The following is a 267,310-nucleotide window of genomic DNA, read 5'->3' on the forward strand; positions in this document are numbered from 1 at the left end:
CATTCTCAATTTAACATATTATACCTACACAAACTGGAGTAAGGCACTCTTTTAAAAGATTTTAATAATATATTTTATTTGACCCAATATACCCACAATATTAACATTTCAACATGTAATCAATCTACAAATTATTAATGAGATAGCTAACCTTTTTTTTTTCCAACCTATGTCTTCAAATCCAGTGTTGGTTTTTATACGTACAGCACATGGGAGCACTCTTTAAATGTCACTTCGTCCCAATTGAACTTTCAAATTTCAAAAGGAAAAAAATCCCATGGGAAATCTTAATATAGATTATAAACTAATATATCATCAGGACAATTTTAAAAGAAGAAAAAAAATCTGCATTTCCTGGCAGGCTAGGAATATTAACAAATGCGGCAATCTTAAAGAAAATAGCACTGATATAATACTTCACACATAAAAGCAATTTCTTCCTAGCCCTAAGGGCTTTACAGAGCCTCCGGACAGAGGTTCACTGTACAGCCTAATCAGATTATAATGACCTGTATTGATTGGACTTGTCTACAGAAGAGTATTCATAACTCCCGCAGCTCTTGTTACAATCTTGCGTTTAATGTTGGGGTGTCTTGGGCCTCAGAAGCAGGCCTTAGACAATAAAAATATACTCTAACCTTTCCCCTTCTCTGATCATAAAGAAATCCCCCGACCTACCTTGTCAGACTGTAGGTCCTAAGACCCCTCTTTCAAAAGAGAGTCTGCCCAGTTCCCTGGAGGAAGGAATGCCGCGTAGAGGCCAATAAGAAGCTGAACAGACAGCCCTTGCTGGGTTTCCCTATTGCGTCTATTAGTATTAGACCACACCCTTCTTGTCCAGTCACATTTCTACATGGTTGTCAATCATGACTACCCAATGAAGTCTCCATAAAGACCCACGATGACTGGGTACAGAGCACTTCCAGGTAGCTGAGCATGTGGAGGTTCCTGGAGAGCGGCACCCCCAGGGAGGGCATGAACGCTCCAAGCCCCTTCCCCATACCTCGCCCTGTGTATCTCAGCATCTTCGTACTTTGTAATATCTTTTATAATGCACCGATAAATGTGTTTCCCTGAGTTCTGTGAACCACTCTAACAAATTAAACCTAAAGAGGTGAATGTGGGAACCCCAACTTGAAGCTGATCGGTCAAAAGTTCCAGAGGCCCAGACTTGTGGTTGGTGCCTGAAGGGGTGGCAGTCTTGTAGGACTGAGCCCTCAACCTCTGGGATCTGATGTTCTTTGCAGGCCGAGAGCATCAGAATTGAACTGGAGGACACGCAGCTGGTATCCATTGCAAATGCTTGCTTGGTGATGGGGAGAGACCCACACATTTGGTGGCAGAAATCTCTTGTGTTGATGGTGGTCATTGTGTTGAGTGAGAGGACAGAACAAGCACAGTTTATGTTTTTTCCTGTTATCAGTGCTTTTACAAGTTCCTTTACTTTTTATGATCAAATATCCTATGTTATAAATTTGAGGGGGAAAAATTGGAACCAAACAAATTAATATAGCTTATTCACTTCTAGATAGAATGAATGTTTATTATCATGTTATTTATATAGATCCAATGAGAATCTGTCCTTTTTCTTACCAGAAAATAATTGGATACTGATCATGCCAAAATTCCATTTAATTAGGTATGTGTTAAAGAAAAAAATTATCCAATGCCACTTGTTGAAGTATGTAAGGACGTCTTTATCCGAGATCTTCATGATAGGTACAGGAACCAGGGCAGTGGGATCTTGCAGTTGTGGGGAGAGATTGGGCTCAACTCTGAATACAGCATGGGCAAATGGAAACCAGTAGCTAAGGACCGGGGGGTCAGTGGACAGAAGTTACTAAGAGGGAACAGGAGTAAGGGGGATTCTGGCTAAACAGACCTAACAGGATTCTTGCTGCAGACAGGCCAGGGTGGTCAGACATCCCCTGGGGCAAGATGAAGGACAAGAAACCTGGTCAGATGTCAAGGGTATTCGGATGTTGAGAGTAGGGGGTTCTTGCTAAATTGACTTAGCAGGGGTCTTTGCTAAAACTGGATTTTACAAGGAAGTGCACAGATGGGCCTAGGAGAAGATTCAGAAGCCCAACTGAAATTTGGCCAAGCAAAGAATTTTTGTTATATGATAAGCCACTATTAAGGAATAAAGACTACATTTTACATGTGGAAATGACACCTATGAAGTCCTCTAGAAAACTCTGGTATGGCTTTAGAACTGATGAAATTCCAGCCGTAGAGGTAGTAAAATAAATAAATAAATAAAACCTACATTTCCTGGCAGTCTGGGAATATTTACACATATGGGAATCTTAGAGAAAATGGTGCTGATATAATACTTCACACATAAAATAATTTCTTCCCAGCCCTAGGGGCTTTACAAAGCCTCCAGACAGAAGCTCGCTGTAAAGCATTAATATAATGTGGCTCTGGTTTCGCTAGCCAAACAAAAAGAAAGTATTTATTTATTCATCAACATCTCCTGTTATGTCAATATAAATAAATTTTGGTCAAATAAAACAAAATATCAATTTGACAATGCTGCATCAGGAAGTTATTAAGCAACATATACGGTTAAACCCACGCCTCAATGGCAAGGACTTGCCCACAAGGAAGGAAAATCCGTAGACGAAAAGCCCAACTCTTCACTGCTGGCTTCATTCATGACCAAGTACCACTGCGGGGTGGGGATGGGAATAATTTGCATCTGGAGATAAGCCAAAAATAATAGATTATCCTGACTGGTTTAAGACACCAAAATAATAAGCCTTGGCTATTTCCCATAAATTTGTATTCCCAGTTGGGTATGGTTGCATACGCCATGGATCCCAGCACTTTGGGAGGCTGAGGCAGGAGGTTGGCTTGAGCCCAGAAGGTCGAAGCTGCACTAAGCCCAGATCACGCCACGGCACTCCAGCCTGGGTGACAGACTGAGACTCTGTCTCAAAAAGAAAAAAATTCCCCCAAAAAAACAATTTCATCCCTGATTTTTGCTATGCTGATAAGTGAAGATGTGTTGTAAAAATGATGCTGATCTCCACCAAACGTGATAACCTTGGGTCATTTTTTCCCCCTTCAAATACTTGTTGCGTTTTGTATTTGACGAGCCAGTCATTCTGAAATCTGACTCGCTTCCGCTTTTCACAAGCAACTGTTTTCTTCTCTAAGTGTTTCTGCCTCTGAGTCTTCGATAGCTTCTACTGTGTGCCAGCACCACCACCGAGCTGAGGATTTGGAGATGATTTGAATTCCTGCCTGGCAGAAGTCCACCCTCTGGAGGAAGAGACTACTTGTAAAAGAGAGAATTCTCCTTAAGTATTTGGTAGGGCATCAACACCACCTCTGTTTGCTCTGACACGCCATGCAAAATGAAGGAATCCTCAAAACCACTGTGCCCAAGGGGCCAGCCCAAGCTCCCAGGAACTTGTTTTCCGAATGGTGGTAATGTCCACCCTCTGGCTCCTGATCCAGCCTCATCTTGTGCCTCCCTCGAGCTCCCTCCTGCTAATTCCATGCCTCAACCACTCTTGAATTCTTCTAGTTCCTGAACGTAACAGCCTCTTCCTGCCCCAGGTTTTTGCACAAATTTTTGTGTGTAGGGGACGGTGGGCAGGGGGCAGGCTAACACCTGCTCTTCCTTTGTAATATATTACTTGTTTTTCTTTGTTTAATGTCCATCTTCTTTGCCAGACCGTATGCTTCATGAGGACAGGGACTGCCTCTCTGTTCCCATTCACCTTTCTGTCTCTACTGTCTACCTCAGTGGAAGGCAACTAGTCTAGTATACTTGCTTAATAAGCATTGGTTGAACACTATCAATGAACTGTGGGGCCTAGAAATGTTTGATTAGGGAAATTAAGTCAGGAAGCGTGCTTTGTGGTTTTATGGTACCTCCTGAGTCAGTTCATCACAGGGTAACAAAAACGATTGAATGAGATGAAATTTTGAGAACATCAAGGTTTAAACTCAACATATAAGAGTGTGAAGTTATGCACCATTTTGAGCTCATTTGTTCATTTATTCAACAAGTACTTTACTGAGCATCTACTATGTCTCAAGCACTGGGGATAGATACAAAGGTGGACAAAATGACCCAGCCCTTGCCTTTACTGAGTTTATACTCTAGTGAGGGAGGCAAACAATAAAACATCCACTCCCACACACAACATATAAAATTACAACTGAGTCAGGTGTTAAGGAGAGAGGTATAAAGTGCTCTGACAGCCCTATAGCGGGTTTTCTGTCACCTGGAGACTGCCTTTTCTGCAGACAAGGTGACTGCTGAGCTGCAATCTGAAGGATGAGGAAGAATAAAGCAGTCAAAGAAGAGCAGTGTTAGGCCGCAATTCTCCGTCCGCAGTTCTCCATCCACAGTTCTCCATGGGTTGCCTGCATTTCCTGCACAGCTTATGGGCAGAGGCACTGGCTTCTTTGTTCTAGGCAATCTTTTTAGTGATGTTTGTACAGCAAACAGCCTTGGAAGATAGAAATAGTGTCCGCCTCCAGACCAAAATGCAGATTTGTTTACTGTCCAGTAATAAAGAAAATGTCTCCCTTATCTTGGGCTGGCCAAGGTGAGAAGGCTTACTGCTCATCATGAAAGATTTGGATTCCTTAAACTAGGGATTCCTCTGCTGTGATGTAACTCATTGAATTCACGGCATCTACCTGGGCTCCTCCAACACTGCTCTTGTGAGACTTGGGGGCTAAGGGGAACTGACCCAAACATGAAGTTCATGCTCCTTGCTGTGCCATGGATAATAAAGTCCTTTGTCTCTGACCTAGGAGTCTCGTGTCTTCTACCAACATCCACGAAACTGTAGCTATCTCATTAATTTGCAAGTAGCATAAAATCTCAGATCTTTCATCGTTATTTACAGGCAAGTGGATGTCATATATAAAGGCCCTGTGGCGGGAGTCAGTAGAGCAAATATAAGGATTTAAAAGAAGACATACAAGCATGAGTGGAATATAGGGAGTGTGGGGGTCATGGCCTGAGATAAGGCTGGGAGGTGGTGAGCCTATGAGACCCTTGGCCAATCCTGCTAACACAGGCCCAGGGGATATCTTGGCCATTTGTTGTTACAAAGCTGCCTTGAGGCAGAACATGTGGAATTAATAAACTGAGCTTGAGGGAGCATAGGACAACAAGGCTTGGGCCAATCTAAGCCTATGAAATAATTTTTAACAAAGGCAGACAGTGAAAATAGGAGGTGTTTTCTTAACATCCTGTGCTCTGTGATGAAAAATTTTGCATCTGCATGCCACTTCATAATATCACTATTAGAAATTAGAAGTCCTCCTCTCAGTGCCCCAAATGAACAAGAAGAAGCTATCATTGACTGTCATTGCTGTCAATCATCTTGGGTACAAATGGAGGCAGTCATCTTAAAAAGGAAAAGTGATGCCCCTTTAGTATTCACCGAGCATGATTCTGGACAAGCCACTTTTTGTCCACCCCTCTTACAATGAAGGGAAGGCACTGGCTGAGTTTTAAAGGAAGAGAAAGGGAGAGAGGGAGAGAGGAGGGAGAGAGGAGACCTCACCAAGAGAGAGCTGCAAAACCAGCCTGGAAAAATTCGAGTATTACCTAACGTTAGTGAAAAATAAAGGTACTTTCTTGAGAAGCCCTCGGACCCATTCTGGCTCTTGGAGTTCTGAACTTTTCACTCACTGCCTATTAATTAATGTTAAGCCTTCAAAGAATGGAGTTGTCCTGGATATTTGGCCAAAAAAAAAAAAAAAGTATCCACAAACAAGGACGTAATCAAGCAGAGAGCCTTGTTAAGAAGTTTTGTTCTTGTCCTAGGAGTGATGAGAGATCACTGAAGGATTTAGAGAGGGGCTGTATCATCAGGCTTGGGTTCCAAAGCCTCACTGAGAGAGCCGGGGAGCTGACTGATGCGAGATGCTCAGTGCAGCCGCCCCGCAGGGCCTGTATGTTCTCCGTGGTGCCTCACTGCAGCACCGAGCTTGCAAAAGATCCTCTCTCTTTATGGGAATTTCAAAACAGAAGCAAAACAGCACCAGGGCTTAAAGCATTCTTGGGAATTTCCCCGTCTTTCCCTCTAAATAATCAGCATGTAAATTGCAAAAAAAAAAAAAAAAAAGCAGACATGGGCCCAAAAGGGAGTGCTCAGTTTCAGGCTCTTTGCTTTCCTTCCTCCCAAGGCTCTCTGGCCCTTACCCAGCCCGAAGACAGAAAGTGTGAGGGGCAGGGTAGGAGGGTAGGTCAAGCAGGGCAATGCTGAGCCTGGGAAGAAAACAACAGCCTTGTTTAGGGCACTGTGGCTTACGTAACTAAATTGTGCCCAGTTTCCACCTGGCCAGGGGCCTAGAGTGAATGCTGAAGATGCAAAGGTAGAGGCTGCCAGAAAAGCCAGGAAATTGCTGGCAAGAAAGGCCAGTGGTGGGGTGCAGGAGTGGGAGGAAGGCTGGGAAATGCGGCTGAGTCACATCTCCGGAAGCCCCCCATCAGCACCCTGGTGGCTCTTCTGCTGGCAGGTGCCTCATGAAGACCTGACCCAAGTTTTCAAAACTCTGCGGTTTCTCAACCCTCCTCTGGTAATCCATAGTACTCCCCCGCCTCCACTTGCCAGCCTCGTCATTCCTTCATTGACACATAACTCAGTTCCCATAAAAGGGCTGGTTTGCTGCGCGGGGGAGTGGAGTGGGACAGGTATATAAAGGAAGTACAGGGCCTGGGGAAGAGGCCCTGTCTAGGTAGCTGGCACCAGGAGCCGTGGGCAAGGGAAGAGGCCACACCCTGCCCTGCTCTGCTGCAGCCAGAATGGGTGTGAAGGCGGCTCAAACAGGTATCTGGGCTAGCCAAGGTCAATCCATCAGAGTTGTGGGTTTTCAGGCCCAGACAGCCCGCAGAGCCATCTGCCTGCTGGGTGAGGGACGAAGGGAGTGGGGAGAGGGGGAGGGGAAGCAGAGCCAGGGGAGGGACTGAGGCTGCAACCAGGAGGCAGGGAGGGAGTGGGGGCTCTCAGTTGCTTGGGGAAGGGAGCAGGGTAGAAGGGCAGGATGCACTTGCAGGGGTCTGATCCTGGATTTCTCTTCAGGCTTTGTGGTCCTGGTGCTGCTCCAGTGCTGTGAGTAATCCCTCCACCGCCACTTTAAGTCCAGAGGCGTGGTGAGGGCACAGGGCAGGTGTGGAGGAGGTCTTAGCTCCAGGGGAACACTTTGCCAGTTTCTTCTGTGCTTCCAATGGCTTCGAAATATTCACGTTTGCTAAACCAGAGTGAGGAGTATATGGATGTTTATTTTATGGTACTCTTTGGTATATGTGAAAATTCTCAAAATAAGAAACTTTAAAAGGTCCTGGTTCAGCGAAGGCTTTGACTGACAGCCCCTGGGAGCCGCTAGTACAGTTGCCCAGTAGCTGCTTGGATGCGTGATGCCCACATTGTTTGCAGAAGGAGAAACAGAATTAGAGGCGAGGAAGCACTTCCTGGTCCGTTGTGATATTGTGCCTCAGCTTGGGGGACATGCCGAGGGAGCACAGGACTGCCATTCTGGGTGGGTTACAAGTTAGAGGTACTCTCACCAGGAGGCAGAGAAAGGTGGGCCAGAGTCCCTCATGGATGAAGGACCTCACTGCAGGTCACTAAAGGTGCCAGCCTGAAAGCCAGGGCCATCTGTGACACAGGCTATCTTGGGCCTTCCCCTCCCACAAAGCCACTGCTTCCAGGAAGCCTGCTGTGCTGGCACCAAGTCCCATTTCACCCTTATTCACCAGCTCCTACCCTTCCCCCACACAGTGCCTGTATCGTATTCATCCCCTGCATTTGATCTTTTCTAAGCATTTTCAGAATAGGCCTCATTTTCACCAGTCAGGGAACTCCCCAGAGGGAGGGGGACCTGAACCAGCTCCTTTCATTTAAGAGTTCTGACTTTGCTCACAATCTGCACCCCACTCCTCCCTACCCACCCCCACACCCTATTGGTGCTCAGCTCTGGGCTCAGCCTGAGGTCTCTTGCGGAATCCTGGCCCAGGCCCCACCCAAGACTTCTCCTTCAGGCTCTGCATACAAACTGGTCTGCTACTACACCAGCTGGTCCCAGTACCGGGAAGGCGATGGGAGCTGCTTCCCAGATGCCATTGACCGCTTCCTCTGTACCCACATCATCTACAGCTTTGCCAATATAAGCAACGATCACATCGACACCTGGGAGTGGAATGATGTGACACTCTACGGCATGCTCAACACACTCAAGAACAGGTTGGGCCACGGCTGGCCAGGAGAGGAGGGACCAGCTGGGCTGGTCCCAGGGCAGGGCAACTCCACCCAGGAGGATGGGCGAGGCCCCACCCTACTCACCTATGGTTGGAGAATTAGAGGGGCTTGGCTTAAATGGGTGGAGGGGATGACCGTAGGTGCTGGGCAATATTTGGGGTGATGAGAGACTGTAGATGGAAGCGCAGCTGAGCCCCTCTGGGAGAGGGGAGCCCTCTCCTCCCCCTAATGTGCTTTCCAGGGAGCATGGAAAATGAGAATGACTCTACTTTGCCATACTCTGTCTTTTCCACTGGGGAAAACAAAAATGGGCAGCAGACCTCAGAGTAACTCCCATGAAGCCTGTGACCCCTCAGAGATCCACCACTATGAATCTCTCTATGGGATTCCCATGATGTCCTATGGGAGGACATCAGCGACCTAACCCAGCCTCTCACCCAAAGCAGGAAACCTACTATGGCCTCTCAGACATGGGGCCACCCAGGGTCATGACAATGTCATTCCACCCCTGCCCTCCCCACCTCCTGTGCTCCACAGGAACCCCAACCTGAAGACTCTCCTGTCTGTCGGAGGATGGAACTTTGGCTCTCAAAGGTAGGAGCCTCTCCCCAGGGGCAGGACAGCAGAGGATGATGGCATAGGAGTGAGGAGCTTGGGTCTCCCCCACCCACTATATGGATGTTCCAGGGACTCCAGACTGGTTAGGTACAAGTCCTACCTGGTTATCAGGGGCCTGCCTGAAGTGCAGCAAAGAAAGCAGAGCCCAGAGAGGGAGCGGGACTTGCCAAGAGTCACACAGCAGGTTAACAGTGGATCTCCCAATTCCCTGCCGATGCTCTATTTACTAACTCACAGGCCGGAAAATATGGGACTTCTAGGGCTACTGCCATTCAGGCTGGAAAGAGAGAGATGGAAACCAATGAGGAAATTGAGGAGTGGGGAGACCCTGGGAGTAGTCTTCAGATTAGGTGGGGTTGGAGCAGGGCTTGAAATGGGGGTGGATATGGCCATCTTTGGCACCCATGTGCTGGGTTCTCTCTGTGTGTCCAGCACCCTGTCTCCCCATGATCCCATGTTGTCCTCACGACAGCAAGGTGAGCTGTTATAATTGTCCCCATTTTACAGATGATGAAACTGAGACTCAGGTTATAACCTTTCACAGTGGCTGGCTAGTAAGTGACAGAGCCAGACTTGGAAACCTGGAATGCGTGGCTCTAAAGCACATGCATGCCTGGAGGTGACCCCTGTCCCAATCATGCCCTCCCAGAGCTGTGTGGCCTCAGGATCCCAGCTCTGCAGGTCCTGGAAACCCCACCAGAAGACCAAGGCACCTAGCATATCAGTGCTGAGCATGCTACGGGGCTGATTTTGGTCCTAGATTTTCCAAGATAGCCTCCAACACCCAGAGTCGCCGGACTTTCATCAAGTCAGTACCGCCATTTCTGCGCACCCATGGCTTTGATGGGCTGGACCTTGCCTGGCTTTACCCTGGACGGAGAGACAAGCAACATTTTACCACCCTGATCAAGGTGCTGGTCAGGTCAGGGACAGGAAGGGAGGTGGGCAGGCATGAGGGAATGGGGTGGGCTAGAAGGCGGCATCAGCTGCTGTCCTCCTGAGGCTGAAGAGGGACTTCAGCCTCGGGGCAGTGTCCTGGGACCCTGTGCCCTGAAGATCTCACACAGAAAGGAAGGCTTCTTGTGACCATGGTGGGAGGTGGGAGTGGGGTTCTAAGAGGTGGAAGGTTGTGACTGAGTGGAGCACCCACTCATCACTACCCACTTAGTGCAATGCCCATTGTCCACCCTTCGAGCCCATACTGATGCCAACCATACCCAGCATGCACTGTGTCCAGCAGCTCTCAGCTCTGCCTGGGGTCAGCCTAAGCATCTCCAGTTACCAGGGGCAGAAGGAGAGTCTAAACAAATTGTTCACAATACCAACAGAAATCACTTTGAGATTTCATGTACCAGCTAGAACAAAGCACAGACTGAAAGGCAAATGTCTCCCAAAGTCATCTGCAGGCCAATAGGGGTCACCCACTGTTCCGATGCTCCCTCCAGGACAGGGAGTAATTGAGTGCTGATGGGTGTGCATGGGTTTGGGGACAAGATTAGTCAATTTTTTAGGAAAAGGATAGGTGACCTGAGGATGGGACCACTGATGAGCCACTTTATCACTTCCACTAGGCCCCAGGCAGGCTGGGGAGAACAGCAAATGGGATGCGCAGAGACCTAGGCACCCCTCGACGAGTCTACCTCTCATGCCACTTGGGACCCTTTCTCTCACCTCCCTGTCTCCCATCTAGGAAATGAAGGCCGAATTTGCAAAGGAAGCCCAGCCAGGGAAAAAGCAGCTCCTGCTCAGCGCAGCAGTGTCTGCGGGGAAGGTCACCATTGACAGCAGCTATGACATTGCCAAGATATCCCAGTGAGTCTCCTGCCCCAGGCAGCCTCCCCAGAACCTCTGCCAATACTCCTGCTTCCCCGCCACCCCGAGCCCTAGCACTCCATGTAGACTGAGGACACTGGGCTTCCAGTCCCAGTTCTTCCAAAACCTTGATGTGTGACCTTGAGCAAGTCACTTCCCTGCCCTGTGCCTCAGTTTCCCCATCTGTCAAATGAGGCATAACAATCCTTGCCTTTCCTTTTTTGCTTGGGCTGTTGCTGAGCAGTTGAGAGAGCTGCTATGAAAGTATTTTGGAAAGGGAAGTGGAAAAACTATTCAAACCCTCCAGCCATTGCAGAGTATTTTCTCCACGCCAGGCTCAGCAGAGTGCTGGGCGCTGGAGAGGCCGCACAGCAGCCTCTTTCTAGAGTGCTGGGGAATCCTCAAGGCTCTCTCACACACACAGGCCTCCCCCTTTCCTGTTGGCCCCATGCCTCATCCTCACCCCACCCCTCATGCCTGTGAGGAACAAGGAACAGCCAAGCAGCCTCCTCTCTCCTGAGAGCAGAGCCGTGGGTCTCGGGAAACCCAGGAGTAAGGAACAAAGACTCTTCAAAATGACTTCAGAGCTTTGTTTAGGATCCCAGGGAGGTGTAAACTCGGTGCTTAATTAAATGGATTCTTTAGAGGGTGGGAAACAGGTGGCTGTCAACCATTTGCCCCACATATCCGTATTCATGCAATCCACCCCCAGTGGGCTCACCGGTGCGGGTGTGCAAAACCTCCTCCCACCCCAGTCATCTTAGGTTCAGGTCATCCTTTGGCCCTGTTCTTTCCCCACCAGGCTGTCTGTTGATGCTACTTTTAATCTGCTTTCACTAAGACAAGCATGGCAGGAGTGGTGGGGGTAAGGTGGGATGGAGGCCAGCTCCCAGACGTGTGCTGGGCATAACAGAGGACCCATTCTTGACTGAAGTACCCTTGTGGGACCCTGAGCCCATGCCCTGGAGTGGCACAGGGAGGTGTGCCAGCAATGGGGACCGAGGTCACTGGGGACTGCTGGGGTTCAGGCTAGCAGCCTGTTCGGCTGCTGTCTGCTTCCCTCGTTCACATCCTGCTGGGGCCTTAAATGGGACCCCAAAAGCTTTTCTCTTTTTTTTTTTTTGAAACAAAATCTCACCCTGTTGCCTAGGCTGGAGTGCAGTGGCACAACCTCTGCCACCCGGGTTCAAGCGATTCTCCTGCCTCAGCCTCCCGAGTAGCTGGGACTACATGTTCCTGCCACCGCACCTGGCTAATTTTTGTAGTTTTTGTAGTGACGGGGTTTCACCATCTTGGCCAGGCTGATCTTGAACTCCTGACCTCATGATCCACCCGCCTCGGCCTCCCAAAATGCTGGGATTCCAGGTGTGAGCCACCGCACCCGGCCTAAAGCTTTTCTGTTAATAATTTCCTGCCCCACCCTCCATCCCCTTCCTCCTCAGACACCTGGATTTCATTAGCATCATGACCTACGATTTTCATGGAGCCTGGCGTGGGACCACAGGCCATCACAGTCCCCTGTTCCGAGGCCAGGAGGATGCAAGTCCTGACAGATTCAGCAACACTGTGAGTTCCCAGAAGGAGGGAGGGAGGGGCCAAGAAGGGGCCGCAAGACCTGCCATCTGCCAGTGCTTACACACCAACCCCTCTAGTCCTCAGTACAGTCCTGCAAGAGAGGGGTTATGAGGCCCATTCCACAGATAAGGAAACTGAGGCCCAAAGTCTGGGTGTGATCCATTGCTCTGGGAAGGTGGTCTGCAGGGTAAATGGAGTGAGGGCAGGGGGCTGAATGGAGAGAGGCTGGGAGCCGAGGAGGTAGGAGTCATTGTGCCCCCAGAGCCAACCACCTGATTTCTGCATCTGTCAAATAGTAATGGTCCCTTCCTATGACTCAAAGGATTTTTTTTCAAGAATGAAACTGTAAAATTCACTTTAAAGTGACATGATCAGTTCCCGGAGGGACTGGGGAATCCCCAGTGTACCATATCCCTATAACCCCTGCCAAGGCGGCAGTATTAATTGCTCAAACTTCCGCACCTGCGCACTAACTGCTCACGTTGTTCCCACCCTACCCCACCCAGGACTATGCTGTGGGGTACATGTTGAGGCTGGGGGCTCCTGCCAGTAAGCTGGTGATGGGCATCCCCACCTTCGGGAAGAGCTTCACTCTGGCTTCTTCTGAGGCTGGTGTTGGAGCCCCAGTCTCAGGACCAGGAATTCCAGGCCGGTTCACCAAGGAGGCAGGGACCCTTGCCTACTATGAGGTAATGGAGTTAGGGGAGAAGGTAGGATTCCCCCACACCACCAGCAGCCCTGGGGAAGGTGATTCCCCACCACGTTCTTGCTTTTTCTCCTTTGGGAATAAAGAAAATGTCTGGTTGCCCCAGCATGCCTGAGGAAGTGGAAGGGAGAGGTTAGGACATTTGTTGCTGAAAGTCTCCAGCAGGTACGGGCACATGGGCCTGCACCACTAGGCCCCTGGGATATCCCTCTGGCTATGAGGTCTTCCTTCCAGCCCAGGAAAGAGCAGAGGTCAAGAGGCAGATTTTTTGTCTCATTCTAGCCTCCGCTACTCTGTGTGGCCTTGGGCCTGTCCTCAGTGTCAACCAGCAGGCCTCACATCTCTGTTTAAATGGAAGAAGCTAAGCAGGGCCAAGGCAGCCACCATCTCTGGGACATTTGCATCTGTTTTATATCAACTTATGTGACGCATGCAGCCTGCAGACCCTGGAGAGAGTGAGGCTGCGGGATGGAGCAGGAGCTAAAAGAGATTTGGAGAGTGGCATCTCCTGGTGACCTGCAAGGTCTCGGCATGACTCCCCACACTACCTTTCCCCTGTTATCTGCTCAGATCTGTGACTTCCTGCGCGGAGCCACAGTCCATAGAATCCTCGGCCAGCAGGTCCCCTATGCCACCAAGGGCAACCAGTGGGTAGGATACGACGACCGGGAAAGCATCAAAAGCAAGGTAGGTTTCCCCAAGGCCACGCCTCAGGACAAACAGAAAGAAGGAGGCCCCGCTCCCAGCAGCCAGATTCCTGTCCCTTGCACTGAGGGCTGGGCTGGGCTCACAGAGCACCTGTGCCCTGTACACACTCTGGGTCAGGGAACCCAGCCCTGCTCCTCTGGGCCTCCCCTGCCAGGTGCAGTACCTGAAGGACAGGCAGCTGGCGGGCGCCATGGTATGGGCCCTGGACCTGGATGACTTCCAGGGCTCCTTCTGCGGCCAGGATCTGCGCTTCCCTCTCACCAATGCCATCAAGGATGCACTCGCTGCAACTTAGCCCTCTGTTCTTCTGCATACAGCACGGGGGCCAAGGATGCCCCGTCCCCCTCTGGCTCCAGCTGGCCAGGAGCCTGATCACCTGCCCTGCTGAGTCCCAGGCTGAGCCTCAGTCTCCCTCCCTTGGAGCCTATGCAGAGGGCCACAACACACAGATTTGAGCTCAGCCCTGGTGGGCAGGGAGGTAGGGATGGGGCTGTGGGGATAGTGAGGCATCACAATGTAAGACTCGGGACTAGTACACACTTGTTGATTAATGGAAATGTTTACAGACCCCCAAGCCTGGCAAGGGAATTTCTTCAACTCCCTGGCCCCCCAGCCCTCCTTATCAAAGGACACCATTTTGGCAAGCTCTATCACCAAGTAGCCAAACATCCTACAAGACACAGTGACCATACTAATTATACCCTCTGCAAAGCCCAGCTTGAAACCTTCACTTAGGAACGTAATCGTGTCCCCTATCCTACTTCCCCTTCCTAATTCCACAGCTGCTCAATAAAGTACAAGAGCTTAACAGTGTATTGGCGCTTTGCTTTGGTCTATCTTTGAGCGCCCACTAGACCCATTGGACTCACCTCCCCCATCTCGTCTGGATTCCTTCCTCTGAGGCTTGGGACCCCTGAGCTTGCAGAGATGAGGCCACCATGTCCTCTGCCTAGCCGCAGAGAGCCCCAGTGGGAGGCCAGCGTCCTCAGATTCACCTGCCTTGGACTTAACCCAAGCATGGCTGATGGCCTTCCAAATATTAAAGTCATTGCCATCCAGATTTCTAAATTAAATTCCCTGTTGAAAGAAACGTTTTCTGTTTCCTGAAGGCTAGCAGGCCCTGGGAAAGAAGGCTTTTCATCCCAACAGTCCATCTCTTCTGATCCACGGGAAGGTGGTGGGAGATCATCACAGGACCAGGTTAGAAAGCCCTGAACCCTGGACCCTCAGGGCCAGCAGGAAATACAGATGTCATCTCATGCACCCTTCCTGCCTCTTGGGACTGGAGTCCCTGCAGAGTGCTTGAGAGATGGCCCTCCAGCCTCCCAGTGAGGGGCAGCTGATTACCTTGGAAGCAACCCATTCCATGGCTGGGCTGAAATCTGTCAACAGTCCTAGTTCTGGGCTTAGCCCTTTGTTCTGCTCACCCCTCCCCTAACACTCATCCCTCCAACCATTCAGAGATCAAAGTACCTCTGCTCAAGCTGGCCTGAGATAGGAGGTCGGGAGGATGTGATGGGGTGACTCAGAACAATAGACAGATTTTCAGCCTTTATGAGGTGGAGATGCTCTCATCGGGCTTCTGTTGAATTCCCAGGGCCCCAGGAATGCCTTTATCCAAAAAGACTCCAGATACACACCCCAAAACTAAAGAGAATTGATTTGTGGATTCTCTGATGTTTGGATTATCTGTGACTTAGGATAATCACAAATTGGCCTGATGGTTTGTGACTCTGGTTTGAAGTGGAGGGAAGGAGGAAATATCTGAAATCTGAACCAGCTGGAGCTGGGCAGATGCTACTGATCCCAAGGTCACAGCCCTGCTGAAGGCGAAGAAAGCAAGGACTCGGCAAGGCGTGGGGTGGGGTGTAGGGAAGGGGTACCTGGCATTTCACCTCTGGCTGGTGGGGCCAAGTATTCCCTAATCCCTGCCACTGCCCACCCCACCACACAGGGATCTTGGAAACCCCAGGGCTGCAAGCCCTCATGCGCAGCCAATTGCCCTCCCCTGGGGCCACCCTTCCCCCAGCCTGGGACAGGCTCTCCAGGGCTGACTCAGTGTCCTGTGGGGTTAGTCACATTCGCTTATAGCTGCAGAGTCACAGGCCAAGGATGGAGATCGGGTCTCCAGGACCCGCTCCCTGCCTGGCAAGACGTGGAGTCACCTAGCAGAGGGCAAGGGCATCCAGGGAGGGCCAGATCCAGAGGCTCCCAGGCCCTGCACTGCCACTCCCCAGCAGGGACAGCAGGGTTGAGAGGCAGCCACACCCTGGTGTCCCCAGTCCCCAGGAAAGGGAAGAGCATGCATGCTGCTGAAGGCCCTGAATAAATCACATTTACTTATTTTTTAATCGTGAGCACATCTTTCATGCTAAAGAGTGCATAAATGTATTTGTTTAATTTGAAGAATAACTATGTAGTAAGAACCTGTGTAACCACCACCCAGGTCAGGAAAGGACACCTCATTAGCACCCCTGCGGCCATCATGATCACATATATCCCTGATCCTCCACCTAGAGGCAATCGCCATCCTAACTTTTGTACTGGCCTCATCTTCCTTTATGGCCTTACCACCTACGGATGCACCTTGAAGAAGAGAGCCTGGTGTTGACTGCATTTGGATTTAATGTAGATGAGACAGATGAGACGCACCATTTCTGTGTGCCTCGCTCTTCTGCTCATCACTGGGTCTGTGAGTAGCTGAAGTTGCTCATTTCACCCCATATTTTGCTTTACAGTTGCATAAACACTGCACAGTTATTTATCCATCCCACTGTTGAGGGACAGCTGTTTTCCCCCACATTTCAACAATTACAAATAACATTACCATGAACTTTCTTCTCCATGTATCCTGGGGCATGTGTGAGTGTTACATGAGCGGCACGGCTGGGTCATGGAGTAGGCACCTCATCCATTTTACTAGGCACTAGTAAAACTCTCACATTTTCCAGAGTGACTGCTCCAATACCGGCAATAAAAGTTCTTAATGCTCTCCCTCCTTCTTGACACATGGCATTTTCTGGCTTTCCAGTGATTCCCAGTCTTAACATTTTATTGAACAAATGAATCAATAACTAGAAATCTGGCCATATCTGCCTCCTTTGGCACCCTGAGAAAGCCCATGCCCACAGCCTGCTTGGAAGAGTCTAGAAGCTTCAGAGTGCTCTCCTCCACTAGGGCATCTTCCAGATCTGCCTACGACTGCACCCCACCCCGAAGGGTGAGGGGTTCTCTGTAATAGGTGGAAAACTGAGGCCACAGCAGGCATCACAGGAGACCAGCTCCTTACCAGCTGCCCAACTGAGACAGGAGCCAGGAGACTTAGTGCCCCTTCCTGGGGTTCCAATGCTGGAGGACCATCCTCTGAGCAGCTCCACCCTCAGCATCCCAATTCCCTCCCTCTGTAGGGCCCTCAGCCTCAAACAGCACAGGCGAGAGTCCCTGGGAACTGTGGGAGCCCAGGGAACGTGGACCCCAAAGGCAAAGCTGGGAACGCTCACAAAGAAGACTGTCCCAAACTGTCAGGGCCCCAGCACCCAGTCTGAGAAGCTCTGGGCACAAGTGGCCCCGTAGACACCAGACACACAGAGCCTGAGCTGGGCGCATTCTCCAGATAGAAGTTCTTCCTCCCATTGCCCTGACACCTGGCACGCGGCCTGCTAAATGTCCCATCTCACCCATCTGCGCCCTCCCCCAGCTGGGCACCAGCACCCTGGCTGTTGAAGGCCACTCGGGGTGATGGATGAGGGAGTGACTCCTCAAGGGGCCCTTGTGGTTCCTCCCCCAGAGCTATTCCTGGTCTGGGCTCCTCTCCACCCTCCAGTCCTCCTGCTTGACCTGACCCCACAGCTGGGAATCGTTTGCTGGGGGTGGGGCAGCCCAGGACTATATAAGCCTGGACCTAGGTGTCCCAGGCACCCTAGAGGCCCAGGCCCCCCAATGGCTGACCCCTGCACACTCCAGCCTGGCCCCTCAGCCAGTCCAGCAATGATGGAAAAAAACACCTCCGAGGGCCCTGCCTGCAGTCCAGAGGAGACCACATCTGAATCTGCCAAGGTGCCCACCGCACAGCCTCCCGGAGAAGTGGCAGTATCAGAGTCCACCGGGGAAGAGCAGGTGCCCAAGCCACAGGCCTCTGCCCCACAGGCCCCTGCAGCCTCCACAGCCACTAAGCCTGCACCCCCAAGTGAAGGTGACTGAAGGCGGGGCAGGGGGAGGAGGGAGGCAGGCATGTCAGGGGTGGAGGGGAGCTCTTGGCCATGAACCTCTTCATCTCCCCAGATGTCCCCAGTGCCCCACTGCTGCTGACCCTGGAGGATGTGAGCAACAGCTCCGTGACTGTGAGCTGGGAGCCCCCAGAGAGGCTGGGGAGGCTGGGCCTCCAGGGCTATGTGCTGGAGCTCTGCAGAGAGGGAGGTGAGTGCTGGGCTAAGTCTTGCATACACCCAGGGGAGATTGTCATGGAGGGCTGCAGGGACAAGTGTGCAGGCCCTGTGGTTGGTCAGTCTGGGAGAGATACAGAAGGAGGGGATGCGAGCAGTGGGCTCTTCAACCCACCCACCTGCCCCTTCTTGCTCCACCAGCAGGAGAGCAAGAAAGGGTAGGTGGGTGGGTTGAGGGGCTCCCTTGTCCTCAGCTCCAAGGAGCCTCTGAGTAAGGGAAGGGTAAGGGGACACTGGGTTCTCCTTTGGCGAGAAGGTAAGGAAGCGCTAAGTCTCAGAGGACTCCGAAGTGTAGGAAGTGGAGAGGCAGGAGCTGGAGAGGGGAATGTTAGCGTGAGAGACAGTGAGGAGAAAGCGGGAATGGGGCGGGGCTGTGGGAGCCACATCCCTGCTGCCACTGTCCCCCTCCATGGCCCAAGTCCAGCCTGGCCTCTGCCTCTGCCCCTACCTTGCTGTGTGACTTTGCAAATGTGTCCAACCCTCTCTGGGCTTCAACAACCTCATCTCTGACCACAGTTTCAGGGCTCTGACATCAGGTGTCTTTGATGCCATTTGACAAGAAGTCAGGGAAGGCAAACAAGGGGAAAATGAGGCCCAGAGAGGGAGGCTGATTTCCCCAGATCACCAGCAGGAAAAGAAGCCCCATGGAGAGGGGCGCCTGTGGCCACACTGCCAAGACCTCACACTCTCTCCATCCCCTCAGCCTCAGAGTGGGTGCCTGTGAGTGCCCGGCCCATGATGGTGATCCAGCAGACCGTGCGGAACCTGGCTCTGGGAGACAAGTTCCTCCTGCGCGTGTCTGCAGTGAGTTCCGCAGGGGCTGGCCCGCCGGCCATGCTGGACCAGCCCATCCACATCCGAGAGAACATCGGTAAAGCCCATCCTGGCCTTCAGCTCCCCAGCCCTTCCCAAACACCTTATCTAATGGAGAAACTGAGGCCAGCAGGTAGAGGGAACCAGGCAGTCATTTCCCCCGTCCCACGCGCACATGCACAAGCCACACGCTATCACCATCTTGCCTTAAGAAAGTTCCAGGTTCCTCAGCAGCAAGGGGCCTCTGGAGGTCTAAGAAGCCATTTCCCTGAGTGGTCCAGCCCCCATGCCTTGAGAAAGGGGCTCAGAAACAAAAGGTCAAGTTCCCTGGGTCACCTGCTCAATGCTAAGAGTCCATCTGTTCTTTCTCTCTCTAATCTCAATCTCTCCAGTGGCCATAAACGCTCATTTTCTGCCCATTGCCTGTGGCCTGGGTTCCAGATTCTCTCAAAGGTCTTGAAACAGAGAGAAGGCCCTGCTTGCCCCTTGTTCCACCATGGCCCTGGAAAGAAAAAGAGGGACTGCAAATGGCCCATGAAGACTTCTCCATTGCAGAAGGCATACCTCACTGGGGCCCCGAAGGCCAGCTGCCATCCCCATTGCTAATATTTCTATTTGCAAGGTGCATTAGCCTCAATCCTCCCCTCGCTCCCCTCCCAGAGCTGATCGGGTTTCAGTCTGTTAATGACAGTGAGTCATTTGGTCTGATCTGAGGTCTCTGGGGACAGCACAGTCCCCCAGGGTGAGGAGAGACACAGGCAGGCAGGTGGCCTGAGGCCTTCTCCACCTTCCTTCTTGCTCCTCCACTAGGGGATGGACGGCTTCTGGTAGCTCTAGACAAGGCCTCCAGAAGGAGAGGGGATCCACAGGAGGGGTCAAGTCTGGATTCAAAAGGAAATGCTCAGCTCTGAGGCCTGAGAGACATGGGAACCATGGGGTTAGGGAGCTTAGATTCATAGACTATCGAGGCCCCAGGTGATCCCAAGGAGCCCAGGGCATCCCTTGAGGTCACCCAGCCTTTTATTGGCAGTCCCAGAGTCTGATGCCTACACAGGACCACTCATGCCCCACTGCACTGCAGAGCGTCTTCTCTGGTGGCACCCAAAACCCAAGCCTCCCAACCCTAATTCCCAGCCTTTGGCTCTAGGTGAGATGTGGCCCCACCAGGCAGCTGCAGTATGGCCGTGTCAACGCTAGTCCTGGAGGTGCCAGGAAGGCCTCTTGGTTGGGAGGGTGCTGGGCCTTCCCCAGGGAACCAGGGACCTCAGACTCTGAGAGGCCCCTGAGGCCCAGCATTGATGGACCCAGCCAGACTCAGCACCCACTTCTCCATTCAAATTCCTCTGGCAGGAGAGAAGGGGATTTCCTGGAGAGAAGAGGGAGAGGAGGCTGTGAACAAGTGGGGAACAGCCAGGCTTATCACAAGGCAGAGTGGGGGCCCTGTCCAGGATCCTTGGCTGCTCAGCTGTCTCTCCTTGGCCACCTGGAGCTGCCAAGCATTCTTGACCCCCTGCAGCTGTCCCTAGAGCATTCCATGCCTGAGCTCCCAGAGCCAAGTGCCCACTCAGCTAATCCTCAGAGACACCGTGTCCTTCTCACTGTCTCATCCTCCTCTGCCTTGCGTGCCACCAACCAACTGCTGCCACCTGTTTGCTGCTGAGGAGCCTCAGTCCTGGCCCCAGCACCCACCCCGGGGGACAGGGGTGGTGGCCACTGCAGCTTCCCTTAGAACGCCCAGGGGCTTCAGTGGTTTCCCCTGACCAGATGAGGGTCAGAAGGTCATTCCTTAGCATAGCAGGTGGCTGAAGTAGGCCTTCAGGAAGGACTTCCCAGCTCTGAGACTAACAGATTATGGGAGGGGGACAGAGGAAGAAGGGGGGATACCTGCCCTGGCTTCACTTAGGAAGGGAAAGATCCTAAACCTCTCAGTAGGGCCTGGAGACAGAGGAATGGACAAACAGGGTTTCATAAGGGCTTCTCTGAAAGTCCTGGGCTTGTGGAGTGTCGGGAATATTAGAGCAGGAAGACGGCAGTGGCCTCCCCTTCCTAGAAGTGTAGCCTGACAAGTGCAGCACCTGCTCCCCAGCAGGGGGAGACAGAGAGTCAGCTGGGGCCCATCTGGTGCTTGGGAATGCCTGGGATGCAGGGCAAATCCCATCCTGGCAGAGTAGAGGCGCCAAGGGAGTGCCCAGGATGCTTACCAGTTCACACCATGAAGGCACTGACCTCCTGAAACCTCCTGCTCCCTTAAGGGATTTGGGCCCCTAGGCCTCAGGAGTGAGAGCTTCACCCTTCCTGCAAGGAGGGACCCCACGGCAGCCAGGCACACCCAGGACCCTCCTCCCAGCCAGCATCCCTGACCAGCTGTCCCCTGCCCCACCCCAGAAACCCCAATCAGCCACCCCACTGCACTGCTAAGCCCAGACTCTTGCTTTGATCCAGAGGCCCCCAAGATCCGTGTCCCCCGCCACCTCCGTCAGACCTACATCCGCCAGGTGGGAGAGACGGTCAACCTGCAAATCCCCTTCCAGGTGGGTATTCCCCCCACCCAAGGGTAAGAGCCTGGGTGGGAACCCGGGCCCCCATTTAAGGGGAGCCTGGGAGATGGCAGGATCTCCAAGGGTCCGGCTGAGACCCAGCGAGACGGCCTCGTCCTCCGGCGATCATGCACATGACTCATTGGTGATTCTCAGCCTGGGGATGGGCAGGTGGGCCCCCAGAGTGGGCTGGACACCTGGAGGATGTGGCTCTGGGCAGCACCTGTGGCTCCAGCCTCTGCTGCCCCTCCTGAGAAGGGCCAATGGGACAGGCTTCCCCGAGAACAGGTCCAGAGACTCCTGGAGTTAAGGGGGTGTGGGGACTCTGGCACCTTCCTACACTCACCCTGGGGGCTTCTCCCTGCCAGGGGAAGCCTAAGCCTCAGGCCACATGGACCCACAACGGCCATGCCCTGGACAGCCAGCGGGTGAGCGTGCGCACCGGGGACCAGGACTCCATCCTCTTCATTCGCTCGGCCCAGCGCTCCGACTCTGGCCACTACGAGCTCACCGTGCGTGTGGAAGACCTGGAGGCCAAGGCAGTCATTGACATCCTGGTGATTGGTATGGAGCCAGGGGAACAGTGCTGCCTCACGGGGGACCTGGAGCCCCCGACCTCCTATCCCAGAGCTGACGGCTGATGGGAGCAGGCCAAGGGAGTGTGGCAGGAGCCAAATTTTGGGTGTGGGGGCTCTGTGGCCAGCCTAGCCATCACGCTCACTTCCCCTCGCACTCTGGGCCTACAGAGAAACCTGGACCCCCCAGCAGCATCCGGATCCTGGACGTCTGGGGCTGCAATGCTGCTCTTCAGTGGACGCCACCCCAGGACACAGGCAACACAGAGCTCCTGGGCTACACGGTGCAGAAGGCAGACAAAAAGACAGGGGTGAGGCTGGCTGAGGCAAAGTGGGGTCGGGGTACGAAGTGGTCAAGGTGGTGGGGAAGGCCCATCCCACTGAGTCTAGGGACCGAGTCTAGGGATCGAGTTCTGGTCTGCCCACTGCTAACCTGACTCCCGGAGGCCCTTAGCAAGACTCTTCCTCTCTGGACCTCAGATGCCTCCTGAAGACTGTGAAGAGGGCTGGCCCGGGCTGTCTGAAGCCTTTCAAGTTCTGGAGCCACGCTTCTCAAATCTTAATGTCCACATGAGTCACCTGGGGAGCTTGCTAAGAGGCAGAGTCTGACTCAGTAGGTCCAGGGTGGGGGCTGAGGGCCTGCATTTCTAAGACGTTTCCAGGTGATGCTGAAGTTGCACTTCCATGGGCCACACTTTGCGCACGAAGGCTCTAGGATTCTCTGAGGACCCTACAGAGGTCACCTGAGTGACCCAGGGGCCCCTTCTTCCAATTCAATGTCCCTGAGGCCCAAAGCTGGATGGTTCAGCATCCCAGGGTTGGGGGCATGGAATGAGTTCCTGTGAGGAGAGGGCTCCAGGGTAAGCAGGGAGGGTGAGGACAGGGGTGAGAAACGAGGGTGACACCCGGGGCCCTGCAGCAATGGTTCACAGTGCTGGAGCGCTACCACCCAACCACCTGCACCATCTCTGACCTCATCATCGGCAACTCGTACTCCTTCCGGGTCTTCTCAGAAAACCTGTGTGGACTCAGCGTCTCGGCCACTGTCACCAAGGAGCTCGCCCACATCCAGAAGGCAGGTGGGTTTGGGCCCGGAGCTGGCTGTGCTAACTCTCTCCCTGTCCCCGCCTCTTCCTCGGCGTCTCTGCACCCCTCTCTCTGGGCTTCTCCTGGGCATCTGCCCCTGGAACACTTGCTGTCCCCTCACTCCACAGCTATGCATACACACACATGGAGTGGCTGTAAAGTAGTGAATGTGATTGGCTGATTTTAACAAACACATCAGAGCACATCCACACAAATGAAAGATGCCCCTTTGGAGGCTGTGTACTTATTCCAAAGAGGTGTGTGGCTGCCAGCATCACAGCAGCCGCCGAGTCTCAGGCAGTGAGTGTCCGAAGGGAATCTAAAGGGTGACCTGTGCATGGTTGGGTAGTGTGCTAAAAAGGGTGAGTTTGCTAAAACAAGCTTCCCAACCCTAATACATACCACATAGATGGACAAGAGAGATAGGAGTATTTACTGTCTCCACACAGGCACCTGACCCTCTTGCGTCAAATGTTAAACCCCGGGCCCTTTTCCCTGTCCCTTGTGTGCCCCAAGGCCCTCTCCGGCCCACAGTCTGTGTGGGTTCCAGAAGGCAAACTTTTTTTAACACTAGCCTGAACTGCACAGAATTAGGAAGAAATTTTTGTTTAAAAAAGGAAAGCCAGTCAAGTCTCCAACGACAAACACAAAGGAAACGTGGCATCTCTGAGTTGCTAGCATCCACCTTCTGCCAAGACGCTCTCATCTCTGGTTTTTCCACCTTTTTGTCTCTACTCATCACCCTGATCCACCCAGCTACAGTCTCAGCTTTCTCTGCCTCTTTGAGATTGTCCAAGTTCCCGCAAATAAGCCGTGACTTGCTATCCATAGATCCTGGATCATAGTCAGTCCTAACAGGTCTCCTTCACTCCTGTAAGCTCAGATTCACCCGACTTTCTCCCCTGAACCCAGATATTGCTGCCAAACCTAAAGGGTTTATTGAGCGAGACTTCTCAGAAGCCCCCTCATTCACCCAGCCACTGGCCGACCACACCTCCACCCCTGGCTACAGCACCCAGCTGTCCTGCAGTGTCCGAGCTTCACCCAAGGTGAGGGGCCAGGCCCTGTTGTGCCCTGGGCTGGTGGGGGCGGGTGGGGACAGCAGGGCTGAGGAATCCTCCGGGCGTCCACACCTAAGCCTGGGGATAGCCGTTGAGGGCCCCACCCCAGTCCACACCTCCCCAGCTCTCTTCTGACCATGCCTCCCAGCCCAAGATCATCTGGATGAAAAACAAGATGGAGATCCAGGGCAACCCCAAATACCGCGCCCTCTCTGAGCAAGGCGTCTGCACCCTAGAGATCCGGAAACCCAGCCCCTTTGATTCTGGGGTCTACACCTGCAAGGCCATCAATGTGCTGGGGGAGGCATCTGTGGACTGCCGGCTGGAGGTCAAAGGTGAGAGTTTGAGGATGGGAGAACAGGAGTAAGCACCTCTCTGGAGCTGGACTAGAGGCATCAGAGAGCTTAAAACCAAGGCAGAAGAGAAGGGGTAGTAAGACTGGGGCCAGGCTGTGCTGATTACTTTCCAAGCGGGAGGGTGGACAGGTTAGAAGAGGGTATGTAACCGTGAACCTTGCCAGTTCCCCGCCACTTCCCCCAAGCTCTAACTGCAGCATCTCTTCCAGCCTCAGCCACGCACTGAAGAGCCATGGGAGGAGGCTGTGATGAGGAGCCAGGTAAATGGCCTGACCCACCCCCGCTGTTACCTCTGCAGGCAGCACAGAAGCGGAGAGGAGGCCGGGAGCAGGGGGTTCGGGTGAGAAGGGAAGGTGGTGGTCAGCCCTAGGTACAAACCTGTGGACACAGGCAACTAGCACGCATGTCCAGAGACTCACAGTGACATTGCAGGGCCAGGCGATGACAGTGTCACCTGGAAGGGGGGTGATTCCGTGGACTGCCACACGACCAGAGTCTATTCCCAGCTCTGAGTGACCTTCAGCAAGGGTGTTCTCTTTGGATCCATTCTCTCATCCGAAAACTGGGGATAACAACCTTTCCCTGCCTTCCTTCCCCTGGTGGTTCTGAGGCTCTGCATTAGTACGGAAGTATCTAGAACTGTAGTGGGCAGAGCTCAGACCTGGGCATTGCGCCTGAGGGAGGGAGGTCTGGTGAGGAAGACGGTGCTGCTCCCCCTCCCCGCTCTGCAGCTCTCTGGCCTGCAGCCGAGCTCTGCTTACACCAGGGGCTCAGGAAGCATGTCCTCCTCCAGGTGCTGCAGGCCTGAGAGGCCAGGTCCACCAGGCCCACAGTCAAACTCCAGAGATGCCCAAGACCCCCGCTTCCATAGCGACGGCTGATGGAACCGCCCCTGGTACCTGCTGGCCTCCCTCCCCCAGAGGCTGGTGTCCAGAACTCAGGAATGGGCCTGGTAGGCCCCAGGCCAGACTAACGGGGCTCAAGGGGTGCTGGAAGGCTCAGAGATTGGAGTGCCTTGCGGAGTTGCACACTGGGTGTGAAGCACTCAAATAAAGATGCGCGGTGTTACAGTGCGGGGCCTCTGTGCCAGTGAGCGGCATCATCTAGTGGGAGGCGCTGTGTCACAAGGAGTGAGGGGGTGCCTGAATGTTTCACCATGAGGGGGTCTCCAGATATGTCACCATGAGGAAGATGCCAATGGGAGAGGTCTCAGGATGTCATGGCTGGGGCGGGGTGGGGGGGTGTGGGGGGTGTTCTGAGCCTGTGAGTTTTCAGGATCTCCCTTCCTGATCAGGGTTTGCTAGCCCAAGTGCATAACTATGGAAACAGACACACCCTCTCTGGAACCCTCCTTGCTCGAACGCATCCACATGCCCCCTCTCGCAGCTCCTCCCGGCCCCCATCATTGCTTCCTCTCTGCTGAAGCTGTCTTGTTGCCCTCAACGGTGGTGGGGATGGGCACCCAGCAATGTGCTCTCCACAGGGTTCACAGTTTTTTATTAGTCACATGGGCCTCCCTTGGGAGCCAGGGCACACCCAATTTCCTACAGAGGGAAGGGCTTGGAAGCAAGTCCCAGAGTTGACACTCATGTTCAGAAGGTCAACTCGACGGCCACCTCCCCTCCCTCTCCCCCCGACACAGGGGCTCCAGGCTCCCCCACCTCCCACACAGGGGCTCCAGGCTCCCCCGCCTTGCCCCCCAACACAAGGGCTCCAGGCTTGGCAGGGCATGGGTTGGTCCTTCCCCAGATCCCTAAAGTCCTAGACCCCCCGACACCTGCAACAGAGCTTCCGAAGCCCCTGAAAACCCAGCCAAATACTAGGGGTATTGAGGGATTCACATGACAGCAAGGCCTTCCCCCACACGCTCTCAGGGGGTACTCTCCTCTGCCTGCTGCAGCCTGCTAAACCCACCCCAGGGGGGCCCACAGTCAACACTGAGTCCTTACAGACACTTTCCCTCGTCCATTCCGTTCCCAGGCAGGCAGAATGCTCCCAGGAGTTGGCAGGTCTAGGGTTCTCCTCTCCATCAGGCACAGAAGAAGCAGAGATGGGATCACCTAGGACAGTCCAGGCCTGACATCAGGCCGGCCAGTGGAGTTAGTGGCCCAGATGACAGGTAATTACACTCCAGGCTCCTCCCCCAGAAAGCTCAGGGCAAGAAGGAGGGCTCAGAGCTGCCACCTCATGGCTGTTTGAGGCCAGCACCTACCGCACCAAGCTCACTCCCCAGGGCGTGGAGCCAGCACTCCAGCAAATATCAGAAATGATTTCTGAACCTACCCTTTCTGCCTCTCCCACTTACAATCCTGGGCTGGCCCAGGGCAAGGAGAGCAGACACCCTAGAACCTGGTATGGCCTGTGGCCCAGAGTCCTCAGAGGTGGGAATGGAGGCTCCTTGATTCCTGCCCCTTAGCTGCCTCTGGCCAGTCTCTCCTACAGAACAGGTCAGTGCATCCTCAATCTCTCTCCTTCCATTGGTCTCAGACAGGATGCTCTCCTCTCCTTAAGCTTGGTCCTGGGGCTGCACCACCAACATCTAAGACAAGCAGACTCCCCTGCCTCACTGCAGAAGCCCAAGCACCTTCTCCCAGCCCAGGTGGCTCCTCTGCAGTCTCGGCCTCCCCAGGACCTGCCCAGCCCTGAAGCGCTGGACTGCTCGTGGGACGGTCAGGCAGGTGGGGGCTCAGGACACTCTTGCCTCTAGACACCTGGTCCCTCCGTAGGATCCTGCCCTCCCAAGCCTCCTGCAGGGCCCAGAGGTGTAGGGTAGTTAACTCCTAGTGGAGGGACCACACTCTGTGGGTATCTCTTCAGAGCCTCCCCCATGCCCCCGGCCCACAGCCCAGCTGGGGCAGGCTCAGGGAGACCCCTGGGACAGCGGGCAGGTGAGGACTGGACTGAGACCCCACTGGATATGGGCTGGTGGGAGCAGAGGGCGGGGTCTAGTCATCAGGCCTCTCTTCTGGGAGATCCTCGTCAATGGGGGGTGCAGGCTGGCAGCGGAAATGATCATTCCAAATCTTAAGGAAGGTGACGCGGAACTTCTGGATGCGGAAAGCGTAGACAATGGGGTTCATGGCCGAGTTGCCGTGCGTGAGGAAGATGGCAATGTAGGTAAGGATGCTGGGCTTGTGGCAGGACGGGCAGAAGAGGGTGATGCAGTTGAGGATGTGCAAAGGCAGCCAGCTGAGGGCAAACAGGAAGAGGATGAGGGCCAGCGACTTGGCGATCTTCAGCTCCTTCCCATAGTACTTCTGTGGGTCGCCGGAGGAGGCCGACACCTTCTTGTTGAGCTGCTTGCGGATTAGATAGAAGACCTCCAGGTAGATGAGGACCATGAGGAGCAGCGGGGGCAGCACCCACACGAAGAAGTTGAAGTACACCATGTACTCCATGCTGATGACCTTCTCGAACTCGCACTCGATCACAGGCTCCCCCATGCTGCCATTGGCTGCCCAGGCCCGCTCTACCACACTCAGATTGTTCCAGCCAAACATAGGGGTCAGTCCCACCACGAAGGAGAGGATCCAGCAGCCGGCAATGGCCACCGCCGCCCTCCGGGGGGTCACCACCATCTTGTACCTGGGGGAGAGGAGGGCAGAGTGTGAGGATCTGCCACCCAGCTGCCTTGAAAGGCCCCTCTGAGGCACGCCTGGCCTCCAGGGGCCTCTAAGAGGAGCACCCTCCCCATCCAGGGCCCGGTGAGTGGGGAGGTGCGTGTCTTTTGCTCGAGGGCCGAGTCTTCAGGATCTAAGAATTAGTGCTTGCCATGCATTGGCTTATTCTCCTGCAGAGAGAGGAAATCCCGATTAATGACAAAAATAATAATAGAAAATCACAAAGGAGCTCCTTTAGGAAGTTCAAGGAAATGACCACAGTAAAAATTGCTCCCATGTGCTCAGCATGCCCCCACGGGTTATCTCATCATTGCTTCATGACAGCCTTTGTCGCGTAGGAAGTCACCGGCAGAATGAGGACTGTACAATCGGCGGATGAGGAAACTGAGGTTCAAAGTAGTCACAGGATCTGCCCAAGGCCACATGGAAGGTGGCAGCACTGTCCTGTGCTTCCTAAAACACGTCTACACTGACCGAAACACACAGGTGATTAACAAACCATCCCTTCTCTTGGGCCAGCAGAGACAACTGTCATTTAAAAAAATCTTTCACACAACCCCCCTTCCCTTGGCCTTGTCCCATACTCCCCTGCCATGCCCCATCTCCCACCTCCATATTAACCTCCTGTTTCCCCTTCCAATCACTGTGCAGCACATACCTCCTAAGGGCTTGATCTCAAGAACCAGCTCTGCACTCCCAAGCTAACTGGGAATGATGCTCAGGAAAGAAAACTGATATTCACTGAGCATCTACTACATGCTAGATACCTTCAGTCATTCCTTCATGCATTTACGCACACATACATGGATGCATTCATTCAGCAAGCATTTGTCGAGTGCTTTCTGTGCTAGGCATTGCTCTCTGTGCTGAGAATAAGATAAAAGATCCCTGCTTCTACATATCTCACATTTTGGGCGAAGAGACAGATAACACAAAAGCAAGGAAATAAACAAGACAACTTTAAAGGACATGGTATGTCCTTTAAAGGAAATAGGTTGAGTCAAGGGCCAGAGCTTTCTAACTTTTTTCATGTCATGACCCACAAAGAAGATAGAAACATATAGATGACAAGGCTGCTCATGAGCCACAAGGGTTGGGCGTTTCCATATCTCAGGGGTTCCTACTTCCCTTTAAACCAATCTAGCCAGCAGCCATCATGGCTTCTGCCCACACACTGGCCTTGGAGACACTGCCAAGGGCTGGGTCTCACCCAGCTCTGTGCTAAGGAGGCAGCTGAGCAGCAGCAGCTTGCCCAGTTGTTATTTTCCAATGCGGCTTCTGAAATGGATGGAGTGCCCTCCTGAGCACGTAAACAGCTCCTGAGACCCAGGAGTGTGAAGGGAGAGGCTGCCGACTGTTTCCTTCTGCCCCAGGGATGCAGAATCTGCGGCTTTCTCCTGCATGGCGATGATGCTTAAAGTCTGGCTCGCCCCGGACAACGCTTCTCCTAGATCCTTTACCATCCATCAAAGCCCACCTGCTCTGTGAAGGCTATAGGGGTAGGAAGGGAGACAATTTGCAGAGTGGGAGGAACCAGATGCCCCTCTCCACCCCATCTAGAAGATAAGGACTAGAAGAGACCTTTGGAATCTCATTTTCTATCCCTTCATTGTCCCAGTGAAGAAATTGAGGACTAGATGACTCCAACACCTTTGGAGCAGTTCCCCTCTCCTACTCTGTGATCATAGGATTCTTGTGCCCCAAACCACCACCACCAAGAGGCCTTGAAAGGTAACCAGTTCACTTGTGCCTCTGAAGTTTTCTTAGATACAATCCTCACTCTCTTGCTGTAATTGAAGCCCATTCCCTCCTCTGTACCTTCAGCAGAATGGCCAGGCCTGGTGCAGACACTGGGAGTCAGAAGACCCAAACTTGGGCCACCAGTCTGCAACTCGCTAGATCAATGTCTCCTCTGTAAAAGAGACCTACTTCAGCGGGGGAGGATCAAATGAGATACTATGTGTGCAAGTACTTTGTAAACACCTGACCAGTATTCTTTTGCCTGAGCTCTTCTTACCCCTCCAAGCTCCCAGACAAATGGCCACCTGGAAAATTCCAGTATCTCCGGATGCTCAGCAAACACAGCCTAAGGGCTATTTAAACATCTTGCTCACATCTTGTTCCTGACCATCTCAAAGTGTTCCCCACAGATATGGTGTCCTCTCAGATATGGTGGAAAGTTCTGGGCATGAGTCTACAGTGAAGACCAAAGGAACGTCGGTCATTCTGAAGGCTGAGGGATGCTGTCCCAGCAGCTACACAGCGGACAGTGGGGCCAGATCCCCGGGTGAACCTCAGCAGGGAAAGAGAGCTGCTGCTGCAGACAGGATGGGGCCAGGTGTCCTGCCCACCCCCACCACCCATCACATCTGCCATTTATACCACATTTGTCATTTATAAATCCCTTTCTCAGTCCTGTCTCAGGTAATCCTCATAACTGCTGCTGTGGTGAGCACAGCAGATAAGGGAAACCCCATTTCACCGATTAGAAGCTCCACTGGCCTGGGTCTCCTGACTCCAAGCCCAGCTCTCCTTCAGGGTGCCAGGCTAGCTGTGGGCTGTTGAGATGCAGATGATTGGCAGGTTGAAAATATCCCTTGCCTAAGAGATTTAAAAGGGGAACTTCAAGACCCTGCCCAAGGAAGGCACCACCCAGAGTCAGTGGGGTGGGCTAGGTGACCTCTGGTGCTGCCATCCAGCCTACGGATTGGGGGATCCAGCCTGGGACTGACATCAGGGCAGTGATGACCTATGGAGAGAGGAGAGGTAGACAGTGATAGCCCTAGATAGGAGAGAGAGAGAGGAGACTTCTAGATACAGAGGTGGCTCCCTCCCCTCTTCTCTCCTCACCCCTCACCCTTCTGACTGCCCGGAGCCCCCAGGGTTAAAGCTTTCCTGGGGCTCCTCCAGGACCCAGTCCCAGCAGACCCTGCAGCTTAGGGTATCAGCTCTCATCTGTTTTTCTTGCTATTTTCTCCCTGGTGGGAAAGGGCTGGACCCAAGACCTTGGCTGAGGTGGGGCAGGCTCTCACAGGAAGGGCTGCCTCCCAGGGCCAGGGGAGAAGCTCACCTCTCCTTACACGTGGGAAAGGAAGCAGAGGCTGCAAGTCCTGGGGCACGCATGGGGTGGGGGTGTCTGGAAGGTGCCTCTGACTCTTGGGAATGCCCCTCCCAAGTCCACAGCATCCCCGAGGGCTGTGCTGGGAGCTAAGCAGGGAGACGCTGCTCTCAGGAGTGTGCAGCTCAGGCAGGCACGAATGGGAGAGCAACAGAACAGAGACAGGAAAACACCAAGTGGGGCCCTGTCCACAGGCCAGCAGGGCAGACAGTACCTTAAAGATAGCCCTGAGGGAGCCAGGCACGGTGGCTCACACCTGTAATCCCAGCACTTTGGCAGGCTGATGCAGGTGGATCACCTGAGGTTGGGAGTTCAACACCAGCCTGGTCAACATGGTGAAACCCCATCTCTACTAAAAAAAAATACAAAATTAGTCAGGTGTGGTGGCACATGCTTGTAATCCCAGGTACTTGGGAGGCTGAGGTAGGAGAATCGCTTGAACCCAGGAGGCGGAGGTTGTGGTGAGCCAAGATCGCGCCATTGCACTCCAGCCTGGGCAACAAGAGCGAAAATCTGTCTCAAAGAAAAGAAAAAATAGCCCTAAGGGAACCAGAGAGAGCCCCACCTCCAGAATCTCCTTCAAAGTGCATAAAATCCCACAAGGAATGAGACGTTCCTTTGGGTTAAGAGTTGCCTTCTCTGTGTGCTATTTATTTATTTAGTTTATTGAGACAGGGCCCCCCCCATGTTGCCCAGGCTGGTCTTGAGCACCTGCGCTCAAGCAATTCTCCCACCTCGACCTCCTGAAGTTCTGGAATTACAGGTATGAGCCACCATGCCCACCTGTGTGTTATTTTTAAAAGCTGAAATAACATGAACTCCATAGTATGAATTAGTTTATTAGTTGGAACTTCTCACTGATGATGATAACATGAAAAGACTGAGTCCCCGGAGCAATGGGCTACAGAAACCCTGAGAGGGAAAGGGATCACTTGAGGAGAGAAATGGCAGAGGGTTCCCATTGAGCCTCTCAGTGTTGGCAAGAGCTGGTGGCTGAACAGAAAAGGATTTCATATCATAGCTGCTGCACAAGTGTCAATGTGGTTTAGAGGTGGAAATGAGGGAATGACGTCTACAAATCCTGCGTCCAAATAGGGCAGGGCAGAGAAAGCCATTGGTTCTTCCCAGGACACCCTGACAGGGCTGCCATAGGAGGGGTGGGAGATTCTGGAGGCTAAGTGAGGAAGGAGCTCGAAAATAATAGTTACCTGATCAATAATAACAACAATAAAAATGGGGGTAAGCGCTAACATTTATTTCTATGTGCTGGGCACTGACTATTTATTTATTTAAGAGGTAGGCTCTCACTCTGTCTCCTAGGCTGGAGTGCAGTGGCGCAATCACAGTTAACTGTAACCTCGAACTCCTGGGCTCAAGAGATCCTTCCATCTCAGCCTCTTGAGTAGCTGGGACAAGTGTGTGCCACCATGCCCAGCTATTTTTAAGTGTTTTTGTAGAGATGGTGGTCTCACTATGTTGACCAGGCTGATCTCAAACTCCAGGGCTCAAGTGATCCTCCTGCTTTGGCCTTCCAAAGTGCTGGGATTACAGGCGTGCGCCACTGCGCCCAGCCCTGGGCACTGACTTTATAAACATGGTTTTATTGATACTTCAGCGCAACCCTATCACTTAGATACTACAGGTTGAGCATCCCTAATGTGAAAATCCAAAAGCCCAAATGCTCCAAAATTCAACACTACTTGAATGCCAGCAAGACGCTCAAAGAAAATGTTCATTTGAGCATTTCAGATTTCCAGATTAGGGATGCTCAACCAGCAAGTATAATGCAAATATTCCAAAATCTGAAAAAAATCCAAAACTGGAAACTCTTCTGGTCCCACACATTTTGGATAAGGGATACTCAACCTGTGTCATTATTATCAATTCCTAATTGCAGTAACTGAGACTTGGAGAGATTAGAAAACATGTCCAAGGCCACTCTGCCAGGAAAAAGCAGGAAAAGAATTTCTAAGACTCCAGTATGTCCAAGTGCAGAGCCCATATTGGATCCAGCTCTGCCACTCTGGGAGATGGAGGACACGTGAGGATTGGGGGGGTGGAAGCTTGGAGCAGAAGAAAGGAGCCATGGCTAGGGCCCAGAAGGCAAACCTCTCCTGCTCCAGGCAAATCTCCCTGGACTAAGTAGTTGTGAGGATGCCATTGTGCCTTGCCTGGGAGCCTCACTCCTCCTGCAAAGTCTGACCTCTTTCTGAGCCATCAGAATGACCTGTTCACATGCATGTGCTGCCTAGGTATTTAGTTGCTGTCTTGTTCCTGCTGGGGGCAATCAGGCGGTTGAGACTCACTCTTTCATTTATTAAAGGAGTATTCAGTGAGCACCAATCAGGTGCCAGGTTCTAGGTGTTAGGGTTCAGGAATATAGAAGAGAACAGACTCATGAAAGTATCATTCTGCAGACAGAGAAACAGGCAAGAGATACGCAAACAAATAAACCAGATCATTTTAGAGAGTGAAAAGACCTACCAAGCAAAATAAGCAGGATACCCCAGGAGCGAGCGAGTGGGCAGGGCAGACTCTCTGAGGATGAGACAATGAGCCGAGAGCCAAAGGACCACCAACGAGCCAGCCACAGAAAGATCAGGGACAGAGCCTTCTAGTCAGAAGGCACCATCGGGGAGAGGTGCTGAGGCCAGAGTGGCAAGAGAGGGCTAGTGTGAAGGAGCCTCAGGGATGAAGGCCCGAGAGAGGCCAGCTCAGTCAGAGAAGAGACCTAGGGCTGAGAGGGCTGCAGCAAGTGTTCTGGGGTTTATCGTAAGTACAAGGGGAAGTCATTTTAAGCAAAGGAATAATAAAATCGAATTGCTGTTTTTAAAAGATAACTCGGGCTGCTGTGTGGAGAATGTGTCGCAGCAGGGAATGATGGAAAGCAAGAAAACCAGCAGGAGGCTATTTTAGCCATCCAGGCAGATGAGGGTGGGATGCTGTAGCTGGCGGCATGGGAATTGAGGAGAAGCATATGGCTTTGAGATGTATTTAGGAACAGGGCCAACAGGACCTGCTGCTGAGTTTGGATGTTGCTATGGTTTGAATGTGTCCCCCAAAGCTCATGTGTTGGAAACTTAATCCCCAATGCAACAATGTTGAAAGGTGGGACCTTTAAGAGGTGATTAGACCCTGGGAGCTCTGCCCTCTTGAATGGATTAATGCCATTATTGCAGAAGTGGGTTCATTATCACAGGAGTGGAGTCTTTATAAAAGATGAGTTTGGCCACCTTCGTTTCTCTCTCTTGAGAGTGTGCTCTTTGTCCTTCCACCCTTCAGCCATAGGATGAGCCAGAAAAAAGGCCCTGGTCAGATGCAGACCCTCAATCTTGGACTTCTCAGCTTCCAGAAATGTGAGCTGAGTAAACTTCTTTTCTTTATAAATTACCCAGTTTCAGGTATTCTGTTATAGAAGCACAAAATGGACTAAGACAGAAGATTGGTACCAGAAGTGGGGTTGTTTCTATAACAAATACCTGAAAATGTGGAAGCAGCTTTAGAACTGGGTAACAGGTGTAGGCTAGAAGAGTTTGGAGGAACAGGCTAAAAAATGCCCAGACTGCCATAAATGGAGCATTAAGGGTAATTCTGGTGAAAGCTCAGAAGACAAGAGCTGTAGGGAGCAACTGAATCTTTTAAGGGATGATTTGAATGGTCATGATCAGGATGCTAGCAGAAAATTTGGACAGTAAAGAAATTTGGATGAGGTCTCAGATGGAAACGAGAAACAAGATATTGAAAACTGGAGTAAAGGTCATCCTTGTTATGTAGTTGTAAAGAACTTGGTGGAATTGTGTCTGTGTTCCAGGACTTTGTGGAAGGCAGAACTTTAGAGCAACTAACTGGGATATCTAGCAGAAGAAATATCCAAGCAACAAAACATTCAAGGTGCTACACGGTTTCTTTTTGCCATTTATAGCAAAGTGAAGGAAGATAGAGATGATTTAGAGATGAAACTTATCATTGAAAGAGAAGCAGAATGGAAAGATTTGGAAAACTCTCAGTCTGGCCATGTAAAGAATTAAAAAGTGTGTTCAAGAGAGAATACTAAGGATGTGGCCAAAACACCATTTGCTAAAGAGAATAATATGGATAGAAGGAAGCCACGTTCTATTCAGCAAGATGATGGGAGAATGACCACACAGGCATTTCAGAGATCTTCAAGGCAGGTGAGGGCCTTTAGAGCAAGGTTTCCAGAGACACCAGGTGGGACCTCAGTATTTGCTGCCCAGGGCCACCTCAGGCCTCTGCTGCCCAGGGCCACCTCAGGCCTCTGCTCCCCCACAGTGCCCTTGGCAGCCCCAGCCATGGCTCAAGCAGGCCCAGATGTAGCTCATGCTGCTGCTCCAGAGAGCACAAGTGGTAGGTAGGTCTTGGCAGTGTCCACATGGTGCTGATTCTGCAGGTGCACAGAGTGTGGAAGCCGTGGGGTCACGCCAGCCTCCAATTAGATTTCAAAGGATATCATGGACAGCCTGGAAGCCCAGGCAGAAACTTGTCACAGGGACAGAGCCACCACAGAGATCCCTCACCAGGGCAAAGCCTCCTGGAGCCATGGAAGTAAGGCCACTGCCCAGACCCCAGCACTGTAGGACCACCAGCATGCAAGTCCAGTATGGGAGAGCTGCAGGCATGAGACTCCAATCCACGAGAGCTGCTTCATGGGCTGAGCCCAGTAGAGCCAATATGTCCAAGAGGTGGTACATGGAGTAAAACGCTATTCTAGACTCTTAAGATTTAATGTTGTCTGGCTTGTTGGGGTTTGGACTTACTTGGATCCTGTTGCTGCTTTCTTCTTGCCTATTTCTCCCCTTTGGAATGGGGATACCTATCCTATTCCTGTCCCACCATTGTATTTTGGAAGCATGTAACTTGTTTTGATTTCATAGGCTCACAACTGAAAGGAAATTTGCCTTAGGATGAATCCTGCCTTGAGCCTCACCCATATCTGATTTAGATGAGACCCTGGACTTAGGACTTTTGAGTTGATGCTGGAACTAGTTAAGACTTTGGGGGCTACTGGGATGGAATAAATGTATTTTGCATGCAAGAAGGACATGAATTTTGAAGGCCAGGGCAGAATGCCATGGTTTGAATGTGTCCCTCAAAGCTCATATATTGGAAACAATCCCCATTGCAGCAGTGTAGAGAGGTGGGACCTTTAAGAGGTAATTAGGTCATGAGGCTCTGCCCATATGAATTGATTAATGCCACTACTGCAGGATTAGGTTTGTTATCACAGAAGTGGGGTCCTTCTGAAGGATGAGTTCAGCTCCTGCCTGTGTGATGCCTTCCACATGGTACGAGGCAGCAACAAGGTCCTTATCAGACATGGCCCTCTAATCTTAGACTTCCCAGCCTCCAGAACCGTGAGCCAAATAAATTTCTGTTCATTATGAATTACCTAGTCTGTGCTGTTCTATTATAGCAGCAGAAAATGAAGTAAGACAGATGTCCAGGTGAGAGAGTCAACAAGATGACTCTGGTTTTTATCCTGACCGCTGAGCAGAGGGTGCTGTCATTCCCCCAGTCTCCCTGACCCTTCTCTCCCTGAAGGGTCCATCCCCTTACCTTGAACTCCACTTCACTCTCCCTGAACTCCACTCTACTCTCACCATGCTAGTGGACACTCCTTTGTTTACATACCTGGGGCACTCTCCCACCTCAGGGCCTTTGCACTTCCTGTTCATTTCCTGAAATGTTTGGGAAGGCTCATTCTCCATTCATTCAGGTCTCCACTCAGATGGCAGGTCCTAAGGGAAGATTCCTGACTCTCCTGAAAAATAGTCTCTATCACTGTCTCCTCTTGCCATATTTAATTTTTCTGATAGCACTTCCTGACCCTCTCCCTCCTCCCTCTCTCTCACACCCTCTCTTCCCCCATCTATCTATCTATCTATCTACCTATCTATCTATGCATTTATTATCAGTTTCTCTCCAGTACTCCAGTAGAATGTAAGCCCCATTAGGACAGAACCTTTGGCATGTTTACCACTGCATCCCCAGTACCTATATCAGTGCTCAATAACTATTTGTTGAATGAATGAATAAATACATGTAAAAATGGATTAATGAAACCATACATCCACTTATTCAGAAACGATTGCTTGAGGACCTGCCATGTGAGTACATCTCAGGGAACAAGAGATAAGGATTAAATGGTAGGTGCTCAATTAGAGACAGTCAGATTAGAAAGGCATGACCCTAGCCCTGAAGGCAATTACAATGCCCTGGATGAGGAAAATCATTCCCTGGTCCATTCCCTGCTGTGCTGGGAGCTGTAAGGGATCCACTGCTGAATCAGACAACTCCTGGCCCCCTACCTAGGTCCTGCGACACAAGGCCGCTATGACAAGGGCCTCTTATGAAATGTATGAGAAACTGCCACCAGGCCACCAGCCAGCCCCCAACATGTCCATAGTGGCTTGGAGTCCCAGCATTGCCCTGCACACTGTGAGACTAGCAGAGGCTTCCCTGGCCAGAACTCACCACCCCAGAGTCTCTTAGTCTGCATCCCAGAAAAGCAAGTCTTCATCTCATGCTAATTCCCAGCAGTCGCCATGAGAATGCCCAAGCTCCTCATTGGTCCTTTGCCTCATGAATTGTCCTTTTCAGGGATGAGATCACTTCTAGTTGGAGGCCCACCTGTGCACAGAGGGGTGGCCTCTCCTTGTCTACACCCTCAGAGGGCACTCCTTCTGGATGCCGTTGGGGACTGATTGTTAGGCTGACTCAGAGAGCATAAACGATAAGCCACTTTAGAATAGGAAGAGTCGTCTGGGCGCAGTGGCTCATGCCTGTAATCCCAGCACTTTGGAAGACCAAGGCGGGTGGATCACTTGAGGTCAGGACTTCGAGACCACCCTGGCCAACATGGTGAAACCCCATCTCTACTAAAAATACAAAAACTGGCTGGGTGTGATGGCGGGTACCTATAGTCCCAGCTACTCAGGAGGCTGAGGCAGGAGAATCGCTTGAACCTGGGAGGCAGAGGTTGCAGTGAGCCATGCCACTGCACTCCAGCCTGAGTGACAGAGCGAGACTCCATCTCAAAATAATAATAATAATAAAAAAGAATAGGAAGAGCTCAGATGCCATCAGATGGTGAACACACCATGGGACCAATCAGCAAAGACACATCTGACAGAGAATAAAGAAGGAAGAAGAGGGTGGGCATAGAGGTCCTACAGAATTCTCTTTGGTGAATGCAGAACAGCCAAACTGAGAAAGGTGCAAAGAAGCCAGCCACCACTGCAGGGATGAGACTGGATTGCGCTGGATCTGAAGCTGTCTGTCCTTGGCTTTCTCTCCTGGCCCTGCCCTGCTTTGTATCACCATGGGGCTGACCCCGGCAGGCTGTATTTCCCAAGCTCTGGGGCTATCCGGGTCCGTGGGAAATACTGCAGTGCTGGAGCAATGGGGATGGGGCAGTGGCGAGCTGTCTACCTCCCTGTCCCAGCCATGCACTAGGCAGTGGTTATGACTCCTCCATGGCTCCAACACACACCAGACAAGCCCACCACGGGTGCAGCTTCTACCAGCCAACTGCAGCCCCTGGGCTCTGGGATCACCGCCTCCTCACTTTGTCCTTCTGCCTCGGGGCAGCTTCCTGATGTTACTCATCTCTGGGTTACTCCACTCTCCCTGTTTGTGTCTCGGCTGCTTCATCACCAATTTCTGGTATAAGGCCCTCAGCTGTAAACACCTAAAATGATTTCTATGTTCCTGGTTAGACTCAGATGGTTCAAGAGTAAAGCTGCATCAGGAAGAACTGAGCACAGTCATCCCTAAGAACCCCCTGCCAGAGGTATAGGTACGAGTGAGCCACCCAACTCTTACAAACGCCTTCACTCAGAGCCAAGAGAAATCACATGTGGGTTTGGAAAATGCTAAGCATGGCTTGCCTGAGGGCAGGATGACACAGTGTCCTGTCAACTGCTGAGACCAGAGCAGGGTCCTCAGGCCTGGCCGTCCCTGTTTCTCATCACCTGCTCCTCATGGAAGCGCTGGACATGGGCGCAGGGAGGTGGAGGCCTGGGTGGTGGCAGAGGTCCACGTCTTTCCGCTGTCCTGCAGTTTAGATAGTCAGGGACTGAATCCTCCCTCTTCCCTTCCCTCGCTCTTGGCTTGGAGGGAGTGACAGTTCATAGCTCTGGTCCCCTCCTTCCCACCTCCTCTCTTATCAAGGATCTCAGCCACTTGTAACTGGAAACTTGGATCTCAAGAGCAGGCAAGTAAGGCTTTCAGACTATTAAACTACTTCCTGCAGAGAAATTCTTCCTCCCCAAGGAGAACAGGAAACCAGATATAATCAAAGGTGCTGGGCACACTCCAGGGGTCAAATATTTAACAGCAACATTGCCCAGGGGAGTCTGCTTCAGGGGCCCTGGGGAGGGGGCAGGATGTCGGGCCTAAGAATCCTACCTTGAATCCTGCTGTGAGGGGCTCTGTGGCATCACTCACCATCTAGAACATCAGTGCCCACCAATCCCCAAAAGGAGACTCAGGCTGACACCCCAGGGCCAGTCTGCAGGGCTACAGGGAGGAGGGCAGACACTCTGTGTCATGAAAGAAAAGAGCTGGATAAGTTGATTAGGTCATTAGTGTAATGGGCCTTGGAAATCACTCCTGGTCACTTGCTGAGGACAAATAACTCCACAGCCTGGTGGGGAAAATAATGAGGTTCCTGTGTGTGACTCAGTAACACCCTCTATTCTGAGCAACCTCCCTCACCGTCTGTCCTTCGGATTCAGGGCCCCTTTCTGAGCACTGGACATGAGCAGAATAAACATAGCTCCTACCATGAAGGAACTCTCAGTCCATAGGAGAGGCCCAGCACCTGAGCAAAGGTATCCCCAGTCTGATGAGAGCGGCATGTGCTGCAAAGCACAGGGCAGAGTTCCCTGCCAGCGCCCCCACTCAAAGGTTTCGTGGATGACTGACAGCACAAGCTCCCCGCAGACCTGTGTGCCTGCAGAGAGCTCTTTTCTCTCTGTCTCTGGGTGGGCGTTCTCATCCCAACAAACAGAAGTTTGGATTTGCTCAGTGGTTCTGATCCAGAGGGGGCTTCAGAGGGTAGGGTGCAAAGTGGGAGCTTTCAGATTTGGAGGAGGCATGTTTTCAAAGTATATTTGCATCTGATCCTCATTCTTTTCTCCCAGTCCAGGGCATATCCTATGCAATGTTTTTCCACAGCCAGGAGGCCAAGGTATCGCACTTTGAGACAATGCCCTGGGCGATTTCACAATGCAGCCACCTCCTCCCCTCCCAAAGTCAAGCGCAGCCCCGACATCCTCGTGAGGCCGTGGTCCTCGAGGAGGAGGGTGTCTGATCTGGACGGTAAACACAGGAAAACTGGACCCAGACCTTGGCATTCTCAGCTCTTTCTGCACGGAGATTTTATTCTCTCCATCTCTCCAAGGAAGACTGGGATGGCTAAAGGACCAAGGCCAGTTGGCCCCACCGGCTATGGGTGACTGTTTCTGACTCATCCCGTGGGACAGGAAAAAACCATCCCATCTGCATTCAGACTTAATGACCTGTGAGTAGCTGCTGCAGGGAGGCCTCACTGGGATGGCCAGGGTGCTAAAAGGGGCAAAATTCCTTTTCCAGTGAAGTGGAAAGGTCTGCCGTGGTGGAAAGGGAGCTGATGGCTTTATGCGGCTTCCCATAGGCCTCTCTGGTCTTTGCAGACTGTGGCCTCTTAGGAGAGCAGCAGAGAATCCTCCAGCCCAGCTGGCACCCGGGGAGGGCCCAGGCAGGAGGGAGCCAGGAAACAACAGAATTCTGCAGGCTCAGGAGAGCAGAGGGGGCCCATGCTGGACCCCCAAAGGAGGGCAGTCCTCCCTTGGAATACCGCACTGTGGTGGGAATTGGGAGACCCCAGTTCTGGTCCAGGCTGTGCCAGGAGTGAGCTGGCCTTCGGGGAGACCCTTTCCCTTTTGGGGCCTCTGTGTCCTTGTCTGGATGATGAGGGATTGAATGAGATCTTTTCTGGGCTCTAGCAGGTCACGGTTCCCTACTTCTGGAATGTGTCAAATCATCTTCTATAGAGAGCTGAGCTCAGTGCTAGCAGAAGGGAGGGAGGGGCACTGAGCACCAAACTCCTTGCGGGGAGGAGGAGCCCCGGGGCAGTGGTGAGGGGCACCCACACCTCCCCGGAAGGGAGTCCCTCCTGAAAGGATTCCATGCTCTAGCTCTGTGCCCCATGGAGAGGAAGATGGGGGGCAAGATGGAATGTAAAGAGAAATAAATATTTATTGAGTGTAATGAATGAATTAATGAACGAATGAAGTGTGCTGTGGGGTAAGATCCGAGTTTAAACTGTGACTCCACCGTTAACAGCTTGTTGCCTTGATCAAGTAACAATTCCTTGAGCCTTGATTTTGTCCTGGGCACAATGGAAGGAGAAGGCTGGCTTGGCAGGCCCCCTGTGAGGATGAAGCTGGCACAGTAACTTATCTGGGCACTCAATGAACAGCAGCACCAGGTGCCCATTGCTATCTCCACCAGGAGCACACCCCTGATTCTACTGGAATACACAATCGGCCCTTGAAGAGATACAAAACAGGTTGCAAGGACATAGACAAACAAAAAGTTACTTCTGTTTCACTTTGGAAGGCCAGTCACATGGTTTCCATATCTATTTCACAGCCAGCTCTCCCACCTAATTCAACCTTCATACAGAACGGGTCTGTGTTCCCTGATCTATCTGACGAAAGTGTCTGAGTCTGGGGTGGGCGTTTGGGAACCTGCTCAGCCCAGCACTAAACCCTGCACAGGGTCCTGGAGAAGTCATGCTCCCTGGACAACCCCATTAAAGCTCCACTGGGGAAGTGGCCAGGGAGGATACTGGAGGTATGGGAGGTAGACTCAGTGGGAGCCCACGCCTTTCCTCCCACCTCCCTTCAGAGCATCTCTTGGCTTGCCTGGAACCCTGAACCCTTGCAGGGTACAGGGCATCTGCCTGAAGGCCTGTTTCCACCAAGGGACTGTAAATCCGACCCCCACTGGAGAGATCCCGTGCAGACTCAAGATGAGCCCAAAGTCACCAGCTGGGGTTGGGATCTGGAAAGCAGGTTGGACGCCTGCTGACAGCCTGGAGTGACAAGAGGAGGTGCCTCTTGAGCCGGGGAGATTGGGATGCCGTGCTCTGAGGAGGCAGCTGCTCTCACTAAGCTTGGGCTGTCAGGGCCCCCTAAAGCTCACAGCACCTAGCCCCCTGCTCTGGAAAAGATTCAACAGACAGCAGGTAGGGGGAGGACAGAGAGGACAGGAAGAGCTCACCACCTCGGAAATCTTTCCAAAGAAAGAGTCCACCCCCACACTCAGCTCCGCATTCCATAGCTTGTGCTTCCACATTAGAAAGTCCTTCCCAGAGTCTAACTTCAGTTCTTCCTGCTGCATCAGAACTCAAGGAGACACCACTCTTGGGACCTGGAAGAAGTACAGTCATATTCTCCCCGATCCTGGCCTTTCTCCCCACCTTGCAACCAGGCAAAGGGGTGTAGAGCCCAAATAACAGCAGGAAGGACCCCAGGACCCAGCAGTTTTCCACCGACCCTCCGTCGTATCTCCTGATGCTCTCTTTGCCCTGTGTCCCTCCACATAAGCACTCACCAAGCCCACAGTGTACACAGTCCCTACAGAAGCCATAGGCCAGGCCCAATCCAGGAACCAGTCCTCCCCAGCCAGCAGCCACCCAGGCCAGGGCCCATTGCTATCTCCACCAGGAGCACACCCCTGATTCTACTGGAATACACAATCGGCCCTTGAAGAGATACAAAACAGGTTGCAAGGACATAGACAAACAAAAAGTTACTTCTGTTTCACTTTGGAAGGCCAGTCACATGGTTTCCATATCTATTTCACAGCCAGCTCTCCCACCTAATTCAACCTTCATACAGAACGGGTCTGTGTTCCCTGATCGGGACCAGTTCCCTGATCGGGACCAAACATGGAAGAGTTTAGCGTCAGCTGCAGCCCTCCCGCCCCACTGCATGTGCTCAGGGCCTTCTGCCCCAACTCCAGGGATGGCTTTGTGGAGGTGGGGCCCAGACACACAGATGCAGTGGGAGGTGGGGGGCACCCAAGCTCACCCAGTGGGTGCAGGTGAGCCAGAGATCCCCCTCCCCAGAACAACATGCAGCAGGAAGTGGGAATGTGAGGTCTCCTAGACCATCTGGGGGCTGGCTCCCTTCCCTTCCCCATGTGGGACAATCAGAAAAATTCTTTATTTTTCTCCCAGAGCACATAACTGCAAGTACCTGAAGGGCGGAGACCAAGTCTGGTTCAAAGTCATCTTCCTAGCACCTACCACAGTACCTGGCACACAGTAAGCACTCAATAATATTTGGGGAAGGAAATGAAATCATATAAAATGCTCGATTAAAACCAGAGAGGCAGAAAAAGAGAAGCAAAAAAAAAAAGAAAACAAATATAATGACTAGAAAACAGTTACAAACATGGCAGAGATTAAGTCAACTATTGCAATAATCACCTTAAATGTGAAGAAAGTAGGAGAAATTGGTAAGAAGAAGCCATTCTGAGCCTTCTTGCTCATCTCAACAACAACATCCCTCCTGGCAGGCAGCAGAGCTCTGCTCCCCCTGAGGGGCCTTCTACAGAATGCTCAGGGTCTCCACTCGAAGGTCCCGCCTCAACCACTCAGCCCCGATATCTCAAGCCACTTAATTAGGTGGTTCTCGCAGGAGTCTGACACACTTCCTCCCACTGCAAGACCAGCCCGTCTCCTCAATTCCCAGCCTGGGTGGAGGTGGGGAACAGCCTGTCCTCCTCCTCCTCTGGGAGCTGGTCTGTGCCCCTGTCATTTGCACGGGTAAAACGGAGCAGCATGTTGGCTGCTGGCAGTATCCCAGGCCAGGAGCCTGCCAGGCAGCTTCTCTGAGGTTTGATCAATAAACTCAATTTCCGTCATTTCTTCCACTTCTGCAAAGTCCTATAAATCACTCTGATCTGCCACAACCCTGGATGGGGGAAACTCATGATGTGTGTGGGGGAGGAAGAAGCTTATCAAATCAAAGACTTTTTTTTCCATTCACCATTCATGGAAACTTCCAGGTGCTGTGCTCAGAGCCAGAAAAAGAAAATGCAGGCCGGGTGCAGTAGCTCACGCCTGTAATCTCAGCACTTTGGGAGGCTGAGGGTGGATCACTTGAGGTCAAGAGTTCGCAACCAGCCTGGGTAACATGGTGAAACCCTGTCTCTACTAAAAATACAAATATTAGCCAGGCTTGGTGGCGTGCACCTGTAGTCCCAGCTACTCAGGAGGCTGAGGCAGGAGAATCGCTTGAACCCAGGTGGCAGAGGTTGCAGTGAGCGAGCCGAAATCATACCATTGCACTCCAGCTGGGGCAACAGAGCAAAAACTTGGTCTAAAAAAAAAAAAAAAAAAAAAATGCAGAGAGCCAGCAGTAATGGGCCTTGGGGAACTCCACCAGGCAAGAATCGGGTAGGACATGCACTGCAGCCAGGAGAGGGGCGGACACATGAGCAGTGGCACAGAGGGCATGTGGGGGAACAGGCATAGAGTGGCTTCCTTCACCCAGTTGATAGAAACACTGACAGTCTGGGACATTTGGAAGGTCCAACCCCAGGGCCTCCAACTTCCAGTTCCACAAAGGGCTGACCACCCACACTGCTCTCTCCCCTCCCAGCCTCCTCAGCTGGTGCCCACTGTCTCCAACAGAGCACACTGGCTGGCTAGGGGGGCCAAGGCTCAGGGTGATGAAACGCTGTGACAGGCAAAACACTGTGACAGCATTAGAGGACCTGGATTGGAATCAGACTCAGACCTGCTGTCAGCGAATCACATCACCTCTCAGAACCTTAGGCTCCTCATCCGTAAGATGGAGCCAATGTCTGCTCCGCCCGTGATGTTGGAGCTACCATTTAGCATTGAGCTTTCACGTACAGCCCTCCTCTGCTCTTCGTCCTAGGAGGAAGGGATCCATCTCCACAGGTGAGACTGGGCGACTTGCCCAAGGTCATACAGCTAATGGCCAGAATCGTCATTGCAACCTAGGCCAGCTGCCTCCAAAGCATGTATTTGTGTTGTTTGTTTTTTGAGACAGGGTCTCATTGTCGCCCAGGCTTGAGTGCAGTGGTGCAGGATCTCGGCTCACAGCAACCTCTGCCGCCCCAGTTCAAGTGATTCTCCTGCCTCAGCCTCCCGAGTAGCTGGGACTACAGGTGCCCACCACCATGCCTGGCTAATTTTTGTATTTTTAGTAGAGACGGGGTTTCGTCATGTTGGCCAGGCTGGTCTCAGACTCCCGACCTCAAATGATCCGCCTGCCTCGGCCTCCCAAAGTGCTGGGATTATAGGCATGAGCTACCATGACTTTTGTTTGCTTATTTCATGGAATTTTATTTCTTTTTACTGAAAAACATTAATTGTATATATTTATGGGGTACAGCGTAATGTTTCAAAACATTTATACATTGTGGAGTGAGAAAATCCAGCTTTCAAAATTACTATAAGAGTAGATTTTAAAATCAATGTTTTGTATTTCATGCACTGCCATTCCCATGAGGCAGTGAAGAAATTGAGGACGGGGACTGTGGTTTTATATTCCCCAGTATCCTTCACTGTCTGAGCTTCTCAAACTGTAATGTGCATTTCAATCATCTGGGGTCCTTTTAAAATGCAGATGATGAGTCAGACAATCTGGGCTGGGGACTGAGACTCTGCATTTCTAACAAGCTCCCAGGAGATGCCAAGGCTGCTAGTCCCTGACCACGCTTTGAGTAGCAAGGCCCAGTGGCACTCAGCCCAATATCGGGCACAAAAGGAGCTCTCTCCAACCTTGTTTGGGGAAGAGGGTGATTGAGGAAGCCCAGAAAAAGAAAGGCATTGTTTTGGATCATGAAGGAAATAGGAACGCAAATCCCTGCAGGGTCCATCACAGATTCACCAGTGTGACCAGTTTCTCTTAATGGATAGCCACCTCCCCTGATACGAGGAAAGAAAAGGCCAGGAACCAGGATGGGAAAAGAGAGGGGAAAGAGGCTCCCTGCCTCAGCAAAATGATAGCGATCCATCACAACACCCCTGGCAGAGCACTTCCAAACCAATGATCCTACCCAATGCATACCCCAGCTTGTGAGCGAAGAAGAGCAGGTTCTGTGGTTGCCACTTTACAGGTGGGAAAATTGAGGCCCAGGAAGGTTCAGTGCCTGCCTACAGCTACAACTTGGATGGTTAGTGTTTAAGCTGAGACTGAACCCAGTCTCCTCTGCCTCTGGGCCCGGTGTTCTTTGCGTGAAGCACTCTACCTGTGGAATGGTGGCAGAGAGGGTCTCCCTGGGCCCTTCATCATGCCTCACTCCTGGGGCCTACTGGGCTGCTTCTCCAGCCCATCTCCACCGTTCTCACCTCTGTGGACCATGTGGGATTACTTCTGCTGCCATGATGCTAGCAACACCTCCTGAGGTAGCTCGCCTGCACATGTGATTGAGGCAGCAGACTCAGGCCGAGAGAAAGCCGGCAGGACCGACAGAAACCCAGGCAGCAGGCCAGACCGGGCCTGGCTCGTGCCCACAGCACTCTCCATCTCAGAAATCTCAGCCCTCTTAGCTTGGCCAGTGCTGATTTCTCTGTTATCTGCAAGATCTTGTACTCTCTCTCTCTTTTTTTTTTTTTTGGAGACAGGCTCTCACTCTGTCACCCAGCCTGAAACGCAGTGGCACTCATGGCCCACTGTAGCCTCAACCTCCCAGGCTCAGGCGATCCTCCTGCCTCATTTTCTCAAGTAGCTGGGACCACAGGATCATGCCACCACATCTGGCTAATTTTTAAAATTATTTTTAGAGACAGGGACTCCCTATGTTGCCCAGGTGGTCTCAAACTCCTGGGTTCAGGTGATCCTCCCACTTTGGCCTCCGAAAGTATTGGGATTACAGGCATGAGCCACCATGCCTGGCCAAGATCTGATATTCTGTCTTGCCCTCAGCCTAGAAACTCCCTGAAGACAGTCTGAAGGGAAGTAAAGTGATGTTGATAGCAGCCTTGCAAGACTAAATAAAATTAAATCTGCTACCAAAGAAGTCACGCAGTGCCACCCCTGACGCTGAGGAGGTGCCCAACATGTAGGCACCCCTCCCCCACCAGACTGCAAGTCTTCCTTCCTTGAGAACTTCTAGTGCCAGGCAGCCCCCTGGGCTCCCAGAGGAGCTGGAAGGAGGAAGGGAGGTGCCCATCTTACATTTCAGAGGCAGATGCCCCGGGCACCATACCCAGAGCAGTGGCAGAACACACTCTGACCTGAGTGCAGGGCTTTATACGCCTCCTAGCCCTGCCACAGCCACTTCCCCAAGGCCGGGCTTGCCAACTTCAGGCCTTGGCAGGCTGGTAAAGGAACTCCTCAGGCCACACTGTCCACCCCAACTGCAACAGAGACAGACAGACACACCCACCACTATCCATCCATCCTCCTCCTTCCCACCAAACAGCAGGAAAAGAGGAATGAGCCCCTGAAACTGGAGAGAGATGGTGATTACACAGTGGTTCTCTCCACAATCCTGTGAGGCATCTAATATTAGTTCCACTTCACCGATGTAGAAGCCAGGACTCAGAGAGGATAGCCACGGGCACACAGCAAGCAGGTGGCAGAGCCGGGACTGGAAGACTGGCTCGGCCAGCCGGACTCCAAAGCCCAAGCTGTGTTGTGTCCCTCCAGGCTGCATTCAGGATTCTGTGCCTCTCAGCGCCTCTTCCCTTCTGTCAGCCCCTGCACACACCACTCACCGGATCCTTACAGGCGGCCGGACCTGCCTCAGCAACCCTGAGAAGTCAGGCTGGGCTGCCATTCCCATTTACTAATGAGGGTGCAGGTCAGAGGGGAAGGTGGCCCCCCAGTGGGCATATGGCAGCCCAGGCCCAGAGTCCAGGCATCCTGTTTCCCAGCCCCAAGACTCCCCTGTACTAGGCAGATTGGGGAATCACTTCACTCCACCTGGACTCAACACTCACTTTCCTTGTCCCCTGGCCAGTCTCTTCTTAACCTGTCTAGGCCTTGGAGTTGTGGAGAATGATAAAAGAAAGGGATTTGACATCAAGGCCACCTCTTATACACATTGGTTTATAAGTCTGGTGGGGGGTGAGGGGCTCTGCTGTCCTTGATTCTCCTCCTTTGAACATTTTTTCTTCAAGCCTTGACTGTGGACTGAATTCAAACTCCTGGGCACATGAGGTAGGGAGCCATGCCTTGGGGATGGCGGGGAGGGAATCCACAGCAGTTGAATTGCACGCTGGCACTGGGCTTGAACCCCTTGAGGATGAGGTGGCTCTGGGGCCTCTGCACAGGAGGTGAGTGTGAGTTGGTGTCTCTCCCACAGCTGAAGTCTGCACAGAAAGGAGGGGACGTTCTCTAGGCCCTACTCTTCCTGTCAGGGCACCCCCTCCGCAGGCACACTCAGAGCCAACTCACCCCTGAACAATGAAGCCATTCTCTCTCCCATTCCAAGAGCACTGCCTCACAGACAACTCCACAGTGGGGATTGGAATGGCGCCCATCCTATAAACTGAGACCCGCAGAGGTAAGTGATTTGTTCAAGGTCACCCAGCAGCAAGCACTGGAGTCAAGGCTCAAGTACAGATCTTTTCATTCATGCATTCAATTATTCATTCAACAATTCTGGTTATAGTTAGCTGTGTGGCTGTTACCTAGTAGTTTAATTTCTCTGAGCCTCGGCTCTCTCATGTGGAAAATGGGAATATATTATTTAACTTATTAGTATAAAATACTATTAGGAACTCTTCATAAAATTGTGCAAGGATTTCAGCAAGATAATCCACATAAAGTATTTAGCATGGGGCCTAGCAAACCTAAGCACACAAGTGTCACTACTATTACCATTCATTCAGTGATTCGTTAACACTGAAACGGCAGAAACTATCCAGCACTGTGGATATAGAGATGAATAGGCTTGGACCCCACTTTCAAATTGCTCACAGGCCAGTGCAATTTGATAAGGGTTATGTTAAAGGGGAACACAGGGAGCTGTGAAAACATGCAGGCAAAACAAGGAAGGCTTCCTGGTGGAGGTGTCATCTGAGCTGAGTGTTACAGACTAAATAGAAATTAGACAAGAGAAGGGAACAGCTGTGTGTGTGTGTGTGTGTGTGTGTGTGTGTGTGTGTGTGTGTGTGTAAGAGGTGGTCTTGATGTCAAATCCCTTTCTTTTATCATTCTCCATAACTCCTAGACAGGTTAAGAAGAGACTGACCGGGAGACAAGGAAAGTGAGTGTTGAGTCCGGGTGGAAGGAGGTATGGGGCTGTGCCTCCAGGACGGGGAGGTGGCCTTGCGCTGTGTGCCTGGGTGTGGGCCAGGCCTGCTTAGGCCTCCTGCCACCATGGCAGTTGGAAACGTGTCTGTCTCCACACTGACTGTGGATCTATGCCCTTGAGGACAGATTTATGCCGTCAGAAAACATTCGTTGACTTGAACATGTGAACTTCGTTCTACATCAAGAAGGATTAATGGGTGGGCCACAAACAGGAAACAGATTAGTTTGGCTCAGACTTTTGTCTGGACCATGGAGAATGTGGGACTGGGGGCAGGGGCTGCATGGAAGTGAGCAAGCAGAATTGAATGAAAGATCTGGAAGCCAAGAATATTATTTTTTGACTTACAAATAAAGATTAAAAAGCTATAACCCCCTACACACACACACACACACACACACACACACACAGGTGTGCATATGTGAATACACACACCCCACTAAGAACCTGAAGCCACTGTGGTGGTGTGGGGGGTGGGTGCTTCATGCCTTCACACCTGACTGTGTCACCCAAATTTCATGTGTTGAAAACTTAATCCCCAAATTCTTATGCTGATGGCATTTGGAGGTGGGGTCTTTGGGAGGTAATTAGGATTAGATAAGGTTATCAAGGTAGGGGTCCCCCCAGTGGAATTGGTGGCTTTATAAGAAGAGGACAAGAGACCTGAGCTGGCATGTTCTTGCCCTCTCACCATGTGATGTCCTCCACTGTGATGCAGCAAGGAGGCCCTCACCAGACCCCAGCACCATGCTCTTGGACTTCCCAGCCTCCAGAACCATGAGCCAAATAAACTTTATTTCTTTGTAAATCACTCAGTCTGCAGTATTCTGTTACAGCAACAGAAAACGGACTAAGACAACACCCCTCATTCTAAGTTGTTATTAGCCCCTGGGACCTGACACAGCCACTCTGAATGTTGTTTGCATCATTGTCATCCAGGCCACTCTATCAGCTCTCCCAGTTATGGCCCCAGGGGACCAATGGTGGGTGGGGGTGTTGTGTTTACAGAGAACAGGGCATTGTGGCAGGTGTGTGTGCTGGGCACAGCCTGCTGAGTCCCCAAACACACTGAACGGTTTTCTCCCTACAGTTAATTTACAGAGCTGCCAGGCCCCAGGGGAGCCCTCACTTCAGAGCCAGCTCCCCACCAGGAGCTGCACAGGACAAGGCCTCCAGGAGAAGGGGGGATCAGGAGGAATTATTCACACCCTGGAAGCAGAGTCATGTCAACACTCTTCCCCGCATACAAACAGGCAGCATGGGGACAGCAGGGAGCCAAGGTGAGAGTCAGGAGACCAGGATACTCACACCCTAACTTGCTGTACAAGCTCCGGTGACCCCATTCAACCCTCTGCACCCCACCCTCTGAACTCTTAGGGATGTTTTCATTAAATAACCTTTCCTTCTCCATTACCTGCCTTTGTCTTCTATAGGTGAATATAAAATATCCAAATGACTTCTTCCCAACCTGGCTACTCAGTCTTCCCCACTAAGGTGTCCCTCCTCCATTGGAGCATTCCTTCATTTCTTCACTCCACAGACATTGATTAAGCCACCTACTAAGTGCCAGTCAGACACATGTTAGGTGCTGGTTACCATGGGCAGGAGAGTTGGATGGTACCATGCCTTGCCCTCATAGTGCATGCAAATCATTTTGCCACTGACCTGAACCCACAGGGATCACAGTGGTCACATAACATCAAGTGGTAAATAAAAAACAAACTTTGGATTATTTAACAACAGTAACAGCCCCACTTACTGAGTGCCTACTATGTGCCAGCCCTTGAATGTACACTATCTCCCAGCCTCACAGCAATCCTAGGAAGGAGGTATTACGAATCTTGCTTTATAGAAGAGGAAATAGAAGCAGCTCAGAAAGGTTAAGCAACTTATCCAAGACAACACAGCTCTAAGTGCCTGAACTAGGATTTTTACTCCAGTCTGACTGCCTGGGGAGACTGCTCTTACCCTTCAGTTCATTAGAGTGTCTCTGTAAAGCAGCAGGAGGAAGATGTCTCTTGGAAAGGGAGATCATTAAAAACATCCAGGTTAGGCCAGGTGTGGTGGCTCGTGCCCGTAATCCCAGCACTTTGGGAGACTGAGGCAGACAGATCGCTTGAGGCCAGGAGTTTGAGACCAATCTGGTCAACATGGTGAAACCCCATCTCTACTAAAAGTAGAAAAGAATTAGCTGGGCATGGTGGCATGAGCCTATAGTCCCAGCTACTCGAGAGGCTGAGGCAGGAGAATCACTTGAACCCGGGAGGCAGAGGTTGCAGTGAGCCGAGATCATGCCACTGCACTCCAGCCTAGGCAACAAAGCGAGACTCTATCTCCAAAAAAAAAAAAAAAAAAATCCAGGTTAGAGGAGCTTTTTTCAAACAGACCATCCCCTCTCCTGCCCCCAAGAGAATCACTGGTGAGGTACCATTCCAGCAGTGTGGGTGTGCATCAGAGCCCTCAGTTCTGCTGGGATAGAGAAAAGGAGCTGAGAACCAGCTCTTGCCATGCTGGAGTCTCAGCCCCTGCTCTCCCAGTGGTGGGGAAGTAAGAACTGGAAACCGGTAGCCTCTGAGAGCAGGGTGCATGGTGAGAGCTGAGAGGTCTGGCTCTCACCGCCCACGCCAATCCTGCCAACTGCAGTGCAAAGTGTTCTCTGCTACATGAAGGAAAAGGAGATGATTTCTGCATGTAGGAGCTGATGGGGTTGCCACGAGCAAGCCAGGATGACTGGGGCACAGCGTGCCCCCATGCCAGCCCTGGGGCTCCCCCATCCCACCTGCTCTGCCATCAGGGCTGGGCTAGAGCTGACACTTGGTGATGCCTGCTTATTGATTGACCCGGTTCTCTGCTGCATTCGCTGAAATGGGGCCACTCAGTGCTCTACAGAAGCTATGAGAGGACCCTGATTGTTGCGAGTCAGAGTGGGAACCACTGTGCAGGAGTTAACACAATCCACAATGCAGACCACTGGCTGTGTTCCAGCAGTGATAAGAAATGAGACCCTGGAGGCACACAGAGGCCAGGATTCTCCTAAGGGTTACTGGGGAGGGGCAGAGGCCTGGGGTAGGGAAAGGAGGCCTTAATGTCCCAGAAGCCACTGTGCCACATTCTGAAGGAGCCTAGCCAGAGAGCCCCCCAACTCTGCTGTCTCCTTCTGGAAGCTTCAGGGAGCCTGAAGCCTCATGTTCCTACTGCTGTGGTCCCAGCCTGAGAAAGCAATGGCTTCCTGAGAAGTAAGGTGGAAAGAGAGCAGCTGGAGTGGCTGAAGTCACCTGGGAGTGTCTGGATTGGTGGGTGTTTAAGAGACCCTTCCATGAGGCTGTGTGAGGTAAGAGAGAGCCCCTCCTCCTGAACACACCAGGGGAGGAGAGGTGGGGAGTGGTGAGAGAGAAGACACCAGCGACCCTGCCATCACAGTGCTTCTATTTGGATACCTAATAGGATCTGAATCGTCCTCAAATTTCTTCTTCCTCCCCACCCTTCCCCATCCCCAGAAACAGCATCACCATCCACCCAGTGGCTTAAGCCATAAGCCTGGATCGTTACATGGGATTCCTTCTCCTACGTCGCACCCCAACCCATTTCCAGTTGGTTCCAACTCTGACATGCCTGAAATCTTTCCAGTTCTGTCCATCTCCACAGCCTCCTCCACTCCCTGCCTGCCTCAAGCCCCGCCTGCTGCCCCCCAATCCTAACTAGGCTCCCTACGTCCTCTGTAACCCCATTCCAACCCATCCTCCACAGAGCAGGCAGAGTGACCCTCTTATGTTAGTGTGATGAATTACACTGATTGGTTTTTTTCAAATGTTAAACCACCCTTGCCTAGATGGAATAAACCCTTTCGGGTTGTGATATATTATCCATTTTATATCACCGGCTTTGATTTGCTAATATTTTCTCAAGGACTTTTGACCTTTTTAAAATGTAATTTGAATTATGTGATTCCCTGCTTAAACCACTCAGAGGCATCATAGCACACTTAGAAAAAAATCCAAACTCTTGACCATGAACCACAAGGCCTCCAAGGCCTTACTGAAGCCCTTGTGGGTCTCTCTGGACATCGACGTGGGGTTTTGGAGAAACCAACAAGGGCCTGCCCCAGAGAATACCAGCATGGCTCCCTTTGAGTTCACAAATTGCAGTCAAAGCCACCTGCTTGCTGGCATGTCCACGGGCTCTGGCTGCCTGCTAGTGTCCAAGTCCCATGAGGGTAGAGACCCAGGCCCCCTTCTTGCCCGTGGCAAGGTCCTTAATCTCATCATGAATCTGGCATTCTGAGTTAATGAAGGAATAAACTCTCTGCCTCCTCCATGCCTGTGCCCGTGCAGCTGAATGTGGCTGGTCAGAAACACACAACCACGCTGCTGAGTTGCACTTCAAATTCATCACTGTGAACTTAAGGGGGGCCCTTCATGCTGCCCCCAATTATACTAGACTTCCTGAGCCTAGTCACTCTCCCACTTCCTCGAGGATTATTTCACACTTGCTGCTCTCTCCAGCACCTCCTACTGCATCCTCACTCTCAGCTGGCGACCTCGCTTCCCAATTCACTACGAAAATGGAAAGAATCAGGAGAGAGCTTCACCTACCAGCATCTGCGGCCACAGATGCCGCATGTTGCCACAGAAGAGCCTCCAGGATCCCGTCTAAAGCCAGTCACTCCACGTATGTCCCACTAGCCTAAACCAGGACATCACTTTAGAAATTCTCTCCTTTGTTTCATCACTAGTGTTTTATTCTCTGCTGGATGGTTTCTGTCAGCACACAAATGCACTAACCTCCCTTCTATCTTAAAAAACAACACAGTGGGCCAGGCACGGTGGCTCACGCCTGTAATCCCAGCAGTTTGGGAGGCCGAGGCGGGCAGATCACTTGGGGTCAGGAGTTTGAGACTAGCCTGGCCAACTTGGTGAAACCCTGTCTCTACTAAAAATACAAATATTAGCCGGGCATGGTGGCATGCACCTATGATCCCATCTACTTGGAAGGCCGAGGCAGGAGAATCACTTGAACCCGGGAGGTGGAGGCTGCAGTGAGCTGAGGTCATGCCACTACACTCTAGCCTGGGTGACAGAGTGAGACTCTGACTCAAAATAAATAAATAAATAAATAAATAAATAAATTCCCACAGTAAGACAGCTCGTTTCCACTTCCCCTGACAGCTACTGCCCCATTCCTTTGCTCTCTTTGCAACAAAATTCCTCAAGAGTACTTGATACCAGCTGCCTTCAATCCCAGTCCTCTTTTTCTCTTGAGCTGTCTCCATTCAGGCTTTGCCCCCATCACTTCTTTGGCATTGCCCTTGTCAAGGTCACCAATGGCCTTGCAAAATCCAGTGGTAATTCTCAGTCCTCATCTCACTTCACCCATTTGTCCACCCTCCTTGGTAGACTATCTACACTTGGCTTCCAGGTACCACACTGGCTCTGAGTTTTCTTCCTGTGTCTGGAGTTCTCCTTCAGTCTCCTTTGCTGGTGCCTCCTCTTTTCCCACTTTCTCAATGCTCGGTTCTTGGTCTTCCTCTCTTCTGTATCTGCACTGTCTCTCTTGGGGATCTCATCCAGCCTCATGGATTTAAACCCATCTACATGCCATAGCTCTCACATTTACAACCACCCGCCCAGGCCTCTCATTCTTGTATATCCAACCACCTGCTCAACATTCCACTCAGATATCTGTTAGACACGCCAAAGTCAGCATGTCTAAATCTGAACTCATTTTCTTACTTCCACCACCTGCAGCCTTTCCCACCTTAGATGATGCCAACTCCATCCTCCCAGTTGCTTACAAGTAAAAGTCTGGTCATATTGATTCTTCTTTCTCACATCCAATCTATAGGAAAATTCCCACATCCAACCCATAAGCAAATTCTTTGGCTCTTTTTTTCAAAATACGTCATGAATTTAAACAAATCATGGTACATTCATACAATTGAATTCTAACAGCAATGAGGGGAAAAATCCTACTCAGTAACAGGGATTAATCTTGGCAAGAATCTTGAGCTTCAGAAGCCAGACACAAAAGGGTACAAACTGCTTGACTCCACTTATAAAAGTTCAAGAACAACCAAAATCAGTCTGTAAGGATAAAGGTCAAAATAGAGGTAGCCTTTTGGAGGGTACTGACCGGGAGGGAGCCTTGTACAATGCTGAAAGTCCTAAATATTGATCAGGGTAGTGGTATATAGGTATATACATATGCAAAATTTTATAGAACTGAATACTTGAGATTTATGCACTTTACTGGATAAAATTTTTACTTTGATACAAAGTAAATTAAAAGTTAAAAATTTTAAATGCATATCCAGAATTAACCACTTCTCACCACCTCCTCTGCTATTGTTCAGATTAGAGCCACCTCCGTCTTCCCTCACCTGAATCACTGCAATAGCGCCTAACTACTCCCCTGTTTGCACCCTTGTCCCTAAAGCACATTCTCAACACAGCAACGAGAGTGATCCTTTAAAGCCTAAGTCAGCTCATGTCACATCTCTGCTCTAAATCCTGCAATGGCTCCCCATTTCCCTCAGAGTAAAAGCCATTGTCTTTCCAGTGGCCCCCATGCTGCACCTGGGCCAGTGGCCCATTATCTCTGACCACTCTCCCCCTTTATCTCTCCATCTCAGCCCCACAGGCCTCTTTGCTAGTCCCTAAACCCTTCAGGTACATTCCTATGCTAGGGCCTCTGCTCTAGTTCTTTCCCCTGCATGGCATGCCCTCCCTCTATCTGCATGGCGTGTTCCCTCACCTCCAGGGTTTTGGTCAAATGGCGCCTTCTCAGTAAAGCCTCACGGACCACCCTATTTAAAGTTGCAACCCTTTCTCCCAGCCCCATTCTGGGCTGGGGCATTTCCAATCCCATTTACCCTGCCCTCTTTTTCTTTTTTCAATAGCACATTCTACCTTCTAACACTCTACATGATTTAGGTATTGCATTTATTATTTAGCATCTGATTTCCAATTCATTAGAATTCAGTCTCCATGAGGATCTCTGTTTTATTAATGAAAGTATCCCAACAGACCCTGGCTCATATGAGGTACTCAATAAGTATTTGTTGAATAAATGAACAAATGAATGAATTAATGAATGAGTAGGTCTATCTGTACCAGGGCCCTGTGTAGGGACAAGTCAGCTGCCCTCCTCTCTCAAAGGAGAAGCAAGAGGCAAGAAGGTAAGTTCAAAGAGCCTTTCCTACACAACCTGAGCTGCATGGAGTGAGTGTAGAGTGGGATTCAGCTGCCCAGCCCAGCTCTGCAAGGCGTCAGCTGCCAGTCTCCTGCCATCTCCACTCCCACCACAGGTGGGGTGAGAGTTTCTCCTTGGCCACCTTGGTCTGTGGGAATCCATCATCTCAGCAGACTCTGATCTGTCAGACAGAGGTAGAGACCAGATCAGCCTGCCCATCTTTGTATTCCCAGGCCTGGCCAAGTGCCTGACATATAGCAGGTGCTCAAACACACTTATAAAATAGATAAATGGATGTTGCCAGCCCGTCAGCCCCACACCTCTCTGCAGTTCTGCTGGGGAATAAACTTCCAGGGTAAGGAGCAAGGCAGGAGAAGGTACCCCCATGTCCTCTCCCTTGGTGTCAGGGAAGTCCCTTGCCAGCTGCTCCCATCTCCCTGCCCACCTTCAAGCCAGTATTTCTAAGAGGACGTGTATGCCAAGACCAACCCACCTGCCTCTCCTTCTTCTCCTTATCCCCATGGCCACCTGCCAGACTTTTCTTTGGACGGTAGCAGCTGATAGTTCCCTCTGGGCTTGAATTAAGAAGGCTGAGGTTAAAGGAGTGATTCATGCAGCCCAAGGAGCCGTGACTCTCCACTTCCTTCCTCTCTGCTCTATGTGTCTGTCCCCACCTGCCGAATGAGGCCAATCAAGGTGTGCCTCACCCCAAGTCCTCTCCCAGGGACACTGCTTCCTCACCTTCAGGATGCCGAGGTCTTCAGGAAAGAGACCAGGCGATAAGGATTAGACTTGGGGCCCATAGAGTCCTGCCCAACCCAGCCCAGAAGGAGAAGTGGGCTAAAGAATGCCAAATGCCCCCTGGGGATTTGCAGTGTGGGTAAAATTGGGGAGGGAGAAGGGAGAGTTGGAGTAAAGGGAGTTGGGAAATATTTAACCTCACAAGGCAATCTTTCCAGATAGCACCTACGCTATTTACTGGGTGACACAGCCCAGGTTCTGACTTGGCTCTGACCCTGTGAACCATGTGAATCATTAAAGTGTTTTTTTGCTTGATTTTATAATTTCAACTTTTTAATTTTTTTGGGGGGGACAGAGTCTCACTCTGTTGCCCAGGCTAGAGTGCAGTGACATGATCTTAGCTCACTGCAACCTCTGCCTCTTGGATTCATGCAATTCTCCTGCCTCCGCCTCTCAAGTAGCTGGGATTACAGTCATGAACCACCATGCCCAGCTAATTTTTGTATTTTTAGTAGAGATGGATTTCACCATATTGGCCAAGATGGTCTTGAACTCCTGACCTCAAATGATCTGCCTGCCTCAGGCTCCCAAAGTGTTGGGATTACAGGCGTGAGCCACCACGCCCAGCCTCAACTTTTATTTTAATAGATTAAGGGGTACATGTGCAGGTTTGTTACACAGTAAAGCATTTTTCGTAACAATAAATAAGCAGAAACAATTGAAGTAGCCAGTGATATAAGAATACATAAATAAAATATGATATTCAAATATTCATTTATTCAAAAAAGGTTTCCGGCATGCCTGCTCTGTGCCAGGCATAGGGAAATGTATGTAAGCAGATGTGGTCCTGGCCTTTGGGAACTTACCAAGCCCAGAAAGAGCGACATTAACTAGAAAGCTACCCAGGTGATGAGTGGTGGACTTGGAAGGAGAAGGAGATCCAACCCGAGTGCCTACCAGGTGGGGTGGGGCTCAGGGAAGGCCCCCCTAAGGACAGCGCATTTTAGCTGAGACCCAAAAGATGAGTAATAATACACTCCAATATTATACCGCCATAAAAATCCTTACGAAATCATTTTAGTTAACACAGGGAAATGCTTATAATGTTAAGTGAATAAAATAGGATATAAAACCATGTATATATAGATGTTCTCAATATGTAAAAATAATATATCTATATATATGTATGTGTGGAAAAATTTTCTGGAACACCGAAATGTTAACGGTAGTTCTCTGTAGGTGGTAGAATTACTGGCGATTTTACCATCTTTATTCTTTCTTCCATTTTTCACAATTTATGGTTTGCTTTTATGCTCAGAAATAAATGGCAAATGTCAGGGTGCGGCCCCTACAGCTCCGCCTCTGGGTAAAAGGCATCCTGGCCATTCTCTGGCTTCCACGCAAAGCTGACACCTCGGCAGGTTGCTCCTCAAGCACTCAGAAACTTCCGGGAAGCCACCCGATGCCAGCTGGGGGAAGCTTTCACACTTGAAAGGAGTCCAGATGCCTCTTCAATTAAAGGCCATGTTCTCCCTTGGCCCAGTAAGCTGCTTGGCCTAACCCACCTGAACCCTAATTCAGAGAAATTATCTTCTCAATCACAAAGCAACTTCCCTCCGTCTCATTCCCCTCTAAGCCTGCCACTGATCTGCTGACTTCACCCACTGAGGCTGCATATTTTCCTTTTCTGTTCCTTGAGGGGCGGGTGACTGCAAAGAGCTCTTCTGCTCAAGCTTTTTACATCAGAGGCGGGGGAGCAAGCATCCAGATGGGAGGAGGAAAGAGCTCCCAGCCAAGTAATCTTGCGTAAGCTCCTCCTTCTCCAATCTCAGTTTCCTCCTCAGTCCACAAGTGTGAGAGTTTGGGCTTCAGGGCTTCCTCCAACTCCTCTTCCCTCTCAGACACTCCAGGCCTATGACTAATCCATCCTTAGACACAGGATTTGAAGACAGCCTACCTCTCTGAAAGCAGAAGGCATGACCTGAGAGCAACTGTTCTGAGACCCAGAAGCCACAGACCGTCACCTGCGGGGGCAGGACGGCACACAAGGCATTTCAGGGTTGTCAAGAAAAGCCCAGGCTAGCGAGGGTGGGGACAGCTAAATTGATGCCTGAAAGTGAACATGGCCTAATTTACCAGATTTCTTTCCCCGCTCCGGCTCAGCACACCGGGCTCCTCCACCACTCCTTGCTCTGCTTCCCCGGGTCAGCAGCCCAGTGGGGCAGGCTTCCAGCTATGGACAGAGGCAGAACTGCCAAGGGCTCAACTGCCCACTGGAGTGAAGGTGGAGGGAGGGGAAGATGCTGGACAGGGACTGAGCAGAGTGCAGAGGCCATTGGCAAAGATCAGAGGAGAAAAATCACCCTACTGACAACTTCATAGAAACTCCTCCAAAAATCCTACAGCTTCTTGGGCTGACGCAAGATACACATGGGCTTACTGGTTAAAGGCATCTGTTAGGCCTAGAGTCAAATCCTGCTTCTGTCCCTGACAAGCTGTTTGGGCAAGTTACTGAAACTCCCCAAGCCTCAGCCCTCAATTTAGCTAAAGTGTTGTCTATAGAGAGGCCAGGCGAGGTGGCTCACACCTGTAATCCCAGCACTTTGGGAAGCCAAGGCGGGTGGCTCACCTGAGGTCAGAAATTCGAGACCAGCCTGGCCAACATGGTGAAACCCCGTCTCTACTAAAAATACAAAAAATGAGGTGGGTGTGGTGGCATGCACCTGTAATTCTAGCTGCTCAGGAGGCTGAGGCAGGAGAATCGCTTCAACCTGGGAGGTGGAGGTTGCAGTGAGCTGAGATCGTGCCACTGCACTCCAGCCTGGGCGACAGAGCGAGACTCTATCTCAAAAAAAAAAAAAAGAATTATCTAAAAAAAAAAAAAAAGAATTGTCTATAAAATAGTGAGCTATGCACATTGAATGAGATAAAGTATATTAAAAACCTAGCATTGTTTCTAGCATACACTCGCTAGGAGCTAAAACACACAACACAACAAAACCCTCCCGGGATCCCAACACAGCACTGGCAGGAGTCAGGATAAGGAAGAACCACAGAATTAGAGCTGAAAGGAACCTCAGAGACCTCAAATCCAACCCCTTCATTTATTTATTTTTATTTATTTACTTATATTGAGACAATCTTGCTCTGTTGCCCAGGCTGGAGTGTACTGGTGCAATCTCGGCTCACTGCAATATACGCCTCCCAAGTCCAAGCGATTCTCCTGCCTCAGCCTCCCAAGTAGCTGGGATTACAGGTGTGTGCCACCACGCCCAGCTATTCGTTTTTGGTATTTTTAGTAGTGATGGGGTTTCACCATGTTGTCCAGGCTGATCTCGAACTCCTGGTCTCAAGGGATCCACCCATCTCGGCCTCCCAAAGTGCTGGGATTACAGGCATGAGCCACCATGCCCCGCCTCCAACCCCTTCATTTAACAGATGGTGAAAGGGAAAGGCTCAGAGAGGATGAATAACTTATCAAAGGTTGCATAGCTAATTAGTAACAGAGCAAGGTTCAAACTCAGGTCTGCCTGACTCGCAAACACCCATCACCCCTCACTCTACTCCAACCCAGCTGGCCATGGACAGCCCCCTTGCTAGGGTCTCCTTCCCACAGAGAGGTTTGATCAGGGAGCCCTCTGTCGACACCCTTCCCTGCAACTGGCCCTCAGGAGTAGGCACCAAATTGCCACAGAGTGCCACCAAGAAAGCTCTGGGTGAGGGAGTAGGGGACAAATGATAGAGATTCCCTAGAACCAGATGCTGAGGGGAATAGTGTTTCAATTACCAAGCATGTGGAGGTGCCATGCAAATAGCATGCAAATTATATGCAAATGACCACAGGTTACTGATGAATCAAAAATTTGATCTTAAAAAGAAAAAAGTTTGTAACTGGATCATATTATATGGTGTGAATCTCTTTTCTCTCTTGGTTTTCTGCCAAGTAGAAAGAAATAAAATTTGTGGTTGACTGACCAAACCATGCCCCACTTGGTGATAGCCAGCAGACACCTGTATCCAGGTGCCCCAGACACACCTCACCAGTGCTCGGTCAGTACAACTCTCTGTGCCCAGGGCCACATCTACCTTTGACTGGCATGTCAGGGCAGCAAGCCTGGTGCCTGGGGACCTCTGGCCAAGAGGAGTTTCATAGACCCAGCAGCCTGCTGACTCCAGCCACGTAGAGGGGAGCAGAGCATGCTGTTCCTCCTGGAGGAGACCTGGGCAGTGGCACGCAGGACCCCAGAATGGCCCAACACCTCAGCCAGAATCCCTGTTTGAGAAGCGAGGCCCCAGCAGCCTTTCCCTAACTCAGGAGAAAGGCTCCTCTCCATGGGGCAGGACACTCCCAGGCACTGCTGGTGTGTGGCTGTCAAGGAGCCATGCTGAGCCGGTGGGGGCATCTGTGGTCATGGCCCTGAATCAGAAGTGGGGACAGGTCTAGCCCACAGCAAGAAAGTGAGAGGTTAGACTTCTAGAAGATCTGCTTGAGGCTCAACTGTCTGTGCTCCGGAAACCTGGCCAATTCAATCAATGTTTACTGAGGGTCTGTGATGTGCCAGACACTGAGCTGGGCATTCTGAAGAATTTGCAGAAACAGATAAGATGTAGTTGCTGCCTTGAGGCACCAACACTCCACCAGAGGAGTAGAAACATGTATAGACATAACTTAACAGTACTTAGACACCTCCTTGGAGATGTGTTGTGTATGTGTTTGTGTGTGTGTTTCTTCGTGTGTATGTGTTGACACCGAATGACACCTAAGAGCGTGAGTGGCGGGAGTAGGGCTTGCCTATCCAGCCACACTTGAGCCATATGTTAATAGTGACAATAAAACTACAAATAAGACCTCCCTATGGCTTGCATATATGAGGCATACTATTAATACAAGTGCTTTGCATATATGAGTTCATTAAATTATTCCAATAACCCTAGGGAGTAGGCACTATTATTAATGTTCCCTTTTATACATAAGGACATTAAAGCTTAAAGCGGTTAAGTAAGTGACTTTTGCACAGCTAGAAATTCCCAGCAAGGATTTGAACTCGGGCCCATGGCAGCCTCTGTGCAGGCCCCTGCCTCCACCCTCAAAGGACAGCTCCCCAGGACCCCAGCTCCAAAGCCACAGCAGCTGCCTCCTGAAGGAATAAGCCTGCTGTTCCCACCAGTGCAGCCATCCCAGCCCCACAGGGCAAGTAGGGTGCATTCTGTCACAGCAAGACGGGACCTTTGGCTCACCTTAACACTCACTCAGCAGACAGAATTTCTCCAGCAGCCTTCCTACAGCTGAACATCTGCATGAGTTTCCAAATGTGGCAACACTTTGTTATAATGGCCAGGCTCAGAGGCCCCGCTCTTCTAATGCACTGAGACCAGCTTTATATGTGCAGCCCAGCAGCAACCTGGGACTAATGGCAGCATGTGGGCCCCTCAGTGGATGAGCCTATGGGGCTTCTGGCTGTGTTCCCTTCTTCACCCCACCTTCCCTGGAAAACCTGGAGGGTAGAGGGAGGTAGACAGGGCAGAGAGACTGGCATCAAGCCACTGGGCATGGGGGAATCAGGAAGGAAGGCAGATAATTAGATCACACTTCTCTCCGAGTGAGCTTCAAGGAGACCCTCTGAGTCTTAGTTTCCCCTTTAAAAGCTCCTGCTCCACTTCCCTTACAGTGGCATGATGATAACAGGAAAAAATCATGCATGTAACAAAGGCTTTGAAAAGTTAAATGTGCACAAATGTAACACAAAGGGAGAAACATGGGTCCCTAGGCCTGCCCGGGCAAGGGGCCAAGTGAGGTCAGAGGCCCTACATCCCAGAGAAGCTATGCCGGGGGTGGCAGGTGCTGGAGATGGCCAGAGCTCCCCAGGAGAAAAGGAATCTACTGGGGGCAAGAATTCAAAGAGGGGGCAAGCATGCCTCACAAGAGCGTCCCAGCAGGGCCAGTCCCTGGCAGTGTGCCCAGGCACCCGCTGGCACTTGGTGGCCCAAGGCACTGCCTGGTGATGAGATTGTGGCCTGGCAGGGAGCTCCAACATGGGCTGGACACCCACACTGAGGACAGCACCAGCAGGCCACCCATCCCAGTGCTGCCTGGGAGCAGCACAAGCACCTCTACTGTGACCAGCAAAGACGTGGTTTTGCAACAGAACAGGAATATGAGGAGTAGGCACCAGCATTTTTCCTTCCTCCTGTCTATAACAGAGATCCCATAAGTGGGAGTGAGGCAAAGGTAATCAGACTGTTGGGTTCAGCGGGAAAGCCCTGGAAGGAACAGCTGGCTAGCACAGAGATACCTGGTGAACGAGAGAGCTAAAGCGTGCCTTCAGGAAGCCTGCCGGGGTCTGGCTGGAGAAGCAGCACTCCTGCCCCTATTGTGCCACCTTCAGTATGTTCCCACCCCACCCTAACTCTCTTCTCTGCCTCTTCCTCTTCCTCTTCCCTGGGACTGGCAGAGCTCAGCTCATTCCTACCCAGCACTCACTGTGACCCCATCTTAGTGGCTCCTCCAAATCTCCCACCTCCACCCCAGGCCTGACAGGCAGCCTCAGGTTCCCTGGCTGCAAGAGCTTCAGCTCTGAGGTCATGGGCACTGGTAAATTCACAGTCCAGTCCTCCAGCCACCCATCCCCCTCCTGTTTCTCCGGCACTGCAGAGCGGAGCACAGGAAGGCAGAGTGAGAACTGGAGCACAATGGCCCAAAGAACATCTGGCTTATTTGGGGTCTTATGCGCTACCTTTTTTCCTTTCTAGATGGCCCTCAAGCCAGCCATCATGCAGTGCTGTGAGTACCTTCGGCGGCTGTGGACTCACCGGAGAGGGATCTTGACCCGGAGGTAGCGATCCACGGCAATTGCCAGCAGGGCCAGGATGGAGCTCTGGGTGAGGATGAGGACCGGACAGGCAACCATGAGGCAGGTGTGGAAGTAGGTCTGTGGCCCAATGTTGATGAGGATGGCGAGGGGGATGACCAGGGCACCCACGGCCACATCAGCCACCGCCAGCGACACGATGAAGCAGAAGGTGGCATCCCGCAGCGCCTGGTTCACCTTCACCGCCCAGATCACCAGCACGTTCCCGGGCACAGAGACCAGGGCGATGAGCACCTCGATGCCGATGTAGGCGGCCTGGAAGGCTGAGATGGAGGGCGGCATGGCGGGCACAGGCTGGGCACATCAGCAGACGGGCACCAAGGGGAATAAGGCAAGCACCTGTGTGGTCAGGGAAGCCTGGGATGGGGAAACCCGTCTGGGAGAGACAGGGAGTTCAGGCTGCCCTGGAACTCCAGGTACCCCGTGGAGATGTGTCCCACTTGGCACATGCAGCTTCTACCCAGGCTGGAGGGGCACCCGGACGCTTCTCTGCCTAATTTTTTTCCCTTCCATTTATCATTCCCAGAGGTTCCATTCAGCAACTTAAAATAGCAGCGCTCACTCCTCCACTGGCTTTTTTATCAGGTGTGAGGCGGCTCCCAGCGCGCGCGCGCGCGCACGCACACACACACACACACACACACACACACAGGGGTCTCCCATGACTGGCTCTGCCCACCCCTGTGCACAGAACAGGATGCAGGGAGCTCACCATCCTGCCTGCTGGCCGGCAGGGGTCCCAGAGGCAGTGCCCAAAGTTCCAGGGAACAGAGCTCGGGGCCGCGCGCGGTGGGGCTGGGCTGGGCTCTGGACACCGCGCGGCAGCTCATAGTCCTCCGGCTCCCGCCGCAGCGCTCCCAGCCCGGCCTTTCAAGCAATCACATGGTGCGGCAGAGACTCAGCCCCGGACGCTTTTAAAGAGGTAGCGCCCCTGTTTCCCTACCTGGGACTGGGGTGGCAGACGTGGGTCTGGGGACGGAGCCCAGGACAAGGCTGGGGCGTTTATCCCTATTCCCCAGCGTGCCCGCACCTGCCTTGCGCCCACCCACTTGAGACCCGTCTGGTGCCTGGATCTTAGCAGTCCCCTGGTCTCGCTCCAGCTCTGTCGGGGACCCTTGCCCATGGCCTGCCCCAAGACGGCATTCCGGTCTCTTCTTTCAACCCTCTTCTGCACCCCCATTGGGGAGCCCCAGGGGCGAACCGAGACTCAGACTTACCCAAGGTCACCAAAGCTGGCAGAGCTCCCGGCTGCCTGACTGTTCTGTCCAAGTGCCCCCACACCTCGACGCCTTCAGCAGCCGCTCGCTCCAGGGATTCCTGGAGAAGCCAAGGCCGGCCAGTAAGCTCCAGAGGGATGGTAGCTGGCTGGGACTCGACTCGGGCGCCGGCGGCTCTGTCGCCCCCGGCGCGGGAGCTGAGTGACAATCGAGCTCCGCACACCGGGAGGGGGCGGGGGCGGCGGCGGCACCCGCGAGCCCCTCCCTCCTCATCCTCCGTCTCCTCCCCCACCCCCTCCTCTTAACAAAGGAAGTGATACTGGGTGAGAAAAGCTGGAAAAAATGTGAGCTTTTCCAAGGGCCTGGTGTATGCGCCCAGCCTCAGGACTGGACAGAGGCGCAGCCTTCCTGTGTCCACTCTCTCCCTTCTCAATGCAGGACTCCTGGGAGCCCCGGTCTGGCCTCCAGCGACCCCTCACCCCTCATGGCACAGCATCTCTTCTGCAGGACTTCAGAATGCCCCCTCTGGGATCTCCCAAAGCAGTCAGTTGGTAGCCCTGGCACGCTCCCCCAATCCTAAAACCCTGCTCTCTCTATGAAACCAGTCCCTGCATCTTCTCATCGCACATTGTTTTGCAGGCTCTACCCTGAGTCATTATATTCCTTTCTCATTCATCTTTCAGAATTGCCTTTTAGTCTATTACCAATTTCCATTTTGCAGATGAGGATGCTGAGGCTCAGAGAAGTGACCTAGCTTCCCAGGATCGCCTGTCAGTGTCACCGGCTCTGCACTCCTTTTCCTTCCTCCTTCTTCCTCTTCATAGCACAGCGCTAAACCATAAGGCATCCAGTCTAATCCCCTCATGTTATAGATAAAGAAGCAGGCTCAGGGAAGGAAGGGACTTCCGGAAGGTCACAGGGCAAATCCTACCAAGACCAAAATAAGAATCCAAGACTCCTGACTCTCTCCACTGTGTCCAGACCCCTCCCCTGGCCACCTTCTGCCAGTTTCGGTTTAGGCAGTCCACTGATATTAACTAATGACCAGACCCTAGAAATGAATGGACGCCTCGCAGAGATCCCAACCTGAGGAATCCTTGTTTGTGGGTATTGGGCAAGGGTCCTAGGAGAGCAAAGAGAGTCAGGCTGGGGACCCCAATGTCAGCCACAACCCAACTCGGCCTCTGGGGGCACTGCCCCCCTCACTGGATCTCAGAATGCAAGGAAAAGGGTTCTGCCCAGAAGAGGGTGGGCACATTGCTTCCGTTGGGGGCTGCACTGAATCACAGTGAGGAATGATGTGGGACCGGGAACCTGGGTAGCTGGGAGGCAGGGAGGAAGGGCAGTTGAGTCTTCTGAGGAGGAGGGGGAAGCCCTCTGTGGGTAAAGATAACTTCCATTTCTGCCTTTAGGGGGAGCAAGGAATCAGTGCCTCAGACAGTAAAATTACATTCCTTCCCTAGAAGCTAGTTGGAGAAATTAGGAAGTGTAAACTCTCCTTCCTCCTCATCCCCTTTCACTTCCCCTGCTGACTTTGTCAACACGCCCAACAGTACCTGACATCCTGCCTACTCCCCCTGCCACCCAGACATGCAGGCCTTTGCGACCATCCCCTGCCTCTCCACCCTTTCCTTGGCTCAAGCCATTTTTGGCTCAAGGCTTTCTCTCTCAGTTTACACTCAGCTTCCCAATGGTCACTCATCTAGATGTCAGAAGAGACTGTGAAGACCCAGATGGGCCCAGCTTGCGGACGGGGATGGGTGAGTGGGGTCACCCTGTCTAACTATTGACAGCATCTTCAGCTCTGGAGGGCACCTGAGCACCCACCACCACCTCCCACACACATACACTCCCACCTCCAATTCGTCTTACCACAGGTTGCTGACATGTAGTGGATGCATTTGCATAATACCTGTAGGTAATTTGTTTCTCAGTTCTGGGCAAAATAAGCCAAAATCTTCTTCCCTTATCTTCTCCATCCTTCCACTCCTGCCTGTTCCCAGGCCTCAGGGATTAGACCAGCCTATTTGACAACAGAACTGGCCAAGGCAGGGTCTATTCCAGAAAGCTGCCTTGGGGGAAGCACACGGTCTCCTCAGTCCTCTGGCTTGACACGGAGGTAGGAGGGTCGGTGCTGAGATCTCCTGGGCAGCAGGGTCATTTGGTGTGGTGAAAAGAGCACTTGACTGAGAGTCAGAAGAGCTGGAAGCTGGATTCTAGGCTCTACTCTGCCACCACTGGCTGTGTGACCTCAAGCAGGCCACTTTTCCTCTCCTGGCCTCAGTTTACCTATCCTACACCAACAGCTGGTAAGTCCACTCCAAGGTGGGAGAGATGGGCTGAGATGGAGACCACAGAACTGGGTCCTTCCCCCTGGAAGCCTTCTAATTCCCAGCTCCCCCATGAGGAGCAGATAGCAGGGCTGAGAGAAGGGGAAGTTTGTGATGGAGGCGAGTAGAGGAAGAGGCAAGGTCACAGGTCTATAACGAGGAAAGGACAATGAGGGAGGCTGTAGGCAGAACAGGTGGAGCCAAGGTGTCTGGAATGTATCCTGAGTCAAAACTCTCTGGCTTTCACAGTGTGTCCAGGACCCTTAGACAAGATGACCCTCCCCACACCAGGGTCCCCTCACACATTGCAGCCATGCGACCCTCCAAGCTTCACCTGCCTTCAACAGCTGATCCTTGGTTTCCCCACCTGTAACAGCAGTGTAGGAATACCCCTCGGTGTAGGATGGTTATGAGAACATAATGAGCTGGCTTTTGGAAAGCGTCTAGCACTGGTATTTTATCAAAAAGGCAAGCAAGCAGCACCAGGCCAGTGAAGCGTAGGGGTGGAAAAGGAAAGAGAATACAAAATTATGAAATCTGCCCTGCACAGCCAGGGATGCTAATGTTGGTACCAAATCCCACAGGTACCAAGTTTAGGTGCCCTCCAAGATGCCCAATGCAAAGCTTCTATTTTCCATGTGACTCAGGGGATGAGATAATGCCACAGTAAATGTAAAGATCCCCTGTGGTCCTTTTACCTCTTGATCCTACTTCTTTTCTTCCTAAGCCCCTGTCCTGGGTTTCCCCACTGGCCCCTTGCACCTGCAGCCTCCCCACTGGGGACAGAGGTGGGTGGGGAAGAGGGAGGGCTGAAGGGGAAGCACTCCTGGGTGAGGGGAACCTTGCTGAGTAGCCCTGCTCTTTTCTCCCTGGAACTCTCCAAATTGGACTGTACTCCTCAGGTCAGAAAGGGCTGCCCAGGAGGCTGAAGTATGCCAGCACACCCCTCCGGAGCCCAGGAAGGAAGGCAAGGAGTAGTGGCTGTTAAGGCTTGGCTTAGCCCTGTGGGGAGAGCTTGGGGACTGGAGGAGGTTTTAAAATTTTTCTCTGTCCTTTCCAGCAGGCAGAAGGATATTTTGGTCCCTGTCTTGTTTTTTCAGCATTGCTCTGGCCAGCATGTGCACAAGGAGGAGAACTGTTGGATAAGAGCAGGCAGTTGGGACAAAAAGATTTCTGGGTGTCAGGAAAGCCCTTAGCCCTTCCCCCAAGGGGCCCATAACCAAGCCTGTCTGCCCCTGCAGTGACTTCCTGGAAGTTCCTTTGCTCTCCTTTTCTACCACCCTCCTTCTGCTCAGATTTGCCTCCTGGATCTCTGCCTCCTTCTCCCTTCCTCCTTCCAGCTCACTTCTCCCCAGTCAGGGCTTCTCTGGGCCAGATACTGGGCCTACAGGAGGAACACAGGCTGCGTGTTTCCCTGTGTGTTTGTGAGGCAGTGGGAAGGCATGGGGTAGGTCAAGGCCGTCTAGTTCCCGTTCCTCCAGACAGCATGGAACTGTTCCTACCTCCGAAAGCAAGGTTGTCCTTCACATTTCTTTCCTCATCTCATCATCATTCATTCATTTATTCTGTTGGGTAAACATTTCTTGAGCCCCTTTTGTGTATCAGACAGTGAGCTGAGCACTCGGGGTAGAGGCATAAAAAAGCCACAGTCTCTCCTGCAGGCTCCAGAAAGAGTTCACGCTCAGGTAGGGAAGGCATGAAGGGCCCCAAAACACAGTCCCTCCAGTGAGAATCAGGACATGTTTCCTGGGTCTTGACACACTGAGGACCACTTAGGGCTCCACAGAGAAGCCTCAGGACCTCCAAGGCTGGGAAGGAGGGTCAGGTCTTGGGGGCTCAGGGAGCCACTCTGTTTTAGATGAAGCAGCTCTGGTTATTTCATATATGGGTTCCTGGTATAAGACTTTCTTTGAACGTAAGATTTTATTAGCTCTGTGGCTCTTAAAAAAAAAAAAAACAAGTGAAAATCTGAGCTTCAATCCAACCTCTCCAGATAAGGAAACTGAGACCCAGAGAAGGAATGAACTTAGCCATACCCATCCAGCAGTGAGGGGCAGGGCTTGGTGCCCAGGAGGGTCCTGGAGGTGAGCCTCATTTTGAGCCCTGGTCCCACCTATCCTTCAGGGAACCCCTTGAGAATCCTTCAAGCATCAGCCCTTTAATCTTAGAACTTGATGAAGTGAGGGTTCTGGGCTTTCACACCCTCCCCACCTTACAGCAGAGGGAGGTGGTGTTAGGTGCACACACCTGTATATAATTATAAAAGCCCCTCACAGGTGCACAGAAGTTTAGTGTTTATAAAAGAATTCCCTTCAAGCTCATTCTTGTTGGTATAATAAAAATACAGAAATTCTCACAGACAGTATCCCATTGAATGCTCACTATACACCAGAGAGATAGCAAAGCAGGTGTTATTAGTCCCTGGTCACAGATGAGAGAGGTTCAAGGGAAGCCATGTGGCAGAGCTGACACTAGAATCTGGACCGTGCGAGGACTGAGCCAGGTTTGATGTGTGCTTTTTTTGTTTGTTTGTTTTGTTTTGTTTTTTTGAGACAGAGTCTCACTCTGTCACCCAAGGTGGAGTGCAGTGGTGTGATCTCAGGTCACTGCAACCTCTGCCTCCTGGGTTCAAGTGATTCTCCTGCCTCAGCCTCCCAAGTAGCTGGGATTACAGGCGCCCGCCACCATGCCCGGCTAATTTTTGCATTTTTAGGAGAGAAGGGTTCTCATCATGTTGGTCAGGCTGGTCTCAAACTCCTAACCTCGTGATTTGCCTGCCTCGGCCTCCCAAAGTGCTGGGATTACAGGTGTGAGCCACCGCGCCCGGCCGTGTGATGCGTTTTACCCATGAAGGTGTATGTGACGCTCGGGAGGTGACTGGAACTGCTGGGCCAATTGGTCTGAAAGGGCTTCCTCAAGGAGGAGAATCTCGGGCAGCCCCATCCACCATTTGTTTCTTTGGCATTTGTGGAGGACCTACTATGAAGATGCCCCCCCAAGAGCTGCAAGCACGGGGACTGGAGGCCCGGCTGGGTCAATCCCTGCTAAGAATCAGCTGGAGCTCCCGGTGGTGTGTTCCAGGGGTCCCAGACAAGGGAGGAGCATACTGGCTGGCAGGGGCCGGGAAGGATTCTGGAGAAAGCAACATGTAGCCTGGGCCTTGAAGGAGGCACCAGATGCTCTGTGCTTGCAGAGACGGGCTGGTGGCCTGGAGGAGGACTTTGTGGGCAGAAAGTGAATGAGCAGCCTGAGCAAGGGGCATGGGAAACTGCCCGGTGTGTTCCGGGCAAGACGAGGGGCTTGGCAGGGGCACTGGATCCAGGCTGGACAGCAGGGTGACAACTAGGGGCCACATTGCTGCGGTCCCCAGGGCAGACTGAGAGGACTGTAGTGGGCGATGCACCCACAGAAGGCCTCAGCTCCAGTCCCAGATCTGCCCTGTAGCACTGGGTGAAGCCCAACCACTCCCCACACCTCCCTGAGCCTCAGTTCTCTTATCCTCTTTGACTTTATGTGAAAGTGCATTTTAGGTTGTAGATCACTACACATATATACAGTCTACTCTGTTGATAATGGGAAGCTTTTGAGGATTTTTGAGGATTTTCTGAAGGACCTGAAAGATGCTATAGGAAGATCATCCAAGACGCTGTGCAGAGGGGAGGAGGAGAGGGTGAGAGCAGGCAGACCTACCAGGCAGCAATCGTGGTCAAAGATGACGAAAAGTTAAACCTAAGAGGAAGCAGTGGGAACAGAGATGAAGATGGACAGGAAAGATGTCTCGTGGCAGAACTTCCGGGCATAGTGGCTGGGGGACCGAGGAGGCAAAGATGACTCTATTTCAAGCTGAGTTCCCAGGGAAATGCTGATGAGGATGAGGGAGATTTGACGGACAGGCTGTTTGGGGGGGTGGGGGATAGGATACGAAGACCACTCCTGGACAGGTTGGGCTGGCTGTGCCCATGGGAGGGGTCCAGCAGCCTTCTGGAAATGGCCAAAGAGTGATCAGAGCTGGAGCTGGGTCATTGCAATGGAGGTGACAGTCAAGGCCCTGGGAGAGATGAGGCCACCCAGGAGAGGATGCAGAGAAGAGGCTGGGGAGAAGCTGGGCTGTGCCCACAGTGATCAAGAGGGAGGGCAGCCGAAGGGCAGGAGCAGGCTACCAGACGTTTCAGGAAGCAGGGGTGCTGAGTGGTTCAGGGCTGAGGGCTGAAGGGCAGCTATGATAGGTCTGAGGGGGATGTGGTGGATTTCGTGAAAAGAAGGGTGTGGAGACCTCAAAGAAGCTTCAGGGGATGGGGGAGTAGGAGTGCCTCTCAAGGGTTGACGCTGCAGCAGGTAGGCAAGGTGGAGGCCGTGGGTGCAGACGAGTCTAGTTTGAAAGAGCTTGGCAGGGAGGAGAACAAAAGATGGATGGTGAGCTGCAGGAGAGAGGGGTCAAAAATAGGTTGGTTTTAGATGGGGAGCTCTGAGCATGCTCACAGTCTGAGGGAGGGAAGCAGTGGCAAGGAAGAGATGAATCAGAGGGAAACGAAGCTGAGCACAGACCCCAAGGAGCTAAGCAGTTAATGACAGCTGGCTGGGCACAGAGCTCTGGATGTCCCCAGACCTGGAAGTATCTAGCCCTTCACCAGCTCCAAGCCCTCCCCCACTGCCATGGGTCCTAAGGAGACACTCCCAGGTCTTCAACCCCAACCCAGCCCTTCCCTGAAGCCCCTCCACTCCCCCACCTGACACAAGGCCAGCAGTTGGCCAGCCGTGCTGCAGCCCCATTAAAGACTCAGCCATCTCCCAGCACAAGCTCCTCTTCATCTGACAGCCTGTGGCCCAGCCCCTACCCCTAACCCTAGCCCACCGGGCACCAGTCACGGATTTCTTGGCTTCTCTGCCCCATCTGCGGCCAAAGAGGTGCCTCTGGGCAATCCACCTGCCACACCACCACTGTCTGGGAGATCCACCATGTGACTCATAAGCGCTCATGCTGTCCTGTGCAGCCCACCCCATCCCAGCCAGCACATGTACCCCGCCTTCCTGGACTCCTCCAACAGCACCTCCAAGGGTTCAAAGGCAAGCAATCCTCTGTTTCCCCTCCCCTCACTAGGCAGAAGGGGAAATTGAGGCAGGGGAGATGATGTGATATCTGTTGGAGGTGAGGCAGCCTGGTATCTGACTCCCTAATCGCTCCCTTATTCCTCCCCACCCATCAAGAGGTGCCCTTGTCCCTCAAGAAAGACAAATACACCCACTACCTTCTGTATGTTCCAAAAGGGAGAAGAAGGCTGTCAAGACTAGAGAAAAGAAGGAAGGATGGGCAGAAGTAAAGTTGCCAGACTAAATTCAGGACACCCAATTAAAAATTTTTAACAGCTTTATTGAGATACAATTTACATATTATAAAGCTCACCCATTTAAGGTGCACAATTCAGTGGTTTGAGTTGCTTATGGAATTGTACAACCATCACCATCATTTAATCTTAGAACATTCTCATCATCTTTCCTCCAAAAAAGCTTTGCACCCATCAGTAGTCACTTCCCAACCATTCCCTCCACCACCCATCCCTAGCAACCACTAATTTACTTTCTGCCTCCATGGATTTGCCTATTCAGGACATTTCATATAAATGGAATCATACGATACATAGGATACATGGTCCTTTGTGACTGGCTTCTTTCACTTACCACAATGTTTTCAAGGTTCATCTGAACTGTAGCACGTATCCATACTTCATTCCTTTTTAAGGCTGAATAATATTCCATCATGTGGAGAAGCCACATTTTGTTTACCCATTCTTCAGATGATGGACATTTAGCTTGTTTCCACTTTTAGGCTATTGTGAATAATGCTGCTGTGAACATTCGTGTACAAGTTTTTTTATTTTATTTTATTATTTTTTTTTTTTTTTGAGACGAAGTTTCACTCTTGTTGCCTAGGCTAGAGTGCAATGGTGCGATCTCGGCTCACTGCAACTTCTGCCTCCCAGGTTCAAGCAATTCTCCTGCCTCAGACTCCTGAGTAGCTGGGATCACAGGTGTGAGCTACCACACCTGGCTAATTTTTTGTATTTTTAGTACAGAGGGGGTTTCACGAAGTTGGCCAGTCTGGCCTCAAACTCCTGACCTCAGGTGATCCACCCACCTCAGCCTTCCAAAGTGCTGGGATTACAGGCGTGAGCTACCACGCCTGGCCCACGTACAGGTTTTTGTGTGAGAATGTGTTTTCATTTTTCTAGGGTAGGTACGGACAGAAGAAAAAGTAGAACACATGCCTGGCCCTTTCTCACATTTATCGCCTGTGTCATCACCCCACCTGGGTGGGAAGCTATTATGATCCCCTTTGCCAGATTAAAACACTGAGGCTCAAGGAGAGGCCTGAAACCCTGAGTGCTGGAGCTGAAATGTGAGCTCAGGCCTCCTGATTTCCACTCCAAGGTTCTTTCCAGTTCATCGCAATAGCCCACTCAGAGAGTCTGCAGTCCACTGAGGCAATGAAACAGAAGTAACTGAAAAAGCAACATCTTCCACGGGAACCATCACCTCATCCTTCTGAAGTCCTAACTAGGTGCTTCATGGACCATGTCCTGGGGTGTGAGGGCTGAGATTGAAGCCAGAGGCTTCATGGAAGGAACGAATTTTTGCTCTGCTCAGTAAAAAGCTAACTGGAATGAAATGGCCCCTGTCCTCACCCAGCATCCCTGGGTCCCCTGAGAGCCTGCAAGAGAGCCCACCATGCACACATTCTCATAGTTATTTCTCTGAGTGAAGCCCCTCCCAGCAGCGATGGAAACCAGGTGTGGAAACACTAGGCATTCACTCATTATACTTAGGAATCAGAACTGGTCACAGATGCTTGGCCGCTGATTCCGGCTTCAGCCCAGTCCCTCAGCTCCAGTCTCATCCTGGCCCCAATTCCTTGATGTTAAGCAGAACTCAAAGTGCTAGCCTAGAATCATTCCCTTCAGATCTGCCTCACCCCCTCCACCCTGAACCCTGTCACCAGCGAGCACTGGGCATGGAAAGGAATTTGTGCTAAGTGCATGTTCCTCCAGGATAAAGAGGTAGCAGATGGCCTGGGCTCCCTGGTCCTCTGTGGGCTCATCCCAAAGTCCTACCTTCCACACCAGAAAAACAAACAGCAGCTTGCTAGAGGAGTCCACTCTATAGTTAAAAGCCACTCACTCCATCACTCCATCTGGCTCGTCAAGTGGGGTGGGAGACACAGAGGAGCCCTCCACTTACTGAGCTTTTCTATTTCAATCACTATCCGTGGCCCGCGTTGGAAAGACTTCATCCAGGGCTTAAAATAGCTCCTGGTGCATAGAGCTCAAGAAACATTGATTGAATGTTCAGTGTTCAGGATAATACACTTCAAGAGTACAAGAAGGAAGTCTCACAACGCTTTATGGTTTAGAATTCATTTAACTCTCATAGCATGGCCGGTGAAATAAGTATAATCATTTTCCCATTTCGCAGAGAAGGAAACTAAGGCTGGGGGCGGGAGGCGGGGAGGGTGATCTGCTGAGCAGCGGGATCTAGAGCCAGAAGCAGCCGCCCAGCTCAGGACTGTTGTACGGGGCTCGGGGTCCCCCTGCTGGCCAAACGGAAGCCTGGGCGTGGGCGAGGAGCTGGGCAGGGCCAGACCCCAGTCCCGCAGCCTGAGTTCCCTGCCCCGCCGCGCTGGGTGCTGGGTTCCCGCCGAAGGGAGAAGAAGGAGGAGCCATAGCTGGGCTCAGGATTAGAGCGCCTGGCGGAGCACTGGGCAAGGCTTCAGGTGAGATACTTCACCCGACATCATGGGCCAGAACAGACGAAAGAGGCAGCGCATCAGCTCCCCACCTGGCCCTCCTCTCCTGAGATCACCTGCAGAAAGGCCAAACAGGACGGCGCCTATGAAGGCCCAGGAGACCCGCCCCCTTGGAGGGAAGAGACAGATTCGCTCTCCTGACATCCAGTCCAAAGTGCTTTGTTTCCACAGCACTGTCTCCTCCCGTTTCCAGGCAAATCTCCGAACACAGCCCCAAGAGAGCAGATTCCTCTTTGGATCTTGTCGCCCAGGCTGGAGTGCAATGGCGTGGTCTTGGCTCACTGCAACCTCCGCCTCCCAGGTTCAAGCGATTCTCCTGCCTCAGCCTCCCAAGTAGCTGGTATTACAGGTGCCTGCCACCACGCCCGGCTAATTTTCTATTTTTGGTAGAAACGGGGTTTCACCACATTGGCCAGGCTGGTCTTGAACTCCTGACCTAAGGTCATCCGCCTGCCTCGGCCTCCCAAAGTGCTGGGTTTACAGGCGTGAGTCACTGCGCCCGGCCTTCCAGCTCCTTTACTTCCACCCCACTTCATCTAGCTGCTCTCAATTCCCACAGTGAGGAGGGCTAACTTAGACCCATCCACCATGTCCAGAAGTCACCCTTTGTTGGGGGACGGCTGGCCCTCAACTGGGCATAGAACCCTCTGTTATTTCAATACTCCTCAAAGGTTTTAAGTTTGGTCTCTAGTGCCAAAAAATTGGGCATGAAATCTCACTTATGTCTCTTCTTAGTGTGTGACTTTGTGCACATTACTGAACCAAGAAGCCTCCGTTTTCTCATCTGTAAATTAGAAATTATAATACTTTCCTAATGGGCTGTTGGGAGGATTCAGTGATACATTATACAATCAACAGCACTGTGCCTTGCATTACAGTGAGTGTTTGGTAAATGTTAATAATGATCATTACCTTTCCTACCCTAACACCTAACTAAAGAGAGAATGGGATGAAGGGTACATGGGCAGGTAGTTCTGGAGAGAAAAGGGCAGAGTCCCCATCACATGCTTGAGTCTTCTCCAACCTGGCCACCTCCTTGCGTTCCCACCCCCTATCTGCAAGGGGGTGGGTGGCAGCTGCATCCCTCCCCTGCCCATGCCCTCACAGTGCCAAAGGGCTGGCACAGCTGCTGCAATGGCCCAAATACCTCAGGTTAGGGCTAGGTAGGGGACAGCTGGGGGTAAAGGAGACGTGTGAGGAGGCAGAGCAGGGGCACCCTTCTCTACCAGCATGTCCACTCACCCTGCAGCTTCCTAAGCCTTTCAGGTCAGCCAGGGACCTCTGACCTCACTCCTGTCCAACCTGAGGGGGCTTCCCCCTCTTTCCCTCTCTTGTTCTCTTGCCCTCTAGGACCTCCTCCTCCATGGCTGGACCCACCCAGTCTCCCAGCCCCCTTGCCAACTCCCTCTCCTGCCCACATGCTGCCCAGCTGTCGCTGCCCCTGAGCTGGCACTCTGCCCACCTGCACCACTCATGAATCGCCAGCATTCACACTCTGACCCTGGAACCTCCACCTGTTCCCCTCGGTCTGAGCAGCAGGGCTGTGTGGCCCCATCTGTTGTCCTCCATCCAGGATTCAGTACAAGGGACTACACTTCAACCCCCCCAACTTCCACCTGCCAGGAGGGGGCAGGAAGGACTGGCTGGGATGATGTCTGATTTGGGGGGCTCCTTATCTCCTGGAAGAGCAGGACTTGTTCTCCCCTGCCCGAGGCCCACCAGCACTGTCTTAAAAGACCAACATTACAACTGAAAAAGCAAAAAGCCCACTTTTCCCAAAGGACATTTGCATATTTAATAGCATTCTCCTGTTACATTTCACTTGTTGATGGCCAGCCCCTAAATCAGAAGCCGGTCAGTGCAAGATGGTAAGCAGAAAGACACAACAGTGGCAACAATTTCAATTAATGTTTTATTATACAAACAATATGTAAATGTGCTTTCCTTGATAAAAAAGTGAAACCACTGTAGTTCAGGCTCAAATTCCATTTGACCAATTCCCTAAATCAAGACCCTTTCATCTAAACGCAGAGGTGACCATTGTTACCAGTTTGATGTGTATATTTCCAGAAATTTTTCTATGTATTTGCATAATATAAGTGTGTGTGTATATGTACATTTACACACAAGTGTGTTTACATTACATATAAATAAGAGTATGTATATACCCCTATGCACACATTTATATATGCAAATATATATATATATTCAAAAAAATACGTAGTACTAACATGGGTTTGGGTTTTGTTTTTTTTACATGAATTGTAAACTACAAATATTCTGCAACTAAATTCACTAAAAAAGTCTTATCAAGTCAATACATCTAGCTCTGCAATCTCTAAATGATACATAATTCTAGCATAAACACATCGTAGTTTGTTTAGCCATTTCCCTATTGATAGGCATTTGTGTCTCATTTTCTCCCACGACAAATAAACATGTCCCTGTCACAGATTTTAGCCTTCTCCAATTTGATCTTACTTGGTCCCACCTGATCCTGTGTTCCTACCTCTTGTGAACAAAAAGATTTATCATTTGACTCTTTTTAAGGGCACAAATGTAACAAAAGTGTCCTTGGGAACATTTTATTACAAATTTTTAGTAATTTTTTTCAAAACCCTAGGTCCCGCTATGATGATTTCTGTATCCACTCAGAAGCAAATTATTGCTGTAGGAGAGAGAGCTGCAGTCAAGGAGGTAGAAGGAGATACAAGAAAAAAAAAGTGAAGAGAGAAAAAGGTGAAAAAAAAGGGAACAGAAGGAGCAAGAAAGAGAAAGAAGTAAAAGAACATGCTTATTTATTACAGCACTCTGCAACAGGGAAAAACTGGAACTGCCCAACAGAAAGGAAACAGTTAAGTAAAACTTGGCATATCCATTCAATGGAATATTACTCAGCCATTAAAATAATAATTGTGAAGATTATGCAGGAGCATGGAAAATGCTTCTGATATTAAGTTACAAAGTAGACTACAAAATTAAAACCACATTATGATGACAACTATGCAAAATGATGCTGGCATACAGAGATGGGAAGGCAATATAGACAAATGAAACCAATCTGATTTGTTGGAGTAGCAGAATAGTGGGGACACTATTATTTACTTACTTCCATTAATATTGCTATAATATGGTTTGTGTAATATATGATTAATGCCAAAGTGAAACAGCAATGGAAAGAAGGCAGGAAAGGAAAGTGAATAAAAGCGGGAAAAGGGAGGAAGGGAAGAAGAGCACGAGGGAAGGAATGAGAGGAGAGGGTTGAAGAAGGGAGATGAGAAGAAGGAGGTTGGCGTCAAGCCCACGTCTGAGGGCTGGGCTGTCTTCAGCAGATCTGTCAGTCACAGTGTCGATGCAGGATTTTCTTCCAGACCCTTTGGATCGACAACAGTTTTCACTGTTCATAGAAGATGGGATCTCCCTCCTTCCTCCCTCTTGTATTCTTTGAAGCCTGCCAAGGAGCTAGGGATACCAAGCTCAGGACTATGCTCTTCAGGGACTGAGAGTCTAGTCAGGTGGGGAGAGATGGAGACGTAGATATGTGAGCAAACTATGACAGCCAGCCCACAAATGCTCAAATAGAGATCTAATCCTCTAAAGGTGGAGGCTGTAGGGTCCCAGAAGTCTTCACAGATCAAAGAACATTTGAGCTGGGGCTCAAAGGATGGACAGGAGATTTCCAGGCAGAGAAAAGGCAGTGGCATCCTAGGTAAAAGGCACACATGCAGAGGAACTGGGGCCTAAATACACACCCACACCACGTACACTACCATTCATATGGCTAGACACGGGGCTCAGGAGAGACAGAGACAAGAGATGATGCCTCGACTTTATCCCCAGGGCAATGAGAAGCACTGAAGGGTTTAATCAGAGCAAAGGCACACTCTGATTTGTCCTTTAGAGAGATAACCCTCCAGACAATGAGGAAAGTGAGTGGGAATAGGGCAACGTGGAGAGAGGGAACATCAGTTAGGAAGTTACTGCAAGAGTTCTGTTGAGAAGAGTAGGACCCTATGTTGGGCAGTCAATGGGGTGAGGGGAAAAGGATAATTCAAGAAATTCTTAGGTAGAAACAACAGAACTTCATTCATTCATTCAGCCAATGTCTTTTGAGGGCCTGCTATGGAATTGGGTATTCAGAGATCAAAGAGAGTCTGTGTCCTAACAGGGAAGACAGATGGTTACAGATCAATGTGAAAAGAGCTAGGATTGAGATAGGCCAGTGGGGCTGCGGCCGTGAGACCAGGAATTGATGGGCTGTGGGAAGGGAGGAAGGTCTCATATGACTTCTAAGTTTCTGCCTCCCATGGTGAGTGAAGAGTGGAGCCGTCCACTGAGACAGGAGGCACAGAGTAAGGCCATGTCTAGCACATGTCTAGAGGCAGATGATAATTTTTATTTGGGCCTCTCACTCTTCCTTTGCTCCTGACCCATTCAAAAAAGGCAAATGTAGCTTAAAGAGCTTGTTGCCTTCCCGACAGAATGAATTACATGAAAAGCACCTAGAATAGTGCCTGACACATAGTAAATGCTCAACAAATATTAACAAAGAAAATAAGAAAAATTCAGAAACGTAAAGCAAGGTTCATACTTAGGAAGGTGCCTCTCTCCCTTCCTCCATGAGACCAGGGAGGAACATGCGACTCCTGGCCCTGAAAGGCAGGTCACAGGAGACTTGACAAAACGAGAACTCAACCAAAACTAAGAAGAGCTTGTTAAAAAGAGAGTGTGGCTATAAACATGCAAAAACTGAGCTCATTGCTAGCACATAGGACACCTGCAATGAGGGGAGAGATGGGGGAAGAGGGGTCTCAGCAGTTTCTTCCCATGCAAAGAGTCTGCACCATATTATTCATTTGAAGAGTATAAACTGTGCACATTGCAAATCACGTTCATTGCATTATATCATAAAGGAAGCCACCAAAATTGTGAAGTTTTTGTTGTTGTTGTTCTCATGCTTCAACTATTGTGTTTACTGAAATTTTGGAAGATGAAGCAGAGTGTGGAGACATTGTTTATGTTGATGCTGTTCGGTGGTGTAGTCATGGAAACTTGTTAGAAATATTTACTGAACTGATTCCCCAGATGAAGGACCATGGAGAATTAAAAGGCTTTGAAGGCCCCAACTCATCAGACCTCAGGTCTTACTGATGTGACAAGACTTGTAAACACTCTAATCTTGTTTGAAACAATGTTGATGTCCGGGTTGAACTTAAGCTGCCCACACGGACAAGGTGACTGACCACTGGAACCTGCTTTCATTTCTTATTGTTTAACTATTCTGAGCACAATAAAATCACTAATCATAAAGAAATGCAGGCCAGGCACGGTGGCTCACGCCTGTAATTGCAATGCTTTGCGAAGCCAAGGCAGGAGGATCACTTGAGGCCAGGAGTTCAAGACCAGCCTGAGAAACATAGGCCTTGTTTCTACAAAAAAAATTTAAAAATTAGCTGGGCATGGTGGTGTGTGCTTGTAGTTCTAGCTACTCAGGAGCCTGAGGCAAAAGGATTGCTCGAACCCAGGAATTCAAGGCTGCAATGAGCTACGAGTGTGCCACTGCACCCCAGCCTAGGTGGCAAAGTGAGACCCTGTCTTTAAAAAAAAAAAGAAAAGAAAGAAAGAAAAGAAAAGAAAGCAATGCAATGAATGCAATGCTATTTGATGGACACAAAGTCATATTTTAGGATAAATTCTCAGGTTTTGTTAAGTCTGAATCTTGCTCTAAGTTTCTGTATGCTTACCTTTTTGAAGTTCACCTCTGTGTTCCATGTACATTCCAGGTGTTTCACACGTACTCATGCATTCAAGCCTTACAACAAACCTGCGGGATAGTTTCTGGTATTATCCCCATTTCACAAATGAGAAAACTGAGGCACAGAGAAGAGGCAACCACTCTTAAGTGGGGGAGCCTAGACTCCAAGTCTGGTAGTCTGGCTTGAGTGCTCTTAAACACTTTGTGTATAAACTTCAGAATGTATTTATAATAAATAACCAGGCTTCCTCCCTATCAGTGGGGCCTCATTTCCAGGGAACTTACTAAGCTGAAAGTGAATTATGCTCGCCAAGAAGACTCAGTTTTCCTAGAATTTTACAAAGCACTGGATAAATCCTAGAGCCCGAACTGTCGTATTGGTCAGTGGTCTAACATTGGGAATGTTTGGATCCATTTTCTATTTTTTCACGAAGCAATTGGGATCAGCACTGAGAACCATCACAGTGATGAAAATCTGGGACGTGTATTGAGATGTACCCTGCCTAAGCACACTCCATGGTGCCATTTGTTAAGTACCTGTCCTTGTGGATTTCACTGATGTTCTCAAAATTGACCCACATCTAGCATGGGCTAGTAAGAGTGCATGTTTACATAAATTGTGTTAATTCAACTGCTTTTGTACTGTTGTTAACAAACCATGAATTTGTTCAGCTAGCTTCACTAATATAGAAAACTATATTGTTTTCAAACATTACAGACTTCAGTTATGAAGTATAGTGGAGTAGTTTACTGATTAGTTCTCTCAGTAAAGACAACAACAAATATTCAGACAAAAGATTTAAAATCTCTTTGTAAATGCATTAATAAACTGGAAAAGAATGAAAGGTAAATTCAGAAGCCTAAAATCATAAGAAGCAGGCGCCCAGAGAGGTAAGCCTTGTACTGATGTCGGCATTTACATTGAGCTTCAATTTCCACAAACCGAGGGCTTGTCAACAGTGAGAAGTCCAATAGGGGACCACACCCCCAGCATCAATCCATAAACCTGAAACCCAAAGGCTACAATTCAGTCTAATGGTGAATTCAAAATAAATCAGTGCCCCACCTGCCTGCCTTAAACCTGACACTGAATAGAAGGGAGAAAAACATCTCCCTTGAAAATTAATAACTACCAGCTAACCCTTATGTAGCTTTGCTGTACAAATTCACACTATCTTGCTGGTTCTAGAAACCTAAAGCCAATAATTTACTTTCTTGTGATCCAGGGCTGGCAGTTCCCTCAGGTGACTGGCTGATGCAAATGAAAGACTCTCCTGGAGGAAAGGAAAATATCTTTAAGCCAGGCATCAGAGAATTCCCAGAGATATAGGTGTTTTTTTTTTTCAATTTCAATTTTCAAGGTACATGTGCAGGCTCGTTACAAGGGTATATTGTGTGATGGTGAAGTTTGGGCTTCTATTGATCCCATCACCCAGACAGTGAATACAGTACCCAATAGAAAAGTTTTTAGCCCTTTCCCCTCTTCCTCCCGCCCTCCTTTTGGAGTCCCTAGCATCCGTTGTTCCTGTCTTTATATAAATGTGTGCCCAAGATTTAGCTCCCACTTATAAATAAGAACATGCAGTATTTGGTTTTCTGTTCCTGAGTTAATTTGCTTAGGATAATAGCCTCCAGCTGTATCCAAGTTGCTGCAAAGGACATGATTTCATTCTTTTTCATGACTGTGTAGTATTCAATGGTGTGTATGTACCATATTTTCTTTATCCAGTCTACCTAGGTTGATTCCAGGTTTTTGCTATTGTGAATAGTGCTGTGATGAACATTCAATCGCGTGTGTCTTTTTGGTACAACTATTTATTTTCCTTTGGGAATATTCTCAGTAATGGGGTTCCTGGGTTGAACGGTAGTTTTAATTTTAGTTCTTTGAGAAATCTCCAAACTGCTTTCCACAGTGGCTGAACTAATTTACCTTCCCACCAACAGTGTATAAGCTTTCCCTTTTCTCCACAACCTCACCAACATCTGTTTTGATATTTTAATAATAATTACTCTGACTGGTGTGAGGTAGTATCTCATTGTGGTTTTGACTTGCATTTATCTAACGATCAGTGATGTTGAGCTTGTTGACATACATGCTTGTTGGCTGCATGTATGTCTTCTTTTGAAAAGTGTTCGTGTTTTGCCCACTTTTTAATGGGGTTATTTGGTTTTTTTTCTTGTTAATTTGTTTAAGTTCCTTATAGTTTCTGGATATCAGTGCTTTGTCAGATGCATAGTTTGTGAATGTTTTCTCCCATTCTGTAGATTGTCTGTTTTCTCTATTGATAGTTTCTTTTGCTGTGCACAAGCTTTTTAAAGTTTAATTATGTCCCACCTGTCAGTTTTTTGTTTAGTTGTAATTGCTTTTGAGGACATAGTCATATTCTTTGCCAAGGGTGATGTGCAGAAGGGCAGTTTCTAGGCTTTCTTCTAGGATATTTATAGTTTGAGGTCTTACATTTAAGTATCTAACCCATCTTGAGTTTTGCATATGGTGATACACAGGGGTCCAGTTTCGTTCTTCTGCATATCGTTAGCCAGTTTTCCCAGCACCATTTATTGAATAGGCAGTCCTTTCTCCATTGCTTCTTTTTGTTGACTTAGTCAAAGATCAATTGGTTGTAGGTTGTGCAGATTTATTTCTGAGTTCTGTATTCTGTTCCATTGGTGTATGTGGCTATTTTTGTATCACTGCCATGCTGTTTTGGTTACTTGTAGCCTTGTAGTATAGTTTGAAGTTAGGTAATTGATGCCTTTGGCTTTTTTTTTTTTCCTTTTGCTCAGGATTTTTTTTTTTTTTTTTTTTTTTTTTTGGCTATTCAGCCTCCTTTTTGGTTCCGTATGAATTTTAGAATAGTTTGTTCTAATTCTGTGAAAAAAAAGAATTTGTAATTCGACAGGAATAGCACTGAATCTGTAGATTGCTTTGGGTGGTAATGGACATTTAAATGATGTTGACTCTTTCAGTCTACGGACATGGGATGTTTTCCCATTTGTTTGTGTCATCTATGATTTCTTTCAGCAGTGTTTTGTAGTTCTCCTTGTAGAAATATTTCACTTCCTTGTTTAGATATATCCCTAGGTGCACGTGCATGGCTATTGTTGCATTTTGATTTGGCTCTCAGCTTGAACATTATTGATGTATAGAAATGCTACTCATTTTGTATGTTGATTTTGTATCCTAAAAGTTTCCTGAAGTTGGTTATCAGGTCTCAGAACCTTCTGGCAGAGTCTTGAGGGTTTTCTAGGTATAGAATCATATCAGCAGTAAAGAGAGAGAGTTTGACTTCCTCTCTTCCTATTTGTATGCCTTTTATTTCTTTCTCTTGCCTGATCCCTCAGGCTAGGATTTCCAGTACTATGTGGAACAGGAGTGGTGAAAGGGGGCATCCTTGTCATGTTCCAGTTCTAAAAGGGAATGCTTCCAGCTTTTGCCCATTCAGTACAATGTTAGCTGTGGGTTTGGTACAGATGGCTCTTATTATTTTGAGGTATGTTACTTCGATGACTACTTTATTGAGGGTGTTTATCATGAAGGGATGCTGGATTTTATCAAAAGGTTTTTCTGCATCTATTGAGGTGATCATATGGTTTTTGTTTTTAATTTTGTTTATGTGGTGAATCGCATTTATTGATTTGTATATGTTGAGTCAACCTTGTATCCCAGGAATAGTCTACTTGGTTGTAGCAAATTAACTTTTTGATATACTGCTGAATTCAATTTGCTAGTATTTTGCTGATTTTTTCATCTATATTCATCAGGAATATTGGTCCGTAGTTCTCTTTTTTGTTGTGTCTTGCCAGACTTTGGTATCAGGATGATACCGGTTTCATGGAATGAATTAAGGAGGAATCCCTCTTTCTCGATTTTTTGGAATCGTTTAAGTAGGATGGGTACCAGCTCTTCTTTATATGTCTGGTAGAATGTGGCTGTGAATCCATCTGATCCAGGGCTTTTTTTTTGGCTAGCAGGTTTTTATTACTGATTCAACTTTGGAACAGAATCCATGCTCTTAATCTTGTATTATGTTGCCTCTCATAATGAGTTAAATAAATGGAAAGAGACATCCTATTTATAGTTTGAAATACATAAAATTATAAATATGTCAATTATCTTCAAATTATAAAGATGTCAATTCTCCCCTATATTAATCTGTAGTTTCAATGCAATTTCAATCAAAATCCCAGGACGTGTTCAGGTGCAACATCTTTCCAGATTTTGAGGTTCACTTGTAGCACAGGGGGCAAATCAGATCACTACTGTGCCCCATGTTGAAGTCAAGAACTGGACCACCCCTTTATTAAGCCCCTAATATATTCTGGTCACTGCACTAGAAACTGGTATACAGTGAGGAACAAGACAGACAATGTCCCTCAAATAACTGAAATCATACAGAGTATGTCCTTTGACCATAGAGAAACTAAGCAAAATACCAGTAACAAAAGATAACTCGAATAGCACCAAATATTTGGAAATTAAACAACATACTTCTAAATCACCCACAGAGGGCAGAAGAATTCACAATGGAAATTAGACAATACTGTGAACTAAATGGTTATAAAGACCCAAGATATCAAAACATGTGAGACACAACTAAGGCAGTTCTTAGAAGGAAATTTATATACATATTATTAGAAATAAAGCCTTAATACATACAAAAGAAATGAAGCATGAAAATCAATAATCAAAGCATCCATTTCAAGAACCTATTAACGAAGAGCAAGTTAAACCCAAAGAAATGCAAGAGAGAGTATAATAAAGATAAGAGCATGAATCAATGAAACAGCTGAAAAAAAAACCACAGAATAAAAAAATCAACAAAGCCAAAAGTTGATTCTTTGTAAAGGCTAATCAAAAACTCTTCAAAGACAAAACAGAGAAAACATATATTCCAACATCAGGAGTTAAAAAAAGGACCATCACTACAAATCAGATCCTACAAATGTTAAAAACATAAGGGAATGTTATAAACAACTGCCAATACATTTGAAACTTTTCACAAAACGGAAAAATTCTTGAAATATACAAGTTACGAAAATTAACACTAAGATAAATAGAACTTATTATGTATCCTATTTCTAATGAAGAAATTAAATCTGTAATTTTAAAATTTCCTAACTCTAGGACTACATGGATTCCCAAGTGAACTCTTCTAAGTATTTAATAAAGAACTGGGCATAAATTTTACACAAACTCTTCAAGATAATAGAAAAAGAAAAACACTCCCCAATTTGTTTTATGAGGATAGTATTTATAAATGTGGTACTAAAACCTGACAAAACTTTGTAAGAACGGAAAATTATACATCAGTCTCCCTCATGAACATCATTGAAAGTCTAAACATAATATTAGCTAATCAAATGCAATGATACAAAAATTATATATAAAAATGACTTGACATTTAAAAGCCAATTAATGTTATTCACCACATTTACAGAACAAAGGAAAAGAATGAATGATCTCAATAGATGCAGAAAACGCATTCGATGCTTATTTATAGTAAAATACTTTCAAAACTAGAAGTAGAAAGGAACTCCATTAATTTGATTTTGTTAAAGTATTTTTAAAATAACACCAAATATTATGCTAAGCAGTGAAATATATAAAGATTTCCCCTTTGAAATCAGGAACAAGATAAGGATGTCTGCTATTATGATTTCAATTCAACATTACATTGGAGATATAGCTAGTACAATAAGGCAATACAAAATTAAAATGAATAAGAAATGTAAAACCAAAAATCTATCATTATTAGAGAATAACATGACTGTGAATATAAAAAGTCCAAAAGAACTTATATATGTAAACTATTAAAACTTAGAAGTGGCCGGGCGCGGTGGCTCACGCTTGTAATCCCAGCACTTTGGGAGGCCGAGGCGGGCGGATCACGAGGTCAGGAGATCGAGACCATGGTGAAACCCTGTCTCTACTAAAAATACAAAAAATTAGCCGGGCGTGGTGGCGGGCGCCTGTAGTCCCAGCTACTCGGAGAGGTTGAGGCAGGAGAATGGCGTGAACCCGGAGGCGGAGCTTGCAGTGAGCCGAGATTGCGCCACTGCACTCCAGCCTGGGCGACAGAGCAAGACTCCGTCTCAAAAAAAAAAAAAAAAAAAAACTTAGAAGTGCCTTTACCAAGGTCACTGGATATGTGGTTAATATTAAAAAGTAATTGTATCCCTATATGCTAGCAATACACAATTTTAAAATAAAAAACTTACAGAGCCTATATATATCAGCATCAAAAATCATATACCTAGGAATAAATCTGGTGAAAAATATTAAAATTCTTTACAATGAAGACTACAGGGCATTACTGAGAGATACTATAGGAAATCTAAACACTTGGAGAGATACACCAAATTCATGGGTTAAAAGACTCAATATGGTGAAGATGTTAGTCCTTCCCCAAACTCTAGGAGTTTTTTTGTTTGTTGTTTGCTTGGTTGGTTTTCTGGTGGAAATTGGCAAGCTGGTTCTAAATGAAGAAGACAGTCTTGAAGAACAAAACAACTGGTGCAAGGGTAGATGGGAGACAATATAGTCCAGGAATGCATATATATAGTTACTTGATTTTCAACGAAGATATCATCGCATTGCAGTGGGGAAACAATCATCTTTTCAATAAATCATATTATGTCAGTTGAACATCCATATGACGGGAAAAAAATAAATGTTTATTCCTCCACCTCAAACCACATACAAAATTCAGTTCCAGGCATTTGAAGACCTACATGTGAAACATAAAACAATAAAACTTCTAGGAGAAAACAGAAAAACAGTATCTGCGTGACCTTACAATGAGCAAAGATTTAATAGGAATGAAAAGCATTAACCCTAAAGTAAGAGATTGACAAACTAGAATTCATTTCAATAAAAATTTTCTGTTCACCAAAAGACATGCTTAAGAGAGTGAAAAACCAAACCAGGGGAGTAGAAGACATTTGTAGTTACACACACACACACACCACATTACAAAAGACTACCATTGAGAATATCTGAAGAACTTCTGTAATCAATGAGAAAATGACAAATGATCCAATAGAAAAATGGGCAAACTACTTGAACAGGAATTTCACAAATGGAGAAATCTGAATGACCAGTAAATATCTGAAAAAATGTTCAACTTCATTAGTCATCAGGAATATTTAACTTTTAACACAAGAGATACCATTTTATTACCTCCAGACAAACAATTTAAAAAATTAAGTCTGACAACACCACTATTCCTGGAAGTATAAGTTGGTGCAACCACTTTAGAAAAGAATTTTTACACTATTTAGCAACATTGAAAATGCATATACTCTGTGACTCAGCAATTTCACTTCTATATATTATATATACCCTAGAACAACTTTTCTATATAGGAAATCAAGAGACATGAAGTAGAATACTCATTGCAGCACAGTAATTAGTACTCCCAAACTGGGGAAAAATACTTTCCATTGTTAATAAAATTGAGGAATAGTTGTGGTTTATTTATACAATGGAATTCTGCACTACAATGAAAAGAAAATGAATTGCAACACACACAACACAGATGAAAGAAGTTAGTCACAAAAGAAGATGTATACTTTGACTCCATTAACAAAATATTTAAAAACATATAAAATCAAACCACATATCATTTAAGGATACAAATAAACAATAATAAATCTACAAAGAAAAGCAAGGAAATTAGAAGCATGAAATTAACAATGACTTAGCTCAGCTCAAGGAAGGAATGGGTAAGATTATTCAAAGAAAATGCTGCCAGGTTATCTTTCTTAAACCGGATTGGCAGGGATATGAATGTTGTTGGATTATTTTATACATTATAATTTGTAAATATCTCCTTCTATTTAGTAAAATTTGGTACAACAATTATAACTTTATGGATGTCGGATCATCTGGCTCAAGATGGAAAAAAACATGGCTGCCTCTGTACTAGAATTCATTAACCCAGCAGACCATCAGTCATCGGCATTGTCTGCAGGAAGCCCCTGATGACATGTTCTTCCTAAGAAGAGGGAATGTCCTGGCCATTCTGTTTATATAGTGTTATTAGTCAATTTGGGCTGCCATAACAAAATATCATAGGCTAGGTGGCTTTAGCAACAGAAATTTATTTTCTCACAGTTCTGGAGGCCAGAACTGAGATCAGTGTGCCAGCATGGTCCAACTGTGGTGAGGGCTTTCTTCCTGAATTGCAGATAGCTGCCTTCTCCCTGTGCACTCATCTGGCATTTTCTTGATGTATGCGTGGCCCGTGGGTGCAGACGGGCAGTGAGGGAAAGAGAGTGTGTGTGCACGCAAGCTCATTAGGTCACTGATCCCATCATGAGGGCCCCACACTCATGACTTCATGTAATCCTAATTACCTCTCAAAGGCCTTATTTCCAAAGACCATCACACTGGGGGTTAGGGCTTCAGCACATGGATTTTGGGAACACAAGCATTTAGTCCCTAACATATAGCCACGCAGATTAGCTAATTATCACTTTGGCAGGTTGAGAGGGGCCAAGGTGCATAGGACTTATCAAAAGTATGTTTTCTTAGAGGGTGAGAATGAGAGTGAAGAAAGAGCCCAAGGATTCTCCCCTCAACCCCCAGCAAGGTTGAGGAGTTGCTTGGCTTTGAAACTTCGAAGCCCCTCTGCTGTGAGTGGTGCCTGCTTCTAGTCCCCTCATGTTTTCCGTGCATATTTCATCTGCCTGGCAGCTGCTGGCCCTATCCAGCCAATGGCTCAGGAAGGAGCACACCGCTTCTGTGCAATTTCTTGAAATGGGCATTTCCTTCTAAGAGAACTGTTCCCCAGAGAGTTCCTCGACATCCGCATTGATGGAGAGTCCACGCACAGGCTTTGGGATGGGGGAGGCAGCACAAAAGGGAAGAAGCTTTAAATTCTAAAGCAGAGAAAACAAAACTCCTGCCAGAAGCAGGGGAAGATGGGGAAGGAGGCAGGGATCTAGGAAGCTTCTGCTTTGGTCTCAGTATTGGGGTTTCATAGCACAGATGGCCAAGGTTATTTATAACTTGCAACAGGCAGAGTTGAGATCCGTGAAATGCAAGAGGCTTGGCTGACAATGGTTGGGGCCAGGGTAGGGATTGAGACCTCCGCAAGCCCTCCTAGAATGCAGGACTTTGTTTTAGGGATGGGGGTACCACCATGGAAAGGTTATGGAGCCCAAGCCCCCTCCTACAGGCTAGATGAGAAGTTTTCCAGACAGCCACTGCTTTTAGGAATGATCATAGTCCCATTAATAATAATAAATAATAGCTAACATTTTATTAGCTGACCGGGTGCCAGGCAATAAGCTAAGTGCGTTATTATCCCCATATCCAAAATGAGAAAACTGAGGCTTGGTGAGGGTAAGGAACCAACCTAAGGCCTCATATCCATAAGTAGTGAAGCTCTCTATCTGCTCTGTATGGGAAGGAGGAGAGGCCAAGGGCCTAATATCACATTTATGTCACAGCTATGTCACATCAGCCCTTTGCCACCCAACAGAGGCAAGATCACTAGGGGTAGAAAATTGGGCAAGGAGCTTTGATTGGGGGGCAGTGACAGGAATCTGGAAGGATCTGGGGCTTGGCAGGCCCAGGAGAGGTCCAGAAGGGAGGCTCTGGACAACGTGTGTGTGTGTGTGTGTGTGTGTACCTAAGTGATCACCTAGGTAAAGGTGGTGTGATTATATGTAGAAGATATTAAATGAACATTTCCTGGCTCTTGAAGACAAGGCAGGCAGGCTGCTAAAGTCCAATGTGGCTTGCTCCATTCTGCCATCTGTCACCTTAGGCAAGGACTTCCTCCTCCCTACTTCTCAGTTTCTCCTCTTTAAAATGATGCAGTTGGCCTAAGATGCTTCCCAGTTCTGATAATTTGTGCATCCGTGATTTCACTGTGGTTAGCACATGTGGGGGAGGGGGAAGGCTGGATGTCAAAGGTCAAAGGTTGGCTATCAACCTCCAAGGCTGACAGCCGAGCCCTGGCAAGGACAGCTAGCAAGATCAAAGCAAAAAAAAACCAGTCAGGAGGCACTGTCTGCTCCCCAAGCTCGAGCCCAGCAGGAGCATGTGCAGGGAGTGAGGCACCACAAGCACAACTGATCCTGCCAACACCCACTCCCAGGGCTCCAGGCACTGGTACCAAGTACCCCCACCAATGAGTGGATGGAATGCTCAGAAATTCACAACTCCAGGAGCAAGGCTGTCTGTCTCAGGATAAACAAAGCCCCAGGCAACTTGTTGCAGCTCACCTACTCCTCCAGCTGCAACAACCTTTTTGAAGGTCAAGTCATCCAGCCCCCGGATGCAGTCTACAGTTCTACGTCCCTCTGAATTACATCCTTGTTTTTTCCCAAGGTCAAAAGGGCCAGTAATTCACCCCTGGTCATAGAGCATGAGGCTATTCACAGGATTCAGATCTCTGAATCCTCACTCTGTGCCACAGAAGAGACTTGCTTCAGTGACATGGACTTTATTGCTTAGTTTCGCTAATCAGTGAGTATGTAGCGAATATCCACAATGTGCACTTGCTGAGTGTCTACTGTATACACACTCTAAAGAGGAGTTGTCACCAAGGTTGTCCAAGGTCAACCTTAATGGCTATAGATCTTAACGGAGAAGACTGTCCACTGACTTTGGAGTAAGCCAGGCTGGGTTCTAATTCTGCCTTTATCTTCCAACAGCACCACAGCAAATTTCTTAACCATACGATATGATTTGGCTTTGTGTCCCCACCCAAATCTCATGCGAATTGTAATACCCACGTGTTGAAAGTAGAGCCTGATGGGAGGTGACTGGATCATGGGGGCAGTTTCCAAGGGGTTAGCACCATCCCCCTAGTGCTCTCTCGTGATAGAGTTCTCGTGAGAACTGGTTGGGTTTTTTGTTTTTTGTTTGTTTGTTTGTTATTTGAGATGGAGTCTTGCTCTGTTACCTAGGCTGGAGTGCAGTGGCATGACCTCGGCTCACTACAACCTCTGCCTCCCAGGTTCAAGCAATTCTCCTGCCTTAGCATCCCGAGTAGCTGGGATTACAGGCGCCCACCACCACAGCTGGCTAATTTTTGTATTTTTAGTAGAGACGGGGTTACACCATGTTGGCCAGGCTGATCTTGAACTCCTGACCTTGTGATCCATCCGCCTCGGCCTCCCAAAGTGCTGGGATTACAGGCATGAGCCACTGCACCTGGCTGAGATCTGGTTGTTTAAAAGTGTGTGGCACTTCCCGCCACCAGCTTGCCACTATGTGAAGAAGGTGCTTCCTTCTCCTTCACTTTCTGCCATAATTGTAAGTTTCCTCAGGCCTCCCAGTCATGCTTCCTGTACAGCCTGCAGAACTGTGAGTCAATTAAACCTCTTTTCTTCCTAAATTACCCAGTCTCAGGTAGTTCCCTACAGCAGTGTGAAAACGGACTAATACACCATGACTCCCAGTCTGAAAACTGGTAATAACACCTAGCTCATAGACTCATTGTACGGACAAAATAGTTAATGTGCCTAATGCATTTATCACAGTGCCCAGTAAACAGGAAGGTCCTAAATGATGATGCAACTGTTGATGATGGCATGGTGATGATGGTCACATTGTCCCCCTGAGGCAATCCTACTCTGGGCCCAGGTACTTCCTTGACCATCCAACCCCTACCAGGTGACATTACATGAAGAATGCAGCTGGCTCTAGGTTCAAGAATTTAAAACAAACAAACCACAAAACCATTGCTCCTTGCCCTTGGACCAGGAAGTATGAGAGCTCACAAGCCAACAAACAAACAGCTGCTTTCAGAAATCTAGTAACAGCCAAGAAAGATGAGGCCCATGTTGTGGCCGCAGCCCTACTGAAAGAGCAGGGTAGGAGGACCCCGAATCGGGGAAGAACAGGTTCCTGAGCTCCTATCCCAGGCTGGCCCCTGACCCACCTCCCAATGCCTCTCCTTCCCCACTTGTAAGCTCAGGAAAGCAAACCACAGGTGAGGTAAGCCACAGCTAGAAATCTGAAGTCAGGGCTTTGTCTCCACTGTGGAGGAGCCAAGATGGGCTGAGGATGTGGAACAAGTGAATCACTAAATGTCTGGCTGCATGAACTCCTTCAGTGGTGTGAGGACACAAGGGTTGGCACTCTAGAAATGGAAACAGCCTGCTGATAAAAATCCTTGTGCCTGTGAAGCAAGTCCACCCAACCCTGCCCCTACCACTAGGAAGCCATCTGCTTTCAGAAACAGAAAAGCAAATGGGTCCTGACTTGGGCTGGCCCAAGCCCCCACAGAAAGGGGAATGCAGACAGGCAGTGTGGCTCAGGGAAAACACTCCAGGCACCAGGGTCTGGAGGGTGGAACACAGTGTTCCCACGGCCCGCTATGCAGGGAACGCAGCAGATGGAACTGCACTTACTCCAGGGAAACATTTGGTTCCTTGTCTCACACCAACTCACTGGAGAGGATGGTAAGGAAGGCCTGAGAATAGACAAACAAAAGAGAAGGTCAGGGAAAGGCAAGGAAGCCAAGCCAGGAAGCTGAGCAGAAATTTCCTCAGATCCTTCCAGAGGCCCTGAGCAGGTGGTGACAAAATGCCAACACCAGAAGGAACTTTCTAGAACACTAAATCCAATTCCCTTATTTTACGGATCAGGAAACAGGTCCCTAGGGAAGTCAGCACTGTGCGGTGGAAAAAGACTGCAGAGTCAGGGAGATGTGAACTCCATAGCTGTGTGATTTGGTGCAAGTTTATTAACCTCTCTGATCCTCAGGTCTGTCTTTTGTAAAATGGGGACCCTGTCATCTCCACAGTCATGCCGTGAGAAAGGAGTGAGGTACTCAGCACAGAGCAGAGCCTCAATAAATACCGGCTTCCAATTCTCAAAGTCACATAGGGGTTAACGGCAGAGCTAGAACTAGAATCCAACGTCCGAACTTTCCACACTCCTTACTCCAGTTACAGAAAAGAGTCAAAGAAAAGACATGCCTGTGATGTGCCACTGGGGGTGGGGTAGGGAGAGGGCAATGCGATGTTAGAAGGGATTTTCTCATGACCAAAGCACAGGAATGCATTACCAAGGGTTCCATTTTGGGAGCTTATTTAAGTGTGTGCCTGAGATGGATTAAAGGCTGGGAATGAACTAAATGTCATCTTGATGACCTGTTCAGCCCACAGATGGTAGAATTCAATTTACCAGAGGCAGGGCTGGCTATGCCACTCCCTAAACTCCTCCAAAAAAAGGAAATGAATATGCATTCTTTCACTCAACTAACATTCATTGAGCACATAATATGACCTGAGAACAAGGTTTTCTTATTATCATTTTTGCCTATGAGGAAACAAAGGTCCCAAGATATTAAAGGAAAGTTCCATGCAGCTAGCAAGTGGCGGAGCCAGAATTCAATGCTATCTTAGTCTGCTCTTTGCCCAATGCCATACTGCATCTCCTGTCTTCTGACAGACTGAAAGGGGTAAAACTGTGCTAAGGCTGAACTTCCTCAGAACAGTGTGCATGGTGTGCATAGACAGAAGGGTTCTTAGAAGAACTCCCCAGCTTGCCCCTTCCTGGGGGTAGAAATAGCTCCTGGAAGCTGCCTTGGGATCTTGTTTCTGGAGCTGCTCTGGGGAGGAATCTGCCTAGGATCTCCTGGCTCCCTCACCAAGGCCAGATCTATCCACCAGACAGAGCTTCCCGGGCCCCTCCCAGAACATGTTCACTGCCTAGAGCTCCATTGAGTTTCCCATATTCACAGTCCTCTTATGAGAACTGAGAAGCAGGCAAACAAAAAAATTCAGAGCCTGATAGGCAGATGCAGTCCCTGTCTAATGGTGGAGACACAATCCCTGACCTCAGGGAGCCCCCATTCTTTAGAGGAGATGCAGCCCTACTCCACCAGAGAGCTCCCAGGATAATAGAGTGATTGAAGAAACACTACTTCTGCTCTCAGGAAGCTCCCAGTGTGATGGAGGAGATAAGAACAAAAGGATGTAAATTAATAACAGAGCCAGGCATGGTGGCTCATGCTATAATCCCATCACTTTGGGAGGCTGAGGTGAGAGGACTGCTTGAGCCCAGGAGTTTGAGACCAGCCCGGGCAGCATAGTGTGGCTCCATCTTTACAAAAAAAAACAAAAAAATTAGCTGGGCATGATGGCATGCACCTGTAGTCCCGGCTAGTCCAGAGGCTGAGGAAGGAGGATCACATGAACCCAGGAGGCTTAGGCTGTAGTGAGCCATGGCTGCACCAGTGCACTCCAGCCTAAGCAACAGAGTGAGGCCCTGTTTCATAATAATAATAATAGAGCTAATGCTTATTGAGTGCCAGGCACTTTATAAAATATGAAATCATTCAATCTGTATAACAACCCTGTGAGACACATCTCATTTTTATCCTTATTAAACAGACGAAGAAATGGAGGTTGCTATGGTCTGAATGTATCCCCCAAAGTTCATGTGTTAGAAACTTAATCCCCAATGCAACAATATTGAGAGGTGGGGCCTAATAAGAGGTGATTGGGTTTTGAGAGCTCTGCCTTCATGAATAGATTAATGTCATTATCTTGGGAGTGGGTTAGTTATCATGAGAGTGGGTTGTTATAAAACCAAATTTGGCCCTCCTCTTCCTCTTGCTCTTGCCCTCTCTTGCCCTTCCACCTTTCACCAGCACAAAGGCCCTTGCAAGATGCTGGTGCTATGCTCTTGGACTTCCCAGCCTCCAGAACCATGAGCCAAAGAAATTTCTATCTGTTGTAAATTACCCAGTCTGTGGTATTCTGTTATAGCAGCATAAAGATGAAGACAGAGGCACCAAGAGGTAAAATGACTTACATAAAATTACAAAGCTATCAAGTGATAATTCCAGGATTTAAAATCCAGGCAGTCTGGTTCAAAGATCTCTTAAATAAAAGAGAAAGATAAAGTGAGCCGCTGGGCAGTTCTGGAGACTCTGGGGATCCTCTGGCTACTGGTGGACTCCAGGTGGGCCAATGACAGTTTTTTTGGTCTGAGAAGGCTGCCTAAGGATAATAGAAGAATAGTGTTGCAGGTCTTGCAACATCTGGACCTGGATCCACATCTTTCTGGATGAGGGGCCAGAAAGCCCTGGATCACAAAGCAGGCCTGCTGAGATCAGCATGGGGGAGCCAGAAAAAGCCAGTAAAAGCAGTGTGGATGAGACCCTTAGAGGAAGAAGGCCTTATGAGGTGTTTGGATCAAGCACCCAGGAAAAGCCAGTGACTCTGCCAAGGAAAGAGCTCACTGGGGACATAGGAAGCTCACAACAGAAGAACAAGAGTGGGGAAGAACATAAGAGAACACCCAATGGTAGAGTTTCCATGGGGAAGGCTCTTGAGCACCAAGCTTAGGGGTGAGATTGTGGACAGGGAGTTGGCGAGAAGGCAAGCAGCATCAACAGCACATTCCCTTCATCCCTCATACCCAACAGGGTACTCAGCACAGCTCTCTGTGGGGTGCCCATCTTGAAAGCTGTAACTAGTTGCCTGTGGAATAACACACTGATCATGAGCTAGGCTTTGGCATGAGACAGATCTGGGTTTCTGCTCCTAGGTTTACAACCTACCAGCTGCCTCTCGGAGCTCTGGGGGCTCATTTGCAAAACAGTGATCATTGTAATTACCTTATGGCATTATTGTGAGGGTTATGTAGCACTTAACTCAGGGTTTTATTTTCACCTAGCTTAGTAAGTAATAACCCATTGGGTTATATAGAATTTTAATTTCCAAATATTTGGGGATTTTCCAGAAATTTCCATTATTGATTTCTAATTTAATTCCATTGTGATTGGAGCACATACTCTTTATTATCAGTATTTTAAATTTTATTGAGAATTATTTTATAGCCCAGTGTATGATCTTGGCAAATGATTCATGTGTCCTTGAAAAAAATGAGTATTCAGTTATTGTTGAGTGGAATAGCCTACAAACGTCAACTGGTAAAATTGATAGATAAAGTTAAGTTTTCTATTTCCATAATGACTTCATCTACTTTTTCTATGAATTACTAAGAGAGGAGCATTGACATCTCTAACTAAAATTTTGGATTTGTCTATTTCTCCTTTCAGTTTTGCTTTGTGGACTTTGAAAGTCTGTTGTGAGGTACGTATAAATGAAGGATTAATATGTCTTATTGATAAACTGACCTCTTTTATCATTATGTAATGTGTCTCTTTATTCCTGGCAATATTCCTTCTTCTGAAATATACTTTTTCTGATATTAATATAGGCACTCCAGTTTCTTATGATTAGTTTTTGCATGGCATACACTTTTCCATCCTTGTACTCTAAGCTGTATCTTTATATGTCAAATTAGTTTCTTGCAGACAGCCAATAGTTGGATCTTGCTTTTAAATCCAGTCTATTTATGTTTAATGCAGCTATAGATATGGTTGAGTTTAAATCTACCATCTTGCTAATAGTTTTCAAATTGTCTCATCTTCTCTTTGTTCCTTTTCTTGCTTCTTTTCCTGTATTCTTCTAGATTAACTGAGTATTTTTAAAACATTCCAATTTATCTCTGATTAGCTATAACTGTTTTGTTTTTTAGTAATTGCTCTAGTGTTAATAATATACATCTTTAATTTATCACAGTCTACCTTCAAATAATATTATACCACTTCTCATATAATGTGAGAAACTTACAACAGTACACTTCTAGTCCCCACTTCCCATTCTTCATCCTATTGTTGTCATACATTTTATCTCTATGCTGTAAACCCCACAACACATTATTATTTTTGCTTTAAGTAGGCAACTATCTTTGAAAGACATTTTAAAATGAGGGGGAACAGTCTTTTTATATTTGCCATATGTTTACCACTTCTGATGCTCTTCATTCCTTTATGTACTTTACATTCCCATCTTGTATCATTTTCCTTCTGTGTAAAAAACTTCCTCTGACATTTCTTATAGTGAAGAATGGCTGGTGATGAATTCTCCCAGCATATTGTTGTCTGAAAAAGTTATTTTGCCTTCATTCTTGAAATATATTTTCATGGGATATAGAATTCCTAGTTGACAGCCTTTTCTTTTGGCACTTTAGAGATGTTGCTCCATTGACTTCTGGCCTTCATTGTATCTGATGAGAAATCATCAGTTTTCCTATCTGTTCCTATATACATAATGTGTCTCTTTTTCTTTGGCTGCTTTAAAATTTTTTCCCTTTATCACTGGCTTTCAGCAATTTGATGATGTGCCTTGGTGTGGTTTTCTTTGTGTATATTCTTTTGGGGACTTACTGAATTATTTAGATCTGTGAGTTTACAGTTTTTATTAGATGTGGAACCTAGAACATTATTTCTTCTAGGCTTTTCTGCCCTTTTCTGGAACTTCAATAACACATATGTTATCCCACTTGGTATGATACTATCCCACAGGTATGAAGCTCTTTTTGTTTTGGTATTTTTCTCTGTATTTCATTTTGGGTAATTTCCATTGCTTTGTACTCAGATTCAACAAACTTTTTCTGCAATGTCTAATCTGCTAGTGATCTAATATTGACTGAGTGTTTGTGTCCTCCAAAATTCATATGTTGAAGCCCTAACCCCCAATGTAATAGTATTTAAAACTGAGAAATTTCCACGCGATGGCGCCCAGTGAGGGTCTCTTTGATTTTGGGAAGACCCATTTTAGTAACTTGGGAAGGTAGAAGCCAACAAGTAGACAAGCGAATGAGAAGTGAGGAAGTGGAAAGAGTAAGTGTAGACTCCTCTTTCTAGAAATTTGGTGAAGAAGGGAAGGTTAGTTTTCGAGCCCTAGCTGAGGAGGCTCCATGGAAAAGAGAAGGAATTTTTTTTTTACAGGAGAGACTTCAGCATGTTTATAGGCTCTTAGGAAAGCCCAGCAGACAGGAACAACAGAATGAAGTCCTCAGAGGAGATAAGAGTAATGGGATCAATACACTGGCAGAGTTCCCCAAGTTAATAGGTGGTAAAGTTACTTATGATTGGTAGGGAAGATATGATTCATCACCGCACTTTGAAGATAGAAAAATGAAGCCCACAGTGAAAAGAGAATTGCCTCAAACCATGCAACCTGGGACTTAATAGAAGAGATCCACCCCCCCACCCCTGGCCACATGACTTTCTATCCCAGAAGACTCCCTCTGTATCAGTGTAGAGCCTTGGCCACCCCTGCAGAAACATAGGAAATGTTGAATGTCTGAGTCCCAGAGAGGAGAATGTAGGGAGGGTCACAGGGCACATTCTGGGAAGGGGTGGCTCTCCGGAGAGGGACTGGGGAGGAGAGGACAGAGCAGGGAGGAAAGCAAAGGCATCTCCACCCAGGCAGCAGCTGCTTGCAAATATGTTACAACTTGTCAAACAGGCAGAAATAGATGCAGTCCAGGGAATGGAGGGGGTGGTGGCATGCGAGGGCTTCTGAACCCACAGAGAGGGCAGATTTGGGGGGTGGGAGGAAGTAGCAGGGAAGGGGACAGCCAGGGGGGCAAATCCGCAAGTAAGTATGACAAATATATGCCGAGCAGTTCTAAGTAGGTGGAAATGGGTCCAGAGAACCGTCTGGTTACCTTTCAGTGAGGTTAAACCTGGGAGCCAAAGTGGAGATGAGAAAAGGACAAAATATTTCTAGAAATCTACCCTCTCTGATCCTGTGAGTTTTCAGGGCTAAACCTGGTTCAGACAAAACAGTCCTCCTACCCTGACTCCATGAGCACTTCCTCCAGATGCACATGCTAAGTCAGAAAAAAAAAAGGCATCCTGACCAGTCAGTCCGGCATCTTGGTTTACAGATGGGGAAATTGAGAACCAGAGAGGAGACAGAACAGCCACATGCCCTGCCTTATCCAGGGCTCCCTCTTCTACTTTCCCTCCGTGTCCTGATAGTTTTTGTCCTAACCAGGAGCTGAAGGCCCAAAGGCCCTGTTCCCACAGGAACGTAGGATACTTGTAAGAAATCCCTGCCCATATTTCCTAAGGTCCCACCAGAGCCAAGTCTCCAGTTCACACTGCTGAGCCCAGTTCTGGTTATTTTTAAAACCAGCTCTCTGCTTTGTCTCCACCAATCACCTCCCCTTGACCCTCACCCACTCTCCTCCAACCCAACCTCTTCCACCTCCGGGTCTGCACCTTCCCAAACCCTAAAGCCAGAAATTCTTGAAGAATGATCCTGGCTCTGAGCATCAGATTCCAGGCAGGGACGGGATTTCCCAGTGGTCATCCGATGCTCAGTCCTCCATGGAAACAATGTGTGGCTTCAGAGGCTTGGTGGAGGGGGGACCCTCCCCTCCTCCTCACATCTCAATCCTGGCATCTGCCTCCAAATCTCCCCTGTCTCAATCCCTCAGGCCTGTGCCTGGCACCTCCAGCCCACTCTCCCTCTCACACTTCTCCTGTATCTTCTTTTCATCTCTCCAGCAGTACCTCTCCTGATGTCTCTCTCAACCCTCCATTCAAACTCTCCAACCCCTCACTGTCTGCCTACTTGTGGCCCCAGGCCCACCGGGAAATATCTGCTCACTTGCTGCTTACGACTTACTCTTCCTCACCTGCCAGCCTCGCAGAGGGAGAGGAGGCTCTGGGATTCAGAACAGGCACCCTTCACACTTCTGACACTCATCCTCTACGCTTGGGCAAGTCACTTCCCTTCTCTGGGCCTCCATTTCCCCATGTGTGGAGGAAGAAGGTGGACTAGTGGATTCTAGACGGCCTTGCAGCTCTGACATTCTGTGATTCTGTGATCTGTTCTCATCCTGCTGCAAAACTACTGCCCCACAAATAATCAATGGTGATTTGCATGTAATTTTTATGCATCTATGTCCTATTGAAATGCATATGCACTTGCCACACCCCCACACCCCGACCTCATCCTCATCAATAATACCCAGAGACCCAGCCTAGGAAAATATATGGTGGGACCTGTTTGGAGTAGCCAGAGGCCCCCACCCTTCCAGACCCTTCTTCTTGCTCCTCTATTCCCAAGCACATGAGACTCCAGAATGGAAAATTTGCTTTGATTTTAGCCAAGCCCCATGGCAGCCCAGGTCAGCCCACCTGCAACATCAGCAGAGACTAGAAGATGCTGAAGGCCAGAGAGCTGTGACTGGGTGTGCAGCAGAAGGGGTAGTAAGGAGCAGGGAGCAGGTGAAGGGGATTTCTGAGCATTTTGAAATCCAGCCGCTACCATGCAAATGACATCAGCCCAGCATGCAAATAGACGGAATCAAGTTGAGACAGTCAGGGTGGGGGAGCCAACAGTGTGGCCCTGGAGCCCCAGTAGGGGATAAGGGCTTCCTCTGGAGGGCGCAGGACTGCTGGAGGAGGAGGCTACAGTCAGGGCAGGGGGCCCTGTGTGCCCAAGCCAGCAGGGATGGGGATTAGGGCCGGACGCCCTGCTGTCAGGTTGGAGCTGATGGATCGCCGCTGGTGGCGGAGCACAAAGGCTGTTCTGTGCTTGGCACCAATGTGTTCCCATCCATCAGAGGGCAGCTTGTGGGGGTGGAGGGGTGTACAGGGGGAGGAGGACCAAGCCTCTAGATGAGGCGTCTCCACAGCTCGGCTCTGAGAGAAGAACAAGATGGGTACAGGGCCAATCCCCCCCATCAGGGTATGGATAGGTCAAAGACACCTGGGTCACTCTATCAGCTCAGACCTAAGAGGGTCTGTGCTCCACAGCGGGCTTTGACATGGTCCCCAAACTGCTGTACTCAGACATACACAAACACACACACAGACAGGGATTCACAGAAACCAGGCACACAAGGTCACCCTAACCTCCCAGCTCTGCCCTCATGTTTGGTCAGAGGCAAACATCATCCAGACGCAAGGCCAAATGCATGCCCAACAGAGCTTCTGCAGGCAAGCGCCGAGTCTAGGCACTGCTCTTGCCCCAGGTCGGGTCCCAGCCGGGGAACTGACACAGAGTGGGTTCTCAGTAAATACGTGTTGAGCAGATGAAGGAGTGAATTAATAAATTCCTTCTCTGGATTACGTCAGCACTTTCTCTAGCCTGCTGTTTCTACCTTGGTTAGATGACTTTGTGTACTCATTCTCCTTACTCACCAGTGAACACACTGAAGGCAGAGAGGGCATGTCTTAGTAACCCCAGCACCTGGCACAAGGTGCTGAATGCACGGTACTTGATAGAAAAAAAAAAAATGGATGAATGAATACACACACTCGGGGTGGAGCCAGGTTTTCCCTCCTCCATTCCTGCTGCTGTGGTCCCCTGCAGGGCACTCAGAAGTAGAAGAGAAGACAAAGCAAGAAAAGGGAATAACATTTACCAGGTGTATCCATGTGTCAAGTACCCTATCATTTAATACAGCCATTCCCCTATTGCTTACATACTCGCCATCCTTTGCTAGCCTGAAACATGCACCGTCACCCAGTCGAATCCATCCTCCTGCCTCTGAGGGGGTTGTTCAGACCTTCATCATCTCATTCCTGGATGACCATCACGCTGTTCTGTGTGGTCTCCTTGTCTCAGCTCTCAGGTCCTTCCTTGCCCAGCTGGGCCTCCTCTCCTCTGTGCAAGTGTGTCTCAAATCATCCCCTTACCTGAACCCCAAGCTCCATACAAACAGGCTACCCAATGTCCCCTTCCCCTGCTCCCCTCTCCTCATCTGAATCCTACCAGTTCTGCAACAGCTGGCCCAGCATGCTCCCAAAGCCTTCTGGAGAGCACCAGCCTTCAGCAGTTTTGCCGTCCCAAAAATTCCCGAAACACTTTTGAAGAATCCACTGGTTTCCAATTGATCAAAGCCCCCATGTTTGCTGTGGAATCAACATAGCTCTCCCTTGTCTTGTAATCCAGCTTTCACATGTCAACCCATGCTCATCAACTAGATAGTAAGGTCTGGACACCACCATAGAGCAAGCCAGCTCTGCCTCCATTTTAGAGGAAGAAGACACATTATTTAGAGGTAAGTCGCACTGGATCCTGGAATAAAAAAGACGCAAATATGGGGGTTCCTATAGTGGCTTCAACATGACTTCTTTTCTCAGGGCTCATAGGACTGGAGTGTAAAGTGAGGCATTTTTTTTTCTTTTTTCTTTGTTTGGCAGGGGATGTGTTGGAAATAGAGACTCTTCTTCAGCCCAGCTGGTCAGGGGAAAGCAAAGTTTAGAACACGCAGTACCTATGTTGCTACTTTCTTTCTTTTTTTTTTTTTTTTTGAGGCAGAGTCTCGCTCTGTCGTCCAGACTGGAGTGCAGTGGTGCGATCTCAGATCACTGCAACCTCCGCATCCTGAGTTCAAGCAATTCCCTGCCTCAGCCTCCCGAGTAGCTGGGATTACAGGTGCTCACCACCATGTCCAGCTAATTTTTGTATTTTTAGTAGAGACAGGGTTTCACCATCTTGGCCAGGCTGGTCTTGAACTCCTGACCTCATGATCCACCCACCTCGGCCTCCCAAAGTGCTGGGATCACAAGCGTGAGCCACCACGCCCAGCATATGCTGCCACTTTCTATCATGCTGGTAAGGCCAAGAACAGAATTAAGACCTCACTGCTCTCCCTCAACATGCTTAGGGTTCTTTTATTGTCCAGCTATGTACCCTCCTTCCCTCCGTTTCCTGTCCCAAAAGGACATCAGAATTCTCCTGGATCCCTGCTGTGAATAATGAGAGGAAGGAACACTGGTTCTTCACATGCTGCACAGATCTCACCTCCCCTGTGAAGTCTCCCCTGAGTCCCCAGCAGGGTTCCCCTTCCTCTTATTGTCCTTGCCACTGGCTTGAACTTGTCAGTTTGATCTGTAATAGGATGAGGAGCAGGACATTAGTCTATGGGGTCCTAGGGGAAAAAACTGGGAACAAAAGGTAAAAGATAGAAGGAGCAGATTGCAGCTCAAAGCTGCACGTCAATGGAACGGGCTGTCTCCTGACGTGAGCAGAAGCTGAACGGTGGCCGCCTGGGAGGAGATTTGGGCATTAGGAGCTAGGTAGAAAGAGGTGATCACCATTGTCTACCAGATGGTAAGGTCGAGGGCAGGGACCCTGTCTGGGGTGTCCCTATAATCCCCAGCCCTAAGACCGAGCCTTGTTCACTGCTGGTGTCTGAGGTCTGCCCACTGCGTTGGAAGGAATTTGTCCTCTCAGACCCTGAGGCACCTACTGAGAGGTGACCATGGCCTGAGAGGCCTGAAGATTAAATAGTCCCTGCTTTACCTGACATTTGAGACCTGCATGATACATGTAAAATTGATGGCTCAGACAGGAAGAGGCAGAACAACCAAGCCCGGTGGCCAAGGAGAGAGGAGATTTAAACTGAGTTTGAAGGGCTGTTTTTTCTACTTTTTCACCCCCATCCACAGTAATGAGCCAGGAAAATTCTGGTGTTGGAAAAAGAGTTGAGGAGGTAACATAGAAGGACAGATCAATGGTCCGGAGTGAGACAGGGAGGAGACAGGGAGCTTAGTACATCTTGACCTTGCCGCTCTGGGGAAGGTGGCAATGTGTAGGCTGTAAATTCTAATCTCTGCTCTGACCATGGCTGCTGTATTAAAGAGGAAATTTCTCTTTACCCCTGCCAAGAAAACCAAAACCCAAATAATTTCTCTTGCCTCAGTTTACCCCCCAGATGAGACCTAAGAGAACATACAGGTCAAAGCTGCTTGGGAACCCCAAAAGTGGAATCTATCAGCTGCTCTGAGTCTTGATCCTTCTTATCCCTGGATACTGAGTGCCCATGAATGCCCAGAATCTGAAGCAGTCCCATTCTTTCCGGAGGGAAGTCTTTAAAAGAGTCTCATCGACTGATGTAGTGTGGTTAAGGTGCTGTCAGGAAGCAAGGAGATGGATAAGTTGGCTCTTAGGGCCCCTTCCAGCCTAAGCCTACCCTTCCTTGTTCCCTCCTCCCCCTATACCCACCAGCTTCTTCGGGACTGCAAGGACAGAGCAGGCAGGCCGCCCAGCTAGGAGTAATTGAAAGGAGCAGATGAGAGGGGAATGTGTCCTCCCCCAACGCCCCTGCCCCACAGAGGCTGCTGAGAAATGAAAACTAATCAAATTACACCCGACGGCCTCCCGACCCGTGCACAGGAGCCCGCCTGGGCCAGGGGCAGGCTGGCTGGGTGGGGTGGGGGCCATGGGGGAGAGAGAAGGGGAATCACATGTAATCCACTGTAAACGTCTTGATGTGCAGCAACAGCTTAGAGGGGGCTCAGGTTTCTGTGGCGTTGGCTATATTTATCCCTGGTTCCATGCCAGCGGGGAGGGTTTAAATGGCACCCAGCAGTTGGCGTGAGGGGCTGCAGGAGCTTGGGGGCTGGTGGCAGGAACAAGCCTTTTCTGACCCCATGGAGCTGTATGAGACATCCCCCTACTTCTACCAGGAACCCCGCTTCTATGATGGGGAAAACTACCTGCCTGTCCACCTCCAGGGCTTCGAACCACCAGGCTATGAGCGGACGGAGCTCACCCTGAGCCCCGAGGCCCCAGGGCCCCTCGAGGACAAGGGGCTGGGGACCCCCGAGCACTGTCCAGGCCAGTGCCTGCCGTGGGCGTGTAAGGTGTGTAAGAGGAAGTCGGTGTCCGTGGACCGGCGGCGGGCGGCCACACTGAGGGAGAAGCGCAGGCTCAAGAAGGTGAATGAGGCCTTCGAGGCCCTGAAGAGAAGCACCCTGCTCAACCCCAACCAGCGGCTGCCCAAGGTGGAGATCCTGCGCAGCGCCATCCAGTACATCGAGCGCCTCCAGGCCCTGCTCAGCTCCCTCAACCAGGAGGAGCGTGACCTCCGCTACCGGGGCGGGGGCGGGCCCCAGCCAGGGGTAAGTGGCCATCCCGTCCCCCTGCCCCAGGGGGAGGGGGCCAGAGGGAGGCACCTGGACAGCCTCAAGACCCCAGGAGGGGCTCAGAGAGTTGGAGCAGGTGCCAGACAGGTCGAGGGGCTGCAGGAGCCCTTCCCTGGTCAGAGCTGGGCTATCCAGCTGACCTACTGTGTCCTATGTTCTTTCCAGACAAGATAAAGGCAGTGGGGAGGAAGTGCAGAAGGGGTGGGGGTGGGGAACAGAGGACTGAAGAAAGGATCAGCAGCAAGGCCACAGTCAGCCCGGGTGAGGGTGAGGATTAATCCCAGCGCCTGAGTCAGAACCTAAAAGGCCAGGCCAAGTTCACCAGAGAAGACTGCTTTGCCCCCTGCCTCACCCCCATCCTGGGTGTGGCTGAGCAGAGAGAAAACCCACTCAGTCTCATTGGAACTCCAGCAGGCCTGCACAAAGCGACCTTCACTGGGCCACGATATCTGTCTCCATCACCCTTATCGCCACAGTCAGGAGAACCAGGGACCCCTTTAAGCTGGTGTCCTGTGAGAGCAGAACCACCCCCCAGGATGGAAGCCAGAAAGGCCTGGAAGCAGGGCCTCTGGGGTGTGAGAGGAGCTAGTTACAAAGATTCTGGGGTTGGGGATGGCCTGGGCTGGAAAGCCACAGCCTGTGGCCCACACTCCAACCCCACCACAGGTGCCTCTGCTCCCTGGGACTAGGCAGAGAGACACATCAAAGAATGGCTGTCCCCCGACCTTGGGCCTTCACCCTGTCTTGCAGGTGCCCAGCGAATGCAGCTCTCACAGCGCCTCCTGCAGTCCAGAGTGGGGCAGTGCACTGGAATTCAGCGCCAACCCAGGGGGTAAGTGAGGCCTGACCCTGGTAACCTTGGCTCCAATCCCTCAGTCCCTCCCTGGGCCAGGTTGTCCCCTCTTACCTTATTCCTTGCTCTGGTCCTCTTCCCTTGGGTCTCTCCAGGGACCTGCTGACTCCAGGGCCCAAAGGGTGGGCTGGGAGGTTCTGTGTGCCCCTGCAGTCTTGACCAGCAAAGGAGTGATAGTGGCTCCTGCAGTTCCCCAGCTGATGCCTGGTGGTTGACCTTCTCCACAGAGAGGACAATGTCCCTGCCCCAGGGGTCCCTGCGAAGTGCTGAGTCAGTGCTGCAAAACTGGGCCGAGCAAAGGGCAGGTCCAGTCTCTGGGGCGCTCCATCCTGCTCCAACTTGAGTGGCTGCTTCCAAACCCTACCTCAGTAGGGGATTTCAGAGAAGAGGCACATACACACACACAAACACACACACACACACACACACACACACACACACACACACACACACTCAAAGAGCATGGGGAAAGGCAGGGACTAGGGAGTAGAACTCCAGAGCTTTGTCATTCATCTGTCCTGGAAAACCTCTGTCACCCCAAGGGTCCCATCCTCTATTCTAGGCCTCAAGAACCCCCACTCCTCACCCAGGTACCACCTTCCTACCTCCCCTTACAGATCATCTGCTCACGGCTGACCCTACAGATGCCCACAACCTGCACTCCCTCACCTCCATCGTGGACAGCATCACAGTGGAAGATGTGTCTGTGGCCTTCCCAGATGAAACCATGCCCAACTGAGATTGTCTTCCAAGCCGGGCATCCTTGTGAGCCCCCCAAGCTGGCCACAGATGCCACTACTTCTGTAGCAGGGGCCTCCTAAGCCAGGCTGCCCTGATGCTAGGAAGCCAGCTCTGGGGTGCCATAGGCCAGACTATCCCCTTTCTCATCCATGTAAGGTTAACCCACCCCCCAACAAGGGACTGGATGCCCTCATTCAGCTGCCTCCTAAGAGGAGAGGGCATCCCCTTTCCAGGGAGGTAAAGCAGGGGACCAGAGCGCCCCCTCGTGTATGCCCCAGCTCAGGGGGCAAACTCAGGAGCTTCCTTTTTATCATAACGCGGCCTCTAATTCCACCCCCCAAGTGAAACGGTTTGAGAGACACAGTGTCCTGACCTGGACAAGCTGTGCACATCTCCTGTTCTGGTCTCTTCCCGATGCCAGTGGCTGGGCTGGGCCTGCCCTGAATTGAGAGAGAAGAAGGGGAGAGGAATAGTCCTCTGTTCCGAAGTCCCTGGGGGGCCAAACTTTTGCAGTGAATATTGGGAACCTTCCAGTGGTTTTATGTTTTGTTTTGTTTCGTGTGTTGTTTGTAAAGCTGCCATCCGACCAAGGTCTCCTGTGCTGAAGTTGCCGGGGACAGGCAGGGAAAAGGGGTTGGGGCCTCTTGGGGGTGATTTCTTTTGTTAACTAAGCATCGTGTGGTTTTGCCATTGTTTTGTATTTTTTTTTTTTTTTTTTTGCTAACTTATTTGGATTTCCTTTTTTAAAAAATGAATAAAGACTGGTTGCCAGAAGAGTGTCAGTGATGATGCAGAGGGAGGGAAATGACTGACAGCCCTGGCCCTTCCCACTGAGCAGTCCAGACACACCCTAGTGGGCAGGGCTCCACAGCGCTAAGGGCCTCATCTTGCCGGTGGTCACTAGGCACTGGGTACCCCTGCTCTTTTTACCGTGACGAAGGAAGTCGAGCATGTCTGGACCTCAGTCTAGGTGGAGACCAGATTCCACAGACATCCTTGTGGGACACGGAGGACAACTGGCCATGACTATACTTCACAGCCACTGCTCACAGGCTGCTGTGCTCTGCGTCGTGTCCCAACAGGTCCTCTGGTTTCAGTTAACTGAGCACCTCGTAAGCCCAGTGCTCAGCCCACAGCCAGAATGCAGAGCTAGAAGTTGTGGTTTCCCTTCCCTAGTCCCCACCTCTGCCCTGGTGTCACAATACCAGGAGCCCTGTAGAGAAGTGGGAGGTGAGGAAGGGGGATCAGACACTGTCATTTCCTTGTGGGCCAAATAGCATGGCCCCTCCCCATTCTCCTCCATTCCCTCCAGGCAGAAGGGGATTGTGGTTCCTGCTTGCAGCTCCCAGCATGAAGGAGATTCAGATTTAGCTTGGGGAGGGTAAAGGGGTCCACAAAGAACAATCGAAGAGAAGCTGCGGTTCTCTTCATTTGGGGTGCTATTTTTCAAATATTAGCTTCCTGAGGGTAGAAGGTGGGTGGGAAATGGAGAACAGAGATTTTTGGATCGACATTACATAAGGATTAACTGGGGAGTTAACAGGAGCTAGAATTCAAACTGAACATGGACATCTACTGAAAACTTTATTAATTCCAACTGCTTGGGGCTAGTTCATCAGATTTATTGCAAATTATAAGTTTCAGAATCATTACCGAAGCAGGGATTCAGAGCATGGTACATTCCAGCCCTGCTTAATTCTTTGGGGCCCTTGACAATGGACTTAACCCAGTGTTGCCTGAAGCTCTAGTGACCACCCTGCACCGGCTCTGGGCTCAGCTGGGCCATCTCTCCCACACCCACCCTCCTGACCTTACTGCTGGAGAGGAGAGTTACCACTGTGCCCCCCAAGTTTCTTCAGAAACTCTGCCTAAGGAAAAGGATCAGAAGAAGCCTCCGGAGGCTCACAGAACTCAGGTGAGGGTGCAGAAGGGAGGGTCTCCCCCACTGCCTGCTTGTCCCAAACCAGTCAGGCAGGGCTTATTGGGAATTGCAAATTGGCCTACTCTGCTCCCATTGGTGGGATTTTCTTCTTTTCAAGTTGGTATCACTGAGTTTAGTCTTTCCCCCTTGGAGGGGCTGGAGAGGAAGACCAAGGTCATTTCCATGACTCTTAGCCCTGATTCACTGCCCTGGGGAATGAGGAGGGCAACCGGGCTGGCTGCAGTGCCTTGGCTCTGGAATCTACATTCACTCCCTTATTACCCTCTGAAAATACTCAGAACACATTCATGGAGGATCTTCCTTCAAGTTCATTTCCTCTGCCTCTGGCACCTCCCACATTCCTAGGGTGGAAGCCACCCTGTCACCTGCAGCTGTGACCTGCCCATCCCTTGCCCTCCTTCTTACTGGGATAAGAAGGGCTGGCCAAGGAAGGCACTCAGCTCTACTGAAGGACAGGTTCTCGGGCTGCTGGATATATTTTTGAAGTCTACTCCTCTTCAGTTCTCCTGACAATTGACAGTGAGGGTCACGTTCAGACTCTGGAAAGAATGAACAGTCCTCAGCAATGATACTGGGTGCAATAGATCCCTACCATGGCGGAGCGTAGTCACTGTCTACTTACTTTTTCATGTCTTTAAGTCCTTAAGGGAAAAACAGTTTGCTAGAATTCCACAGGTATGAATGGCAAACTCTGCTAAGCAGGAGGCCAGCCTCACTCGTTATTTTCACAGAAGAAACAATTGTTATCGAAGCATGGCAAATGCTTAATCTTCACAACAGAATTACAGAGAAGACTCCAATTAATGAACAATGAGTTGGAGTTCTTTAGGGGGATTAGCTCAAATTTGTTCTTTAGTTGGAAGCACCTACAATAAATCAAACTGGGTTAATCAAATGTTGCTTAATAATGGACTTTAGGGAATCTGCTACAATGAAAAGATAAATATTACTTAAAATTGGCATACCAATTGTTGGTGCGTAAATAGGAACTTCTTCGAGTGCTTAGATAATTGGTGTGAATTGAACGCTTAACAGTACTACTTGTGGCACTCCAATAAGCATTCCTAGGGATCTAACCTCTCAGAGTAATTTATTTGGTAGACTGGAAAACCTTCTTAAGTGCTGCAGGTGTAGACAGGGTGGATCAACAGGAGAGGGAGGCGGCAGAGGGATGGTGGAGGGTGAGAGGAAAAGATACCCCTCAGCTCAGGTATCTGTTTCCTGGGTAAAACGCCACCCCAACATGTTAGGTTCCTTGGGCTTCCCCGGGCTTCTGGGCCCCATGCTGGGGCAGAAAAGCCTGAGGGCGGGCCTGGAAGAGTTCAGGTTGAGCCGGGATTTTGGCTAAGGAAGCTCAACCCAGTCCTGAATGGAAACTCCAATCACAGCCCCTCCACGATTCTGGCTGTGCCTCATCCCTGTCCCCCTCTGCCACAGGTCCCCACTCTGATCCGGACTCCCTGCCCCTCACTGCTTGGAGCATTCCTAGAGGGAGCAAAGGAAAGGGTTCTAGGAAAGACACCTAGATTCTTCTTTCCTACAAGTGCAGATGGAACCATGATGTCCAGTTCTCACCTCAAGCCCAGCATGTCCAAAGTCAAACTCCCACTTCCACATAAGTCGGCTCCATCTATATCCCCCGTCCCAGTGGAAAGCAGCACAAGGAAGTCATAGTTTTCCTGGATCCCTTCAGTGAAGATCTCATTCCCATAGCCAGCCAGTCACCAAGGTTCATCAGTTTTACCTTTGTTCCTGGAGAGGGTAGCAAGGGACCCCCAGAGGCCTGTAGGCACAGGGCCAGGACCTTCCCTCACCTCTGTTTTCCCTCCCTAGGCTGTGTCCAGGGTGCCTTGTCCCACTCCCTGTCACTTGTGCCCATGGACTCTGCTGTCCTTGCTCCATCCGTGCTTGGGGCACCATCAGCCTTAAAGAGGACACAGGATGCATGGTGCACTGTGCTACACGAAAGGGAGTTCACCGCTCAGGGGTGCAGGGGAAACACAGCTCCCCAGAGATTCACAGCAGCCAAAGACCACATGAGTTGTACACACAAAGGAATCAGGGAAAGGGAGCTGGGTAGCTGGGGAAGGCTTGTCGAGGGGCAGGGGCTTGAGTTTACTTAAAAGAGAAGCTAGCAACATTTGATAAGCATTCCTTTTCATCATGCTACTCCTAATGAAAAAAAAAAAAAAGATAAATACTCCTGGCACTGGGTCAGGAGTTTGAACATACATATCATAGTTACGGACAAGGCACCGGAGTCAGGAAGGCCTAGGTTTGAGACCCACATCTGTCTCTTACCAGCTGTATTATCTTAGTCTTAAAATGTCCTGTTCTATAAAATGCTGAGAATATATCAGAGTTGTGAGGATTCATGAGTTAATATATTTACTATGCTTAGAACAGTGCCTGGCAAACAATAGTACTCAGTAATTTTTAGCTTTTACTAATATCAATCTTTATACAACCCTCTGAGAGAAGGCTGGTGCATTTATTCATTCGAAGATATACACGTAGGGATGGAGAGATCAACGAGACTGCCCTAAAGGAGGTAACTCAGCCCAGCGTCGGAGGCAATCACTGCCCAGCCTGTGCAGTGTACAGAGTGTCCGGAGAGCAGAGGTTGCTGGTTAACCAGTCCTGCTGGGGAGAGGCAGGTGATGCCTCCCCAGTGATGCTTGAAGTGGTCTTGACAGCTCAAAACTACAAAGGTAAGGACAGAAGCAGTCATGCTGCCTTCTGGTGACGGGGTTGGATGGACACCATGTTTCTGAGTTAGGTGGACTTGAAACTGGTGGGAGGAGAGGTGAAGGAGCCAAGTCATGAATGCCTTCTTAGGCCACACTGAGGAGGAACTGCCACTCTGATCTAGAGGTGCTGGGAGCTGCTGAAAGTGGGAACAGTGGAGTGATGTGACCAAGGGGCATTCAGGAGAAGGAACTCCAGGAGCAGCAGGAAAGGGTAACAGCCTGACCAGGTGAGCGAGATGAAAGAAGACATCAGGCTCCTCTCTCCTTATCTGGTCCTCTACCCACTGGGCACATGCAACCCAAACATTAATCTATCAATCCTGTGCTTACATAAATAAACAGACTGTTATTGACTATAAGTTCTGAAAATTGTGACATTTCCTTCCTAGAGTACAGCAGCCTTTACAACTGTGAAAGAAACTGGAAATCTCAGGTGAGCTCAGAGTTAAAAAAAAAAAAAAAAAAGACTGAAGGCCATTTGTACATTGTCTTAAAACCAGGTTGTTTATTGGTACGTACACGCCCACACTCACACCCACCCACACACACCCATACACCCATTCCTGATGCACTGAGCAAATACAGTACTGAGAAGGGACCTGATGAGATACAGGAGGCTGGTGTGGAGGGCTCGGGTCGCTGGTGACTCGCCAAAGAAAAAAATATATTGACTATGAGGCAAGGGATCCACCAAGACAACAGCCTTCCATCACTGTTCGCACAGATTTCTCTTCTTAACACCTCCCTGCAATACTTCTCAAGGTGCTCTGAATGGACCCAGCTATCCTGGCACAGCTGCTGCCTTACGACATGGCCAACAGTGGCAGGAGTTGTAGAGGGGAGAGGCTGGGACTGAGTCTCCCTTACAGCCAGCCCATCAAGAGCACCCTGAAGGAGTCAGATGGCTGTGCATTGCCCAACTCCACCAATCTTAGGAATCTCCATCATCTTAATATCCATTACCCAGGGATGGGAGCTCTTTATCTCCATCCAACTCATTTTCTGCTCAATAATCCCTCCATCTCCACTCCCAGCAACCTGATGGCAGGGAGGCCAGGGAGCACTAAGGGAGAGCAAGGGCAGGTGGCTGCCTTGCCCAAGCCTAGGGGAGAGCACACCCCACCACACCAGTGATGGGCCTCTCCTCTACTGAAAAGGAGGAACAGGCTCTAAGCCCTGGCACTGCCCAGGTGCCATTGCTCCTTCTGGACTGGGTGCCCTGGCCCATTATCTCACCTGCAAGCCTAGCCCCTGCTCAGAACTCAAGGTGACCAGGTTGCAAAGCAGCTGCTCCAGCCACCTGTAGGATGGCACTGCACTGGCCCCTATCCAAGAAACACATGCCAGATGCTTTTCCTTTCCTCTCACTTTGATGAAGCCCTAGGTTCCATCATCCCACCCTGAACATAAGTCTTGAACATTTTCAGGCACCTTGGTAGGAGGAGGGAGTAGGTGAGGAGGGGTATTTCTTGGGAATAATATTCCTACCAAATCAGGACCTGTATCCCTCAGCTCGGGTTCCCATCATGCTGCTGGGGAAAGCAATGAAAATGGTGCAAGCTGGGTGGATCTTAGGAATTCCAGGAGGAGGCAGTCCCTGCTCACCAAAACAGCCCTGGATGAGGGTTAGGTGATTTGGGGACAAGCAGGAGAGTGGCTGCCTTCACCAACATTGGATTTCCTGGACCTGGGACATGAATCACTGTAGGAGAAGCTATTTTCTTCCTGGGAGGTCAGAGAAAGGAGGCCTTAGTCTGCCTTTTCCCCAAACATGACTTTAGGGTCAATGTATATTCAATCCACCCATCAGGTTCATTTTTATAGGGCTGGGATTACTAAAGAAGTGATGCAGAGGAGGAGAGAAGGGGAAGGGATGCTGGAGCAGAGCTAGCAATGCATGGTTAGATCTGTTCTGCCCCAGAGTCAAGATCCACACAACCTCCCTTCCCCACAGCCCAGCAGGAGCTCCACCCAATGGTTGGGGCAGGGGACATTCCCACTGCCCTTTGGGCTTAAGGCTACCAGAGGCCATTGGCTCTGCCTCTGGCTGGTCTGCCTATACCTCTTATTGGGCAGGAGCTTAGAGTTTCCCCATCCTCACCCTTGGCTCAGAGCTCAGGGATCCATTTCTCTCTGGTTCTTCCCAAACCCACATTTGGGATTCAGCTTATGCTAGGGCCTGGAATCTCTACCTCAGTCTTCCTCCTCCCAGCCTCGACATCCTGCAGGAGAATGGGGCCTTCAGTAGCCCTTCCCAGCCCCTCCCTGTCCCCAAGAGAATGGGGGCAGGAACCGCAGTCATGGTGATGGGTCGGGAGAGTGGTGATGCTGCCGATGCCAAAACCAGCTGTCAGACCATTTGGCACAGCCAGATATGGACAGACACCCTAAGGTTGAATAGCCCAAGCAGGGCTACATCTGAAATGACCCTTTCTTGAAAGGATCATCCCAGCCTGTGGCCCAGGATCCTGGTCCTGGTGGAGGTTGCAGTGCAGACCAGGCTGGGTCCAGAAGAGGAAGGGTGGCTTCACATTCACCCTGGGCTGCCCTTCTCTCCTTCCCCCAGAATCCCAATCGTGGACAACCTGAGTGCCTCCACCATACCAGGAGACCCCAGCCACACCCACCAGACTTACAACGGACACACGGTGGGACTCGGGGTAGTGGGGTGCCGAGGGGGTGGACAAATATATTCTGAGATCCAGGGCAACCGGAAAGTCACGGACGAGACTAGAAGCCGCGGAAGGAAGGGGAACGAGCAGGAGGGGTCAGGGCCAGAGGAGCCTGTGAAACCCAGAAGGAAGAAGCCAGCCCTGGGGGCCGTGGCTAGTCCCGGAAGGCGGAGAGCATGTGTCCGTAGAGATAGTGGGAGTGAGCTGAGGGAGAGAGAGAGACAGGCATCGCACTGTGAGGCAGGTTGCAGGGCATCTGCGAGACAGGTTGTAGGACGTGTGCGACAGCGGCAACGCAGCGTGCTCCAAGCGCAAAGCGCCCCGGGCCAGACGAAGCAGGAAGGGGCAAGCCGGGCAGTGCTGGTAAGCGGGGCTGGAGCCAGGCAGTGCTGGAGCGGCAGGGCCAGGCCGGCAGCCAAGGGCAGGTGCATGGGGCCGAGGGCCAGCAGCAAGGTGCCCGCGTCCCCGGGCCTGGCCCACTTACCCCGAGCCACGGGCACACCCCCGTCAGACCCGGGGCGGGAGGATGGGGGGTCAGCAGGAGTAGGTCCGAACTGTGGAGGTCTCCAGTCTCTGCGACCCCGCCGTCCCGGCTGGGAGAAGTCGGCAGCCGCGGGAGAACACACAGAGCGGCGGGTTAGTGCGCGCACACGCTCCCCGCAGAGCGTTAGTGCAGCTGCAGCCCAGGAGCGCGGGGCACCAGCCTCGGCCTCGCCCCTCTCCACCCGGCCCGGCCCTGGGGTGCCAGGAAGGAGCCCGCGCTCGGCTGGGCCTCGGCCATGCCCAGCCCGCCTGCTACTCACCTTCAGGCATGACCTTCTTTGGCGGGGCCGGCGGCGGCTGCAGGGGCCCCAGGGTGGACACACGGAAGCCCGCCGGGAGGGTCTCCGCTGAAGCGCTGAGCATGCCGCCGCCACCGTGGTGCTCCCGCGGCCGGAAGCGCTTCCTCCAGGAGGGCGCGCGGCGGAACACCTTGTTATCCCCCTGCACCGTGGGGGACACCAGAGGCCCGAAGGCCCTGTTGGAATTGCCATCCTCACTCCCTGCCTGGAGGGGGCCAGTCGCCGCTGATTCTAGGGGCACCACTCCCACCCCTTTGGAAAGAGGGAGCGAGGTCACTTCCCCTTTCTAGCCTTGAGTTTTTCCATCTGTACAGTGAATCGGGAAACCCTGCGACTCTGAAATTCCCTGTCTCTGGGTGGCGGATGGAGGGAGTGTGTGTGTGGGGAGGAGAATCTTGTTGGGTCTGCCATCCTGCAGTTGAACTGTTTCCCAGCCCACCGCAATCTTCTCAAAGTAGGCTTGGCATGACCATTCACCTTTCAAGGCACTCCTCAGCCTCAGCCCATGGGAAGTGACAGCCAGTCCCTATATACACTGTCCTGTCCTTCTGGGGCCTCCGAATGGCTGTAGCCCGGTATGCCGGAGGAGTACTATGTCGGGCGGGAGTCAGACACCTGGCTTCTAATCCTGGCTCTGCCATTTTACTGGCTATGTGACCCTGTACCAGGTGAGTGACCCCTCTGAGCCTCAGATTCCTCATCGGTAAAATGAGAATAATAACATCTGCCCTACCTGTTTCTCAGGCTGCCTATCACTAATGGGATCAGAGGAGATCACCCTGTAACAGGGATGGGTCAAGCAGACCACCAAGCAGACGCAGGCTCCTCCAAAGGACATGGCAGGCAGCCCCCTGCCATCTGCCCCCCTCACCCATGCCAACCATGTCTCCAAAATAACCATCTCTGCCACAGGGCACCCAGGGCCACAACCCTACAGGATCCCCCTCAGCACAGGCCTCCCCATCCCACACTTCAGAGCCTCCATCCACCCTGCTTGGAAGCCATGCCCAATCTCCCTCCACCCCATGTTCTCAGATCTGATGCAGGCAGAGTGGGACTAGCAGGAACAATGGACATTCACCCACCTGTTCTTGCCTCAACAACCCCTCCCAGCCCTGCCCCACTAGGGTTTGTTGTGTGTGCCCTGAGTGGGTCAAATGCTCTGATAAATTCTCAGCACCATGTACCTCTGTGTCACAGCACGCATCCTAGTAGCATTTTTATATGTATTTATGAGATTATTTCATTAATACAGTCACGCACCACATAATGTTTCAGTCAGTGATGGATGGCATATACAGTGGTGGTCTCATAAGATTATAATACTTTTACTGTCCTTTTTCTATGTTTAGATATACAAATACTTACAAATGCCAACAGTATTCAATACAGTAACAAGCTGTATAGGTTTGTAGCCTAGAAGCAACAGGCTATACCATATAGCCTAGGTGTGCAATAGGCTATACCACCTAGGTTTGTGTAAATACATTCTGTGATGTTCACACAGTGATCAAATTGCCTAATGGTGCATTTCTCAGAACTTATCCCCGTGGCTAAGCATCATTAAGCCATGTATGACTGTATCTCTTTCCTCCTTTTCCCACCTCCTTCCTTTCTCCCTACCTCCATGCCTTTTACTTTCTCTCACTCTTTCTCTCTCTCAAATTCTATGCTCCATGGGGCAGAAACCATAATCTTTTTTGTCCCAACCAATGTATCTCCAACCTCTGAGCAGTGCCTGGGATCACATTAGGCACTCAATAAATATTCATTAAATGAATAGGTGGCAGCTGGCTCTTTATGCAGGAGTCCCATTCCTGAGTTTGTTAGGAACTTGCCTTGTCACTGCTGTCCTCTCCATAATCCTGCTCTCACCCTAGCCCAGAGCCTCTTTTCTCTCTCCCGCCTTCCCCTTGTCTCCATTTCCACCTTCAGCCAAACCTAAGGACCTGTTTCTGCATTCCTCCCCCATCCTCTAACAGTCAGATGTTATTCCTTCCCGCTCCCCTCCTCATTTCCCTTGAGTCCTCATCTCCATGTGCAGGGAGAACTGGATACCGCCCTTAAGAGCCTTGAAGCTTGAGAAGGGACACTAAGAACCAAAATCGGCAGAGGGTGTGGTTGCAAGAGGCAGCTCAAGGTTGCTGATGATGTGCTAGACAGCTGGACAAGAAGCAGTCTCCTTGGACTCCAGACCCTCCCCTCACCCCCAAATCTTACCTTATTCCTAGGACCTGGCTTTTACTCTGCACTTCCCACAAAAACCCTCCTCTCTAGCCCACACCTAGTTGCATCCCAAAAACTCCACTGCACAGCTCTATGTGCACCCCAATGTCTAATCAATAACTCCACCCCAATGTCTGGGGCCTGATAAGGCAGATAGCTCCAGAAGCTTCCCAGAGGAAGTGGAACAAGGGGGAAGAAAGAGCTCAGAAATCAGATTTGCATCTGCTCCGGTCCTGCTCTGCCACAGCAGGTACATTCCCTCTTTGAGCTTCAATTTCCTCATCTGTAAGATGGGCATCATAACCTATCTCATGTGGTGATCATTACCATAAAGTGAGACATCGTCATCACTAACCACCATGCCTGGCACAATGCCTGGCACAGGGCAGGCATTCAAAGAATATTTTTGTAAGGATTGAAGGACTACATAGCTTCTAAATTAGACAGCACCACACTAATAGATATATGGGAGTCATTTCTCCAGACAGCAACAAAGAAAGCAGAGATCCTAAGTGCATGCAGAATTAGTGGGAGGGTCAATATCACAGGGGCATTGGGAAAACAGATCTCTCAGAGTTGGGACAGCTCTGGGTCAGGGGAGGGGAGAGCTACCAGTTTAGCCTCTTTAAAGTATCTAAATGACCAAAAAAAAAATACATATATAACTCTGTTCTTTTCTCCCAAACTTCAAGGTACCTCTGTGAAGAAAACAATTCCACAAATTCTGTGTATTCCTGAGAGTGCCCTGTGTCCCCCTGAGGGAGAGCAATCCTTCTACAAAGGTGGATTTTCGCCCTGTTGAACCCTACTAAGAAAGAGTGATCTGACTGAAGACGGAGCAACGAAAAACACACACACTCTGGGCTTTCTTTTAACTTGTTTGGAGTCAAATCAACACTAGGGCAGACCTGACAGGCAAGGGCAGTGATAGGAAAGTGAGGAGGGAGGAAGAGGAGGCGGGGACTAAGGAGGGGCTGTGACCTCAGCAAACCAGTGCAAAACAAAACAAAACAGCAGGATGCTTAGGTTGGCATCTCAAAGGGGACCATACGGCTCAGAATGCCAGGGTCTTCCCTCAACTCAAGGGGAAGGCCTGATGACATCAAGTGCAAGGGACTGTTCCTTCAGTGACCAGGAGGGCGGAGAGAGGAAAACTTTAACTTGGTGTGAAGGTAGACCCAAGGGTGAAACTAGAGAAAGCTGGGATGGTAAAAGCCCGAGCGTGTGTTTAGCTGTGCAGACTGCACTGGTGAGCGAGAGAGCAAACCTGTCATTTAACAACCTCAGCAGGGTATCGCCTCCACACACCCACACTCCTGGAGGACAGGCTGGAATCTTACTGAGCAGACTGGAGGTGTGCTGAGCTCAGCACTGAAGATATATGGTCTGAGAGATCAAGAAAAAGGTGTGATCCCAAAGATATGGCCTTTGGGGAAAATCTTTGATCCTATGTGGATAGGAAGGTGGGACACAGAATTGGAAGATGCTGGAAGTACAACACATGGGCCTTCAGCTTTTGCACAGGGGTTTCACAGAGACTTCTCGACAGCCTATTACTACCCAAGACAAGTTCTTCTAGGGCTGGTCCACCTCCTCAACCCCCTGACATCATCCCCATCCCCTCTGGCTCTCCTCCCTTAGACTAGCCTTCCAACAATTAGCCCAGGGAAGGCAGAACTCATGAACTTCAATCCAACCAAGATGACCAAATCCCCAAGGCTCCTAATTCATGGCCAGGTACTCACGTCATCCAGCTTCCGGTCTGTGCCCAAGGCCAACAGGTTATTGAACTCTCTTTCCATCACTTGGCGTGCCTGGAGTCCATAGAGCAGGAGAGGGAAAGGTGGAAAGGGCTATAGTTAACTACCTTTATGCCATCTTTCACCATTTTCCAAGGGCAGAGATGCAAGGCTTCAGTGCATTTAGCCCATTAGAGGCCTTTACACACCTTTCTGAAGCTGCTCCTTCAAGTGAACTCATAAGTAAAGCTGTAAGCCTGGGATCCTTTCATATACAGCAAATTAGAACAACATAATTTTTTTTAAAAGTAGCAGCCAGGCGCGGTGGCTCACGCCTGTAATCTCAGCACTTTGGGAGGCCGAGGCGGGTAGATCACAAGGTCAGAAGGTAAAGACCATCCTGACTAACACGGTGAAACTAAAAATACAAAAAATTAGCCAGGCATGGTGGCGGGCGCCTGTAGTCCCAGCTACTCGGGAGGCTGAGGCAGGAGAATTGCTTGAGCCCGGGAGATGGAGCTTGCAGTGAGCCCAAATGGCGCCACTGCGCTCCAGCCTGGGGAGACAGAGCAAAACTCCATCTCAAAAAAAAAAAAAAAAAGTAGCAGCCTTGGCAACATAGTGAGACCCTGTCTCAAAACAATTTTTTTAATTAACTGGGCATGGTTGTGAATACCTACAGTCCCAGCTACTGGTTGGGCAAGAGGATAGCTTGAGCCCAGGAGTCTGAGGCTACAGTGAGCTATGATCACACCCACACTCCAGATTGGGCGATAGAACAAGACCCTGTCTCTAAGGAAAAAAAAAAAAAAAAGTAGGATCATAGAACACACAGATAAAGAGACGTCACCTACTTGGGAAAAAAAAAATTGTCTGAAAGGGGAAAATCGTGCCTGTCTTTCTCTTTCTGGAGGGGTAAGTAAGCATGTAAACCATGGATAACCAGAACGTGACTGATTTGGATTAAATAAATATATCTGATAAGTTTTCACATCAGAAACTTAAAATTAGGAAGCCTGCTCAGCTATGGATATTGGTTGTCCCTGGGCTGTGTGCATACAGACTCTCTCTAGGCCTCCCAGGAGATTAACTCATTCAGAGTTTTCAGAAATGCCAGAAACAGAAAAATTTTCAAAACTGCTACCAGATATTTTTAACCTTTTTTTTTTTTTTTTTTTTTTTTTTGAGTGAGACAGGGTCTCATTCTGTTGCCCAGGCTGGCGTGCAGTGGCACAATCATGGCTCACTGCGGCCTTAAACTCCTGGGTTCAAGCAAAACTCCCACCTCAGCCTCCCCAGTAATTGGGACTACAGTCACGCATTACCAAACCCAGTTAATTTTTTAAACTTTCTGTAGAGACTGGGTCTCACTATGTTGCCCAGGCTGGTCTTGAACTCCTGGCCTCAAGCAGTCCTCCTACCTTGACCTCCCAAAATGCTGAGCATACAGGCCTACCACACCGAGCCATTTTTAACCATTTTAAATGAGGGATTCCATATTGGGTCACACACTACTTCTCCCAACAGCTAAGCTCAGTGACTGGGTCAGGAAATTAAGAAAGGTTAGAAAGCCATAGAGAGGTGCCCCTGCTACTATTTACAGAATTACTGCTATCCTCCAAAGCTGAGTGCATTAGAGATAGGAAATCAAAGAAAGAGAAAAGTCCATTTCTGGGTAGAAAATATTAAGCATAGAGTTCCATAAGGACAGTCTGTGCCAGTATTGGGAACATAACATTTTTAGAAATGATCTGAAAGGAGAAGCATAGTAAATTTCAAGTACCCAAATGACACTGCTCCTCTGGGCAGTGAAAGGTGAGGAGGATAGGTGTAAATTTCAGAAGCATCTCACAAAGCGATGTGAGTGGGCAGGAAAGTGGCAGACGTGGCTTGCCCAAAGTGGGCAAGCGGAGAGAACTGCACTTGGGGGAAAAATCCAGGCTTCTCTTGGAGAATGAAGGGATCTGTCCTATCCGTTTTGACTGGTTGGGGTGGGGGGGTCACTGCAGAATGCCTACAGGACACAATGGCCCTGTGCACTGCCACCACCCCTAAAAGGCCAACACACTGCCCAGAATTACGAGACAACACAGCCCTACCCTCATTCAAGCCAAAACGTGTCTGCTCCCAGAATAGCCTGTGCAGCTCTGGTGGCTGAATTTCAAAAGAGATCTGACAGCTGCAAACAGTCCAGACAAGGGCAGCTAAAACAATCAGGGGACAGAGGCGAGTCTATATGAGGAAAGCCTAAAAGAATTAAGAACACTCCATCTGGAGAGACAAAGGCTTGGGCCCAGAGGCAATACAATCAGAGTTTATGAAATCATAAAAGGTGAGAACTAGTTAAATACAAATATCCTTACCAAACCTAAACTATCAGAAGGAGGTAGTTCCTTCCCCAGGGGCCTGACAGGGGCATTTTTAGGACAAATAAAATCAGGAAGTACTCTACACAACAAGCAGTACTTCTAGAATCTATTACCCACAGGAAGTTAGAAAGGCCAAAAATATAAATAGGTTCAAGAGAATTTAGATATATTCTTAGATGACAGCTCCATAAAAATGATGAAATGTAATTTCACGAGATGTTTAATCATTTGAGCTGTTGACAGAGAGCCAAAGCCCTGGTGTGGAGAGGCTCTGGGCTGTGTAGTTTGGTATATTTAGCTTTTTTAAGGCTGGAGGCCCAGGAGCAGATCCCTAGGGTGGTAGACAAAGGTGATATGGGCTCTCTGGTCCCTAGGGGCCCTGGGGCTCATTCCCCTCTAAGAAAAGTCAGATCAGAGAAGCAGGATGAAAAGGAAGGCTGAGTCTCAGCTATGAAGTGGGGTTAGGAGGAGATAGAGGTACCCAGGGCAGGATGGGGATGCGCATTGTAAGAGCACACTGTGTACCAGGCCCACACTAGGTGTGCTTTGTATGTGAAGGCCATGTGTTCCCATGAGGACTTGCTTATGCACAGCGACCACTTGGAGAACTGAGGATATTGAGATCCCCTCTGGCATAGGCCCTAGAAAAGCTCCCCACCCCCCAAGATACCTAAGCCTTTGTGTATGAGGGAAAGAAAGAGAGCAAGTGAGGGAGACAGGGAGAGACTGAAGTGGACTGATTAAAAGGCTGCCCACCTGGGTGTTCTGTGTGGGAATCTGGAGGATCAGGGCCAGTGTGTTGTGGTCGAAGTTCTCGTCCAGGGCCAGCAAGGCTCCATGCACACCACTCTCATGCAGGTTTCCTGCGTAGTCCCGGAGCCCAATAGACTGGACCCAATGAACCACCTGGTCGTTGGTCCAGACTAACACATCTGGAGTGTGGGGGAAGAAAAGGGACAGAAGGAGATACTAAGTTTCATCAAAGGCCCTCCAAGGACAGAAGCAGAGCTCCCTAAACCCAGAGCCCCAGTCCACCCTGCTCTTTGACCCCCACTGCATCCCTAACTTTCCATATCTTCTTTCTGTCCTCCCTGGCACCTGGGCTCCTGGGGAACCAACCCCCCATTCACTCCATCCCTGCCAGTTTACAGGACCCGGGGTCAGGCCAACAGGCTCCGAGCTTTCTCCCCAGAACCCTTGCACAGGTCATCCCCCTGCCCCAAGCTGGAATGGCCTTCTTATTCTTTCCACCTTCAAGGTCTTCTCTAAGACTTGCGTCTCCCATCCAACCCCATCCAGATCACCAAGTTCCACAAGCACACCAGTCTCTAACACCGTCCCAGAGGATTCATTGCATTTGTCCAGTTGGTGGCTGCTGTCTGGTATGTGGGGTCGAGGGAGGGGAATTATAGCCAACTTGGTGTGGACTATGTCTCCTCCATCAGACTGGGAGCTCCCTAAGGTGAGGCTGCATCTTCCTTGTCAGACTGGAAGATTCCCTGAGACACAGAATGCCTCCCCTCCACTTGGCCCAAGGCAGGGACCAGCCAAGCAGGCTGCTCCTGCACCCTCTCCAAGCCTGACGAGCTTACCCCTGATCTCATGCTGGCTCTCCTCTCGCCTCTTCTCCAGCTCCTTCCGGTCATAATTCAGCCTCTTCAGACACATGATGCCATACTGAAGACTGGTTCTGCAAGCACACAGCCCCCGAGCCAGAGCCTCAGTGGGGCCACATTCCCACACCATCTGTCTCACGTCCAGCACCAGCCACAGCACGTCCAGACCTACTGCCTCCAGAACAAAGAGCACCCCAGCGTCCTCATGCGCCTCCTTCCCCAGGGGCTTGCCTGTGACCCATCCTGAGGTTACTCCCTTTCTCTGTCTAACCCATATCCTCCCTCTCAGTCAGGGAGCAGGCCTGGGGATGGATTGATGGGAAAAAAAAAAAAGTTCTTTGAATGAAACCTACATGTCCCTCTCTCTCCAGGCACTGGAATGACAAAGACCCCTACCACCTGCAAGTGGAAGGAAAAACAAAAACAAGATACCCCTTTGTATCCCTACTTCACTCGGAGTCCTTACGATGGCCTATAAGATGCTCCATGATCTGCTCCACTACCTGTCTAACACCCCCTTCAGCCACTCTCCCTCTTGCTCTCTCTGCTGCAGCCACACTGACACCCCTGCTGCTCCTCAAACACAGCAGGCTCACGAGGCCTGCAGGCCTCAGGGCCTTTGCACTGGTGGCTGCCTCTGCCTAGAACACTCCTCTCCCAGTCGGCTGTGTAGCTTACTCCTTTTATCGCCATTAAGTCTTTGCTTAAATGTCACCTTCTCAGTCCAACTCACTAGTCACGTTGTTCATCAGATTTAAAATGGCAATTATCACCATCACCACCCCTGGCCCATACTCCCAATCCCTCTCACCCTGGTCTAATTTTTTCCTAACATGTTTTGTCTATTAACATATCATATATTTATTATTCCTTGACTGTCTCTTCCAGTTAGAATATAAGCTCCGTGAGGGTGGGGATCTTTGTTTTGTTCACTGATGCTAAACCCCTAGCACAGAGCAGAGACTCTACAAATGCTTGATGAATTAAATGAAATAATTAATTCACACAAATTACTAAAAGTACTTAAACAGTATCAGGTGCAGAGCAAGCATTCAGTAACTAAGCCAGGCATAGAACCACAGATTCTGTGGGTCAGAAGGAACCCTGGAGGCCATCAGTCCACGCTCCCACCTAAGGCAGGAGTCACCTCTACAGCTTCCTTCAGAGTAGTCACTGAGCCTGTGCCTGAATGCCTCCAGGGGCAGCGAACTCATTGCTTCTCAAGGCAGCTCATTCCGTCTTGGAAAAGCTGTAGTGTTCTTCCTTCCTTGAACGCTACTTTGTCATTCAGCTTCTCTGAGTTTTTCCATCTCTAGAGAATTAGAATGGAAGGTCCCTCCCAACTCTATCTGCTTTTGACTCTTATTGAGGGCACTGCTTTGTGAGATTAAATTGTGCAGACTGCTCCCTCCTTTTCTCCCCTCACTTCTCAGCAGGAGGCTCTTCTGCCTAGAACAGAGCTCAGAGATGCCACTTCCAGGAACTCTTTTCTGGCCCAAGCCACCCTTATGTTGCTCAAGCCGCTGGTTTAAGCCTTGGTCCACTGTGAAGGGGCATGCGCACACACAGCTCATGACTGGAAATGCCTTCTGTCTAATTTCAGTCTCACTCACTATAATTTTCAGTCCAGTTCCTTTCAAAGCTGCTGCATACCATGGCAAAAATATAAAGCCCTTAAAGTTAGGTTAACCTGGGTTTGGATGCCAGCTCTGCCCCTTCCTAGCTGAGAGGCACCCAGCAAATGTGAGATGGGGTCACATCTCTCTTGCAGGTGACAATAAATACAAGGGCTTAGCCAGCCCTTGGGAACATTACAGGCACTCAGTAGTGGCAGCACTATTAGGGTGACATTTATGACTATCGTGCATGCTTGTCCTACCAAAACAGGAGCTCTTCTAGAAGACCTGCTCAATAGAGCACCATGTCCCAAGGAAAAGAGCTCTGAGTGGGGTGTCAAGAGACAAGGATTTGAGCCCCATTCTGTAATCACCTGGCTGGGTGACCTGATGGAAATCAACCTCTATTGAACTTGTTTTCCTTATCTGTAAAATAAGGTTTTAAAATATCCCTTTCTTGTCATAAAAATCATGATTTAAAAGAAATTTTAAAGACATAAGAACATGCTTGTGAAATGTTACGTGGAATAAAAGCAGGTAGACACATAGTTTGGCAGTGAGATGTGAAAATGCTTTAGAAACTCTGAAGTACTCAAGATTCAGAGCTGAACCTAGAACCCCATGCTCAGGTCACAATTCTCTCCTGGGGATGGGGCAGAGGGGTTGGGGGGAGGATTTCCATAGTTTTGGCTGAGGCCAGGCTGACAGATCCTCTAGCAGCCCAGGCACATCCCGGCTTGGCGAGGGAACGGCTCATCTCTCCCCAGCCCTATCAATCACTGAGTAGGGGACAGGTGCAGCTGGGCCTGGCAGCCTCCGGGCAGAGACAAACGATTCCTTTTCAGCCCTAGCTGATTTGGATGGGGGCGGATGCAGAGGGGAGGATGTGGTCTTCCCTCACAAGTCAGCCCTCATGCTGGGGTCAGATAGGCCAAGGGTTCCAAGCCAGGAGGCTCTGTGCGGAGTAGTGCCAAGAGCACTGGACTTCAGTCAGCATACCTGGGTTCCCCTGTACTCTGCTATCATCCCTGAGTGACCTTGGGCTACTGCTCCTCCCCATGCCTTAATGTTCTCATCCATAAAATGGGGATGCTAACAAGATCCCTTCCAGATTTAACTTTCTATAAGATTTCTGAGTTGGAGAGACCACGGGACATCCACAGAGCCCTGAGAGAACCTTGAAGAGCCCTACTTCTGGTCTTATTATCCAGTCAAGACAAAAGACTTGGCTCAAAGAGCCACCCACACGACTTGAAGCTGGATGTTAAGAAGGACTTCCTAAAAACTGCCAACTCCTAGAACCATGGTCACCTACTGCATTCAACATAAATGCCTGCTGGGAACAGGCAGGTAACACAAGTGAAAGAAGCAGGCTGCGGGGCTGGGAGGCCCTGGAGCAGGCCCACCCACCCTGAGTGGACTCCACTCTTCAGCTCCAGCTGGTTGCTTCCATGCTAGAATGTGTTGACAGAGCTTTCAAGTTTTCAAGAGAAGCCAGAAATCCAGAATTGTATATAAAATCTACTGTTTAAATACTGGCAGCTCAATTTGAGTGGTTAAGATTTATGTGGGCCAAACAAAAACAAGTCTGTGGGCCAAATTCTGCCCACGGGCTGCCAGTTTGGGACCTGTGCCGCAGCTACTTTTGAACAGAAGATCTTTTCGGCAAAGAGGAGGAGAGGACTGGATGATATCCTATAAAAAAGGATGTGAGCCCAAAGCGGAGAGGTTCCGATCTGGGATGTTGGCATGGCAATGGCCCAGGGAGACCTTCCCCCTCAACTTGGAATGAGACACCTAAATTGAACACCAGGTTCAGTTTGAGTCTTGTCAGAGTAAACACAGCAAATTCAGCAAGCCCAAAGACAAGCAATAAAATTCGGACCTGGGGGAAAATCTCAAAGGAGGTGAAGCTAAAGAAAAATGACTTTTTGTGTCTTTAGGACTAGACACAATGACCTAGTCATTATGAGGACAGAAACCTGGTCAATTTGAGGATTGAATCCTCAAATCACAGGATGTGACAAGGATTTGACAAGGGAGACTTTCCCAAGGGGGAGACCTGTTGCCACTCAGAACAGGCCATGGAAAGAGATGGAGGCACCTCTGTTCCTAGAGGCAGACCCTCAGAGCTAGGGGAGGCCCCCACGAAGGAGGCGGCCCTGGGCCCCAGATGCGCTCACCGATGGAAGCTGTCCACCATCTTCAGGTGGACCCGCAGGTCCTTCTTGGTGAGGTGGTCCAGCATGCGGGCGTCCACCAGGCACTCCATGAAGTAGCTGCGGTACTGCGGGAGCCCCAGGCTGGGTAGCCATTCATTCCCAATCCACTCATGGTTCATGTCCCCATAGGCCAGGGTCTAGGGAAATGAGATGCAGGAGGCTATTATGGGGGAGGAAGGTAGAGCCAGCAGGCTGAGGCTGGTATAGCTGGTTGGGAGATGCATGAATCCAACCTCCACCCATGAGGGAGGAAGGGCAGTCCAATACAATTTCAGTTTATCTTCAATAAGGGGGCTAGTAGTGGTGGGAGGTGAGGATTTTAAATGGAACTTTTTAAGATCTCGAAATGATACGGTTCCACTCACATATCAATTATCTACACTAATGAACAGAAGTAGCTATCCCGGCAGCAGCTAATATGAAATCCTTCCTGTTGACTCTGGATTGCATTTGCGGTATTGCGCAGCAGACGTGCCTTCCTGACTCTCAGCGAGCCTCAAGCCCGCTGAGCCCAGGGGAGAGGCTGTGTTACAGAGGACCTGCAGCGTGGCAAAGGAAGCCTGTCTCACTCCGGGACAAGGCGGGCTTCATGGAGGAAGCAAGGAAGTTAATGTTGGCAGAAGATTGAAAAAAATAAAGGGTGGTGGCCTGTGCCTGAATAGCCAGCAGCACTCATTCTCTAAGGCCTGAGCCTCTCCCCCGAGAACGCTCCAGGTCCTTTGTTGCTTTCCCACGCACACCCTGCCGTGTGGTCCTGCAGGGCCTGTGCCATGTGGATGTGGCCTCCTAACCTGGGCAGGGTGCTCCCTGACCACCCATCTTGAGAAAGCTTTAGTTTTCACAGCGACCCTACCTCACTCTTTCCTTACTCTTACTTGATGTTTTTAGATGGAAAAAGTCTATTTTGTTCTCTTTTACAATGTAATAGCTGATACATATAAGACTATATGTAACATGCTCATTATGAAGCATATAAATGAAGTTAGCAACACCGGACACCAACCAAACTAAGCAGCAGAGCATTACCCACACTGTACTGTTTGTACTCTGATGCTCGCTGTCACCACACATCTCCTACTGCCCCTCTAAAAGGGAACCACTATGCTGAGTTTTCTGACTATTCCTTTGGTTGTAAAAAACTGTTTTACGCTTTTCACAATCATCCATGTATATTTCCCTAAACAACACATTATTAATTTTGTTTGGTTTTTAGTTTTGGTATCAAATTCCATGCATCTTTTAGGATCTGCATTCTTCATTTCACACCCTATGGCTCAGATTCCCCCACGCCATCACCTCTGCCAAGGGTGTTTTATGGCATGAATGATTCAGCCAGTCTCCTGCTGGTGGGGTTTTCCCTGAGCAGATATACACAGTGCTGCTCCCTGCTTCATTCTTCTTCACAGCTCGCATCACTATCCAATATTGTCCCTTTATCTGTTTACTTATTGAGACTTTTTTTTTTTTTTTTGAGATGAAGTCTTGCCCTGTCACCCAGGCTGGAGTCCAGTGGCGTGATCTCGGCTCACTTTAAGCTCCGCCTCCCAGGTTCATGCCATTCTCCTGCCTCAGCCTCATGAGTAGCTGGAACTATAGGCACCCACCACCACGCCTGGCTAATTTTTTTTTTTTTTTTTGTATTTTTAGTAGAGACGGGATTTCACTATGTTAGCCAGGATGGTCTCTATCTCCTGACCTCGTGATCCATCCGCCTTGGCCTCCCAAAGTGCTGGGATTACAGGCGTGAGCCACCGAGCCCGGCTGAGACTATCTTTTTTATCCCTACTGACATGGTTTGTTTACTGATATTATTCCTTTATTTGTTTACTGCCTCCATGAGGGCTTGCTTTCTTCACTTCTATATCCAGAGAGCCGGGACAGGCCTAATCCTTATATTTGCTCAATATATGTTTGCTCATGAAATGGATGAAAGACCTTCACTTAGTTCACCAGGGTGCCCCTGAGAGGGACAGGGAGAGGAAGAAGACTCATACTAATCTAGGTCTCACTATTCCCAGGAAAAGGGTGAGACTGAGGAGAAGGGCCAGGAATGCAGGGGCCACAGCCCTCCAGGGCTCCCCACCTGCCATCCTGAGAAACCAGAACAAGCAGTTAGAGGGAACTGGGTGGGGGCGGGGGGCGCTCTGATGGGAGCAGAGAACCTGTGTCCAGGGCTTTTCATATGAAGAAGGACCCAAGAGATTCCTGCTGGGGAGAGAACCCACCAGAAGAACACTGTCCTGAAGTTTTGGGAGCTGGTTCTAGACAGGGGAGGGAGTCTTACCTGAGCCCAGCTGCCCTCCTCACTGTCCTAGCAGGAACGAGTGCAGCGTGTTAGGGGAAACAGGCAAAGTCAAGAAACCCATCAGCTCTACCCTAGGCCCCATTAAGGAGAGGAAAAAGATGTCCCAGTGTCTGGCTGGGTGACTGGGGAAAGCTCGTCAGGATGGTTAAGAGAGAACACAAGGTTGGTGTGTGCACCCATGTTTGCGTTGAGGCGGGGCAAATGTGTGTGTGGCAAAAACACACACCTCCCAGGCTTGACTGGGAGCCAGGCAAGACGCCCAGCTCTCCCAACACTCCCCATTCCTCCACCAGGGAGGAAGCACAAAGGCAGAGACTCTGTGGCTCAGGTCCACAGCAGGGCAAAGCCCTCCCCAGCCCAACTCTCCTCCTCTGCAGCACAGCAGTGGCCCAGGGCAAGCTTGTGACCTCCCGGGAAGGATCACACACATACAAACTGCTCCACTCCCAGCCTCACCCCTCTCCCGACAACCCTCCACCCTGAGAGCAGATCACACCTCAGGGATACCAACCTCACATGAGATCGATGGCAGCCCACTCTGACTGCCCACAGCCTTCCCCTCATCCTTGTGGGAGTATCAGTCCCAACCCCAGGCCCAGGGACAAAGGCCAAGGGCCAGACTCACTGTTTTAGTAGATGTTTCCAGAGTTTCCATCTCTTCATGGGTGACCCAGACATTCCCAGAAGACTGCAGGCAGAGAGGAAACCTAGCTGGTCCTGGGTGTGGGTCCCCAGGATCCCCATCAGGCTGGGAGCCCAAAGGACAAGGACAAAGCTCCCTCCCTGAGTCCTCCAATGGGCCCAGCCCACAGCTTGCACACTGTCTAGCTCTGAGCAAGTGGATAGCAGAAGCCACGTCTCTGTTATCATCATATCCACAATGCCTAGCACAGTACCTGGCACATAGAAAATGCTCGATAAATGTTTCCCGGATGAATAAGAATACATGGTACTGATCTGGAGTGGGGGCTGACCCCAATCATGGAGATGGCCAATAATAAGAGACTCCACCCCAGGGGCCCACAGAGCAGTCTGCATTCTTGTGTTAGAGGACCAAGACAATATTCACAAATGCCCTCTTCCCTTTGTTTCCCCCAACCTGGCAACCATAGAAAACCCCAGAAAGCCCATCCTGGAAACTGCCCAGAGACCTGGAAATTTCGGCAGAGTAGGGATGGGGAGATGGAGCCCCGTGGATGGTATGTGAGAGGCAGGGAACTAAGGCTGCTGGGATCCTCCTAGAATCAACATCATATCCTCCAGAAAACCAGGGAGAGCCCTTTGTGAGGACGGGAAGGAAGGGGCAGGGCTCGACACTGCCATCTTCCCAAAGCCCAACAGGAGACCTTGCAAAATCTGTTCCAGGACCTCTGAAAATGTCCTGGGCAAAGGAGAGGCCACTCACAGTCCTGGAGGTGGGTGGGGCAGAGGGGCTGGTCAATGACACCATCTCCTGAATGGCCAGGCGGAGCTTGAGCCGGTGCAGGGCATTGCTGATGCCGATCTCCCGCTGGATCTCTGTGTCCGACAGAGCGGACATGATGGCACCACTCTTGACGTTGGCCCGGCAGGCTGCCACGTACCAGGCAGGCATCCCCACCCAGAGCTGCAGACACAAGCACAGGGAGGTAATTCAAGGCCTGGGCCCTACCACCAAGAGTTTGGCAACAGCAAGGGGCAAGGGCCAGGCCTCATCCACGGACTCGAATAGCAAATGCAGATCATAGGAATGTAGAGGTCATCAAATCCCTCACTCTCCCATCTTACCGATTAAAAGTAGCATCAACTCTGCCCTGCGACTGGTATGTGTGTGTGTTGGGGAGGGGGAGGGGGGCTAAATGCTAGGTATGGCACATGTGCACTTGGCAGGGGAGAAACACACTGTAAAAGTTCTAGGACACCACCCCTCTGCCCACCCCAAACATCCTTCCCTTCAGAACCCTGAGTGGACTCCCTTTGCTCAGGCTTACCTCCAACCAGGAGACCACAGTAGGACCATCCCACTGGGCAAAGGGCATTCCTTTCCTGCGGGCATCTTCAAGCAGCTGGTGTCTTATAGGAAAAGGAACAACAGACTCACTAGTTCTTCCTTCTCCCTTAACTGTTCTTGCTTCAGGCACCACTGGGCCGTGAAAGAGCTGGACACCCACAACCCTTGCTCCCCACCCTGGACTTCCTCTGTTCTGCTCTTCCTTCTTCCTCTGAAGAAATACGACAAGAAATGGGGCAGGAACACCTCTCTACCCCCAGAGAGCAAGGAGCTCTCTGTTTGCATGTGACCTGACATTGACTTAGAGATTTCAGTCTGCCCTGCCAGAGACCCACAGGACCCAGGTCACTCTCCCACAACCCCCTTGCCTCCTTCTCCCTAGGCTCATCCTAAGAACCTCCTCCCATCCCTGCTGTGCCCACATGGACGAGGCCAACTCAGTTCAGGAAGGGCCTTGCTGGGGTCTGGGTCCCTGAGCTCAGTTTCACAGCAGCCCAGCGGAAGGGAAGTGGGTAGGGGGCTGGGCCCCATCCTGGCAGACCCTGGCCTGTGGCTCTTACTTCTTCTTTAGCCGCCGGTCCTTCTCTGCCTGGGTCCCCAGTTTGGCAGGTACCATAGGCTCCTGCATACTGAATTCGGAGTCTGTTAGCAGAACTACAAGGAAAGAGATGTGTGTGTCAGCCAACTCCTCTGCCTCTCCTCCCTCGCCTGGATCAGGGGTGGGGAACAGAAGCAGCAGGAGGCTCCTTGGCAGAGGACAACCCATGGCCTGACGGGACCATTATTCCTGGAGCTTCTGCTCAGTGTCCCTGCATCCAAGCAGTCTCAGAGAATGGCATCAAGCAGGTCATCCCCAGTTCAGAGAGTCTCCCTGGGAGCCTCAGCCTTGGGGGTGTTTTCCAGCCAGATGGACCCAAGTTATCGACCCTAGAATCCTAGACAGAACCTGTCCTTCCTCCAAGCCAAGGTGCAAAGGAAACCCAGAGCCCCAAACACAAGTGGGCTACAAGGCTCAGAGAGAAGGATGACCCTGGCTTGGGTCAGGGGTGGGGAAATCCACACACTGAGAGCTGTGTCTCTGAGCCTCCTTCTCTGGGTGCATTCACTTGCATAAAACCGCAAAGGGGAACATGCAGAGCTCTGTCTTCTACTAAACATCTCCTTGAATTGATGCTAGAACCCTTCAGAATTCGTGGCCAGAGGCAGAATCTTAGAATTCTTTTAAGTCCTGGTCACCCCCACACAGTGCACAGTAGGCAACAAGTGTGGGTAACCCAGAAACCAATCTGAGGTGCTGTCTCAGGTTTAGGTGCCAACGTGGTGTGGAGAGCATCGGAAATCATAAGGCTTCACCCAAAATGCTTCTTCCCCTGATCAAACCATTCAGCTTCCCCTGTCTGTGGCCAGCTCCACAACTCCCCTCGCCCCTGTGGACTGGGGAAGAAGGAGCTGGACCTCATTCTCTGGACTGACACTTCCATATTCTGAGCAGAGGTGGCCATGGTCCTCCTCCCCATTCCCAGACCGCCCCTTTCCTTCACACACAGACCTCTCCCTGTCTCAGCGAATTCCTCTTTCTCCTTCCTCTTTCCCCATCCTCCTCCTCTCATGCTCTCCCTCCTCCTCCTCCTTAGCCAGCTAGCTATCTTCTGATTCACATCTTCCTGAGCTGCAGAAAGGTCTAATTATGCATTTGGGTCCAAAGGTTCCTTTATTCTAGTTGATGAGTTCCTCCCCTGCACAAAATTCATCAATGCTCCCACTGCCTCAGGGGAACTTTTAAACTACAACAGATGCTGCAAGGCCCTTACAGCTGGCCCCAGCCTAGCTGTCCAGTCCCATCTCCCCACTCCTCCCACCCTCCTCCTTCTCAACTCTGAACATGCATCAGTACATACCAACCTCTCACACCCACAGACCTTTGCCTTTCCCAGACCACCCCCTTCCTCCACACACAGACCTCTCCCTGGCTCGGCTAATTCCTATGTGGCCTTCACACTTTAGCTCAGGTGTCACTACCAAAGGAGGCCACCCCTGTTGTCCCCACCATTCCATAGCCGAGTTCTGAGTCCCACAAGCACCCTGGGCACATCTCTATCAATAGGTTGTTCTGGAATTGTCTCTTCTTCCTTTTCATTAGACACTGAACTCCTTGAAGGAATGAACTGTTGGTCAGCATCTGTTACTAAGACATACAGTAGTTACTCAACAAATGTTTGTGGGGCAAATGGCTGAATAGGTGACAGAAAGAAAAGGTGGAGGAACAGGAAGGAAAAGAGAAAAGAAGAAATAGAAGAGAGGGGGCAGATGAAAGCTAACATTTATCGTGTACTCACCACATGCCAAGCATGTACTAGACCTTTATACTATCACAGAAGTGATAACGATGCCACGCTTGCCTAAGCTCTTCCTTGAACTTAATGTCTACAAAGCTATAATTAGGTGTTATCACATTTTGAGTCCCAGAGGCCAGATGTACCCAGAAATAAGTTCCAGTCAAGAACTGACTCTTCTAAAGAAACAACCAAGAGATTTCTCCTGAAGGTCCCGAGCACAGTACATCAGAAAATCTCCAAATTGAAAGAAACCCCAGACACCCAATCTTTCGCTCAATACAGGAGACCTTTCCACAGCATGCCAAATAAAGCCATCCAGCCACTTCCTGACGCTTGTAGAGGCAGAAGCTTACCCCCTCACAAAGGCAGTCCACCCCGCCATGAATAGCTCTAACCGAAAACTGCTTCTGCAGATTTGAGGTCACCTGCCTGGGGCTTCCCCCAACTGGTCCCTGGGACGCAGGCAGAGAAGGCCAATCCAAGTACACCTTCCTGCTTCTGATGCCCCAATGCCCGCCCAGACCTCCGTTAGGAAGGGGACAGAGACCATGGCCTGTGGCTCCATCCCGACTCAGCTGGATCAGCCTGCCCTTCTCCTTCTTCCCAAACAGGCGGCCAATGGACGACTTGATGCCCTTGCGCTTGGCGCCCTTGTGCAGGGAGTCCTGGCTGCTGTTGCTGCTGCTGGGGTTGCTGCCCTGATCCTCCAAGGCACTACAGGGTGACAGCCAGAAGGGGGCGGAATAAGAAGAAACATACTTAAGTGATAGCAGGAAAGATGGAAGTTAGACCTCAGGAAGAACTTCTATTAAGTCAGAACTGGGATGGGGAAAAGGGAGACACAGGAACTCCCTTCCCTGATGGTGTTTCAAAGAGAAGTAAGACATTCAGAAACTGGGACAGGGGAGATGCAGTCCCTGCAGAGGCAGAGGAAGGGAGGAGAGGACCCTGAGGATGGAGAGACTGGAGGTAGGGCCTGCTCCACTTACCTCTTGCCTTCTTCCTGGCTCAGGGCTGGGTGGCCAAGCTTCTCTAGCCGCAGCGTCCTGGGTGAGGAAGGAGGAGAAGTCTCACATTTTATGGTGGCTTTATCCTCTCGGTTCTCTTCCCGAGACACTGGCGACTGAACAGACAGTGGAGCCGTCAGGGGATAGAGGGAGAGATCTCGGGCCTGCCTACCCAGCCCAGAAGAGGTGGAGGAGCGTGGAGAAATGCAGCGGGGAGGCCCTGGGTGCCTCTCTGAGTTCAGACTCAGACTCAAGGGCCCTGGGGGAGGAAGCCGAAAGGAAAGGGCGTGGGAGCAGTGAACCCGTTAGTACCTGGGCCATCAGGCAGCACTCACCAGCAGCTTCCTCCTATGCTTTCTTAAGTCACTGGGCTGCAAGAGAGAGGGATGAGTAAGCTCGGACTCACCCTCTGGGTACCCTAGAGCCAACCCCAGGGGAGCCCAGTGGTCTTAGGATGAGAAGATAGGATTCAGTGCCTCACACAGGCCTGGAGAGAATATCACACAAGAAAAAAAAAAAAAAAAAAAAAAAAAAAAGCTGGCCTAGAAAAACAAGCCAGGGCTTATTTCTCTGGAAGAAAGGAAGAGGTGAGGGCAGTGGGTGAGTTTCTTAAGCAGTCTGGGCTCATCCAAGGGAGAGGGCAAAGAAGATATGACCTAGGCCCTTCCCAAACCCAGAAGGACAGGTTGGTGGCCTGACATGTCGGGGTCTGCACACACCATGGGAAGAAGATGGCAGGCCCAGCTGAGAGCACGTGAGTCCTACCATCCCTTAAAACCTCCCCGGGTGCAGGGTCCAGTGATGCCAGGCCTGCTCCTCAGCTGCCTCTCACCAGGGTCATGACCCCCATTCGGTCCAGGTCCTGGGCAGCACTGCGGGAGGTGAGCTTAGGTGTGGAGCGGCCGCTGAGTGGTGGGGACGCGCTGGCCAGGGACAGGGCCGTCAGAGAGGTGGGGATGGAACCACGCTTGCGCAGCTGCTTCAGGTTTAGGGCCTCCATGCTGCCGCTGGTTACACGCGTCTCAATCTCCTCCGCGCGGAGCTCCGTGGACTCCTTCTCTTCCTGAATCATCCTGGAAGGGAGGCAAAACCAGACCTCACCACTAGCCCCAGCCAGGACCAGCAGGAGGCAGTGCGGGTCGATGCCTGCACTCACCACCAAGGACCACATGCGGTGTACACAAGGCCTGGCGGGCAGGCTTTGTCTGTCCCACTGGAGCTTAGAAACATGTCTCTTTCTTGTTAGCTTGCCTACTCCCTCCGTTTAACAAAAGCAGCTGCTGGGGAAGGAGGCACTTTTGTCAGTGGAACATAAACCATCCTGAAAATCAGAATTCTTGACCTACCCCTAACTATAGGGGTGGCCTTGAGTCAGGTATTTTGCTGTCTGTGCCTCAGTTTCCCAACATATGCAATGTCTGAAGTGGTATAAGTCAGCAGTTTCCAAGTGTAGGACTTGTAAATGATGCGGACCCCTGATGGGGTTTTCCCTGTTCCACAGAAAAATGAGAGAAATAATAAAAATGGAGCACTTGTGTGCCTGGGAGGCACTCAGCAAGGAGTGCATGAACGCGCGCGCGCGCACACACACACACACACACACACATGCTCCAGTAAAGATGCCCACTCCCTTTCACGAGGAAGGACTCGCCTTTATTCTGAGTATGTCTTTCTTACTTCAGGAATGTTAAAATGTCCTTTCTTTTGCAAAATGATTGTGATAGTAGATAGTCGTTATCATTAATGTTTTACTTTGCAAAATAAAAAGCTGGTGGTCCTATGTTTGTACCTTTCTCTCTCTCTCTCTCTCTCTCTCTGTGTGTGTGTGTGTGTGTGTGTGTGTGTGTCTTCTTTGTAACTGGTCTGTGCAATACATTGAACCATTGAACTGGATGTCCTGTACAGCTTATAAAGCTCTGATACACTCCAGCTCAGATATTGCCCTGCTGTTTGTCATTAACATTAATAAACTCATTAAAAAGGCAGGATAAAGTGAAGGTTTTCACAACGTTCCCTGTCACTGTTTCTGTTTGATGCCTCATTAGGGACAGGAGGCATGGTGCAGTGGACCAAGTTCAGACTTGAGTTTGAATCCTGGCCCTGTCACTTCTGTGTGGCTTTGGGCAAGTCACTTAACCTCTCTGAGTTTCTGTTCCCTTGTCTGTAAAACAGGGATCATGCTGCCTACCTCAGGGACTGTGGTAAGATGGACAGTGACATTTACAAAGCTCTCACCCTGAGCTGGCCTCAGTAAGCAGGAGCTACACTCTTAGTGGTTATGATCAGCTGCAGGGCTGCAGGAACTCAGCATGCATCCTCCTGAGCCCAGCCACATCGCAAGCCCTGAGAGGGGAGGTGAAGCCTGAGAAGTCCACTGAGGCCCTGCTCCTGTCACTCCAGCACTGGGCCAGCGGGCCTGATGACCCACAGAGGGTCCCTGAACTGTGGTACTCTAAGTTGCAGCTATAAGAGATGAGCAAACCCATATAGGATTTTTCCGACACAAAGGGCCCCCCTGCCCTTCAAGGCACTTCCCAAGCCCTCCAGCTCTGCCCTAACCTGATTTCCTCATTGATGGCATCCAGCTGCTCCTGCAGCATCATGGCCAGGGTCTGGGCATCTGAGTGGCCGCTGGGGGAGACAACGTCCGCAGAGCCCACCAGACCCCCTGGCTCATCCTCATCCACGTCGGAGATCTCAAGGTCACTGTCAAAGGCAGGGGCAGCTGCGGGGGCCAGCATCCCAGGCAGTGGAGAAGTCTCCCAGTCCTTAGCAAAGGAGGAGGGTAAAGGAGTCGTAATAAGACACCCAGATAACTGCAGAGCAGGACCCTCCCTACCTCTACCCACCAGCACTGGCATCTCCTGGGAGCTTGCTGGAAATGCAGAATCTCAGGCCACACCACCAGACCTACTGATTCAACATCTGCATTTTAACAAGACCCCTGGGTGGTTTTTTGGTTTTTGGTTTTTGGTTTGTTTGTTTTTTGAGATGGAGTCTCGCTCTGTCACCCAGGCTGGAGTGTAGTGGCACGATCTCGGCTCACTGCAACCTCCGCCTCCCAGGTTCAAGCAATTCTCCTGCCTCAGACTCCCGAATAGCTGGGATTACAGGTGCACGCCACCACGCCCGGCTAATTTTTTGTATTTTAGTAGAGACAGGGTTTCACCATGTTGCCCAGGCTGGTAGCGAACTTCTGAGCTCAAGCAATCTGCCCACCTCGGCGTCCCGAAGTGCTGGGATTACAAGCATGAGCCACCATGCCCAGCTGATCCCCGGGTGATTTGTTTGCACATTACAGTCTACGAAATACTGCTCTAACTGTTAAGAAAAGAATCCAGAGAGAGACTGCTTTGGTTTCAATCTCATCTCCACCAAACACTAGTTGTGCAACCATAGGAAAATTGTTTAACCTCTCTGTGCCTCAGTTTCTTCATCTGTAAAATAGGGATAGTAAAGTACTTACCTCATAGATAGCTGTGAGGATCAAATGAGGAAAATACATGTAAAGCCCTTAGCACAGTGCCTGGCACAAAGCAAGTACTACATAAATGCTATCAGTTTCCATCCATACAAACTCAAAGGCTGACTACACCCAGAGAACAGAAAGGCCAAGCAGGCCTGAGTAGACAGTCTGCAGATCATCACAGGACAGTCTGGTTAACCCTGAGAGGCGGCAGCTTCTCTGAAATCATCCTACAAACCTATCCAGCGGACAAAGGCCCAGAAGAGGGGAGGGTGGAGAACAGAAGAGCAGAGAAGGAAGGAAGGGACCCAGGGACAGAAAGGTACTCTAACACCCATCCTCTATGACCCAAGCCCCCTAGCTCCCCCTCAGGGCTCCTGCAGCCTCTCAGCTCCTGGATAGCTGCTATGTTCTTATAAACAGAAACAGTAAAGTCGGGGGAGAAAGAAAAAGAGGCGCCTTCAGACTGTGACTCCCCCATCAGACTGAGGGTTTCTTAAGGGCAGAATGAATCTTCCCCTGAGACTAGGAGTTCCCTCTTTCTCCATCTATATCCTCTAATACCCCAGTGCTCTAAATGATATTTAGAGGACCTGGACTCAGGACAGAGCATGACGAATAATCGCACTTTACCAAAAGATCAAACTCGGCATTTTTCTGCCCCATATCTTTCCTCATTCTCCCCTAATCTCCCTAGGCAGACTCAGACAGCATGAACTCACAGCTGCTTCTCGGAAAACTCCAGGTGCCATCCCAAGGGCCAGTTAACCTGTCATCCCTCCCTCATCTCCCCCATGAACCACAGCTTTTGTTCCAGAAAGTTTGTGGATTCCATCTTACCCGTGAAGCCCCCCCGCCCCCCGCGCCCAACCACCAGATACACACGCCTGCACGCCCAGGCACACGCACACACACTTCAGTGGGGCCTCAGGGACTGTTGGCTGCCTGCCAGCCCCCACCTCTTGCCCACCAGGAGGCCAAGGCAAGGGGGGTGCACAGCTGTTGCAGCTGACGATGGCCTCAACCCCAGGGCTGCAGCTGTCGTTGACACAGGGGAGGGAAGGGGAAGGATTTGCCCCACACACCAGCCGTCTGCGTAACTGGAGCCAGGCACGCGGCCGAATTGACCCCAAACTCCCTGAGGAGATCCCTCCACCCCCTCACCTTGGCAGACTCTTCCCTCAATGCTGAGTAGCGGCGATGCACGCCTGGGGGTGCGTGTGTGGTTGTGCCCAGGGAGAACCGCACGTCTGCTGCACTGCCCATGTGCGACCTTGAGCGGTGATGGGGGAGAGAAAAGACAGGCCCTGAGGACTGAGAGCCCCAGCTCACACCCAGTGGGCCCAAAGAGTCAAGGGATCTTCAGCCCAGAGAAGAGACGTCTTAGCAGGACACAGAGCTGTCATAAATGTCTGAAGGGCTGTCGTGTAAGCAAGAGAGCAGACATACGCCTTGGTGCTCCAGGGCTCAGAATGAGCCAGGGGAGAAAGTTCCAGAGAGCAGCTTTCCATCTGGCATAAGAAGCATCTTCTAATGGCAAGGGTTGGCTTATGATGCAACTGGTGGTTTTTAAAAAGTTGAGCTCCCCATCAAAGAGGTGTTCGAGCAGAGGCTCTCCAGCCATCTGACACACATGGCGCAGGAGGGCTCCAGGCACTGGGAGAGGTTGGAAGGGATGATGTCTAGAGGCCCTTTTCACTCTGAGGGTCTTTGTTTTTTGGTCTTCTACCCAGCACTTTTCCTCGGGTCTCCCCATAATCTGGACTGAGTCCCTGGTTAAAATTCAAGCCAGGCATACCCCTATGCCTAGGAAGCTTTAGGACGCCCTGACACTGTCAGAAACACAAGCTAGAGAAAATACTTTGACTGTCCCAAGAGTCTATTCCAACCCTGAGGTTTTAGGACCCAAGCAACAATCCCCTGGAATATCTGGAAGCTTCCCCTAGTGATACTTCTTCCCTGTGCCTTCCTACTTGGAACCCTTGAGGGAGTCCAGAGTGAAGGGACACAGTGAGCCTACAACAGACCACACGAGGTCGCTGGAGGGAGAGGGAAGTTCCTGCATGTTCCCCTTTTCACCCTGCAACTCAGCCCCAATCCCATGATGTATCCAATGATTCTATAGTCAAACCCAAGCATTCCCAACCATTAAAAAAAAAAAGCCAAGCAGTGGCAAATGGCTTGGTGTACTGTGGGCCATATTTTACTAATTGAGGGGTTGTCTCTTCTGGTCAGGATGGGAGAAGTAGGAGAAATGCCAACTACTGTTGCCTGTCTCCATCCTCTGCTTCCCTTCATACCATATACAATAATTCCTGGCGAACGTGGAGATGGCACTTAAGTCTCTACCATCCCAGACACCGTGGGCTTCTCTTCTTCAAGCTCAACATCCCCTTCCCTATTTCAAGCACTGCCCCTCCACACACACCCATATGCATATTTCCATTAACCTTTCTTCATGGTAGTTCATCCCCATTTCCCTGATAGAGCAAGCCCATGACCAAAGGGAACGGCAAGGGTTCTGATCTAAGAGACTTGGGTTTGGAGAGAAAACAGCCAAGAGCCATGAACCTTGAGTGGCACCATCCACTTCAGTCTCCTCTGTCTTCACCCCACCTCTCTGGCCTGGGTACTGAGGACAGGCTCAAGGTCTGAACTCAATATCCATTGCTCCACAAAATGTGGGGGAAATCCAGAAGTTCCCTAAACATGGGCCTAATTCAAGCATTAGGAGATAAGCTCCATTTCTCACAATGGTTTCAAGAAAAGGGATGCCAAGACCATAGGATCGCCATGGCGTCTCAACTTCCAGTAAGGAAGTTTCTGATGCTTCATTCCAATCTCTCCTGCTGCCTTTCTGCCTGCTGCCTGAACTCGGGTGGTCCTTGACCCTCAAGAGAACTGGAGTGAGTGGCTCTCCCTACCAGTGGGCCTTGTGGGACACGGCTAAGCAAGGGATGTGCAGGCCTCTCTCAGGGGTGTGCCCTCTGTCAAGGAAGCAGAAATCATGGCCTATGTCCTCCCACAGCGGGGACAGAGCACTGACTGTCTGATGACTCGCCTCTCAGCAGCCCTCGAAGGACAGGTGTTCCCTCCCAAACTGCCCAAGTAAGCTGGGTGACTCTGACCAAGTTATCTGAGCCTCAGTGTCCCACCCTGAACAGGAGGAGGACCCTGAGGTCCTGGGCAGTCTTTTGTTGAAAGGAAGTCTCCTTACTCAGCATCCATCAGGACCCCGTCCTGGCATGCCCAGCCTCTGGTGCTGCAGTACCTGGAGTGGACGCCATCCACAAACGGCCCCCCTCGGCCCTTCAGCTGGTCCACCTCTTGGCGCAGCTTCTCAATCTCTTCAGACAGGCGGCCCTGTGCCAGCAGACCCAGGGTGGGGGCGGGAGTGGGGGCCAGGGAGGGGCAGAGAGGGAGGGTGGGAGTCAGAGAGGGACAAAGAGGACAGCAGAGTTGGGGAGAAGCTGAAGAATGTACTGCAAAGTCCAAAGCCAGGGACCCCAGGCCAGGCCCACAGATGACACCAAAAGAGAAGAGGTCCAACCAGAGAGTGAGTGGAAGGATGGGCAGGGGCAGGGCCAGGAGGGGGTCTGTCTGGGGAGGGCTCTGCTAGCCTAGGCCTGCCGACCCCTCACTACTGCACAAATGCACAGCAGATGAGGCTGGGCAGCAGAGGGCCCCAGCACCCTCTCAGACCTCACAGACATTGCCGAGGCCAGGACGGAGGCAAATCCTCCCAGAATCACCAGGCTCTGGCTGCACCAGGGTTTGAAGCTCCCTCCAAATCCTGGGGTGGAGCCCCTCACTGGGCCCTGCCTCTCTGCTGTCCACCTCTGCCCTACGCTTCTGGCCTCAGTTTCTTCTTTCCCTGTGGGCAGTGACGCACCTACCATGGTGGGCTCTAATGAGAAATCATGGAATAACGTATGTAGTGCACTAACACATGCACTAACACTGCCGGGTATCAGAGCAGCAGCGTTAAAATTAGCAAGGTGTCCTTTCCTCCCTGCAACCCGGCCCTCCCAGGCTGGGCGGGGCTGGCCGCAGCCGGGTACCTTGTGGTGGTGCTGCTCCTCAATCTGCCGCTGGGAGCTCTCCAACTCCTGGATCAACGTGTTCTGGGGGAGAGCAGCTGTGAGCCAGGCCCCTGCCTTCCTCTCCCAATCCGGACCTGAGCCTCTGGGTGTGCAGTCTCAGCCCCACCTCTCCAGGCTGGCCACCCACCCCATTAAGATCCCGCCTGCGCCCATCGCAGTCCTGCCTCCCCCCTCCCCACACCCAGCAGTAACCTCTCGCATCCCAACCCTGCCCTTCCGGGCACCTTCTCCTCCAGGGCTGCCATGCGCTCCTTCAGGTGGAGCTGCAGACGCTCGTTGGACTCGCTGAGGAGCCGGTCCACTGTGTCCGACAGCCGCTTGTTGTGGTCCTCATTCATCTTTTCCCGCTGGCGTACCTGCACAGCCGCCTGCCTCGCACCAGGCCGCCCTCCCAGGGAGGACCACCCTCTCCCGCTGGGGTTTGACTCCCTCCCCTGTCCTCTTCTCATCCTCTGGGAACCCCTCTCTCCACTCTCCTGACCACCTCCCCCCTCACCTGCCAGCCTCCTCCCACTCTCTGTGGCTGTGTCCCTGGCCAGGCCCTTCCTCTGTGCCCCTTCCACAGACCGCCCTGGGAGCCTGTCCTGGGGGAAGGAGGGGGCCTTAGGGCCCAGCCTGATGCCCTCACCCGTGCCAGCTCCTGGTTCTTCTCCTCCAGCTGTCCCTCCAGCTGCCGCAGGTGCTCCTCAATGTTGCCATGCCGTTCTTCAGCCTAGGGGCAGGGATGGGTCGGTGCAGCCCGCAGATCTCTGTTCTTCCTGCTCAGGCCCCGCATCCCCTGCACCCTGGTGCCAGGGTGGCCCTGGGGATCATAGCCCCCGGTACCAGTGAAGCTCAGCCTCCACTTATCATCTTGGAGCAGGACCACCATCCCCATTGCCTTTCTTCCCAGGTACTTCAATACCTGCCAGGTCTCCCCTACCTCCTCCTCGCTCAGGCCTGGCCTTAAAACATCCTGAAGCTAGCAGTCCAAGAGACTGTAAATAATCCCCATGCTTCCAGAAAAAGCTCCACTTGAAAGCATGAGCTACCATAAACCTCTATGCCTCCAGATGGATAGAACCACACTGAAGAGCATGGACTCGTGCCATACTGGCTGGGTTCAAATCCTGGCTCCCTCTTACCACCTGTGTGACCTTGGGCAAGTTACCAAACCTCTATGTGCCTTCATTTCCACAACTGTAAAATGTGGGTAATAATAGCACCCAGGCCCACTGGACCATCACAAAGACTAAATGAAATAATCCAAGGCGAACACTGAGAACATAGTAAGCACTCAACAAATGTTAGCCTCACATGGTTACGGCTCTGCTGTTAAACCAGCCCAGGTAGAGTAGTCTCCCTTTCCAGTCATGGATGTCCAGAGATGGAGACCCTACTGTCTCTGCTGGCAAGATATTCTAGAGAGCCACATCTCTTATAGTCAGGAAATCCTTCCTTAAACTCCTCCTGCGATGACTCACTTGACTGTATTAATCATTTCAGCCCATGCCTTCATTTCAGCTTTGGGAGATACTTAAGCTGACTGCTCAGCAGCCCACACATAACATCCTCTGCTGTGATTTCAACCCAATCCTTCATTCCTCGAGGCTGGAAAGACCTCCGAGACCATCCCGTCTAACTCCACCATAGTGATAAGGACACTGAGGGCCAGTTAAGGGAGGGGATGACTTTTCCCAGGTCGCAGAGACAGTCAGCGGCAGAAGCAGTCTTGGTCCTGGGTCTGCTGGGACACAGCCAGGCTGCAGGTTCCGTCCTCGAAGCAGCTGAGCTGCACACTGGCCGGCCAGCCTCTCCCTTCCGAGCACTGTGCCTGGTGCTTCCTAAACACGGGTTTTCTTCTCGCCACGGGTCTGAAGATCTCATATGAGGCTGACCAGCTGAAAACACTCCTAAATTATTTTGATTAACCCCTGCATGTCTAAATCCATGCATTTACCTGGCTCTTCCAGAACCTATTATGTTTTCAGCCAGCACACCTCTCAGGAATTACTACTTTATAAAGTATCTATTAAATAAAATTATATTCTCTTTCCTTCATCCTAAAACTGCAGCCTTCAAACAACCAGGAGCAGTCCCTAGATCTAGAAGCTTCAATTTGGCAATCAAAGATGTACTCAACCTAACTCTCACCCCTTTGCCCTTCAGGGATATATATACCATTTCTATTCTAAGGTTTCATCTTTCCAGAGATCAAAGTCCTAATCTTTCTGCTCCAGCCCCAAGTGAAAGAAAGTATTCACCACAATGGTGTAGAGGATTAAAAAAAAAAAAAGAAAAGAAAAACACTTTGCATCAACATAGTTTCTTCTCCTTCAAGTACTTTCACACCCCTTCTCATGAGATTGTCACATCCCTGCAGGGCGATGAGGACAGGGATTACTCTTCCAACTGACAGGCACAAGGCAGTGTGCTCCCTGGAATCACATGGCGGGAAGCAGTTTTCTGGCTCCTGGCCCAGTGCGCCTCCCACGCGCTCCCTTCCCTGCCTGGCTCCCTGAGAGCTCAGAACACGGGGGACAGAGGCAGATCCCAGGCCCCTGGCCCACTTGCCTTGGTGAGGGCTGCAATTCTCTGGGCCAGCTCAGCCTCCACCTCTGGCAGCGTCTCTGCCTTGCGCATCGTCTGCTGCAGCTTCTGCTCTGCCACCTCCAGCAGCTCCTGCAGGTGTCGGGCCTTCTCCTCACACTAGCAATGTGGGGGCGGTGAAGTGATTCAAAAGGGAGCACTGAAGCCCCCACCCCCATCCCAGCCTCAGCAGAGAGCAGATGACAGGTCAGAAGCAGCGAGGGACAATCTTGGTTGCTGGCTGCCCGAGACGCCTGACTTCCCCTTTCAAAGGGTGACCTGCAGGACCCCAGGGGCTCCTCAGCCACCACCAGTAGGTTCACGAGGACACCTCCAGGGCTAAGTACAATGCCCATCCCCACCCCACCCTGAGGAGGTACCTGGCGGTGCAGGGACTCCTTGTTGGCCAGCTCATTCTCCAGCTTGTCATTGAGGTCATGGATGGATGTTGCCTCGCGCTGAGCAGCCAGGTAGCGCTTCTCCAGTGTAGTAATCCGCTCTTCCATGTCCTCCTTCTGGGCCAGAGCCTGGGAGAAGAGGGGACGAGAGGGATGGTAACCAGCCTTTCCTTGCCCCCATCCTGTCTACGCCTCCCCACCCACACGTGGCTGATTGGAACCCATTAAGGGGCATGAGCTACACTCCCCTGTCAGTTTCTGGCCTTGGCCCACCCCTTCCATGACTGCCCCCAACAATGGAGCCAGGCAAGTGGGCAGGTGTTCAGTCTCACGCCCCAGAGCCTTTGCCTGGCTCTCCCTCCACACCCTCCACAATGAGGTCACGGAGCAGGCCTGCGCCCTCACGCACCTCCCGGAGGTCCCGCTGATGCTTGCTGCTCAGCTCCTCCGACTTGATGAGGTCCCGGCGGGCCGTGCCCAGGTCCTCCTCGAGTTCAGTCACGGTTGCTGTCAGGGTGACCAGTCGCTCCCGGGCCTGGCTCAACTCAAAGTTCTGCTTCTCCAGGAGCTCCTGCAGCTCCTCTACCCGGCCCGCATCCTCCTCCAGGGATAAGGACAGTAGCTTTGTGAGTCACAGGAGCATCCCACCCACCCCACTCCCCTATCCCAGGGGTGGAAGGAGGAACAGCACACCCAGAGCAGGTCATGGCTCTGCCCCCAACATCACAGCACTCCTCTGGCTACAACTGCCTCCCTCTGGGCCCCAGGAGGTCACTCCTGACAATGACCAAACACCTTGCTATCCTGTGTCTCTCTTGAAAAACAAGTTTCTAGTTTTATCTGCTAGGCCAGCCTCTTGTAACCCAGAAAGGGGCATGACTGGGGGAACAAAGGCTCAGAGAAGGAATTTTGCCTGATGCTGCCACACAACGCAGATGGCGCCTAACAATTCAAGTAGACAAGAGTACGATGTGCCCAGCATGTGTTGGGCACTAAAATAAAAATCTACAGATTTCATTGCAGATGGGGTAGGGAGAAGAAAAGAGAAGGGGGAATATTGGAGAAAGCCCCAAATTGAATTCAAGCAGTTAGTCTACTGAACTAAGGCAGGGCCGGGCCTCCAACCTCCCACCTTGGGGAACACATGAGCCCTGCTACACGGCTCCCCATGACCTACCTTCCACAGGCGTTTCGGCCCCAGCTCCACAGTCCCCTCCTCTTCTGCCTCTCCATCCCGCACCCCTGCCCCCTGCTGCAGGGCAGACACCTGTAGGGCACAAGCCCCAGGGCAATGAGTCAAAGAGAAGAGAACCTCCCATACGTTCCAGACCCTTCCAAAGCCCCTGTCTTAGTTAAAACATGTCTCCTAAAAAGAGGTGCTCAGCCTAGCCTTGCCTAGCAGCTTCCAGCCATGGCAGGGAGAAATCTGACAAGAAACAGAGTAGGGCACAGGGGTGAACCAGCCTGGACTTCCAGGAGCTGCAGACTGAGGGTGAGCAGGCAGATTACCTGCTGGTGGGCACCTGCCAGCTGCTCCTCCAAGGTGGTGACTCGCTCCAGCGCTGCCCGGAGCCGCTCTCGCACCTGCTCGAGGTAAGGGGAGATGGAGGAAGAAAGGGGGACCCCACTTGAGTCAGGCTGGAAGAGCCTGGGCTTGGTCTACCACCACCGAGCATGAGGACAGTGAAGGGCCTAGTAAGAAGCACATCTGCAAGAGGGAGCCTAACAGGAGGACCTCGAAGTTAAGACAATGTTTGGAGGGAGCCCGTGTTCCCTAAATACCGGATGTGGAAATCTCAGAGAAGGGATACATGGGAGGCTCCAGGGCAGCCTGGCTGGATGTGGAGGCTGGCGGGCAGGTGGGCACCTTCTCATCCAGGGCCTTGTGGTGCTCAAACAGTGACTTGAGGGCCTTCAGCACCTCCACCTCACTGGAGACCCCCGAAGGTGACTGGGCCTGGCGCTTCACCACAGTCATCCGCAGTGACCGTTCATGGCGGGACACCAGGCACTCCAGATGTTCCAGAAGCAGCTGGCAGGGAGAGCAGGGGAGGGTGAGAGGGAGGGCTGTAAGCACGTGCCCCAGGGGCTACAAGCAGGGTCCACGTGATCCCCGAGCAGACATGAGTACAGCCATCCCACTGTGAAAACACTGAAATACTTCCGAATGGGCACAGAGCTGCTGCCCCAACTGATACTACCCAAGCTGGCTGCCCTGGCCTCTCCCCAGGACCCTGAGCTTTCTGTGAACCAGCAACTACAGGTGAAGAGCCCAGCACTGGTGGTTAAACGATGTAACTCTCACCCCAGGATGGGAGACAGGAAGAGGGAAAGATGGGGCTTGAGCTAGGACTGTGCCTGGCCCCACTCTTACCTGCTCTCTTGGTCAAGGTGTTCACAACACACCCCCATACACACACACACACACACACACACACACACACACACACACGACACAAGGTCATCCCCACTTACTCGTGTGTTATTCCGTTCCGCTTTCAGTTCTGATATCTCTTCCTCCCGCTCTAGAAGCTGCTCCCGACACATGCTCAGCTCCCGGGTTAAGGTGGCAAATTCCTGAAAACCCCCAAGGCCCCTCAGTGCTTGGGGATTCACCCCCAAAGCAGTGTCCTGCACCTGCAAGTCAGTGGTGGGATCCTCTCACCCATCCCTTACTTCTACCACCTCCCCCACAAAATCCCAATCCATCCACACTACAGGTCAGTAAACCTGTAGCTAGCATGTCCTTCTCCAGAGGGGTCCACATCTCTGGGTCCTCCATGCATTCCATGTGTTAGAATCCAAGGAAACAGAGTTGTACACAAGAGTGAGAAAGTCACTGAGTCTGCTCTGCAGACCCGTCCCCATCCAGCCACCAATATGACCAGATTACATCCTCCCTCCCACTTGGCATTTCCATTTCTCCAGGAATTCAATGACATTTTCCTTTAGAAACTGATGGAGGGGAGTTCTGCTTCTGGTTTGGTGGAGTAAGGTCCAAACAGAAACTGATGGATATGAAAGAGGGAAGAGAAGGCCCGGCACAGTGACTCATGCCTGTAATCCCAACACTTTGGGAGGCTGAGCCGGGCAGATCACCTGAGGTCAGGAGTTTGAGACTAGCCTGGCCAACATGGTGAAACCCTGTCTCGTCGACTAAAAATACAAAAATTAGCCAGGCGTGGTGGCGCACACCTGTAATTCCAGCTACTCCAGAGGCTGAGGCAGGAGAATCACTTGAACCCGGCAGGCAGAGGTTGCAGTGAGCTGAGGTCGCACCACTGCACTCCAGCCTGGGCGACAGGGTGAGCCTCCATCTCAAAAAATAAAAATAAATAAATAAAAGAAAGAGGGAAGAGAAAGAGCTTTTGAAGATAATGTCTGCATGAGCGCCCTAGGGAGCTCTTCCAGCCCCATCCCAGGGCTTTGCAAACTCCAAGTAGTGGTTGAAATAAGCAGATCAAAGGACCTACCTACATAGGAGCAAGAGAGCATGCAGACTTCCCCAGTCAGGCTTTCTAGGAGCCCTGCTCAACCAAGCAAGGGCTACATCCCAGCTCCTGATGCCAAGGCACTTGCCCTGGCTTTACCAAATATCCATGTACCAATTGTCACTTCTAGGGGACCCATTTCCACACTGTCAGGCCCAGATACCTTCAGAGACCTTGCCAGGGCACCCTCCTCCATCAGGACAAGCATACAGGGGTGAGAGACTGCTCCCACATTCCAGGCTCATCATATCCTGTTTAGCTAAACATCACCTCCTTCCAGGGAGGTTTTCAAATGAGTGGCCTAAACTCTGTGGATGTCCAAGATCTAAGAGTGATGCAACAGGCCTCACCCCTGTCCTAACCTGCAGCCTCCCTCACACACCAAGGATTCATGACCAAAGGAAGAACTCCCAATCCCCTCTCATCACTCCAGACAGGACAAAAGGGACTAGAAGGGTTGTGGGAGGGGACAAGGGACAAGAGATGCCAGAGCATGAGAAACCATGAACCTCTGACATTATTACTCAGTTACTGCCTTTCTGTCAGGGCCATGGCCAAAGGTGGTCAAGGTCAAGCATCTCATACTCCAGAAGCCCAGGCCTGATGCTGCCTCACCCCTCAGCTTATGCACAAACACAGTCACACTTTCACAGGCACATGCACTCATGTACACATGCTTGTAACCAGAGACAGGGCTTGACAGCCTGCCACCCAGCCCTATGCCATGACACCACCACCAAAAGGCTGGTGCTGCCCCATCTCCTGGCCTCAAGCTCAGCAGCTGTCTTATCTCCCCCCACCACGGGATACCTGTCCCCTCCCTCCCACCTCTAACCTATCTGACACCCTGCTGTCTACAAATCTCCCAAAGTACAATGCTGTCTACAAACACAGGAGACAGGGTCTCCTCTGTCACCCAGGCTGGAGTGCAGTGACTCAATTTCAACTCACTGCAGCCTGGACCTCCTGGGCTCAGGCGATCCTCCCACCTCAGCCTCACGAGTAGCTGGGATTTGCCACCATGCCCAGCTAATTTTTGGGATTTTTGTAGAGACGAAGTTTTGCCACATTGCCCAGGCTGATCTTGAATTCCTGACCTCAAGCAATCCATCCACCTCAGCCTCCCAAAGTGCTGGGATTACAGGAGTGAGGCACTGCACCCAGCCTACAAATACAAACTTCTTATCCTGGTTTTCAAACTTCTCTCTCATGTCATTTCCATATCCCCTAAGACCCAGTCAACCTGGATCACCTGCTGTTTCTAAACACCAGCATGCCTTCCTAATATCACATCTTGGCTCGGTGGACTCCCTTCCCCTGGAAAACCTCTATCACCACCCGATGAAATCATAATCATCCTTCAAAGCCCATCTCAAAGGATACAGCCTTGCTGGGAGCTGTCCAGACTCCCCACGGGGAGGCTCTCTCCCTCTCCTGAAAGCCATTTGGAGGAGTGGTCAAGAACACCAACTTGGGAGTCCGTCATTCAACCACAAATATTTGTGAGCACCTATCATATACCAGGTCCTGTGCGGGTCACTGGGGATATAGTGACAAGAAAGACACAACCCCTGCCCTCATGAAGCTTCAGTGTGGGAAGTCAAGTAGGCCTGGGATCAAATCTCAGCTCTGCCCCTGTTAGCTGTATGATCTTGAACAAGTTACCTAATCTCTCTGAGCCTCATTCTCTGATCTGTAAGACAGAGGTAACAGTCCTCCCTCCAGGTGCTGGTATGAGAGTCAAATGAGCCAAGGTATAGAAAGCACTTAGCCCAAGCCCATCAAAGGCAGCTATTTTTATCACTGATACTGTGCTTAATAACCCTTTTGGGCCTCTCTTATCTTCCTCTGCATTCTCTCCGGTCACATGGGCTGTGCATCTCCTTCCTAGTCTATGAGCTTCTTGGTGGCAGGAACTAGTTCATTCACTCTAGGGCAAGTTCAGAGCCTCGTGCACAGTGAAAGAGGAGGTCCCCACCTGCCCACCCAGCTGCTTCACCAGGGCTCTGTATTTTTGTCCACCAAGCATCACTTTTGTGTAGGAAACTCACCCACCCAGGCCCAGCCCTGGTTCTCTTCCCCACACACCGGGAAGGGCCTGGAGCTGAGGCTTGAGCTCTTCGGCTCCTCAGGGCTGCCTTCCCAACCCCAGCAGTGCCCCCACTAGGTCAGGGTAGGCTATGCCGTGTGTCCAGAGCTGGCTTTCAATACCCATCTCTCTGCTCATATGAGGGGCAGAGAGGGCAGGATGTTCCCACAGTCACTGTGAGCACGGTCTCACAGACACACAACCCCCAGCCCTCTCTGGGCCTGGTTATCAGGCAGAGTTCACAGCTTCTTTGACAAGCAACAGCTAAACAGCCCAAGAACCAAATCATCCAGGCTCCTGCTCCCTCCTGCATCCCCAGAGCATGTGCCATGCCTGGAATATCTACCAAGTGGGGGATAAGCAGGCATCAGCGGGGAGCTCCCAGGCCAGTGCAGTGGTGAGAAACCTGGCCTCTCCAGGCACTTAGCCCCAGGCTCAGTTCCCGCCTCCACCACACACTACCTGGATGGCCACGAGCAACTTACTCATCTCCCCAGCTTTAGTTCCGTGATTCGTACAATGGGATGATGGTGGTAACAGCACCAACTTCAGGGTTGCAAGAATTTAGTGAGAGAATCCTTACAAAGTGCTTGGTCCACAGAAAGGACACAGTACATGGGACTACAGGACAGCTGGTGGTTGTGCTGTTGAGGAGTGCGAGACAGGATGTCAAGACATCCGGCTGCTAGATTCAGCCCTGCCTATCATCTTCCATGTGACGTCTCTTGCTTTTTTCATCTATGCAATAACAGAGCTGGGCAAGATGATCTCTAAGACTTCTCCCGTCTCTACTGTCTGTGATTCCCCACCCACCTCCAAGAATAGGGCACTGGAGAGGAGTAGGCAGGGAGGAGGTTTCTTTCCAGTCTAGGGTGCCACCTACTGGCCGCCTGAGCTCACTGTAGCTGACACCTATGGTTGCGTTTTTCTACCCACATCAAATTCCATCCATTTCACCTTCCAGACTGAGGAGCTTGGGAGTGACAGGGAAAGAATTCAAGTAGAGAGATGAAGGAGAGTAAATGCTCGGTGAATTCCAATTGTTGATATGCAAATAGATGCAGACGAGATGAGGGCCCAGTGGATCTAGCAGGGCTAGGGGGAGGGAAAGGGGTTAAGAGACGAAGGCCTTCAGGCCTTACCTGGGGGAGGGCGGAGTTAAGGTGGCGCTGGAGCTGGTCCCGCTCATGTAGGGTATCCTGGAGCCGGCTCTGCGTGGCCGCCAAGGTCTCCTGACTCTCCCGAAGAGACTCCAGCAACTTCTCCCGCTCATCCAGCATGTTCACCATCAGCTGCTCGAAGTTGGCGTCAGCATCGGCACCATGGGGGGGACCCAAGGGGTCCCCCTCATTGATTGTGGGCATCACCTCACACATGGTGGGGGTGGGCAGGGCCTTCTCAGCGTTGGGGGACAGGGAGGGACTCACAGGGTTGGCACCTCCAGGGGAACCCAGTGCATGGGTCTCAGAGTGGGCAGTGCCAGGCGAGTGGACAGGTGGGCAGGGGCTTCTCCCATAGCATCAGTTGCTTTTGCTCTGAAAGGGGCCTGGGGTCTGGAGTGCCCCTGTGGAACTGAGCCAGAAGGCCTGGCTTAACTTCTCAGGGCTGGGGCTGGGTGCCCTGTGTCCCCAGACATGCAGACAGCAGCCGAATGTGGCCATGACAGGCAGGGACAGCAGGGCTGGAAGATGGCCCTTCTCTTAGACTGAGCGCCGGAGGCTGGCAGAGTCCCAGCTGGATCTAGCGACACCCATCGTTTCTGGAGGGCAGTGTGTCTGTGGGAAAAGAGACTGCTGTGAGTACCAACTGGGTGGAGAAGGGCATCAGGGGAGGGGGTGGAGCAGAGAAGACAGGATCTGAACTAGAACGTTGGGGAGGAGAGAGATATGCTGGCGCATGCCCCTTCTCCAGGCTTACTCACTCTGATGGCACCTCCTTAGTTCTCCCAAGGAATGCACATGCCTACTGCCCAGCCTCTGCCTCCCCCTGCTCCCCACAGCTGTCAGAAGTGCAGCCGCAGTGGCAGTGGTTCCCCTACCCACGTGGCTCACTGGCCAAATATAGAAATGATTCAGTCAGCGGCAGGGGAGCAGCCAGCAGGATGCCCAGAGTCCTCCTGAGACCTGGGGGTTGAAGGGGAGGAAATAGGGTCTCTGTGCCACCCCCAACATTTTCCCCATCACTTAAGCCAACCAAGGCAAATGCAGATGGGTAGAAAGGACTCTTAGTGGGAGTGGCTGTGAGTCCTAAAGGCTGGACTCTTGGGGTCATAGGAAACAGGGGCAGAGTAGTTCCTGCCCTGGATACTGGCACAACATGGCTAAGGGTTTGGAGAGGCACAGACTGGGTACTGGGGCAGGCAGGGAGCCCTGACCTGCTACATTGCCCATAATTCAGGGAGGAGGCTCTGGCTCAAGTCATTCCCCACTTCCAAAACCTGCCAAGGAGGACAGCACGCAGGTCTGGCAGACAGCAGGCTTGGATTCTGAGTTCACAGCCTCCTACCTTTGCATCAGAGCAGGGACCGAATGATGGAAAGGAACCCAGGGGTGACGTAGAGGTGCAGGTTGCCACTCTCCTAGGGTGGGGCTACAGTGTGGCCCCTATCATGGCTGAGAATCTGCTCTCTCGGCGTCATTACCCATTGCTGACACTGCAGAAGTCACCAGTGAGGTCAGTTAGCATGTGCATAGCCTGGCTCTGCTGATACGTTTAGCCTGGCACAGGAGCCCAATGGTCAGAGCAAAGGAAGCCGGTGATGAAGTAATGTGAAAGTGACGAGAAAAAGGCCGCACGCAGCTGGGGATTTCTCTGCCTACGATCAGATTCCAACCTCCCTGTCCACATTAGAAAGCTACCACCTTAGTCATTTTTCAGACTGGACTGGCTTCAGAGGCCCCAGTTGCAGGACAGAAGGGGTGTGAAGCCCCCAGCACAGCGACGGGCACACTGGAGGTGGCCCAAAAATGACGTTTTCCCTCCTTCCCCTCTCTCTTATCTTGTGGGAGACACAAGGAAAGCCTTCTGTCCACCCTCGGGGTGAGAATAACAGGCAGACTAGGAGGGTCAGGGTGGACAAGAAGCATCAGGACCCAGTGTGAGGTGAGAGGTCAGACACTGCACAGGCCTGTGGCAGGACTGAACCCAGCAGGGGAAACAGAGAAGGGCCAGGCCTCTCCTACCTGGATCCCCTCCCCAGAGTACTGATGCTCTAGGCAGAAACAGGGGAAAGGAAGAGGGAGACTAGGGAGCAACGTGGGGTCTAGATCCGAGGAAAGTTAGTGCACCAGCTTGAAAATTCAGAGCTCACACTCGCAGCCCTTCCCAGAGGGGTGCAGTAGTGCAAGCAGGCACGTGGGCATGCACACACACATGCCCCGAGGCAGAAACAGAGACCTAGAACAGATACGCATGTGGCCACATACACATTCCTATGCGTAGAAACTGGACACAAACTCTGGTCAAGGGGATCCTTCCCCAAGCCAGACAGCCACTGTGGAGGGCAGGGTCCCAGAAGGCTACAGAAGTAAAAAGTAGAAGCTTGGTCTGCCCCCTCCTTTCCCCAACACTGCTGCTTCCAGGGCAGCCTACTCACACCTCCTGCTCCTCAGAGCAGCTGGGAGTGGAGAGGAGGGGCTGCTGCCCCAGTCTGTCCAGAGCTGCCATCTCCCTGATGCTGGTAACAGCCATTCCTCCAATTCTCCCACCCACCATGCCCAGGTCCCTCCACCCTGAATGCCCCAGCCCTGAGGCTGAAAGGCCATATGGCCCCAGCCTACCCCCCCAAGCTCATCCACATCCAGGCCCACCTACCCATCTTCCCCCACCCCTCCACACACACCAAGATGCCACAAGAGGCCAAAAGAGAAGACTAGGCTAGGGAAGGGGCCCCTCGTGGCAGAGGCTAACTTTGGAGAAGACTGTAGTGTGCCAGGAAGGAGCTTAGGTATCCCAGGAATGGCCCCAGCCCAGCAGATCCCCAGGCAGCCCGTAGCGTAGCATAAAGGAAGAAGCCCAGAGCAGGGACTCAGGAGACTGGGGTACAGTCCTGCCACAGCCCAGCTGGCTGACCTCAGGCTTGTTATCACCTACTGAGGCCTTGGCTACAAGACAAAACCCACAACCCTGGTTTTGCCTACCTTAGAGGGATGAGATCATGGCTGGGCAGCAAATGAAGAGTAGAAAGCACCCTGTGATTGCATGGGAATGTGAATTACCTTAGTGTTGGCCGCCTGTGGGTGGAGTTTTTAAAGCTTCTTACAGGAAAGGGGCTGGAGAAGTTCTCAGGAAGGAAGAACAGGACCTCAGGCTGCCCACTGTGAGGTACTGGCTATCTGGTCCAACTTGGCCTCCCCAAATCCTCCTGGTCATTTTAGCAACTGAGAAGCTGGCTTTGGTTGCTTCTCTTCTCACTAGCCCTTCCCTGGCCTCTCTCTAAACCAGGTGCCAGGGAGCAACTCCACTTCCCCTGGCCAAATGGCATCATGTAGAGCTGGTCTGAAGATAGCCCAGAGAGGACTGCCAGGCAGATGCCCCTGAGATGACTGTCCAGGACCTCCTGCCCCTGTCCTGTCCACTGCACAGGCACAGTGAGCAGAAGGGAGCCCCAGGACAGCCACGTGGGGCACCTGGCTCCTTCTGGCTCCTTCTGGCTCCAGGGCCGTCTTTAAATAGCGCAATTATCATCTCAGCCTAACAGAAGCCTCCTCAACTCCCGCACAATTTCTAAGTAACACTCACAGGTCCTGATTCAGAGGCGAAAGCTGCCAGTCCCCAAAGCAAGCATTTGCAAGGGGCTTTGCTGGGGAGGAGTGTGGGCAGGCTGTGAAACAGCAGAAGAGGGCTCAAGAGTGAGTGGGTGTGAGTGTGCGTGTGTGGGGGGTGGGGGACTGGACAAAAAGTAGGCCTTGGGCCTTTAGAAACACAGAAGAGGTAACTTGGGGGCCTCTTTGGCATCCCAAAAGTTACCCCCACCTTTTCCTAACACACAGGAGGGATGGGCATTTGGGTCTGTTGCTCTGGCTGGCCCCACACACAGGCCTGGCTCCCTCCTGCCTACCAGATGGCAGGCCTGGCCACGGAGAGAGCTGGACAAAGGCAAGGTTGCCAGCCCCTGCGGAGACCACAGCCCGGGGCAGGGCTGCTAGGAGCATCTGAGGGGCTATTCAGCTGGGCAAAAAGGGAGCCTCCAGGTAGCATCCACGAGGGAAAAGAGGAGGGTCGGACACCCGCCCAGCTGGAGGTCAGAGGAGGATCTGAAGAAATGGGGAGGGCGGGGGTCTTCCAGAAAAATAATGGTTGCCAGAGCTGCTATAAGTCACTCACATTTACCATGTGCCCAGCACTGTACCTCCAAGTGGTATGGATTGATTTATTTCAATCCTCATAATTATTTGCAAGGAAGATGTAATTCTTCTTCCCATTTCACAGAAGTGAGAACTGAGATGCAATGTCATGTAACCAAGTCTACGCAGCTAGTGAAATGAAGAACCAGGATTCAATTTGTCTGTCTCATGCCAAAGAGGGGTAGAAAAAGGAGGAAGAAGAGAGAGGGTAAAGACAACTCCTTCAGACTTCATGTCTTCTCCAAGAAACCTTCCCCACCCTCATCAGGGTGATGGCAGCCGGAGGACAGCTCCCCTCGGCCTTCCTTGTCCTTCTCCTCCTCCAGCCTGGGAAGGCCTCTGCAGAGCGGCCAACATGGTCATGAGGCCAGGGGTGACTGAAAGGCCCCACTGGAAGGCCCCATCCTCCACACACCCAAATCTCTGCTCCCAGCCCCTAGCTGGCTCCACACCAAGTTGTAGGCAGCTTCCCTGAGTTCCCCCCACTGCCCCCCACTCCCATAGGCACTGCAGAAACAGACACTCTTCGGAGCCCTCATCCTTGGGGCTCTCAGACATTCTCCCCGACGTGGGCCTGCAGCCCAGCTGCCCATGCCTCAGGCTGCCCAGAAGCTTCTCCTTCTTCCCTGTCCAGCTTTGCACCCCCAGAAGCCTGGCCCTCACCCATCCTCTCCTCTAGAAATCCAGCCCTACCTCCTCTCCTGCTGCTCCCTAGCCCTTCCCTAGCCCTGCTCACTGAGGCCTGCCCCCAGGACCCACCTATAGCTCCTGTTTGTCCAGCTTCTCACTGGCCTGCCTCTCATCTCCCTTTCCATGTTGGTCTCATGAGCTTAGATCACCTTGCTAAGCTCATCTCAAACACCAGTTCCTCCATGGAGTCTCTTCTGATCCCTCCAGTGTGTGAGATCTGCCCTTCCGCTGACCCAGCATTGCCCTCTAGTTATACCGCTCTTCATGGGACTTCTCTTACATCATCTCATCTGTAGACCCATCTCTGAGTACTCTAACACAGGGCCCTAACACACATGGAACTGAACAGACCTGTGCTGATGGTCATTCCAGGGCAGTCCATCCCTGACTGACTTCAAAGAAGGGGAACTCCAAAACAGGACTGACATGGCCACCTCCTGGGTTCCAGTGATTCTTCTGCCTCAGCCTCCCGAGTAGCTGGGATTACAGGCGCCCGCCACCACATCTGGCTATTTTTTTTTTTTTTTTTTTTTTTTGTATTTTTAGTAGAGATGGTATTTCACCATTTTGGCCAGGGTGGTCTTGAACTCCTGACCTCAGCTGTCTGCCCACCTCGGCCTCCCAAAGTGCTAGTATTACAGGTGTGAGCCACCACACCTGGTCTGAAAATTAAGCCTTCTTGAGAGCAAGATGGGGGCTGCTCCTGTCTTGAAAGGCAGACTCCAGAGCAGCTGATGATTCTGAAGGCTGTCATGCCCACTGACCGTGCAGGTGACCCTGGGAAGATCCTGAATCTCTCTGAGCTTCCATTCCTCATCCTTTGTGAATGGGGATGATAACAGTACCCATCTCAGACAGCTGGGATGGAGGATATCTAGAGTCAGCCTACACAAAGTGCTGAGATCAGCACCCAGCAACGCTCGGTAAGTGTTAATGAACTCTCAGCACCCTAGGCTCCCAAAGCACCTCAAGGCTGGGCCCACCGAACTACAATAAGAAAATTAAAAATCTATTCTGGCTACAGGAAGCCATTCCCAGAGAAAAAACTCTTGGAAAAGCCCTACTTAAGAGTTTCCACTGCTAGCCACAGATCCCTTCAAAAGCATCCAGTTCTCTGGGCCCCTGACACGACTAGCAGTGAGACTTTACCCCTCTGTGCTTCAGGTTCCCAATTCTGGAAAATGAACATTATAACACATAATACGCTCCAGTGCTCTCACAGGTTGTCATGAGGCTCAAAGAGTTAACAGACGTGAAACAGTTCTGAGAAGTATAAAATGCCGCCCAAGCACAGGTTAGTACCAGCTGCCGAATACACTCGGCCTCCTAATGCCAGCTCATTCGGGGACATGGAAGGAAGCATCTGTTCAGACAGGCTCCCCTGGGCCTGAGTCTGTGAAGCCCAGCTCTCCAGCTGCTCCCCAGGAGTTAGACACGGGCCACCTCTTCCCAAGACATGGCCTATCACTTGAGTGAGCACAGAACTTACTGTCCAAACCATGACCCTCTTGGTTTAGAGGGTCATGGTTTAGACGGTAAACCACTGTTAACAATCACACCAGAACACAGGTTTCACCTGGCCATATGGTCACCCTTGCCATTGCCACCCTAGGAGGACTAATGTCAAAACTAATGGGGAAGGCCGGGCATGGTAGCTCATGCCTCTAATCCCAGCACTTTGGGAGGATGAGGTGAGAAATTGCTTGAGCCCAGGAGTTCAAGACCAGCCTAGGCAACATGGTGAGACATCCTCTCTACAAAAAAAAAAAAAATTAGCTGGGCACAGCGGCATGCATCTGTAGTTCCAGTTACTCAGGAGGCTGAAGTGGGAGGATCACTTAAGCCTAGGAGATGGAGGCTGCAGTAAGCCAAGATCACACTGCTTACTCCAGCCTGGGTAACAGAGCAAGCCCCTATTTCAAAAACAACAACAACAAAAAAAACAGCAGGGAAGGGAGAACTACAAGCCTCTGAGCCCCCATCCGCAAATAGTTCCTCTTCTGGAATACCCAAAATTATAGACATCACACCTACCTCTTTAACTTAAGACTGGTGTTTTCAAACTAGGCTTTACAACAAAGTACCTTTAGGGGCAGTCCAAGGCCAAAAGGAGGGTGAAGAGGTATGACAAACTCAAAAGGCTCTAAATTCTCTTTTCTTACTTTAATCCTATCAACTCCAAATCTGTCCATTTTATGGGACATCTGATTAAGGTTTCAATTGTATAAAAGGATTCCAAGTCCATGAAGAGGTTAGAAAATCCCTAGTTTAAATAATGTCTACAGAAGCCCCCTGCTAAAAAAAAAAAAACACACACACACGTTCTCTCAGAAAGGCTGTACATCAGTGCAACAGTGACAACCCTGGGAACGCTACACAAGTAACACCAGGAGCCAACCAACTATTTTCCACACTCCAAATGTCTAATAGAGATCATATAGTTACCAAGTCAAAATATGAGTCTGCACCACCGAATACAGACACAGCTTTTGCTGAACTTACATCATTAAGTACATTCCCAGAGAAAACCCTAGACATCTTCTGCTAATCAGAGCCATTAATCAACATAAATGTCCTCAAATAATGTTTGCAGAAGAAGAAACAAAGTAATAAGCATAGCAAATTTGGAGAATAAAAATATTTCAAAACTAGGGATCTATGTGGGACAAATATTAAACAGGGTCCTCTGGTGGTTAAAAAAAAAAAAAAATGCTCGAAATCACCGCATTCGTAGATCAACCCATTAGATTAGGGAGCCATCGCAGAGCAGAGAAGAGGATGGGTCCAGAGTGCTAATAGGCACCAGATGTAAAAAGTCCGGAGTACAGAACTGCAGGGAGGAATGTAGGCATCATAAAAAATGTGCATTTGTATGTGGTCACAGAAGTAGGGGGGCCGTATGAAAAGGGAATGGGGGGCCAGGCGCGGTGGCTCACGCTTGTAATCCCAGCACTTTGGGAGGCCGAGGCGGGCGGATCACGAGGTCAGGAGATCGAGACCACGGTGAAACCCCGTCTCTACTAAAAAATACAAAAAAATTAGCTGGGCGTGGTGGCGGGCGCTGAGGCAGGAGAATGGCGTGAACCCGGGAGGCGGAGCTTGCAGTGAGCTGAGATTGCGCTACTGCACTCCAGCCTGGGTGACAGAGCGAGATCCTTCTCAAAAAAAAAAAAAAAAGAAAAGGGAATGGGGGGGTGTCATGTGTCCTCATGCAACAGAGTGTGTGTGTGATCATGAGAATGCATGGTATATATGTGTGGCCATGAAAAAGGAAGAGAAGCCAGTGCAGTAGTAGTTCATACCTCAGGCATAAGCCCTGGGTGCAGTAGCACTTTGGAAGGCCAAGGCAGGGAGATTGCTTAAGCTCAGGACTTAGAAACCAGCCCGGGCAACATGGCAAAACCCCATCTCTACTAAAAATATGAAAACTAGCTGGGCATAGTGGCATGCACCTGTATTCCCAGCTACTCGGGAGGCTGAGGTGGGCGGATCACTTGAACCCAGGAGGTTGAGGCTGCAGTGAGCCATGATCATGCCACTGCACTCCAGCCTGGGCAATAGGGAGAGAGAGGGAGAAAGGGACAGAGAGAGAGAGAGAGTGTATGTTGTATGTATGTCTGTGTATAAAGGTATGGTCATAAGAATGGTGTCCTGAGAGCACAGGCATGACAGCAAGTAGGTATATAGGCTCATGACAGTGTGTAGATGTGTGTGGTCGTAAGTACATCAGGGCTCATGACTGCATGTAATTGTGGTCATGAGAACACACGTGTGGGTACACAGCCATGACAGTAAATGTGTGTGGTCATACATGCACAAGCATCTGGGATTCATAACATCATACATGCTCCCAGGAGCACAAGGGGGCTGTGAGAGCTTGTGCAAGTATGCGTGTGTGATCATGAAAGTGTATTGCTGTTCATGAGAGAGCGTAAGTCCACGTGTGGCCTCGAACCTGTGTGAGAAGGTATAAGCGAGAGAGGAGGGAGGGATGGGGTGATACTGAAAGAATGAAAGCTCCACTTGCTCCAGGTGTTCTGCCCCAAAGTAGGACCAAAAATTTGGGGCACTCCACAACTAGCCTAGTTTGAGCTGAAGTCATGGAACTGGGGCCACCCCATCTTTCTACCTACCCCCACCCATCGGGGATGCACTGCACCATCTCCCAAGCCCAGGCCTCTGTGTCCATGAGATTGCTGGGGTCACCCCTCTGCATGCCCCAAAATGCCCACTCCTCACGGAATAGCTCAGGCAAAGCTCCAGGCCCGGCCCCACTCCCCAGGCCTCCACTCCCAGCAGCGCTCCTCTAGGCCGAAGGAGAGCCATCTTCTGAAGCAGCCGCCGAGGCCCTCTCCCATCCAGCCTCACCTCAGACCTGGACTCAGAAGGGCTCTCGGAGGTCACACAGGCCACTTCCCACCCTGTGTGGGCGGGTGGATCACAAGGTCAGGAGATCGAGACCACGGTGAAACCCCGTCTCTACTAAAAATACAAAAAAATTAGCCGGGCGTGGTGGCGGGCGCCTGTAGTTCCAGCTACTCGGAGAGGCTGAGGCAGGAGAATGGCGGGAACCCGGGAGGCGGAGCTTGCAATGAGCCGAGATTGCGCCACTGCACTCCAGCCTGGGCGACAGAGCGAGACTCCGTCTCAAAAAAAAAAAAAAAAGAAATGACAGTTATCTATCTGAAGACAGTGGCCATGAAGGCACATCAAGTATATATCTAACTTATGAGAATTCAACCCTAACCGCTGGGCGAAATAAGCAATAAAGGCCTCTAAAATCAAATCAGCTATTTCATCTGACACTTCACTATAAAATCATATTGTGCATATGCACTCTTTGTAAAATCACTCTACAGTAGTACATACAGTGTCTATTTACATAATATAGAATACATATATACCATATCTATACATTCATATTACTGTTCAGGGTTATAAATCCATATGCCATGCTTTATGAGAGACTGGGGAGTTTTCACTTCATCTACTGCCCACAGAATCTAATGCCCCCAAAGGGATGTAACACCAGTGTCCTGGGTCCCCAGAGGCTTCGCTGCTCCAGGTTAAATATCTCCAGTGGCAAGGAGGCCCTGCTTCATGGAACTCAGGGGATCAGAAGACAGACCACTTCAATTCAATCCAATGATCACTTACTGAGTGATTTCCATGCATCTGATACTGTTATGAAAGCAAAAGACATGTAAAACAGAAAGTTCACAGGCTACTTGAGAGAACATAGATACACATGTAATCATTGGAGAGCAGTACAGAGAAGCATGTGACCAAACACTCAGTCTCTGGCACAGCCAGGGGGTCAGTGCTGAGCACCACTTGGAGTTTGACCAACGGAATTAACTGGTGGCAGCTTCTCCTCCAGCTCTCTCAGAACGAAGCATCCCCAGCCAAGGCCTCTCAACCACCAAGTGAAAGGCAGGTGGCTACTCCACGCTAGAGCTGACTTCACCTGGGGGGATGGAGACACCTCAAGGAGGCCCCGAGGTTGCAGCACCCAAGCCTCTCTGAAGGCAGAGCAATGAGCTGGGCAGCAATCGTGCTTCTTGTGCAGTGGGCCAGCAGCCAGGCAACAAGCGGGGAGGCCTCAGGCTCAGCCTAGCCCTGGAGTCTCCTGCCATCCTCGCTTAGAGCTCCTTCCCCTACTGCTGTTTTCCCCAGCAGCCCTGTCCCCGTGACACTGTCAGTTGCCTCAGGCCTCTCCCAGTACAGCAAATACAGAGGGTCCCCTAGAAGCAGCCCCTTCCACAGTACATCAAGGACCATGTTCCCTCTGAATCCTCCACTCTGCTGGCCACCCGAAGTGCCATGCTCCTGTGAGCCAGCACCGTATGCCCTCCAGAGCTAATTATAGGTCCGTGAGCTAGCGGGCCAGAGGGGGACAGATGGTGACTTCATGTGGCTGCAATACACACTTGTCCCTCCCTCTGACCCCACTCCCTCCCCTCCATTTCTCAATTCCCTACGTGGGACCCAGACTTTGAGGCAGCTTTCACTCCCTCAGTCCTCCCTGCTCCTCACCACTTCTCCTCTCCAACACATGCACAAGCGCACACACTCACACACATGCTTGCACGCACACTCACACACACTCACACACATGCTTGCACGCACACACACCCCCTCCATACCACTCAATTGCCACATCTTGTTTCTACAGCAACTCACCTATGGAGCCAACACAGGAGGGCCTAAAGCCCAGGGGAGAATGTCCTTGGCATTCGAAGGCCTCGGCTAGCTGCCCATATCTTAAAACCCCCTTAGCACCCAGCTCCCTGGCCCTGCTGAGCCTTCATCCCCACCTCATCACCACCACAGCTTGACTACTCATTCTCTTGCCTAGCTCTAGCTCTGCCATCCTCGGAGGCTCCGTGAGGACCTACAAGCCATCCCTGACAACTGTTTCCAACTCTAAGATTTCAGCAATCAACTCAGAGATGAGACCCAGGAGCCTGGCTGCCTGCCATGCCCTGCCCCTCCAGCCCTGGTTTACAGCCCAGCAGCCAGACCTCGTGCACTGCACGGTTCTGACATCACGACATGCTCGGCAGCACAAACCCCAACCCCACTGGATGCGAATTCCCTTCCACACCCTCCTCTCCCACACTATTCCATCTTCCAGAGATGGCGTCTCCCACTACAGAGTGTCTAGGACATTCTTGGCCCCCAATAACCATTTTGTCATTCATTATCTCCTTACTTTGAGATACCATTTACCCCAGGAAGCCTCCTCAAGCCTCAGGACAAAATCTGAGAAAATAACCAAGGGAAATCATTCAAGCTGCCCTTTTGCTTAAGACAGCTTCCCTGGGACTACCTGGCCAGTTAATAGTGGTAGGGGGTGTGTAGGTTGAAGTCTAGTTTATACAGCTGTTTGAAAGCACGTGGACACAGTTCTTTTCTTTTTCTAATCCAACAGCAATGTAACAGAATGGGGGTGGGGGGTGAGGGAGGTGTTAACAGAATACCTACTATGTGTGCCTACTATGTGTACCTTTCAGCTGCTCCATGGCTGTAAATTGCCTTCAGAAGACCTAGCACCGAGCATAGTATCTGGCAGATAGTAGGTGTCCAATAAATGTTTGCTGGATGTTGAACAAAGTACTACGTACCAGATCCAAGAACTCTGGAAAGGACTATGGGAAATCCCTGAAACCTGGCTCCTGGAGGGGACCCTTAAGCTCACACCAGGAAGGGATCTCCCTGCTAAGCACAGCCTCCTTAACCACTTGCTCTCCACATAGAACGGCCCCAACTCTCCTGCTCCTCTGATGGAAACTACCAGCACACCTCTCCTCAAAGGCGACATCAGCTCCTAGTGGCACCTTGTCCTGGATCCCTCCTCCTTCTCAAAGAAAACCACCTACACCGTGTCTCCAAGTCCTCCAGCCCGACCTCTCTCTTCCCACCCACCATCAAAACCTCAAAATCTGCGCTGGAAAACATCCCTACTGCGTGGACGTAAGTCAGCGCCCCACTCCCACCCTCCCAGTTCAGGCATCTCTATTCCAGCCCTCTTTTCCTGTTGCGCCCACCCCTGTCCCCACCCCCACCAGGCCTCGGGTTGGCCGCTCCTTCCACCCCACCGCCCTGGCACTGCGGAGATGGGGGCATCTCTGGCACAGACTGAGGCTGGCAGTTCGAGGAATGGAGAGCTAGCGACAGGAACAGGGGTGCTATGAGGAACGCGGGAAGGATTAAGACCCCCGCGAAGAGCGAAGACCTCAGCCCCTCAGAATCGTGTCCCCAAAGGAGTGGGGTTGGCCCCGAAGCCGAGAGGCGCTTTTTCTGACTCTCCTGCAGGGGAAATGGGAGTGCAGTCTGCTTCGTTCCCACCGGGAGACTCGCCAACTCGGCCCCCTCCCCCGAAGCCGATAGAGCAGAGGGCGCACTCCACGCCCTCCCCGCAGATCGGGCATCGCCCCCATCCTCACCCCCAAGGGCACAGGGCACCGCAAAGGCCGGCGAGGGGCGGCGGGGCGGGGGGCAGTACCGACGCCTGCCGGAGACAGCACATACGGAGTCAAAAAGGGCTGTTTCCCGAGGTGCGATAGACGAGACCCCTCCCCAAACTGTCGAGGAGAGCTGGAGATGGGGAAAAGACGCATCCTACCCCAGTCCAGGCTCTGGGCGCTCACCTGCCTGCAAATGCCGAAGGCCAGGCGGCTAGGCTCGGAGGCAGCAGGGAGCCGCCCCCGACCGGAGCAGCCCGACACGTCCTAGAGCCCAGCCGGCGCCGAGGTAGCTGCAGCCTCCGCCGCCCAAGCGCCCGGCCGCGAGGCCCCGCCCCCTTCCTCCGCGGACAGCCCCCCCCCGGCTCCGCCCCCTAGGCGGGGCTGGGCTGCCACGACCGAGGCCACGCCTCCCGCCCCCAAGCGCCTCCGGTCCGGGCACGTGACGAGAGCGCCGCTTTGAGGCCGCGCGCCATCTTGGTTCAGCATCGGAGGTGGCGAAGTGCCAGGGTTTTACTCCGCAGGAGGGTCTCAGGGCCCAGAAGGAGGGTCTCAGGGCCCAGGAGTGCTGTCCACATTCTGCCCCTCCCTCTGAACTCGCCCCTTTTCCTAGTCTAACAGCCCGTTCCCTAAATTGGCCTTAGTCTCGGCCTTGTAATTGTTGTCAATAGTTTGTCACCTTTCACACTTGCTCTCTCCTGCCCGTTACTTGCTTTTCCTTTGATCGCACCCATTTTTTAAGTGGGGAAACTTGATATCCAGATACTACATCTGTAGTATGCTCTTCAGTGAATTGTGTCGCTTGCCTTCAGGCACCTGGCTGTTCTAACACTGTTACTACAAAATGAAGGGTTTGTCTATTACATATACATAGTATGAAAACAAGTCTCAAATGCCAAAATTCCTGACTGACAAATTTTAGCTAAGCCTCTCCATTTTCCTGAATTGCTCCCTTACCCTGCCCCCTGTGGCTATTAATGCATCTTTTCCATCTGCTTTGTGAAGTTTCATCACAGTGCCTACTCAATCCTTTACCAATACCCAGTAAGTACCACTAAAAGTGTGAACAATTTTTATATACATGCAATGTGTTCATGTGTGTGTATTTATAGATATATACACAGCATGTTCTATATCAGCAGCAAATGCTACAGTTGAGATCAGTGACACATACAACCTTCTCTCACTTATCTTCCACCCAATATATTCACCGTTTGGCATAATTTCCTTGCGTCTCTTTGAAAACAGGGAAATCTGAGTAATTCTGATCTGAGGGGTGGGTAAGTGAAGCTAAATTTGTGACCCTTGAACAACACGGCCTTCAACTGCACAGGGCCACTTACATGCAGATTTTCGTCCTTCCCCGCCACCCCTGAGACAGCAAGACTACCCCTCCTCTTCATACTCGTCAGCCTGCTCAACATGATGACCCACTTAATGAACAGTGAATGTATTTTCTCTTCTTTATGATTTTCTTAATAACATTTTCTTTTCTCGAGCTTATTTTAAGGTATATACTACATATACAAAATACACATTAATCAACTGTTTATGTTATCAATAAGGCTTCCAGTCAACAGTAGGCTATTAAGTTTTGGGGCAGTCAAAAGTTATAGTAAATTTTCAACTGTGTGAGGGTCTGTGTCCATAACTCTCGCAGTGTTCAAGGGTCAATTTATGTTGCTTGACAGAGCAAAATCACGCTATATAACCTGTAGTCCAGAAAGTTCTAATTCTTCTTCGGGTGGTCTGGGGTCCTCACCAAAAGGAAATCCCTGAGACACTTCACATCCTTTCACTAATAAATCATGCATCATGCCAGAAACGACAACTCAGCCAATGCAGAGGAAGGCTGAAGCCAAGATAACCACTGATAACACATTTTACCAAATGTTTGCCAATATTATGCTGAGAGAGAGCTGAGGCAGTATCTAGTACTGTATCTGTCACCATACCATGGAATTTGACACAAAAAACTCAGAGCTGAGTCAGAATACAATTATTAAGCCAAATTTATTTCACCCCCTTTTTAAAGGTACTCCTAAGCGGGGAACAATGCACCAAGACACTCCTGCTCCATGGCATCTTTAGTTCGGCAACCAGGCAGGGACTGTGCTTCTCTCCTCCTGCCTCAAAGAGGCAACTTTTCATTGTAGAGATCTGCAAAGTGCTCACTGTCCTTAGGTTTTTTGTCTGTTATCACTTAAATGCCCGAATTCTGTTTTTGACTGACCCAGGCTCACTCTGTGTGAACAGTTTTAATACCACCCTCAACGTGGGATAAGGTTAGCTGTTAGCAACAAAATTAAGCAGATGCTTTCTAAGAATATTCCTAGGGAAGATGGTTAAAAAAAAAAAAAAAGCGAATTTAGCAATTTGCCTCACAAGATTTTCCTCCACAAGATTTTCATTTTTAAAGAATACTGTCTTAATGCCCACCTCCTGGCAATATCCAGGTAATACCCAGCTCGCTGGTTAATTTTGGATGGTGGAGGGTGGGAGGATAGACAAGCAGCAAGGTTTTCTTCTTAGCAAAACAGAAAAACATTTGTGATTCTCTTCTCAGAGTACACCTGAACAACAGGAGCCATCTAAACAACAGGAGGACATAAGCATTTCTGCATGGACGGAAGACCAGGCTTCTGTAGGCACACAGGATGACAGCAGAAGCAGCACAGTACAGGGCAGAGCAAAGTCGCTAAGTGCTTATGGTTCAAGAGGCTGGTTTCAACATGCAATGCATTTTGTTAATGACGTTTTAGCCTAATAAATGCCTTTCTAACAGTTCAATGAAAGTATCACTATCCTTCCTGAAATAACTTTCTTGGTTTTACATTTTACTCAGAAATACATATTTAAAAGGTCATTTCATCAATCTTCTATACTTTTTCGGCTGATTAGAGTAAGGTATACCACAATCAATTTTTTACTTACCCTTTTACTATCTATGTACACTCTGCCTACTCCCTTTTACCACCATCTACCACAAGAAAAATGAGACTCATCTTTTAAAATTATGGTATAACAAAAAGACCTGGGTCAGAATCTTGGCTCTGCATTTACTGGTGTTATAGGTACAGTCACTAATTCCGTTTTCTCAACCATAAAATGGGAATAATATCACCTACTTTGCAAGACTGTGAGAAGTAGAGATACTATGTAAAGTTCCTAGTATAGTACCAAGGGTATAAAGTCATCATCACCACTATCAGCCTCATGCAAAAAAATACCTAAAATCCAAAACTGGCAAAAGAAAATGTATGCAATAAATATCACAAATTATTTTTTAAAAAAGATACACAAGTCAATCTGGTAAGATTCTGAAAACCCTGTCACCTGCTTTATTTCTGGAGAAGGGTAAAGGGAGAAGGGAAAATATTCACTTGAATTTGAGGGGCAGCTAAACTGGAAGCAACAATTTCAGGCCTCTAAGTTTCCTCTGATCCATAAGGGAATGCTGAAACTTCCTTGTTTGGAGATTCAAAGAGTTTAATTTTTCCCTACAGCAAGATCAACAATTTTCACTGGGATAAAAGAATAAAGAACAAACTCAATAGCACCAAATGGGGTTTTAACACAGAAAACAGGGCCACTCCTTTTAAATGCAAATTTTTACATTAAAATATGTTTATAAATCATAGTAGTTGTTTTCCCTCTTGATTCAACATTTCTCCCTCCCCTAACAGGAGCCCTAGAACCTGAAGAGCATGTACATTACTAACCAGATATACAATCCAGCCACCCTGTCCAAACTGGAATCTGATTACTAATGGACTAGACTCGAGGCTGCCCCCAAGGGATGGGAAGCAGTAACTATGCTCTCAGGGAGAATGGATACTGAGGATGCCACCAGTCAAAGAGCCGAATGCTGTGCACTGGGTCCAGGATGACTTGCACACCCTGTTCACTGCGCAGTTTCCGACCACCATGGACAGGGGAATCTTGGAACACCAGTCTCACTCGATGATGCCGCATGTCCGTGCTCACATTGATAGTAAACTGAAATGGAAAAGTAAATTCAGTAATCCAACTTACACAACCTTGGTTTCCAAGAGCTCACTCTGAAATGAAATAGTCCAGACTAGGCCGGGCGCGGTGGCTCACGCTTGTAATCCCAGCACTTTGGGAGGCCGAGGCGGGCAGATCACGAGGTCAGGAGTTCGAGACCACGGTGAAACCCCGTCTCTACTAAAAATACAAAAAATTAGCCGGGCGTGGTGGCGGGCGCCTGTAGTCCCAGCTACTCGGAGCGGCTGAGGAAGGAGAACTCCATCTCAAAAAAAAAAAAAAAAAAGAAATAGTCCAGACTACTTTATACTGGCTAGGCTTAAGATTAATCTCTAAATTATAACACGAATACCTTTTTTTTTTTTTTTTTTTTTTTTTGAGAAAGGACCTCGTTCTGTTGCCCAGGCTGTAGTGCAGTGATGTGATCTCGGCTCACTGCAACCTCCCCCTCCCGGGATCAAACGATTCTTGTGCCTCAGCCTCCCGAGTAGCTAGGAATATAGGCGTGCACCACCATAACCAGCTAATTTTTGTATTTTTAGTAGAGACAGGGTTTTGCCATGTTGGCCATGCTGGTCTCAAACTCCTGACATCAAGTGATCTGCCCACCTCGGCCTCCCAAAGTGCTGGGGTTACAGGCATGAGCCACCATGCCCAGCCAACCTTTAAAGATATAAAAAATTAAGGAGAATTTTATAAGGCCTTCTCAGCTCCACATGTTTAAACTATGCTAAAGAAAGCCTCCCTAATGAGCACTTTGGGAGGCCAAGGCAGGCAGATCGTCTGAGGTCAGGAGTTTGAGACCAGCCTGACCAAACCCCATTTCTACCAAAAATACAAAAATTAGCTGGGTGTGGTGGCAGGCACCTGTAATCCCAGCTACTTGGGAGGTGGAGGCAGGAGAATCGCTTGAAACCGGGAGACAGAGGTTGCAGTGAGCCGAGACTGCGTACCACGGCACCCCAGCCCGGACTACAGAGCGAGACTCCATCTCAAAAAAAAAAAACAAAAAACAAAACAAATCTGCATATATGACACAATCTCAATTATACAAAATTATTTGAGAGAGAGACAGTACATACATATTAACAGATACATTAAGAGAACAGTTCCCAAAAGATTAATTGCAGTTACAGGATACTGGAAGTCTAAGTCACCTTTACTTTGTCAGTATATTTATGTATTATTTAAAGTCATTTACCATTTTAAAAAAAGCTACTTTCATTGTGGAAGGGGAACCTCATGTATTTCTGAATGTAAGCCTAAGATACAGAGAAGACAAATTACATGAACTCTCCAGTTGCCAAGCCAATGAAAAATTTTTAAAACCTGGAAAAATATGCCAGAGGCACATACGTTGTTTACTAATTATTGGCCAAGCCTTGAACAGTGATAATATCACACAAAGGACAGAGCTGAGCTGGTCATCCTGTATTTTAATATCCCATTTGTAACCCCATATGCATGCCTCAAGGTCCTGACATACAGTGCCCATGTATATATCTCATCATTCTTCCTAATAGGATAATGTTTCTCAATCATTAGTGATCACTACACATGAAAATGCAAAAACATTCCCTTTCCTACAAAGAAGGAAAGAAGGTAAAATATTCTCAGATATAATTAATGTCTCCACAAATCTGTCTGTAGCTAATATACAGGACTGAGTTCAAACTTTTTTTTTTTTTTTTAAAAAAGATACCTTCCTTCATGATTAAATTTACGAATATCCTTCAAACCTCAGATATAGCAAAAGTCTATAAAAAAGCTGAATGCAGTGGCTCACACCTAAAATCTCAGCACTTGAGAGGCCGACGTGGAAGAACTGCTTGAGGCTAGGAGTCTGAGACAAGCCTTAGCAACGCTGTGAGACACCCACTGCAACAAAAAATAAAAATTAGCCAGGGGTGGTGGCACACACCTGTAGTCCTAACTACTTGGGAGGCTGAAGCAAGAGGATAGCTTAAGCCCAGGAGTTTTGAGGTTGCAGTGAGCGATGATTCCATCACTGCACTTCAGCCTGATAGAGTGAGACCATGTCTCTTAAAAAAAAAAAAAAAAAAAAAAAAAAACTGCGGTTCCCCCCTTTCAAAACAAAAAAAAAAAAAAAAAAAAAAAAAGGAGCTGAGAATGACATCCTGAGTCCCCACTTACCAGAGTAAAAATCATTCCCATGACAATCGGAATAAAGATGAAATTGAGGGTGGTGACCTGCAGTAGGCAGCAGTCCTGGTCTGGATTGGTATGAACATCTTCGTACTGAACGGGAGGCTGCAATCCTCCTGTACATTTGCTCTTTAACCTAGGGGACTGAAAAGAACTGAGAATTAATCCAATGGCTTAGAAGAAACATTATATGGCTCTAAGAGTCCACCAAAGAAAATCCTATGGCTCAACTAAAGCTAGTGAGATACACTTTTATCTTCTCTCTTTATACATATGTTTCTATACAGAGATCAAAGAAAACCTACCCTTTGAAAGAAGGGGAAATACATTTGGATGAGCAAATGTGGCAATGGGTTTATGCTTCCTTTAGATGGTATTCCTTGCCATCTGACAAGAAATGGAAACTTAATGGCCTCTACCAGAGGTTCTACAATGTTTGAAAGACTGCAAATTCCTTGTAACTTGTCAGACTCCAAAGAACATCTGCTGCACAAAAGGGATGGAAGCAGAAGTGGCCACCTAATTCTAGACACCATAAAACAAAGGAATCACAAGTCTCGGAACTAAAGGAAAATCTCGGCATTCACTTTCCTACAGTAATCCTAGTGTCTGCTTCTAGTCACATTTCACCACTGCTAAGACTGCCTCTCAATCCCTTCTCAGAAAGGTCTATGGTGGACTTTCTACCAATATCTAATGGATATCACAGACTGTGCAGATCTTATTAAACGCAAGATATCAAAACTAAAATTCTTCCCCAGAACCATGTTTTTGAAATAAATCAATAGGAAAATAAGGTTTACTTTAATTACAAACTTATCTGTAACCCACCTGCCATCACGTGAGGAATAACTAATAGTATTTGTGTCTCATCAGTGAGATACCAAGTAGAGGAGACAAGTGAAAACATTTCCCTCCCCACCCCATCCCCGCACCCCCCATCCCACCCCATTCCATGTGTTTTCACCTGTCTCCTCTACTTAGTAATGGGTTTATGGGTTTTATATGCATAGTGAGACAGAAACCCATAAACCTATTGCCGTATCTGCTCATAATTCCACATAAGAATATAGGGTGATCATAATTACACCTAATAATACAGGTGTCCTTTGAGTAATACTGTCACTGTTCAAGGCTTGGCCAGTAATCAGATTAGTAAACAACATATGTGCCTCTGGCATAATTTTTCCAGGTTTTAAAAAATTTTCACTGGCTTGGCAACTGCAGAGTTCATGTAATTTGTCTTCTCTGTCTCTTAGGCTTACATTCAGAAATACATGAGGCTCCACAATGAAAGCTTTTTTTAATGGTAAATAAGTTTAAATAATATATAAATATATTGACAAAGTAAAGGTGACTTAAGACTTCCACTATCCTGTAACTGCAATTAATCTTTTGGGAACTATTCTCTTAATATGTTCTCTTAACATTTATACTTCACTCTTAAATAATTCAGCATACACTTACATATAACCACATTATCATTATCACCCTTAGAAAATTAACAATTATTTCATATTATCCATAGCACATTCTGATTTCCTAAATTGCCCCAAAATATCTTTTATAGCTTTGTTCCCTTATCCAGGAATCCAGGATCCACTCAAGATTTACTCTTTGCAGTAGGTTATTACCCTTGTCTTTCAATACAGCAGAGTTCCTCTTACCTTTTGTTTTCATGGCATTTCGGGTTGAGTATCCCTTATCCGAAACGCTTGGGGCCAGAAGTGTTCCCAATATTTTCAGATTTTGGAATATTTGCATTATACCAGTTGAGCATCTGAAATCCACAAACCCAAAATCCAAAATGCTCCAATAGGCATTTCCTTTGAGCATCATGTTGACACTCAAAGTTTCAGATTATGAGGCATTTCAGATTTTGGATTTTTAGGCTATACACTGTTTGATTTTAGTAAGGCAATTTCATGCCTGGTGTTATGATTTGAATGTTTGTGTCTCCTCCAAAATTCATGTGGACACTTAATCTCCAACACAATAGTATTAAGAGGTAGGGCCTTTAGGAGGTGACCTACTGGGGAGACCCTCCCTCATGAATGGGATTAAGGCCTTTATAAGAGAGTCTTCACACCAGATTCAGCCCCTTTTGGCATTCCACCTTCCACCATGTGAGGACAGAGTGTTCCTCCCCTCTGATGGATGCAATCAGACACCATCTTGGAAGCAAAGGGACCAGGCCCTCACCAAACACCAAACCTGCAAGCACCTTGATCTTGGACTTCCCAGCCTCCGGAACTGTTAAGAAATAAAGTTCTGTTCTTTTTAAGTTACCCAGAATTTGTGGTACTGTTATAGCAGCACAAACAGACTAAGAAAGATACCTAGGGAAATCTCTTAGAACAAGGTATTATCTGAAAAACAAAGAGAAGACCACATACCTGTTTTTTGAACTTGAAGTTGAATTCCCACATTGGTTCCTGTCTGTTCCCAACAATCTTTCTGCACCAGAAAAGTAAGCACTATAAGAAAGTAAAAATAAAATAAACCGAGAAAAAGAAAAAGAAAAAAATCAAAATACACTACAACCAAAATAATCATCAAAAACCTTTCTGTTTGACAGCTCTAAAGCCAGCCACGGTCCCAATGCTGAGATTTTACTTTGGCACAGATAGACCCCCAAGTTGACACTGGTGCAACATAAAAACGGACAATCCCAGGGCTGTTCAATAAGGACAGGAGGGACCAAAATAAGTCAACCTCAGAGGCTACTGACATCAACTCCTATTGTTCTTATGTTCAAAGACAGAAACATGGTATCTAGAGACTGGGGCATCCTCTCTGATTCAGCAGGCTAATCCTCTACATTAAAATGTAAGGAAAGCCAGCAGCCACCAGGCAAGATGATACAAGGCCATAAGGTAGGCAGACAGGGCTGGCCCTATAATAGAAGCAAACTGCTCAGGACCTTCTGGGAGCAGACAGCCAGTAAGGAAACTACAGAGCTAGGCTGAATTCTGTCTAGAATAAGCCCCTCAGTGAAAGTCAGGCTACAGCTAGGGTTAAGCACAAGAAGTGAAGTACCTCCCAGGGGATAAGGGGTGGGTCGTCCGCCGTGCCAGCTGTCCTGCCCTTCAGACATGCCCTGTACGTCCTGCTGTTCCATCAAAATTAATGGGCTTGGCTTTAAGGGGAAAACACTTCTGCTGCCATCACAACGGCTCCAGTGTCCCACAAAGCTATGCTACTGAAAAGAGAGAGAGGGGGAATCAAATACGAAAAGCTGGAGTCCAGGAACATGGGACAACTTCCTTTAGGCATGCTGGCAACTCCCTGAATGCCACGCAGTCATGGGTATACAAGTGGCAAGGCCATGCATGGGCTACCTGCCACTGCAGGCCCCACACCCTCTTCAGAAGATCTCTAACAAGGCACAAAAGCAGCAGCCAGATGGCCTGGGCTTACTATCTGGATTAAGACCTTAGTTTTCATTCTACTTTGGCTTTTTACAGTCCACTTTAAAAAAATTAATAGACAATGATAAGAATATGAAGATAGGGGTATTTTAGAATTTAGGCAGTAGCACTTGCATTGTGCACTGGAGCCGCTAAGATGTGTCAAGCATGAGGAGTTTGCCCAATGCTGCTCTGCTCCCAGCAATTCACTCCTGGCATGGCTAACTTTGGGATGATCCCCATGCTCACCACAGTTAATATGATACTATCAAATGTTTTGGGGGTAATGGACACCGTAAATGTGAGAAGATACACTGTCCACTCATATTACAAGCAGAAGCAGCTGCTGGGTGAAATCCTACTCTCCCGGCATTCTACTACTTCTCTAAATCCACCAGTTAGCATGATATTAAATTGAGCTCAGCCAATGGCCCTGACCACCTCAGTTTACAAGGCTGGGGGGAGAACCTCGATAATCTTGAAATCAATAGTACCCTTTTAATTAATATGTATTAGGTAGAATATGATCACCCTAGAGCTAAACTAGGGGAGAAGAATCATTATATAATGTGCAATACCATAAAAACAAACTACAAGAGAATGGGAAATGCTATGGAACATCAGATTTGGGGTAGGAACAGAGTAACCTTGTTTGGCAAAGGTGATTTAGTAATTTCATCGGGTAGGAGAAAAAGAGAGAATGGACCAAAGGCTAGTAGACATATTTACAAATCAGAAGAATGACAGAAACTTGAATATAAATATATGAATATAAAATATCAGGGAAATCCTGAGATAAAAAGAGCCTAGAACACAGAAAGAACTTGAGAGAACTAAGGTTTATGAATCAGGGTACCTTATAGTCTATGAGATGACCTACCAGGGCCTGGCAATAGCCTGGCAAAGGGCACTTCCAAATGCTACAGAAGTCAAGTCTACACCAGAATCCTTAAGGAGGTCAACAATAAAGGGGAATCCCTGATGTCAAGGTTGCATTAGAAAGAGAAAAATAGTGAGATGTTCATGTCATACCTCTGTACCGTGATTTAAAGCCCCTCTTAAAAATTACAGCATACATCTACCATTTGAGTTATCTCTTCCTAACCCAAACCATCAAAACCATTATATCTAGAGTGGTCCAATGTACAACGTATGAAAATAAATTAAAATAAAAAGAATAAGGAAAACACTAAAAGCACCGGAAAGCTTTAAGGTAAGTATAAGATAAGCCAGCCAGCACAGCAGAAAGGTCTTGGAGAAGTGAAATCTCTGAGCCCTGAAAGTTTACATCAGTCCCCTAGCAGCCTGGGACCCACACCCCTCCCCATCAAGGAAGTTGGAGACAAGCCATGATAACAGGCCTACCATACAAGAGTCCATTAGTCAAACCCCAACACAAATTCTCACTTACTTTGGAATTCTTTAATGTGCTGGGGGTGCTTTCTGGAATGGCTGGATTCTTGGAGATTCGAGCAGCAAATGGCTCATACATATGGTACAGAGATCGGATCACACAAGCCCGGAGACAGCGCAGCTTCTCCATTGACTCTGGTCGCAGACGCAAAGGGAGGGAAGCATCCAGCGTGTAGTGCCTGAAACATGACACATTACTCCTACCAATATGTGACCTGTCTCTCCTGCTCTAGGTCAGTTTTCTAAGACTCCTGGTCTCTGTATGAACTTTACTGCACTATTCCACTGGCCAGTAGGTAGCTTGTCCCCAGCGCTACTTGACCTCTTGGTGACTTTTATGTTTTTGCCTTGTAATCCTGCCGTTCTCCATCCATTTTTAAAGTTGAAGTCCTCACTTTTTCACTGAACAAAAGAGCAAACTCTGAATTGGTATCAGTATATTACGCTTTAGCTGCTCAAAAAGAACCTATCCTGGAGGAACCTATATTGGAGAAGAGCCACCAAGTTCTCCAGTCAGATCTCAAAATGAGTTCTCTACTCCTTTCTACTTCAACATTCCTTCCCACCACAGCCTGACAGTTTACAATTGTCACTACACTTCCACACCTAGCATCAAAAACTAGCCCTTTTACTAATCACATAATTTACCTACTACTCACCACTACAACTATACATAAGGCTGCATAAATACAAAAACTGTGTAATACTTAAAGACAACTAGCAAATCTAAGCAACACCTAATCCAGCTGGAAAGATGAGCAGATAGGCATCTGTAGCTTTGAACATTCTAGCTAAAATAAGCCTCTGAAGAAAAGTCAAAGACTCTTCTCTCTGGGACTTGAAGCAAGACGTTTTGCTGAAAGTGGATACTGGAGTGGGGAAGGAGGCAAACACACGGAAGACAATTACCTGGATAATTAATAGTATCAAATTTACATTAGAGAGGGGCTCAAGGAGTCCAAAGCTGGGTCATGCCCAGACATGGAGTACAGAAAGTGAAAAGAGGTCACCATCCAGTGAGTACCTCCAAATCACAAACAGTAATGAAATCAGCTACACAGATAGAAGAGTGAGCTCTCTGTGGTCGCACCTTCGGTACAACCTGGTCCAAAAGGCAGCAGTGCAAGTGACAGTCCAGGCATTCTTACAAATCAGGGAAAAATTCACAATGTCCTCAGGACGGATATAGGAGGCCAGCAATAGCCAAATATCCATGGGATACTCTTCTCCTCCAGCCCCATCCAGTTCTTCTGAAACAGAAAAAAGAATAATCTTTGATCCTCTACACACATATCTAAAGATACTCGATCATTTCATTTCTCCCAAGGATTGCACAGTTAAGAAAATGGTTTTAAATACGTCCAAGGAAACCCCTCAAATTTATCATTTCCTGCTTATCCTAGCTGCTGGAAACTTTTACCTCCTGTTCCCCAAGTAAATAGGTTTTGTTCTTAAGGCCTTTGTTTAACAACTACTGGCAATCGTTGTTAAGTTTAACTTTTTTTTTTGAGACAGAGTCTCACTCTGTTGCCCAGGCTGGAATGCAGTGGTGCCCAGGCTAGATAGAATGCAGTGGTGCAATCTCAGCTCAGTACAACCTCCGCCTCCTGGGTTCAAGCGATTCTCATGCCTCAGCCACCAGAGTAGCTAGGACTACAGGCATGCTCCACCGCACCCAGCTAATTTTTGTATTTTTGGTAGGGATGGGGGTTTCACCACGTTGACCAGGCTGGTCTCAAACTCCTGGCCTCAAGTGATCCACCTGCCTCGGCCTCCCAAACTGCTGGGATTACTGGTGTGAGCCACTGCACCTGACCATCATTTTGAAGTTTCAAAAGTGCCTTTGCACACATTGTATCATTCAACTCTAATAATTCTTCAATGGAATAAGAAAAATATTACTGCGCCCATTTTACTAATAGGAAAACAAAACCTCGCCACTCAGTCAAGGGAAATAGAACCAAGATTTTCTGACTCCAAATTCCAGCTTTATGCTATTAAGCCCTGCTCATGGTTTCTCTTTAAGTCTCCACCCACTAAACATTTTCAGTCAGGAAAAAAAAAAAATTGACTTTAAGATGGTATACGGAGGCCGGGCGCAGTGGCTCACGCCTTTAATCCTAGCACTTTGGGAGGCCAAGGCAGGAGGATCACGAGGTCAAGAGATCGAGACCATCCTGGCCAACATGGTGAAAGTCCATCTCTACTAAAAATACAAAAATTAGCTGGGCGTGGTGGCACATGCCTGTAATCCAGCTACTTGGGAGGCTGAGGCAGGAGAATCGCTTGAACCAGGAGGTGGAGGTTGCAGTGAGCTGAGATGGCACACACGCCAGGCGCAGCTCACGCCTGTAATCCCAGCACTTTGGGAGGCCAAGGCAGGCGAATCACAAGGTCAGGAGATCGAGACCATCCTGGCTAACACGGTGAAACCCCATCTCTACTAAAAAATACAAAAAAATTAGCCAGGCGTGGTGGTGGCTGCCTGTAGTCCCAGCTACTTGGGAGGCTGAGGCAGGAGAATGGCATGAACCCAGGAGGCGGAGCTTGCAGTGAGCCGAGATCGCGCCACTGCACTCCAGCCTGGGCGACAGAGCGAGACTCCATCTCAAAAAAAAAAATTAGTTGGGCATGGTGGTGGGTGCCTGTAATCCCAGCTACTTGGGAGGCTGAGGCAGAGAACTGCTTAAACCCAGGAGAGGGAGGATGCAGTAAGCCAAGATCATGCCACTGCACTCCAGCCTGGGGGACAGAGTGAAACTCTATCTCAAAAAAAAAAAAAAAAGCGTCCCTATCTCTTCCTTCTTCAGAACTCATTAGCATTAATTCTCTTGACCTTGATGTCCACTATACTTCTCAGATTCAGGTAATACACATGCTTTGTAAAGATACCTGAATCTGAGCTAATCCTAACCCTAACTCTTATTTCAAACCTAGTCATAGAACTATCCTAAAATGACCAGCTTTCTTCCTTCCTGGGGAAAAAGCCCCTACGCCATCTCCCCAAGTTGCCCCCGCTTTTCTAGCTAACTGCTTCCTACAGCTCTATGATTAGACCAGGTTATCTGGTTAGGTTCTTCACAACAGAGACCCAATATGTCTAAAACATCAGCATCTTTTCTAATTCTTATCCTTCTTATAATCTCCAGTAATCATGCAAGACACAGTCTACCATATCTAGGCCCCACTTTCTCCCACATTACCTCTTCTCTCTTTGAAAGAGAAGGCAAACGACTATTAAAATTTCCTCTATTGTGGCTGAGTGCAGTGGCTCATGCCTGTAATCTCAACACTTTGGGAGGCCAAGGTGGGAGGATGGCTTGAGCCCAGGAGTTCGAGATCGGCTTGGGCAACACAGTCTCTACAAAAAACTTAAAAATTAGCCAGCCATGGTGGTGCATGCCTGTAGTCTCAGCTACTCAGGAGGCTGAGGTGCGAGGATCAATCAAGCCCAGGATGTCAAGGCTGCAGTGAGCCAGGACTGCATCACTGCAATCCAGCCGGGCAACAGAGTCCCTGTCTCAAAAAAACAAAACAAAAACCAAAAAAAACAAAAATTTCCTCTACTGAGACCCCTAAGGACTTTTACAAAGCAGAGTGCTATTACAAATTTTCTGTCTTTAGAGACAAAATTTAGTAAATAATGAAGAATTGTCAGTGTTTTATACATAATTATTAAGAGCTTTCAAAACAAAGGAAATCGAATCAGTAAATGAAAGCTTCATGGAGATAAGTCATGAAGGACATGAAGAATTTTGATAGGCATAGGTTAAGAGGAAAAGCATGTCAAGTGAGTAAGTGCTAACATGAAACCAAGGGACTCAGAAAAGCAAAACGTGAGAACAGTAAACAGAAAAGTCTAACAAGATTTTAGTAACATTGAGAATTACTGTTAAGTCTTTTAGATGTGATAATGGTATTTTAAAAAAGATAACTACTAAAATATTTACAGAGATCATGATGGTATATCTGGAAATTGTTTCAAAATAACCGTGTGTGTGTGTGTGTGTGTGTGTGTGTGTGTGTGTGTGTGTCTGTCTGTGATGGAGTGGGGGAGTAATGGTTGAAGTAAAAATGGCTGTGAGTTGACAGCATATAAAAACAAAATGGTAATTAAAAAAAGAAAGAGGAAAAAAAACTTTTTAATAGCCATGAGTTGATCATTGTTGAAGCAGGGTAATAGTTATATGGAGTTATAATCAGACTATTCTCTCTTCTTCTACATGTTTCATTAAAAAAAAAAGAAAAATACATTATATCTGCTGAAACAACAAAATAAAAAGAAATTAAAAAAAAAAAAAAAAGACCAGTCTGATGGAATGGAGAAACCTAATGGAGGTAAAGTAGAATAGGGAAGTAAAATATGAATTATGGTTAAGAGCCTGTAAGCCACAAATCATGTATTTGATAAGTGGCTCACACCTGTAAACCCAACACTTTGGGAGGCCAAGGTGGGTGGATCACTGGAGGTCTGGAGTTCGAGACCAGCCTGACCAATATGGAGAGATCCCATCTCTACTAAAAATTACAAAAAATCAGCTGTGCGTGGTGGCGCATGCCTGTAATCCCAGCTACTCGGGAGGCTGAGGTAGGAGAATCGCTTGAACCCGGGAGGCAGAGGTTGCGGTGAGCCAAAATCATGCCATTGCACTCCAGCCTGGTCAACAACAGCGAAACTCCATCTCAAAAAATAAAAAAATAATAAGAAGAAGATAATCCAATTTAAAAATGGGCAAATATCATTAGCCATCAGGGAAATGCAAATCAAAACCACAAGGAGATAGATACCAATCCACATCCACTATAATTTAAAAAGTCAGACAGTAACAAGTGTTGATAAGGATATAGAGAAACTGGAACTCTTATACACTGCTGGTGGAAACATAAAACGATGCAAGCACTTTGGAAAACAGTTTGGCAATTCCTCAAAAAGTTAAACATAGAGTTTCTGTATATCCAGCAATTTCACTCCTATCTAACCAAAACTGAAAAAACCTACGTCCACAGAAAAACTTGTCCATGAATGTTCAGGGCAGCATTATTCATAGCAGCCAAATAAAAAGGAATAAAAAAGAATGAGATACTTATACATGCATAGTATGGATGAACTTTGAAAACATTATGCTAAATGAAAGAAGCTACATGCAGAAGACTATATATTGTATGATTCCATTTACATGAAATGTCAGAATAGGTAAAGTTGTAGAGACAGAAAGCAGATTAGCGGTTTCCAAGGGCTGGAGGAGGGTTTGGAATGAGAAGGGATGCTAATAAGTATGGGGTTTCTTTTTAGAGTAATGAAAATATTCTAAACTTAGACCATGTTGATGGTTGCACAACTCTGAATATGCTAAAACCACCGAATTGTACACTTTAAAGGAATAAATTTTATCTCAATTTTTTGTTTTAAGTCTAAGCCATTCTGTGGAACGAGTCCAAAACAACAACAAGATAAATCCCTAATAGAATGGTGATAAGTAGCGATTTCAAGTGAAAAATTAAGGACAAAGAAGTATGAAGAATGTCAATACTGGTTGAATATCCCTTATCAGAAATGCTCAGGACCACTAGTGTTTCAGATTTTGGCTTTTCCCGCATTTTGGAATATCTTGACTGTACTTATTGGTCAAGCAGCCCTAATCAAAAATCAGAAATCCAAAGTGCTCCAATAAGCATTTCCTTTCAGCATCACGTCAGTGCTCCAAAAATTTCAAATTTTGGAGCTTTTCAGATTTGGAATGCTCAACCTGTATTAATTTTGGGATCCATGCCGGGCGCGGTGGCTCACGCCTGTAATCCCAGCACTTTGGGAGGCCGAGGCAGGTGGATCACGAGGTCAGGAGATCGAGACCACGGTGAAACCCCGTCTCTGCTAAAAATACAAAAAATTAGCCGGGCGCGGTGGCGGGCGCCTGTAGTCCCAGCTACTCCGGAGGCTGAGGCAGGAGAATGGCGTGACCCCGGGAGGCGGAGCTTGCAGTGAGCCAAGATTGCGCCACTGCACTCCAGCTTGGGCGACAGAGCGAGACTCCGTCTCAAAAAAAAAAAAAAAAAAAAAAAAAAAAAAAAAAATTTTTGGGATCCTGAAAAAGAGGGATATGACTACCAATAACTAGAATAATTCCAAAGCAATCATACCATTAATTTCATTAACTTATTATTTCAATATACTTTAACAAATAAAAATATCTATTATCTGATTCTCAGGTACAGGTGAAAGTGCTGGTAAATCTCAGACCAAAAATACATATTTACTTTTTTTTTTTTTTTGAGACAGAGTCTTGCTCTGTCACCAGGCTGGAGATGTAGTGGCGCAATGCAATCTCGGCTCACTGCAGCCTTCACCTCCCAGGTTCAAGCAATTCTCCTGCCTCAGCCTCCCAGGTAGCTGGGACTACAGGTGCACACCACCACACCCAGCTAATTTTTGTATTTTTAGTAGAGACAGGGTTTCACCATATTGGCCAGGCTGGTCTCGAACTCCTAACCTTGTGATCTGCCCACCTCAGCCTCCCAAAGTGTTGGGATTACAAGCATGAGCCACCACTCCTGGCCTCACCATTATTTATCAGCTTTCACCTAAACGTTGCTGATCATCAGAACCACTTTAGCTCTAAAAATTCTGGGCTAAGCATGGTAGCTTACGCCTATAATCTCAGCACTTTGGGAGGCCAAGGTGGGTGGACTGCTTGAGCCCAGGAGCTCAAAACCAGCCTAGGCAACATAGTGAGACCCCTGTCTCTACAAAAAATAGAAAAAATTAGCAGGCATGATGACATAGCACCTGTAGTCCCAGCTACTCAAAAGGCTAAGATGGGGGGGATCGCTTAAGCCTGGGAAGTCAAGGCTGCAGTGTGCCATGATCTTGCCACTACACTCCAGCCTAGGCAAGAGACCAAAACCATGTCTCAAAAAAAAAAAAAAAAAAAAAAAATTCTGAGTTCCACCCCAAGAGATTCTGACTCATTAAGTCTGGAGGAAAACCCAGAATCTGAATGATGGTTTGGCACTTTATTTGTCATCAGTTTATTATTCTTTGTTTCATTTGTGTACATTTCATTGCCATTAGGATATAAAAAAAATCACCTACTTTTGTATTTCCCACAGTACTTATTAGACATAAAGCAGACATTACTAACTGTAGAGCACTTAAAAGCCCATGATAATGTCTATGTTTGTGTGTAACAAAACTAGTAACATACAATCCACATATTTCGGAAAACATTTTTTTGTTACATCTCTGCTTCCTTACACATTCAGAAATCCAGAAGTGCAAAGGCCTTTTATTTTCACATTGTCATATGGGTTTTTACCTGATAATAACATGTTCTCAGTGAAGGGCTACTATAGTCCAGTTCACAGCTCCAGAACTCTACTAACACGTACTAATCTCTTTCCCTCTCGAATTCAGACAAAAGCAAAAAGAAAAAAGAAAGCCCAGGTGTATTAAATCCTGTCCCACTACCAAGGTTCTTATGGAGAGCCAAGTTTTCTTTAAACTCTCCTGGTATCACTTCTTATTATCTCCTCCTGTGCTACTAGGAAAGTAACATCTTTTGTCACCACAGGCAGGTCTAATAAACCAAAAGAGAGCAAGCTCCATACCTTTGTGTCTCTTGCTTTTCTTTTTTCTGGAGACAGTTCTCTCATGAATGCTTTCCTCCTGAGCATCCATCTCATCACTGCTGTCGATGATGTCACAGGGCTCACCAGCCCCAGAAAGAGCTTCCTCTGCAGGAACCTGAGAGGCTTCCAAGCCACAAAGAGATTTTACTAGAAGAAAATAAGAGGAGAATGAGATGGCACACAGCTCCCCCCAGAAATACAAACAACTTAGCCAAGGTATCAGCATCCATTCAGGAAAGGGGGGAAAAAACATCGTTGAGAGAGAAAGGTAAGAATCTGTCACCAAAAAAAAATTTAGTATTTTAAATACAAAAAAAAAAAAAAAAAAGGAAAGCAATGGGCAAACTGACTCCAAAGTTGCAGAAACTCCTTTTTTCAGCCCTGAAGAAAAAAGGCGTGCACAATTTTTCCACTATAAACCCTGCAGGATAAAAGCTGACTTGTATTCTCACAAGGTCTACAGAGAAATGTCTGAGACAAATTGAATCCAATTTAACCCTGGTCCTGAGTTGGAGGGAGTAGGTGTCATAAAACACAAGTCTCAGACCCATGAGTAAACAGACTGAAAGCAAGAGAAACACAGGAAAAAGAAAAGAACACTCCAAGGTTATTAAACAAGGAAGCAAACTGCAAAGTAAAACATGTGAACTACAGCAAAGAGATTAATAACCAAGAAGAATGCAGTGGAAACTAAAGAGTATGCAAACATGTTTTTAAATGCAAAGAAAGAAAGAAAATATTTCTGCTACAGAAACTGCTACTCTTGATTAATCCTCCTCCACCCCCAATACGTAAGTTAACACTGACAAAAGCAAACACGGTTACAGGAAGACGACTAAAGGACTGCAAGAAAAACAGAAAATAAAATGCCTAGTTCTGTCTTCGCGGCATGAGTCTTTAAAGGCTCGCGCAAAGCTTACCTTCCTGCTGAACAGCGTTAGCTACGGCTTTCTTGACTCGTCCAGACCTCACGACCGCCGGATCCGAGTTGGCGTAATCCGCCACGGTCACTGCAACACACCACCAACCCTCAAGGAAGAGGCCTTCTCTCGTCAGCGTCTTCCCCGCCAAGACCTCCTCCTCGCTGCAGGCCCCCGGACCGAGCCGCCCTCCAGCCGCGGGCAGGCGAGCGCTCACCTCGGCACGGTCCAGCCCCCTCCCAGCCGCCAGCCCCAAAATGTTTCAGGGCCCCTGTCCCCCTCGCCCACCTCGGCCGGAGCAGGCGTCGTGGGCCCGGAACTTGAGTCGCTTTCCTCTCTTGGGCATGGCGACCGTATCGGGGCGAGGCCTGCCTAGCGGGCCGGGCCCCCGGGCCATGTCTCCGGCCGGAGAGCCGGCCCCGGGAGCCGCAGGCCAACTCCGCCCGGCTCCGCGGCCATCCCACACCGGAGGCCGCTAACTCTCGCGATAACATAGGTCGGGGTTCCGAGTTGCGTTGACGGACGACGCCCCTCTACGCCAACCAATCATCGCGAGGTGCAAGGATACGTCATCATCCGGTACCCGCGAATCAAGCTGGGTCCGGGTTTCAGGTGGAGAGAGAGCTGTTGTACTGGGTGGTGTCGGATATCGCCATACCTGGTGTGAGATGAATGGTGTCTCAGACCCGGAGCCCACACCTGTGTTGATTAGAATTGAGAGTTTACATCCTGGTCTCCGGGATTCTTCTTAGTAACTCCTCTGTCCACACTCCAGGTCCACGTCAGCACCAAAATGCATATACGCTGTCATCTCCGTGCTCTCTCTGGGACCACAGAGATTGAGCACCTGCTAATGTAACATAGGTCTGTAAGAGTCTTCACTCTATTTTACGAAAGCTATAAATAAATTTCTGAATTCTCAAAATAGGAGGAGTTCTTAAAAGTTTCCAATCGGCCGGGCGCGGTGGCTCACACCTGTAATCCCAGTACTTTGGGAGGCCGAGGCGGGCGGATCACGAGGTCAGGAGAACGAGACCATCGTGGCTAACACAGTGAAACCCTGTCTCTACTAAAAATACAAAATATTAGCCGGGCGTGGTGGCGGGCGCCTGTAGTCCCAGCTACTGGGGAGGCTGAGGCGGAAGAATGGCATGAATCCGGGAGGCGGAGTTTGCAGTGAGCTGAGCTCGGGTCACTGCACTCCAGCCTGGGCAACAGAGCAAGACTCCGTCTCAAAAAAAAAAAAGTTTCAATCTATCACCATATAAGGTTAGCCGAGAGAAAGGACGAGAGAGAGACCCAAGGTCAGCCGAGAAAGTTTATTAACCTGACGGCTGCTCCACCACAGACAGATGAGGCACCCCTGAGCTTACAAAATGAGGGGTTTATATGGGGGAGAGAGACCCTGGGGTTGTTTGCTGGTTAATTTTGCCACATATTATCTTGTGACGTTTATTACAGGAGGGTGTAGGTAAAGTTTGTTTATGCTTCCCATCACCTCCCCATGTGCGGTCCAGATGATTTGTAATTGGGGTTTGTTTATTGCAGCAAGGTCTGATAAGTGAAGTCTGCTGGCTTCATAAGGACTTAGAAGTGTAAAGAGGCCTGGGGGAAGGAGAAGAGTTGCAGAGCATTAGGGGGAGGGGTGGGCAGCACGGAGAGGTTTGGGGGGAAGTATCGGCAGTACCAAGAAGCTTTTGGGGGCAGTTTGTTCCTAACACACCATCCCTCCAAAAAACTACTAGAAGCATCCATGAAAAACTATCGCAGAGGCAGGAAGGTCACTTGAGTCCGGGAGGTCGAGGCTGCAGTGGGCCATGATTGCGTCACTGCACTCCAGCCTGGGCGACAAAGCGAGACCCTGCCTCAAAAAAAAAAAAGGAGAAAAAGAAAAAATAACATCTTTCCTTTGTATTGAGACAGAAGCGAGTCACTAAGTGAAGGTTACAGAACTGTAAGGGAGCAGGACGCTGGACTAGTATTGTCAGGCCTCTGAGCCCAAGCCAAGCCATCGCATCCCCGGTGACTTGCACGTATAGGCCCAGATGGCCTGAAGTAACTGAAGAATCACAAAAGAAGTGACAATGCCCCGCCCCGCCTTAACTGATGACATTCCACCACAAAAGAAGTGAAAATGGCCGGTCCTTGCCTTAAGTGATGACATTACCTTGTGAAAGTCCTTTTCCTGGCTCATCCTGGCTCAAAAATCTCCCCCACTTAGCACCTTGCGACCCCCACTCCTGCCCGCCAGAGAACAAATCCCCTTTAATTGTAATTTTCCTTTATCTACCCAAATCCTATAAACGGCCCCACCCTTATCTCCTTTCACTGACTCTCTTTTCGGACTCAGCCTGCCTGCACCCAGGTGATTAAAAGCTTTATTGCTCACACAAAGCCTGTTTGGTGGTCTCTTCACACAGACGCGCATGAAAAGTATCACCACGACGAATAAGAAGTTATTTGGTTTCATAAGTTATTCTCCTTTATCCTTCCAACTTCCTTGCAGCTCCTAAAACGTGATAATCCCTGCCTTGGGAAACTTAGGACCCAGGCATCCAATCCGCTGGATCTACCGGAGAGTATCTTATTTTCAGTCTAACGAGCTAGCACAAAGTTCGTTAGGAGAAAAACCTCAGGCCTTTTACTAACATTATGTAACAGACTACCACCAGGGATCTTGCTAATAGGCTTGAATCAATTAGGGATTAAAATTGAAGCTGAAAAGAATTGATTACAATTATGAAATATTCAAATTTAATTTATCTAATGTTACAACATGAAACAAATGTCTAATAAACTTAACAAAAGAAAATTCTTTCAAATAAGGTTTCTATTTATATGTAATTCATGTTTGTAGTCCAGTTCAAAATGCAGGTGGTAAGTGCTGAGGCTTCTCATTTCACAACGTTATCAATAAAAAATTCATGGCCGGGTATGGTGGCTCACGCTTGTAATCCCAGCACCTAGGGAGGTGGAGGTGGGAGGATACTTGAGCTCAGGAGTTTGAGACCTGCCTGGGCAACAAGACCCCATTCTCCACAAAAAGGAAAAAAAAAAAAAAGACCAAAAAAAGTGTAATAAAAAATTCACAAGGTTCACGTAGATATAGATTTCTACTCATGTGGCACCCTGTTGAAAACACTCAGGCATTCAGATTCTGGAGGGACTCGAAGTTACAAGAAACATAAACCCTATTACAATGTCACTATAAAAAACTTGGGTTTTAACAAGAATGTTCTCTCATTTTTCAGCAGTATAATTACTATTTTAATGCATTGGATGAAAGAAATGCTAGTTCCCAAAACTGTTTATTTCAGCTTTCAAAATTTCTAGACTGAGAAGATTTTAAGCAAATCCTCTGAGACTCTTAAGTCTTTGGGCCAATATAGTGGAACAAATGATCCTACTCTTTCATTCCACCTTTTATTAAAAAGCAACAACTTTTAATTAATAGCACTGTTAATCTCCAGACCAGAAGATACAGGTTCTTGCTAGGAAGACAAGTAAAAGTTACTAAAATTGTTATTATGTTTAAATGCAAGTGGCTTAAGCTAGCTATTAGGAAGAAAGTGGAAGGAAAATGTTGTTTTCAAATATTTTCCTCAGAAAAGTGGGAAATTTAAGGACAACATATAAATATATACAGCATTCGAATGCTATATTTCTAGATTATGTCCACCAAACTTTTTTGGTATTAAACTGTCCTTTAGGGCCGGGCGCGGTGGCTCATGCCTGTAATCCCAGCACTTTGGGAGGCCGAGGCGGGCGGATCACGAGGTCAGGAGATCGAGACCATCCTGGCTAACACGGTGAAACCCCGTCTCTACTAAAAATACAAAAAATTAGCCGGGCGTGGTGGCGGGCGCCTGTAGTCCCAGTTACTCGGGAGGCTGAGGCAGGAGAATGGCGTGAACCTGGGAGGCGGAGCTTGCAGTGAGCCGAGATCGCGCCACTGCACTCTGGCCTGGGCGAAAGAGCAAGACTCCGTCTCAAAATAAATAAATAAATAAAAATAAATAAAAAATAAACTGTCCTTTAGACCCGGCACGGTGGCACACACCTGTACTCCCAGCACTTTGGGAGGCCGAGGCGGGTGCATTACAAGGGCAGGAGTTCGAGATCAGCCTGGCCAACATGGTGAAATCCCGTCTCTACTAAAAAACAAACAAACAAAAACAAAAATTAGCCAGGCATGGTGGCAGGCGACTAGTCCCAACTACTTGGGAGGCTGAGGCAGGAGAATAGCTTGAACCCAGGAGGCGAAGGTTGCAGTGAGCTGAGATCGCACCACTGCACTCCAGCCTGGGTGACAGAGCAAGACTCCATCTCAAAAAAAAAAAAAAAAAAAAAACAAATTGTTATTTATTTTGCACTAATAGTAAATGATCACAGGAGGTGTTTGCTTTTTAAGGTTCCTTTATCTTGAAAACTTAAAGATCGCAAATCTATGTTGGTTGTCATAATTTTCTTTTAAATTTTAATAGCCTGTGAAACCCTAAAGCCTGGGAATCATTGCTTTGGAGGTATTGGAAAAGTATCCCTTCAGTTTGAATAAATACATGACAGTGGGATTTCCTACTGAAGGCAGTTAAGTATAAAAAAGCAATATTTTGAAAGTAGTCAAGAGTGCAGCTTGTGAAGTCAGACTTGATTGCATTCAAAACTTCCCTCTGCCATTTATTATCTATGTGACCTTGGAAAAGTTACTTAACCTCTTTGAACCTCAGTTTCCTGACTGTAAATTTCAGATAATAAAAACACCTGCTTCACTGGGTTGTTGAAATAATTAATTGAATTAATCCACAAAAAGCATTAAAAATAGCACATAGTAAGCCTCTCAGCTGTTATTATAGTGGTGAAAAAGTTGTGGTAGTTGTTATTTGAAAACACCTTAGGTGACTGATTCCTTTTTGCTTCTACTGCATGAGGACAGAATACATACAGTCAGAAGGAAGGCAACCCTTCCAGTTTATTAAAATGCTAAGACTAGTTAGTACCTAACATACAAGTGGCAGGGTTAGAATTCAGACTATCTCCAAAGTTCATATATAAAAACAACACTGTTCACTTTGGGAGGCCGAGGCAGGTGGATGACTTGAGGTCAGTAGTTCGAGACTACCCTGGCCAACATAGTAAAACCCCATCTCTACTAAAAATACGAAAAAAAAAAAAAATTAGTCAGGCATGCTGGCACGTGTCTGTAGTCCCAGCCACTTGGGAGGCTGAGGCAGGAAAAAACACTGTCTTGTGCAGGTGCAGTGGCTCCCAGCACTTTGGGTGGTAGAGATGGGAGGATCACTTGATGCCAAGAGTTCGATACCAGCCTTGTCACCATAGTGAGACACCATCTCTGTTAAATAAATAAAAATAAGAAATAAAAATAAAAACCACTGTCTTATACTGCCTCTAAGATTAAAAGAGTCATACTGAACTTTTGCCTTTGATTAATATTAGTAGTCTAAGTGTAAGTTCCTCTGAGCTGGCCTCACCATGGTCAAGCCATTGTGACATTCCCCCACCCTTGTGATAATGTACTTTGTGATATTCCCTATCCTTGTGAATGTGCTTTGTAACATTCCTCCCAGCCCTTGTGACAATGCGTCCTCTCTGCCCTTGTGAATGTACTTTGTAACATCCTCCTTGCCCTTGAGAATGTACTTTGTAACATCCTCCCGCCCTTGAGAATGTACTTTGTAACATCCATCCTCTGCCCACAAAAATTGCTCCTAACTCCACGGCCAATCCCAAACCTATAAGAACCAATGATAATCCCACCACACTTTGCTGACTCCTTTCCCGGACTCAGCCCACTTGCACCCAAGTGAATAAACAGCCTTGTTGCTCACACTAAGCCTGCTCAGGTGGTCTCTTATACAGATGCGTGTAACAGTAAGTACATGTGGAGTCAAACTAAGATAGAGAAAACCTGTAACAGAAAACAAACTGAAAGTGTACTTAAACAATGAATTTCTATGATGTGCTAAAGCTGTGGAAAAGGTCTGAGAAGAATCTGATTCATAAGAAGAATGCAGTGAGCCAAGATCGCGCCACTGCACTCCAGCCTGGTGACAGAGTGAGACTCCATCTCAAAAAAAAAAAAAAAAGCTGTGGCACTAGAAAAAGTGCATTTATTGCATTTATTTATTTATTTATTTTTATTTTTTTATTTTTTTTATTTTTTTTGAGACGGAGTCTCGCTCTTTCACCCAGGCTGGAGTGCAGTGGCGCGATCTCGGCTCACTGCAAGCTCTCCACCTCCCGGGTTCACACCATTCTCCTGCCTCAGCCTCTCCGAGTAGCTGGGACTACAGGCGCCCGCCACCACGCCCGGCTAATTTTTTTGTATTTTTAGTAGAGACGGGGTTTCACCGTGGTCTCGATCTCCTGACCTCGTGATCCGCCCGCCTCGGCCTCCCAAAGTGCTGGGATTACAAGCGTGAGCCACCGCGCCCGGCCTGCATTTATTAAATCTAGGGAAAATTGCTTGTGACTAACTTTACCTGCCTTATTTAAAATATAGTATATTGATGCCGTGCGCGGTGGATCACGCATCTAATCCCGGCAGTAAGGGAGGCCGAGGCTGCCAGATCACCTGAGGTCAGGAGTTCAAGACCGGCCTGGCCATCATGGTGAAACCCCATCTCTACTAAAAATACAAAAATCAGCCCAGCATTGTAGCGGGCGTCTGTAGTCCCAGCCACTCGGGAGGCTGAGGCATGAGAATCACTTGAGCCCAGGAGATTGCACCACTGCACTCCAGCCTGGGTGACAGACTGAGACTCTGTCTCAAAAGCAAAAAATAAAATACAATATAGTATATGGCCAGGTGTGGTGGCTTACCCCTGTAATCCCAATACTTTGGGAGGCCGAGGCAGGAGGATTGCTTGAGGCCAGGAGTTTGAGACCAGCCTGGTCAACATAGTGAGACCCCATCTCTATTTTATAAAATAAATTTTAAAAATAAAATATAGTATATGATAAAAATAGTTCAATTCACATAGTTCTCAGTGGTTTTCAGTTAAAAATAATAGTAACAAATAAAGTAGCCTAGCGATGGGAAGCTCAGGCTCTAGAGGCAGATGTTCTCAGTTTGAATCACTGTTCTTCTCTTAATAGCTACATGACCTTGAGCAGATTACTTAATCTCACAAAAATTCAGTTTCCTTATCTATAAGATGAGCTTAATAATGGTTCCCAATTCATAGAGTTGCTTTAAGGATTAAATGAGATAATACAATATACGGAAAGCTCTTAGCTCAGCACCTGGCACATAATAAGCACTCAATAAAGGTGGGCTGCACTTAAAACTAGAAGCATATTCATGACTGCACAATGGACTCCCTCCCTGGTGGTGGCATTTTATAAAGTATTAGTGACCTGGCCCTACACCCAAAGTTTCATATTCAATCAGTCTGAGGTGTACCCTGGGCACTCACATTATTTTAAAACAATCCCCAGAGGGCCAGGCTGGTGGGCCACACCTGTAGTTCCAGCTACTCTGGAGGCTGAGGAGGTAGGATCCATTAAGACCAGGAGTTATTCTCTTAAAAACAAAACAAACAAAAATAATCCCCAGATAACTTTAATGTTCCATCCAAATATTGAGAACACAGGTTTAGATCAAGGGCCAGGAAACCAGAGGCTGCAGGCCAAATCTGATCCCCACATATTTTTTGTAAATAAAGTTTTATTGAAATACTCCTACCTATTTATGTATTATCTGGGGCTACTTTTTTTCTTTTTTAACCAACTGATAATCACTTTTAAAAAATTGATTAATCCTGTGCAGAGGTGACTTCAACACCTGACTCAATACTGATGGAAGTAATCAATTCAGCAATTCAGAAGTTCTGTGTCAGTCAGCGAGTCGCTTGTGGATACTTATGGGGATTTATCTTGGATTCTTCTAAGTCTTAAACAACCTTCACCACAGGAGTTTTTCTCTTAGTGATTCTTAGAATCTTGGTAGGGATCCAAAATGGTCCTTTCACTTTGAGATTATTTTCCTTTGCACTTTTGATCAAGTCAGCACACATCTGCTCCAGGGATGTTAGGTTGCGGCTATTTAGGGTAATTTTATTTTTAGAGACAGGGTCTCTGTCGCCTAGGCTGGAGTTCAGTAGCGCGATATCAGCTCACTGCAGCCTCGACCTCCTGGGCTCAAGAGATCCTCCCACCTCAGCCCCCCAAGTAGCTGGGACCACAGGTGCGCACCACCAGGCCCGAATAAATTTTGTATTTTTTGTAGAGAAGACGTCTCCCTATGTTGCCTGGGCTAGACTTGAACATGGGCTTAAGTCATCCACCACCTGCCTGGGCCTGCCGAAGTGCTGAAACTACAAACGTGAGCCACCGCGCCTGACCGGTTAGGGTAATTCTAATTCAGTGAATTAACTTGTGGTTCCAGGGGTGTCTTTCTCATGTTGTTTTTGTTTGTTTGTTTGTTTGTTTTGAGACGGAGTCTCGCTCTGTCACCCAGGTTGGAGTGCAGTGGCGCGATCTCGGCTCACTGCAAGCTCCGCCTCCCGGGTTCACGCCATTCTCCTGCCTCAGGCTCTCCCAGTAGCTGGGACTACAGGTGCCCGCCACCACGCCCGGCTAATTTTTTGTATTTTTAGTAGAGACGGGGTTTCACCGTGGTCTCGATCTCCTGACCTCGTGATTCGCCCGCCTCGGCCTCCCAAAGTGCTGGGATTACAAGCGTGAGCCACCGCGCCCGGCCTCTCATGTTGTTAAAAGCTGCGTCTGTGGCACGATTTCCTCTGGAGAGTGAACAGCGGCGAGTCAGTTGCAGGAGCGGGTGGACCAGAGTTCCGGCACAGCTGGGACCACGTCTTCCTCAAAGAGCTATCTGTGGCTCCTTTCACTCTACACGGCGTAGTTATGACAAAGACCGAATGATTCTCAAAGTCGAAAATATTTGCTATCTGGCCCTTTACAGCAAGTTTGCAGACTTCTAGTTTAGAATAAAGTTCCTGGGCAGTCTGCACCACATGAGGGCAGTATAGCCTCAGTAGATGATAACTGAGTCTACAAAAATTTGCACATCAGGAATCACAGAAATGAATATATTTTTCCCACCTATAGGCTCCTTTCTCTAATTTACAAACATCAAGTCTACTCTGTTCTGAAAACCTCCATGACAAACACTGCTCCCTCCCCTATCTACCATGACTAATAAGAACAGCTTTTGCCCATCGTCTTTGTTTCTTCAGCACCTAGACAATTCTTGTGTCACCAAACTTGGGCTTCAAAATTCAGCTGTCCATTGAAACTACTCTTAAGGTAGCCAGTGACCTCTTCATTGCAGTTTCTACATTCTCTTTCTTATATTTCTTTTTTCTTTTTTTTTTTTTTTGAGACGGAGTCTTGTTCTGTCGCCCAGGCTGGAATGCAGTGGCACAATCTCAGCTCACTGCAAGCTCTGCCTCCCGGATTCACGCCATTCTCCTGCCTCAGCCTCTCGAGTGGCTGGGACTACAGGCGCCCGCCACCACGCCCGGCTAATTTTTTTTGTATTTTTTTTAGTAGAGACGGGGTTTCACCATGTTAGCCAGGATGGTGTCGATCTCCTGACCTCGTGATCCGCCCGCCTCGGCCTCCCAAAGTGCTGGGATTACAAGCGTGAGCCACCGCGCCTGGCCTCCTTAGGATCTTTATACCGTTTCCTCTATCAGGGAATACCTGTTTCGTTCCTTTCTCCCGGGTAACATAGGAGCTCTGTAGGATTAAAAAAAAAAAAAATGGAGTTCCATTGCTAGCTATAAACACTCTACTTGCAGTTACTATAATTAGCTGAGAGCTCTGGGAATTTTCAAGTTTCATTCATGCTGTAGTATGAATCAGAACTTCATCTCTTTTTCTTGCTAAATAATGTTCCATTTTATGTACGCACCACATTGTGTTTTCCCATGCATCTGCTGAGGGACATTTGAGTTGCTAATGTGAATAATGCTGCTGTAAATATGGGTCCACAAATATTATTTCAAGACCTTGCTTTCAATTCTTTTGGTATACATCCAGCAGTGGAATTACTGGATCATGTGACAATTCTATTTCTATATTTTTGAGGAAGAACCATACAGTTTTCCACAGCAACTGCACCATTTTACATTTCCACCAACAGTGCATAAGGATTTCAACTTTTGTTCATCCTAGCCAACACTTATTTCCTGTTTCTTTTTAATAGTAGCCATCCTAATATGTGTGGGATGGAATTTCATTGTGGTTTTGATTTGCACTCCCCTTATGATCAGTGATATTGAGCATCTTTTCATGTGCTTATTGGCCATTTATATATCTCCTTTGGAGAAATGTCTATTCAACTCCTTTTGCCCATTTTTGAATTAGGTTTTTTTGTTGTTGTTGCTGCTGTTGAGTGTTTGGAGTTGTCTATATAAACTGGATACTAATCCCTTATAAGATACACGATTTGGGCTGGATGTGGGGGCTTATGCCAGTAATCCCAGCACCTTGGTGCAGGCCTGTGGTCCTAGCTACTCGGGAGGCTGAGGTGAGGATTACTTGAGCCCAGTAGGTTGAGGCTGCAGTGAGTTATGATTGTGCCACTGCACTTCAGCCTGGGTGGCACAGAAAGACCCTGTCTCAAAAAAAAAAAGATGTATGATTTTCAAATATTTCCTCCAACTTTGTGGGCTGCTGTTTTACTCTGTTGATAGTGTTTTTGATGCACAAAAGCTTTTAATTTTCATAAAGTCTAAATTGTCTATTCTTTCTTTTGTTGCCAGTCCCTTTGGTGTCATATCCAAAAATTCATTGCCAGATCCAATACTGTGAAGCTTTTGCCTATGTTTTCTTCTAAGAGTTTTATAGTTTTAGCCCTCAAGTTTGTCTTTCATCCATATCAATTTAATATTTGTATGTGATGTAAGGTAAGGATCCAACTTTATTCTTATGCATGTGCATATCCAGCTTTCTCAGCACCATTTGTTGAAAAGACGGTCCTTTTCCCATTGAGTGGTCTTGGCTCCCTTATCAAAAATCATTTGACTGTATGTTAGAGTTTATTTCCGGGCTTTCTTTTCTATTCCATTAGTCTGTATGTCTTCCTTTATGTCAATACCACACGTTTTGATTACTGTAGCTTTGTAGTGAGTTTTGAAATAAGGAAGTGTGAGTCCTCCAACTTTGCTCTTCTTTTTCAAGACTGTTTTGCCTACTCAAGGCAAATTCCATATGAATTTTAGGAAGGATTTTTCTATTTCTGCAAAAGACATCATTGGGATGTTGATAGGTATTGCATTGAATCTGTAGATCACTTTGAAAGTATTAACATCTTAACAATATTAAGTGAGCCAATCAATGAACATAGGATGGCTTTCCATTTATTTATGCTTTCTTTAATTTCTTTGGCAATATTTTGTAGTTTTCATTGTACAAGTCACATCCTTGGCTAAGTGAATTCCTAAGGACTTTATTCTCTTTGATGGTATTAGAAATAGATTTCTTTTTCCTTAATTTCATTTTCAGAGTGTTTATTCTGTTTTTTACTGCATAGAGTTCAACTGATGTTTTGGTGTTGATTTTGTATCCTGCTAATTTGCTGAATTAGTTTAATAGTTCTAACAGGTTTTTTGGGTAGAATCTTTAGGACTTTGTACATATAAGATCATATCTTCAAACAGAGAAAATTTTGCTCTTCTTTTCAAATTTGGATTTTTTTTCTATCTTTCTTTGTGCCTAATTGCTCTGGCTAGAATTTCCAGTACTATGTTGAGTAGAAGTGGCAAAAGCGGGCATCCTTGCCTTGTACCTGATCTTACAGGAAAAGTTTTTAGTCTTTTACTATTCAGTATGATGTTCACTGTGAATTTTTTATATATGACTTTTATTATGTTGTGGTAATTTTCTTCTATTCCCAGGTTGTGGAATGTTTTTATAATGAAAGTGTGTTGAATTTTGTCAAATGCTTTTTCTGCATCAATTGAGATAATTATGTGGTTTTCTTCCCCTTCATTATGTTAATGTGGTGTATTACATTGGTTTTCATATGTTAATCCATTATTACATCCAGGAATAAATCCCTCTTGATCATGGTATATAATCCTTAAGATGCTGCTTAATTCATTTGGCTAGTATTTTGTTGAGGATTTTTATATGAATGTTCAAAAGGGATATTGATCTGTAGTTTCCTTGTTGTGTTTTTGCTAGCTTTGGTATCAGGGCAAAACCAGCCTCACAGGATGAACTAGGGAGTGTTTCCTCCTCTTAAATTTTTTGGAACAGCTTGAGGATTCATGTTAGTTCTTTAAATGTTTGGTAGAATTCACCACAGAAGCCATCAGATCCAGGGCTGTCTTTGTCAGTTGTTCGTCTCTTCAAAGAACAACTTTTGGATTAGTTTCTTTTCTTTTTCTTTGAGACAGAGTCTCGCTCTGTCACCCAGGCTGGAATGCAGTCGTGCAATCTCAGCCCACTGCAAACTCTGCCTCCCGGGTTCAAGTGATCCCCTCACCTCAGCCTCCCAAGTAGCTGGGATTACAGATGTGCACCACCATGCCTAGGTAATTTTTGCATTTTTTGCAGAGACAGAGTTTCACCACATTGGCCAGGCTGGTCTTGACCTCCTGGCCTCAAGTGATCCACCCACCTTGGCCTCCCAAAGTGCTGGGATTACAGGTGTGAGTCATCATATTTTCTTTATAATTTTTCTGTTCTCTATTTTGTTTATCTCTGCTTTATTTTTATTTTTATTTTTACTAGGCAAAGAACTTTATTAACGTTTGTTTCAAACTTGATTCCCAGGCTTCTTCATCTTAATTAGCTGCAAAGAATGAATTGTGTATAAGCAAAAACTGAAAAGAGCTGCAGTGTCCAAGAGGCTTGGGCTTAAAAATATTAGAGATCTAGATTTTATCAGATCCATAAACAAAAATTTCTTTAAAAGCAGTCATAATATAAAATAGCAGCTCCCAGTAACTTCTTCAAGTTTTATCTTCAGAAGTTGACTCAATTCAGTTTCCCTCATTCTTGGAAGCCTCATCAAAATTCTCCGCAAGATCTGGAACTTCATCATCATCATCCTCTCCAGTAGCAAGTGGTGCTTTTCCATCCACAGATTGTTTGGGCAGAGCTTCAGCCAGTCTCCTTAAACTAGTCAGACTATCTGCACCAAGCTGGTTTAAGATGCTGGGTAGCATTTCTGTCAGCTGCTTCGTTTCAGCATGGCCTGTAATGGTTAAAGTGTTCGCTGCCAGAGATGCCTGAACTTTAGGGTTGTTAAAGTGGATCACTGTTCCTTGGTTTGTAAACATATTCACCTCTTCAATACCAGAGATATTGTTTACCCCTAACTTCTTTAAAGAGAACTGAAGTTTTTTATCATCTGCTGTGGCTGTTCTATGAACCACCTTCTTCTTTCTGCGAGCAGTTCCTTTCCCACCAATGCGCACTTGTGCCTGCAGTTTGGCGAGTTTTTCTTGGTTCATGATTGTTTCTTTCATCTTGTCGGAGCGAATAAGGGGCCGCGCGGGGGACTAGGGTTGGTGCTCAAGGGGTCTCAGGTGGACCAGCTGAGATTAGGCGCACACACGCGGGGACGCAAGATGGCAGCCTACCTCTGCTTTATTATTAGTTACTTCCTTCTGCTAGCTTTGAACTTTGTTATCTTTTTCTAGTTCTTGAAACTGTAAGGTTGTTGATTTGAGATCTTTCTTCTAAGTATGAGAATTTATAGCTATAAATTAACCCCTCCACATTGAAAGGGTGACTCTGTAGGCTCAGACTCAGACCACGCCACACCGGTTGCAGTCAAGAGATCTTTATTGGAGGAGTCCGAGAGAGAGCCGAAGCGGAAGAAGAAAGAGAGCGAGGGCTCTGCAGCCTCCGTCTTTTATGCCTAGGGACGTTACCTGGGGGTCGCTGGTTGGCTGAGGGGCTGGGTCTAGGCTGAGGCGGGAAGGCGTCACCTCTGATTGGCTCCTTTTGGCGGGCCTGTGTTGGGGAGGAAGAAGAACCCGGAACCAGCGCCATTAGGGTGCTCTTGTTACCTAACACACATGGCTTTTATTGCATCCTCTAAGTTTTGGTATGTTGCATTTTTTTTTTTTTTTCTCACCACGTGCTTGTTTATTTCGGTGAGTTAGGACCATGTAATCAATTCCATCTCAGAGGTCCTCCAGCCCTGGAGCTTCCTGTATTTTCCAAAGGCTTTAAATAGCTTAAAACATTTCCACACAAAAAGGGCTCCACGACATTTATCCGCGCAGACTGAGGGCACCTCAGCAGCAGTACTTGGTGGAGTAGTCCTTGGGGGACACCACCAGGCCGCGGCCTTTGTGGGCCCCGCGGTACACGGTCTCTATGATGTCGACCATCTCCTGCTTGTCCTCCATGGCCCAGTTAATCTTGTTGTTGTTGCCAGTCCCCAAGTCAATCATGATGTGCTTGTTCCTTCTCGGCGATGCTGTACAGGACCTCGTCCATCTTCATGCACGTAGGGTCCCAGTCGTGGCCGAAGCAGATGACGACCACGCGGTCCTCCTCCGAGAGGATGGCCTGGTCCACCTGCCAGCCGTTGTGCAGGTGCGGGAGCATGTACGACATGGCGGCCCGCGCGCTCGCCGCCGCCGCCGAAGGCCGGGCGCCAGGGAGGGCCCAGCGAGGTGGGCTCAGCCGGCCCCTCACTCCCCGGCCCCCGCCACCCCCGGGCCCGCGAACGAAACCCGGTCCCGCCCGTACCTGCAAGCTCCGCTGGGACTGCCACCTGGCGAACGCCTGGGCGCGCACGCCGGTATGCTGTATTTTAATTTTCATTTATCTCTAAGTATTTTCCAATTTCCCTCTGCGATTTCTTCCTTCTTTTCCAAAGGGAGGTCCTAGAATATAGTTCCTTGATAAGCTATGACAAAATTTTAGTATGTCGAGTGGGGTACCTCAGTAGGCACTGGCATAGAAGTAGACTAGAATAGTGGTTACCACAGGATGGGGAGGGTAGTTGGGGAGCAAGGATAATGAGAGATTGTTCAGTGAGTACAAAGCTGTAGTTAGATAGGGGGAATAAGTTCTGGTGGTCTATTGTATACTAGGATGACTAGAATTAACAATAATGCATGTTTCAAAAGAGCTAGAGGAGAGGTTTTTTAATGTTATCCTCACAAAGAAATAAATGTTCAAGGTGATGGGTATGCTAATTACTCTGATTTGGTCATTGCACAATTTATACAGGTACTGAAACATCACATTACACTCCATAAATATGTACAATTATTATGTGCCAGTCACAAAATTTTTTTAATGTACATAGGATAAAGGTCCAATGATCAAGAATGTCAGGATAGCTAACAAATACTTTGAATAAAATATAATACAGTAAGATTATTAAAAAAAAACTCGGGGTAAGAAAGAATATTTTGCTGGGCACAATGGCTCACACCTGTAATCTCAGCACTTTGGGAGGCTGAGATGGGCAAATCACTTGGACTCAGGAGTTCGAGACCAGCCTGAGCAACATGGCAAAAATCTGTCTCCACTAAAAATACAGAAAATTAGCTGGGTGTGGTGGTGCACACCTGTAGTCTCAGCTACTTGGGAGGCTGAGGCAGGAGGATTGCCTGAACCAGGGAAGTTGAGGCTGCAGTGAACCATGATTGCACCACTGCACTCCAGCCTGGGCAACAGGAGTAAAACACTGCCTCAAAACAAAGAAGAAAGAATATTTGTAGAATATATAAAAGTTCTCTAATAGCATCAACAGTGGGTAATAGGAAAGAATCACTATTGTAATACGCAGAATTGTCAAGTTATAAAATGTAAAGGAAGGAGAGCTGAATAAGAGAAAACTATATTTTGAAAAATAACAATGTGGGCCAATTTTTAAATAAACCATATAAATACCAGGGCTATGTAGGAAAATCTCACACAGGTTTTGCTATTGTTTTTCTATATGCCTTATAGATCTTTGGTTCCTCGTTCCTGCATTACTGTCTTCTTTTGTGTTTAGCTGGGGTTTTTTGTAGTGTAATGTTTTACTTTTCTTCTCATTCCCTTTTGTGTATATTCTATAACCATTTGATTTAAGGTTGCCATGGGGATTACACTTCACATCCTGAAGTTATGACACTCTAATTTGAATGTATACTAACTTAACTTCAAGAGATACAAAAACTCTGCTTCTATACTGCTGGCTCCCCACCCCTTTCAGCTATTGATATCATAAAATATCTTTATACATTGTGTGTCCAAAAACATAGACTAATAGTTGTTTTTTAAAATGTATTAGTCTCTAAAATGATGTAGAAAACAAAATGTGGAGTCTCAAACTGAAGTTACAATAATACTAGCTCTTAGACTAATAATTGTCTTTTATACTGGAAATTTTATGCTCATTTTTACTTCTATATAAATTTTTTTAAAAGAAGCATTTTGGTTGAGAGAGAAGAAAGAAGATGAGGAAGCTTTTTTTGAAGACTAAGAAGAAAAAGTAGGAAGGGGTAGGAGAAGGAAAAGGAGAAGAGGAAGAGGAAAAAGATGCTTATTTATCTCAGTCTCAAGTGAGTCATGACCTATAGCATAATGCTATATAGTTTTATACATGTGCCTTTAGCAAAATAATACTATCACTAAGTAAAGCTCATCTATAATTGTAGATGTTTTTAGATTTAAAAGTTGAATTTAGGATCTTTATGGGGTAATTAGAACTGGTATTAACTTCCTGTTATAAACAACTAGAAAATTGGATAAAATATAAGAAAAAAAAATGCCTTCGGACATTGAACAACAAGTAACCCAGGAGAGAAAGTACAGACACAAAGTAAGCCTTACAGTTCCCCTGGGTTTCTGCATTGAGGTAATTTCTGAACCACAGACATTACAGAGCAGAATTCCAGGAAGGAGAGAACTATGCAGGAAAAAGAGCTCCAGAAATCTGCATGTGAGTTTCCTCAAGTCAAGACTACTGGGCCATGCACACATACAGTAAAATTCCACAAGGCCAGGGGAAAAGTGGGATGATGTCAATGATAAAACTGAAGCAGAGCAGAGGAAGAATATGGAATTTCTTGGGTCAAACATTAACATCAGAGGGGCTAGGAAAGAATAGAGGTTTAATGACCAATTTGTGGTAACTAAGAGATCTACTTAGCCGTTGGGCCTGATCTTAGCCTGGAAAGGGGATGTGGAATGAGAATAATGAAGAAAGACTCAACAGCTCCCTGTAGCTCTTCTTTACAATTCTCCATGAGGGCTTTGTAAGTTGTTGAAGGTATTATTCAAAACCTGCCAATTTAATTCAAAGTGGTGGAATTGCATTCTAAACGATTTCTAAAATACTGGGTCAAATCAGGATAGCTAAGTTATGCTGTGGTAACAAACAACCCCAAATCTCAGTGGTTAAATACAATAAAAGTTTATTTCTCCCCCAAATTATATGTCTCATCCAGGTGTTGACTCTGCTCCATATAGTCACTCAGGGAACTAGGCTGACGGATGCTCCACTGTCTTGCAGCTATGCCATCTGGAATGCATAGCCAACTTAGTCACCAGAGTAAGGGAAGAGAAAAAATGGAGAATTTCATGTGGGTTTTTTACTGTCTTACCCCAGAAAGGATACATACTAATTTCCACTCATTTTTCCTTGGCTAGAGTTAGTATTGTGGCCTCACTTAACTGCAAGGGGGCCAGGAATAGAGGAGCAAATGGAATATTTAGAGGACTTACTGTGTTTACCACAGCTAGAAAGCGGTGTTAACATTTCTCACCACCCAAATCTAACTTTCACTTTCAAGTGATGGGGGAGATGGTGAGCTGCCTGCTCCTCATTCAGAAAGAACAATGGTTGCTAGGTAGTGTCTCCTGGGAGTGTTGACCAGGCTTGGCTGTCTTATAGGAAACATTCAGTGGCTTCAACCTACTCTGTGCAGTCAGAGCCCTGCCCTTCAGACACTAAGGTTGTTTTATTTTTAGTTTCAGAAAAATCCCTGCTTTCAGAGGAACTTCAAATTATATTTGTCTGTGTGTGATCCAAGAGCCAAAGGCAGATGAAATGATTCCAGTGGACATACTGCTCTGATTATGGTGAGAATTTTCACATGGTTAGAAACTTCCAGTTAGTTTCCATTTTCCTTGCCACCTCAATATTTCCGTTGGAAATGTGGCATATGCGATGAGGGTTTATACTCAAATATCGATTTTTTACTTGACTCTGAGGTAGAAGTTCCTACAAAAATTCTACTGCTCCAACCAAACATGAATTTGGAAGGGTAAGCCTTGAGGAATCAGTCAGCATCATGGCTGGGAGACAGGAGCGGGGAGGTTTAGTGGAGATGTGGGATTTGAAATTATCATACTTGGGCCCTTTACCTTCTATTTTGGTTTCCCTTCCTTGGTACAACCTCTTCTGGTTGGATCCCTACTCCAAGAGGGTTTTTCCCTTCTATTGCATGGTCCTCCTAAGACGTATCCTTGTCTTGCGGTCGGGCGCAGTGGCTCACGCCTGTAATCCCAGCACTTTGGGAGGCCGAGGCGGGCGGATCACGAGGTCAGGAGATTGAGACCATGGTGAAACCCCGTCTCTACTAAAAATACAAAAAAATTAGCCGGACGTGGTGGCGGGCGCCTGTAGTCCCAGCTACTCAGAGAGGCTGAGGCAGGAGAATGGGGTGAACCCGGGAGGCGGAGCTTGCAGTGAGCCGAGATCGCGCCACTGCACTCCAACCTGGGTGACAGAGCGAGACTCCGTCTCAAAAAAAAAAAAAAACCAAAGAGTGGAAAAGAACAGAGCAAAAGCAAAAATAAAATGAGACCACAAAGAAGTGTTTGAGTTGGCTTCCCCACTTCCACTCTACCCTCGCCCTACATATACCTTCTTCCAAGCCTCCCTGCATTCCATTGTCCCAGGGTCCTCTTTTCAACTGTGGTTCTCAATCAGGAGCAGTCCCCCCCACCGGGGGACATTCAGCAACGTCTGGAGATATTTTTGGTTTTCACAGCTAGAGGATACTATTGACATCTAGTGCAATAGCTGGGGATGCTGCTGTGAACAGAGAATAAATTTCAGGACCCCAAAATCGCTAAGCCAAAGGGAAAAGTCAAGCTGGGAACTGTGTCAGTCAGACAAACCTGCCTCCCTCCCTTTTTTTTTTTTTTTTTTTTTTTGAAAGAAAAGAAAAAAAGAGTTTTTGCTCTTGTTGCCCAGGCTGGAGTGCAGTGGCACGATCTCGGCTCACTGCGACCTCTGCCCCCCAGGTTCAAGCAATTCTCCTGTTTCAGCCTCCCAGGTAGCTGGGATTACAGGTCCCCGCCACCAGGCCCAGCTAACTTTTGTATTATCAGTAGAGACGGAGTTTCACCATGTTGGCCAGGCTGGTCCTGAACCCCTGACCCCAGGCAATCCACCTGCCTCAGCCTCCCCAAGTGCTGGGATTATAGGCAGGAGCCACTGCGCCCAGCCCTGCCTCCCATTTTATTCCTAAAGAAGAGAGCTACAAAGATTTTTGTTTTTTAAAGCTACATACCTTCCTCACAATTTGCCTGCAAGGAAATTCCTTGTGGGCCTCAGGATCTTTACCCTAAAACAGTTCTGTTGAATTTCACCTTGGCAAAGTAAATTGATAGCTTCTCTTCACAGGTGCGGGACAAAGAACTCAAACTCATCCTGCTCACCTGAGACAAATGCACATCTGATGGCTCCCTCTGCCTTCTTGTTTATGTAAAAATACAGATTCATTGAGCAAACTAAGGCATAAGTGATCATTCCTCTACCCCCACCTCACATGTAAATTGCATATTCAGTGAAAAGCTGATCAAAGACTCAAAATAATGCAACCATTTGTCTCCTATCTACCTATGACTTGGAAGCCCCTGCTTCAAGTTGTCCTGCCTTTCCAGACCAAACCAAAGTACATCTTACATGTATTGATTGATGTCTCATGTCTCCCTAAAATGTATAAAACCAAGCTGTGTTCTGACCACCTTGGGACATGTAGTCAGGACCTCCTGAGGCTGTGTCACAGGTGCATCCCTAACCTTGGCAAAATAAATTTTCTAAGTTGATTGAGACCTGTCTTGGATACTTTTGGTTCATACTGCTAAGCAAACTATAATGGGCAGAACAGCCCTTGACAACAAAGAATTGACCAGCCCAAAATGTCAGTAGCGCCAAGGTTGAGAAACCCTGCTCTTTGATAAATCAGCAACAGCTTTCGTGACAGGGTGAGACCACATTTAAACAATTGTACTACAAGCAGAGAGTGTTCAAATGATGCAAGGAGAGAATAGATTTTTCAAACAGCAGATGGGTCAAAAGAAATTATTTCCACCACAAAAGGCAAAACCACTAGTTCGACAAATAAATCATGGTACATAAAACATGTCTGGAGAAATATCTATAAGGGACAGAATTCATGAATGTAAAGTCTTTACATTTAGATTTGTGTTTGGTCAATATAAGGTTTTACTTGGGATTTATAGTGTAAAAATAATCTGTGTCCCTGAAAGGATTATAACTATATTTTATAAATCTATGAACTTCTCTCTCAGACTCCCTCCAACCAAGATTTTACCTCTACCACTCAACCAAACTTGTTCTTGTCAAGATTTCTAATGACTTCCTGGTTGCACAATTTGAGATTTGTCACCATATAAAGCCATGAGATTAGCAAGGACGGAGTCCTGGATCATTTCAACATTAAGGGGTAGAGCAGATGAAGGGGGCCCAAGAAAAGAGAGTGGGAAAGGTAGATACAGAGGTAGGAGGAAAACCAATTGAGTGTGCTGTGAAGACAGTGCTTCAAAAGCAGGTAATAATCAGCTGGATCAAAGGCTGCTGATCGGTCAGGTTCAATGAGGCATGATCACAGATCACTGGAGATTAAAAAAAAATAGCAACAAAAGGATTATACTGAAAAACTGCCCCGCCGGGCACGGTGGCTCATGCCTGTAATCCCAGCACTTTGGGAGGCCGAGGCAGGCAGATCACCTGAGGTCGGGAGTTAGAGACCAGCCTGACCAGCATGGAGAAACCCCATCTCTACTAAAAATAAAAAATTAGCCAGGTATGGTGGCGTGCCTGTAATCCCAGCTACTCGGGAGGCTGAGGCAGGAGAATCGCTTGAACCCAGGAGGAGGAGGTTGCAGTGAGCCAACATCACGCCACTGCACTCCAGCCTGGGCGACAAGAGCGAAACTGTAGAAAGACAGAAAAAGAAAAGAAAAGGAAAGAAAAGAAAAGAAAAAGGAAGGAAGGAAGGAAGGGAGAAAGGAAGAGAGAAAGAGAGGAAGGAAGGAAGGGAGGGAAGGAAAGAAGGAAGGAAAGGAGGGAAGGAGGGAAGGAGGGAAGGAAGGAAGGAAGAAAAGAGGGAAAGAGGGAAGGAGGGAAGGAAGGGAGGAAGGGAGGAAGGGAGGAAGGGGCGAGAAAGCGAAAAACAGCCCCACCTCCCTTGGCCCTAGTTCTGTTCCCTAAACATAACTATAAGGCTTTCTATTATTTCTTCTAGTGTTGCGTTCATCTTTCTAAATAACATACTTAAACTGCCATTTTAAAATGTTGTTTTATAGACAATTCCTTGTCATATTAGGGCATGTCCTTTTATCCAAGTCAACAAATATGCATTTATCTTTCTCCTATTCTTTTCTTTTTTTCTTTTTTTTTTTTCTTTTTTTTTTTTTTTTTTGAGACGGAGTCTCGCTCTGTCGCCCAGGCTGGAGTGCAGTGGCGCAATCTCGGCTCACTGCAAGCTCCGCCTCCCGGGTTCACGCCATTCTCCTGCCTCAGCCTCTCCGAGTAGCTGGGACTACAGGCGCCCGCCACCACGCCCGGCTAATTTTTTGTATTTTTAATAGAGACGGGGTTTCACCGTGGTCTCGATCTCCTGACCTCGTGATCCGCCCGCCTCGGCCTCCCAAAGTGCTGGGATTACAAGCGTGAGCCACCGCGCCCGGCCTTTTTTTTTTTTTAGACAGAGTTTCACTCTGTCACCCAGGCTGGAGGGCAGTGGCACAATCTCAGCTCACTGCAACCTCCACCTCCTGGGTTCAAGCGATTCTTGTGCCTCAGCCTCCCGAGTAGCTGGGGTTACAGGCGCCCACCACTACGCCTGGCTAATTTTTGTACTTTTAGTAGAGACAAGGTTTTACCATGTTGGCCAGGCTGGTCTCGAACACCTGGCTTCAAGTGATCCACCTGCCTTGGCCTCCCAAAGTGTTGGGATTACAGGTGTAAGCCACCTCACCCAGCCCGATTCCTTCAATATAGTTAAATCAATGATTACATTATGATGCTTTTGTAAAATATTCACTGCTGAACAAGTAGTTGTGGGACAATTCTCCGAAGTATTTGTACATCTCAGACTATCTTTTCCAGGATGTTTGGGCAGCAAACAGCCTTAGAAGCTAAAGGTAGAGTGTCTTCCTTTTGCAGAGGGCAGATTTGTTTATTAAGACAGTGACTCCCTCTGGGAGAAATTTAGAGGCATGGTTCTCCAGCCATATTAAGGGATAGTAAGATCTCCCCACTTCTCCCTCCCCAGAGATTTCTTTGCTAACCAGAAAAATAAAAATAATGTCTCCCTGTGGGGCAAAGATTGGGTAGGCTTGCTAGTGGTCCCCTTATAAGACTGGGGGTTTCCTAAGCGTAGCATTTCTCAGCTGTGAGACAGATCCATTGTGTGCTCAGCATCCACCCAGGCCCACTCAACATTGCTACCGTTCACCAAGTTCCCTCTTGGAACTTTCAGGGAAAGGGGAACTGTTAAGCCCATGCTGCCTGCTGTGTCATGGGTGCTAAAGGGCCCACTGTTTCCTTACCAACTGGATTTATGGAGATGTGGCAAGTCAGCCTAGAAGTTTCACTGTGCTGGGGAATTGTTTGACCTCTTGATTAAGCAGTAGCGATCTGTGATTATGTTTTGTGTATAATTTTTTCCTAGAGCAAATAATTGCCTCTTTTATTATTTGCATTATCCTAGCCACTTGAGGTTCATCAGTAAACAGACCAAGTTTGCAACCCTCATGGAGCTTACATACTAAAGAGGGAGACAGACAATGAAGATAAACAAGTGTGAAGCAGAAGAATTGCAGGGTTTCGACCGAAGGGTTTGACATGATCTGGCTGAAGTTATAAAAGTAATACTCTGCCTACTATGTAGAGACTAGATTACAGAGGAACAAGGATGGAAACAAGGCCAATGAGGATGCTTCTGCAGGAATCCAGGCAAGAAAAGATGATGGTTTAGACCAGAGTGGTGACAATGGAAGTAGTGAAAACAGCCAAATGTTGAATATATTTTGAAGACGAAACCAAAAGAATTTTCCGAAAATTGGTTGTAAGCATTGAGAAAAGGAGTAAGGATAACTGCAAAGTTTTTTTCCAAACTACTGGAAGGATGCAGTTGCCATCCACTGAAATGGGAAGGCTTCTTTGTATGTCATTTAAGGAAATTTGATAATTTTCTCATGAGAGAGCTCTGTACCTCCTTTGTTATTTTTATCTCCTTGGTACTTTGTATTTTCTGTTGATATTAGCATATTAAACTATCAATGTATATTTAATAATTATGGTGAAATGGACTTCATTCTATTTTAGCTTCATTTTATATCTAGCAATTTTCTTCAAGTTTCTTGTTGTTTATAACTAAATGTCAGCAATTTTCTTCAAGTCTCTTATTGTTTATAACTAAATGTTGTGCCAAAACTTAAGTATAAGTCTAACAAAACATATACAGAATGTGTGTGTTGAAAATTATTAAATACTAATGAAAGAAATTTTAAAAGACCTAAAGAAATGGAAACATTATAATCATGGATTTGAAAACTTAACATAATAAAGATCTCATTCTCTTCCATATTGATGTATAGATTTAACACAGTTCCAATTGAAATCCCAGCAGAATTCTTTTGGAATTGAGATTAGACAAGCTAATCTCAATTTATATAGAAAGGCAAAGAACCAGAATAGTTAAAACAATGTTGGAAAAGAAGAATAAAGTTAGAGGAATCACACTATCTAATTTCAAGACTTACTATAAAGCTACAGGAATCAAGACAGTATGGTATTCATGAAGGGACAGACACATAGTTCAATATAACAGAATACAGAAATCATAAATAGACCCACAAAAATACACCAACTGATTTTTGAGGAGGGTGCAAAAGCAGCTCAATGGAGAAAGGATAGCCTTTTCTACAAAAGAAGCTGGAACAAAAGAACATCTGTATACAAAAATAAACAAACCATAACCTAAACCTTATACTTCATGCAAAATAAAATTTAAAATAGATCATGGATAGAAATGTAAACCACAAAGCTATAAAACTTTTAGAAGAAAATATAGGATAAAATCTTTATAACTTGGGGTTAGGCAAAGTGTTCTCAGATGTGACATCCAAAGGCATGCTGCATTTAAAGAATTGATAGATTGGACCAGCCTGGCCAACATAGTGAAACCCTGTCTCTACTAAAAATACAAAAATTAGCTGGGCATAGTGGCACATGCATGTAGTCCCAGCTACTCGGGAGGCTGAGGAAGGAAAATCACTTGAACCCGGGAGGCAGAGGTTGCAGTGAGCCAAGATCATGCCACTGCACTCCAGCTTGGGCAACAGAGAGAGACTTCATCTAAAAAAAAAAAAAAATTTCATAAATTGGACTTCAACAAAACTGAAAACCTTCTCGGTGCAAAAGACACTTTAAGACAATGGAAAGACAAGCTACAGGCTGAAATAAAATATTTGCAATACCCAACAAGGAGTTTTGTATTCAGAATATATAAAGAACTCTCAGCCAGGCGTGGCGGCTCATGTCTATAATCCTGGCACTTTGGGAGGCCGAAGCGGGCAGATCACTTCAGGTCAGGAGTTTGAGACCAGCCTGGCCAGCATGGTAAAACCCCATCTCTACTAAAAATACAAAAATTAGCTGGGCATGGTGGCAGGCACCTGTAATTCCAGCTACTTGGGAGGCTGAGGCCAGAGAATTGCTTGAACCCTGGAGGCAGAGGTTGCAGTGAGCTGAGACTGTGCCATTGCACTCCAGCCTGGGTGACAAGAACGAAACTCCATCTCAAGAAAAAAAAGAAAAAGAACTCTCACAACTCAAGTGGAAGAAAACAATCCAATTAAAACTGGGCAAAATACTTGAACAGACACTTCACCAAAGATAATATATAGATGGCAAATAAGAACATGTTTATTATCATCAACCATTAGATAAATGCAAATTAAAATCATAATGAGGATAGCATGGTGGCTCATGTCTGTAATCCCAACACTCTAGGAGGCCAAGGCGGGAGGATCACTTGAGCCCAGGAGTTCAAGACCAGCCTGGGCAGTAAAGTGAAAGCTCGTATTTACAAAAATTTTTTAAAAAATTAGCCAGGAGTGGTGGCACATGCCTGTGGTCTCAGCTACTCAGGGAGGTTCAGGTAGGAGAACCGCTGGAGCCTAGGAGGTTGAGGCTGCAGTGAGCTGTGATCATACCACTGCACTCCAGCCTGGATGACAGAGGAGACTCTATCTCAAAAAAACAAAAAAAAAGTAAAATCACAATGAGATACCTCTTCATGCCTATTAGAATGGCCAAAATCAAAAGTGCTGTCAATACCAAGTTGCAGCAATTGGAATTCTCATCCATTGCTAGTGGGAAGACAAAATGGTATAATCACATTGAAAAACAGTTTGGCAGCTTTTTATAAACTTAAATATACACCTTCCATGTGATCCAGAAATCATACTTGTGGATATTTCAGAGAAATAAAAACTAGGTTCACATGGAAATCTGCACATGAATGTTTAAAGCAATTTCGATCATCACCAAAAATTAGAAATAACTCAAATGTCCTTCAGCTGATGAATGGATAAACAAACTATGATACAGCCATACAACGGAATACTACTAGCAATAAAAAGAATGAACCATAAATACACATGATAACTTGGATGAATCTCAAACTATGCTGAGTGAAAGAAATCCACTCAAAAGCTTACATATTGTATAGACTTTATTTATGTGGCATTCATAAAGAGGCAAAAGTGTATTGACAGGGAACACATCAGCAATAACCAGGAGTTAAAGGTAAGGGGAGGATATGGCCATAAAGGGATAGCATATGGGAGTTTTGCGGGGTGATCAAACTAGTCTATATCCTGATTATAGTGGTGACACAAATCTATATATGTTCTAGAATTCACAGAACTGCATACCCAAGAGTCTATTTTAATGTATGACAATTACAAATTTAAAATGAGACAGCTGGGGCCAGGCGCAGTGGCTCATGCCTGTAATTCCAGCACTTTGGGAGGCGGAGGCGGGTGGATCACAAGGTCAGGAGTTCAAGACCAGCCTGGCCAAGATGGTGAAACCTCGTTTTTACTAAAAATACAAAAATTAGCCAGGCGCTGTGGCGGACACTGTAGAAGGTGCCTATAATCCCAGCTACTCAGGAGGCTGAGGCAGGAGAATCTTTTGAACCCGGGAGGCAGAGGTTGCAGTGAGCTGAGACCGCACCACTGCACTCCAGCCTGGATGACAGAGTGAGACTCCATCTCAAAAAAAAAAAAAAAAGAAAGAAAAAGAAAAAAGGCCGGGCGCAGTGGCTCATGCCTGTAATCCCAGCACTTTAGGAGGCTGAGGAGGATGGATCATAAGGTCAGGAGATTGAGACCATCCTGGCTAAAACAGTGAAACCCCGTCTCTACTAACAATACAAAAAGTTAGCCAGGCGTGGTGGCGGGCGCCTGTAGTCCCAGCTACTCGGAAGGCTGAGGCAGGAGAATGGTGTGAACCTGGGAGGTGGAGCTGGTAGTGAGCCAAGATCGTGCCACTGCACTCCAGCCTGGGTGACACAGCGAGACTCCATCTCAAAAAAAAACAAAAACAAAAAAGAGACAGCTGGAACTTTGAACACTGACTAGCTATCTGATGAAACTAAGTGATTATTGTTAATTATTTTTACATGTGATAATGGTATTATGGTTATTTTTAAGTCCCTGTCTTTTAAAGATACACACTAAAATATTTAAGGACAAGGTTATATAAAGTATGGGATTTGCTTAAAAATAATACTGGAGGAAGGAACGGACTGAGAAAGAAATGAAAGAAAGCTGGCCATGATTTAATAATTGTTGAAGAGGGTGATGGGTACGTGGGGCTTTATTATACTGTTCTGTCTACTTTTGTATATGTTTGATAGTTTCCATACTAAAAAGTTCAGCCAGGCACAGTGGCTTATGCCTGTAATCCTAGCACTTTGGGAGGCCAAGGCAGGCGGATCACGAAGTTAGGAGTTTGAGACCAGCCTGGCCAACATGGTGAAAGCTCATCTCTACTAAAAGTACAAAAATTAGCTGGGCATGGTGGCGCGTGCCTATAATCCCAGCTACTCAGGAGGCTGAGGCAGGAGAATCGCTTGAACCTGGGAGGCAGAGGTTGCAGTGAGCCGAGATTGCGCCACTGCACTCCAGCCTGGGTGACAGAGCGAGACTCTGTCTCAAAAAAAAAAAAAGTTCAAAAAGGGTGTGAGGTTGTTAGTTTTCAACATCAAGCTGCCTGGTATGCAGTCTGAGTTTGCCATTTAGTAGGTGATCTTGGGCAAGTGACTTCCTTGTCCTAAACTTCAGTTTCCCCCCACTCCATAAAATGAGACTAGTAATGATAATATCTATCTCACAGTTGTTGTCAGGATTAAATGGATGTTGTCAGAATATGTGAAAAGCAATTTACCTAGTTCTTGCTATATTGCACATGTTCAATAAATGTTAATTTTTTTGTCATTATTACATCTCCTAGTCTGATTCCTCCATGCCATCTCCTCTGTATGAGCAAGTCTTCCTCCAAGCTTCTTTCTGGATAGCTTATCTAAAAAGGGCCACTGTGTTTTACATCCTAATTCAGAATTATAAAACACAGGTTTGAAATTCTACTTCTGCCTCACACTACATTATATTCTTTTTTTTTTTTTTGAAATAGGGTCTTGCTCTATTGCCCAGGCTGGAGTGCAGTGGCACAATCATGGCTCACTGCAGCATTGATCTCCCAGGCTCAAGCAATCCCTGCACCTCAGCCTCCTTAGTATCTAGGACTACAGGCCAGCGCCATCGCACTCGGCTAATTTTTGTATTTTTGTAAAGACAGGATTTTGACATGTTACCCAGGCTGGTCTCAAACTCCTGGGCTCAAGTGATCCATCTGCCCCAGCCTCCCAAAGTGATGAGATTACAGGCGTGAACCCAGCCTGTTCTATTCTTTATTGTATATCCAGGAGGAAATCCTAAACTTAAAAGATTGGGTTAAATAAAAATTCAGAAATGCCTATCTTTTCCTCCAAACAAGGAGTAATGTAAGATTACCATGAGTCATGGTGGAGTGGAGTTCAATTCACCACAGAATCTGAGACAGGAAGACCTGCCAGGCCATCAGCCCCTTCCCACCACTCCTGCAGCATTCATTTTCAGGGGCAAAAGAGCCTTCCCACAATTACTGAGTCCAACACTTAGTTTCCAGGATAAGCCCACACCCAACCATTCTGTCCTGTGGTTCCCAGTGATACACTCATACTTGTTAGAATGCGCCACTTTGGGGTTCAGAAAATGCAATCACTGAGAGAAGCCACTGAGAGAGTTGTAGTTACGCTCTCCTTTGGTTCCATACCTCCCCCTCTCTTGCCACATCTATCCACTAGAGGGAGGAAGGCCTAGAACCTCTTTAGCCAGAGTGGAGCAGTGGCAAGGATCAGTAGTGTGGCTTCTTAACCAAGCCAGCAGTGGGGGTGTCAGAAGCACCGGAACAGAATCACCTCATTCTCTCGGAACAGAAAAGAGGAAGGGTCCCTTCCTTCCCCTTTTCAACCCTCTCTGCATGGATTGGCACATCACCATGCCCTGGTGCACTCACTTCCCTCAAGTCAGTGTGCAGGCTGCTTCAAAAATTCAGAGGAACATGTACTGGGGTCTTAGGAACATTTTCAGCCAGTGGAGAGGAAAAGGAAAACTAAGTATCTCTTGGATCATTCACAGAGTTCACCAAATACAACTGAAAACTGGAGGCTCAAATGTCCCTGCTGCCCTGATGGTATTAGTTTAAGATGTTGACATTGACATCTGCAGAGATCTCATCCATCACTGTACATCAAAGAGCAAATGTCATTCTAGTTGAGAAACTCATGTATGAGAAAGAATGGTCATCTTGGGAAATCTGTAGCTCCAGCGGCTCCTGATGTTTTTTCCTGCCTCCTCCTGTCCCATGCTTGTGCCCCAGGCAGAGCTCATTTCTAAAACCCTAGCTGACCCTCTGTGCTGTCTTTTAAGTTATAATAGTAGCTGTCATCTGTTGAATATTTTGCTTTATGACAGGCATTACACTAAGCACCTTAGCATATCTCATTGAAGCCTCACACCAAGGCTATGAACTAGATACAATCTATCTGTAGATAATAATATATATCCATCTGTAGATATCCATCTGTATATCCATCTGTAGATGAAGAAACTCAGGTTGAGTAAGCTATCTAAGGTCACAGAGCCAATAAGTGCTAGAGGCAAGATTCTTATTCTGTACACTCTGCCTCCAAAGCCCATTTCTTTGACTCTAAGGGCACAAGAACCCAAATCAGGATGTGAACCTTGGTCTTTGGAACCAAAGCAAGCTCCTGAATGATCCTGATAGGCTGACGGCTTGGCGCTGTAAACAAAATCAGTCGTTTGTCAAAAGGAAATGAAGTTGCCATGCCACTGTTCACTCCTGTAAGAGACTCCTCTGGGCTGTTCCATTCTCTTGCTGCAATTCAGCCGGTTGAAAAACTAAGTTGACTGCACAATGATTAACTTCAGGCCCTTCTGCTCTACTTTCAGCCTGTCTCTGGTTCATCGTTACACTCTGCGCTCAGCACCCGCAGACTCAAGAGATTTCCCATCCCCCAATTTAGCATGGTTCTACCTTAGGCAGAACGCCCATCCAGTTCGGATATAAGCGGGTCGAAGTGGCAGGGACCACCTCGCTGGGAGGAGAGGCTGGAGCCGCGGTCTTAAAAGATCTTGGGGCCTGGCGCGATGGTTCACGCCTGTAATCTCAACACGTTGGGAGGCCGAAGCGGGTAGATTATTTGAGCCCTGGAGCTCGAGACCACCCTAACCAACACGGTGAAACCCAGTCTGTACTAAAAATACAAAAAAATTAGCCGGGCGTGGTGGCGCACGCCAGTAGTCCCAGATACTCGGGGGGCGGGGGCAGAAGAACCACTTGAACCCGGGAGGCGGAGGTTGCAGTAACCGAGATCGCGCCACTGCACTCCAGCCTGGGCTACAGAGCGAGGCTCCCACTCAAAAAAAAAAAAAAAAAAAATCTTGAATAAGCACCAGAGACCCTGAGCCACCGAGCAGCGAAAGGAAAGGGTGGCGCGCAGAGGGGCCCAGCCCCGCCTCTGCCGGGCCCCGCCTCCAAAAGGCCCTGCCGCCGACGCCTCCTGCTAGGCCCCGCCCCCGACAGACACCCCCCCGGCCAGGCCCCGCCTCCTGCCCCCCCAACCGCGAGGTCCCGCCTCCTGCCAGGCCCCGCCTCTGGCCTGCCCCGCCCTCCGACCCGCCGCGCGGCGCATTGTGGGATCTGTCGGCTTGTCAGGCGGTGGAGGCAAAGGCGCTCCGTCATGGGGATCCAGCCGGTAAGACCCTCGTTCAGTATCCTCCACTGGGGGACCCCTCCCCATCTGGTTCTGGCCACTCAGCTCCGGACCAGGGGCTGTCGCTGCCGACCCCGCCCCGCAGGGCTCTGGGCCCAACGTGGATGCTGGGGTCCCGATCCCGCACATCCGGGCTCGGGACCCCGCCAGGTTACCCCTCTGCCCTTGGCATGCCTCCGCGCTGGAGCTCGGGATCGCCACCCCTGGGACGATCACCACCCAAGCCCCGGGCTCTTACCCAGCCTGGCGGTCACGCTGCCTCCTCTACCCACAGAGCCCCGTCCTGCTGGCCTCCCTGGGGGTGGGGCTGGTCACTCTGCTCGGCCTGGCTGTGGGCTCCTACTTGGTTCGGAGGTCCCGCCGGCCTCAGGTCACTCTCCTGGACCCCAGTGAAAAGTACCTGCTACGACTGCTAGACAAGACGGTAAGTTGGGGAAGAAAGGGCCAGGGTGAAGGAGGGGACCAGAGTGCTCCTGGCATGGAGGGTACAGCACCCATGGTGGATGGGATGTCCAAGGGATGTGGCAGCGCCAGGCGCGCTTGGTGAAACACTTGTGTCCTCCACCCTCCAGACTGTGAGCCACAACACCAAGAGGTTCCGCTTTGCCCTGCCCACCGCCCACCACACTCTGGGGCTGCCTGTGGGTAAGGAAAGTGTGGAATGGGCTCCTTTCCCTGGTATCCTCAGAAGGTGACTCCCCTCCTGGGGTCTCATGAAGCATGCTGCTTCAACCGGTTTGCTCCACACACCATTCCCCTTCCCCCACTTGGCTCTGCATCCTCCAAGCTGTGAGATGCCACTGGGCCCCTCTAGGGTGTGGCTTCCATGACCCCCATCCAGCTTTAACACTCAACAGTCTTGCCTCTTCCCTGCAGGATTTGCTAATTACTCCCTCTGAGCAAGCACTACTAACTTTTTCCCATTGCCCAGAGCCTTTTGACTCATCTGTCAAGGTCCTGGCAGTAACTGGCAGGAAACGCTGGAAATAAGCGTTTCCTCAACTGGGCGCTTACAGAGATCCAACTGAGGGCTCAACGGGGCAAATCTTCCCTGCCTGGTAGCTCCTTGGGACCACAGCAGGAAGCAAGACATCTTGTTCTCTCAAATCTCTTTGAGTATTTTGAGGGATGCAGCACATCACAGATAACCCTTATGTAGCTCTCTGCATGGTCCCCAGGCAAACATATCTACCTCTCCACCCGAATTGATGGCAGCCTGGTCATCAGGCCATACACTCCTGTCACCAGTGATGAGGATCAAGGCTATGTGGATCTTGTCATCAAGGTAAGGGGCTAGGAAGGGACTCAGGGGCTGCTTACCCATTCTTTCTGGGATTTGTAGAAATTTCTAAGATTTGCCTGATAGCAAGAAATGGTATGTACTCTGTGGATATGAAGAAATTACGAGCTACTCAGGAGACTGAGGCAGGAGACTTACTTGCACCCAGGAAGCAGAGGTTGCAGTGAGCCGAGATTGCACCACTGCACTCCAGCCTGGGCAGCAAGACCAAACTCTGACTCAAAAAAAAAAAAAGAAAGTATGTAGATGGGGAAAAGATAGCACATATCTGATCCCTGCCCCAGCCTCAGGGAGGTTTAGTCAACATGGGGCTCAGAAACCAGTGACATTCCAAATAAGGTATTTTTCTCTCTGTCTTATAAGGTCTACCTGAAGGGTGTACACCCCAAATTTCCTGAGGGAGGGAAGATGTCTCAGTACCTGGATAGCCTGAAGGTTGGGGATGTGGTGGAGTTTCGGGGGCCAAGCGGGTTGCTCACTTACACTGGAAAAGGTAATGACCTGTCTTCTCCTTGAGCCTGTCTCCCACTTTATCAGTTCCCATAGTCCTCTTGGCACAGTATGGCTGTGTGTACACATGTGTATGCACGTGTGTAAGGGCCAGGGCCACCCTTCCTTCTAAACATAGTACTGATACAATAGAAAGGCGTGTTTCTCAGCCCCATTTGCCACAGAAAGCAGTTCCTCCTCCACTTGAATTCCCTAGCCATGGCAGCTGTGGAGATTACTAAAGCAAACATGTGCCCCTCTTCCCCTCCTTCAAAAATTTGCCCCCCTGGGTGAGCTGTGGAGCAAGCCAGAGATAGCTTGCAGCCCTTCCCATGGGAACAGCTGGGTGCATTAGCAAGTCCCTGGAGTTGCTGTGTGCCACTTGGGAAAATAGATTCACACCTGGCTCCGTGCCTGTCTCCTTCACCAGGGAGTGACACTTTGCCAGAAGCAGCTGATACGCTGTGTGGCCCTGAACTAACTCACAGATAGCCCTGGCCCCATTGTCCCTCAAGTATATTATTGTCAGGGCTGGCTCACCTCAAGCTTCCACCAAAGCTCCAGGATCAGATGTCATAGCAGCTGCTCAACTGGCCTCGGGCATATTTTCAACTCTGCATTTGTTTTCTAAGTTCGCTGTATTGACTTTATTTTTCCACTGCTCTCTTCACCTCACTTCTCAGGGCATTTTAACATTCAGCCCAACAAGAAATCTCCACCAGAACCCCGAGTGGCGAAGAAACTGGGAATGATTGCCGGCGGGACAGGTGCATTACACTGAGGGCCTTTCTCTCCCACCATTGTTGACTGTTGCCATGCAAATTCCTAGGTGACCCTCTGAAGATTGGTAATCATAGCCAAGCTGTTCATCAGGGGATTTCCAGCAATGCTTAGAACTCCCTAGTATCTGAAAAACAAAATCATAAGCAGGTAGAAACCAAAAAAATATTTTAACTGATGGAATTAGAGAAACAAATTAAATGGGCTTTCCTCATATTGAATGGATCTAATAGTTTTCAGGTGAGAGAAGAGAGAAGCAGCTAGGAATGACTAGCTAGGAAGAAAGAAAATTAACACTGGACACTACTATGTATTAGACACTGTGTAGTCTAATACACTACTATATATTAGACACATAAATTAGACACATATATAGGTATCTATGAAGTAGGTACTAGCCTTTTCCTTTTACAGAGAGACAATGGAGGTCCAGAGAGGCTAAATGATTTCCACAGGATTATTTCACTGGTAATGGCCTGGAACAAAATTAGTATTTGGCTCTGCCTAATGCCTAAGTACATGCACTTAACCTCTGCAAATACAGTGTTCTAGAACCCTCATCATTGAATCCGGAGGTACTTGTAGTCATCTGTGACATTGGAGTCCTAGCCTCCAAAGGACTTTCAGAAGAGTCTTAGATTAGTTCCTAAGGAAGATTTCTACAATATGAACTTAGATGAATTTGAAGGGTGCCCAGAAATACAGATGTTGGAGAATATGCAGGAAGAGTTTAGAGGATGAGAATCCTAAAGGAAAATGGAGTGGAGTGGTGAATGAGCAGAATGAAGATGAAAGGGCTGGTCAGCTAAGGAGCCAGGACAGGGCAGAGAGTGTGGCCAGTACATTTCACTGTCGGGTATCTTCATGCAGGAATCACCCCAATGCTACAGCTGATCCGGGCCATCCTGAAAGTCCCTGAAGATCCAACCCAGTGCTTTCTGCTTTTTGCCAACCAGGTTGGTTTGTTTCCCTCCACCCTAAGACTTCAAAGTTGTTGTGTGGGTAGGGCTGAGAGACGTGGTATGGATGGGCAGAACTGGCCCAGTGCCCTGTTTTAGCCTCTGCACGAGGTCCCCTCTGTAAGGCACACAGTCCTCTTTCAATAAGGAGGAGAAAGGACAGAGCAGTGAATCAAATTCCTTCCCTGGCCCCCAAGGAAAGAAGAAAACTTTTTTTTTTTTTTTTTTTTTGAGACAGAGTCTTGCTCTGTCACCCAGGCTGGAGTGCAGTGGCGCAATCTCGGCTCACTGCAAGCTCCGCCTCCCGGGTTCACGCCATTCTCCTGCCTCAGCCTCTCCGACTAGCTGGGACTACAGGCGCCCGCCACCACGCCCGGCTAATTTTTTATATTTTTAGTAGAGACGGGGTTTCACCGTGGTCTCAATCTCCTGACCTCGTGATTCACCCACCTCGGCCTCCCAAAGTGCTGGGATTACAAGCGTGAGCCACCGCGCCCGGCCTGAAAGAAGAAAACTTTTAAGGCATCTAGTCTGGAGCACAGAAACTTAGATCTTCTTGGTTAAATATTCATCTTTGTTCCTCATAATGTGTAGATAAAGGCTGTTCCCCTCTTCTCCTCATCCTAACTCCCTAAAAGCACTGCAAGTCTTATTTCCTAGAACTTTTGCTTTCCCTTAACATTCTTTTTCTTAGTTGGAAAGTTGTATAGCAGAAAACTTTTTATGTGGGCCTGAGAAGACTTCTAAAGACTTTGCTTCCCCTTTGCGTTTCAGACAGAAAAGGATATCATCTTGCGGGAGGACTTGGAGGAACTGCAGGCCCGCTATCCCAATCGCTTTAAGCTCTGGTTCACTCTGGATCATCCCCCAAAAGGTATCCTTCCCATTTCTGGACATCCCACTATCCCCTCATCATCAAAATCAAAGCCTTGCCCCTTTGTGAGTTCTGGCTTTGTTGAAATCAACCTTGCCTCACACTGCCAACTCGGAAGTCTGAGTGCACAGACACAGTGATCTCCTGGTCCCTTTCCTTTGGGTTCCTGTTTACCAGGTGGGTGACAGGGATGGCTGTGCTGCTAAGGCTCAGCTTGAGGCAGGCTGAGTATACCCATTCCCAGCTGCTGCTACCACTTGACACTTTCTCCAGAGCCTTTCAGGACCCTCCCCAGTCTCATAGCACCACACCCCCTTGCCAGCATGTATCTGGAGTATTAAGTACTTTCTTCTCCCCATACTTCAGATTGGGCCTACAGCAAGGGCTTTGTGACTGCCGACATGATCCGGGAACACCTGCCTGCTCCAGGGGATGATGTGCTGGTACTGCTTTGTGGGCCACCCCCAATGGTGCAGCTGGCCTGCCATCCCAACTTGGACAAACTGGGCTACTCGCAAAAGATGCGATTCACCTACTGAGCATCCTCCAGCTTCCCTGGTGCTGTTTGCTGCAATTGTTCCCCATCAGTACTCAAGTACTATAAGCCTTAGATTCCTTTCCTGAGAGTTTCAGCTTTTTTCAGTTACATCTAGAGCTGAAATCTGGATAGTACCTGCAGGAACAATATTCCTGTAGCCATGGAAGAGGGCCAAGGCTGAGTCACTCCTTGGAAGGCCTCCTAAATCTCCCTGTGGCAACAGGTCCAGCAGAAGCCCATGGAGCAGTCTCTTCCATGGAGTAAGAAAGAAGGGAGCATGTACGCTTGGTCCAAGATTGGCTAGTTCCTTGATAGCATCTTACTCTCACCTTCTTTGTGTCTGTGATGAAAGGAACAGTCTGTGCAATGGGTTTTACTTAACCTTCACTGTTTAACCTATGAGTACATCTGTGCCTGTGAGTATAAGTTGAGCATACTTCCAGAGGTGGTCTTATGGAGATGGCAAGAAAGGAGGAAATGGTTTCTTCAGATCTCAAAGGAGTCTGAAATATCATATTTCTGTGTGTGTCTCTCTCAGCCCCTGCCCAGGCTAGAGGGAAACAGCTACTGATAATCGAAAACTGCTGTTTGTGGCAGGAACCCCTGGCTGTGCAAATAAATGGGGCTGAGGCCCCTGTGTGATATTGAAAGGGTTGTTGTGTCTGGGGTCCTTGTTTCCAAATCCCCGAGGACCTAGGGAGGAAGGATTTGCCACCACAGAACTCTCCCCGGCGTTCCAAAGAACCTTTGAGAATTTGTACCATGTGCTGAAATGTGAGCTGCCAGCAGACTCAGTGATCGTCTCAGCAGCTGTCTCAGCAGAGCCAGAGCTCTGCTTCTCCCTGGAGGCTCTCAAGGTGGGGGAAGGAGAACACACATTAGAGGGGACATTTTTGAGCCCAGCTGCCCCTCACAGTGTTCCCTTGATATGCCACTCTTCCCCTTCTTTCTTCTCTTGGTCTATCCTTCGCCATATTTATCCTTCAGGGAACCTGGCACACAAATCAAAGTGTTGTCTTTCTGTTTGGAAGGGAAGCCTTCTTCCTTAAAAAGTAACCTGACATCACCAGCCCTGGCCAGAATTGTTGATGCCCGGATAGAGTTGGCCTCCCTCAGGCTCATCTGTCCTGAGTGCCCTTCTCCTCTGCTATGGAGCATGACCCAATCTACTCCCTTTCCCAGGGTAGGACTAGGGCAGCCTCTCCAGATTCTTCCTTGTTACTCTCATTGCAACAAAACAATGTGGTGGACTCAGAATGAAGGTTGACATTGCTTTTCTGCTTTTCAGCAACTGTCTATTGCTGTTTCTGGGGCTTCTGGGAAAAAGGTTTGTGGGACCCTCAGAATTCACTCCTCCCTAGGGCAGAACCTTCGGTAAATTCTGTTGGTGGTGTTCCATCCAACATTTCTTGATCAGCTAATATATGTATGGCACTGGGCTCTGTAACACAGTTTCAGCCACCTCACCTCCAGGAAGGAAAATCTTGCTTAGGAATGTTGGGCTCAGACAGTGAAGCAGTCTTGTAAAGAGAATTTCCTGCGTGGAAGATCACCATTCCTTGTCTTGCATGGGTTTTTGCCTCAGCCACTCAACATACAAATGTTTATTAAGGATCTGGCATGTGCCAAGCACTGTGCGAGGCCCTGAGGATACAAGTGTGACCAACACTGGTCTTAGACCCCCAAAGAACTCACAGTCTAAGACAGACAAGTGACAAATAATTTTTTTTTTTTTTTTTGAGACAGAGTCTTGCTCCATCGCCCAGGCTGGAGTGCAGTGGCGCAATCTCGGCTCACTGCAAGCTCTGCCTCCTGGGTTCACACCATTCTGCTGCCTCAGCCTCCCAAGTAGCTGGGACTACAGGCGCCTGCCACCATGCCCGGCTAACTTTTTGTATTTTTAGTAGAGACGGGGTTTCACCGTGTTAGTCAGGATGGTCTCGATCTCCTGACCTCGTGATCCGCCCACCTCAGCCTCCCAAAGTGTTGGGATTAGATGCGTGAGCCACTGCGCCCAGCTGACAAGTGACGAATAATTATAACATGGTGTGACTAATACCATAGCAGAGGTACATACAAAGTGCAGCTGGGAAGAGGTTGAGAAAGATTCAGAAACGGAGGAAGGGGGGAAAGAGAGGTAACATTTTTGACAGCCTGGGCAACATAGTGAGACCCTATCTCCACAAAAATAAAAAATTAACTGGGCATGGTGGCACAAATCTGTAGCCCAGCTACTTGGGAGGCTGAGGTGAGAAGATCCCGTGAAGCCCAGGAGTTCGAGGCTGCAGTGAGCTATGATCTTATGATCACACCACTGTACTCCAGCCTAGGTGACAGAGTGAGAGCCTGTCCCTAAAAATACAAACAAAAATAGTTTTGAGTTAACAGCCATGTACCAGGTACTGTGCTAAGTACTCGATCTACATCACATAATTTAATCCTTATGATAATCATGTGAGCTGAAGATTAATAATTTACCAAAGGTCATACAGCTGGTCAGTGGCTGGCAGAGCCTAAATATGAATTTAGGATTGTCTGAGGCCAAAGTCAAACCTAGAAGTGGGCATTGTAAACTGCTGGCATCTTGCAGCAGACAATGAGAAGGGCAGTCCAACAGAAGGATCAGCATGTGCAACAGCCTGGAGGAATGAAAGAGAAGTTCACTTCAGAGAACTAGTTCACCAAGGCCCAACACGCCAGAGGGAAAATGGAGAACGATGAGGCCTTAGAGGTTAGAGCCAGCTCGCAAAGGGCCTTGAAACACTATGCTGAAGAAACCCGGACTCAATCCTGTGGACAGTGGAAAGTTTCTGAGGGTTTTATACAAATGGCAACACAATAATAGCTAACATTTATAAAGCACTTACCATTGGCCAGGCCTCATAATAAGAGCCTGCATGAATTGTCTCACTCAATCCTGACAAAGACCCAATGAAATGGTATTATTTTATTCCCACTTTTCAGATGAGGTAATTATCATTTGGAGGGGTTCAGTAATGTGCTCAAAATCATAGACTGGCCTGGGACAGAAGCTTGGCTCTATCTGACTCCAGAGCCCATGCTTTTAACCAGGACCAAGAGAATTAACCCCATGTCCCTGAGGCACCTATATCAGATTACAATAAGTCACTTTCTCTGCCTCTAGAATGGCACTAGTTGCACAGTGAGCTATGATATGATTGCACCACTGCACTCCAGCCTAGGTGACAGTGAGAACCTATCCCTAAAAAAGAAAAATTAAAAATTTTTTGGCGTTAACAGCCATATCGAGGTACTGTGCCAAGTACTCTATCTACATCACATAATTTAATCCTTATGATAATCCTGTGAGTTAAAGGTTTGCTCACAAGAGGAAGATTGACATTGCTTTTCTGCTTTTCAGCAACTGTGTATTGCTGTACCTGAGACTCCAGAGCTTGGGCTCTAGAGCCACAGAGAGCCAAGCTTCTGTCCCTGGCCAGTCTGTGACCTTGAGCACATTACCGAACCCCTCCAAATGACAGTTACCTCATCTGAAAAGTGGGAATAAAATAATACTATTTCATTCTTGGGAGAAATGAGAAAATGGCCAGACCCTGAAATCCCCTTCTGTGTTGTGTGGTTCAGACAAGGGCTGCACTACCCTATGTCGTCTCCCGATCTGCACTGTAGGTGCCTGTGGGAGCAGGAGCTGGGGCACGGGTTCACCAGCAAGAGTAGTTAGAAACAATTCTGCTCTCTGACAAGAAAATAACAGGAGGCAGACTGAGGTCTAGCCCAGGGCCTGGCACATGGTAGAGGCTCAGTAAATAGTTTGTGGAAGGGAGGGAAGGACCATGCGGTTGAAGAAGAGATTAAGAAGTGTTTCAGAGATGAAACGACTAGCCTTGGGGACAGAGGAGATGAGATAAGGTGTATGGTAGAAAATTCAGCATTCCTTCCCGACGTTCGGTCTCATTCTCTGAAATTCCTTCTCCATCACGCACTTCAGGCTGCGATAACGAGGTGGAGTGTGGAATCGGACGAGCGACCGCAAGCCCGAGGCGGGTGGAGGTTACCTGGCCGCGGCGGGGAGGTGGGCAGGCGGCAGGGAAGGCGGGGCAGGAGGGCGGGGCCCGGGGCGGGAGGTGTGGCCGGCGGGCGCGGGCCTGTGATTGGGAATCCGCGAGAAGGCCTGGGATTGGAGGGGCCAGGCAGAGCCCGCGAGGAGGTGACGCGGCTGCGGAGGTGACGCGGGAGGTCGCGCGCCCCTTCCGGCGCGGGGAGGGCGCTGAAGATCGGGGCCGCTCGGCCGCAGGCCGCCTCCAGCGCCGCGGGATGTAGCGCGGGGGACCGCGGCCCCCAGCAGAGCCCGCCCGCCAGGCTGTAAGTCTCCTCGGGGCTGCGCGGTGGGCGGGGACTCGGTGGGAGCGCGGGGACCCCGGGGGCCCCGACCCAGGCCTGCGGAGGAGACAGCCGTTTGGGGGAACCCGCTTCGATGTGCCAAGGGGCCCGGGCCCCAGCCATGGAGCCGCCCGGCCTCCCGGCGTCCAGCCGGTCGAGGTTGTAAACATTTCCGGCCCCTCCCACTGCGCGCCGCCTCCGAGGCGGCCTAGGTGCGGTGGGCGCTCGTCCCCGGCTGTCCCCAGACTCCCGGCAGTCCTGTGAGTGCTGCGCCTTTAGCCCCACGGGATGGAGATGCATGGGTTCCCCAGATCGGGACCAGAGAGCCAGAGCTAAGCTTGGCCCCGAGGCCGCCACGCGTGGGGAGGGAGGGCTGCGGGCCTAGGTCGCGAACCGCCTCTCAGCGGGGAACAGCCGCATTGGGTTGCCAGGAAGCCTTTAGGTTCCTCCACCAACAATCTTTGGCAGGTCAAGTCGTGACACTGCCCTCACTTTGATGGGATGGGAAGGGAGGTTGGTGATCGCTCTGCAGGGTTAAGGTAATCCTGAAGGCTGAAATGCGGGGCTACTTTGGGGGAAAATGAAATTTCATTACCTTAGGTATCTAGGATTGATGTATACTATCTTCTGTTTGAGAATTTTGGTCTTCAAGCCTTCGATTTTTAAGAAAATAGATAAGTGTTTTTTTTCCCCTCAGTTGCTGGTGCTCTGTGGGAGAATGGGAAACTGACAAGGCCAATTTCAGTTTACACCGTTTCAGATGTCAAAGGAGCACTAGGAGGCCATGATACTTTACTAGATTAACCATAGTACTTCCCTCAAGTGATTTAGAAGACGAGCTAGAAAATACAGCGGAGAATACATAGGCTGCCATCTACAAAACAAATGAAGATTGTAATGGCTGGTTCTTTTCTGAAATGAAGTAATAGTGGGGTCGGTTCACTGCTTTTCTCTTTTCCTAGTAGTTGGGTAGGGTACGGTGGTGCAACTTCGGTTCCTGAGGTTGTATAGTATCTGTATACTGCCAGGAATTTAGGGTGGTGCTAAACAGATTGCAATGTCAGGGTACCGGCTTGCAGCCACTACATGTATTTACTCCAGGAGTAACTTTTATGTACCCATATTGTGATTTGCACTTGGGAAATCAGTCATAAAAACTGATGTTACCTGTGAAGGCCCATATTAGGGTAGACCTCCACAAAACCATACCTACTTGTAGAGTAGAATCTGAAAGCTTTCTATTCTCAATGGTCAAGACTTTGCCTGCAGGTAGGAGAGAATCTCAGAAAAGTAACAGGAAGCAACATTAATCCACTGATTCCCATTGCTGATTTATAAAGTACACCACCTTAAGTAGGCTTTTAGGCTATTTTCAGTTTCTTCAATCTGGCCTCATTTTACCTTTCCAGGACTCTATGGAAAAATGAATTGTTTACTGCCCTGGGGACTGTGTTCTTTCATGGCATGTTCACACATATACCCTCCTGGAATGCCCTGTTTCCATCTCTACCTATCAATCTCCTTTCATAAAATCTTCCACAAAACTTTTCTGATCTCTTCAACTAAAGTTGCGCTTTTCTTTTGAATTCCTCCTGCACATAGTGGCACTAAGCCTTGTAGTAATGATATTAGGAAAGTTATTTCCCCGATTTAGAGGCCAACAAACATTTCACCCCTCTGACTCCTCTTTGCCTTGTCTCTGTGGCCACAACACTGTGCGTATTGTAAGTAATCAATCGGTATTCTCGGATTAATGAAGGTTAGAAATTGCTCTTCTTTCTAGGCCAGTATATTTGTTCTCTATTTCCATAGGAAATTTGCTTTGACTTCTAATACAAAGCCAAACTGAAACCCTTTAACACTCCTGCTACATTATCCTGTCCCGTCTACTTATTATCACACAGGTAAGATAAGCAGTCGTCTTTATATCTAGAAGCTTTGTGAATTATGGTGAGGTTTTTTTTCTTGGACCAGTACTCATCAATGTTATGTCCATTTGTCCGTAATGTCACCTCCTGGACTTTGTTCCTCTTACCATGCTCAAAGTTGATTCCCTTTTTCCTGCTCAGAAATATTGGGTGAATAGGCCAGGCATGGTGGCTCATGCCTGTAATCCCAGCACTTTGGGAGGCTGAGGCGAGTGGATCACCTGAGGTCAGGAGTTCGAGACCAACCTGGTCAACATGGCAAAACCCTGTCTCTACTAAAAATACAAAAATATCCAGATGTGGTGGCAGGTGCCTGTAATCCCAGCTACTTGGGAGGCTGAGGCATGAGAATCGCTTGAACCTGGGAGGCAGAGTTGCAGTGAGCAGATCGTGCCAGTGCACTCCAGCCTTGGGGATAGAGCGAGGAGGCTCTTGTCTCCAAAAATAAAAGTGGTGGCTAGCATTGGCTGGGCACGGTGGCTCACACCTGTAATCCCAGCACTTTGGGAGGCTGATGTAGGAGAATTGCTTGAGTCCAGGAGTACTAGGCTGCAGTGAGCTATGATGGTGCCACGCACTCCAGCCTGGGCCTGGAACTGGCTGAACTTGGGAGCAAGACCCTGACTCCAAAAAGAAAAAATGGGCTGGCATTAAAATCTTTCATATGCCTGTATACTGTTCACTTGTTTTTGTCATGACATTAGCAAAGTTTGCCTATCTGTTAGGGCTCAAAAACACCTCTTCAGCCAGGCACAGTGGCTCATACCTGTAATCCCAGCACTTTGGGATGCCAATGCTGGGCAACATAGTGAGACCTCGTCTCTACGAAAAATAAACAAAATTAGCTGGGCATGGTGACACATGCCTGTAGTCCCAGTTACTAAGACTTGGGAAGCTAAGGTGGGAGGATCGCTGAGTCCGGCAGGTTGAGGCTACAGTGAGCTAAGATCACACCACTGCACTCCAGCCTGGATGACAGAGCAAGACCCTTTCTTTAAAAAAAAAAAAAAAAAAAAGACTTCTTCTGTTGGGGAGGAGCTACAAAGGAAGTCAGATTGTTTTTCCACTTCAGACTTTGGGACACTTGGCATCAAGTAGAAGAGCTGAGGCCCTGTTTACTGTAGTTTGGTGATTTCAAACATGTACCTTTGCTTTGACTGATATTTCTCCAACAAAGCTGTGAAACTATCCTCCCTAACACACAGTAGATAGGGGGAAAGATGGCTGTGTTCTTATCTATACTGCTAGACTGGTCTTGCTTTAGAACAAGAATCAAGCTAGGCATGGATAGAGGCTACCCATAGACTCTCTAAAGGCCCGGGAACTAAACTCTTAGAAACTTTATGTCTTTTCCTCCAGGAAAGTGTGCTGTAGCCTGGAAAACTTGAGAATTGGTTCACAATATAAATGTCTCCAAAAACTATAAGTGAAATAACACTCCAGCTAACTGGCTGGTGATTAAAAATCAATCTTTTCCCCAAGTTTGGCACAGGATTATCTTATTTATAGGAGTACAAACACCTCCCTGCTCCACAGCTTTTCTCTCTAATATCCTAGGTTTACCCAGTTGGAAAGCTTAGTGGTAAAGGTTTATTAGCTTAAGTTGAAGAAATCCCATCAAAAATGCACTCAGTCAAGTTTGGCTCAAATATAATTTGCAATATTGGGTGTGGCAAGCTTGAGGGGAAAGGCATTTCCTCTAAAATACATAAGGACATAGAAAGCTGGCAGAAGGTTGGCACTTTAACACCTTAGGGGTTTGTTCTGATTTTACATCATAGACTAAAACACACTGGTAATTCTCCATTGTTTGTGAGTGATCCACCCCATAGAAGTGGTATTTTCAGATCCTAGTATTATTTGCTCTTCTTTCTTGCCAGACATCCCATCCCTATCTCTCCCTTTCCTGTCTCTGTGTTACTACAGTTTAGAAGACCAAACTGGACAATGGACTTTGCTCACTATGATGACATGATCTCCATTTACCTCCATTGTATGTACTTTAATGCATGATGATATATTTTGTATGATGAGTTGTAGCTGACGGCTGGTTTGTGAGTTAACTGGGGATCTCAGGTTTTGGTGACTCTGGGTCTAGAAGATGTGGAGAGGTGGTATAGGAGCTAGTGATAGAGAAGCTAGAGGGAATCAGAAGAACTAATAGTAAATGATTTGGACTGAAAAGGGAAAAGACTTTGATGATAGCCAGAAGACTTGAGGGCATAAAAACTTTTCAGATCAAGTGATGAAATTAGTAAGAATGCCAATCTGGATTCTTCATATGATCTTTGGACCCTAATTGCCCAACTTAAATTTTCTCTATATTATTCTCATTGCCTCTAGTAAAATAGTTACATAGCACTCAAAGTTACTAAATTTAGTGTGTGACCATTCTAGTTGAGGGGTTCTCTCCCTCCACTGCCCTCCAGGAGCAATCAAATTGTATCACTTATTTTTGTGCATATTACAAACTACCTATGTTATCTGGCTCTTTGAAAACAATGCTATAACTTGTTCAACTTGTATTTTGCACAGTATGTTAGAATGCCTTAGGGTGCTAGTCCTAAATACACTTGCTAAATATTCAGTGAATGTGTTGACTTACTCAGGGGAAAGGGATAAGAGAAGCCACTACAAGCACAAGAAAATGCGCATAAGCCCTTATCTAAGTGGCTAGAAGCTAAGTCATATGCTGACAAGCTGGAATCTGCCCCATTCATTCACTCATTTTGAAATGGGTTCTAACCAAAATAAAGTATATTTATTATTTTATGATCCATGTGTTGCATGTCAGAACCAGAATTTTGTTTTGTTTTGTTTTGTTTCTGCCCTGGTAGCCTGATCTAAATTACTGCCAACAGTATCCCAACGTAAGTGTGCCCCTCTTTTCAGATTTATCTAAGATGCCCAAAACTATTAATGTTTTTTGCTTGCGATATAAAGTTTTTTGTTTTTTTTGTTTTTTTTTGCTTGCGATATAAAGTATTTTTTAGTAAAGCTGCTGATTCAGTAGTACTTCACTTTGAGGAAATATGTTTTGAGGTCAGCCTATTGAGAAAGATTTCCTAGTGTCCCTCTCACATGGGTTGCCCATCCTCGAGGTTTTCATAGGCCTCCAGCTTCCTGTTCTCCTTGAGCTCAATTGTTCACTATGACTGTGTGCTGGCATCTCGTCAGAGTCTTGCACATTTAAAGGAAGAGGAACTGTCTATGTGTTGACACCATATAAAGGTCTGCTGTATAGCAAGTTATTGTTTTTGTCTCTCTTGGACTAGATTGCCGGTTGCTTTCAACTGTGCTTGTGGGTTGAGCATAGCATGACTCATGACTGTTTAGAAGCTTGAGGATTGCCCTTACCTGATGTGTTAGTAAGTGTTCTCCAGAAAGCACCAATAGGATACATACATATGGATAGAGGTGGGATTTTTTCTGGGAATTGGCTCATGAGATTATGGAGGCTAAGTCCCACAATATGCCATCTGCAAGCTAGACAACCAAGGAAGTCCGTAACTGGTTCAGCTTAAGGCCGAAGGCCTGAGAACCCAAGGAGCTATTGGTGCACATCCCAGAATCCCAAGGCAGGAGAACCTGGAGTTTCTGATGTCCAAGGGAAGGAAAGGAATGGTGTCCCAGCTCCAGGAGGGAAGGAGGGGGAGAGACAGAGAGAGTTGGGCAGTCAGAGAAAGAGATTTATAATCCCTGAGAAGGAATTGTGATTACTCTTAGATAAAAAAGAACTAACACAAGATAGCAAAGATATTTGTATATAGTGAATAGCCATGGATGATACAGTGTCTCCCTCTGGAGCAAAGTTATGTTTACTGCCCAATATAAAAGATTGGGGCTCCCTAAGCTTAAGTTTCCTCTCCTGGAATGTAAACCACTCCATGCGCAGGTGTTACCTGGCCCTCCCTGCATTGCAATGTGGTTATTTGGGTTTGGGTGGGGCTTGGGTAACCAATGCAAGAAAATGCTAATATTCCGGCTACTGCTATTGCTATAACTAATAAAGTCCTTTGTATGGGGTAGGGGTGGGGAAAGAACTAATAATTTACAGCATAGTGGAAATCTTTGGAAACGTTCTCCCTCTTTCCCTCTTTTTTTATTTGCATTTCCCTGAGACCTGATTAAAGACTACTGTGAAAATCCAACCCAGGAAAACCTAAAGTGTCTTGAGATTTTTCCTAGAAAATGAAATTCTGGGTTTTTCTGATTTTGTGCGTGCCTGTCTCTAGTTTTTGAAATACTCATTTGAGCGGGGCTTAGATTATGGGTTGTGGTGGTTGAAACAAGTTTTTGTGGAGCTGGTTATTAGGTATGTGTGTGGCAAAGGGTAAACTGGGGCTGCCTCCTTGTCTTCATCTTCCTGCTTCCAGGTAAGTTCTTGCTTGCTTGCAGGACAGATTGTGATGAAAGCTTGTTATCCCAGGGTTGAACTCAGGCTGTAATCCTATAATAGAATTAGTAGACTTCCCAGAGAAATTAACCGCTAGTCATCTGTCCCACAACCAAGTTCCTTTTGTATGTATGACACATCAGAGCATTTGTAGATAAGGTCCAACTGAGTTCAGTTGGCATTTAATTCATTTCTAAGCCTGGATGATCTTGTAGTAATTGCAACCAGATGTTGGCTTTATATTTTTGTTCCTCAGTCTCAGAGCTAGGCCTTTCTTGGGCAGGGTGAGCTTTGGGAGTGGTGGATGAGACTCTTCTCACTAAATGGTTCCATACCTGTGGGAGGGAGTTGAGGGTGGGTAGCTGTTTTTCTGTGGTGACAGTTTGGTGCAGTAACCATAGATCATTTGAAAGCAAGCAACTAGGTGTTACATTTTCAGCCTTAACTATAAGATTAGTGAGGTTCTAGGTAAAGGTTGGCACTAAAGAGGGAGGACAAGAATAGGTTTCATTTAAGCAATTAACTGGCCTTTAGAATTGGAGACAGGATATGGGTTGATTAGCTTCTTATTCAATATTAGAGTATAGAAATGAAACTGTAAGAGGAATAAATTGTCAATCCTTCATGTTTGTGTTTGCTTTTAGCGTCTACCATCAGAGGGAGATCTCTGCCCCCTGGGGCTGAGGGACCCCAACCTTTCCCCAAGCTGAAGCTGCAGGGTATTGAGGTACCAGCCAGATGTCTTCCCACAAAGGATCTGTGGTGGCACAGGGGAATGGGGCTCCTGCCAGTAACAGGGAAGCCGACACGGTGGAACTGGCTGAACTGGGACCCCTGCTAGAAGAGAAGGGCAAACGGGTAATCGCCAACCCACCCAAAGTAAGTCATCTTCCCAGGAGTCATCCCCTTGTTCAGTTTCTCTCCTTAGAACTCTGTCAGTTTCTCTTTTTTAAGATCTCACCGTCCAAAAGGAGGAACATTGCATCCTGGAAATGTGTCTATCCAAGTCCCTATGATACTATTATAAACATCTTGTTGTCTGCTTTCCCCATTGTAAACTTTTGGGAAATTCACTCATCTTTGTAACACCAGTGCTTAGCACAAGGCCTGCAGTCCAATAAATAATCAGTAAATATCTGAATGAATGAAGGAAGCAGTCAATTAGGATTAGGTTTGACTTCATATAACACACAAAAATCCTTACAGTTTTGACAGGACAGAAGTCTCTCAAGCAGAAGAATTTCAGAAGTAACCAATCCAGGGCTGATATGGAGGATCCACCACTGTCAGGCACTTGTATTGCTCCCCCATCACTCTTAATATGTGCCCATCATACCCACATTCTACCCACCATGAAAGGGAAACGAGGAGAAGAAAGGCCCTCTCTTTCCCTTTTATTTTTATTGAGATAAGATCTTGCCATGTTGCCCAGGCTGATCTTAAACTCCTAGGCTCAAGTGATCCTCCTGCCTCGGCCTCCCAAAGTGTTGGGATTACAGGTGTGAGCCACTGTGCCTGGCCAACTCTTTCTCTTTTAAAGGGACTATCAGGACCGGGCACGGTGGCTCACACCTGTAATCCCAACACTTTGAGAGGCCGAGGCAGGTGGATCACCTGAGGTCAGGAGTTCGAGACCAGCCTGGCCAATATAGTGAAGCCCCTTCTCTACTAAAAACACAAAAATTAGCTGGGTGTGGTGGCAGTCGCCTGTAATCCCAGCTACTCGGGAGGCTGAGGCAGGAGAATCACTTGAACCTGGGAGGCAGAGGTTGCAGTGAGCCGAGATCGTGCTATTGCACTCCAGCCTGGGCAACAAGAGTGAAACCCCCTCTCAGAAAAACAAAAATAAATTAAGGAACTATCAGGAAGTACCTATAAGACTTCGGCCAGAATTTACTTACATAACTATATTCAGCTGCAGTGGAGGTTAGAAAGTGCAGCCTGAGTAAAATTGCAGTAACATTGCCACCCTGAACAAAACCGTGGGCTTTGTTACTTAGGAAGAGAGAGAATGGACATTGGGGTAGGCTAGCTGGAAGCTGTAGCACAAAATCTAAGATGGACCATGTGTTTACTAGTGACCATCAACAACAGGAGAGAAATAGCCCAGAAAAGGAGTTGAACTGCCAGGCTTTCTATAGCCATGATTCGGTGCCTGGGGATAGAGAGAGAGAGAGTTCTCTCCCTTTCACAGGCAAGTGCCCTCCTGGGTGCGCTTTTTAGGCCCTGGAGTCAGTACTGCTGTTTTCAATGGAACCAGTTCTGAGGCCCTGGTACTCCTGGGAGCTGCTGTAGATACAGAGTTTCAATCGTGACAGCATCCCTAGAGACAGTGAACAGGGAACTCTGAACAGAATTAATGTTACCGAACTCTCTGAGACTCTGTGTCTTTTTCATTGTTTTGAAAATGTAGGCTGGGCGTGGTGGCTCAGCCTGTAATCCCAGCACTTTGCGAGGCTGAGGCAGGAGGATCACGTGAGGTCAGGAGTTCGAGACCAGCCTGGCCAACATGGTGAAACCCCATCTCTACTAAAAATACAAAAATTAGTCAGGCATGGTGGTGGGCGCCTGTAATCCCAGCTACTTGGAGGCCGAGGCATGAGAATTGCTTGAACCGGGGCGGCGGAGGTTGCAGTGAACAGAGATCGCACCACTGTACTCCAGCCTGGGCAACAGAGGGATATTCCATCTCAAAAAAAAAAAAAGAAAAAGAAAAGAAAGAAAGAAAATGTAATGGCCTGGAAAAGAGAACTCTTTGGGAAACTGAGAAAGTGAAGAACCACTATCCTAAAGAAAAGGATGTCATTCAGTACCTAGAGCTGGTGTATTCCCCCAATACTAGTCTCTGTGACAGTCCTTCTTTTACGCACTGCATAGAATGTCCACTCCAGCATTTACGAAGTATTAATAAATTTCTAACTAGTGTTGTAAACTCAGTATGTATGCTTTTGGAGAAGAGACCACAAGACCCTCTGTAGGAAAGAGGCTGGGCAGAAGGCGTTAGGTTTGGGTTTTTCTGGGTCTCTCTGCTCTGGAATAGTACAATTTATGAGATGACTCCTTGGATTGTTGTGGGTTTTTTCCCCCATAGGCTGAGGAAGAGCAAACATGCCCAGTGCCCCAAGAAGAAGAGGAGGAGGTGCGGGTACTGACACTTCCCCTGCAAGCCCACCACGCCATGGAGAAGATGGAGGAGTTTGTGTACAAGGTATGGCCTATGAGCTTCTGTCCTGGAAGGGGAAGGGCGGCAGGCCTGTCTGGGATGTCTGCAGCCAGCAAGCTTGCACTGGGTTGAAGAGCTTTTACTCCTGGGAAGGAGTGGATTTGTTTTTTGGTTAAGATGAGGTAAATCAATGTGAAGACTGGCTAAATTTTTACTGTCTACTCTGTGAGACATTGTTCAAAATATATTCTTTTTTTTTTTTTTTTGAGACAGTCTCGCTCTGTCGCCCAGGCTGGAGTGCAGTGGCGCAATCTCGGCTCACCGCAAGCTCCACCTCCCAGGTTCACGCCATTCTCCTGCCTCAGCCTCTCCAAGTAGCTGGGACTACAGGCGCCCGCCACCACGCCCGGCTAATTTTTTGTATTTTTGGTAGAGGCAGGGTTTCACCGTGGTCTCGATCTCCTGACCTCATGATCCGCCCGCCTCGGCCTCCCAAAGTGCTGGGATTACAAGCGTGAGCCACCGCGCCCGGCCGTTCAAAATATATTCTTAAAACGGGTTCTTTTCTATGCAAGGGGCACCTTTGGAAGTCATCAAAATATTTCAATATGACAGTAATATGAGTGCTTTTGTTAGCACATTAAATATACATGAATGATGAGCACTAATGTATTTTATTAAAATTTGTAATTTCTAAGTAATGATGAATAGAAACAGTATTTTGAGATACCTGCAGAACTAATGTGTGAAAGTATCTGATTTCTATTGGTGACAAAGCCACAAGTTCTACTAATACTGTGGTTTGTTGCCTATGCTTATAATTGAGGAAAATGATCAATTTACTTAGAGGTAAATGGAAATACAATGTTTTCCATCTATTCGCCGGATCCTGTCCATAGTGCGTGGATCCTAGATTAAGAACCCCTACTCTAAAAAGACGTGGTAAGAACTTAGAATCTAATTGGGGGAGGGATGAGACATGAGATAGAATCTCTTGGAGAGGGGCAAAGGAGGGATCTGTATGTTTTTTAAAACAATGTTTATAATTTTTTTGTTTTTATTCAGTATATCAATTTTGAAATCTCAAGTAGCCTAAAGGAGGTTGTACCATTTTTTTTTTTTTTTTTTGAGACAGAGTTTTGCTCTTGTCTCCCAGGTGCAATGGCACAATCTCAGCTCACTGCAACATCCACCTCCCAGGTTCAAGCAATTCTCCTGCCTCAGCCTCCTGAGTAGCTGGGATTACAGGCATGTGCCACCACACCTGGCTTATTTTTGTATTTTTAGTAGATACGGGGATTCTCCATATTGGTCAGGCTGGTCTCGAATTCCCAACCTCAGGTGATCCACCCGCCTCAGCCTCCCAAAGTGCTGGGATTACAGGTGTGAACCACTGTGCCCAGCCTGGTTGGACCATATATTTTTAAAAGGTTGAGAAACACCTAAAACTTCTCCAGATAAACTAACATAAAACAAAAAGAGATTTTTTGTTTGTTTGTTTTTGTTTTTTTAATACAGAGTCTTGCTCGGTCGCCCAGGCTGGAGTGCAGTGGTGCAATCTCGGCTCACTGCAACCCCCACCTGCCAGGTTCAAACCATTCTCCTGCCTCAGCCTCCCGAGTAGCTGGGATTACAGGTGCCCACCACCATACCTGGCCAATTTTTTGTACTTTTAGTAGAGACAGGGTTTCACCATGTTAGTCAGGCAGGTCTTTTTTTTTTTTTTTTTTTTTTTTTTTTTCTGTCGCCCAGGCTGGAGTGCAGTGGCACAATCTCGGCTCACTGCAAGCTCCGCCTCCCGGGTTCATGCCATTCTCCTGCCTCAGCCTCTCCGAGTAGCTGGGACTACAGGCGCCCGCCACCACGCCCGGCTAATTTTTTGTATTTTTAGTAGAGACGGGGTTTCTCCGTGGTCTCGATCTCCTGACCTTGTGATCCGCCCGCCTCGGCCTCCCAAAGTGCTGGGATTACAAGCGTGAGCCACCGCGCCCGGCCTGTCAAGCAGGTCTTGAACTCCTGACCTCAGGTGATCCACCAACCTCAGCCTCCCAAAGTGCTAGGATTACAGGTGTGAGCCGCCACACCCAGCCAGGATTTTTTTTTTTTTTTTAATGGTCAAAATATGAGTCAGGACTCTGCTAGCCCCATTCATGCTATGTCTTGGGTATCTCCCAGTCCAGGCTGGTTCTCCACTATTACCTAGGACCATTCAGAGCCTGACTGACGTCTTCCTAGACTGGTTCTCCATCACTGCTTGTCCTTGGGGAAGGTACTATCTAGTGCCCTACCCAGAGAAAGCGTATATGTTCTAGGTCTGGGAGGGACGTTGGAGAGTCATCCCATATGATGTGCTCCCTGACTGGCTAAAGGACAATGACTACCTGCTACATGGTCATAGACCACCCATGCCCTCCTTTCGGGCTTGCTTCAAGAGCATCTTCCGCATCCATACAGAAACTGGCAACATCTGGACGCATCTGCTTGGTGAGTGATTTGGATGGGGAAAGGTCGAATTTGTTGTCTCCCTAACTGCGAAGGGATTATAGAGCCCAACAAAGTTGCTCAGATTGATTGACAGCTGGGATTCTACCTTTAAACTACTAATGACTTTAAGCTAATGACCTTGGTTGACCCTTGATCACTGATCTTTAAGACAGAGTAAAAGGCCTAGAAACCAAAGAAACTGGGACTAGATATTCTTTTGTGATCCCTGGCAGAACTGTTCTAGGTGGAGACGGTGCCTTGTACTTCATAATTTCCGACTGTGAAAGTAAAATGCCAATATTTCAAAAAATGGTCTTTTTGTTTGGGTTTCTGTGATCGGTGCCACTTTCTTTGAAACGTTTGACTGCAAGTACACAGCTAAACCTCATAGCTTTCTGATTCTTTTTTTTATTTCAATAGCTCTTGGGGTACAAAGGGGTGGGGGGTTAGGTTACATGGATGAATTATATACTGGTGAATTCTGAGATTTTATTTTATTTTTTTTCTTTTTTCGAGACGGAGTCTCGCTCTGTTGCCCAGGCGGCAGTGCAGTGGGGCGATCTCGGCTCACTGCAAGCTCCGCCTCCGGGGTTCACGCCATTCTCCTGCCTCGGCCTCCTGAGTAGGTGGGACTACAGGCACCCGCCACCACGCCCGGCTAATTTTTTGTATTTTTAGTAGAGCCAGGGTTTCACTGTGTTAGGCAGGATGGTCTCGATCTCCTGATCTCGTGATCCGCCCGCCTCGGCCTCCCAAAGTGCTGGGATTACAGGCTTGAGCCACCGCGCCTGGCCGAATTCTGAGATTTTAATGCACCCATCACCTTAGTAGTGTACATTGTACCCAATATGTAGTTTTTCTATCCCACACCCCAAGCTCATCCTCCTGCTTCTGAGTCTCCATAGTCCGTTATATCACTCTGTATGCCTTTGCGTACTCATAGCTTAGCTGCCACTTATAAGTGAGAACATATACAGTATTTGATTTTTCATTCCTAAGTTACTTCACTTAGAATAGTGGCCTTCAGCTTTATCCAGGTTGCTGCAAAAGACATTATTGCATTCCTTTTTATGGCTGAGTAGTATTCCATGGTGTACGTACACCACATTTTCTTTATTCACTCATTGGTCAATGGACACTTAGGTTGGTTCCGTATCTTTAGAGTTGTGAATTGTGCCACAATAAACATACATGTGCATGTGTCTTTTTCGTATGACTGCTTTTCCTTTGGGTAGATACCTAGTAGTGGGATTGGTGGATCAAATAGTAGCTCTACTTTTAGTTCTTTAAGGAATCTCTATACCCTTTTCCACAGAGGTTATATGAATTTATAATTTACATTCCCACAAGGAGTGTATAAGCATTCCCCTTTCACCACATCCATGCCAACATCTGTTGTTTTTTGATTTTTTAATAATGGCCTTTCTTGCAGGAGTAAGGTGGTATCTCATTGTGCTTTTAATTTCTATTTCCCTGATGATTAGTGATGTTGCCCATAGCTCACTGATTCAAAAACATCAACCATCAAAGTGTACACATTCCCTTTTTTCTTACAGGTTTTTTTATTTTACCCTCCTGCAGGTTTCGTGCTGTTTCTCTTTTTGGGAATCTTGACCATGCTCAGACCAAATATGTACTTCATGGCCCCTCTACAGGAGAAGGTGGTTTTTGGGATGTTCTTTTTGGGTGCAGTGCTCTGCCTCAGCTTCTCCTGGCTCTTTCACACCGTCTATTGTCATTCAGAGAAAGTCTCTCGGACTTTTTCCAAGTGAGTTGAAAGAACACCATAGGAAGAGACTGTGCACTGTTGTCACATCTTGAGATCCCAGTGCTTACTGGGCTATAGGAATTCATATCACTCCTAAAGGTTTCTTGATATGCCAGAGGAAAGGCTCTCTGTTCTGTGGGGATAGTGGGGTGATGAAGCTTTTTTCTTAAACGCTTCATGAACAGACTTACTGCATCCTCCTCAACAGATGGAGAGACCAATTGTGGAATATATTTTCTACCTGAAAAGTACTATCTTTTCTGAGGCTTAGAGTGCCAGTGCACTGGCTGCTTTCCAAGACCTTGTACCCATTCCTAGCGTAACTTACTATTAGCCCAAGCCAAAGTAGGGTGTGGTAAATAGTCTATGTTTCATTCTGCTGGTGCTCCTACCCAGCAGTCAAGTAAAGCTTATCTTTGCTGGCCATGCATTACTGGAAGCTCCAGATGTCCATCATCGTGTGCTTTCTCTTTTCCCCAGCTGTGAGCCTGGGGTTCTATTTGTTTGCTTGTTTGTGTTGTTATTGTTGGTTTTGGTGGTTACAGTGGTGTATTATTTTGTTTTTCCTAACAACACCAGTAAGAAGGGTACATTTTCCTCATTTAAAAAGTCAACTAAGATAGAAAAAGCTAGAGTATCCCTTAATACTATTCCCAATTTAAGAATTTTGTTTTTAGAACTCATTCTATCAGAATAGGAGAATTTTCAAAGCCCTTCCTAGTGTGATGCTGGGAACCAGCTGGATTGTGATGGAATTTCTAAATTCAAGTGTCTACTACGGGAGATACGGCTGTTCACTAGTAAGGGAAAGGGATAGAGTTCTTTGAATGGGGATTCTTAGAGACTTTTCCATCGTAAAATAGAAGTGACCTTGTGGAATTTTAATCCAGAATACAGGATAGATTGTATGGGAAGTGAGGAGATGGTTAAATCTGGGAGCAGGTGGAGAACAGAAAGAGCTAATTAAATGAGCCATACAAATTCATTTCCCCCACTGATTTGTTTCATTTTTGTGGTTCTTTTTAGACTGGACTATTCAGGGATTGCTCTTCTAATTATGGGGAGCTTTGTCCCCTGGCTCTATTATTCCTTCTACTGCTCCCCACAGCCACGGCTCATCTACCTCTCCATCGTCTGTGTCCTGGGCATTTCTGCCATCATTGTGGCGCAGTGGGACCGGTTTGCCACTCCTAAGCACCGGCAGACAAGAGCAGGTAGGTCGGAAGATGTACGTAAACCTCAGAGGTATTTAGACCTTAGGCCTGATAGGCTCAAACCTATTTGAGCCTTAAGGTTTGCAGCTTGAGAACCCCACCCAAACCCTGATGTGTGTTTCAGAACTTTCAAAACAGCATCAATTTCAAAGCTCAGTTCTCCCCCAAGTGTCATACTATTTCAGTAGAATGCTAATAGGACAGATCATTACCCAGCTGGTCAATTAACTGCAAGCACAGATATAGCTACTCTTATTCTTGGTTTGTGTCAGTTTAAAAATGTAGCAAGCACAGTAATTTTAGTGACCCGAGTCCCAAGCTCAGACCAAGGGATTAAAATTAAAACACTCAGACATTTTACTAAGGGAATGGAATACCTGGTTTGTTGAATGAAAATACCTTGAGCATAAACAGGTAACAAAGTACTAGCTACAAGCATAAACCTCTTTGTGTTGTCTCATCTCATCTGGACTCTTATTTTAAGCTTATTACTTGCAGCAACACCACCAATTACCACTAGTCTTTAGTCCCTTTACAATTAATATCTGCTATGTTTTAACCTTCAGTTAAAATAATTAAATATTGGCTGGGCGCGGTGGCTCACGCTTGTAATCCCAGCACTTTGGGAGGCCGAGGCGGGCGGATCACGAGGTCAGGAGATCGACACCACGGTGAAACCCTGTCTCTACTAAAAATATAAAAAAAAAATCAGCCGGGCGTGGTGGCGGGCGCCTGTAGTCCCAGCTACTCAGAGAGGCTGAGGCAGGAGAATGGTGTGAACCCGGGAGGCGGAGCTTGCAGTGAGCCGAGATCGCGCCACTGCACTCCAGCCTGGGCGGCAGAGCGAGACTCCGCCTCAAAAAAAAAAAAAAAAAAAAAAAAAAAAAAAAAAATTAAATATTGTCCAGGAGCAGTGGCTCACGCCTGTAATCCCAGCACTCTGGGGGGCCGAGGCAGGCAGATCACTTGAAGTCAGGAGTTTGAGACCAGCCTGGCCGACATGGTAAAACCCTGTTTTTATTTAAAATATAAAAATTAGTCGGTGTTGTGGCAGCTGCCTGTAATTCCGGCTACTCAAGAGGCTGAGGCGGGAGAATCACTTGAACCTGGTGGGGGGCAGAGGTTGTAGTGAGCCAAGATTGCGCCACTGCACTCCAGCTTGGGCAATAAAGCAAGACTCTTATCTCAAAAAAAAGAAAGAAAGAAAGAAAAGAAAAAAATAATAATAATTACATATTTATCAAGCACCAGCCACGTACCATGCACTGTGCTTAAACAAAGGTATTTACAAAGATGGAGAGGTGGTCCCTGCCCTTCAGTTATGTGTAGTGTAATGGTGTTGAGACACGTACCCATTCTTCCCTTGCTCTTGCCTTATTTGTGTGTCCCAGCAGCTACAGGATAACTGCTAATCTAGGTATATCTGTCTACTCAGGAGGTTAGAGTTCTGGTTATGTAAGACTTTTATGATCTTAACAAGAAGCCTATCCTATGCTTCTCTGACATGGGAGGCAACTGAAGCCTTGCCATCTAAGTTCTGTACCCAAGTTAGCCATCAGAGAGTCTTGACATACCATTTTTACCTAAATTCCTTAACAGATAATAAAGAATATGAGATCTTTGTTCTTGGTGCTCCTTAAAAGGTAGTAAGCACTTACACAGCTTCTTCCCATTCAGGACATAGAAGAAATATCTGCTGAGTGTTAGCCATCTTGTAGGGAAGTTTCCTAGACATGTACTATTCATCCAAAAATAGCTAATTATCATAAACATTGAAATTCCAGAGTAAGACAGCAGTGCTTTCCATGCGGTGGCTGTTTCCTTGTTTGACAGTCTTATGTCTGTTCTGTTCAGGTGTGTTCCTGGGACTTGGCTTGAGTGGCGTCGTGCCCACCATGCACTTTACTATCGCTGAGGGCTTTGTCAAGGCTACCACAGTGGGCCAGATGGGCTGGTTCTTCCTCATGGCTGTGATGTACATCACTGGAGCTGGCCTTTATGCTGCTCGAATTCCTGAGCGCTTCTTTCCTGGAAAATTTGACATATGGGTAAGAAATGAATCTTCCAGCAAGGCCTATGATGGTGAGTGAACAGCCCAAAGTTAAAGGTCTGAGGAAAAGGTGGTAAGAGACTGGAATCATATAGTGTTTGGAGGTACATATATGTACATTGAAGGAAAATCATCAATATTAACATTTTGGTGTATCTCTGACAAGGACTGTGTTTTTAAAACTTTCTAAATATACCACTTTTATGATATTAACAAATTTGTTTAATTAAGGAGAAACTAGAAGAAGCAAATGCTTTCTCCTACTTGTTTCTTATTCCTTCTTGCATTATCCTAAAGGCTCTTCTCTTTTTATTCCTACAGTTCCAGTCTCATCAGATTTTCCATGTCCTGGTGGTGGCAGCAGCCTTTGTCCACTTCTATGGGGTCTCCAACCTTCAGGAATTCCGTTATGGCCTAGAAGGCGGCTGTACTGATGACACCCTTCTCTGAGCCTTCCCACCTGCAGGGTGGAGGAGGAACTTCCCAAGTGCTTTTAAAAATAACTTCTTTGCTGAAGTGAGAGGAAGAGTCTGAGTTGTCTGTTTCTAGAAGAAACCTCCTAGAGAATTCAGTACCAACCAAGCTTCAGCCCACTTTCACACCCACTGGGCAATAAACTTTCCATTTCCATTCTCCTAGCTGGGGATGGGGCATGGTCAAACTTAGCCATCCCCTCCTCAGCAAGGCATCTACCGGCCCCTCACAGAGACAGTACTTTGAAACTCATGTTGAGATTTTACCCTCTCCTCCAACCATTTTGGGAAAATTATGGACTGGGACTCTTCAGAAATTCTGTCTTTTTTTCTGGAAGAAAATGTCCCTCCCTTACCCCCATCCTTAACTTTGTATCCTGGCTTATAACAGGCCATCCATTTTTGTAGCATACTTTTCAAAAACAATTATATACCCTGGTCCCATCTTTCTAGGGCCTGGATCTGCTTATAGAGCAGGAAGAATAAAGCCACCAACTTTTACTTAGCCCGGCTAATCATGGAAGTGTGTCCAGGCTTCAAGTAACTTGAGTTTTAATTTTTTTTTTTTTTCTTGGCAGAGTAATGTAAAATTTAAATGGGGAAAGATATTTAATATTTAATACTAAGCTTTAAAAAGAAACCTGCTATCATTGCTATGTATCTTGATGCAAAGACTATGATGTTAATAAAAGAAAGTACAGAAGACACTTGGCATTCAAAGATTTCACATGTATGGTCTTGATTATTTGCACACAACTCCAAAAGATTAAGTAAGACCTGTGCTAATTTCAGATTCTCCTGAGGCACAAATTTGAGTCATAGGCATGGACAGGCTGGCACATGCAGGCCAATAAATGGACCTAATTGAATTCCTAGCATCCGTTCCCCAATACAGCTTTACTTTTTTATGTAATTGTTGCATGGATTATCTTTTTACATTTTTTAATTTTTTTTTTCATAGAGCCATTTGGAAAGAACAGACCATCTTGTTAGAGAAGTCAGTATGCTATAGTAGTGTTCAATAATTAGGAGATTCTCAGGGCCAGGTGCAGTTGCTCATGCCTGTAATCCCAACACTTTGGGAGTCCGAGGCGGGTGGATTGCTTGAGGCCAGGAGTTCGAGACCAGCCTGGCCAACATGGTGAAACCCCATCTCTACTAAAAATATAAAAATTAACCTCGTGTGGTGGTGGGCACCTGTAATCCCAGCTACTCGGGAGGCTAAGGCACGAGAATCACTTGAACCCAGGAGGTGGAAGTTGCAGTGAGCTGAGATCACACCACTGTACTCTGGCCTGGGGAACAGAGCAAGACTGTCTCAAAAAATAATAGTAATAGGCTGGACGCGGTCACTCATGCCTTTAATCCAAGCACTTTGGGAGGCTGAGGTGGGTGGATCATGAGATCAGGAGTTCAAGACCAGCCTGGCCAAGATGGTGAAACCCCGTCTCTACTAAAAATACAAAAATCAGCCAGGCATAGTGGTGGGTGCGTATAATCCCAGCTACTTGTTGCTTGAACCCGGGAGGCGGATGTTGCAGTGAGCCAAGATCATGCCACTGCATTCCAGCCTGGGCGACAGAGCGATACTCCATCTCAAAAGAAAAGAAAAAGTATAGTAATAATAATTAGAAGATTATCAAAAGTGTTGGAATACATCCCAAAGTTTAGGGATATATCCCATGTTGCCTAAGGTTGTCTCATCCGGGGTCATTCCATGCTTTTCGGTGCTATTGTGAATTGTACTCAACCTGACATGAGTTCTGTTCATTATATAGTGCAAGATAGCAGTAATCACTTCACAGCTAATGCAGGCAGTTTAAGGGCAGTCTTCTTGAGTTAAAGTTGGGTTCACGTCAAGGGTCACAATGGAAGAACGAATGATCCTTTTAAAAAAATAATCCACCTACACCAACAGGAAAAGTTTCTCTGCCTCAAGTGGTAACCAGGAAAATGTAAATTAAAACCAAAATGATAACATGTCTCACTCCAACCAGACTGAAACCAAATTAGAAGCCTAATATTGAGTGTTGGTGCAGATGTGGAGCAGACCAGATGCTGCTGGTGGAAGTATACATTGGCAGGACCACTTTACGTGGACACACACAGAGTGTACACATGTTAACAACATTCAAACATTTCGTGAAACGACACTATACAATATGAAATGCATCTGATATCTACCCTAGGTTACTTCACTTAAAAACAGTGCTGGCTGACCCACTAAATTGTTCTCATGACTCAGTAATGGGTCACTACTCACGCTTTGAAACACACTGCTCTTGAAAAACCTGGCTTGTACCAAAGGGTTCATTGCAGCTGTTTGTAGTAGCAAAATATTGCAAACAAGCCAAATGTCCAAAACTGTTGAATGGAAAACTATATCTTGGTGTATTCATATAATGAAACACTACTGGTGAAAATGAATTACAGTGACAAGCAACAACATGGTTGATCCTTAGAAATAAGATCGGCAGGAAGGGGGGGAAGCAACAGAATACATTTGCATAATTGCATGTATGTAAAATTAAGAAACTTGCTAAATTAATGATAGGTTTAAGGATACAAACGTGGTAAAAACTTTAAAGAGGGAATGTTAATTTAGAATAATGTTTACTTCTGAAGGACTAAGAATCTTTATGTTATTTTAAGTTAGGTGGTGAGCACCTACGTGATCCTTGTGCCTAAGATCATGTGATACTTACTGCCTTTATGCAATGAGTGTTTTATATGTTTAATCCAAAACCATTTTAAGTCTTAAAAAATGCTTAAGGAACTGTTGGCAGGAGTCACAAACTGATTACCTGTACATCAGAAACATCTGTAGACATGTTTGGCCTTGCATAGTGAGAGCAATCAACTGCTGCTCAAAAGCAGCTATGTATGTCCTTTATAGAAGGCTGGTGCTCTCCAGTTCATCATGGTCCCTACCTAGAGTGATGGTCTCAGTGCAGTCATCTGCTGGCCCCGGCAGGCATCTGAGTTTGCAGCCGCTAGTATAGGAAATGGAAGGAAACCTAGGGATCATATCTGATCCAACTCCATTTTCTAGATAAGGAAATGAGATCCACAGCTGTTGAGAAGGCCTAGTGTGTGTGGGAGGATTGCTTGAGTCCAGGAGTTGGAGGCTGCAGTGAGCTGTGATCACACCACTGCACTCCAGTCTAGGTGACAGAGCAAGAGCCTATCTCTTAAAAAAATAAAATAAAATAAATTTAAAAACAACCTAATGTGTGTTTCTTCATTTCTCTTTACTAGACAAGATCAGGGAAAGAGGATCTAAGAGATAACATTTATTGGGCACCTATTTGGTACTTTTGGTACATCATTTTATATCGTTGACTCTGTGGAATACATAGTAAGTGCAGTTAGAAAATAAGTCAGTCTTTCCCCTAGTTCTTCATTCACTAATGGGAAAGGGATAGAATCAGATTCTCAGCTTTCATTCTTGGCCTCCTTTTTTTTTTTTTTTTTTTTTTTTTGTTGAGACAGAGTCTCGCTCTGTTGCCCAGGAGTGCCATGGTACAATCTCGGCTCACTGCAACCTCCGCCTCTGGGGTTCAAGTGATTCTCCTGCCTCAGTCTCCCAAGTAGCTGGGATTACAGGCACATGCCACCATGCCCAGCTAATTTTTGTATTTTTAGTAGAGATGAGGTTTCACTATGTTGGCCAGGGCTGGTCTTGAACTCTTGACCTCAAGTGATCTGCCCGCCTTGGCCTTTCTTTAATCACAGTTCATCAGTGCTTGTCATTTACTTATTCCATAGTGCCTAGCACCTAACAGGTTTGAGGACCACACTGGATTTCAGCTGCTATGAATCTGCTTATTGCCTCATCTAGAAAATGGATGGACTTACATCAGGTGTGATCTCTAGGTTTCCTTCCAGTTCAATACTAGTGGCTGCAAATTTAGATCCCTCCATGAAACTAATAATTTTTCCTAACGTGATGGACAGGATTGGAGCCAGTATTTGAATCCAGGTCATTCTCATTTAAAGCTCATGTTCTAAAGACTCAGATCACTTAAAAATTCCTTTTGCTCCTGTTTTCAATCTCTTCCCTTGCTTTTGTCAGAACTGCTAACTATCAGCAAGTAACTATTACCTTCTTTCTCTAATTGCATACTTCTGGTTCATTCACTTACTTTCTAAATACTTGAGGACCTGTTATGTGCTAGGCATTACAGAACAAATGACAAAAACACTGATGAGCTTGGATTAAAGAAAGGCGAAGAATAAAAGCTAAGAGTCTGATTTTACCCCTTTTCCTATCAGTAAATCAAAATATAGGGGAGAGCCTAACATATCTCTATAAGCCATCCATTTTCTTTTTAAAAAGAAAAAAAAAAACTTACCAAGATTGAACGATGAAGAAATCCAAAACCTGGACAGACCAGTAAGAAGTAACAAGATCAAATCTGTAATAAAAATCTCTCAGTAAAGAAAAGCCTGGGACCTGATGGCTTCACTGCTGAATTCTACCAAACATTTGTAATGAGAGTAATACCAAGCCTACTCAAACTGTTCCAAAAAATAGAGGAGGAGGGAATACTTCCAAACTCATTCTACAAGGCCAGTATTACCCTGATACCAAAACCAGACAAAGACACATTAAAAAAAAAAAACAAAGAGAAAGAAAGAAAGAAAGAAAAAAAACAAACTACAGACTGACATATCTGATGAATATTGATGCAAACATTCTTAACAAAATACTAGAGCCCGGCATAGAGGAGCAGCAGTTGCAGTGAGCCGAGATCATACCACTGCACTCCAGTCTGGGTGACAGAATAACACCCTGTCTCAAAATAAATAAATATTTAAAAAATAAATGTGGGCAAAATATTTAGACATTTCTCAAAAAAAGACATAAAAATGGCAAACAGGCATATGAAGAGGTGCTCAACATAATTAAACAGAGAAATGCAAATCAAAATTACATGAGATATCATCTCATCCCAGTTAAAATGGCTTTTATCCAGAAGTCAGGCAATAACAAATGCTGGCAACAATGTGGAGAAAAGGGAACTCTTGTACACTATTGGTGGGAATGTAAATTAGTGCAACGACTATGGAGAACAGTTTGGAGGCTCCTTAAAAAACTAAACCTAGAGGCCGGGCGCGGTGGCTCACGCCTGTAATCCCAGCACTTTGGGAGGCCGAGGCGGGCAGATCACGAGTTCAGGAGTTCAAGACCAGCCTGGCTAACACAGTGAAACCCCGTCTCTACTAAAAAAATACAAAAAAAAAATTAGCCGGGCGAGGTGGTGGGTGCCTGTAGTCCCAGCTACTCGGGAGGCTGAGGCAGGAGAATGGTGTGAACCCCGGGGGGCGGAGCCTGCGGTGAGCCGAAATTGCGCCACTGCACTCCAGCCTGGGCAACAGCAAGACTCCATCTCAAAAAAAAAAAACAAAAAAAACTAAACCTAGAACTACCATACAATCCAGCAATCCAACTACTGTGTATATACCCAAAAGAAAGTAAATCAACTGTGTGTGGTGGCTCATGCCTGTAATCCCAGCACTTTGGGAGGCTGAGGTGGGCAGATCCCGAGGTCAGGAGTTCGAGACCAGCCTGGCCAATATGTGAAACCTTGTCTCTACTAAAAATACAAAATTATTTTAAAAATTAATTAATTAAAAATTAATTACAAAAATTAGCCAGGCGTGGTGGCACACACCTGTAGTCCCAGCTACTCAGGAGGCCGAGGCAGAAAAATTGCTTGAACCTGGGAGGCAGAGGTTGCAGTGAGCCGAGATCGCACCACTGCACTCCAGCCTGGGCAACAGAGCGAGACTGTCTCAAAAAAAAAAAAAAAGAAAGAAAGTAAATCAGTGTATCGTAGAGATATCTGCACTCCCATGTTTGTTGCAGCAGTGTTCACAATAGCTAAGATTTGGAAGCAACCTAAGTGTCCATCAACAGATGAATGGATAAAGAAAATGTGGTACTTATTCATGATGGAGTACTATTCAGTCATTAAAAAGAATAAGATTCTGTCATTTGCAACAACATGGATCGAACTGAAGGTCATTATGTTAAGTGAAATAAACCAGGCACAGAAAGACAAACATCGCATGTTGTCACTTATTTGTGGGATCTAAAAATCAAACCAATTGAACTCATGGAGATAGAGAGTAGAAGGATTACCAGAGGCTGGGAAGGACAGTGGGGGTTGGGGGAAGGTGGGGAGAGTAATGGGTACGGAAAAAGTAGCAAGAATGAATAAGACCCAGTATTTGATAGAATAGGGTGAGTATAGTCAATAATAATTGAATTGTACATTTTGAAATAACTAAAAGTATACTTGGATTGTTTGTAACACAAAGGATAAATGCTTCAGGTGATGGATACCCAACTTTCTACGATGTGATTAGTACACATGATATGCCTGTATCAAAATCCCTCTGTACCCCTAAATATATACACCTACTATGTACCCACAAATATTAAAAAGAAAGAGGAAAAAATAAAGAAGAAAAAAGTCAGAAGTCTGAACTTGTTCCTTTGGTGATAATCTTGCTAACAGCTTCTCCATCTTTTATTTTGTGAATAAAAGGAGTGGGCATACTCTAAACAAAGCCTCTTTTGTTAAGTTGCTTCTCATATTTGGAAAAATCCTTGATTTAGCAGCCAGGAATTAGGCAATATCACTTAAGTACTATTTTACATCCTGAAAACAAGGAATTATTTTTACTTTTAATTTAATTTAATTAATTAATTTATTTATTTGAGATGGAGCCTTGCTCTGTTGCCCAGGCTGGAGTGCAGTGGCGTGATCTCAGCTCACTGCAACCTCTGCTCCCTGGGTTCAAGCGATTCTCCGGCCTCAGCCTCCCGAGTAGCTGGGATTTCAGGCGCACACCACATGACTGGCTAATTTTTGTATTTTTAGTAGTGACGGGGTTTTGCCATGTTGGCCAGGCTGGTCTGGAACTCCTGACCTCAGGTGATCCGCCCGCCTCGGCCTCTCAAAGTGTTAGGATTACAGGCGTGAGCCACTGTGCCCAGCCTATTTTTACTTTTTAAAAAATTGAACATAGAAATATATTTTGAGGCGTGCTCTTGCTATGTTGCCCAGGCTGGTCACAAACTTTGGGGCTCAAGCAATCTTCCCACTTCAGTCTCCAAAGTAGATAGGACAACAGGTGCACACCACCACACCAGGCTCTGAACATTATTTTTAATTCACATGATGCAAAATTCAAAAGGCAAAATAAATTATAAAGGGCAAAAATCTCCTTCCCACTCTATCTCACAACCAAACGGTTCTTTTCCCCCAAAGAAACCAAGGTTACCACTTTATTTTGTCTTTTCAAATACATGTTACACATACACAAGCAAATATGAATATATCTTCCACATTTTTACACCAATAATAGAGTATATAAATTGTTCACAGCTTCATGGTATTGGATTTTATGGATGTACTATACCTTATTGAATCAGTCCCCTACTAATGGACATTTAAGGTCGTTGTCGATCTAATCTACAAACAATGCTACAGTTAACAATCTTGTACATATATCGTTTTACATGTGCACGAGTATATGTGCAGGAAAATTTTATTAAAATCAACGAATATTTCCAAAATGCCCCCAATAATATACCAATCTTGCATCCTTCTCTACAATGTGTGAGTCAGGGACAGTTTTAGATCAGGAAGGTATGATATGGAAGATGGGGACACAATGTAAATTTAGAATGCTACCCACTTGGCTATGGTTTTAGTACCCTTAAGAATCAAAGGGCCAGGCGCTGTGGCTGACGCCTGTAATCCCAGCACTTTGGGAGGCCAAGGCGGGCGGATCACGAGGTAGGAATTAGAGATCAGCCCGGCCAAGACGGCGAAACACCGTCTCCACTAAAAATACAAAAATTAGTCGGGCGTGGTGGTGCGCACCTGTAGTCCCAGCTACTCGGAGAGGCTGAGTGAGGCAGGAGAATCGCTTGAACCCGGGAGGCGGAGGTTGCAGTGAGCTGAGATCGCGCCAGTGCACTCCAGCCCGGGCGACAGAGCAAGAGTCCGTCTCAAAAAAAAAAAAAAAATGAATCGAAGGGCTCACAGAGGAAAATAGTATTACCAAACACAATTTGTCTAGACATTCAGATGAGCTGAACTAATTAACCTTTTTGCCTCTTCAGTCACTAAGATAAGTGCACCAAAATAAATTAGAATTTCCTGAATCAATTAGAATTTCCTTAGAATCAATTCAGTGGTGATGACAGGGCCCATTATGATGTAGAGTATATACTGAGGTCTGTGGATCGCAAGGCTCAGAGGATTCTCGCCGCAGCGTTGTTCGGCCCGAAAAGGCCATTGTGGACAATGGACGTGAAGAAATTTGAGGCCTCTGTGGGTTTTCTCGATGTCAAAAAGTTCCTCAGCACCTGGAAGGTAAAACATACTTGCTGCAATCAGATGCTTGGCATATTAAGTGTTGGAATTCTCTCTGTCTGCCTTGCCTCGTGAGCGGTAGGGAGGAACTCAGGCTCAGCCAATCGCCGAGCTGTAGATACATTCCCAGACTCCCTGCCGGACTCCACAACATCCAGTCTTTTTTTGTTTTTTCTTTTTTTTTTTTTGAGACGGAGTCTTGCTCTGTCGCCCAGGCTGGAGTACAGTGGCGCGATCTTGGCTCACTGCAAGCTCCTCCTCCCGGGTTCACGCCATTCTCCTGCCTCAGCCTCCCGAGTAGCTGGGACTACAGGCGTCCGCCACTACGCCCAGCTAATTTTTTTGTATTTTAAGTAGAAACGGGGTTTCACCGTGTTAGCCAGAATGGTCTCGATCTCCTGACCTCGTGATTCGCCCGTCTCGGCCTCCCAAAGTGCTGGGATTACAGGTGTTTTTTTTTTTTTTTTTTTTTTTTTTGAGAGGTTCGTCTTTGCCAGGTGGATGATGGGGATCTCGGTTCTGCAACCCCCCACCCGCCTCGGCCTCCCAAAGTGCTGGGATTACAGGCGTGAGCCACCACGCCCGGACTTTTTTTTTTTTTTTTTTAACAGGGTCTCATCCTGTAGCCCAGGCTGGAGTGCAGTGACGATCCTGGCTCACTGCAACCTCTGCTGCCTGGCTCAAGTGATCCTCCTGTTAGCCTCTCGAGTAGCTGGGACTAAAGGCGCGGTGCGGGCTAATTTTTTTTTTTTTCTTTTTTGTAGAAACGGGGTTTTGCCGTGATCCCCAGGCGGGTCTGGAACTCCGGAGCTCAGGTAATTCGCTCGCCTCGGCCTTCCAAAGTGCCGGGATTATAGGCGTGAGCAAGCCACCATGCCCTGCCCACCCGACCTTTTTGTAATTCGGCTTCGTAGCAGCATACAGAAGCCCCGCACTAGGGTACTGACAGGTCACGTGACACCACCTCCTCACGTGACGCAGACTCTGGAGCGGGAGGAGGGCGGTGCTCCAGCTGCATTGCGTCATCACGTCGCGCGGACGCAGGGACCAGAACCTGACGGCTCCAGAGCCTCCAGAGCCTCCGGGTCGGGGCGGCGGCGGCGGCGGCGCTTCGGCTCTTCCTGAGCCGCCTGCTGGCCCCGCGCCCCACTCCATCCCCACAGGCTGGGGAAGGGCTCGGCGCGGCTGTGTGTGCTCGGGAGCGGAGGTGAGTTGCGCGGAAGTGATGGCAGTCAGCCCTTGCCTTCCTGTCCGTCAACTCCGGGTTATGGCCCTACCCCCCATCCTTGGTCTCCCTGCAAGGCGGAATGGGAGACATGCCCGACAGAGGAGGAAGGCTGGCGGGGGGTGGGGCATCTGGCCTCGGTCGCCCTCTCAGCTCTCCCCCTGAACTGCCCCTCTCCGATGCCTCCACCTGCCGGTACCGGCCATATGCCTGGTGGTATCAGGAGGAAGGACTTCGTTTCCTTCTCTAGAATTTAGTCTTTCCCGAATTTACTACCCATTCCCAGCCCCGAATCTCCCGAAGTGGAATCCCTCTATTCAGATGTTAACGGAAGTTCTAGAAAATAGGTCACTTCAGAAGGGTAAGGATGAAGGATATGTTGAGACTTGGAGTGTTGAGGCAGGAATCCCCTAGAAGGAAGACCACTCTGCACCGGAGTTACTGTCATTTTGACACGGAAACGATAAAACACCTCCCAGGCTGTCTTCACAGTAAATGGACATTTGTTCCAGACTCTTTTTACACCCCTAGAGTTGAAACTAAGTTAAGTCTTTTTGAAAAACATATGCTTTGATGAATCACCCCCTTTTCTGTAAAATGGGTCTTGCAGAGTTGTTGGAGGGATTATCTATAGTGCTTATAGAGTAAAATGCCAACTATAAACAGAAGTGGATGAGAATTTTAGGATCTCATTTTTCCTGTTGAAAGATTAATTGTGACTTGTGGACTTTTGGAGACCACAGTTTGATTTCCTTTCCCCCGGATCATTTCAGAAAGTTTTGGATTCCAGTATCGATTCGTTAACAGTAATGGACATTTACAGATGTAGAGTAGGAATACCCTCTTGTTGAAGAGCTTCAATATCTTAAGCAAGTGTAAGTCCATCGATAACTTGCATGGTTTCCACTATTCAGTGTAGGTAATGGGTCCTCAATTGAAGTTTCTTTTTTTTGAGACAGAGTCTTGCTCTGTTGCCCAGGCTGGAGTGCAGTGGTGTGATCTTGGCTCACTGCAACCTCCACCTCCTGGATTCAAGCGATTCTCGGGCCTCAGCCTTCTTGGTAGCTAGGATTATAGGCGTGCATCACCACACCTGGCTATTTTTTGTATTTTTAGTAGAGACTAGGTTTCAGCATGTTGGCCAAGCTGAAACTCCTGACCTCAACTGATCCACCCACCTCAGCCTCCTAAAGTGCTGGGATTACAGGAGTGAGCTGTTGGGCCGGGCCCGAAGTTTCATTTTAAGAAGAAATCCAGATATATTTGGAAGTCATCAGACATAATCATTTGGATACTTCTTTAGAAAAAAGTTTATTTTTACTGACTGGCCTTTCTTGCTGTTGAAGTTGAATATACACTTTTTCTTACATTAAATTCTAAACATTTATTGTGCAACTTCTAGGATAGAAAGCATACATATAAAGCAGGATCCTCACCCTCTAAATACTTATCTACTTAAGGACATTAAATAGTAATGATATAGCACCTTTAAGAAATTTTATATTTTCAGTTTATCATTTGAGACAAGAACCTTGTCAAGATTTACAGGGCATATATTGTTTATCTCTACTTACATTTCAGCATTGATCATAATAAATGTCAAGTGGTAGGGACACTCCGTGATAGAGGAATTCAGAGGAAGAAGAGAGAACTTTTACATGGACTAGATAGTGGCTAGATAGTGGTTGGTGGTGATGCCAGGCATAGGAGTGCCCTCAACTTGTGTATGTTTGGGTCTGAGGAAGCCTCTTAGGTTCTTAATTTGTAAAGCTAATTGAATATGTTCAGTTTCCCTAGTTCTTTGAATATGCTCATTGTTTTTTTTTCTCTTGTAGTTGCAGAATCCAAGGACCCATTTTGTTCTTTCTCCGCACTGCTTTATGGGAGGCATTATGGCCCCCAAAGACATAATGACAAATACTCACGCTAAATCCATCCTCAATTCAATGAACTCCCTCAGGAAGAGCAATACCCTCTGTGATGTGACATTGAGAGTAGAGCAGAAAGACTTCCCTGCCCATCGGATTGTGCTGGCTGCCTGTAGTGATTACTTCTGTGCCATGTTCACTAGTGAGGTAAGTAGTAAATTAGCCCCACACAAATGAAACTCCCGTAGAACTCTAGTTGTCTAATTTCACTGAATAAAATAGTAGAAGTTTGATATAATTGTGAATTTTTACACTGTGATGTTTTGGCAGATTCTGGATAAGATCTACCACTTAGATGACTATGCCTTAGTTTCCTCATCTTTAGGGATAATAGTAATATGTAATAACACATGGTTATTAAGGTTGTTGTGAAGATTTTTTAATGAAATAACATACGAAGTGCTTAGAATAGTGTAATATGTAGTAAAACACACAAATGTCAGCTATTCGACTTTACTATTTCTTAAATTTGTCTTCCAATTTTTCTCCTTTTTTTGTTTTTAATTTTATTTATTTATTTCTAGAGACAGGGTCTCACTATGTTGCCCACGCTGGTCTTGAACTCCTGGGCTCAAGCAATCCTCCTGCCTTGGCCTCCCAGAGTGGCCACACCTGGCATTACAGGTGTGAGCCACTGCACCCAGCCTTTTCTCCTTCTAAAGTTTAAAAATTTTTAAGTGAATACCAGAGGGATAAGGAGAAAGGAAGGAGAGAGGAGTAGGATTCAAACCGCATCCCACTCCTCCTAACAATATGTGAAGAAAATCAGTGTAGATTTTAGGATAACTTCAAATGAAAGGAAGAAGAGTTTTTAATGAATAGCTGTACAGGCGTAGAGTGTATAATCTGAAAAAAGAAGTTAACTCATAAGCACTTAACAATGGGAATTAGGAAAATGTTGGCTTGAGAGAATACAGGTGGTGCTCACAAAGTATTAAGAAACACTACTTAGTAATTGCCTGACAAAATACTTGAAATGTAGAGTAAGGCCGTTGAATATATTGTGTTGAATACTCTTAGAAAGCTGAACAGAAAAGAACATTGCAAGTCTTTGTTTTTCAAGATCCCAAGTCTCATTTTAAGAGCAGATTTAAATAAATTATCTTGATTTATTTTTTCAAAGCTCAGTTGTGGGTGCACCACTGTTTATTATATAATTTACACTTACATGTCTGCCTGAAATATTTCATTATGAAAACACTTTTTTAAAAGTCTTTTTAAGCACAAGTTTTTTTGTTTGTTTGTTTGTTTTAGTTAGTTCTATCGTCTTAGTGAAGATATTGCTGCTGGATCAGAATGGGAGAGGCGTATTCTATGATGGTAATAACTACCTTTTATGGGCCAGGTACTGTGCTAGTGATTGTTGTGCATATCTGACTCACCCAAGGGGTAGGTATTACCATCTCATTTTACAAATGAAGGAATAGGGTTTCAGATATTAAATCACTTGCCCAAAGTCCCATGGCTTGTAAGTGCTAGAGGTGGGATTTAATTTTATATTTTCCAGCTCTAAAGCCCGAACAGTTTTTAACTCTTGTGCCGCCTTAGCCTCTGAAGTATGAATTTTATATACTACAATCTAATTTTAAAACTGGTATAGTTAAAAATACTATGAGCCAATGCTCAGTCACATGGCTAATAGGGAGAGCAGGAACCTGACAGGTCATTCCAGCTAATCCAGGCTAATTTTTAAATAAACTTGTGTGATATAGCAAGGCAGATCCCTGTCCTATACTGTTTTCCATGAGATATACCCAAGATCATCAGAAGCATTTGTAATTTAACTGGGTAAAGAGAGTGTCACCCAGCAGCTGCTGAGCAAGAAATGAACTAGAACTGCTGATTGCTAATTATATATTGTGCATCCTGGTTTTTGTCAGCTTGAAAATAGTCTGTCTTTACTCTTTTGTTATCTGGAAATTAATTCTTTTTTTCTCATCAGTAATGATTTCTTTCTTTAAAAACTGACATCAGGCAAGGAAATGCTAGATGATTTTGTCTTTATTTTTGAGAGTAATTGTTTAAAGGAGGGAGTCCAGAGACCTGGATTCTAGGCTTAGTTCTCTTAGCAATTCTGTATAAACCCTGGGAACCATCTAACTTCACTGGGTTGATCTGTAAAATAAAGTAGTTGAACTAGATGGTTTCCTTGTTCTCTTCAGCCATGAAATGCTCCTCAAATGTCATCTGATTGAAAGATCACAAGACTGAGGCAAGAGGACCTGGGTTTTATGTCTCTCTCTCTCTCTCTTTTTTTTTTTCTGAAATACTTTGATAAGAATGATATCTGTCTCTTACTAGCTAAGTGACTGATTAAGTCTTGGATCTTCAGCCGGGCATGGTGGCTCACGTCTGTAATCCCAGCACTTTGGGAAGCCAAAGCAGGCGGATCACGAGGTCAGGAGATCGAGACCATCCTGGCTAACACAGTGAAACCCCGTCTCTACTAAAAATACAAAAAATTAACCATGCGTGGTGGCGGGCGCCTGTAGTCCCAGCTACTTGGGAGGCTGAGGCAGGAGAATAGCCTGAACCCGGGAGGCGGAGCTGGCAGTGAGCCGAGATTGCGCCACTGCACTCCAGCCTGGGCGACAGAGCAAGACTCCATCTCAAAAAAAAAAAGTCTTGGATCCTCTTTGATCCTTAGACCCTATATCTCTTAAATAGTGATAGTATCAGACCTAACTACCTTACCAGGTTGCTGTGAGAATCAGATGAAATAGTAGTAAATGAGAAGCATGCTGAAAAATTCTAAAGCAAAATATAAATGTAAAATGTATAATTGCTGTAAGTTCTTACATAGTGAAATTGTTTCCATAAACTATTTGATGGAAATATAGTTTATTGAATGAGAAATTTCTGGAATACATGTACTTACATATTTCAGTATCATAATTATTAAATGCATTTAATGTGTTGGGACAGTAATTGTTTATGAATATTAGTACTGTATTAAGTGTTAATAAAACCTAATGTGTTTTTTCAAAATAATATGCTAGTGACTTTTTTACTGTTAGGGATTGATTTTGTTCTTGGCTTTGGTAGAGAGTGCTTTTTGGTTATTCTCTGGCTGATGGAGAAATCAAAAATGATAAAGCCGTTTAGTTAATAATGGAGATGCACCAGAGTTTTTTGAGTAAAATGAATTTCTAAACTAAGATTAAGATCTAGTAAAATTTTCATAAGGTATTTTCAGATAGTTTCCTGTAAAGCTGAAGATTTCTTCTCTTAGCTAAACAGTTTTCTATGATTATCTGGCCTCATCAATACTCATAGCTTCAAGAAGATATACTACTAACAATTCAGACTAAATATACTACTAACAATTCAGTTAGTCTAACCCAGTATTTTGAAAAAGTAGCAAATAGTTTATTTGTATTCAGATGATGTTACATAAGAAAGTCCCTTAGGATGACCTGCATGTTCTTTTTCATCATTACTAAATGCAGTCTAAGGGCCGGGCATGATGGCTCACGCCTGTAATCCCAGCGTTTTGAGAGGCTGAGGTGGGCGGATCACTTGAGGTCAGGAGTTCAAGACCAGCCTGGCTAACACGGTGAAACCCCATCTCTACTAAAAACACAAAAATTAGCCAGGCGTGGTGGCACGTGCCTGTAGTCCAGCTACTCAGGAGGCTGAGGCAGGAGAATCGCTTGAACCTGGGAGGTGAAGCTTGAAGTGAGCCAAGATTATGCCACTGCACTCCAGCCTGGGCAACAGAGCAAGACTGTGTCTCAAAAAAAAAAAATTAGCTGGATGTAGTGGTGCACTCCTGTAATCTCAGCTACTTGGGAGGCTGAGACACGAGAAACACTTGAACCTGGGAGGCAGAGGTTACGGTGAGCCGAGATTGCACCACTGCACTCCAGCCTGGGGAACAGAGAGAGACTCTATCTCAAAAAAGGAAAAAAAAAAAAAATGTAGTCTAAGGACAGATGATAAGAACTAGGTAATCCTGGAGAGACTGGAGTTAAAACCCACAGGGTCCTCTACAAACATGAAATTTCTTTGAAATTTTGTGTCTTAAAAGTTCACGGACCAGTGTTATGTTCATGGAACTTTTGCATTCTTTTTTTTTTTATAGATTCAGTCGAGGTGGAAAAGTTCACCTCCCTCTCTGAGTAGCTGGGACTACAGGCGCCCGCCACCATGCCCGGCTAATTTTTTGTATTTTTAGTAGAGATGGGGTTTCACCGTGGTCTCGAACTCCTGACCTCGTGATCCGCCCGCCTCGGCCTCCCAAAGTGCTGGGATTACAAGCGTGAGCCACCGCGCCCGGCCAATACATCTGTATTTTAATATGAAATAGATTTTTAAAGTTATTCACTGGCAAAATTGCTATTGCAGGAAGGTGTCACCTAATACTTACTCCTGGGGTATAGATAACTACCCACTTCACTTGGAAAGCTACAGATAATGTGCCACATTTGCTTTATTAAAATCCAACAAAATAGAGCATAATTTTATTATTTTCTTTTTTATTTTTTTGAAACGGAGTCTCACTCTGGTGCCCAGGCTGCAGTGCAGTGGCGCAATCTTGGCTCACTGCAACCTCCGTCTCCTGGGTTGAAGCAATTCTCCTGCCTCAGCCTCCTGATTAGCTGGCACTACAGGTATGTGCCACCATGCCTGACTAATTTTTGTATTTCTAGTGGAGACGGGGTTTCACTGTGTTGGCCAGGCTGGTCTTGAATTCGTGGCCTCAGGTGATCTGCCTGCCTTGGCCTCTGAAAGTGCTGGGATTACAGGCATAAGCCACCGCGCCTGGCCCATAATTTTTAAAGATAAATGTTCAATTAATATTATTAACATCTCTAAGCTCTTAGATATGAGATTCTGCCTTTATCTTGTGGAATTATAACCATCATTCTTTTATACCTTTCGAATTTTTAGCTCTCAGAGAAGGGGAAACCTTATGTTGACATCCAAGGTTTGACTGCCTCTACCATGGAAATTTTATTGGACTTTGTGTACACAGAAACAGTACATGTGACAGTGGAGAATGTACAAGAACTGCTTCCTGCAGCCTGTCTGCTTCAGTTGAAAGGTACAGACATTAAAACTTGCTATTGTTTATGTCAAAATAGCCCTGGAAAGTTTGAAAATTAATAGTGTAAACTTAATCATGAACATTTTGGAGACAAACTATGGATGCTCACGTTTACTGGCCATGGCTTTTGTCTCATTGAGCAATAAGAGATCAGATGTCAATAGCACTATAAAGGAACTTCTCCAGATATGAGTATTTGGCTCTATAAGAGAGAGCATTTGCACCTTTTCTGTTTTTAAAAAAAGTGGAGGAAGGAGAAATTATGTGTTTTCTTACATACATGTATATAACACACCTATAAGGAAATATAATAAAAAACTGATACTATACATAGCCTACGTGGATACTCTTTATCTTTCTGGCCATTAAGTGGTAGTATTTCATTAAGATAAATGAAATTTAAATTGATGCACAAAATACTGAAGTATGATGTTTTCACAGGATTACAGGTGGTTTGTTTTCCCTTACAATTCCCAGGTTTTTTGTTTTGTTTTTGAGACACAGTCTCACTCTGTTACCCAGATTAGAGCACGGTGGTGCAATCACAGCTCACTGTATCCTTGAATTCTTGGGCTCAAGCAATTCTCACTCCTCAGCCTCCTGAGTAGCTGGGACCACAGGCGCATGCCACCGCACCCAGCTAAGTAAAAAAAATTTTTAATGTTGCTTAGGCTGATCTCAAGCTCATGGGCTCGAGTGATCCTCCCACCTTGCCTCCCAGAGTGCTGGAATTAATAGGCACGAGCCACCATTCCTGGTCCCCAGTTTTTCTTTTTTAACATTCAGTTATATTTTCAGTTTTTATATATACATAATTGACACATTTTTAGTTTTTAATGCATGATTTAAACGGTGTGAAGCTTTTGCATTAGTGCAGAGTCATAAAATTAAAATACTCTGAACTTTTCAATTAGATAAATATGAGATTTGTTATTACTGTCTTCTGCTTTTCTTTCACTCTAGTCTTTTAGTAAGTTTTCATGTAGAGTAGAAAATGGATACATTATGCTGAATTAGCAATTGGTTTTATAGTTTGATTCCCAAGAGTTTTATAGGCATTTTTGTTGAATTGTGCCAGGTCTCTGGATGTGATTCATCTTGCAATACTCGTTTTAAAGATTAAGCAGAGACAGGCGTAAAGGTCTTGCTGAAAGTGGCATAGTACATAAGCCAGAAATAGAATTTAAGTTCCTTAAGCATAGAATTTCTAATCTGTTTCTTAGGTGTTGAAACAAGGGTTCATCTGATAACATGTAGAGAAGATGCTGAGATACAAGAATATAGCCTAGATCACACCTGTCCAACTATTCTAAAGTGTTTGCTGCCTGTGTCTGTCCTAGGTGTGAAACAAGCCTGCTGTGAGTTCTTAGAAAGTCAGTTGGACCCTTCTAATTGCCTGGGTATTAGGGATTTTGCTGAAACCCACAATTGTGTTGACCTGATGCAAGCAGCTGAGGTTTTTAGCCAGAAGCATTTTCCTGAAGTGGTACAGCATGAAGAATTCATTCTTCTGAGTCAAGGAGAGGTGGAAAAGCTAATCAAGTGCGACGAAATTCAGGTACAGATTTGTCTTGAAGTTATAGTTTCTTCAAGATTGGGCAATTACAAAACTTGCAAAGTAGGATGCAGTTACTTACCATCAGGGCTTCATAATCAAGTGTGCATTTTGGCTCAAAGATTTCATTAACCCCTCCTGTACCAAATTTATTTGCATTTTTATGGAGAGGAAGTTTGCTACTTTCTTCAATTAGATATATGATTCCAGTGGGTAAGAATCACAATTAAACAGAGTATAGAATAAGCAGAAATTGGAAGTAAAGTAGGTATCTGTAGACCACTTCTCTATTACCCATTCACTCATTTCACAAACATTTATTGAGAATATCTACTATGTAGCACTTACTATGCCAGGTGCTACAGATCCCCAAGTGGGTAAATATAGTTCTTGCTTTCAGAAAATTCACAGCCTGCTAGTAGAGACAGAGCTATAGACAAAAAAAAAAAAAAGTTATAAAGAGGATAATGAGAATAATGAGCCTATACAAAGTAAGGACATAGAAGAAAAAAGAATAAACCTTTGCTCAGGACTGGATCAGAAATGAGGAGACAAAAGTTTGGAAGTGAGGATCTACAGAAGCAGGAACCAAATCATAACTGTCTTGTGAGGATGTAGCGGATGGAAGGAAGGGACACGCGAACTGGATGTTAAAGGAATAGTAGGCCAGGCGCAGTGGCCTATGCCTGTAATCCCAGCACTTTGGGACGCTGAGGCCAGGAGAACTGCTTGCGTCCAGGAGTTTGATGCTAGCCTGGGCAACATGGCAAAACCCTGTCTCTACAAAAAAATAAAATTAGCCTGGCATGGTGGTGAGCACCTGTGGTCCCAGCTACTTGAGAGGCTGAGGTAGGAGGATCTCTTGAGCCCGGGAGTTTGAGGCTGCAGTGAGCCATGATCGCACCACTGCACTCTAGCCTAGGCAACAGAGGGAGACCCTGTCTCTTGCGGGGGAAGCAGAAGGAATAATACTTCACCTACCAGGGGTATACTACCTGTGCCAGGCAGGCATTCAGTGACTTAACCTACACAGAAGAAAAGTCAATCCTAATTCTAAATCAGAGTACCAGTAGCAGAGTTTTTATTGCATATAGGTTTGTAGTTAGGCTAAGAATTGGAGTGAGAAGTCCAATATAGTTATTAGATGTCTTTGAAGCCCATAGTATTGATCTCCAGTGGCCCAATTCTTTAATTTTTTTTTTTCTTTTGAGATGGTCTCGCTCTGTCACCCAGGCTGGAGTGCAGTGGTGCAATTGTGGCTCACTGCAGCCTGGATGTCTGAGCTCAAGCAGCTCTCCCACCTCATCCTCCTGTGTAGCTGGAACTGCATATTGCCACACCGGGCTAATTTTTTAAAATTTTTGTTGAGATGGGGTCTCGCTGTGTTGCCCAGGCTGGTCTTGGACTGCTAGGCTCAAGCAATGCTAGGCTCAGGCAATACTATTTAAAGAAAGCCTCTAATATACTTCCATAAACTAAACGATTACTCTCTCCTGATTTATTTTGTTAAAACTAGGATATTTGTGTAATATAATAACAGGTCTTTTTTTTTTTTTGAGACAGAGTCTCGCTCTGTTGCCCAGACTGGAGTGCAGTGGGCACGATCTCGTCTCACTGCAAGCTCTGCCTCCTGGGTTCATACCATTCTCCTGCCTTGGCCTCCCGAGTAGCTGGGACTACAGGCGCCCGCCACCACGCCCGGCTAATTTTTTGTATTTTTAGTAGAGACGGGGTTTCACCGTGTTAGCCAGGATGGTCTCAATCTCCTGACCTCGTGATCCACCCGCCTCGATCTCCCGAAGTGCTGGGATTACAGGCGTGAGCCACCGCACCCGGCCAATAACAGGTCTTAAGTATACTTCTTCCAGGCTGGAGTGCAGTGGTGTGATCTTAGCTCACTGTAACCTTCACCTTCTGGGTTCAAGTGATTCTCCTGCCTCGGCCTCCCAAGTAGCTGGGACTATAGGCGCCCACCACTACACCAGCTAATTTTTGTATTTTTAGTAGAGACGGAGTTTCACTATTGTGGCCAGGCTGCTCTGGAACTCCTGACCTCAGGTGATCCACCCACTTCGGCCTCCCAAAATGTTGAGATTATAAGCGTGAGCCACTGCTCCTGGCCTTAAGTATATTTCTTATCAAATTTTAGTCAAGTGTTTCTTTACACCTTTCTCTAGTGACTGTTCCGAGGGAAAATGGATTAGAGCACATTGGTGACACTGGTTCCAACTGTAGAGGAATTATTTTCCAGCCTGACATACTGGGCTCTGTATCAGCCCAGAGAAGCTGCTGTTGCAAATGCTATTGAGTCAAGAATTTGCTAAAATCTTAGTTCTCAGCCTCTTAGTGTGGGACATTGTATCCTTGTGCTGAAATGGCAGGCATAGCCAAAAAACATATTCATCAGACTTGGAAACTGGCAATTCACTAGAATATCTTGATTTTTCTTGATTTGTACACATATTGGAAAATACAGTGAATAGAATGAGCACTACAGATTTGATGTTCACTACATATGATAGCTAATACTTACTCAGCATTTACTGTTGGTTCACTTACTAAATACTTGTTGAATGCTTACTGTGTGCCCAGAACATTGCCAGGTGCTGCAGATCAAATTATGAACAAAGCAAAAATCCCTGTCCACCGGAGCTTCCATTCTAATGGCACCATTCTTGGTATTTTTATCTCATTTAATTCTCACATGTTCATTTTTCACAGGAGGAAAGTGAAGATTTCATACCACCGCTAGTAAGTGGTAGAGCCAGGTTTCAAATTCGAGTAGTCTGGCTCCGGAGTCTCTTCTCTTAATCACTCAACTATGAGCTCATCATGTTTTCAGTTTGTTTCTAATTGTCCAAATCAGGAAATAATCATAGAAGTCATTTCTTTTGGAATTATACAGGCTTTGGAATAAAACTGGATGGGGCAGAGAGAACAAATAACTAACCTTATTTAGAAGCTGAAATGAAAAACAGCTTGAGAACTCTTATGTATAGTTTTTTTTTAAGTGTGTGTCAAGACTGCCCTTTGCTTTTTTTCTGGAAAGAAAGCAAGTGACATATTTTTTCTGTTCCCTATACCAGCCAGAAATAGGAACCAGATGTCTGACTCTCAGTTGCTAATGCTCCCTCTTATTAAATAAAATAATAGTACTTAAAACAATGGGAAGCAGGATGTCATATTGGTTAAAACAGCATGGATTTTAGAGTCCAACTGGGATTTAGTCTTGGCTGTCTTACCTAACCACGAATCTTCAGTTTCCTCTTCTATAAAATTTAGATAGTATTAGTGCTAAGTACACAGGACTGTTCCAAGCATAAAATAAGAACGCCAGTACCTAATACTCAAGAGAATTCTTTGTGAAAATCTATTGTGGAGAAAATCTATTTTTCTCTGTAGTGAGGTATTAATGTTTGGGTTTTTTCTTCCCCGTTAGCTGTTTTTCTGAAGTTCTAATTTATTCTATCTTCTGCTCATGATTATCTGCTCATGGCTGGTCTGAGGGCAGTGGTGTTTACAACTACTGATCACAATCAGTTACAGATTTCTTCATTCCTGCTCATCATTTGATTAGTCTTAAATCACCTGCCGCTTCATTTGATTAGTCTTAAAAAAACAAACTGAGACACCTCTGCTCATGGTTGGAAAACTCCATCTTTAAATTGATGTGTCTAATTTAACCTAGAATGTGTCAGAGTCTAGCATGTATCTGCTTAAAACTATTTGCCAATCATATGAAAGTTTTAAATTAAGATCAAGGACACCTTCTATACCCTCCCCTGCATCTCATCCAACAACTGCCTGGGTTAGTTTGACTTCCCAAGTATTTCTCCAGTGGCTCACCACTGCCACAACTATAGTCCGGTAAGCACCTTCACCTTTTGCCTAATGTACCAGAGCAGCATCTAACCTCTTCTAGCTCTTGGCCCTTTAAAGTGTTCTACCCACAGTAGCCAGGATAATCTTTAAAAAACATCAGTATGATCATATCACTAGCCTGCTTGAAACCTTCGGATGATTTCAAGTTGCTCTTAGAGTCAAATCCAGTATTCTAATGCTCTCTGTATCTGGCCCTTGCTTAACTCTCCAGCTTCATATTTTACTCCTCTATCACTCTCATTCACTCTGCTACACTAGCCTTCTAGTCATTTCTTCAAGCTGCCAGTTCTTTTTTGCTGTAGGACAGAGCTGTTCAATAGTACATTCTATGAAGATGGAAGTACTCTATATCTATGGTGTCTAGTTTGCTCCCGCTACCCCCGTGTTGCTGTTGGGCACTTGAAATGTGGCTAATGCAACTGAGAAGCTGTTTTTAATTTAGTTTTAATTACGGTGAATGTAAATAGCCACACATGGGTAGTGTATTGGACAGTGCATTTCTAGTGCTTTTGAGTGTGCTCTTCTGTCTGCCTTGGAGTACTCTCTTACTCCCCCTGGCTAACTGCTACTCATCCATCAGATTTCAATTTGTTGCTTCTTCAGGGAGGCCTTCCCTGCCTCACCAATCTAAAGTAGGAAATCTCATGTTGTTCTGTCTCATAGCCCCAGTACCTTTCCTATGTAGCATGTAATAATGGTGAGATTGTTCATTTTTCTGATTTAGCAGTTTGACTCCCCAGTTAAGAGCAAGGATCATATCTTATTTGTTCACCATATCTGATTTGTTCACCATTGTGTAATCAGTTTCCAGGACAGTGCCTGGCAGTTAAGAGAGGGGTTCAGTAAAGCCCTCAAATGAATGAACTTTGTGAAACATCTTCTGCGTTTTTAGAGTATCACAGTTCTTCTGAAAAGTTTTTTTATCTAATCACAGTGACACTCTGAAAGGTATCTCCCAGAATACGTACTCTCTAGGGGCTGGTAGAAGGGACACAGGACCTGTATTCAGGTGTCTGTCTTTGGGAAGTCCTAGGTGTTATTATATACCTAGATCCTTCCAGTGATGTAGTGTAGGTTTTTTTAGAGTGTATCTCACATTATCTAATTGGTCATATGTATGCTTAGACCTAAGTTCCCCAGATGATTAATTAAATATATCTTCTCAAATAGCATAGTGCCTAATACACAGTAGTTCCTTGAAGGCTAATTGATAATGCTTTTTTTTTTTTTAAGACATTTATTCAGCATCACCATCAGACTATTACATTTAGCAATCAACAGCATGGGTGCAAAAAAAAAAAAAATCTGTGCTTTACGCTTTCCACAGAACAGAAACTAAAATAACCTGTTACACAATTAGTCACAAATACAGTCCTCGAGTTTTTTGCCCATATACGTATTTGTCTAAAACATGTCTCCTTTGTAGCAGTTAGGCCCTGCCGCCACTGTGCTTGGCCGAGTTCATAAATCTGTTGTAACCTGTAGCTTCCCTGTCACTTCTCTGGCTCTCCTCTCCAGCTGAGCTTTGTTTCCTAATTAAAATCTTCTGCCACTGCCATAGCTACTGCTGCTACTGAAACCACCATAGCCACCCTAGTTTCGTGGTTTGGCAGAGTATTGGCCTCCACCACCATAGGGGCCCAGAGCTTCTGCATCCCAAAGTTTCCTCCCTTCATGGGTCCAAAATTTGAAGACTGATTGTTGTAGTTGCCAAAATCACTGTAGCTTCCACCACCTCCTAAATTGCTTCCATCATTACCAAATCCATTATAGCCATCCTCACTGCCGCCATATCCACCACCACCACGGCTGTCATCCCAACCAAAACCACCTCCACGACCAAACCAAAGTTTCCAGAACCACTTCGACCTCTTTGGCTGGATGAAGCACTAGCCATCTCTTACTTTGACAGGGCTCTCCTAACTTCACAGTTGTGGCCATTCATAGGATGGTATTTCTGAATGACAGTCTTATTCACGGAGTCATGGTCATCAGAGGTTACAAAGGCAAAGCCCCTTTTCTTGCCACTGCCTCAGTCAGTCATGATTTCAATCATTTCCATTTTTCCAAACTGTTCAAATTATCTCTTAGTGATGTTCTTCAGTGTCTTCTTTAATGCTGCCAACAAATATCTTTTTCACAGTGAAGTGGGCACCTGGTCTTTGAGAATCTCCTCTTGAGACAGCTCTCTTTGATTCTACAACTCTTCCATCCACCTTATGTGGCCTTGCATTCATGGCTGCATCCACCTCCTCCACAGTGGCATATGTGACAAACCCAAAGCCCCTGGAGTGCTTGGTGTTGGAGTCTGTCATTACCACACAGTCCATGAGCGTTCCCCTTTGCTCAGAATGGCTCCTCAGGCTCTCACTGGTTATTTCAAAGCTCAGCCCTCCAATGAAGAGCTTCCTCAGCTGTTTGGGCTCTTTAGGAGACTCTTACTTAGACATGACGGCAGGGAGGAGAGACTTTAAAGATGCTTCTTCGGCGGCAGCGTCCACGGGCAGAAAGGCGATAATGCTTTTGAAAACTGCAACATAGTGATGTTAGAGAAGCTCCTGCTTCAGAGGCTTGGGTGAACAATTTGAGGGGAGAGCCTGGAGATTATTAGGTAACAATTATGACTTAAAATTATTTCAAGAGCTGATTTCGAATAAGGCAACAGATTCCCCCACCTACCTTCCTTAAAGTTATAGAGAAGACCAGAAGCAATTCAGATGTGGGAGAAATTCTGAAACGAAGGCCAATATGTGACTGGTGATTTATTAGGTACTATCTATCTTAG

General features: G+C 47.9%; 10 protein-coding genes, 2 long non-coding RNA genes and 1 pseudogene across 37 annotated transcripts in view; 8 read left to right on the forward strand and 5 right to left on the reverse strand.

Moving 5' to 3' along the window:
* Positions 1 to 6,681: 6,681 nt before the first annotated feature.
* On the forward strand, positions 6,682 to 14,472 carry CHI3L1 (chitinase 3 like 1). 2 transcript variants are annotated; one of them, XM_032136549.2, is made up of 10 exons: positions 6,682 to 6,812; positions 7,065 to 7,094; positions 8,024 to 8,225; positions 8,778 to 8,834; positions 9,619 to 9,769; positions 10,549 to 10,670; positions 12,113 to 12,236; positions 12,752 to 12,934; positions 13,522 to 13,638; positions 13,814 to 14,472. In XM_032136549.2, the coding sequence occupies exons 1-10, from the start codon at positions 6,788 to 6,790 to the stop codon at positions 13,952 to 13,954; spliced, it is 1,152 nt and encodes a 383-aa protein (XP_031992440.1). In that variant the 5' UTR covers positions 6,682 to 6,787; the 3' UTR covers positions 13,955 to 14,472. The 2 variants fall into 2 exon arrangements, with proteins under 2 accessions (XP_031992440.1, XP_031992442.1); XM_032136551.2 differs by lacking the exon at positions 12,752 to 12,934 and having other exon boundaries at positions 13,522 to 14,466.
* A 3,103-nt stretch (positions 14,473 to 17,575) lies between these two features.
* MYBPH (myosin binding protein H) lies at positions 17,576 to 25,602 on the forward strand. The gene is made up of 11 exons (XM_032136554.2): positions 17,576 to 17,851; positions 17,941 to 18,075; positions 18,805 to 18,972; positions 21,357 to 21,445; positions 21,820 to 22,015; positions 22,198 to 22,337; positions 22,946 to 23,105; positions 24,025 to 24,161; positions 24,322 to 24,508; positions 24,739 to 24,789; positions 25,323 to 25,602. Exons 1-10 carry the CDS (start codon positions 17,599 to 17,601, stop codon positions 24,753 to 24,755), a joined length of 1,482 nt encoding a protein of 493 aa, XP_031992445.1. The 5' UTR covers positions 17,576 to 17,598; the 3' UTR covers positions 24,756 to 24,789; positions 25,323 to 25,602.
* Positions 25,603 to 26,010: 408 nt separating this feature from the next.
* Positions 26,011 to 65,832, reverse strand: ADORA1 (adenosine A1 receptor). Of its 5 annotated transcripts, XM_032136555.2 has the most exons (4): positions 65,595 to 65,832; positions 65,090 to 65,244; positions 64,319 to 64,640; positions 26,011 to 28,114 (listed from the first exon to the last, which is right to left on the reverse strand). In XM_032136555.2, the coding sequence occupies exons 2-4, from the start codon at positions 65,205 to 65,207 to the stop codon at positions 27,475 to 27,477; spliced, it is 1,080 nt and encodes a 359-aa protein (XP_031992446.1). In that variant the 5' UTR covers positions 65,208 to 65,244; positions 65,595 to 65,832; the 3' UTR covers positions 26,011 to 27,474. The 5 variants fall into 5 exon arrangements, with proteins under 5 accessions (XP_031992446.1, XP_031992449.1, XP_031992448.1 ...); XM_032136558.2 differs by lacking the exon at positions 65,090 to 65,244 and having other exon boundaries at positions 64,319 to 64,716; positions 65,595 to 65,829; XM_032136557.2 differs by lacking the exon at positions 65,595 to 65,832 and having other exon boundaries at positions 64,319 to 64,716; positions 65,090 to 65,194.
* A 39,673-nt stretch (positions 65,833 to 105,505) lies between these two features.
* MYOG (myogenin) lies at positions 105,506 to 111,926 on the forward strand. Its single transcript, XM_032136566.2, has 3 exons — positions 105,506 to 106,178; positions 106,953 to 107,034; positions 107,673 to 111,926. Exons 1-3 carry the CDS (start codon positions 105,633 to 105,635, stop codon positions 107,792 to 107,794), a joined length of 750 nt encoding a protein of 249 aa, XP_031992457.1. The 5' UTR covers positions 105,506 to 105,632; the 3' UTR covers positions 107,795 to 111,926.
* A 1,035-nt stretch (positions 111,927 to 112,961) lies between these two features.
* On the reverse strand, positions 112,962 to 165,888 carry PPFIA4 (PTPRF interacting protein alpha 4). 9 transcript variants are annotated; one of them, XR_004245015.2, is made up of 31 exons: positions 165,732 to 165,883; positions 152,686 to 153,318; positions 148,439 to 148,540; positions 147,831 to 147,995; positions 147,473 to 147,547; positions 147,141 to 147,230; positions 146,373 to 146,564; positions 145,946 to 146,092; positions 145,551 to 145,685; positions 143,626 to 143,709; positions 143,222 to 143,353; positions 142,956 to 143,018; positions 142,166 to 142,257; positions 140,059 to 140,167; positions 137,988 to 138,196; positions 136,261 to 136,501; positions 135,764 to 135,799; positions 135,411 to 135,544; positions 134,969 to 135,135; positions 132,646 to 132,739; positions 132,066 to 132,147; positions 131,501 to 131,701; positions 130,721 to 130,783; positions 130,075 to 130,101; positions 127,752 to 127,927; positions 123,929 to 124,026; positions 123,093 to 123,268; positions 119,974 to 120,042; positions 115,964 to 116,144; positions 115,645 to 115,753; positions 115,250 to 115,364 (listed from the first exon to the last, which is right to left on the reverse strand). XR_004245015.2 is itself a non-coding variant. In XM_032136563.2 (30 exons), the coding sequence occupies exons 2-30, from the start codon at positions 152,917 to 152,919 to the stop codon at positions 115,315 to 115,317; spliced, it is 3,624 nt and encodes a 1,207-aa protein (XP_031992454.1). In that variant the 5' UTR covers positions 152,920 to 153,318; positions 165,732 to 165,883; the 3' UTR covers positions 112,962 to 115,314. The 9 variants fall into 9 exon arrangements, 4 of the variants coding, with proteins under 4 accessions (XP_031992454.1, XP_058286929.1, XP_031992453.1 ...); XR_004245013.2 differs by having other exon boundaries at positions 142,112 to 142,257; XR_004245014.2 differs by lacking the exon at positions 165,732 to 165,883 and adding an exon at positions 155,683 to 156,021 and having other exon boundaries at positions 142,112 to 142,257.
* A 131-nt stretch (positions 165,889 to 166,019) lies between these two features.
* On the forward strand, positions 166,020 to 168,144 carry LOC131381890 (uncharacterized). Its single transcript, XR_009210922.1, has 2 exons — positions 166,020 to 166,589; positions 168,112 to 168,144. It is a non-coding gene; the product is annotated as an uncharacterized LOC131381890 (long non-coding RNA).
* On the reverse strand, positions 167,540 to 185,576 carry TMEM183A (transmembrane protein 183A). Of its 5 annotated transcripts, none has more exons than XM_032136568.2 (8): positions 185,377 to 185,576; positions 185,089 to 185,178; positions 184,148 to 184,315; positions 177,633 to 177,789; positions 176,541 to 176,721; positions 174,116 to 174,196; positions 171,708 to 171,863; positions 167,540 to 169,544 (listed from the first exon to the last, which is right to left on the reverse strand). In XM_032136568.2, the coding sequence occupies exons 1-8, from the start codon at positions 185,483 to 185,485 to the stop codon at positions 169,359 to 169,361; spliced, it is 1,128 nt and encodes a 375-aa protein (XP_031992459.1). In that variant the 5' UTR covers positions 185,486 to 185,576; the 3' UTR covers positions 167,540 to 169,358. The 5 variants fall into 5 exon arrangements, with proteins under 5 accessions (XP_031992459.1, XP_031992458.1, XP_031992461.1 ...); XM_032136567.2 differs by having other exon boundaries at positions 177,633 to 177,792; XM_032136570.2 differs by having other exon boundaries at positions 169,450 to 169,544; positions 171,708 to 171,855; positions 185,377 to 185,560.
* Positions 185,577 to 197,801: 12,225 nt separating this feature from the next.
* Positions 197,802 to 198,678, reverse strand: LOC116457387 (transcription factor BTF3-like). The gene has a single exon (XM_032753815.2). The coding sequence runs from the start codon at positions 198,549 to 198,551 to the stop codon at positions 198,063 to 198,065; it is 489 nt and encodes a 162-aa protein (XP_032609706.1). The 5' UTR covers positions 198,552 to 198,678; the 3' UTR covers positions 197,802 to 198,062.
* A 185-nt stretch (positions 198,679 to 198,863) lies between these two features.
* On the reverse strand, positions 198,864 to 199,653 carry LOC116457388 (thioredoxin-like protein 4A; annotated as a pseudogene).
* Positions 199,654 to 199,697: 44 nt separating this feature from the next.
* Positions 199,698 to 208,596, forward strand: LOC131381889 (uncharacterized). 2 transcript variants are annotated; one of them, XR_009210920.1, is made up of 4 exons: positions 199,698 to 199,840; positions 201,465 to 201,599; positions 203,011 to 203,121; positions 208,011 to 208,596. It is a non-coding gene; the product is annotated as an uncharacterized LOC131381889 (long non-coding RNA). The 2 variants fall into 2 exon arrangements; XR_009210921.1 differs by lacking the exon at positions 208,011 to 208,596 and adding an exon at positions 204,674 to 205,102.
* Positions 208,597 to 215,609: 7,013 nt separating this feature from the next.
* Positions 215,610 to 221,301, forward strand: LOC116457861 (NADH-cytochrome b5 reductase 1). The gene is made up of 9 exons (XM_032137348.2): positions 215,610 to 215,693; positions 215,986 to 216,135; positions 216,284 to 216,356; positions 216,890 to 216,996; positions 217,375 to 217,504; positions 218,184 to 218,267; positions 219,151 to 219,236; positions 220,014 to 220,113; positions 220,480 to 221,301. The coding sequence occupies exons 1-9, from the start codon at positions 215,679 to 215,681 to the stop codon at positions 220,650 to 220,652; spliced, it is 918 nt and encodes a 305-aa protein (XP_031993239.1). The 5' UTR covers positions 215,610 to 215,678; the 3' UTR covers positions 220,653 to 221,301.
* A 3,482-nt stretch (positions 221,302 to 224,783) lies between these two features.
* Positions 224,784 to 243,208, forward strand: ADIPOR1 (adiponectin receptor 1). Of its 4 annotated transcripts, XM_032137347.2 has the most exons (10): positions 224,857 to 224,995; positions 226,826 to 226,917; positions 228,868 to 228,934; positions 231,982 to 232,216; positions 234,429 to 234,545; positions 236,813 to 236,984; positions 238,566 to 238,752; positions 239,779 to 239,966; positions 241,821 to 242,014; positions 242,338 to 243,208. In XM_032137347.2, exons 4-10 carry the CDS (start codon positions 232,076 to 232,078, stop codon positions 242,464 to 242,466), a joined length of 1,128 nt encoding a protein of 375 aa, XP_031993238.1. In that variant the 5' UTR covers positions 224,857 to 224,995; positions 226,826 to 226,917; positions 228,868 to 228,934; positions 231,982 to 232,075; the 3' UTR covers positions 242,467 to 243,208. The 4 variants fall into 4 exon arrangements, with proteins under 4 accessions (XP_031993237.1, XP_058286618.1, XP_031993235.1 ...); XM_032137346.2 differs by lacking the exon at positions 226,826 to 226,917 and having other exon boundaries at positions 224,784 to 224,995; XM_058430635.1 differs by lacking the exons at positions 226,826 to 226,917; positions 228,868 to 228,934 and having other exon boundaries at positions 224,853 to 224,995; positions 238,541 to 238,752; positions 239,861 to 239,966.
* A 7,560-nt stretch (positions 243,209 to 250,768) lies between these two features.
* Positions 250,769 to 267,310, forward strand: part of KLHL12 (kelch like family member 12) — a 37,856-nt gene continuing 21,314 nt past the window's right edge. For 2 of the 5 annotated variants that reach the window (XM_058430596.1, XM_058430598.1), the window contains exons 1-5: positions 250,780 to 250,885; positions 251,650 to 251,700; positions 253,946 to 254,185; positions 258,932 to 259,085; positions 260,429 to 260,646. In XM_058430596.1, coding sequence (XP_058286579.1) covers positions 250,817 to 250,885; positions 251,650 to 251,700; positions 253,946 to 254,185; positions 258,932 to 259,085; positions 260,429 to 260,646 — 732 coding nt within the window. In that variant the 5' untranslated portion in view covers positions 250,780 to 250,816. Of the gene's footprint in view, positions 250,886 to 251,649; positions 251,701 to 251,926; positions 252,093 to 253,945; positions 254,186 to 258,931; positions 259,086 to 260,428; positions 260,647 to 267,310 lie in introns of those variants that run through there. The other 3 variants (XM_058430599.1, XM_058430600.1, XM_032137349.2) reach the window with 2 other exon arrangements.

The sequence above is a fragment of the Hylobates moloch genome, unplaced genomic scaffold (genome assembly GCF_009828535.3).
Source record: "Hylobates moloch isolate HMO894 unplaced genomic scaffold, HMol_V3 SCAFFOLD_18, whole genome shotgun sequence".
Taxonomy (NCBI): Eukaryota; Metazoa; Chordata; class Mammalia; order Primates; family Hylobatidae; genus Hylobates; species Hylobates moloch.

Coding starts and splice junctions, on each gene's coding strand:
- MYOG (XM_032136566.2), top strand. CDS start 105,633: ATGGCACCCAGCAGTTGGCGTGAGGGGCTGCAGGAGCTTGGGGGCTGG. Junction 106,179..106,952: donor GGGGCGGGCCCCAGCCAGGG/GTAAGTGGCCAT, acceptor CCTGTCTTGCAG/GTGCCCAGCGAATGCAGCTC. Junction 107,035..107,672: donor ATTCAGCGCCAACCCAGGGG/GTAAGTGAGGCC, acceptor CTCCCCTTACAG/ATCATCTGCTCACGGCTGAC.
- LOC116457387 (XM_032753815.2), bottom strand. CDS start 198,551: ATGAAAGAAACAATCATGAACCAAGAAAAACTCGCCAAACTGCAGGCA.
- ADIPOR1 (XM_032137346.2), top strand. CDS start 232,076: ATGTCTTCCCACAAAGGATCTGTGGTGGCACAGGGGAATGGGGCTCCT. Junction 239,967..241,820: donor GCACCGGCAGACAAGAGCAG/GTAGGTCGGAAG, acceptor TGTTCTGTTCAG/GTGTGTTCCTGGGACTTGGC. Junction 242,015..242,337: donor CTGGAAAATTTGACATATGG/GTAAGAAATGAA, acceptor TTATTCCTACAG/TTCCAGTCTCATCAGATTTT.
- TMEM183A (XM_032136567.2), bottom strand. CDS start 185,485: ATGGCCCGGGGGCCCGGCCCGCTAGGCAGGCCTCGCCCCGATACGGTC. Junction 185,179..185,376: donor CGACGCCTGCTCCGGCCGAG/GTGGGCGAGGGG, acceptor GGTGTGTTGCAG/TGACCGTGGCGGATTACGCC. Junction 177,793..184,147: donor GAAAAGCAAGAGACACAAAG/GTATGGAGCTTG, acceptor TTTCTGTTTCAG/AAGAACTGGATGGGGCTGGA.
- LOC116457861 (XM_032137348.2), top strand. Junction 216,997..217,374: donor ATGTGGATCTTGTCATCAAG/GTAAGGGGCTAG, acceptor CTGTCTTATAAG/GTCTACCTGAAGGGTGTACA. Junction 218,268..219,150: donor AATGATTGCCGGCGGGACAG/GTGCATTACACT, acceptor ATCTTCATGCAG/GAATCACCCCAATGCTACAG.
- MYBPH (XM_032136554.2), top strand. CDS start 17,599: ATGGCTGACCCCTGCACACTCCAGCCTGGCCCCTCAGCCAGTCCAGCA. Junction 18,076..18,804: donor GGAGCTCTGCAGAGAGGGAG/GTGAGTGCTGGG, acceptor CCATCCCCTCAG/CCTCAGAGTGGGTGCCTGTG. Junction 21,446..21,819: donor ACCTGCAAATCCCCTTCCAG/GTGGGTATTCCC, acceptor TCTCCCTGCCAG/GGGAAGCCTAAGCCTCAGGC.
- CHI3L1 (XM_032136549.2), top strand. CDS start 6,788: ATGGGTGTGAAGGCGGCTCAAACAG. Junction 7,095..8,023: donor CCTGGTGCTGCTCCAGTGCT/GTGAGTAATCCC, acceptor CTTCTCCTTCAG/GCTCTGCATACAAACTGGTC. Junction 9,770..10,548: donor ATTTTACCACCCTGATCAAG/GTGCTGGTCAGG, acceptor TCTCCCATCTAG/GAAATGAAGGCCGAATTTGC.
- PPFIA4 (XM_032136562.2), bottom strand. CDS start 152,919: ATGTGTGAGGTGATGCCCACAATCAATGAGGGGGACCCCTTGGGTCCC. Junction 132,148..132,645: donor GACCGGCGGCTAAAGAAGAA/GTAAGAGCCACA, acceptor TTTTCCTATAAG/ACACCAGCTGCTTGAAGATG. Junction 124,027..127,751: donor ATGGTGGACAGCTTCCATCG/GTGAGCGCATCT, acceptor GTGTGCTTGCAG/AACCAGTCTTCAGTATGGCA.
- ADORA1 (XM_032136555.2), bottom strand. CDS start 65,207: ATGAGCTGCCGCGCGGTGTCCAGAGCCCAGCCCAGCCCCACCGCGCGC. Junction 64,641..65,089: donor GCCGGCCAGCAGGCAGGATG/GTGAGCTCCCTG, acceptor CCTCCATCTCAG/CCTTCCAGGCCGCCTACATC. Junction 28,115..64,318: donor CGGGTCAAGATCCCTCTCCG/GTGAGTCCACAG, acceptor CCTCTCCCCCAG/GTACAAGATGGTGGTGACCC.